The 288358-nt window shown below is 39.3% G+C and overlaps 2 protein-coding genes across 2 annotated transcripts; both read right to left on the bottom strand.

The window, feature by feature from the left end:
- Window positions 1–128372: 128372 nt before the first annotated feature.
- On the bottom strand, window positions 128373–128981 carry LOC138869306 (uncharacterized). The gene has a single exon (XM_070146915.1). The coding sequence runs from the start codon at window positions 128979–128981 to the stop codon at window positions 128373–128375; it is 609 nt and encodes a 202-aa protein (XP_070003016.1).
- Window positions 128982–129207: 226 nt separating this feature from the next.
- Window positions 129208–129846, bottom strand: LOC138869305 (uncharacterized). The gene has a single exon (XM_070146914.1). The coding sequence runs from the start codon at window positions 129844–129846 to the stop codon at window positions 129208–129210; it is 639 nt and encodes a 212-aa protein (XP_070003015.1).
- Window positions 129847–288358: the final 158512 nt, after the last annotated feature.

The following is a 288358-nucleotide window of genomic DNA, read 5'->3' as shown; positions in this document are numbered from 1 at the left end:
TCATAAAATCTTCATTGCATAAAACATAAAATTTGTGCTCTAGATATTTCTTTGATCCTAGTGAAACAGAACTATATAAGTTATTTTTCAAGAAAATAATATAAAATATGAGATGAGTCATGACATTGTACTAAAATATTAAACAATAAAGATAATAAAGTCGCATAATATAAATATTATTAACAAGTCATAATGTAAATGAACATAATCTAAAATTACTAAGTTGTTAAAATAAGTACGACTAATAAATAGTATTATTTATGTCACACCTCCTTTTTACCTTACACCCCCGGAGAAGGGCATATGTAAAGAGAGTTTTTCTAATCAAAGGACAATCGAAACGGGATTCTTTACTTATTTCAGAGTCGCCACTTGGGAGATTTATGGTGTCCCAAGTCACCGGTTTTAATCCCGAATCGAGGAAAATATGACTTTGTTTAACATTCTGCGAACCAGAAATTCGAGTAAGGAATTCTATTAATCCGGGAGAAGGTATTAGGCACTCCCGAATTCCGTGGTTCTAGCACGGTCGCTTAACAATTTATACTTGGCCTAATTATCTGACTTATTATATATTTTTTGAACTTTTTGCATAGTTTTAACTTTTATTACCACTTTTAGCTAGACTGTTTGTAATTATAGAATTGTCTTGAAACGAATCACGCGTACGTATATTCGTTTTTGTTATGTAAAGAGTCATGTCACGCGTACGTGTACACAATGAGGTTAATAACATTTAAAAAAAAATGAATTTGGCCGAAGTTGCGCATGCTTAAAACAAAACTACGAACATTTGTCATTCTTGTATGATTAAATGGTGAGTTGTGCACCTTGGACTATATGAGATAAATTAATTTAATAACCTCCAAAACCCCCTTTTTATTAAGAAGATTTGCTCGAAGTTGCGCGAACGCATACTCCGAATTGTCTTTAGAAATGTAATCATGTCATGCGAACATGTCCACAACTACACTTATAATATTTTAAACGGTCCTAAGATTTTCTACGAATGTTTGTTATCTGTATGTCTATATTAAATATGAAAGCCGTGGGAATTTACTGAATGGTGTGCCTTGATTTCCAGAGAATCAAGATTTATTAAGTGTTGTCCATAGGTTATAGGATTTAAATGTGTGAACTACACGCCTCGAAACTATTCTCCTAGAAACATTAATGAAATAATAAAAATATTAATTTGAAACTAAAATTACAACCTTACCGCGCACACAGTATCCGTAATTCACTTAGGTGCCTTAGAGCTTGATAACCATTCACAAGTTGTTTATTCCCTTCTTATGCTTGGGACCAAGTGTATGTGTTTTAAAGCTTGCCAAATGATTTACGTGTAAAGTTAGGAGAAAATTAGCTGATAAGCAAACCTTTTGTTTCATAAAAACCACTACTCTACTTGGAGCAAACTCCACTTTGTATATTTTTTACTTAAAATACCGAAATCAGTATTCATAAGTCTCATCCTCTTGTACACAACCATTTTTAGTCCAAAGTCCTAATTATTCAGTTAATTCGCTTATGACGATTGAGTTTTAGACGGACAAAACCAAACCAATTATTATTTAGACTTATGCAAACTATTTATAAATACTAAATCTATACCTTATAATGATGTTGACATTATTTATATTATTTTTTTTATAAGAAATGGGCTAATTGCATTCCTAAAGTAAAATAGGCCATTTATCATTAATAAAGAAAACTGATTTATAAAATGATTTAATAGACAAATTTATACTACATATGCCGCAGATACACATCTGAATCTTTCGGAATGTTCCAATACCTTAAGCGTAACGGATAATATCAATTTACCTCTCACTTATGGTTATCCCCATAGCTGTTATCATACCATATTACATACAAACAAGAATACTTACATCAACTAGAATTAAACAAAAACCTGATGCTTGACGAAATATACTAGTGTGGTTTCTTGATATTTTCATACTACCCTGCACTTAGCTAACAAGGTTTAAACACAAAATTTAATTAATGGTCAACTTTCTACCAAGTTCCCCATCTCGACAATTTGAAGATAAATATTACCACTAAGCTTCAGAAATAAATAAAATTACTGCAGAGCTTATACTAACTTCAAAAGAGGCCAGTTGGCTAATAGCTCCCATGTCAAGTATAAGATATATTAGCTAACTAAAAAAAAACTGAAACTTAACTAATAGATTTAAATGGATAGATGACATATTTGAAATTCCAGATTTCATTTCTCTACAATATCGAAGCTTTGCATGACATGAGTCTAAAAATATATACCTGGAAATGAGGGTAAAAGAGGTAATATTCAGCAGTAGCAGCAACAAAACCCAACAGCAGAAACACACCAAGGAAAACCAATTTTTGAATCAATTTCAAGCCAGTGGAAAAATCAAATGATGATCAATTCATCAGAATGCAGCCAACACTTGAACCAAACACTTGAAAATCAACAAATTCGAATCATTTTAACATCTGATCATTCAAGAGTTATTTCAGAATTGAAAGACCTTAAGAATTTCAGAAATTTTAAAGAAACAGTAATATTTGTATCCTTTTCAATATATTTCTGAATTTTGAGTCTTCTTTTTAAACTCTTAAACTCTATCTCTGTATCTTTTCTCACTCCCTTCCTCTCAGAATGTTCCCTTAGAATGTAATAGCCTTCTTCAATCTTTTTCTTCTCCTAATAAATTTTCTTCAGCTCTTTTTTTTTTCTTTTCAGAATCTGTTTTTTTTCCAGAAGCTCTTCTCCTAAAAATCAGTCCCCAACCCCCTTTTATACAAATTGGCTTCCCTTTTCTCCTTACTGCCTGACCCCTCCTCTTTCTATTTTAAAAACAGATTTTTCCACTAAAATCTGATATCTTTCAACTTTTCATCCCACTAAGGCCAACTTTTCTATTTATCAACAACCCCAATTCTCTTTGTTCCCCATTAGTGCATTAATTAATACCCCATTGACAAAGCACTAACAATAAAGTATCATCCTAACTGTTTTATTCCCAAATCACCCCTGAAAATCCCTTAATATTACTGCCCTAAACCAATCTGCCCAAACTTAACAATTATCTAAACTAATCTGCTTAACAGTTGCAACCAATTCCTAAGATTTTAATGCAGAAAATACATTAAATACAAAGATTTCCATGATTCAGAACAATATTTACAATCAAACAGAATTTTGACTAATCGGACAACTAACAATCAAAAACTATAATCAAACAGAATGTTGAATGATTCAATCTATACAAACGAACTAATCAATGAAGCTTAATTAGTCGATTACGTATTACAACTGACACTGAGCAAATCAGCAACAAAGAAATAGGCAATTCAAATAATTTCAGTGTTATTACCAGAATCATGGATTAAATGGAAACTAACTAATCGACGCAACTTATTAATCGATCACACACATAATAATTACAGCAATCATAAACAAATGACAGATTTGGACCAAATAAAAAGGTCTATTGAGATGAGAGGACGAACTGAACAGCAGGGGAAATCAATAAAACTAAACTAAACAGATACATAGATAGAAAATCATAAATATAGAATAAAGGAAAAAGAAAAATACCTCAGAACCTCAGAATTATGCGGACCCAGGCTCGAACTCAGACCTAAGAACTTTGAGGTCGAACAGACTTTAATCGAAGTGTTCTCAACTGAGAACACCTCGATTAAGGTCTATTAGACCCCAACCCTTTAATTAATTTGGACAGATTCCATGATTCGGAATTTTAGGGTTCCGTTTTTTTCAGATTTAGGGCTCGAGTGTTTCTAGCTAGATTCGAAAGGAACCAATGGTGTTTTAGGGGTGAGGGAAGCCTGGGGGTCACCTGGTATGAATTTAGGACGGATATGGGTAAGTTTATGTTTGGCTCGAATCTTCAAATGAAGATTCGAGAAGCTCTGAGTTGATTCGAGCCAAACGGTTTGAGGATTTGTGTTGGGGGTGGCTGGAAGGTCACTGGGTGTTAGTTTGGTGATCATCGGAGATGGTTGGGTTTTCAGGCCAACCTTCGATTTAAGATTCGAAGAGTTGGGGCCTGATTCGAGGGGAGTTATGGTGATGGTTGGAAAGAAGAGGTCAAGGTGATTCAGGGGTGTTAAGGTGGTGACCGGCGGCGTCGTTGCCGCCGGGTTTCAGGTGAGAGGGAACTAGGGCGACTAGGGTTTGGGCGGTGTCGTCTCAGAGACGATGATGAACACGAGGGCGATGGGGGGTGCTTGGTTAGGGGGCTGGGGTATGAATTCAGTTTATATAGGGGAGGGGTGGTCTGATCTTGACCGTTGGATCAGGTAAGATCTACGGCCTGGATCAACTCATTTAACTAAACGGTGTCGTTTGGTTTAGGTTGGGGAATGGGTCGGTCTCAGACGGGAGTGGGTCGGGTCATGGGGGAAGGCCTGGGAACCATCACATCAAAAACAATGAACGGTCCCGAATAAATACAATCATACAACGTCGTTTGGTTTAATGAAAGAACTGAACTGGACCGTTGGATCTATTTGATCAACGGTCCAGATGAAAAATGCCAATGCGGCGTCGTTTGATTGTCTTGAAATTACCTGGACGGGCACCATCAAAATGATGTAGCTCTTGCCCTATACTACGTCGTTTGATGGTTTTTTTGGTTAACAGATCTGGGCCGGGTAGGAAGTGCAACCCTTGGGCCTGACTTTCTTTTAAAAAGGCCCAGTCCGAATCTTTCTTCATTTGAACTCTTTTCCTTTTTCTTCTTTAATTTTCTAATTTAAACACAATTCCTAATTAATTGTAAAATCTAAATACAACTACAAATATTAATTAACACTTACAACAATTAACACACAAAACAAAAAAAAATGAAATCACACAATGGCACATTTAAATGACAAAATTACAACAATTACATATTTTTGTGATTTTCTTTCTTTTAAAACCCAATTATGGTTTAATTAATTCCTATTTGTAAGAAACAAGAATACTAAGTGCACATGCCACATATTTTTTATTATTTCAATTAATTATAACAGGATAACCATTTACTGACAAAAACACAAATAATTACTCAAAAATGTCACGCAAATCCTAAAAATTGTACACCAAGAAAATGGAGGTTTTATTTTTTGATTTCTTTTGGAGTAGTTTTGTGAAGCAAAAATCACGTGCTCACAACTGCCCTTCTTTGTCCAAAAACACAAAGAGTTTTCGTGCAAAGATAAAGTGAGCAGATACGAGCGATTTTTGCCCGTTGGAATACTCCGTGTGAAGCATTTTTTGAAAAAGTTTAACCGAACCTTGGCTTCAAAGGTTTCCTACATATCCCTGGCTAGAAGGGAATCAGGTTAATGTAGTTCGGGAAGTTTTGGTAGCTGAGACTACCATGGGACTGCAATGTTACTGCTGTTGCATGCTGCTTTTACTGCTTGCTGACCTCCTTATTACACCCTGCTTAAAGAAAACAAGAAACTAGACTAGACCATGGTATATGAATTACAAAATCTTATCTAGATCATGCTCTTGTGTCTCTTGTTGCTTTGATGTTTTGGTGACTCCTTTGGCATCTTTTTACTTCCGATTTGTCTTGTATTCTCCTTTGCTGCCGATCTCGAACTGCTTATTTCCTTTTCGTATTATTTTTCATCGAGTCTTGGACTTCCTTCCTCTGTTGGGGATTCTTGTTGTTTCCCGCTGGGGATTCCGGTTGGATTCCTCTGCTTTACTGACTCTAAATGTATTCCTCTATTATATGGGCGGGCACCCAACTTCAATCAGCAATGTCAAAAATAAATCGTCATTCTGTTCTTCAGGGGGCTCCTGATCTCGACAACAACTTTAAAATAAATCGCCACTCTGTTCTTCAGGGGGGCTCCTGACCTCGACAACATCTTTTTTGAAAATAAATCGCCTTTCCTTTCTTTAGGCGGTCTCCTGACCTCATCAACACTTTGAAAATAAATTGCCATTCCTTTCTTCAGGCGGGCTACTGACCTCAACCACACATTTTTCTTAAAAAATAAATCGCCATTCCTTTCTTCAGGCGGGCTCCTGACCTCTCAAAATTTGAATTGTATTCCCTTGTTCTCCAGGTGGACGCCTGATTGCTGATATTTCCCCTATTCTTCCTTGTTCTCCAGGTGGACGCCTGATTGCTGATACTTCAACTGTTCTTCCTTGTTCTCCAGGTGGACGCCTGATTGCTGATATTTCCCCTATTCTTCCTTGTTCTCCAGGTGGACGCCTAATTGCTGATACTTCAACTATTCTTCCTTGTTCTCTAGGTGGACGCCTGATTGCTGATATTTCCCCTATTCTTCTTTGTTCTCCAGGTGGACGCCTGATTGCTGATACTTCAACTGTTCTTCCTTGTTCTCTAGGTGGACGCCTGATTGCTTATATTTCCTCTATTCTTCCTTGTTCTCCAGGTGGACGCCTGATTGCTGATATTTCCCGTTTCTTCCTTGTTCTCCAGGTGGACGCCTGATTGCTGATACTTCAACTGTTCTTCCTTGTTCTCCAGGTGGACGCCTGATTGCTGATATTTCCACTATTCTTCCTTGTTCTCCAGGTGGACGCCTGATTGTTGATACTTCAACTGTTCTTCCTTGTTCTCCAGGTGGACGCCTGATTGCTGATATTTCCCCTATTCTTCCTTGTTCTCCAGGTGGACGCCTGATTGCTGATACTTCAACTGTTCTTCCTTGTTCTCCAGGTGGACGCTTGATTGCTGATATTTCCCCTATTCTTCATTGTTCTCCAGGTGGACACCTGATTGCTGATACTTCAACTGTTCTTCCTTGTTCTCCAAGTGGACGCCTGATTGCTGATATTTCCCCTATTCTTCCTTGTTCTCCAGGTGGACGCCTGATTGCTGATACTTCAACTGTTCTTCCTTGTTCTCCAGGTGGACGCCTGATTGCTGATACTTCAATTGTTCTTCCTTGTTCTCCAGGTGGACGCCTGCATGGTACTTGCTTCCCTCACTGGGTGCTTCCTGAAACAAATGTCGTCTTTGCCCCCTGTTTTCAATCGAATAAAATCTTGTCAGTTTAAGCGTGGTGGTTAGTTGTGGCATTTTTGCTGGGGAGGGTTTTCTCTTTGCCTTGCTTTGCTTCATCAGACTGCCTTTAACCGATCGAAAGGACTGTTTTGACCTCATGATTGATCCTTAACCGCAGGATCTCCAACTGTTGTTTTCACTTCTGACCCTTCTAATCGTAACCATATGTCTCTCATGACATTACTGAACCATTTCACCGATTTAACTTTTGCTCACACCCATGTCTTATTTTTCATCATATTACCTCCCGCACATCCTGGCCGTATTTTGCATTGTGCAATTTTGAATCTTGGTAGTATACCTTGACATTCCTTCTTATTTGTTGGAACAAAACTTACCTCAAAAGAGCTTTAGATGAGTAAAATTATCAGCAATGAAACACGACAACTTTGAAAATTAAGAATAAGGAAGGAAGTCCAAATTTGGATGACTGTTGGAGATAGGAACAAGGAACTTATCTGATTGGAGTCACTGACACCAATGATCATGGTATGCATTATGGATTAATCAGCCCAGTCTATTTAACCAAACTCTTTTCCAATTGTTTTAACTTTGTTTTCCAAGATTTCCACAACCCAATTTTACTTTCCACCAAATTATGGACCTTGTTCGACTTGCAGTGCCCTGAAGGGTTTTCACCGACAAACCTCTCTCATTTGTTTGTTCTTTAATTCCTTGTCACCTTATGGTGCCCGCGAAAGTTTTCACCGATAAGACTCTCTCATTTTCATTGCTTTTTCCTGTTTGGACCAGAGTGTTATTCTAATATGAATCACCTCTATTTGCTCGACTCGGCATTTCTCTAAGATTGATCGAAAGGTCTTTTGGATGTGGTTGGAAAGAAAGGGTATCAAAGGCTCAAAACAATTTGATATGGGTTTAAAATTACAACTCTTGGAATCATATTTCTTATTACCAGTACAATTCCTGCCCCAGTTTCTTGCTTGGGGGTCTTTTGATATTTTATTTTACTATGTTACACTATGCACATTATGCACATTATGCACCCTATGACCGAGCCGTGAGGCGCCTACGTATCTACTTTGAGGAATCAGGTCAAACATAGTTCCCACTTGAATTTCCTTGTTGTTATATATTTTTTCTTTTTTTTCTTTTCCTTTTCTTTTTGTTATTGATTCCAAAAGAGGGGTATGAAAGAAACAAATGTGGCTCAAAAGGGGGAACAAAGGGTACAATGTTTAGATAGCAGAATAAATTGTCTTTGTCATTCCAATCTTCGAAACAATGCAAAATACAAACAATCAATAATTATACCAAATAAAAATCATGCATAATATCTCTTTACTGCATCAGAATTGATAGCCATGTCTATGCATTTTCCTTCAATATCTGTTAAGCATAAGGCACCATTGGACAATACTCTGGTCACAATGAACGACCCTTGCCAATTCAGGACAAACTTGCCTTTTGCTTCAACCTGATGTGGAAGAATACGTTTCAGCACTTGCTGACCCACTTCAAACTTTCGGGGACACACCCTTTTGTTGTATGCTCTTGCTATTCTTCTTTGATATAACTGGCCATGACATACTGCTGCCAATCATTTTTCATCAATCAAGTTCAACTGCTCCAAATGGGTTTTTACCCATTCATCATCATCAATCTTAGTTTCAGCGACAATCCGAAGGGAAGGGATTTCAACTTCTGCAGGAATTACCGCTTCAGTGCCATATACTAACAAATAAGGAGTTGCTCCTACCGAAGTGCAAATAGTAGTGCGATATCCCAACAACGCAAATGGTAATTTTTTGTGCCATTGTTTTGAACCTTCTACCATTTTCCGAAGTATCTTCTTTATGTTTTTGTTGGCTGCCTCGACTGCTCCATTCGCCTTGGGCCGATATGGGGTAGAATTGCGATGTGTAATCTTAAACTGTTGACATACCTCTTCCATTAAGTTACTGTTAAGATTAACACCGTTATCTGTGATGATCACCTTTGGGATTCCGAATCGACAGATGATATTTGAGTGAACAAAATCGACCACGGCTTTCTTGGTCACCGATTTGAATGTTTTGGCCTCAACCCACTTGGTGAAATAATCAATGGCTACCAGAATGAACCTGTTCCCGTTGGATGTTGCCGGCTCAATTGGTCCAATAATATCCATGCCCCAAGCGACGAAGGGACATGGTGCCGCCATTGTGTGCAATTCCGATGGTGGGGAATGAATCAAATCTCCGTGTATCTGGCACTGATGACATTTGCGCACAAAACTGATACAATCTCGCTCCATGGTAAGCCAATAGTAGCCTTCTCGGAGAATTTTCTTTGCCAACACATATCCGCTCATATGGGGTCCGCAGACTCCCGAATGTACTTCAGACATGATAGCCGTAGCTTATCTAGCATCTATGCATCTTAATAATCCAAGGTCTGGTGTTCTTTTATACAAAACTCCTCCACTTAAGAAGAATCCATTTGCCAACCGTCTAATGGTTCTCTTTTGATCCCCTGTGGCTTGTACTGGATATATCCCCATTCTGATATACTCCTTGATGTCGTGGAACCATGGTTCACCATCAAGTTCTTCTTCAATCATGTTGCAGTAAGCGTGATAATCGCGGACTTGAATATGCATTGGGTCCACATAAGCTTTGTTCGGATGGTGCAACATTGATGCCAGGGTAGCCAATGCATTGGCGACCTCATTATGGACCCTTGGAATATGCCTGAACTCCACTAATCGAAACCGTTGACAAAGATCATGTAAACATTGTCGGTATGGTATGAGCTTCAAGTCTCGCGTTTCCCATTCTCCTTGAATTTGATGTACCAGAAGATCTGAGTCTCCCAAGACCAAGATTTCCTGGATATCCATGTCTGCAGCTAGCCTTAACCCCAAAATACAAGCTTCATACTCAGCCATATTGTTGGTGCAATAAAACCGAAACTGAGTCGTAGAAGGATAGTGATACCCGATTTCAGAAATAATCACAGCTCCTATCCCGACTCCTTTCATATTGGCAGCCCCATCAAAGAAAAGTTTCCAGCCTAGTTTTTCACTTTGCTCCAGTTCACCGATATGCATCACTTCTTCATCGGGAAAATAAGTTCTCAATGGCTCGTAATCTTCGTCGACCGGGTTTTCGGCTAAATGATCGACCAATGCTTGGACTATCATTGCAGTCCGAGTCACATAGATGATGTCAAATTCTGTGACCAAAATCTACCACTTTGCAAGTCTCCTTGTCGGCATAGGCTTTTGAAAAATATATTTCAACGGATCCAGACGCGAAATGAGGTAAGTAGTGTAGGATGACAAATAATGTTTCAATTTCTGAGCTACCCAAGTTAGGGCGCAACATGTCCTTTCCAGATGAGTGTACTTAACCTCATAAGCCGTGAACTTCTTGCTAAGATAATAGATGGCCTGATCCTTTTTACCGGTGATGTCATGTTGCCCCAGTACACAACCAAATGAATTTTCCAAGACTGTTAAGTAAAGAATCAAAGGTCTTCCTGGTTCTGGCGGGACCAACACGGGTGGGTTTGACAAGTATCCTTTTATATTTTCAAACGCTTCTTGACACTCATTAGTCCATTCGACCGCAACATCCTTCTTCAACAATTTAAAAATAGGCTCACAAGTTGTCGTGAGCTGAGCAATAAACCTGCTGATGTAGTTCAACCTCCCTAACAGACTCATTACTTCAGTCTTGTTCCTCGGAGGTGGCAATTCTTGAATGGCCTTGATCTTTGATGGGTCCAACTCGATGCCCCGCCGGCTGACTATAAATCCCAACAACTTCCGGATGTAACACCAAATGCGCACTTAGTAGGGTTAAGCTTGAGATTGTACCTGCGAAGTCTCCGGAAGAATTTCCTCAAATCCCTAACATGGTCGGCCTGATGCTTTGACTTTATGATCACATCATCCACGTATACCTCAATCTCCTTATGTATCATATCATGAAACACCGCAGTCATTGCTCTCATGTAAGTTGCTCCGGCATTCTTCAAACCAAATGGCATTACCCGGTAGCAATAAGTTCCCCATGGTGTGATGAATGTCGTCTTTTCTGCATCTTCTTCATCCATTAGAATCTGATGATACCCTGCATAGCAATCCACAAAAGATCCTATCTCATGCTTGGCACAATTATCGATCAAAATATGGATATTGGGTAATGGGAAGTTATCCTTTGGACTTGCTTTGTTGAGATTGCGATAATCGACGCATACTCTGATCTTGCCGTCTTTATTTGGCACCGGAACGACATTAGCCAGCCAAATAGGGTATTGAGTGACCCGAATGACCTTGGCATCCAACTGATTGGTGATTTCTTCTTTAATTTTCACACTCATATCAGTTTTGAATTTTCTCAGTTTTTGCTTGACGGGAGGAACCATTGGATCAATGGGCAATTTGTGGACCACTAAATCAGTGCTCAGACCTGGCGTGTCATCATATGACCATACAAAAACATCTTTGAATTCTATGAGTGCTTTAATTAACTCTTCCCGGATCTTTGGCTCGAGGTGGACACTTATTTTAGTCTCTCGGATATTATTCGTGTCTCCTAAATTGACGGCTTCTGTATCACTCAGGTTGGGTTTGGGTTTTTCTTCAAAGTGAATTAACTCTTTACTAATCTCTTCGAAGGCCTCATCCTCATCATATTCTAATTCGTAATCACAATCTACTTCTTGAATTATTATTCCGGAATCAGATTGATTTTTAAGACTGGGCTGAGGATTCCTTATGCATGCCATATCACTAGAGCCAGCGTAAAAAGGACTATACAGAAAAGAGAAGAAAAACAAAAGAAAACTATCAGGAATGATAATGACAGGGAAACTGTATTTCATTGAATGATGAAAGATAACAAGGTTTGCACACTTTAAACAAACTACAAGATAAAAATATGGATTACAACCCTGGAATAACCCAAACAAACTGAAGGAAAATCAAAATAAACTACCAAGACTCCTTTCGAATGGGGAGAGGAGTGGCTTTCCAATTATTAAGCTTTGTCTCTGGCCCAACGAATTGAACTTCTGCATTGCTAGGACCTTCACCACTTTCCACCATGTTCACATCGTCAAACAACTTTTCAAATCTTTCAATTAACTCCTCGTCAGGATTAATCATAGATTTAGGAATTGTTGTTATTGGGCGATTTCTGGTACCGGACTTGACAAAAGATCTTGAAAGATGTGGGACTGGCCTTGGGAGGGCCCATGCCTTCTGTTTTAGCTTTCTGGACTTTCTCACGTCTGCGACAGTGGGTATGAATCCCAAACCAAATGTTCCCAAGTTCTCGGGAAGAGATACTGGTTGTATGATGCCTTGCAAAGATGAGCCCAAACCTTTACCGAGTACAAAACCATTCTTCAACATCTCATAGGCTACCATGACTGATGCGGCGGTTATCTTTGGATTTGGAATGTATTTCCCCTCCGGAACTTTCTCTACCAACATTGTGTCAGAAACCTGGTAGACCCACGGTCCCTGGTCATTTTTCATTTCAATGACTGGTACAATGGCATTGCTGTGAGCACAAAAGCTGTCTTCCCCATGCACAACTATTTCTTGTCTATCCCATTCAAACTTGACTACCTAGTGGAGTGTTGATGGGACTGCTTTAGCAGCATGAATCCATGGTCGACCCAACAGTAAATTATAGGAAACAGCTATATCCAACACCTGAAACTCCATTGTGAATTCAACTAGCCCTATTGTCAGCTCCAACACTATGTCCCCAACTGAATCTCTTCCTCCACCGTCAAATCCCCGTATGCAAATACTATTCTTATGGATCCTCTCCTCTTCTATTTTCAACTTGCTTAGAGTGGAGAGAGGGCAGATGTTTGCGCTTGACCCGTTGTCAACCAATACCCGGGTCACCATGGAGTTTTCACATTTTAAAGTGAGGTAAAGAGCTCTGTTGTGCTCAGTACCTTCTACAGGCAATTCATCATCAGAAATGTGACACTGTTTGCATCAAAGATTTTGTTGACTATTTTTTCCAAGTGATTCACGGAGATCTTATCGGGAACGTGTGCCTCATTCAAGATCTTCATTAGAGCTTGACGGTGCTCGTCCGAATGGATCAGTAATGAGAATAGTGAAATTTGAGCGGGCGTCTTTCTTAATTGTTCCACGATAGAATAGTCATGCAACTTCATCTTCCTCAAGAATTCTTTTGCTTCTTCTTCAGTCACGACTTTCTTCATTGGTGTTGGATTATTTTTAGCTCTTCTTAATTCCTCGGGAGTAAAACACCTTCCCGAGCGAGTCAAACCCTGTACTTCACAGATTTCTTCCTTGACTTCTTTTCCTTTGTACATTACCGCTACCCGTTCGTAGTTCCATGGAATAGCCTTGCTGTTGATTACTGGTAACTGAGTTACTGGCTTGATAACAACCCGATCTATGCGGGCTCCCTCTACGACTATGATGGGTTTGTTGGACACTCCTGGTACAATCACCTTTACCCCTTCCCGTTTCGTTGCAACTTTGCTCGAAGATCCCTTCTCAATTGCCACAGATGGCTCAACACTGTTTTTGCTCTGCTTGAGCACCGACTTCTCATCTGCTAATTGTTCATCTATTTGGCTTCATTAGACCGAATCATCATGACGGTCTGTGATGGATTCTTGGTTTCCCCCTCTGCATGCACTATTTCTATCATATTTGCCTCTTGATGGGCTGACATCGGATTTCTGTTGATATTGGGTGCTTCAGGAGCTTGAACTTCAATTTTATTGGTACCAATCAGCTCATATATTGCATTTTTTAAGTTCTAGCACTTTTCTGTATCATGACCTGGGGTACCAGAACAATACTCACAGCTAACAGTGTAGTCCAAATTCTTTGGAGGAGGATTTGGCAGCTTGGATTGTATCAGCCTTAGCATATCTAGCTGTTTTAGCCTGTGGAACAGACTAGTGTAGGATTCTCCCAACGAAGTAAAGGTTTTCTTTTTCTGCAACCTTTCACCCTTGAGTGCTTGACTAGGCCTGAAACCTGGTCCGGGAGCATTTTGATAGGTTTGTGAATATGGATAAGTATCTGGTAAGACAGGAGCACGGCAATGAGCGTGGGCAGGTGGTTGGTTGTATTCTTGTGCATGGTGGACGAAAAAATGAGGCTCCAATGGGTGATAGTAGTGTTGGGGTAAATTTTGGTGATAAGTTGGTTGGTGTGATTGAGGTTGATTATAGTAGTGAGGTGAACCTCTGGATCCGGATTAAGTTCCTGAATCAACCATTGCCGTTTCCTCTCTTTTCTTCTTTCCAATCCCTCATACGCCGCCTTGAATAGCCTGAGTAGTCGCTTTGATAGCCGAATAGCTCATGATTTTATTCGACTTGAGGCCATCTTCTACCATGCCCCCCATCTTTACTACTTTGTTGAATGATTTTCCCACAGCTGAGACCAAATGGCCATAGTAAGTAGGTTCCAAGGCCTGTAGGAAGTAATCTACCATCTCACTTTCCTTCATTGGGGGATCCACCCTTGCTGCTTGTTCCCTCCACCGGAACCCATATTCTCTAAAGCTTTCATTGTGATTTTTCTCAAATTTAGTCAAGGATAGTCGATTTGGAACAATCTCAAGATTGTATTGGAAGTGACAAGCAAATGCCTGTGCCAGATTATCCTATGTGTACCATCTCCCATGGTCTTGGCGGGTATACCATTCCAATGCTGATCCGCTCAAACTCTGACTGAAGTAAGCCATTAATAATTCGTCTTTTCCTCCAGCTCCCCTCATCTTGCTGCAAAAACCCCTCAAGTGGGCTACTGGATCACCGTGCCCGTTGTATAGATCGAACTTGGGCATCTTGAAACCGGCCGGTAATTGCACATTTGGGAACAGACATAGGTCCTTGTAGGCCACACTGACCTACCCTCCTAACCCCTGCATGTCTCGGAACGATTGTTCTAAGCTTTTAACTTTCCTGAACATCTCTTCCTGTTCGGTATTTTTGACTGGCTTATCAATTTCTGTCGGGAGGTAAAAGCGGCGAGTATATGAATGGATTTCTGAAGCTTTGAAAGTGGGCTCCGGGGGTAGTATTGGTTGTCCTGGGCCTGGAATATAGGCTCACTAGGAGACTTGTGGAGTGTAGCTGGGGGAGGTGCTACGAAGACAGGAGTTACTGGTGGAGGAGGGTATGGAATTGGTTTAGGGGGTGGAGATTGTGGTGTATGAGAAGTGGTGCCTCGGTAGTGCTTGTAAATGGGAAAACTCGGGGATAAATCAGTGGCAGGATGATCCTGAGTTTGAGCCGGTGGTGGGGTGGAGGCAGGGTTAGCAGGGTAAGATGGGGGTGATTGTCCTGTAGACCAAGCCCGATACATCTCGACCATCTGTTGCTTAAGTTTAAGCATCTCTTCTTTCATTTTATTGACGTCCAGCTCCTCTATCTCAACACCTGTGTCGACATCCGGGATAGACATAATTTCGGGTATTGGTCCTTTTGATCTGGTTTGATAATGATAATGTGCCAATATACTCTAGATAAACTAACTGCTTGAATTCTGGAAAACAACAAACTTGTTAGTTTTTAGAGTTTAACACATATGCAATTACACGTCGGGATGCAATGTACCTAGGCAATTAACCATTTTCTATCATGTATTTGCTCGGTTGCTTGTGTCATCCCAGCTTTTCTTGATCTTTCTTTTTATTGTCACTCACTACTATTTTTATTTCCCTCCCTTTTCATTTTATTCTTTTCTTTTGTTTGTGGTTGAATCTTATAGAGATTGCCTACGTATCATGTCCCCGCATGAATCAGACCGTGCGTAGTTCTGGCGAAAGCAATTATTAATACTCTTATTTATTCTTTAACCAACGAAGCAGTACAAATATGGAAATGACATTACATTTGGACAACATTTTAAGAAAATGGTTTAAAAGACTTGACACAGACTCAAACTAAAACATGACTTATTATATAAAAAGCTCCAACAATTATGACTACGCTCCACTCCCCACTCTTTTGTTTTTAATCATTGGAACATCTCCTCACGGTGGGGCTTGACCCGGCTGACCTCCTAGTGTACGGTACATTCTTTCTAACTTCATTGCAAGATGACGGGCAAAAGTAGGTGCATGCTCTAGAAACCTTTCATAATCCATCCCTTGGCAGTTCACATAACTTTGAGAGGTGTAAACAGCCAAATCATGGATTTGTGCTCTGAAATATTGGAGACTTTGGTCTTGGTTTTGCAATTGTTGTTGGCGAGTGGTGGCTATATCTCTTATGCGGTCTTCGCGATCTATAGCCGACTCCAATTGAGCTCGAAGTCTGGCCTGATCGAGTCTTGCCTATGCTCTTTCTCTATCAATATCTGCGTGCTGATGTTCTCTATTGTACCTTCTCATTTCTTCCAATTGTGCATGGAGTTGAGCTTCTGAATGTATCCAACACTCTTTCTTGAATTGAGCCATGTCTTCTTAGAATCTTATTACTTGGCGTTCCTTATTAGATTTGGCCTCCTCATTTAATTGTATGATTTTTCCCTTAGCTTTTCCTAACGCCTTTTCAGTCTTTGTCAAGATGGAATCATAATCTTGCATTTTTTCCATCAGATTGGCAATGATTTTATGATCTTTCCAACTTCTCACTGGCGCTTCAGAGGCTTTCTTCATCTGTTGAACTTGAGCGCGGAGATTTTTATTCTCGCTAATCAAACTCTTCTTTTCACCTTCTGCTTCTTGTGCTTGTAAGTCTTTCTCCAAATTGAGGTTCCTCAGACTTTCTTCTAAGGCATGAATAGTTGCTTTGTACCCCTTTTCCTTTTCACCCCAAGCCAACCATTCTTGGATTTTATCATCAAAGGTTTGAACATGCGGTCTTTTTATTGGGCCTTCTAAGATCAGGTTCCGGTGCATCATCCACGCGGGATCTTTTCTCAAACCACCTAGCATATACTGGATTTATCTCGCCTTTCACAGGATCTGGAACTCGAGTATCATCTTTCAAGTATCGACAACCATTCCAAATTTGCTAGATTAAAGCCTCGGGGAGAGTGGCTTCGGGGTATAGCTCGATCACTTGCATACTCAAATCTTCATCATCAGCCACCACTTGGTATCTCCCTAGTTGTTTCAGAACTCTCTGTGGCGCATACGACTGGACGCTTCTTAAACCCAACAGCAGCAAATAACTCTTCAAGGTTGACATATGTATCACTTCTCTTACCAGGAGCCATCCCAAGGTCCACTCAATTTGACTTGCCATTAAAGATCTTAAATAGGATATCCAGGCTTCCACCCCTTCTGGAGATTTATAATCTTTTATTCTTTCTTCATAACTCTCGATGAAATTGTCCTTGCTTGGACCATACTGCATGAACTTGGGGTGATGTCGGAGATGTTCAGTCAATCACATTTGCAACAAAATATTGCACCCTTCGAAGACTTTTGCCCCTGATTTACATAAAGTCAACGCCCGATAAATGTCTGAGAGAATGATCGGGGCAAGGGTGTGACGTTCCTTGGTGGTGAGGACTTGTACGACTCTGGCTATGCGAACATCAATCGTTCGCTCTTTGTTTGGGAAGACCATGATTCCCAGAAAAGCCACCATGAAAGCGAAGCGATGGTGAATCTGCCAGGTGTCCTTGTTTTGTTTGTTAGTAAGGCCCTTTTCATGAATTTCAAATCCATCCGGCTTTCCGAATCTTGTATATAGGAAGTTGAAAGAACAACACCCTTTGACAACGTTGCTTTTTCTGATTTGATTACTGATGTTTAGAAGACCAAAGAATCGATGTACTGAAGGAGCCTTTGGGAATATAAGATTCTGGTTTCTCAAATCTCCGTCAAAACCGGAATATCCATCTATCTCTTCTAATGTGGGAGTAAGCTCGAAATCAGAGAAGCGAAAGACATTGTGAACAGGGTCCCAAAAAGTCACTAGTGCCGTAATCAAATCGTCGCGTGATTTAACTTTCATAATATCTGTGAGAGCTCCCAAATACTTAATGACCCATTTCTGACTATCTCTTCCTAACTCATGCCACCACATCTGAAGCCGAAATAGAAACTCATCTATATCTGTGAATGCTAGGTTTTGGATGGTGCTCATTTTGTATTTGCGATCGATTTTAACAAAAATCAAGACTCATTTTGAAAACAAACATTCAGAATATTTTTTTTTACAGTTCCTAAAAACCATTTTTTTTAAAAAAATAAAAAAACGACATTTCCTTATTTTGGAAATTTTCTAAAGCAGCCCATTTTATTTCTCGGTTCTCACAATGATTTTCTATCCTTTCTCATAAGCTGGTCAACATGCAAATCCGAGGCAAATGAATGCACAAGTACCAAGTAAGATGCATCAGGATGGTCTTTTCATTTCGGGTGCACCTGTTCCTAGACAGACCCAACCCCTGTGTTGAGTCTCCAAAGTTAAATGCACATGATGCAAACAAACGTTCCTACTAGGGATCCGGCATGAAGCTGAGTTATTCTAAGTGAAAAACCTGAGGCATACTATTCTAGACCTGGCTTACCCAAGCGGATAGATTGAGCCTAAGTGGGGGCAATGTACCGGGAGCACGAAAGTCTACCCGGCCTAGTTACTTGTCCCAACTTCGTTCTATTTGGTATGACTTCTAACAGAAAGGTGGGCCACGCGCACGTGTGCACCATAAATTCAGAAGACTCAGAAAGGAAAAGGGTTTCATAGCAGTTTTATATACACAATTCAGATAATATTAAAGCGGTAAAAAGCAACATTTAGCACATTAAACATAAACATGTAAAAATCAGATAATAAATAAAGCCAACTATAACAGTTATTCTAAGCTCGAATTCTTGAACCCTTAACCAGAGATTCTGGGCTCAACCGTTTCTCCAGCAGAGTCGCCAGAGCTGTCACACCTCCTTTCTACCTTACACCCCCGGAGAAGGGCATATGTAAAGAGAGTTTTTCCAATCAAAGGACAATCGAAACGGGATTCTTTACTTATTTCAGAGTCGCCACTTGGGAGATTTATGGTGTCCCAAGTCACCGGTTTTAATCCCGAATCGAGGAAAATATGACTTTGTTTAACATTCTGCGAACCAGAAATTCAAGTAAGGAATTCTATTAATCCGGGAGAAGGTGTTAGGCACTCCCGAATTCCGTGGTTCTAGCACGGTCGCTTAACAATTTATACTTGGCCTAATTATCTGACTTATTATATATTTTTTGAACTTTTTGCATAGTTTTAACTTTCATTACCACTTTTAGCTAGACTGTTTGTAATTATAGAATTGTCTGGAAACGAATCACGCGTACGTATATTCGTTTTGTTTATGTAAAGAGTCATGTCACGCGTACGTGTACACAGTGAGGTTAATAACATTTTTAAAAAATAATGAATTTGGCCGAAGTTGCGCATGCTTAAAACAAAACTACGAACATTTGTCATTCTTGTATGATTAAATGGTGAGCTGTGCACCTCGGACTATATGAGATAAATTAATTTAATAACCTCCAAAAACCCCTTTTTATTAAGAAGATTTGCTCGAAGTTGCGCGAACGCATACTCCGAATTATCTTTAGAAATGTAATCATGTCACGCGAACGTGTCCACAACTACACTTATAATATTTTAAACGATCCTAAGATTTTCTACGAATGTTTGTTATTTGTATGTCTATATTAAATATGAAAGCCGTGGGAATTTACTGAATGGTGTGCCTTGATTTCCAGAGAATCAAGATTTATTAAGTGTTGGCCATAGGTTATAGGATTTAAATGTGTGAACGACATGCCTCGAAACTATTCTCCTAGAAACATTAATGAGATAATAAAAATATTAATTTGAAACTAAAATTACAACCTTACCGTGCACACAGTATCCGTAATTCACTTAGGTGCCTTAGAGCTTGATAACCATTCACAAGTTGTTTATTCCCTTCCTATGCTTGGGACCAAGTGTATGTGTTTTAAAGCTTGCCAAATGGTTTACGTGTAAAGTTAGGAGAAAATTAGCTGATAAGCAAACCTTTTGTTTCATAAAAACCACTACTCTACTTAGAGCAAACTCCACTTTGTATTTCTTTTACTTAAAATACAGAAATCAGTATTCATAAGTCCCATCCTCTTGTACACAACCATTTTTAGTCCAAAGTCCTAATTATTCAGTTAATTCGCTTATGACGATTGAGTTTTAGACGGACAAAACCAAACCAATTATTATTTAGACTTATGCAAACTATTTATAAATACTAAATCTATACCTTATAATGATGTTGACATTATTTATATTATTTTTTTATAAGAAATGGGCTAATTGCATTCCTAAAGTAAAATAGGTCATTTATCATTAGTAAAGAAAACTGATTTATAAAATGATTTAATAGACAAATTTATACTACATATGCCGCAGATACACATCTGAATCTTTCGGAATGTTTCAATACCTTAAGCGTAACGGATTATATCAATTTACCTCTCACTTATGGTTATCCCCATAGCTGTTATCATACCATATTACATACAAACAAGAATACTTACATCAACTAGAATTAAACAAAAACCTGATGCTTGACGAAATATACTAGTGTGGTTTCTTGATATTTCCATACTACCCTGCACTTAGCTAACAAGGATTAAACACAAAATTTAATTACTGGTCAACTTTCTACCAAGTTCCCCATCTCGACAATTCGAAGATAAATATTACCACTAAGCTTCAGAAATAAATAAAATTACTACAGAGCTTATACTAACTTCAAAAGAGGCCAGTTGGCTAATAGCTCCCATGTCAAGTATAAGATATATTAGCTAACTAAAAAAACTGAAACTTAACTAATAGATTTAAATGGATAGAGGACATATTTGAAATTCCAGATTTCATTTCTCTGCAATATCGAAGCTTTGCATGACATGAGTCTAAAAATATATACCTGGAAATGAGGGTAAAAGAGGTAATATTCAGCAGTAGCAGCAACAAAACCCAACAGCAGAAACACACCAAGGAAAACCAATTTTTGAATCAATTTCAAGCTAGTGGAAAAATCAAATGATGATCAATGCATCAGAATACAGCCAACACTTGAACCAAACACTTGAAAATCAACAAATTCGAATCATTTTAACATCTGATCATTCAAGAGTTATTTCAGAATTGAAAGACCTTAAGAACTTCAGAAATTTTAAAGAAACAGTAATATTTGTATCCTTTTCAATATATTTCTGAATTTTGAATCTTCTTTTTAAACTCTTAAACTCTATCTCTGTATCTTTTCTCACTCCCTTCCTCTCAGAATGTTCCCTTAGAATGTAATAGCCTTCTTCAATCTTTTTCTTCGCCTAATAAATTTTCTTCAGCTCTTTTTTTTTCAGAATCTGTTTTTTTTCCAGAAGCTCTTCTCCTAAAAATCAGTCCCCAACCCCCTTTTATACAAATTGGCTCCCCCTTTCTCCTTACTGCCTGACCCCCCTCTTTCTATTTTAAAAACAGATTTTCCACTAAAATCTGATTTCTTTCAACTTTTCATCCCACTAAGGCCAACTTTTCTATTTAGCAGCAACCCCAATTCCCTTTGTTCCCCATTAGTGCATTAATTAATACTCCATTGACAAAGCTATAACAATAAAGTATCATCCTAACTATTTTATTCCCAAATCACCCCTGAAAATCCCTTAATATTACAGCCCTAAACCAATCTGCCCAAACTTAACAATTATCTAAACTAATCTGCTTAACAGCTGCAACCAATTCCTAAGATTTTAATGCAGAAAATACATTAAATACAAAGATTTCCATGATTCAGAACAATATTTACAATCAAACAGAATTTTAACTAATCGGACAACTAACAATCAAAAACTATAATCAAACAGAATGTTGAATGATTCAATCTATACAAACGAACTAATCAATGAAGCTTAATTAGTCGATTACGTATTACAACTGACACTGAGCAAATTAGCAACAAAGAAATAGGCAATTCAAATAATTTCAGTGTTATTACCAGAATCATGGATTAAATGGAAACTGACTAATCAACGCAACTTATTAATTGATCACACACATAATAATTACAGCAATCATAAACAAATGACAGATTTGGACCAAATAAAAAGGTCTATTGAGATGAGAGGACGAACTGAACAACAGGGGAAATCAATAAAACTAAACTAAGCAGATACATAGATAGAAAATCATAAATATAGAATAAAGGAAAACGAAAAATACCTCAGAACCTCAGAACTATGCGGGCCCAGGCTCAAACTCAGACCTAAGCACTTTGAGGTCGAACAGACTTTAATAGAAGTGTTCTCAACTGAGAACACCTCGATTAAGGTCTATTAGACCCCAACCCTTCAATTAATTTGGACAGATTCCATGATTCAGAATTTTAGGGTTCCGTTTTTTTCAGATTTAGGGCTCGAGTGTTTCTAGCTAGATTCGAAAGGAACCAATGGTGTTTTAGGGGTGAGGGAAGCCTGGGGGTCACCTGGTATGAATTTGGGATGGATCTGGGTATGTTTATGTTTGGCTCGAATCTTCAAATGAAGATTCGAGAAGCTCTGAGTTGATTCGAGCCAAACGGTTTGAGGATCTGTGTTGGGGGTGCCTGGAAGGTCACTGGGTGTTAGTTTGGTGATCATCGGAGATGGTTGGGTTTTCAGGCCAACCTTCGATTTAAGATTCGAAAAGTTGAGGCCTGATTCGAGGGGAGTTATGGTGATGGTTGGAAAGAAGAGGTCGAGGTGATTTAGGGGTGTTAAGGTGGTGACCGGCGGCGTCGTTGCCGTCGGGTTTCAGGTGAGAGGGAACTAGGGCGGCTAGGGTTTGAGGGGGTGTCGTCTCAGAGACAATGATGAACAGGAAGGCGAGGGGGGGTGCTTGGTTAGGGGGCTGGGGTATGAATTCAGTTTATATAGGGGAGGGGTGATCTTCTCTTGACCGTTGGATCCGGTAAGATCTACGTCCTGGATAAACTCATTAACTGAACGGTGTCGTTTGGTTTAGGTTGGGGAATGGGTCGGTCTCAGATGGGAGTGGGTCGGGTCATGGGGGAAGGCCTGGGAACTATCAGATCAAAAACAATGAACGGACCCAAATAAATACAATCATACGGTATCGTTTGATTTAATGAAAGAACTGAACTGGACCGTTGGATCTATTTGAGCAACGGTCCAGATGAAAAATGCCAATGCGGCGTCGTTTGATTGTCTTGAAATTACCTGGACGGGCACCATCAAAACGACGTAGCTCTTTCCCTATACTACGTCGTTTGATGGTTTTTTGGGTTGACAGATCTGGGCCGGGTAGGAAGTGCAACCCTTGGGCCTGACTTTCTTTTAAAAAGGCCAAGTCCGAATCTTTCTTCATTTTTGAACTCTTTTCCTTTTTCTTCTTTAATTTTCTAATTTAAACACAATTCCTAATTAACTGTAAAATCTAAATACAACTACAAATATTAATTAACACTTACAACAATTAACACACAAAACAAAAAAAAATGAAATCACACAATGGCACATTTAAATGACAAAATTACAACAATTACATATTTTTGTGATTTTCTTTCTTTTAAAACCCAATTATGGTTTAATTAATTCCTATTTGTAAGAAACAAGAATACTAAGTGCACATGCCACATATTTTTTATTATTTCAATTAATTATAACAGGGTAACCATTTACTGACAAAAACACAAATAATTACTCAAAAATGCCACGCAAATCCTAAAAATTGTACACCAAGAAAATGGAGGTTTTATTTTTTTATTTCTTTTGGAGTAGTTTTGTGAAGCAAAAATCACGTGCTCACAATTTACACGATTAAATGCTAAAAAAATAAGTTATGCATTTTATCTAAACCAAGAAAAAATTAAAAAATAGATATTTAACACTATTGTCATTCCTAGTGCAATTCAATCTTTTGTTAGCATTAATATTGGTTCGATTTTGGTTTGGAATTTATTTGAGGTACTAACATTTATGGACTATAAACATATTGGAGCATTCAAAAATTATAAAGTCCAAACTTAAAATAATAGTTAAAAGATAATATTGTTTGCAATAAATTTGTGCAGAAAAAATAAAACTGTAATCACAAGCAACTATAAAAAAAATTATTGATAAATATTGCGGGTTATGATTCTATTTATCCCTTGATTCTTTCCTCTGATTTGTTATCCATAATTCGAGAGCCTTAGTGGCGTATTTCTCGAACATAGGATGATATGCATTTCTTTGATGTATTTGATCATCAAAAAGCATGGAGCAACACTCCATTTGGATCTTGAATGTTGCTAGAATTTTGAGCAAGATATATTGACATGTCTTTAATATCTTAATGGATATTTGAAGAGTTATATGAAATGTTGGAGATCGAATATTTGATCTCTTTGTGCATACACTACTAGAAATCCAGGAAAAATCATCCAAAAAAATCGATCAAAGTAGGTCGGCAATAGCCAATAATCGTCCAAAATGTGACCATTCATGTGTGGACGGTATTTTGAAGGTCGGAAGAGCATACCGACTAATGATGGTCGGAAGTTGGTCGGTATGCTCTACATGACCATCTGACAATTTAATTGACTTACCGACCAAAATTGGTCGGTAAACTGGACAGGGCAGTCAGCAAACCGACCAAACTTGGTTGGTAATGTACAATTTTAATTTTTTTTAATATTTACCAACCAAGGTTGGTCGGTTTTTTGGAGTTAATTATTGTAGAAAATGCCTGTTTTGGTAGCTACATCACCTGCCAAATAAAAACAACATACAAATACCACAATTCACATCTAATAACCACCAATTCACCACATACAACTCCTAATTCACCATAAATCCAACCAAATATCTAACAACAACAACCACCAACCAAATATCCAATTAATACTTTAAAACTAACAAATTAAAGTCCAATTGAGAATCACAATCCAAAATCAAGCAAAAACTAATTACAACAAATTCAAAATTGTTCAATCTAATTCGAAACTAGTTCTATTAGTCTAGTTAAAGTATATCAAAGTATTGGTCAAGGGGTATTTTCTACAACTATAATGACCCGACCGGTCATTTTAAGAATTAGTGCACTGATCCCTTATTAACTGCTTTTCCATATTTATTTCTGCTATTGTGAGTTGCCAAAATGATTCGTTTGGAGTTTCGGATTATTTTGGGACACTTAGTCGCTAAATGAGAGCCTAAGCTTTAGAATTTGGACCATGGTAGGAGCATTGTGAATACGGCCTCGAAATAAAATTTCATTGGTTCTGTTAGTTCCGTTGGGTGATTTCGGGCTTAGGAGTGTGTTCAGATTGTGTTTTGGATCCGTAGTTTATTTAGGCTTGAAATGTCGAAAGTTGAATTTTTGAATTTTTTGGTTCAATAGTGAGATTTTGATCTAGGGGATGGAATAGAATTCCGAGAGTTGAAGTAGCTCCGTAGTGTTGAATGTGACGTGTGTGAAAAATTTCACGTCATTCAGACGAGGTTTGATAGACTTTTTGATCGAAAGCAGAATTTGAAAGTTTTGGGAATCCTTAGGCTTGGATTGGAGAGTGATTTGTGGTTTTGGCATAGTTTGATGTGATTCTAGGGTAGAAATAAGTTCGTATGATATTTTAGGAGGTTGGCGTGCTTGGTTGAGGTCCCGGGGGCCTCGGGTGAGTTTCGGGTGCTTAACGGAAGTTAAATTGGACTTAGGAAAAATCTGAAGTTGGCTGGATCTGTCATAACCGCACCTGCGTGCATGGGAGCATATGTGCGGGCCCGCAGAAGCGATGGAAAAACCACAGATGCGGCTGGGCGTTTGGAGTTTTGAAGTTGCAGGTGCGAGAGCTGAAGCGCACCTGCGAGACCGCAGGTGCGGTGGAGGAGCACAAGTGCGGCTTGGTGCTTTAAGTTAATTCTCGCAGATGTGCACCTGGGACCGCAGGTGCAGGTTCGCAGGTGCGAGGCAATGGCCGCAGGTGCGGAAACCTTGGGCCAGAACCTATATAAGGTTTTGGTCATGATTTTTGCCCATTCTTTCACCATTTTCATCCGGGATTTGAGCTTTTCGGGAGTTTTTTGAGAGAGGATTCAAGGGAGCTTCAAGGATACTTGGAGCTCGTTATTATGGTATTTTTCCTACTGATTTGGCAAGAAATTTATGGAAAATAAGGGTTAAATTTGGGGGGTATAGGGTTTGAAATTGGAGACTTGGAATTGGGGATTTGAGGAGTTATTTGTGGTCCGATTTTCGTGTATTTGGTATGTATGAACTCGTGAGAGTGTGAGGATTCTAGTTTTGTGAATTTTATTCGATTTCGATATGTGGGCCTGGGGGACTTTTTGGGCAATTTTCATATTTTTGCGTGTTAACTTCGAATTAATTAGTAGAATTAGCTACTTGAAGTTATATTTACATTATGCAATTGAATTGAATAGATTTGGGCCATTTGGAGTCGGGTACTCGTGGCAAGAACATAATTTCGAGTTGATTGATCTGGTTCGAGGTAAGTGGCTTGCCTAACCTTGTGTGGGGAACTCCTCTTAGGATTTGGTATTGTTGATATATGAAATGCCTTGTACGCGAGGTCACGAGTGTGTACATGTACTAATTGTTGAAAATCCTATTTTCATTAAGTAACTATAACTATATTTTCTTCCTTGTTCTACATTACTTGCAATTTAAGCCTACTATTAGTTTAGGGAAGCATGTCTAATTGACTTAATTGCTTTACTTGTTCAAACTACTTTATTTGAATTATGTGCAGCATGCTAGGTTAGGAATACCTGTTTTACCTTGGTATGAAATTAGATTGAATTGAATATTCTTCATGTTGCTGCTGTGTGTTTACTTTGGGACGATATCCCGGGAGATCTCCCTGTTTGTTTACTTTGGGACTACGAATCAGTATTCTGGTAGATTCCCCTGCACATTTATGATTGGGACTATGGGACAACACCCGATAGATTCCCCGTACTAGATATTTACTTTGGGACTACAAATTTGGTATTCCCGGAGTTTCCCTTGCACATTTACATTTGGGACTACAGGACGGTATCCTGGGAAATCCCCTGTTGCTATTTATGTGTACTGAGTTAGATTCTTTTAGTGTTTTTATTCGTTATAGACTATTAGCACTTTAATTATATTAACGTAATCTATACTATCTTACTTGTTTTTCATCTAAAATCAGTAGGGCCCTGACTTTTCTCATCACTACTCGACCGAGGTTAGGCTTGGCACTTACTGAGTACCGTTGTGGTGTACTCATGCCCTTCCTGCACATGTTTTTCGTGTGCAGATCTAGGTTCTTCGGCTCAGCCCTACCATCCTTGAGGCGAGGCGATTCTTCAGATACTTCGAGGTATATCTGCCGCGTCCGCAGACCGAGGAGTCCCTCTCCATTCTCTCTTGTAGTTACAGCCCTTCTGTATTTACTTTGATTTAGACATTCTGGAGTTAGAGCACTATGTAGTATTCATAGCTTGTGATTTCATGAGATTCCGGGTTTTGGGAGATCTTTTTAGTTGAGAGTGTGTATTTGTATATGCCGAACGGCATCTTAAACATTTTCATTATATTTATTCGTAGTTTCTATTAGTTTTATCTGTTGGTTTCTTTTTCTGCAAATTGTTAGGCTTACCTAATCATAGAAACTAGGTGCCATCACGATAGTTCACGGAGGGCGAACTGGGTCGTGACAATTTGATATCAGAGCTCTAAGTTCATAGGAGTTATGAATTACAAGCCAATTTATTAAAGTCTCGCAGATCGGTACAGGGACGTCTGTACTTATCTACGAGAGGCTATGTAACTGTTAGGAAAATTTCACTTCATTTGATTTCCTTGTCGTGCTAGATTCTTGTTATCACATTTCTAAACTTTTGTCTTCTATTCTCTCACATATGGTGAGGACACGTGCTACCGGAGATGACCAGGCCCCCGCGCCCCTTCTATAGCCGTTAGAAGTCGGGGCCGAGGACGCGCCCGTTATGCATCCAGAGCACCCATGCGAGCTGCCACAGAGGAGCCACCAACAGCTCCAACCAGAGTCTAGGAATCTAATACGCCTACTGCTACTACTATTCCAGCTCTTCAGTAGACTCGTGCACAATTAGTGAGCATGTACACCACTCTAGCTCAGGTAGGGCTGATTCCCCTTACTGCAGCTACATCCCAGGCCGGGGGAGGAGCACAGACTCCCGCTGCCCGCACACATGAGTAGAGGGTCCAGGTTGATCAGATCCTAAAGGTTATATCAGTACCGCATGCAGTCGCAGATCAGCCCGAGGATAGGGCAGCGGCTTCAGAGGATGAGCAGCGGAGGCTTGAGAGGTTCAAGAAGTATAAGCCTTCTGTATTCAGTAGTTTAGCATCAGATGATGCCTTGGGATTTCTGGAGGAGTGTCACGGCATCCTCCGTACTATGGGTATATCAGGATCGGGTGGGGTTTCTTTCACTGCCTTCCAGCTTTGAGGAGAAGCCTACCAGTGGTGGCATACTTTTGAGTTGGATAGTCCAGCTGAGGCAACATACCTTACTTGGTCTCAGTTTTCAGATATGTTCTTGAGAGAGTTTGTCCCACAGAACCTCAGGGATGCATGTCGCGCAAAGTTTGATCATTTGCACTAGGGCACTATGACTGTTTCGGAGTATGCTGTCTGTTTCACTGACTTGGCTAGGCATGCACCGTCCTTGGTTGCTACAGTTCGTGAGAGAGTTCATCGGTTTATTGAGGGGCTCATTCCCAGCATCAAGTCTAGCATGGATCATGAGTTGGAGATGGATATTTCTTATCAGCAGGTGGTGAGCATTGCTAGGAGAGTGGAGGGTATGCATGCTCGGGATAGAGAGGAGAGGGAGGCCAAGAGGTCTCGAGAGTCGGGCTATTATTCTGGTGCCTGTGCTTCAGCTGCAGTTCGCCATGGTAGGGGTTATATGAGTCGCCCCGTTCATTCAGCTCTTCCATCATCTAGTAGTATTCAAGCTCCTCCTAGAACTTAGGAGCCTTATTATGCACCTTCAGTATCGAGTGCGCCTCATACACAGGGTGCTTTCAGTGGTTAGTCCAGCAGACTTGGACCAAGCCAGTCATAGACACCACGTCCTCCTAGATCTTGTTTTGAGTGTGGTGACCCATGCCATATGGTGAGGGATTGCCCCAGACTTAGGAGGGGCGCACCTCCACAGCCTCCTCAGCCATAGCGTGCCCCGCAGAGTTCCCAGGCTATGGTTCTAGCACCAGTTGCTACCCCACCTGCTCAGCTAGCTAGAGGTGGAGGTCAGGAAGTTAGAGGTCGCCCTAAAGGGGGAGGCCAGATATTATGCCCTTCCTTCCCATACCGAGACTATCTCCTCCGATTCTGTCATCACAGGTATTGTCCTGGTTTGTCATAGAGATGCATCGGTTCTATTCGATATAGGCTCCACTTATTCTTATGTGTCTTCTTATTTTGCCCCGCATTTAGGCGTATCTTGGGATTCTTTGAGTTCCCCTATTTATGTTTCTACTCATGTGGGAGATTCTCTTATTGTGGACTGTGTTTATTGGTCTTGTTTGGTTACTCTTAGTGGTTTTGAGACAAGAGTCGATTTATTATTGCTCAGCATGGTAGATTTTGATGTTATCTTGGGCATGGACTGGTTATCGCCCCATTATGCTATTCTTGATTGTCATGCCAAAACTGTGACACTAGCTATGTCAGGTGTACCGCAAGTAGAGTGGAGGGGTACTTTAGATCACACTTCCAGCAGAGTTATTTCTTTCCTTAAAGCTCAGCAAACGGTTGAGAAGGGGTGTGACGCATATCTGGCCTATGTGAGAGATGTTAGTATTGATACACCTACAGTTGATTCAGTCCCAGTAGTATGAGACTTCCCTGATGTGTTTCCAACTGATCTTCCGGGTATGCCACCCGACATAGATATTGATTTTGGCATTGATCTGTTGCCGAGCACTAAGCCCATTTTTATTCCTCCGTATGGTATGGCCCCTCCTGAGTTGAAGGAGTTGAAGGATTAGTTGTAGGAATTGCTTAATAAGGGTTTCATTTGGCCCAGTGTATCACCTTGGGGTGCTCCTGTCTTGTTTGTTAAGAAAAATGATGGTTCTATGCGTATGTGCATTGATTATCGCTAGTTGAACAAAGTTACAGTGAAGAACCAGTACCATTTGCCTCGTATTGATGATTTGTTTGACCAGCAACATGGTGCACAAGTGTTTTCTAAGATCGACTTACGTTCAGGTTACCATCAGTTGAAGATTCGGGAGCCAGACATCCCGAAGACTGCTTTCAGGATTCGTTATGGTCATTACAAGTTCCTTGTTATGTCTTTTGGGCTGACCAATGCCCCAACAACCTTCATGCATTTGATGCACAGTGTGTTCCGGCCATATCTTAACTCGTTCGCCATTGTCTTTATTGATGATATTCTGGTATACTCACGGAGTCGGGGGATCATGAGCAGCACCTGAGGACAGTGCTTCAGACTTTGAGGGAAAAGAAGTTATATGCAAAGTTCTCGAAATGCGAGTTTTGGTTGGATTCTGTGGCATTCTTGGGCCACGTGGTATCGAATGAGGGTATACAGGTGAATCCGAAGACAGTAGAAGCAGCGCAGTGTTGGCCTATACCATCCTCAGCTACAGAGATCCGTAGTTTTCTTGGCTTGGTAGGTTATTACCGTCGATTTGTTGAGGGGGTTTTCATCGATTGCAGCAACTATGACTAGCTGCTATTGTTCATGCCTTGAAGATCTGGCATCATTATTTTTACGGTATTCCTTGTGAGATCTATACCGATCACTGGAGTTTGCAGCATCGATTCAAGCAGAAGGACCTTAATTTGCGCCAAAGGAGATGGTTAGAGCTACTGAAGAACTATGATATCACTATCTTGTATCACCTGGGCAAGACCAATGTGGTGGCTGATGCTTTGAGTCACCGGGTAGAGAGTTTGGGTAGTTTGGCTTATCTACCAGCAGCGGAGAGGCCCATGGAGATGGATGTTCAGGCCTTAGCCAGCTAGTTTGTGAGATTGGATCTTTCGGAGCCCAGTCGGTTCTAGCTTACATGGTCTCTCGGTTTTCTTTATTTAATCGTATCAGGGAGCGTCAGTATGATGACCCTCATTTGCTCATCCTCAAGGACAAGGTTCTGCACGGTGATGCCAGATGTGACTATTGGTGAGGACGGGGTATTGAGGATACAGGGTCGGGCATGTTTACCCAATGTTGATGGGCTTTGGAAGTTAATTCTAGAGGAGGCCTATAGTTTGCGGTATTCCATTCATCCGGGTGCCACGAAGATGTACCAGGATTTGAGGCAACACTATTGGTGGAGGCAGATGAAGAAGGATATAGGTGGGTTGCTTCAGCAGATAGAGATCCCGGAGTGGAAGTAGGAGCGGATCACCATGGACTTTGTAGTTGGACTCCCACGGACTTTGAAGAAGTTCGATGCCATTTGGGTGATTATGGATCGGCTGACCAAGTCCGCACACTTCATTCTTGTGTGTACTACCTATTCTTTAGAGTGGTTGGCAGAGATTTATATCCGAGAGATTCTTCTCCTACATGGTATTCCAGTTTCCATCATTTCAGACAGAGGTACTCAGTTCACATCATGGTTTTGGAGGGCCGTACAACATGAGTTAGGTACTCGGGTGGAGTTGACAACATTTCACCCCCAGACGGACGGACAGTTCGAGTGCACTATTCAGATTCTTGAGGATATGCTCCATGCGTGTGTGATGGAGTTCGGAGGTTTTTGGGATCAGTTCTTGCCACTGGCAGAGTTTGCCTACAACAACCGCTATTAGTCCAGCATTCAGATGGCACCGTATAAGGCCTTGTATGGTAGGCGGTATAGATCCCCCATGGGTTGGTTTGAGCCGGGTGAGGCTAGATTATTGGGCATAGACTTGGTTCCGGATGCTTTGGAGAAAGTTAAGGTGATTCAGGATAGACTCCGTATAGCTTAGTCCAGACAGAAGAGTTACGCGGATCGGAAGGTTCATGATGTTTCCTATATGGTTGGAGAGCGGGTTCTGCTTCGGGTTTCACCTATGAAGGGTGTTATGAGATTTGGGAAAAAAGGGAAGTTGAATCCGAGATTTATTGGTCCTTTTTGAGATATTGCGACATGTTGGGGAGGTTGCTTATGAGCTTGCCTTACCTCCCAGTTTGGCAGGGGTTCATCCGGTATTTCATGTTTTGATGCTCCGAAAGTATCACAACGATCTGTCACACGTATTGGATTTCAGTTCAGTCCAGTTGGACAAGGATCTATCATATGTTGAGGAGCCAGTGGCAATATTGGACAGGAAGATTCAGAAGCTGAGGTCAAAGAACATTGCATTAGTGAAGGTTCAGTGGCGGGGTCAGCTGGTCGAGGAGGTGACCTGGGAGACCGAACAGTTATGTGCAGCCGTTACCCTCATCTTTTCACTACTTCAGGTATGTCTCTATGCTTGTTCGAGGACGAACGAATGTTTTAAGAGGGGGAGAATGTAACGACCTGGCCAGTCGTTTTAAGAATTAGTGCCCTGATCCCCTATTAACTGCTTTCCCCGTGTTTATTTCTGCTATTGTGAGTTGCCGGGAGGATTCGTTTGGAGTTTCGAAGTGTTTTGGGACACTTAGTCCCTAAATGAGAGCTTAAGCTTTAGAATTTAGACCGTGGTCGGGGCAGTGTGAAGACGGTCTCGGAATGAAATTCCGTTGGTTCCGTCAGCTTCGTTGGATGAATTAGGGCTTAGGGGCATGTTCGGATTGTGTTTTGGACGTTCGTAGCTTATTTAGGCTTGAAATGCCGAAAGTTGAATTTTTAAAGTTTCCGATTCAATAGTAAGTTTTAGATCTAGGGGATGGAATGGAATTCCGAGAGTTGGAGTAGCTCCGTAGTATTGAATATGACGTGTGTGCAAAATTGCAGGTCATTCGGACGAGGTTTGATAGACTCTTTGATCAAAAGCAGAATTTGGAAGTTTTTGGAATCCTTAGGCTTGGATTGGAGAGTGATTTGTGGTTTTACCATAGTTTGATGTGATTCAAGGGTAGGAATAAGTTCGTATGATATTTTAGGATTGGTTGGCGTGCTTGGTTGAGGTCCAGAGGCCTCGGGTGAGTTTCGGGTGCCTAACGGAAGTTGAATTGGACTTAGGAAAGATCTAAAGTTGGTTGGATCTGTCATAACCACACCTGCGTGCATGGGACCGCAGGTACGGGTGGGAGTTTGGAGTTCTGAAGTCGCAGGTGCGAGAGCTGGAGAGCACCTGCGAGACCGTAGGTGCAGTAGGAGGAGCGCGGGTGCGGCTTGGTGCTTTAAGTGAATTCTCGCAAATGCACACCAGGGACCGCAGGTATGGGTCCACAGGTGCGAGGCAATGGCCGCAGGTGCGGAAACCCTGGGCCAGAACCTCTATAAGGTTTCAGTCACGATTTTTGCCCATTCTTTCACCATTTTCATCCTGTATTTGAGCTTTTTGGGAGGCTTTTGAGAGAGGATTCAAGGGAGCTTCAAGGAGGTAAGATTTTTGGAACCCAAACTCGTTATTATGGTATTTTTCCTACTGATTTGGCAAGAAATTTATGGAAAATAATGTTTAAATTTGGGGGTTTAGGGTTTGAAATTGAAGACTTAGAATTGGGGATTTGAGGGGTTGTTTATGGTCCGATTTTCGTGTATTTGGTATGTATGAACTCGTGAGAGTGTGAGAATTCTAGTTTTGAGAATTTTATTAGATTTTGAGACGTGGGCCCGGGGGACTATTTGGCCAATTTTCTTAGTTTCACATGTTAGCTTCGAATTAATTAGTAGAATTAGCTACTTGAAGTTATATTTACATTATGCAATTGAATTGAATAGATTTGGGCTACTAGGAGTCGGGTAATCGTGGCAAGAATGTGATTTCGAGTTGATTGAGCTGGTTTGAGGTAAGTGGCTTACCTAACCTTGTATAGGGTGATGTTCTAAATGTATTTATAAAAGCACTTTGTAAACCTAAGGATTAACTCTAATCCCGTTGTGGCACACAACCTCAAATGTTGCGACAACTTCAAGTTAGCTTATAACTTGAACACTCAAAGTACCTAATACAATTGCTTCTATGAAAGCTGAAAGTTACAACTTTAAACCACCTACTACAATTGAACTAGAATAAGAAAAAACACAATGGAACTGGTTCTTCTATATCGTTCAAGTAGCATCAGGAGTGCACACTCAAATTTCACACAAATTGCTTACAAAATCGCCTTGCTCTTTTGCTTTCAATTTTGTTTAACTTCTGCATTTGTGCAATACATGTAAAAGAAAACAATCACTGTCTTTTAATAGGTTATAAATCAGAGTTTGATTGGGACTCAATTTCTGATCTTCTATCGTAGTTGAGTCCTTGAGGATATCAAACTCTAACACTCTCTTTATCCGAATTGTGCTCTTTTCATATAAGGAGACTTTCTCCCTTTATCCAATATGAAACCTTTTCAATCAAATAAGGAGATATTATTGCTTGATCAGTAGGACTTATCTCCTTCACGTGTATCTCACATGTGTAGGTTGATCATGACAGTGCTTCACAAGATGGACCTGATCCATGACTGAGTTCATTTGTCATTCTTCAAAACTTCACTTGTTCTTGGGCCAACAAATTCCCTCGTTTTGATGATGACAAACTCTGTGTTTTTTACTGATCAAAAACCTATAAGAACTCAGCTTAACCATCAACACTAAACTTAGAAAATTTTCTTTTCATCAAGGACCAGGCTAATTAGGTTATAAATATCACTTATTTCAGAATAATGTGTAAAGCAATATCTCTTCCCCCTTTTGGCATCATCGAAAAGTTGCATACACAGTGTGAATTCCATATTTTAATAAGTACTCATGGCCATTGTGGAAACTGCAAGTGCAATCATCAGTAATTAAACAAACATATTTAAAATATCAAGGTCAGAATAATTATTGAACAAGAGAAAACAGCAGTTGTCATTGAGAGAGATATGTTGCCACTAACAATCCACAAAAAGAAAGAAAAACATCCAAACCATGATCAAAAAACAAAAAAATCCCTAATCTGGGTCACTTGGGGGGTACTAGAACTAGTTCAGGAGACACAAACTAGGAGTCCTAAGGCTTAGAGGAACTGGAGGGTTGAGTTTTGAGAAGATTCAGCATGTTCTAAAGAATTCCATCATTCTTCTCCTTTTCTTTTACAAGCTCAATTCTGAGACCATCCCTCTCAACTTCCATTTCAACCACACGAGCCTTGAGCCTAGCAATTTAAGTATCCTTAGCTGCACATTCCTGAACCAAAGTCCTAACCTTGTTGTTGATAGGTGTCCTCAAGGATGAACCAGGTTCAACTGGGATGGCATTGACTGGATAGTCACAAGCAAGAGGAGTTTTGATGCCAAAGTGTTCTTTGCTCGAGGCCATTTCCCATTTCTTCAGAGGCACATTGAGCCTGTCCAGAACTGTGGTTAGTATGAAGCCATATGGGGTAGCATGAGCCTTGGAACCATTTATGACCCTGTCTAGCAGTTTGACTATGAGGGCAGGCCAGTTGATTTGCTTTCCTCTCTCCAGGCATTCCATAAGAACCAGATCCATGTAGTTGGTAGTGTGCCTTCTTTCCTATCTTGGCAATAAGCATTTGTTGACAAACTCAAACACCACGTTGTGCTGAGGCCTCATCTCACTTTTCTGCACAACTCTGGCTTCATTCACATTCTCTGAATCGCAGAACCTTTTGGTGATTTCAAGGGCAGTGGGGAGGGAGTCCAGGCATGGCCACCTTTGCCTAGTATAGTCATCAAACCCTTCAGAGGGTATGTCCTGAATCTCTCCCAGTTTCACAGCATCAAACTTCACTTGAACTCCCTTCACCTGGTTACTGACAATTCCATCCTTAACAGCAGCATTTGCCATAAATTCAATTAACTCATTTCTAGCTAGCCTACCTTCCATCTGAAGGACCATGTCCTTCCATCCCTGAGCAGCCAAAGAGTCTACCAATCTCATCATCCCTGGTTCCACCAGGTCCTTCAACAATCTACCTTTTAAGATTTTTCTTCTGCTAAAAATGGCAAGATTATCTTGTTCATTCTTAGATCCATCTTCTTCTTTTTCTTCTCTACTCCAATCATTATCATCAGAAACTTTGGTTTGTTTAGCTTTTACTACAGATTTTGTCCTCTTGGCTAGTGTGTGTTCAACAGCTACAGGCATAAAAGAAACCTTCTTGGAGGAAGTCTTGGGTTTCTTAGGCTTGGGTGTAGGAACCTCCACTGTTGTACCCCTCTCTTGATGGACCAGTTCCATCTCTTCTTCCTCAACAGCCTCTAAGGATTCTGCAACCTTTCCCTTTCCCTTATCCTTTTTCTTTTTCTTGCTTTCTTCTAAAGACTTTTGTAGATCAGCTTCACTCTGTTTTACCCTACTTCTTGTGGCTCTACCCCTAGGCACTGAAGAGGCAGTAGGTGTTGGGGATGAGGCTTTTCTTTTCTTGGATGTCTTGGGAACATTTGGGGCTTTTGGTGTAGTAGCTTTGCATTTCTTTGGGTCATAACTTGCCCCAAACATTTTTAGTAGGTCAGCCAAGGTTTCTTCAGTAGATGAAACAAGTCCCAAACTTTTTTAGTAGGTCAGCCAAGGTTTCTTCAGTAGATGAAACAGGTTCATCTCTTTGTTTGCTTAGATGAACCAACCCCTCGGCTGCTTCCCCAGAACCAATTCCCTCTGAATTCATGCCACTCCCATATAACCTATCTTGTGCAACCCCACATATAGCAAGAACTACTCCCTTCCCTTTTCCCCTCTCTTTACTACATGCACCCTCTCTCTCTCTTTTTCTTTTTCAGACTTCTTTTTATCTCCACTCCTACTCATCTCAGGCAACTCAACATCACTAATGGGACCAACCAGAACAAACCTAGTTTCTACGTTTTCAACCACAGAAGAACTTACCTCAGAAGGAGGTTCTTGAGTCTTTTCAAAGGCAGAAGACCCATGTCCATCTGCCTCAGTCGTGGATTGAAAGGCTTCAGACTCAAAGCTAGAATCAGACTTTAGAGCTGGGCTTTCTTTCACTTGGCTAGCTTTCGAACTTTCATTTAAAACCTTCCTCAAAGCCCCAGATGCTATAGTTTTTCGAGCAAGCATTTTCTGCCTTCGAAACCTAGGTTTTGGAGATGCACTTGGTGGAGTAGATGAGGATGAATTTGAGGGAGATGGTGGTGGAGGGCTGCCAGGATGATCTAGTGGGTTAGACATGATTCTTCGTTTCTTGAGAGAATTTGGGAATTTTAGAGAAGAGGACAATTAGAATTGAAGAGGAATTTTTGACGATTTTAGAATTATGAAGAAGACTGGAGATGTGGTGTGTATTTAAAGCAAATTAGACATTAAGTAAGTAACGACAGCTTTTTCAGGGGTCAAATAGAAGTCTAATCAAACTAAAATTCCAAAATTTTAATGATAGATTTGGCTTCCCTAGATATTAGACAAAAATCACGGTTTAGGGTTCTAGATGGACGGAACTGGTTCAATGCTCAACGGATAGAATTTTCTAGGAATTTGACAAGTATAGGACTTCTTCTCATGATTGAATTATTAATCTTTCTAATTGTGCAGAGTATATAAAACATACCTGAGCTTTCATATGAACCCATACTGATGAACCAGGTTATTCATATATAACTCTCTTGAACATGCTTCAAATTGCATAATAGAGAAAATGTTGTAAGAGTTCAGTGAGTCATATATACACATGTCACAAGAGTATACTAATTAAAGTTTGAAGTTGAGTAAGAATTAATCTAGATATTTACACAGGTTCAGAATTCCTAGCCAAAAAAATATTTTTTTTTCATTTTTTTCTCCTTATTTTTTCATTGTGCATTCTGAGCTGGACCTATTAGGTGATCTTAATCATCCCTAATTCCAACCTGTTCCTTTCAAAGTTTTCTATACTTAGTGCTTTAGTAAAGATTCCAGCAATTTGCTTATCAGTAGCACAGAATTCTATGGAGATCAATCCTTTCTCATAGTTATCTCTTAAGATGTGGTGTCTAATATCTATGTGCTTAGTCCTCTTATGATGAACAAGGTTCTTTGTCATACTTATAGCACTAGTGTTATCACAGAATATAGGAATGCAACCAACTTCAATGCCAAAATCTACTAGTTGCTGTTTGATCCATAACAATTGAGCACAACAAGATGCACCAGCAACATATTCAGCCTCAACAGTGGATAATGCCATTGAATTTTGCTTTTTAGTGGCCACAGGATACAAGACATGAACCAAGAAAGTGAGCCATACCTGAGGTGCTCTTCCTATCCATTAGGAAACCTGCATAATCAGCATCAGCATATCCTACTAGATTGAAATTACTACCTTTGGGGTACCAAAGACATAGATTAGTGGTGCCTTTCAGATATCATAGTATCCTCTTGACAGCAGTCAAGTGAGACTCTTTTGGATTTGCCTGAAAACGAGCATAAAGCCCTACACTGAAAACAATGTCAGGTCTGCTGGCAGTAAGATACAAGAGTGAACCAATCATACCCCTATACAACTTTTGATCAACTGATGAACTAGGTTCATCAATGTCTAATTTAGTGGTAGTTGCAATGGGTGTGTCTATTTCTTTTGATTCTTCCATTTTAAACTTTTTGATAAGCTCTTTTGTATACTTCTGCTGATGGATCATGGTTCCATTAGGACTTTGTTTGATCTGCAAGCCTAAAGAAGAAGTTAAGCTCACCCATCATACTCATTTCAAACTCACTCCCCATTAATTTTGCAAAGTCCTTACTTAGCTTATCAGTGGTGGCCCCAAAGATTATGTCATCAACATATATTTGTACCATAAGAAGATCCTTACCTTTTTTCCCTTAAGAATAAGGTACTGTCAATTTTACCACTTTTGTAACCATGTTCCAGTAGGAATTTAGACAGTCGTTCATACCATGCTCTTGGGGCCTGCTTGAGTCCATAGAGAGCCGTGTCTAACTTGTACACATGCTCAGGACATTCTTTGCTCTCAAACCTTGGAGGTTATTTACAAACACTTCTTCTTTCAGGTAGCCATTTAGGAAGGCACTTTTGACATCCATCTGATGAAGAGTGAATTCCTTGTGTGCTGCAAAGGCTATGAGGAGTCTGATTGCCTCTAGTCTTGCAACTGGAGCAAAAGTCTCATCATAATCTATGCCCTCCTCTTGGCTGTAACCTTCGACAACCAGTCTTGCCTTGTTTCTTGTAATTGTTCCATCTTCATCAAGTTTGTTTCTGAAGACCCATTTTGTACCAATAACTGATCTGTCCTTGGGTCTTGGAACTACATGCCAAAGTTGACTTCTCTCGAATCGATTGAGTTCATCTTGTATTGCATTCACCCAATCTACATCCTGCAAAGCCTCAACAACATTTTTAGGTTCAATAAGAGATAAAAAGGCATCAAAAGCACACAGATTCTTTAATTGTGATCTAGTTTTTACTCCAGATGTTGGATCAGTGATAATGTTCTCAATAAGATAAGAACTTTGATACTTGTGAGGTTTCACAACTAACTGGTTTCTGCTAGATGTTTCTCCCATGTTCTATTGCTGAGTAACAGGGTCATGAATAGGTTCTTTTAGGGGATTTATTTCAATTCCTCTTTGATCAGTTCCCCCTGTCAGGTTACCCTGGATGGAAGAACCTGTTTCATCACCTGTTCCTTCTTTTGGTTCCACTTTGACTTGTGCTGAGGCTTCAGTAAATTCCTTTACCAATCCAATGGCTTTATCTTCATGTTCATGTCTCTAAAAAAGAATGTTAGTTTCATCAAATACTACATGTACACTTTCTTCTACACACAAAGTTCTTTTATTGAACACTTTATATGCTTTTCTATGTGAAAAATATCCCAAGAATACTCCCTCATCACTTCTGGGATCAAACTTACCTAGGGAGTCTTTTCCATTATTGTGCACAAAGCACTTGCATCCAAATGCCCTAAGATGGGATATATTTGGTTTTCTCCCTTTAAGTAACTCATAGGGAGTCTTCTCTGCAAGTGGTCTAGTCATGCATCTAATGATAATGTAACATGCAGTGTTTACAACCTCTGCCCAGAAGCTATGGGGTAGTTTACTAGAAAGAAGCATAGTCCTAGCCATGTCTTCAAGAGTTCTTTTCTTTCTTTCAACTACTCCATTTTGTTGAGGGGTCCTAGGGGCAGAGAAGTTATGAACTATACATTTTCATCACAAAATTCAGCAAACTTAGCATTTCAAATTCAGTTCCATAATCAGACCTGATTGATGCAAGTTGATTTCCTAATTGTTTTTGAGTTTTTCTAACAAAGGGAGTGAACATGTCAAATGCTTCATCTTTAGATATTAGAAATAGTACCCAGGTAAATCTAGAATAATCATCAACAAGTACTAATACATATTTCTTTCCTCCTCTACTCATGGTTCTCATTGGACCACAGAGATCCATATGGACCAGTTCCAACGACTTGGTTGTGCTTACCATTTTCTTGCTTTTGAAAGATGATCTTACCTGCTTCCCCTTGCACAGGACTCACAAACTTTGTCTTCTTTGAACTTGATGTTGGGTAACCCTATCACCAAGTCCTTAGAAACCAATTTGTTTAGCTGATTCAGACTGGCATGACCAAGTCTTTTGTGCCACAGAAGGGGATCATTATCCAGCACACTTAGGCAGGTTAGTTCATTTTCTGAGAGACTAGACAAATCAATGTAAATATTGTTAACTCTTTTTCCCTGCATAACAATGTTGTCAGTGGTAAGGTTAATCACAAAGCATTTAGTCGAGGTGAATGCTACAGGTTACCTCTGTCACATAGTTGTGACACACTAATCAGGTTGTATTTCAAGCCATCTATCAAGTAGACATTCTCAATAGAGTGAGAGTCTATCTTACCTACCTTTCCAACCCCAATGATCTCATCTTTCTTTCCATTTCCAAAGGAGACATTGCCTCCCCTTAAGTCCTCAAGTGAAAGGAACTGGTTCTTGCTTCTAGTCATATATTTTGAGCAGCCACTATCCATGTACCATATTTGGTTGCTTCCCTTCACTTGGACCTGCAAAAAGAAATCAAGGGTTAGTCTTAGGACCCCAAACTAGTTTGGGTCCCTTTCTATGGGCAAAGGGATAAATCAGATTCCTTCTAGCCCACCCAGACAACCTATTTTTTTCTTGAACAAAAGTTTTATTCTTTTGATTGGCCTTTTCTTTTGCATTACATTCATTTTTGTAATGGCCAGTCTTACTACAATGTGTGCAAATTTTGTTCTCAGGAAGAGTGAGGTACTTGCTTTTAGGATTCCACTTAGATTCTTGAGTCCCATAACCAAGTCCTCTTTTGTTGCTACTGTGATGTTCTTATAGCCAAGAGAGTGCATCAGAAGCCTTATTCCATTTGCAAGTTCTGTCTAGTTCATGTTTTATCTTCTCTAGATATTTGTTTAATAGTCTTATCTGCTCATCTTTCCTGTACAACTCATCCTTCATTTTTTCTAAGTTTTTTTCTAGGGTGAGATGTATGTGATAAGCTTTCTTCTTTCCTGTTCCTAGTTTTAGTTTTAAGTTCTCAGACCTAAGTTCTAGGACACTAGTGTCAAGTTCAAGAACCTGGTTCTTCAACTCAGTATTTTCACTTTCGCTCTCATTATCCCTAGACTCTAGATTTTTGTACTTGGCTTTTAGGATCATACATTCCCTAGATAGCTCTTCCTTCTCATTGTTAATTATCTTAGACTCATCAATGAAGTCTAGCAGTAGCTCAGACAACGTTGCTTTAGACAGGAATTTAATCTTGTCTTTGAGATGAAGAATACTTACCTCTTGTTCATCATCTGATTCTCCGATGGCCATAATTGCTTGTTCATCTCCAGCTTCATCTTTTGAGTCCTCATCTGATGTTTCTCCCCAAGCAGCAACCATAGCCATTGTTGATCCTTTGTTCCTTTTTGGTTGAACCTGTTCCTTCTTCCTGTTCCTTCGTTCAGCCCTTTTCTTCTTCCACTCAATTTCCCATTAAGGGAAATTCTTAATCATGTTATCAGTCTTACCACACTTATAGAAACCCTCATTAGTCTGTTTCTTAGGAGCCCTTGGTTTGTTAAAGGTTGTACCTCTTGAAGAACCCTTTCCTCTCATCAGGTACTTTTTGAAATCTCTTGTGATCATAGCCATTTCATTATCCTCCAGATCTGAACCTTCAGCAATTCTGAGAGCCAGACTTCTTTCCTTCTTTGGTGTATCCATTTTCATGGTTTGCCTTCGCAGTTCATAGGCAGTAAGGTTTCCAATTAGTTCATCCAGCTTGAGGGTAGCAATGTTCTTTGATTCCTGAATAGCAATGATTTTGCTTTCCCAAGAGACTGGCAGAACCCTTGTCAAAATCTTCTCAACTTTGTCTTCTTCAAGAATAATCCTTCCAAGAGACTTAAGTTCAATTGTCAGTGTGGTGAACCTTGTCTACATCTCTTGGATGGTTTCTCCTTCCTTCATGGTGAAATTCTCATACTGAGAATACAGTAGTGTTCCTCTAGACCTCTTCACCTGAGGTGTTCCTTCATGAGCCACTTGCAAAGTGTACCAGATTTCCTTAGCAGTGGTACAACTTTGAATTCTACTGTACTCATCTAGACCTAGTCCACACACAAGCCATTTCTTAGCCTTGGCATTCTTCTCCCACTTCTTCAAGTCTTCAGCAGTGCAGTCAGCTCTTGTCTTTGGCACATCCACTCCTTCAGCATTCTTCTTAGTAGTTGCAAGAGGACCATCAATGATTATGTCCCAGAGTTCATAGTCTTCTCCTATGATGTGATCCTTCATCCTGTTCTTTCACCACGAATAGTACTGACCATTGAAAAGTGGAGGCCTAGCAGTGGATTGCCCTTCCCAATTCCCAGGTGGTGCACTCATGTTGATCTTTTCCTAAGGTGTTAGCCTCTTCAAGGATAACCCGCTCTGATACCAATTGATGTTCTAAATGTCAATACCACACAAGAGGGGGTGGGGTGATTTGTGTGGTATCCAATTTTTGCTCTAGAAGAACCTGGTTCTTCTAGGTGTTCTAACTACTACTGTTTGCGGAATAAAGAGTACATAAAATAAAGAACACAGAGATTTTTACGAGGAAAACACCTGGCTCAAAAGGTGAAAAAACCATGACCTACTACTCAGTAGGATTTTCCCAAACTTCCACTAAAATCACTGAGCCAAAAACAACATTTACAAAAATACTTTGTAAACCTAAGGATTAACTCTAATCCCGTTGTGGCACACAACCTCAACTATTGCGATAACTTTAAGTTAGCTTATAACTTGAACACTCAAAGTACCTAATACAATTGCTTCTATGAAAGCTGAAAGGTACAACTTTAAACCACTTACTACAATTGAACTAGAATAAGAAAAAACACAATGGAACTGGTTCTTCTATCTCGTTCTAGTAGCTTCAGGAGTGCACACTCAAATTTCACACAAATTGCTTGCAAAATTGCCTTGCTCTTTTGCTTTCAATTTTGTTTAACTTCTGCGTTTGTGCAATACCTGTAAAAGAGAACAATCACTGTCTTTTAATAGGTTAGAAATCAGAGTTTGATTGGGACTCAATTTCTGATCTTCTATCGTAGTTGAGTCCTTGAGGATATCAAACTCTAACACTCTCTTTATTCGGATTGTGTTCTCTTCATATAAGGAGACTTTCTCCCCTTATCCAATATGCAACCTTTTCGATCAGATCAGGAGATATTGCTACTTGATCAGTAGGACTTATCTCCTTCACGTGCATCTCACATGTGTAGGTTGATCATGACAGTGCTTCACAAGATGGACCTGATCCATGACTGAGTTCATTTGTCATTCTTCAAAACTTCATGTTCTTGGGCCAACATGGGGGAACTCCCCTTAGGATTTGGTATTGTTGATATATGAAATGCCTTGTACGTGAGGTGATGATTGTGTACATGTGCTAATTGTTGAAAATCCTGTTTTCATTAAGTAACTATAACTGTGTTTTCTTTCTTGTTGTACATTACTTGCAATTTAAGCCTACTATTAGTTTAGGGAAGCATGTCTAAGTGACTTAATTGCTTTACTTGTTCAAACTACTTTATTTGAATTCTTGCAGCATGCTAGGTTAGGAATACCTGTTTTACCTTGGTATGAAATTAGATTGAATTGAATATTCTTCGTGTTGCTGCTGTGTTTACTTTGGGACGATATCCGGGGAGATCCCCCTGCTTGTTTACTTTGGGACTACGGATCGGTATTCCAGTAGATCCTCCTGCACATTTATGATTGGGACTACGAGACAACACCCGGTAGATTCCCCGTACTGGATATTTACTTTGGGACTACGAATTTGGTATTCTGGGAGTTTCTCTTGCATACGTTTGGGACTACGGGACGGTATCCTGGGAGATCCCTTGTTGCTATTTATGTGTATTGAGTTAGATTCTTTCTGTGTTTTTATTCATTATAGACTGATCACTTTAATTATATTATCGTAATCTATACTATCTTACCTTGTTTTTCATCTAAAATCAGTAGGGCCCTAACTTTCCTCGTCACTACTTGACCGAGGTTAGGTTTGGCACTTACTGAGTACCGTTGTGGTGTACTCATGCCCTTCATGCGCATGTTTTTCATGTGCAGATCCAGGTTCTTCGGTTCAGCCCTACTATCCTTGAGGCGAGGCAATTCTTCAGAGACTTCGAGGTATATCTGCCGCGTTCGCAGACCGAGGAGTCCCTCTCCATTCTCTCTTGTAGTTACAGCCCTTCTGTATTTACTTTGATTTAGACATTCTGGAGTTAAAGCACTATGTAGTATCCATAGTTTGTAATTTCATGAGATTCCGGATTTTGGGAGGTCTTTTTAGTTGAGAGTGTGTATTTGTATATACCGAGCGGCATCTTAAACGTTTTTATTATGTTTATTTGCAATTTCTATTAGTTTTATCTGTTATTTTATTTTTCCGCAAATTGTTAGGCTTACCTAGTCGTAGAGACTAGGTGCTGTCACAATAGTTCACGGAGGACGAACTGGGGTCGTAACAATAACATCATCACCATCTGATGAGTTTTTATCTACAAGATGGTATATAGAACGGTCTTGTGGAGGACAGGAATTTCAACACTAACCCCTAAAAATTCAGTTCATGCTTCATACCCTAAAAGTTCAATTTACAAGAACAAATCCTAAAAACTCAATTCAATTCAAAGTTAATAATTCAATTCCTAACTAAACTATTCAAGTCAATGCAGACTTAAACATTCAATTTACACCATATGTAATCAATTCAATTCAATTTAATTAAAACAAGATCTAAACCCTAGCTTTCAATAAAATGCAAAGTTAAACAATTAATTTAAACACTAATTAACAAATGTTAAATTTATAAAAAAATATAAAAGTTGTAATTCAAACCTAGAATTTTTAGGAGGTGGAGAAGGAGGGGCGGCAGTGGAGTCAGTAGCAGCGGCAGCAGCAACGGCGGAGGGAGCGGCGGCAGTGGTGAGTGGGGTGGGGAATGAAATTTGTGTGAGGGAAATAGAGAAGGAGAGGGAAAAGGGTGTTGTGTGTGTGAGGGAGAAGAGAGTGAGGAGTTAGAAAAATTTGATATGAGAGTGAGAGAAATGAAGGGGAAATCTTGTATTTGGGATCTGAAATTAGAATTACCGACTAACGTTAGTAGGTAATTTTGGTCGGTATACTAAGTGACAGTCGTTGATTGTATTTTGACTATTAACCGACTAACTTTGGTTGGTTATTTTAAAAATAAAAACCAAATTATTTTCTTTTATATTTTTATTTCTTAAAATATTATAAACTATAAGAAAATTATTATAAACTATAAGCATTCCTTTAAATTCTCTCTCTCTCTCTCTCTCACACACACACACATATATGTATATATATATATATATATATATATATATATATATATATATATATATATATTTACTATAAAAATTATAAATTATAAGCATAGTCTTTATAAATAATTATATTAGCTAATTACTTTTAATAAATTATAAGCATCTATCTAAGTTAATTTTCTAAGTTATAATTAAGTATATGAGTAATTTCACACACACACACACTATATTGTAATTGATGATCAATCACATACATTACTACGTACGAAAACTTCATCAATTGATAAACCAATATTATTCTATTTTAAATATGTTTAGTCGTTTGACCTATTAACTCGTTTACTTAATGCTAATAACTTCTTTCATTTCTTTAATTTGTGATCTATATATACATGTCAAAGATGTTTAGTGTTAATTCTTTTATATTTCATTCATTCATCACTAATAATGCATGATATAGATTAATCGATATAGGCCGAGACGTTTTGTTTTTAATATTCATTAATATAGGTCGAAACGTTTTGTTTTTAATATTCATCGATACATCTAAGTAAGTTATAAGTCGATGAATCAATTTACAAACAAATACATTTGATGATGATCAATTATATATACTGATTAGATTATTGTTGCTTATATATATATATATATATATATATATATATATATATATATATATATATATATATATATATATATATATGCGGCTATACCTATATATAAACACACACACACACTCACACACACACACACACACACACTCTCTCTCTCTCTCTCTCTCTTTATTGTACTACTTTAAATATATATAGCTTGTTATAGTATGTGTTAGTGTATTCATTATTTGTATTACAAAATAAAGTATTAACGGATTATATTTATATTAATTTGTAACGACCCGACCGGTCGTTTCGAAAGTTATAGCCCCGTTCCTCTATTTTTTTCTTTAGTTGTGTTTTACAGTTGTATTAAGACTTACCGGGTTAGTTGGTTCGGGTCCGGAGTGATTTCAGAATGAATTGAGACACTTAGTCTCTTATTTGGAAGCTTAAGCTGGAAAAGTTGACCGGATATTGACTTATATGTAAACGACCTCAAATTCAAATTTTAATGGTTCTGTTAGCTCCGTTAGGTGATTTTGAACTTAGGAGCGCGTCCGGATTGTGATTTGGAGGTCCGTAGTAGAATTAAGCTTGAATTGGCGAAAGTTGGAATTTTGGCGAATTTGACCGGTAGTGGAAATTTTGATATCGGGGTCGGATTTGATTTTTGGGAATTGGAGTAGGTTCTGGGTGTCATTTATGACTTTCGTACAAAATTTAAGGTCAATCAGACATGGTTTGATAGGTTTCGACGTCGTTTGTGGAATTTGGAAGTTTAGAAGTTCATTAGGCTTGAATCCAGGTGTAATCCGTATTTTTAATGTTGTTTGAGGGTGATTTGAAGGTTCGACTAAATTCATATTGGGTTATATGACTTGTTGGTATGATTAGCTGAGGTCCCGGGGGCCTCGGGTTGATTTCAGGTGGTTAAACAGACTTGATTTGAATTGGAAGAGCAGCTGAAGTTTTGTTGCTGCTGGTGTAACCGCACCTGCGGAGTGGGCACTACAGGTGCGAGCTCGCAGAAGCGGAGAGTAAGGTCGCAGGTGCGGAGGCAGCTAGGAGGGAGTGATTCCGCAGAAGCGAGACCAGGGCCGCAGATGCACGTTCACAGGTGCGGAACTTGAAGCGCAGGTGCGAGCCCTGGGGGTTCAAGTGACTTCCGTAGAAGCGGCATTTTCACCGCAGACGGGGGATCACAGGAGTAAAGTATTAGTTGTAGGTGCGAAAGGCCTAGGCAGAACATATAAATATGGTACTTCGAGATTTTTCGCCATTTTCACATTTTGGAACTCGAATTTTGGAGGATTTTGAAAAAGGGTTTTGAAGTGATTACTGAGGTAAACTCCTTGTGTCTATTTATCTTCGATAATGGTGTTTTTTCACTGATTTTGCACCTAAATAGTGAGATTTTGAAGTGAAATTTGGAGTTTATGGCTTGAGAATTGGAGAGTAAATTTTGAGGCTTGGATGACCAAATAGTGTCAGATTTGATAAATTTAGTATGGTTGACTCGTGAATGAATTTGCTTTTTGGTTTTGTGACTTTTATCGGATTCCAAGACATGGGCCCGGGGGGACCGTGTTAAGCCAAATTCAGATTTTTGGTTCTAATTTAGTAATTATTTTTGTGCAATTGATCCCTTTAGCCTATATTAATTATATTGTATCGCTTGTGGCTAGAATTGGGACATTTGGAGGCCGGCTCGTGAGGCAAGGGCATTTTGGAGTAGAGTTTTCGCTCGGATTGAGGTAAGTAAAAGTTATAAATCTGGTCCTGAGGATATAAACCTCGAATTTTGTGTTGTATGATTAATTTAGAGGTGACGCACATGCTATGTGACGGGCGTGTGAGCGTGCATCGAAGGGATTCTGACTTAGTCCATCCCGTGAGACCGAAATGTTTAATAACTTACTGTTAACTACGTGTTTCCTCTGTTTTATGGAGATTTGGCTGAAATTCATATTAGAAATCATGTTTAGGCCATTTGATATCACTATTGGGACCCATTGGGGTCATGTACTTGTTGAATTAGCTGTTATTTATTGTCTTGTACTCAGTCATGATTTTACTTGTGTACCATACCACCATCTCTTCTTATTCCTTATTGATACATGTTATTATCTCTGTTTGGGCTGATTTATATGATTTTTGAGAGCCCGAGAGACTAGGGATGTTTATGACTGAGTGAGACCTGGGGCCTGATGGTGAAATATTGATACCATAGCACGTGAGTTGTCCGTACGGATTTTGATATGATATTATAGCATGTGAGTTGTCCGTGCAGATTATAGTGCTTAGGCTGTAGGAGCCCTTTCGGAGTCGGTATATTGGGCTGTAATAAAAAATATATTTTGACTAAGCAAGTCTGACCACTGCAGTCAAATATTTTACCAATATACCGACCAACTTTGGTCGATATGTAATTGAAAAAAAAATATAATTTTTTTTTGTAGTTTCAGTCTGTTTTGGACGGTTTTTTGGTCGCTTTTGTTGACCGACCAATGTTGGTCGGTATGGCTTGGTCGATTTTTTTCGAATTTCTTATAGTGATATTGTGAGAGTTTATGGAATTGCTAAGATGACCTCCAGTTTTTGAGATATTCTTTAAGGGAATATGTAACCCTTTTTGTAGGAGTGACCTAGGGTTAAGGGTAGAGTAGTCTCCAAGCAACCATAATAGACTTCTAGAATTTCAAGAGTCATTTTGTAGTATCTTGAATTTAGGATTTAGGCTAATTCGTTAAAATTTTAATATCTACAAATACCACGAAAAAATTTAAGATATATTTATAAACTATACTGCAATAAATATTTTTATGTATTAAATATATAAAAACTTTCATACATGTAATGTCTGGTTGGTTTGATTTCAGCTTGCTTTTTTTTTTTATTTAAGATCAAATCAAACCAATTAAGGTCGGATTTTTTTTTTCCAACACAAAACCAAATCACACCAAACCATAGTCGGATTTTTTTCCGATATAGCTCGAATTATCATTTTGATGCGATTTGTTGGTTTGCCTTATACACCCCTACCCTGAATATGGTCTCACCCAATTCATGGAAAAACAAATTCTGCTACATAAAGTTTAACAAAATAGCGATAAAAAATCAATACAGTTTGACAAATTGAATCTGGGGAGGGTAATGTATACACAGACCTTACCCCTGTTTTAAAGATAGAAAGATTATTTTCGATAAAATGTAACAAACAAAATAACTGTATTACATTCAAAACATCAACAGTACTTCTTATTATGTTTGGGTTTTACTGTATAAAAAATAGATTGGAATACCTACTTTCTTTTGTCCAAATTGGAATAGAAGTGTGTCTTCTGTCACAAGAACAGTTATCAAAAGCGCGTGCAACCCTTTTTCCCCTATTAGTATTTCGGTGGATGTCGGCCCACTGTTTCAGACGTGGGTTGACTGCTTTTAGGCCCACAAAATGGCCCACGAAGTAGTATTCAAGTTTTTGTGTACTTGTCAGGTGTTTTCTATTTTTGTTTTTCATAGAAAAAATAATACAGTATAATTGTTTTTAAAATAATAGACAAAAAATATATATTTATGTATATCATGTATAAATTATATATACTTTTTCGACTATTGAATATAAAATTTTTGTCGCAGGCTAAAAGTGATTTTACCCATTTTTCATACTTAACAAAACTTCGATATCATTATTTCTATTATTTTGTTTGCACGTAGAGGGTTTGTGATAATCAAAGTAGGGTATGATTGATTGGTCTTACTGATTGTGAAAGAAAGAGATGGACTGGTGAGATACTGGCTGACAACTAACTGCCAGAGTATAAAATGCTTTAAGAAATTACAAATAATTGGAGAAACATATTTTTAAAGGTATTTATTGGACTATGACAATGAGGAGACTGTGATAGTACGTAGGGGAAAAAATAATTAATGAAGTTCATTTTCCAGGAGAAAGAAAAAGAATTACAGATTTTTCAACATTGAGAAAGTGACGTTTGTCGCAATCTAATTTTATCTCCGTTTGATTTGACTTATAAGGTAATTTGGATTGAGTTTTTCAAAGAGTATTATAAAATTGAATATACTTCCTGATGCTATGTCGTGTTTGGTAAGACAAAAAATATTTTCTGAAATTAATTCTTTTATGAAGAACATATTTTTGAAAAGAAATATTTATTAAAGATTGATAGAACTTTAGCAAATCTACTTAGTGTTTTGATAAATTTTTAAATATTAAAAAAATAATATCAATATTATATTAAAAGGAGAGTAGTATGCATTGCGGTTAAGCCAAGTGGCAAGCTAAAATGAAGCCACTTGGCAATTTTAGGATAACATTATTAATTAGAAATTATAAATGGAAACATAGTCAATGGAAGTAGTTTAATGAATCTTATACATAATCTAAATAGATCTTATATATATATATATATATATATATATATATATATATATATATATATATATATATATATATATATATATATATGTATGTATGTATGTATGTATGTATGTATGTATGTATGTATATATTGATCAACTCATAGATTTTCTTCTATATTAGCTAGAAATATGGAGGTAAAAAATTAATTAAAAAAACTATAATAGAAAAACAAATAAAAATATAGGGATACGTAAATTGAGATAACCTATGACTATTTATATTTTGGAGTAAGTTAAAATATAAATAAAACTAAAATTTACTTAAGATATTAAAGATTTATTGAGTTTAAAAATTTAATAAATTCAAGCAGCAAAATAAGATCTTATTAAAGTATACAAATTATTTATAAGGTAAGAAAAAAACTAAAGAATCAGTAAAAATATATTTTAATAACAATAATAATGAAGTCATATTAATATTGATAAATCGGGCAAACAATTAATTTATACGTAAATATTACTACAACATTTAGATATAATGTGTTCAAACAATTAGGAAAATAATTCTGTATGATTAATATTTGAATTGAGTACAGTTAGTTTAAGTTTGAAAGCATAACATAAATTTTTGAAAATGCGGTCCAATTTAGAAAATAGAATGATAAAAAAATATTTGAAATTGAGATGAGAAAGTTATTTAATTTTTATCTATATTATATTAGAATGAGTGTGATAGAAATATATATTAAATTCGAACAAGCTAATAAAAATCTACATGACAATGTAATAATATTAGGAATTGAATAACATAATATCGAAACTAAAGACTAAATAGAGAAAAAAATAAAAATTCAGATTTTTTATCATAGAGAAAGGGGTAAAACTAATTTAAATTTGAGATAAGAAAGTCTTTTATATTGTAATAAGAGAAGTCATAATATGGGTAAGTCCACGTAACTCAAGTCTAATATACAAAATCAAAAACTAAAACTATTGAATAATAAAAATAAATTAGAGATAATGTGAGGATATTTATAAATCATGAGTTTAGAAAATAAAATAAAGTAAATATATAATACTTAAAAATATTATTAAAATTTAAATAATTAAAAATTTTCAAGCAATATTTTTAAATCAAAATAAATATTTATTTTATGATTAAAAAATTATATATTTATCTATATTATATTAAAGAATAGTAGTTTATAATGATATTAAATAAAGTTACAAGTTAATGAAAGGCCACATAAAAGTAAGACTATATATCAGATTAAAAAATAGCAAAATTACGTTAAATTAATAAAAAATTACTATTCGAAATGAAAGGGAAAAACTATTTGAATGTGAGATTAGAGTTCTTTATGATGAGAATGCTCAAACTATGGATAATACCACAAAATTGAAGTCTTATTTATGAAAAATAAAATAAAAAATAAAAATTTAAAAATAAAAAATAAATTTATATATAGGCAATTTTACTAATAAAAATTAAAAATTAAAAATTAAATTTGTATCTTAAAACTAAAAGAGAAAGAAAATTTACATAAGTAAATAACATGAGAGTGAAAATATTGCTACAACATTCAGATATAATGTGTTCAAAATAATTATAAAATATTTTTTTATTATTAAAATAAAATTCTAATATATGTAATTTTACTAATAAAAATTAAAAATTAAATTTGCATCTTAAAGCTAAAAAGAAAGAAAATTTAACTGCAGCTAATACAAAAATAATTATAAGAGAACTCAATACATTTGGAACATAATAATCAAATAAATTAATTCAAAGTTACAATTTAAAATAAAATATGATATTATTTTAGTTATAGGTGAAATAGTACTATAAAAACTAATTAAAATATTGTAGTAGAGAAGAGAGTGTATAAAAGATAGAAGTAGTGTGAGGATACTTATACTTTAAATTAAATAAAAATAAATAAATTAAATAATTAAAATATATTTTAAAATATTACTTATACATTTAAATGATTAAAAAATTTCGAATAAGAGGTTGCAAGCATAAAAATATACCAAATTTCAAGAATAAAACATTTATATTTATTAAGGACTATTAAAGGATAATAAGCGAGACATTAATTTAATTATTAAGCTAATAAAAACTTATATGATAGTATAATAATATTAATTAATAAATAATACAATAACTATAAGAAAAGAACAAAAAAAAGAATTTGCATAAAAATGATGTGATAAATAAGACATATTTGACTTTCAGTCTTTCAGATAAAAACAAAGTGATAGTAAGAATTTTGTTAAAATAATATTATCTAATGTGCTCAAACAAGACAGATCAAAACATGACATGTTTAGTCTTCTTTAATATTGACAGCAAAATAAAATGCAAGTACTACAATTAAGGATTATGCTAATACAAATATATATAAAGAAAAAATAGGTTGTCCATTACGAGATTTGAACAATAATTTCATATCCTTCTTCATAATTAATATCTAATGTTATATAATTTTTATTTTAGAGGTTTATATTTTAAGGTTATTCGCACATGATTCAAACAACCTACATCACAATTTGATATGATTTTTGTGCGCGCATCACGCGGGTACTAATAATAGTTATTATGTAAGTGTTGGTTGGAGCAATATAGTCGTGAAGGAAGTAGCGGCTTCAGCTAAAAATAGGGAAAGTTATTTTCCTTAGAAAATATTATATGATAACTAAACATGAGAAAATGACTTACTTAAAAATAACTATTTTTCATCATATCCAACACAACCGAATTTCAATATTACATGGATCCACATGTAATACACAAAATATAATGTTGCATAATTACATAAAAATCTTTTTTAAGATGCCATTTTTCTGAATTATTTGATAGTAGCCGTCTAAAGGAATATCCTTTGCTCACATCTTTAGAATAGTGAAGTGAGATTTTCCAATTAATCCTCAAAGGTGGTAAATACGTTCATAAATATTTTTAAGAATCTCTCAGCCATATAGGAGAAAATTGGTGCCATGCGACGATCAAGTGTTGTTGGGACATTACACAACTCGAAGGCCATTTTTGTGCATGCAAAAGACATTAATGGGTATGCATATCAAAATTGTTTCCTCTTTATCGTCATGTGTAATTTGTGTCTGATTGAAAACTGAGTAACCATCGAAATAAAAATAATACCCATGTTGGGTCATGACAAAACACAAACTGTGGCAAATTGTGAGTGTTCAACTCATAAGTTGAATTTATTAAATATAACAATGATAAGTAGAAAAAGGAACAAAAATCCATTAAAGTGTTAGCTAAATATGAGGGGAGAGAAATTACAATAATTAGTAGTACTTTTTATGTTTTACTCCATAAAATAAGAAAAAAACAAGTGATATACCTATATTGGCCTACTCCTTCACCTCTATAATGCAATTTGTCATGTATTTCCCTCTTTCTGCCTTTATGAAACGCTTTAATGATATCTGTGTACGTAAATCAACGTATGAGATATGATGATGACGCCCCCCACCAATTAGCCACAAAAAACGAAATCCATTTTCTCATAAAATTCATTTAATGGAGTGTCATACTTTTTGAAAACAGATTAGCTAGTGCAGAGACAACGTAACTTCATACTCGAGTACGCTAATTTTATTAAAGACACGTATATCTGCATGCATGGACTAGAAATTGAATGTTCTTCAATTGATCTATATAGTCTAGATACAATGTAAATTCACATTCTATTACACTAACCTCTTATCCGGACAACATGCATGGGTATTAATAATTGTTTTTTCTTTCTTTGGGTACAAAATCTACTAAATAAATGGTAAAGAGAAGATCTAGAGATTCATATGATGATACAATAGAATAGATTATCATAATGGAGCATTAATCCTTAAAATCCTTTTTCCTTTTTTGAGCTTACAACCTAGGGTTAGCTTAATCCTTATCCTTCATTATCCACACACACACACACACACACACACATATATATATATATATATATCCTATGATTTTTGTCATATATTATCATGGCTACAATCATCACCCCAAGAACATGTTGATCTTCTCTAGGGATAACTCTTATCCTCACAATTCTTTTTTGGGGTTTTATGGTCGGCAAATCCATCCAATTCCGGCATAGTGGAAAAAAAGTTGTTATCTCCATGTGAGTTAAAAAGAGAACAATGATTTCTAGCTTTGGTTCCTTTAATTTGCCACGTTTAGCTCTGGCCAAGCTACATTTGAGTCACTACAAGTTTCCTTTACTTTTAGTGTTTTCTCCTTTTCCTTTAAAACTTTGCTTTCCTTTTTATCTTCTACTTCCATATATTTTTTTTATTGTTTGTATTTCATTACTTATGCTTTTGAATTGTTTTTGTCACGGTTGGAGAAAAAGTTAGGGTTAATTTCACGGATAGTCATTCAACTATTTTTCAATTTCACTAAAGTCACTCAATTATTTTTTGTCACTTAAAAGTAACTAAACTTTATCATTGTCACTTAAAAACTATTTTGGCTCAAAACCCTATCATATATATGACATGGCATAAACTTTAATGAAACTACTTTAGAAAAAGTCCCATCCTAATTCCTTTGTAACGTTTTGTTATTAAGTTCTAAAATTCAACCTATATATACATATTCAATACAAATTCTATAATATGATTGTTGTATTTTAATATATGTATAGCATGTAATCTACTTTATTTTCATGTTACTAATGCTATTTCTTATTAATTGTGTATATGTAATTATTTTTTAGATAACTTAATGGTGTAATAATTATTTTACTTTTGTCAGTAAAAGTAATATTAAATTATGTTATACGCATTGCCAAAGTGTACTAGAATATGAATAGAGTAATTTTCACGAAGAAGTTCGAAAAAGAAAAGCGCCCTTTGCTCCACAGAGGGGCCATTGCCCTCTCGGCCTCTCCCTATTTGTATCCTACCACAATATTTGTTAATGTTCGTTCTCTTTTTATCTCTAGTTAAGAGGTCGACATAAACTTTTACTTTTGAACATAAATTAATTATCAACCTTTAATAAAAATACAAATACTTTTAAGTAAATAACAAGTATATCGGCGATTTGAGATTACTGAACTCTAAGTTTGAGATCTGGTTATTGGACCCTCTTTTTTTTCCCCCTTAAACTAGATTCAGTTGGATAAATATGTTTCTTTTCAACTGTTGAAACTTCTAATAAGGTTTTCAATTCGATATGTTTAGTGAAATTACCTCCACTAACCCCAGTGAAAGATTTCGTTTAGTTCCGAGAAGATTTTACATTGACCCCTCAACTTAGAAGGTACAATATATTTTCATTTTGTCCTATGCAAAGTTATGAACCATAAAAAACCAGAAATTACATGTTAGATGAATCGATTAGCATACATTTAAATTTTGATAACCAAAATATTCAAACATGTATATTAAACTAACTGCAGATAGAGCCTAAACTAACCAATTGTTATAGGGTCACTAATGATATTAATCACATATCTCTGGAACCTCTACTGTAACATATCTAATTAGTACCGAGGGTACCAGTAACTACTTCATATTCTATCAAGCCTGTTCAGTAATACTAGATTTATTTGAGTTAATCTTTCTCATGAAAATTGAGATCAAATATTACAATAAGAAATAATGTTCTCTTGTTACGCCCGTGATGGAGGGCAGTTCGAAAAGAAGAACTATCAAGCTTTTAGGCAAGCAAACTTCCGAAGAAAGGGCAGACAAGACACTTTCGACGAATTCTACGTCGGCATAAAGGAGAAAAGTGAAAAGCTTTATAAAATATAATATACTTGTGTGCACCCGATATATACACCAAATCAAGTAGTTAACCATGAGAATCACAAATTAAAGTATAGATGCATATTACCTAACCATAGTTAAGTGATAAATAACTTATATATGAAATAAATGTCATGCATCCATTTATTTGGTATAAACACCGGGCACGAGTAAATTTTTATCAAATACAAGCTCACATGATATAATCGCTTTGTAATCGTTATGATGGTGTAGTTCAAGAGGCAAATTTATAAGAATTTTTGGGCCAAAACGAATAATACGTGTGATAGACTGTGACTATAATACAGTTAAAAAATATATTTAAAAGGGTCCTTAATTATTACTCTCCCTTTTTCCTGTTTTTTAACAAGGAAGATGCGAGGTGGATAGGAGATAAAAACCATCGATGCCTTTTTCAGTTATCCTGAATAGTAGCTGCCTTTTAGAAATATTAGTAACTTTTAATTAACCAAAAGTTTGGCCATTTCCAACAGAAACAGTTGGTGATGTGAAAGATTATGGGGCCTTCTTACAAGGTTCCGAGTAGGCATGATGAGCTTCCACGCTAGCTGCCCATCGACATCGTCATTAAAAACAAAAAATAGAATAGTTGTTTAGATTTAGTTGGAAAAAACTCATCATTTAATCCTTACTTTAATTCCAACAAGTGAGGTTTTAATGTGCTGTTAAAAAGTTACACCTATTGATTTGATTTTAATGATTTGATCCTTACCATGACAATGACTCTCTCCTCTACCTTCTTTTATGAGTCCGGACCAAAATGGAGTTCTTTTGGACGCAAAGAACCAAAATACGTGAAAAAAAAGGTGATCATTTTATATATAACGCCTTTTTAAAGGGCGCTATACTTTAACGACCGTTTGCCCAGATAAGTATAATGCCCTTTTAAAAGGCGCTATATATATAAAGCCTTAACCTACCGCTATATATATATATTATGTGGGTCCACCAATAATTCTTCTGGGCTTAACTCACATAACAATAATTCAACTGGGTATAACGCCTTAAGCTAAGATGCTATATCTAAATAATTGTACCCTCGGGACTGGTTTTTGCCTTATTTAAGGAGGTTAAGGATTTTGTAAAAATCCATTCATAAACATTTTCAAGTCTTCTGAAATATTTCTTCGTTTAGTTATTTTGCATTTTGTCATAATGTCTGAAGAGCGAAGAATTAAGGTTTCATTATATTGGGGTGAGGAAGGGGGGGAGGTTGTGGTGGCGAATAACTCAGTAAGTTATAGTTTATCTCCATAATGTCATGTTAAGTTGCCACTTACAATGGAGTACGATACATTGATATCGTTGTTATGTAAAAAAATGAGTGTGAGCAAACATTCGGTGAATATTAAAGTAACCGAAAGAAATCTTTATTCTGTGACTCCGCAAGGGGTTGCTTGTTATGCTGAGTTTAACATCAAAGATGATGAAACTCTGAGAGATTTTTTGAGGACTCTGGATGAATACCGGAAACTTCTTGTGATAAAACTGTTGGAAATGTATGTCAAGGCTGAAGACGTTCACAATAATGAGGTTGCGCAAAGTAGAGATATCCCTCAATCATCGGGTGGTTATTTTGGAGCAGTTTTAGCCGAACAGGTTCTGGGTGAACGAGTTTGGCATGATCTAAACTTATCTCCACGGGCGAATGAGGAGCGATGGAATAATTTATCTCCTAGTTTACATGATCCACAATCCGAGTGGTAAACTTCAATTTTCCTTTATGTTAAGATGTATATTTTTATGTATTGAATTTGTATTAACAGTCATATATCCACAGGGGATACCGGCCAGATATGAATTTTAAAAGTTATGAACCAACGCCCACTTGGAATATGCCTAGTTTTGGTGTGCTAGATCATGACGGTCCATCCGAGAGTCATCATCAACAGGATAATGTCCATCATGGGATATCAACATATTATGATTTGTAAGTGAATATATAAAGCTTTATGTAAAGTTTGGATCAATTTGAGTAACTCATTATTTTATTGGTTGTATAGTGAAAACAAGCAACATGAAGGTCCTTACTTAATTGCCCGCAGACGATATATTTATCGAGATCTGGCATATGCGCAGAGTCAGGAAGAGAATAGTTATTATGACAACAATGCCAATGAGTTTGGAGATGACATACCCTTCTGATAATAGGCTATATAGTTGTTATTTACACCATAATTGCCCATGCTTTGTTGTTGTTTTAAAATGTAAGTTGCCAATAAAATGCTTTAATTAATGCTATTTGGTTTCGCAGGGAATATAAGATGTGAGGAAGCAACATGAAGTGTTTAGAGGCAATAACGTGAAGAAAACACCCACTCAAGAAGTACCCAAACACAAAAGAGTAAAAAGAGAAGGAACGCGGAGACAAAAAGGCCCAGCACACGCACCGCGGTTGCCATCGCGGTCCGCACCGCGGTTGGAGGCAGTGTTCTCCGCGGTCAGCACCGCGGTCGACGCCGCGGCCGCGGCAGCATGTCCATAGCCCAGAATTAAGGGGCCAAAGTGTCAAGTTAGGAAAACTTTTGTAAAACTCTTATAAGATGTAGGAAACTCGCCCAAAAGGGGAGAGCTAATTTGGAGATTATTTTGGCAAGAAGAACAAGTGTGAGGGATCACCCAAAACATCATAGTTCTTATTCTCTTCTAGTTTTCTTGCAATTTTTCCATTATGAATATTTTCGTAGTTTATTCTTATGTTGTCATGAGTAGCTAAATACTTTAATCTAAGGTTTTGGTGAAGCCCGTTGGGGATGACTTGGTTGTTATATTAATATAGTTTGAATTGGTTGTTAATCTCTATTTGTTCATCTACGTTTTGATTGTGGTTAGTTGAAAGGGCCCTCAATTATCCTTTCCTATTTATTATGTATCTTCTTGAGAGAGAGTGCATATTTAGGTAGTTATTTGAACAACATCACTCCCGAAGTATAGACGAGAGTCATAACCGAGGGTTTATAGATTGGATTAAAGATAACGATATCTCGGGTGCAATCTAAAATAACGGTAATGTGAATCTAGCTAGCGCAGCTTGAGAGAGTGCGTCTAGTAAATTATCATAATTGCTTGAGAGAGATTTATGATAGCCGGAGAGTTCTTGATTGATAGATACAACTAAGGCATCGCTATAAGAAACGTACAACCAAGGAAATCACCAACGGGAGAAACCATTACCTTAGACCTTATTCCAACTGTTTACACATCAAGCATAGTTAATTTTCAACTGTTAATTATTTTCGGACTTAAGTTGTTAGAAATATCATCAATTGTGAATTACAAAGTTTGGGGAGAATTGATTCTGTGAATTTAGTAAATCAGTCAAAAGTAATTGATAGGTTAATTCTCTGTGGTTTGACTCTAGGCAGAATTACTCATATTTGCTACGTCCGTGTGTGTCTTTGTATAAGGCATAGTTTGGCGTTATCACATTTTGGTGCCATTGATGGGGAATTAACGGTGTTATCAATTACAATTGAGAGAAGTACAAAATTTTTAAGTGTAGTCAGTTTTCTCTATACCCAATTTTTTCATTGATATTCTAACGTTTGAACTCTTGTGGGAAGTAGGTGAACCGTGACAACAAAAGACTTCAACAATCTCAACAATCACACTAACTCGAATTTTACATGGGTGACGTAGATAACGTCAACGGAAACGTCAGGATTGAGCCAGCTGACTTAAATGTCAGAAGGGTGGCACCTCTTGTGCCCGAAGCTGCACTTTATGACTAGGCACAACCCACAACTGATAATCTGGCCACTGCCATAGCTGTGCCCGCAATTCAAGCGGAGACATTCCATATCACCAACAACATGCTACATCTGCTGCAGAATAAAGGACTGTTCTCCAGGTCACACATTGAAGACCCGCAACAACACTTGAAGAATTTTCTGTCAATCTGTATGACCCAAAGGCAACCAAATGCAACTCCGAAAGCTATCAAGCTGCTACTGTTTCCATTCTCGATAACCGGGGAAGCTCAGACTTGGCTAAATTCACTCCCTATCAACTCTATCACCACCTGGGAGGAATTAGTCAAGCAGTTCCTGAACAAGTTCTATCCGCCTAACAAGACTACAAAACAGATTGATGACATATTGCAGTATAGGCAGCAGTCCTCTGAGTCCTTGCAAGAAACTTGGGAAAGGTTTAAAGGGATGTTAGTGAAGTGTCCTCACCATGGCATTCCAGACCAGATGCTCGGCCAGAGATTCTACATGGGGCTAGCTGACAATTTGAAAGCAAATGTGGATGCGTCAGCTGGAGGTGCATTTTTAAGTAAAACGTTCACTGAGTGTAAAATCCTTCTCGATAAGATGTCACAAAATTCGTGGTGGATGACTAGAGGTACAACACTGGCACCCATAGTGCATTCAGTTCCTCTTGACCCAAATAATTCGCATGCAGAGAACATGACCACACTCATGACCCAGATGAGGATATTGACAAAGAAGATTGATGAGATGGGTACAAAACAGGTGCACATTGTTGATACAACAAATGTGGGACTGTGTACACTTTATATTAATCAGTCTTATGTGTGTTCATGGAGCGGAGAAGGTGAAAATCAAGGGGCAAGGGAAGATATAAATTATATCAACAACTATAGAGAGGACGAGGCAGGATCGTCACAACCACGCCGGAGCACTCAGATGGATGCTTTGGAGCGGGAAATGACTGGACTGCAGACCTCCGTCACTGACTTGGGGTCCCGCATGGATGTTGTGGCTGACCGACAGGTGAAGTCGGAAAATAAATTCATGGGTTGGTTGATAGCACTAGGCCGCGCCTGCAACGTTAACCCAGACACAGTTTCAGATCAAGAGTGACCCTTCACGGAAGTTTCTTTACCTCACTACTCTTTATATTGTCAAGCCATGGGGACATGTCTTAATTTTAAGTGTGGGGTGGGGGAAACTTCATTGTATGTTGTACTTGTGAATATTATCTGTTTGTTTTTGTTTTGTGTTAGTTGCTTTAGAAATAGAGTAACAGTTTTTTTAGGAAGTTAAAATAGAAGCGACTTGTCCCGACGATGGATTTCTTTCGGCGGGGTTCTTGAGGGGCTAGTCGAGAGAATTTCTTTTTTTTTTTGAAATATAAAGACTCTTCCTAATGACAGATTCTTTAGACAAATTTTCTTGAGGGAAGCTAGTCTATAGAAAACACCAAAAAGATTTTTTAATTCTTAGGTAGTGTAGTAACTCCCCCTTGGTTTTTCTTTGGGCCACGGTTCTTTTCCAAGGGTTTAGCTTGAACCGGGTATAGGTAGATTTTGTTGTTTTAGGTTAGGATTAATAGGTTACGAGCTTAAAATTGAAGAAGAAAAAACTTTAGCGTTCTTACACCCGAACACGATAGATGCTAGAGTGTAGCGCTTAGCTTCAAGGGTTGAATCTTGTTTAAGTGCCTTAAAAATTGTATGTTTGTACCTAACTTGAACACTCAAAAGAGAATGTTTTGATAAACTAATCTGGAGTGAGTCATGTTCCATGTGGGTGTGAGTATCATTGTATTCCATGTTGTACATTTGATGCCTAGAACTTGCCCTATGTGTTTTCAAAGCGAAATAGTAGCTTCATTCGATTTTAGAAGTGATATAGGCATTTCTTTGTTGAGCCAGACATATAAATTGAACCCACCTGAATGCATTACATCTTAGTTAACCCCGTTGAGCCTATAAACCTGTTCTTTGGCAACCACAATGTGAACCTTAACCATTTGTTTGAATAGCCTGCTGTTTGAACCAATTTTCCTCCCTCTCACTAAGCACTAGATTGGTATTGAGATTATGTGAAAACAAAAGTGTGAGGTGGTGGTTTGGTTTTTGAAGTGGAACCATGGAAATAAAGAAAAGGTGCAGAATGTGAAGCGTAAAAAGAAAAGCGCCACGAAAAAAAAAGTTCATATATATTTTGTAGTGATTAATAAGTGGTAGCTTGTACAAATTGCACCTAATGCATGAGGATGTTTAAATAAATGTGGGGGAGTGTTGGCTTACAAAATGATCATTTTTAAACTCAATGTAATTGTACTAAAAGTGCTTAGGGAGATTAGTCACTATATCCAAATGTATCCTACCCGTCCCTTAGCCTACATTACAACCAAATAAAGTCCTATTGATCTTAGACTAAGTGGGGCTCGATTAGTCGAGTACTACACTAGGGGCAAGCCTATGGTGCATCTTTGTGGCATGTGAATGTTCTTTTTGGAGAGTGAGCGAATTTTGTCTATTTGAGTTCCTAATTATTATCACTATCATTATATATATGGAACTACTTTCTTGTGTGATATGAGAGCATGTGATTCACAAAGGAAAGGTGCATCTTGACTATTGTGTAGAGTGGTTTGAGTAAGTGCAAATGTTACAGGGTAAGAAAAAACTTGATTCATGAGGTAAAAGCTGTTCACTACTAGGTGTAACTCTTGTGAAATGTTCACGGAGTGAGTCGTTGAGAGAAAAACATAGGAAAAGAATTTTTATGGAGTGTGGTGAATTGCTCGAGGACTAGCAATAAATTAAGTGTGGGGTGTTGATAATAGGCTATATAGTTGTTATTTACACCATAATTGCCCATGCTTTGTTGTTGTTTTATAATGTAAGTTGCCAATAAAATGCTTTAATTAATGCTATTTGGTTTCGCAGGGAATATAAGATGTGAGGAAGCAACATGAAGTGTTTAGAGGCAATAACGTGAAGAAAACACCCACTCAAGAAGTACCCATACACAAAAGAGTAAAAAGATAAGGAACGCGGAGACAAAAAGGCCCAACACACGCACCGCGGTTGCCACCGCGGTCCGCGCCGCGGTTGGAGGCAATGTTCTCCGTGGTCAGCGCCGTGGTCGACGCCGCGGCCGCGGCGGCATGTCCACAGCCCAGAATTAAGGGGCCAAAGTGTCAAATCGGGAAAACTTTTTTAAAACCCTTATAAGATGTATGAAACTCGCCCAAGAGGGGAGAGGTGATTTGGAGATTATTTTGGCAAGAAGAACAAGTGTGAGAGATCACCCAAAACATCATAGTTCTTATTCTCTTCTAATTTTCTTGCAATTTTTCCATTATGAATATTTTCGTAGTTTATTCTTATGTTGTCATGAGTAGCTAAATACTTTAATCTAAGGTTTTGGTGAAACCCGTTGGGGATGACTTGGTTGTTATATTAATATAGTTTGGATTGGTTGTTAATCTCTATTTGTTCATCTATGTTTTGATTGTGGTTAGTTGAAAGGGCCCTCAATTATCCGTTCCTATTTATTATGTATCTTCTTGAGAGAGAGTGCATATTTAGGTAGTTATTTGAACAACATCACTCCCGGAGTATAGACAGGTGTCATAACTGAGGGTTTAGAGATTGGATTAGAGATAACGATATCTCGGGTGCAATCTAAAAGAACGGTAATGTGAATCTAGCTAGCGTAGCTTGAGAGAGTGCGTCTAGTAAATTATCATAATTGCTTGAGAGAGATTTATGATAGCCGGAGAGTTCTTGATTGATAGAGAAAACTAAGGCATCGCTATAAGAAACGTACAACCAAGGAAATCACCAACGGGAGAAACCATTACCTTAGACCTTATTCTAACTGTTTACACATCAAGCATAGTTAATTTTTAGCTGTTAATTATTTTCGGACTTTAGTTGTTAGAAATATCATCAATTGTGAATTACAAAGTTTGGGGAGAATTGATTTTGTGAATTTAGTAAATCAGTCAAAAGTAATTGATAGGTTAATTCTCTGTGGTTCAACTCTGGGCGAAATTACTCAGATTATATTTGCTACGTCCGTGTGTGTCTTTGTATACGTCATAGTTTGGCGTTATCACCTTCCCTGATGAGGGTGATGATGAGGAGGAAGAGAATACTGAACCTGATTTGACGATGGAGCATGCTCCACCTCCCGTTAGACTAGGAGTGTACGAGTCCCACGTGTCGTTTTATTCAACAGAGATTCCCTACCTCGATCATTTGCCAAGTATGCCGGATGCGGATGTCCTCACAAGGGATATTGACGAAATTCAGACAGCAATATGGGATGAATCTAGAGCAACGGTGCTATCAAAGAGCATGCTTTTTCCTGATAAAACGCACCTAACCAGGGCGTTACGAATGTACAATATAAAAAAATATCATGAGATTATTTGCAGTAAATGATTTACAGGTTGTAATTGTATGCTTCATACGAGGAAGAAGAAAACAAATATGTGGGTTGTGGGTAAATACATTGGCTCCCACAATTGTGAGATAGACCCACTCAGTGGGAATCACTTTTACTTAGATATTGACTTGATTTCTCTTGTCTTGATTCCACACATTGAAGCGTCTATAAGGTATAAGATCATAGAGTGTATAACATTTGTCCACCAGAAATATGGGTGTACCATTACCAAAAGAAAGGCATTTCTCAGGCGCAAACATGCGTTTTAAATTGTTTATGATAACTGGGATAAGTCATTGGCATCTCTACCCAAGTACATGGCCGCATTGCAATACTTTAACCCCGGGACTGTTGTTGAATGGAAGCTTTAGCGGAGTTAGGGACTACCAGGACATATATTCAGATATGTGTTCTAGGCATTTAATGACACGACCCAAACCGATGGGTCGCGCCGGGCACCCGGTGCCTTACTCAACCTAGTACCAACGTAACGTATCTTTCTTATTATATCATTATGGGTAAGTGGGCCAGAAGGGTCGTATGAGGCAACATGAATAAAATATAAGGGAACACTCGACATAAAATGACCCAACCTGATATAGAAACTTATACACGTGAACGAGCCTATAAGGCCAACATGATGATTTGTAAACTCAAAACATAGGGCGACAAGTCCATACAAGTATCCGTATACATGGCATCTATCTACAAGCCTCTAAGAGTATATACTTATCATAAAGGTCGGGACAGGGCCCCGCCATACCAAACAATACGCGTCTAAATCATATTGACCAAATAAGAAACTCTAGAGCAAATGAACCGCACCAACATCTTTTACTGAGCTGATAATCTACTTGGATGAATCTCGACCTATCTATCGGGACCTACAGGCATGAAACGCAATGTCCCCAAGCAAAAGGGATGTCAGTACAGATAATGTACCGAGTATGTAAGGAATAAAAATTAGTAAATAATAGACATGAGAAAAACATGGAGTAAAAGACTCAACATGTATATCTGAATATCTCTGTGAATCATTTAATATTATAATATCATACATATGCATATAAATGTCATACCATGAATGGGTATATGCATTCATAACATCATCAAGCCTCTGATGGCATCCCATCATATCATCTCGGCCACTGTGGGCAAATCATCAACGTATACCAGCTGATCAGGTGGTGGTGCGTATATAATACCGTAACCTTTTCCCATATCCCATATACATATATACGCGTATATAACACCATCTGGTCATGGGTCAATGTAAATGAATGCAATGCATGTGAAGTACGTTAATAAAATTTTTCGGAGTGTCATAAGACCATTATGCCTTTGATTAATATCAAGAAGTAAACTTTATCAACTTACGTATTTTCTGAGACCCATGAATGGATGATAGAATAATAGGATACATAGGGAATCAAGAACATAAGCATCTCTAGTATTTTTATAAATAGAGTCAATTATGGAAGTTGTGCATTTGCTCGTTTCTTTTGTTTCGTATGGATCATGCCGAAAAGAAAGAAGAGATACCCTTAACATATCTGAGCCAATTCTCTTGACAATCCCTCTAACACACGTCATTTGCAAAAACACGTAACGATGAATCGAAGTAGGAAAAAATCCGTATGATATTGTTGAGAAAGATTGCACCGTACTCCTTAAAATTGCAAAATCTCATGCTATATTGTGTTATAAAGCTTCAAAAGAGCTATGAAGCTCCATCCGTCACTTAACAAGCTTACATCCAAAGACTTGGAGTATCAAAATGATTTCTTTTAGTTTTAAATGCATTCATTAAAAGTCTTGGTTGGTAGGCCCCACTTATAACTTTAATGCTTAGCAAGACTTCTTATCCCCAACGCGTGACACCGACGTAGCATACATATTAGTCATAGATTACTCTAGTTGTCTTGGTCCCACATGGACAATATAATTCTGACACTTACCCACTTAACCTAATAATTAACCTATTATCTCAAATTACTTAAAATACTACTCACTTTTAACACACTTTATACACCTTACTATTATGGTCATGTGGTACCTTGTATGACACTAGTCCATAAATACGGGGTATTATAGCTTGGACCATATTTTACCTCAAAATGTCAAACTTTGGAGAAACTCATTTTCATCGATTCGCTTACCCTCTCACCTTCACGAATTTACTTATCACTTGTTTAAAATAGCGTAATACTTATAATCCTAAAATAATCTCATTCCCAAACATACATCGATTAACTTACAAAACTTTAACATATGATAATGCGTGATATAACATCTCATTTTCGAGCTTTCTTAATTTACTTATGGCGTACTTCTACGTACGAAAATATGGGGTGTAACATCATTTCCCCCTTTGGAACATTTGTCCTCGAGTTTGACTGATGCACTTATCATTTTCATAACCTATGTATTCTGAATATTTTAGTACTCCTCTTTCCATCTAGGCAGCTGTTCTATGAATGAATTCCAAAATCTAGGACATTCCTCCCTTTAGGTCTCTTTCTCACACAAAGAGTTGTGGTCTGAATTCTTTCAATCTCGCAACTATTGCTACCTTTTGTCATGCAGTCCGTGCGACGTTTTCCTTATATGTGCACATATGCGACTCTTCTCTCCTTTTTCATCCAGCTTTTAAGCAATCTCTAGGTTTCACTTTGTGAACATATATAGAATTATGACAAGTTGTCCCTCTAGGTGTCTATATGTATACTTGAAGTTCTTCGCTTGGTACTTTGTTGAACTTACGAATATTGCTATATCTTGTTTTATTGCTTTGATTAAATATCCTTATGACTTTACTACATATAGGTAGGTTAGTATACCATCACTCTTGCTTCGATTTATCATTACTGTGGTCTGTTACCAAACTCCAGGTTACTCTTGTTGCTTATCCTATATGTATAACAGTATAAGTCTAAGACCTTTAATGCTTCCTCATTATTGTTCATCATAAGAATTATGGTCTAATCTCATCTCATACTTTGTAACTTTTATCCATCCACCATTGATTCACCTCAATGTTGATCTGCAATCTACTACTAATAACTTCACCTTTTTATGTAACACTGCCTCTAGGGATCAAGTTGCATGACAGAACATTTGAAGTGATTTCCATAATTGTATTTCATAGTATCCTAATGTGACTCGCCTTATTGGGGGGGGGAGGGGTATCCTAGGATAACATTTATGTCTATCACTTTATTCTGAAAACTACAACAAGACATTCCTTTTCTTTTAGCTCCCCTTGCTCCATCCCCTGGCTCTTAGGGTTGCCTAACAATCTCGCTCTATTAGGGACAGGAGCCATACTAAGGTAATATTTATCCCTTCCAGGATTCCAGTGCCTATCTTTATAATTTTTTTTGATCATTCTAGTTTTTATATCTAGATGTACTATTCTAGAGTGCACCATCTGGGTATCTCACATGAAAATTTTGTTAGCACATTTACAAAATACTTCAAAAATGTCAACTAACAAAAACAATCCATTAACCATTTTGGGTTACTCTAACCCAACCGGATCCTGATATCCCGTCCTGTCTTAAACCATATATGCTAGCTCCCATAAGGCATAAATGAGATCGATGTGGCCTATTGTACATACCTCTGTTACAATTGAAGGTATCTCAAAATGCTTATATTTCTCTGCTTGAATTGTAAATACTGATAATTTTTATTAACTGGGCGCCTCTTACCCTTCTTCACCTTGATTCTTTTACTTGTTGAAACTTGTACCTTCTAATTCTTTCATTTCTTTTTACCATAAGAGTGGATATGCATTCTTTCCTTAGGGATCCTTATCAAGAAGCTTACACATCTTAGTATACACATGATCTGCTGAATACCTCATCTTTATCCATCACAAGCATGATGCAAAAATCGAGTTCCTCTGACTCAACTCTTCAACAGCTATATCTCTTACCAAGCGTCTTAATGGGGCCAACTTGGTTCAACGTCGAGTTTCAGGTGCTCGACATTCCGACCTCATATAATCTTCTGTTAGGCCGACCATGGATCCATGCCTCTGGGGCCGTGGCTTCCACACTACATCAAACCGTGAAGTTCGAATGGAATCGTCAGGAGGTGATTATTCACGGAGATGGGAGTAACCCCATTTACACTAGTCAAACCATCTCGGCTATTGGACATAGAAGAAGGCTAGGAGGGGAAACCTATCATCACTTTGAGAGTGTCAATGCCGTTGAGAAGGACAAATGGTGGAGCAGTAAAATAGAAACCATATTGGCATGGTCTAGGTATGAGCCAGGTAAAGGGCTGGGGAAGAATCTCCAGGGTATCACTAAACCAATACGGCTGAAGGGTCATGGCACTACCTTTGGGCTCAGATATCAGTACACATGGAAAGAATACAATGGTTGGTCGCCTCCATGGCCCGGACCGTATTACTTTCTCGAGTAACCAGTGCCACGTCTAGATCAAGCTTTTCACCAAACTGAGACAATATGGGGAACTGCAGAAGAGGAAGCATTAGCTGGGTTAAAGAATCTGTTCTTGGAGAATGAAGACATGGACTACAGTGCCATAATTGAGGAGGAGCAGGAAGAAGGCCTCACTATTCAAACTGTGAAGAAGGGAGCTGTTCTCAGGAATTGGACCGCCATACCGTCCCGTGCCCACCGAGTCCCTGGGTAGCTTGGCAGATTTTATTTCTATAGCCATTCTAGGCATTTGAGATTTTCAGTAATTTTTATTTAAAGATTTACTTGTTTCAAAATAAATGCTCGATTCATCAAGTTGCACCTGTCTGGATGTTGTTTAATTTTAATCAAATGCATTTTCTCTTTATTATTCATTATTAATTTCTACACTTTTTCTTTTCTTTCTACAGTGTTATTATTACTTTTTTTGATGAACCAATGACTATGACATGTAATGAGGCAACACAACGTGAGAATAGTGATTCAGATGAAGAAGATGAGATACTCGAAGAAGTTGTTAGGGAAGTTGAAAACTTTGAGAATAAGCCTAAGTCCAATTTGGACGAAACCAAAGCAGTAAACTTGGGGGATGCCGAGATCGTCAAGGAGACTCACATCAGCATTCACTTATTACCAATAGAGAAAGAGAAGTACATCCATTTTCTAAAGGAACATGAGGACATTTTCGCATGGTCATATGTTGACATGACCGGTTTGAGCACGTCCATAGTGGATCAAAAGTTGCCTACTAATCTCATGTGTCCGCCAGTGAAGAAGAAACTTAGAAAGTTTAAACCAGACATGAGCCTGAAAATCAAGGAGGAAGTTACTAAGCAGATCAAAGCCCAAGTTCTCAGGGTGGTCGAGTACCCAACCTGGTTAGCTAACATTGTGCCAGTTCCGAAGAAGGATGGGAAAGTCAAAGTATGTGTTGACTATCGAGATTTAAATAGAGCAAGTCCCAAGGACGGCTTTCCACTGCCAAACATACACATCCTGATCGATAACTGTGCCAAGCATGAACTCCAATCTTTTGTAGATTGCTTCGCGGGTTATCACCATATTTGGATGGACGAAGAAAACACGGAGAAAACAACTTTTATTACACCATGGGGGGTATACTGCTACAAGATGATGCCATTTGGTATCAAGAATGTCGGGGCTACCTATATGAGAGCAATGTCAACCATCTTCCATGATATGATACACAAAGAAATAGAGGTGTATGTGGACGACGTCATTATCAAATCCAAGAGGGTCGCAGATCACATAGCGTACTTGAGAAAGTTCTTTGACAGGATAAGAAGGTACAACTTGAAGCTAGACCCTGCAAAATATGCATTCGGGGTTCTCGCAGGAAAGTTGCTGGGATTCATTTGTCAGTTGTTGAGGGATCGAGCTGGATCCATCCAAAGTCAAGGATATACAAGAGTTACCGCCACCTAGGAGCAAAAAGGACGTGATGAGCTTCCTAGGACATCTCAACTATATCAGTCGCTTCATAGCACAATCCACAGTCATATGTGAACTCATCTTCAAGATGCTGAGGAATGATGCCGATACAAGTTGGACCGAGGATTGTCAGAAAGCTTTTGACAGGATCAAGGAGTGCCTGTCCACACCACCAGTTCTGGTCCCACCGGAACCAGGATGGCCTTTGCTACTTTATCTATCTATATTGGATGGAGCCTCGGATGTGTTCTAGAACAACATGATAAGACAGGAAGAAAGGACAAGCCATATATTACTTGAGTAAGAAGTTCACACCTTACGAAGCACGGTACTCTCTTCTGGAATGCATTTACTGTGCTTTGACCTGGATAGATCAAAAATTGAGGCATTACTTCTGTGCCTACACCACATACCTCATATCCAAGATGGACCCTTTGAAGTATATATTTTAGAAACCCATGCCGGCTGGAAAGTTGGCCAAGTGGCAGATACTGTTAAGTGAGTTCAATATCATTTACGTAACTCAAAAGGTGGTCAAAAGACAAGCATTGGCAGATCATCTTGCTGAAAACCCGGTGGGAGGAGAATACGATCCTTTGAAAACGTATTTTCCTGATGAAGAAGTGTTGTTCGTAAGGGAAGACATTACCAAAGCATACGACGGTTGGAGGATGTTCTTTGACGGAGTTGCAAATTTCAAATGATTGGGCATTGGAGCAGTTTTGGTATCAGAAATAGGTCAACATTACCCGGTATCTGCCAAACTCAAATTTCCCTACACCAACAACATGGCAGAATATATAGCCTATATACTAGGGCTCAACATGGCAATCGACATGAACATTCAGGAGCTGCTGGTAATCGGTGATTCAGATTTGCTCATGAACCAGGTACAAGGAGAGTGGGACACCAAGAATTCCAAGATATTGCCATATCTGCACCATGTGCAAGAATTGATAAAGAGGTTCACAAAGATAGAATTTCGATATGTGCCAAAAATTGAGAATGAGTTTGCCGATGCATTGGCCACTTTGTCATTCATGTTACAACATTCGGATAAGAATTTCATTGATCCCACCCCAGTAAGATTCAATAATCAACCGGCTTGCTGTGCTCTCATTGAAGAAGAAATAGATGGGAAACCTTGGTTCCATGACATCAAGGAGTATTTGTCAAAGGGAGAATATCTGGAGCATGCAAACCACACTCAGAAGTGCACACTCCAGAGATTGTCCAATCAATTCTTCCACAGAGGAGGAAATCTGTACAAAAGAACTCCTAATTTGGGATTGCTAAGATGTGTCGGCGCAAAAGAAGCTTCTAAATTGCTTGAGGACGTATATGATGGGACATGTGGTCCACACATGAATGGTTTTGTCTTGGCTAAGAAGATACTTAGGGTTGGTTACTTTTGGATGACCATGGAGACGGATTGCATCCAGTATGTCCGCAAATGCTTCCAATGCCAAGTACATGCCAATATGATAAAAGTGCCGCCAAACGAGCTCAATGCAACAAGATCACCTTGGCCATTCACCGCATGGGGAATGGATGTCATTGGTCCGATTGAGCCCACTGCTTCAAATGGGCACAAGTTTATTCTAGTGAAAATTGATTACTTCACAAAATGGGTAGAGGCTGCATCTTACAAAGCTGTGACCAAGAAAGTCATCACAGACTTTCTCAAACATCGTATTGTTTGCCAATTCAGAGTTCCTGAGTCCACTGTTACGAATAATGCCGCTAGTCTTAACAGTGATCTGATGAAAGCCATGTGTGAAATTTTCAAAATCAAGCACAAGAATTTCATAGCCTACAGACCTTAGATGAATGGTAAAGAACCACAAACAATGGTAGAGAACCATAAACAATGTCATGAGAAGCTACCTTTCACTTTTTTGGGATACCGCGCTATAGTTTGCACACAATAGGGGCAACTCCCTACATGCTGGTTTATGGTACCGAAGCTATCATTCCAGTCGAGGCAGAGATTCCTTCTTTAAGAATCATACAGGAAGCTGAACTCAGCGATGCAGAATGGATAAGGAGTCGCTATGAACAATTGACCCTTATAGATGGAAAGATGATGAACGCAGTGTGTCACGATCAACTTTATCAGAATAGAATGTCCAGAGCTTTCAACAAAAGGGTCAAACCAAGGCAATTTGCACCAGGACAGCTGGTGCTGAAGAAGATCTTCCCATATCAAGATGAAGCCAAAGGGAAATTTTCTCCCAACTGGAAAGGTCCTTACATGGTTCACAGGGTGTTGACAGGAGGAGCACTCATACTTGCAGAGATGAATGGAGAAATCTGGCCAAAACCAATCAATTCAAACGCAGTCAAGAGATACTATTCTTAGACCATTTACATTTCCTCATCTGATGTAATTGAACTACGCTTGACCTGATTCCCGTTTAAGAGGGGATATGTAGGCAGCCTTATGGGTTCGGTCATATCATAATAAAATTTCCATTTCCCCCAAGATAATAAATTGGGGCAGAATTTTAAGGAGTACCCTCAATATTCTGGAGCAAGTCTAGCCAATGCCAACATATGTCAGACGGTCAGAAATCGGTTAAGAAATTGGGCAGAATTTTGAGTAGGATTCTCAAAATTCCGAAGAAGGTTCAACAAGGCTCATGACCCGCAAATAGCCGAAGAATCATCTACCAAACTGGGCAGAATTTTGAGGAGGACCCTCAAAATTCTAACATGAGAAAGCTGCAATGTCTCTTAAATGTGTCACAGTCACTAGTTCATCTAAAAATCACTCGATATATCAGTATGTTTCTAAAATTACTCTATTTTTTATCAACAATTGCATATTTTCGAAAACTCTATTTCTGTGACAGTCAGGTGTTACCTAGGGAAACTCAAAAGGGCCTCCGGAACAGAGCAAAGCTAGGCCAGCGGGCAGAAGCACGAACCAACCTCCCCTCACAAACTTACAATTTTTCTTTAATCGCAGGCACATTTGGCGTAACGATGGCATTCACAAACATGTATAAGCAAAGCAAATTCACTATCAATCTAGACATCAGACACCGAACATTTCTCTAGCTAAGAAGTATACTACTCTTTTTTGCTGCTCGCTCTTTCCATGGATCTAAGCCATGTCCCGCATACTTGCATGAGGCTAATCCTTGCCTCCATACTTGCACGAGGCCAATCCTTGCCTCCCATATTTGCATGAGGTTAATCCTTGACTCCCCATTTGCATGAGGATAATCCCTGCCTCCCTATTTGCATGAGGCCAGTCCCTGCCTCCATACTCACATAAGGCTAATCTCTGCCTCCCTATTTGCATGAGGCTAGTCCCTGCCTCTATACTCGCATGAGGCTAATCCCTGCCTTTCTATTTTCATGAGGCTAGTCCCTGCCCCCCATATTTTCATGAGGCTAATCCTTGCCTCCCCATTTGCATGAGGATAATCCCTGCCTCCATATGTTGCATGAGGCTAATCCCTGCCTCCATATCTACATGAGGCTAATCTTTTCCTCCATGCTTGCATGAGTCTAATCTTTGTCTCCCCATCTTCATGAGGCCAATCCTTGTCTCCCATATTTGCATGAGGCTAATCCCTGCCTCCATAGTTGCATGAGGCTAATCCTTGCCTCTATAGCTGCATGAGGCTAATCCCTGCCTCCACTATTTGCATGAGGCTAAGCCTTGCCTCCTTATATGTATAAGGCTAATCCTTACCTCCATGTTGATTCTTGCCTCCATATCTGCATGAGGCTAATCCTTGCGTCCATATTTACATGAGGCTAATCCTTGCCTCCATATCTGCATGAGGCTAATCCTTGCCTCCATATCTTCATGAGGCTAATCCTTCCCTCCATATCTGTATGAGGCTTATCCCTGCCTCCACATTTGCATGGGACTAAGCATTGTCCCTCTTTGCATAAATATTGCTTTATTTCTAGTACTATCTATTTGCTTTTCAATCGGGCTAAGCTCTGCCCTCCATTTCACATGACTAAGCCTTGTCTTGTTTACATCATATTATCGCATATCATGGGCTGAAATATCGCCAATCTATCCAAAGGCATCATAGTCTAAAAGGCATTATCCTCATAGCCGAAAGACACCATGCCATGGCTTGAGGATCCCTCAAATTTAAATATCATTATTCAAAGGCGTCATGGTTCGGAGGCACCATCTGCATGCCTAAGAACACCATTTCATGGCTTGCGAATCCCCCAGTAAACAATTCATGGCCCAGGACATCATGGTCCGAGGACGTCATCCTTAACCGTCCGAAGAGATCTTTCATGGTCCAAAGGGTATCTGCATCATGTTTAAATTGTCATACAAATGCATGGTCACAACATCTCTTTATCTGCAGGTAACCAGCAAGCAACCGCTATCCTAGCAGGAGCGGCCTCACTCTAGTTCCTTCAACTATCTCAACTTAACCGCTCACCATAACCGCTCTTGCATCTCGTGTCCGTCCTTGCAATGACTTCATCAGTATATTCCGCCAATGAATCCAGAGCTACACATAACCTGATTCCTGTAAAACCAGGGGTATGTAGGCAACTCAAAGACCAGAGTCCGGCCTCTGTCTTTCAAAACATCCCGTCCGGTCAAAATTGGCCATCATTTCTTTACCCGAAAACTCTTTCATTCTTCCCGGGTAAAGAGGGGCAGCTGTTGATACCCAATTTTCCCTCATATATTTTTAATACATATATATACTTTCAAAATACCACATATATAGTTATAAGCATGCATAAGCATTTTTATAACTTTGCTATAATTTTTTTTAAAAAAAGCTCCAAATCAATTTATTTATTTTTTTTTATTTATAAAATATCCAATAATTATCTTCCAAATTACTTTTGTGATGATTTAGTCATCTAAATTATTTATTTATGCCAATATAGTGTTTAAATATTTTTTAGTGCATTTTTTGTAATTATATTTATATTTTTAGGCTAAATTGCACATCTTTGCAATAATAGCACATACTAATGCATTATTATATTGTTGATGCATAAAATGGCCTTTTATATTTTTAAAATGTTAAATAACTTTTTTTAAAAGTGGCTATTTAAAACCTGGCCTATTTTTATTTCAATTTTGGTCCTAATTCAACCCAATACCCAACCAAATTTTAAACCCAAAATATACCCAGCCCAATACCCATCTACCCCAACCCAATACCCAGGCAAATCCTGGCAGTTGATCATTGTGATCAACGGTCCAGATTGACCCTTACCTAAAATAAACCAAACGACCCACCCCCCCAAAACCTTTCATTTCCCACCGTCCGCTGCTCTGAAATACCTCTCCTCTCTCAAATTCTCTCAAACCTAACCCTAATCTACCCATATCGCCGGTTGTCTACCGCCTTTCATGGTATTCCTCACCACTCCCCAAGCCTCTAATGGCCTCCCTCACATTGGTATTGCCATCTCCAGGGTCCCCAAGGGACCATGGTTAGTTGGCTTGCATCTATGGCCCTTTTCTCGCCTGTTTCAGGCTGTTCCAGTGTGATTTCGAGTAAGATCGTCCTACATCGACTATGATCTATGGGTTTCTAAGCTTGTTTCTTCACCTTTGTGTTGTTCTCTTCGAAACCCTAATTTCTTTCTTCTGAACCTCTTAGATCTGTATAGATCTGAGATGATTTAGACATGTTTCATATGAGTTTTACAATAACCTTGTGATTCTTTACAAGAATCGTATGATTTTCGAGTGATTTTTCATCTTTCTCTAAACTAGGGTTTCCTGAAATCTCTTTTTCCAAAAACATTTGATGATTTGGGTGTTTAATCTTCTGTTTCCTGTATGTTTTAACCAATTTTGTTAGGTTTTCTCTAATTTCAACTCGTTTACACTAAAAGCCCTAATTGTTTGACGTTCTTTGTTTGGTTTCTGAGTACTCGTGTACTGACTGTGTTCTTATAATTTTTCTTTAGCCATTTAGATGTCTCGTATTTTTCTTACCCTAATATGCCTCTACTGAATTTCTTAGTTCAACCTTTCATTAATTCTATATGTTTGTGTTCATCCTGACTATCTATGTTAAGACCTATATCTTTCTCCTTGAATCAGTGTCGATTTAACTATTTGTTTCATTAAAATTATGTGTTGGATCCTGACTATTCATTTCTTACCTTCTTTTATCTGCTAAACTCGCTGGCTCTTTACGTGCTCTTCTCTTTGATTGAACTCTTGATTGTTCTGAAGTCCTTATTTCCTGGTTTGACTTGAGCACTTTTCCTTAACAAAACTTTTGGTTCTTACCTCTCTACTCAATTTAATTGAACTGCTTACCTTAATTAATTTTCCCTTGCCTTATTTGTTATTATGCTGATTCTTACTGATTGTTTCCTTAATTGAAACCCCTGTGCATTCACCCCTAATTACCCGCTCTGTACTCAATTTCCTTTCTTAAGTATCTTTCCTACTTTTACCATTGATTATCCCTTGATTAAAGGGAAGACTTACTGATTTACATGTGATTGATTCTCTGAATTTCTCTAATTGCTGCTTAATTGACCCCTTACCTTATTTTGCTAAGCTTTTGATTACTATATAAACTCCCCCCATTCTAACTTCTAAAAACGAACTTTAGTTCACAAAAGAACACTTACACTCTAAAGCTCTCTTTTTCTCCTGAGCTACTTGTGATATTCACTGGTCTAGCCGGTTGAAAGCCAAGGCTAGATATTGAAACTACATCTGCTTTATATTCTGCACTCTTTTCTTCAACTGGTATGTCTCTAGTAAATTTTAAAATCCAAACCCTATGTGTTTTATTCCATCACTAGTTCATCAGCCATGAATTCAACTTGTATTCCTGCTTACTTCTTCGCCTAGCATGTCTAAACTTTGTCCTGTTCAATGTATGATTAGCATATCTACACTTCACCTAGTTATTTGACACTTGACCAATCTGTTTGTGAATATCTGTTCAATCCCTCAATTATGTGATCATGTTGGCTATTTGATGTATGTGATTGACCCTACCTGTATGTTTAATCCTGTTCAAGACATGTCAGGCTTTCTATATTACAATTGTAATCTATGTCTTAACTATTTACTGTCCATGACTAGCCTGCTAAGTCTCTAGGACCTTAAGTATTTTATGCAGTTTGTTGACTATATGTTTCCTCTATACCCTATCCATGTACCCCTAATGTGACTCTTCTGTGCCCCAATCCCTTTATCCCCATGTGAGATCTGTTTGTTAAGTGGTTCTGAATCTGGATGTTTTATGACCAATTGATTGTCTGTTGTCTTCAAAAGAATTTTGGTACTCTTCTCAAACTGTCTTTTACCACCAAACTATTTTCTGTTTCAGAAAACCTTTTCACTCCTAAAGTCATCTCTGTAATATTTTCAAAACTATGTCAAGCACTCTCACTTTACTCTTAGAATACTAGGTTCTGCCTCTCTGATATGTGTACTGCCTTGAGATCCTTGAGATCTCTCTGAACTCTGGCATGTCAGAGCTGGCCTTTCCACACTGCACCTAGATCACTTATTATTTGAGAAAAGGTCTAGGTGTGAGCACTGCTGGGGATCCTTGAGATCCTTAGGGAACTCTAACACACCTAGACATGAATTTGGCTATGGAACTCTGGGCATTTGAGGCTATTGGAGGCTTGAAAGTCATTTGGGCCTACTGCAGGCTCCCTATAGATTAGTTTTCTATTTATGTAAATTTGTCATTTGATTCATTGGTCTGTAATAATTATTGTAAGCAAACAGTGGGGTGATTAGTGAAAAAGGCAGGGTAGTATACATATTGTGGGTAAAATTGGGTAGATACCATGCCTATAAGGTCCATATTGATTCAAATGTATTTTTTATATTTTCTTTACTTCCACACAATTAAAAACCATGTTTATAGGATCTAAAATAGCTTTAATAATAGAGATCATGCCTATAGGGTTAAAATCAGCTCTATAGAAATCATGCCTATAGGGGTTTCACTTTGGTTAAATGAATGCTGTTTGCTTTACCTTACTTAATTAGCAATCATGCCCATAAGACTTAAAACAGTTCAGTTAGAAAAGTCAGTTCAATTTATGTTTGTTTATGCTGAATCGGTTTAATTAATTAATATGTCCACTTCTTGAATAAGTTTTCAAACACTGCCTTAAATTAATACTGCTAGAAAGCATGCCTATAGTATCTCAAGTTGTCATTTAAAAATTATTTTACTGTTTTACTGCATTCCTAATCAATATAGATATCATTCTCTTAGGATGTCACTTTTATGCGCTTAGGCAAGCCTATAGGGCGATTAAAAAGCCTGCAACTATAAAACTGCGCTTTGTTATTTGAGAATGCCCACATTCAACAGGTCTAAAGTCAGTAGGCAAGCTGAATAGGTCTTTGACACTTTGTCCTAATTCAATATTGTATAATCCCTGTTCACCTAGATATCATGTTCTAGGATTTTCTTTTAAATACTTGAAATTGTTGTTCGAAGACATGCACTTACTTGTTATATTTGTGGAGGTGAATGTGAGCCTGTAATTATTCTCTTTAAATGCAGTCCTAATTGTTTTGATTGACGCTTAGTTTTTTCTCCTTTAAATACCTTAGGATGGTCTAGGATTACCTAAAGTAGAGGTCCTAAAATACCTCCAGGGCTACGAGAAAGGGACGAGTAGTGCACACATAAGATATGTTTCAAGGTTACTAGAATGCTCTAAGCTATGACCGGGGGGGGGGGATTGGGTACTAAGGAATATGATGACTATGCTCTAATGTCACGTGTTGCCCCTCGTTGAGGAGTGTTTACCGGGCATTGTGTGGGTGTGATCCTATAGGCTAACCAACCTAGGACCCTTCTTTCCCAACTTCCGTTGTTTAAACAAATTTACTTTCCTTTATATATGTGCAACTTGTTCAAACCTTTTCCCCTGTCCCATTACTTGAATCACCTATGTGCTTAGAATGCCTTTACTTGCAAGTACGTGTTAAAACTGTTTATCTGTTTAAATGACTAATTCACATAATTATAAGTTCGGCTGGGACCCACCGTTGTGGACCAAGAGGGGTGCCTAACACCTTCCCCTCAAGGTTATTTCGAGCCCTTACCCTAAATCTCTGATAATGCAAACTAGTCTAAGAGTTAATCACTCTAGGTGCCCTAACGCACCATAATCCATTAGGTGGAAACTCTTCAAATACCAAAATCCCAAAAAGGAAATGAGTTATTACTCCCATGAATGTCGGAACCCGGACTTTCTCCACGGAGGAAAAAAGGAGGAGCGACAGGCCCCTATTTACTCTATGTGAACGGAGGGTAGGGATCGCGAACGCGAAGGACCACTGACTAACCTTTCGTCAACGCGACCCTCCTGTCGCAAACGTGAAGAACAAAAAGGCCTCTAGTCCACTTCCTTCTTCGCGAGCGCGTGAGGCCCTTCGCGTTCGCGAAGAACAAAACATGCAACAGCAGCTCAACCAAGAATTGATCCGAAACCATCCTGAAATACACCTAAAGCCCCTGGGACCCCATCCAATTATACCAACGCGTCCCAAAACACATTATGAACTTAGTCGAGCCTTCAAATCACCTCAAACAATATCAAAACCATGAATCACACCCCAATTCGAGCTTAATGGACTTTAGAACTTCAAACTTCTACATTCGATGTCAAAACCTATCAAATCACGTCCAATTGACCTCAAATTTTGCACACAAGTCCTATTTGACATTATGGACCTACTCCAGCTTCCAGAATCAGATTCCAACCCCGATATCAAAAAGTTCACTTTCGGTCAAACTTCTCAAAAAATCTTCAAATTTCTAAATTTTGCCAAATCACCTATGGACCTCCGAATCCACTTCCGGATGCGCTTCCAATACCAGAATCACCATACGGAGCAATTCCCAGACTCTGAATCCCAAACGGACATCGATAATATTGAAATGCACTTCAACCCAGATTTATAAAATTCTTCCAAAATGCTAACTTCTATAATAGGCGTCAAAACGCTCTCGGGTCGTCCAAAAACCAATCCAAACATACACCCAAGTCCAAAATTATCATACGAACCTGCTGGGACCTTCAAATCCTGATTCCGAGGTTGTTTACCCTAAAATCCAATCTTAGTCAATTATTCCAACTTAAAGCTTTCGAAATGAGAATTTTGCTTTCCAATTCAACTCTGAACTTCCCGAAATTCAATCCCAACCACGCGTACAAGTCATAGTACCTGAAGTGAAGCTGCTCATGGCCTCAAACCGCCGAACGATGTGCTAGAGCTTAAAATGACCGTTCGGATCGTTATAGAAGGTGTGAAGGTTGAGGTTGAAGATTAGGGTAGCAGGGTAGGTGGTAGATTGTTCATACCAATAAGATTAGTACGCACTCTGGTATTCTGTTAGTAGTAGGTTTCTATGAATACCCATTATTTTCTTTCAATTTAGTCATCTTATTATTGTGTTGTTTCTATGCTACTTTTACATGGCTTTTTGGTGTTGTCCCTATTGTCTATCATTTTAATTAATGCGGTGCTTATGTTTTTATGAGTCGAGGGTCTATTGAAAACAGTCTATCTACCTTCACAAGGTAGGGGTAAGGTCTGCGTACACACTATCCTCCCCAGATCCCACGATGTGGATAATACTGGGTGTGTTGTTGTTGTTGTTGTTGTTAATATAATAACTACAAGTAAAGAACAAAATTTAAAAAAAATGCATAAAAATAATGTGATGAATAAGACTTATTTGACTTTCAAATGAAAATCAAAGTGGTAGTAAGAATTTTATTAAAATAATGTAATCTAATATGCACAAATATGATAGATTACAACCATAGGCGGAGCTAGAATTTGAAGCTTATGGTTCAGGATTCTAGTTCTTTTAAGTTACTGGGTTCTAATTTAATAATTTTTGAATATTCAATAAATTTCTTAAGACAAATATAAGGTTTTGACTAAAGCTATTAGATTCAGCTGAACCTGTAGCCGAAGGGCTGGCTCCACCCCTGATCACAACATGACATGTTTAGCATTCTTTAATATTGACAGCGAAACAAAATGCAAGTGCTAAAATCAAGGGTTAGGTTGTTACACATATAGAAAAAATAGGTTGTCCGCTATGAAATTTGAGCAATAATTTCATATCTCGCTTCTTAATTAATATATAATGATTATATAATTTTTATCCGAAAGGTTTATATTTTAAGGTTATTTACACATGATTCAAAACCTAAATCACAATTTGACATAGTTTGTGTCTGCATATCTCGCAAATACTAACACTAGTTATTATAAAATTAACTACGTGCTTGAATATTTTGTTTTTTGAAGTTACAATGGTTGTTTCACCAAAAAAACAACCCTTATATTGCTTATAATCTTTTGGATAGATTTGTTTTATATTTAAAATTAAAACCAAACTAGCGTATTCGGCAAAATCACCACAAATTTCCAGAAGTAAGTTTTGCTCCCAAACACCTCCAAAATAGGCATATGGACAATATTTGATTGAAGTTGAAAAATTAAATGAGTAGTTGAAGTTGAAGTAGGAAAAGATACTTAGAGAACAATTATCACTTTTTAACTATTATATTTATATGTTTACAATTATCACTATAGTAACAAATTTAACATGGCGTGCATTTAAAATTCTGTACCCTATCACTTGATGTTACATTAAATCTAACGAGAGACTCGTAATAGGTTAGGATTCTTAAATCTAGGCCAAATTAGTTAACGCATAATAATATTGAGTAAATTAATCTCATTTGTTGTTTGATATTCATTTGTTTGTTGGCTTGAGAAAGATCCAGCGATCGAGACCTATAGTTTTATTAATCCTATATTTATTGAGGAAGATATTAAATAAAAATGAACTGATTATGCTAAATGAGTAGAAAATTACTAACCGTACAACTAAAAAACATTTAGAAAAAGAGGTAGAAAAGAAGGATCCCGGAACCAAAATGTGGTTCTTTTGGACTCAAAGAATCATATTGTGTAAAAATAAAAAAATAGTTGGTGACCATTTTATATATAACGTCCTTTTAAAGGGCGCTATACCTAATGACCGTTTGCCCAGTTAAATATAACGCCCTTTTAAAAGGCGCTATAGTTGAACTTCAAAAGACGGGAAGGTATTACGCCTTTTATTAAGACGCTATAGTATAGCGTCTTAATAAAAGGCGATATACCTACATAAAAATCCGTCCCCTTCTCTTCCCCACCAAACCAGAAATCCCTCCCCCCCCCTTAAACAAAAAAAACAGCGGCCCCCATTGTCAATGAAAAAAGCTCGAGTGGAGCCCACCCGTCCCACAAAAGTGTAGATTCTCGGTTCGACATCCTAGCTAAGGCGTTATCTCTTAGTGAGTTGCTTGTTTCGGCTTCAAATCACCAAATCTTCAACTTTTCAAAAACCTTAAATCGAGGTATTCCGACTTAGTTTTTGTTAAAACATTTATAAAAAATGCATATTAGTTGTTTTTAATGTGCTCTATGTTATTTTGTTATTGTTTTGCGATTTAACTAATTTGTTGTTTTTTATCCGGACTTCAGTATTAATGTGCTAAAAAAATTAGTAAAATAGAGAAATTTTCATTAGTAGTTAAAAAAAAAATTAATTAGCTACTTTTTACAATGGTATATATATTTTCGTGATTGTTTTTTGATTAAATTAATTTGTTATTGTTATCCACTTTAGATTATTTATTTGCTAAAAGACTAGTAAAATAGATAAATTGTTAGTTTAGTTCCATATAGTGGTGCCTAATATAGTGCTCGTATTTGTAATATAGTGCCTTTTAGCGTAGTAAAATGTAGTGCCCTTTAGCGTAGTATCCTTGTAGTTATTGAAATTAATCATTTAAGTATCTCTTAAATCCAAAAATACGTCAAAAAAGCTGATGGTTCAAACACAAACTCTCTCCAATTCTAGTCAACAAACATAATAAAATAACATGAGAAAGCAACAATATTTGTCAAACTAAGTATTATTATCTGAATATTTAATAATTAAATCCTGTATAGGTATGAAGATTAATTATTTAATTTTATTATAGTAAAAAATAAGTGAGTAACAAACAAACATATAAAATAATAAAATTAACATATTAAATAATAAACTAACATATACAATAATATAGTAACATATAAAACAATAAACAAACATATAAAATAACAGCCCTGTTGAGTGATAAATCGAGGAAATTTTCTTATCATGAATATAAGAATTACCTTGGTGCTTCTAGGCCTTAAATATCGAGTCTAGAACCAAAATGTATCAACCTAATTAACCATATAATAAAAATATTGAATAAATTTTAATATTAAAGGTATTGCAATATATTTAAACAACGAAAAAGAAAAATACATTAATTAATATTTTTCACTTTACAGCAGTCATCATGGAGGTACCGCCTTTGCACCCCGGACCTGCCTCACTAGAGATACTGTTGCTACAGGCCGAGCATAGGTCTTCCTACATATGGGAGGGGTAGTTATTGGCCCAAATGTTCTGTGCTAGAAGAGTAAACGATATGTGGGACTTTCTTAGGGCCTACCATCTCCATCCCTGTGTATTCAGACGGCCTAAGGATACAGGTTTCTATAGGATTGTTGAGATCAGCAGGGCTGCAGCTGAATTGGCCGTTGATCACGGCTTTGATAGAGCAGTGGTGACCGGAGATGCACACATTTCATTTACCCATTGGCGAGGCCACTATTATGCTTCAGGACGTGGAGGTTCTGTATGGGCTGCCAGTTGATGGACATCCTGTTGCTTTACCGCATGCCATCAGAGAGTATACGAGAGATTAGTACATAGAGATGTTGCAGCGGTTCACCAATTTCAAGCTAGGGGATTAGGGTGCATTGTTTGGGTCTAGTCGTCTGCAGTTGATGCCCGCCCGGCTGCATCTGGAGGCGATGCATACTGGCCTTACGGATGATACACCGGATCTTCATATTAATCAGTACACGAGGTTGTTGCGGCTGCTTATGTTTGGAGGGGCATTGTTCCCGAACACTTAGGAAAACCTAGTCAGCTTGAGATTTCTTCATCATCTTGAGCGGCTAGATGAATTACATAATTACAGTTGGGGTGCTGCTGTTCTTGGTTACTTGTATAGGCATATTTTTCGGGAGAGCATGGGCACCCAACGAGACGTTGCGGGATTTTTGTTGTTCCTCCGGGTGAAAACATAGTCAAATACTCTCTTCATTATAACATACATCCTAAAAATATAACTTATTTTATGTCCAAATTGTATATTAGGTTTGGGCCCGAGATGATTAGTGCTTAGGATACGAGGCTGATTATGTGGCACTAGAGCAGTACCAGTGTGGGCCACCAGTGGCGCCTGAATGTGGTTGACATGGCAGGCGTGCCCAGAGAGGTAAGGGTGTCCCACGAAGTCGTGGGGGTCGGCGAGGAGGTGGTACCTTTCATGGGGGAGTTGAGGCACCTATTGAGGACGTTCGAGTTGATCAGCTGTGTGACCACCTTGAGCCAGACCATGCTCCTAGTGATATGCCCTCATTCATCCTTCAGCTTACTCTAGGGACTTTGCAGGTGACCCCGTTAGCTCCATTGTTGATCGCGGGCACAACCATTACCTCACCTGATTGGGATGAGTATTTTCCTGCCCTTCCAGAGCCATCGACGGTTGCTGATGACCGTCCGGTACGAGATGTGGATAGTGGGCACCGACTGAGCTATGGCTCATCACCAAGCGATGCTGAGGATATTTCACAGAATTTGTAAGTTTGTATTACTGTTATTTATATTTGTGTTTATCTCATTGATTAGTCATAAATATCTAAAGCCTTTTTTAAGCCATCATCCTCGTCTGTCACGGAGGCCACTTTGTGCGACACTGACATGTTTGAGATAGACGATTATATTCAGGATCCCGCTGAGACCAGGGTAAGACATTTTAAATTTTTTTATCTAACACGTACATTACTAATATATATTTCATATACTGAAATATCTTATTATTCTGTAGGTTACTGCTGGACCGACGACTCCTTCTACCGAGCCTGCCAGCCTTACTGACGATCATGTTGCAGTGCATCCTTCGGTAAAGAGGCGACGTAATAAGGATGATCCTGATAGTGTAGCCGGGGGGATGGGATGTGCCTCAGGACAGCGGCTGCTTTAAAGCATAAAGGTGTTGGGACACATTGATGTTTTTTTTTATTTTATGCACATATGACATTTAGTAAATAATAGCAATATTATTTATGGTTTATATTATATGCACATTATGTTTTTATTTCTCGGGTTCTTTATTATTTTAATACTACAATATAAAACAAATATAGCAACTTAACATGATTTAAATTCGGTACAACTAATGAAAATACATGATACGGAAAACATAAAGATAAAATACTATACTCACCACATACATATGTTTGTTTAGTCACTATCGCCCATTATTCTATGCTTCAACCACTTAAATTTCTCTTCCAGCCTTTTTTTTCTTCTTCCACCTCTTTTAGTTTCTCCTTCACTGCCGCAAGTTGTCATTGTAGTTTAAAGATCTGGAGTTCGTATTCACCGGTCATATTCCAATATATTGCAAATAATGTTTGTAGTATTCATGATAAATGGGTTCTATCACGACCCAAACCGATGGGCCACGACAGGTACCCGGTACCTTACTTAACCGAGTACTAATATAACGTATCTTTTCGTATCATGCTATCATAGATAAATGAGACAGAAAGGCTGTCGTAGGATAACTAGAATAAAACATGTAATACAAACTTATACATAAGACATACAGGCCTGTAAGAGTATATAAATACCATAAAGGTCTGGAGAGGGCCCGCTATACTAAATAATACACGTCCAAATCATATTAACCAAATAAGCAACTCCGGAGCAAATGGAGTGCACCAACATCTTCCGCTGAGCTGATAGCCTACTTGGAGGACTCTCACCTGTCTATAGGGACTTGCGGGCATGAAATGCAGCGTACCCAGGCAAAAGGGACGTCAGTACAAATAATGTACCGAGTATGTAAGGTAATAAAATAACTGAAAGCTGAAACTTAGCTGATAATATAATAATTGAAAGTAATTGGGAGTTAAAGATGATCTGGAGATATATTTACTTGCTGATACTGACTCAACTCTCTCAATATAGTAAGTAAAATAAATGTCCGACCCTATAAAGCTCCGAACGTGTAACTGCTCCGCCGTAGTAGGCTCGCTCATATACACTCAGCCATACTAGGCTCTGTATCTCAACCATTCTAGGCTCGCTCATAGGCACTCGACCACAGTAGGCTCGGTATATGACTTACCATCTGATCAGAGATTGCCCGATAGGGTCCTGTCCACTGATTATAGCTCGATGATAGTGAAAATACTGAAATACTGAATATATATAGACCCTCCAGTCTCTTGACTGGAAGAAGACAATACTTCATTGAATATGAAGTTCTAATAAGGGAGAATACTATAGCTTATGAGACTAGGATAATGTATATAAATTCGGAAGTATGAAATTTTCTTTATGCCTCGTTATCAAACACATGTAATTACGAGATCGTGCCAAAATAAAGGAATGACTTAGCCTTAGTATACCTGAACCAATTACTCTTGACAATTCCTTTAACACACGTCTTTTGCAAAATCACGTAACGGCGGATCGAAGTAGGGGAACATCCGTATAATATTCTTGAGAAAGATTGTACGGTACTCCCTTAGAATCACAATTCCCGTTGCTATTACCCTATAAAGTCTCATATGAATTTGTTGTAGCTTCATCCATAACTTACCAAATCTTAGCATCCTACTTTAAAGCTCATGAAGAGTATTACTAATTATGAATTGGAATTTTCTTACTATAAGAAAAGGAGTCCATAATGCCATTCAATATTTTTGCCTTCTTAATAACCTTCTCCAACAAAATGAGATAAGGTGCAAATCTCTTTAAATATTGCCACCACATTCTTAAGGTCATGATAGATGGCAATTTTCTTCCAAGTTTCCATAAACCCACGTGAAGGTTGTCCCCTAGTAATCATCCAAAATCTTCACTTAAATAATTATCCACAAAATCCAATTTACAAATTAATCTCCCACTTAAAAATTCATAATTATCCAATTATCAACATAATTAAGAATTATCTCAAATTACTTAAAATACTACTCATTTAGCATACCTTATATACCTTACTATCATGGTCATGTGGTACCTTGCATGACACTAGTCCATAAATACAGTGTATTATAGCTTGGACCGTATTTTATCCCAAAATATCAAACTTCGACGAAACTCATTTCTTAGATTTGCTTACCCTCTCACCTTCATTAATTTAATTATCACTTTTTTAAATAGAATAATGCTTATAATCTCAAAATAATCTCATTCCCGAAGTTACATCGATTAACATACGGCGAAACTTTAACATATGAAAATGCAGGATGTAACATCTTATTTCCGAGCTTCCATCAATTTAATTATGGCTTACTTTCACGTACGAAAACATGGGGTGTAACATCATGCCCCCCTTTTGGAACATTCGTCCTCAAATGTTGACTGATGCACTTATCATTTTCATAACTTATGTCTTCTGAATACTTTAGTATTCTCCTTGCCATCTAGGCAACTATTTTGTGAATAATTCTAAAGGCCAGGACATTTTCCCCTTTAAGCCTCTTTCTCACACCATGACTTGTGGTCAGAATCCTTCCAATCTCCTAACTGTTGCTACCTTCTATCATGCAGCCTGTACGACTCTGTCCTTGTAAATTTGCCTATGTGACTCTTCTCTCTTTTTTTCCTCCAGTTATTAGCCAACCTCTAGGCCTTACTTTGTAAGCATATATAGAGCTTGACAATATGTCCCTCTGGGCATCTATAGGTATACTGCAGTTCTTCGCTTGGTACTTTATTAAATTCATCAATATTGCTATATCTTATCTCATAGACCCGGTTATCCATCCGTATGACTTTATTGCATCGTTACTGAGGCCCGCTACCAAATTCCAAGTTACTCTTGTTGCTTATCCTATATGTATAAATCTAAGTCCTTTAATACTATTTCATTATTGTTCATCTTAAGAATGATGGCCTAATCTCATCTCATACTTTATAACTTTTATCCATCCATTGTTGATTCACCTTAATATATATCTATAATCTACCACTGATAACTAACCATTTATGTAACACTACCGCTAGGGTTCCTGTCGCATCCAGGAATATTAGAAGTGATTTTCTTGATCCACCTAGGGGCGAGACTATACTTTCATAACCATATTTCATAGCATCCTAATTTGATCCACATTATGTGGGTATTTTAATCATGTACACTTCATGAAATCCCCTCTCTATTTTTTTTCTTCAAATCATTACTCAATCGAAGGCCCAAACGTCAGCCTTCATCTATCACAATTACAACCTTATTCTACTACTAGGGTAGAATTCTATCTCTTCTAAATGCTACTAGTCTTAGACTTTTTTGAGTTCACTCAGTCTATACTGCGCTTTCTATATCTTAGAGAAACCATTAGCTCTATCGTTTTCTTGGGCTTAATCCCGAGGGCTTATTCATTTTCGTTACCCTCTTACTCGCCTTTCCTTATCCTTATTCATGCCTCCTTAAAACCTTGTCACTCTACCATACTTTAGCTTGCGACCTACACATATCTATTTATATTACTCGCAACCTTCTTTTAACTTGCTTGCACCATAGATTTCCTTATGTTATTTTGGAACATTAAGCGAGACATCACATTGTCTCTAACTCTTTTTTATTCTCTTACCTAGACCTCTCAGTACCTAGAAACAACGGGATAGAAGATATGCCACTAACGATGCTGCTATCATTCCTGGATACTAAATCCCAGTGCTTCTAGACTTTTATCTGAAGGATGGACTATTCACAACCTTCTGCACTTGGGTATCTCATACATTGTTCAACTTTACCTTACTTACCTTAAAATCTCGCATCACATCTTTTATCTCTTTCATAACCTCCCTTCCACATGGGTATGATTCACATCCACAACTTGAAGCTCTATTATAATACTTAAACCTCTGGTGCATACATAATTTAGTGGGAGCTTTATACTGAATTCTTATGAGGCCAGTAATCTTCTAACTGGCTTTATCGAAGAGCAGTCATAGAATATGTCTATTGTACTATCTCTCTTGTACCTCTGATATTAAGAGTGATTTTGCAATGTTCTCAATCATGATGTCTATAACTTTTTGGGTCTAATAATCAGACTCTGTATTTACTTAGTTGATATAACTCTTTAGTTTCCTCTTTCCTCTGATCAACCTTTATGTAGGCGTAAGATATCTCCTGATCTATGGCTTCTGGTATTAGCTATCATTTTAGCCTTTCATGGATGATATGGAATATCCATGATAAAATATTTTAACAATTAAATCCTTCGTATGTGACCTGGACTCAATTCTTTCGTTTAACTTATACCAGAGTCTTCAACGGCTATATGATTGTCAACATATATGATGCATGGGTAATACTCCGGAAACATAAGTGTGTTCATAACGTAACTAACTTTTTATCATTGATCAAATAATTCCTTTTGTTCCTTCTCGAGTTTCCTTAAATTCAAGCAATTGTTTTTCCTGGTCTTTCTGCCACTTGTTGCATGAATACTTTGCTTATCTTAGTGCCCATCCATATTGGAATTCCATACAACCCATATGATCTTTACTATCACCTTTTGTATTTTTTTCCTTCTTCCCGTTCATTAGCCACGATAAGTTCCACTTTCTTATAGGGTACATACAATGTTGTTGTGAGACTATTGTTACAAGACCACTTCCTCTTTAGGTCAATGTGCTTAGGTCGAAGCCTTCTACTTTATTTCCTCAGCTAGTCTTTCATTGTAGTACTTAGAGAAGACCCTCTGACTCTTGTACATCTACGAGTTTATTACACCGTATAGCCAATATAAAAATTTATGTTCGTACTCATCTATAATTATCCTTAGTTACTTACCTCTACGCTCATGTGCTCGTATAGTTGCTTCTGAACTGAAGTATTGATTATCTTCCCAGTGAGACTCTCTTTTATTTCAGTAACATTCATACGGTACCTTTAACTACCCCAACTCCTATCTAAATATTTCTCAAAGATCACGATATCATTATCTGCGAGACTAGATTCACTATGTTGGGGTTCACTATGTTTATCTTACACGATCTGTTGATTTGTCTGTATCCTCTTGTCTAGCCATAACTAGGCTCTTCCTTAATCAACTACTAACTACTGGTTGGCCCATTCTCATATCAACATTTCGCGTAATCTTAATCTTCTTTTTTCTTTGTCTTAACTTACGTCTCGCACTGGCTCCTTATCTATCAATAACAACCCAGTTAGGAACCCTTACTCCCTTTCCTTGACGTCGCGCTTGCATAATGTTCTAGAATCATAGCATTTTTGTAGGATTTGAATAAGTGCAATCTCATCCCTTTCTCATTTTTTAATCGCATTCTTCCTTTACCAGCCCATAGTTACTAGAACCACTTAATTCTGACTTAATGCCACATCACTCCATATTTTCCTCCCCTTTTAGGGGAGTACTAATATTTAGTGCTACAACGATTTACCTATAGATATTTTACCTCTTTATCTTTGGCGTCTTTTCACATCATCGATGACCCTTACTCGCCTTGCAGTAACCCTTCTGTACCAAGGACTACAAAATTCCTTAATCTGGAGGGTGCCACTTAGTATAACTGGCACATATAATCTCTTAAGCTTAACTTTGCTTATATTGCTTGCTTTAGGGAAGTATCTTCCTGAATGCCCATTCTCAGAATTTCTCATGAATCTTCTTTTGTTGTCCATTGTATTATCGCCAGAACGAAATCTGAAATTCTTATGATGTCGACCATTATCAAATCACTCAGTCCCTAATTCATGTTCAGTTTATCTTGTTCACCGGTCCATACTGATTTCTATTATTCTGTGGTCTAACTTTTCCTTCTGGTAGTCGTGTTGGAGTCACAAACTTATTTCTCGAAATGAGGATATAACTGTATGGCCTATACACTTTTGTGGTCTCAAGACCTATTACCTCTTCTATTTTCCTTCACTTCACTATAGACTCTGTAATACTGTATCTACCGTTGTCATCCATGTATCACATCTTACTCATAATGCTTCATTATCTCTCTTCTTATTTCTTTGCTAATATTTCTATCTATCACTTTATTCTGAAAACTTAAACAAATATGCTTTCGCTTTTAGCTCCCCTTGCTCCATCCAGTGGCTATTCGGGTTGCCTAACATTCTCTCTCCAATAGGGACGGGAGCCACACTAAGGTAATATTTATCCCTTCCACGCTTCCATTGCTTATCTTTGTAACTATTTTTGAACATTCTAGTATTCACATCTAGCTATACTATTCTAGAGTATACCATTTGGGTGTCTCACAAGGAGATCTATTAGCACCTTCGTAATATCCTTCAGAAATGTCAACTAACACAAGCAATCCATTCACTATTTTGGGTTACTCTAACCCCAGCCCGATCCTGATATCCCGTCCTTCTCTTAAACTACACCTGTTAGCCCCTATAGGGAATAACCGAGATGGGAGTGGCCAATTATACATACCTCTATTACTGTTAAAGGTAACTCAAAATGCTTATATTTCTCTTCCTGAGTGGTAAGTAATGATAATCTTCACTAGCTGAGTACCTCGTACCCTTCTTCATCTTGCTTCTTTTACTTGTTGAATCTTGTATCTACCTTCTGATTCTATCGTTGCTTTTTGCCATATGGGTGGATATATATTCATGCCTTAGGGCTCCTTTTCAGAAGCTCACACGTCTTAGTACATGCACGGTCTGCTGGAGACCTTCATTTACTCGTCATAAGCATGATGCAAAATCGAGTTCCTCTGACTCAATTCTTCCACAACCGCATTCAATCCCTTACCAATAGTCTTTTTAGATGTAGGCATCGTCGTATTATGAATAAGATAAAGTTTAGGAAATTGAGTTCTAACAACTGAGCTCTACCACACGATTTAGAGTAAGAAGAAAGAGTGAAAGTCCTAAATGCCATGTAGCCTCCTGCTTATAAGTATGGTGCACAGCACACCCATAAAAAAGACTCTACTAGACACGACTTGTAAACTCCCTAGAATAGAACTGCTCTGATACCACTTTTTTCACGACCCAACCCGGTGGGCTGCGACGGGCATCCGGTACCTTACTCAACCGAGTACCAACATAACGTATCTTTTTGTATCATGCTATCATAGGTAAATGAGACGGAAAGGCTACCATAGGATAACTAGAATAAAACATGTAATAACAACTTATACATAAGACATACAGGCCTATAAGACCAAAATGATCACTGGTACATTAAAAATAGGCCGACAAGACCATACAATCTTTTAGGTACATGAAATATGTCTACAATCCTCTAAGAGTAGATAAATAGCATAAATGTTGGGACATGGCCCGCTATACTAAACAATACACGTCCAAATCATACTGAACAATAAGCAACTCCGGAGCAAATGAAGCACACCAACATCTTCCACTGATCTGATAGCTAACTTGGAGGACTCTCGGCCTGTGTATCGGGACATGCAGGCATCAAACGTAGTGTCCTCAAGCAAAAGGGACGTCGGTACAAATAATGTACCGAGTATGTAAGGCAATAAAATAACTGAAAACTGAAACTGAACTGATAATATAATAACTAAAAATAATTGGGAGTCAAAGATGATATGAAGATATACTTACCTGCTGATATTGACTAAACTTTCTCAATTTAGTAAGTAAAATAAATGTCCGACCCTATAAGGCTCGGAACGTGTAACTGCTCCGCCGTAGTAATCTCGCTCATAGGCGCTTGGCCATTCTAGGCTTTCTCATAGGAGCTCGGCCACAATAGACTCGGTATATAATTTACCATCTGATCTGAGGTTTCCCAATAGGGGCCTGCCCACTGATTATAGCTCGATTGTGGTGAAAATACGGTAATACTATATATATATAGATCCGTCGCTCTATTGACTGGAAGAAGACAATACTAAATTGAATATGAAGTCTCGATAAGGGAGAATACTATAATTTATTAGACTAGGATAATGTATATAAATTCGGGAGTATGAACTTTTCTTTATGACTCGTTATCAAACACATGTAATTACGAGATCATGCCAAAATAAAGGAAGGGCTTAGCCTTAGCATACCTAAACCGATTTATCTTAACAATTCCTCTAACACATGTCTTTTGCGAAAATACGTAACGGCGGATCGAATTAGGGGAGAATCCTTATGATATTCTTGAGAAAGATTGTACCGTACTCCCTTAGAATCACAATTTCCATTGCTATTACCCTATGAAGTCTCGTATGAATTTACTGTAGCTTAATCCATAACTTAGCAAATCTTAGCATCCTACTTTAAAACTCATGAAGAATATTACTAATTATGAATTGGACTTTGCTTACTATAAGAAAAGGAATCCATAGTGCCATTCAATATTTTTCCCTTCATAATAACCTTCTCCAACAAAATGAGATAAGGTACAAATCTCTTGAAATGTTGCCACCACATTCTTAAGGTTATGATAGATGACAATTTTCTGCCAAGTTTCCATATACCCACGTGAAGGTTGTCCCCTAGTAATTATCCAAAATTTTCACTTAAATAATTATCCACAAAATCCAATTTACAAATTAATCTCCCACTTAAAAAAGTCTATAATTACTCAATTATCCACATAATTAAGAATTATCTCAAATTACTTAGAATACTACTCATTTTTAGCACACCTTATATACCTTACTATCATGGTCATGTGATACCTTATATGGCACTAGTCCATAAATACGGTGTATTATAGCTCCATATGTTATCCCAAAATGTCAAACTTCGATGAAACTCATTTTTTTCGATTTGCTTACCCTTTTACCTTCACGAATTTACTTATCACTTGATTGAAATAGAATAATTCTTATAATCTCAAAATAATCTCATTCCCGAACTTACATCGATTAACTTACGACGAAACTTTAACATACGAAAATGCGGGATGTAAAATCTCATTTTCGAGCTTCCACCAATATACTTATGGCATACTTTCACGTACAAAAATATGGGGTGTAAGAGGTTCATCATGCCATTCTTCAAATATACATTGATTTTCATCCTACAAATGAGGATTATAACATAATACTATATATTAACATGTTAAATAAAAAAATATTAACAAATATTTGTTAATAGTATTTGCAAAAAAATAATTTATAAGTTGTTGACATATCTAGTGTCTGCGTCCCACATTACCATTTGACCAACATGGCTTCAAAATTGCAAGTTTGCCACAATAACAAATACGTACGTCATTGCGTCCAGACATTTCTTAATGCAAGACAAAGGCAAAATTAATGGAAAGTTTTTTCTACTTGATGCAAATAATAACTAAATGTGCTCGGCTTTTATAGGCAAGAAAAAACACATAATATGATATTTCACCGTGCTATGCTTCGCGTGACAATGATTCTTTAGGGTACAATATAGCTTTTCTAGAACATCAGCTTTTTCAGGTCGACAATACAATACACATAACGTGGTATTTCACTGCACTATGCTTCACGTGCTAATGATTCTTTATGGTACAATACAAGCTTTTCTAGAAGACAGCTTTTCCAGAATGACAGTTTTTTCAGGTCGACAAGACAATACACATAATGTGATATTTCACCGTGCTATGCTTTGCGTGATAATTATTCTTTCGGGTATAAGAAAGCTTCTTAAACTAAACCAAGTCATATGTATTTCAAAGAAATTTTGAAAAAACATAAGAAAGCTTCTTAAACTGAACCAAGTCATATGTATTTCAAAGACCTTTTGAACAAACATTACAACATCCATTAAAAATATCCCACTAGCATTTAACAAGTGGTTCAAAAAGAGGCAAAAGTGTGAAGGTAGTTCAAAAGATCCCCATGGATCACGTCTTAACACTATCGATCCCTACCTTGAAAAAAATATGCTAGGTTGCTATATTGACTTGAGTGATGATAAGTGGTATGGTGTTCTGCATACCTTTGAAAATCAACCTATCAATATACACACTGATCTCAAAGTTTCAGGGCACATTATTGAGGGCGAAGCGCATTCTACAAAGCTTGAAGGTATGCGAATTTGGGGAGAAAAACTACAATGGGTTCCCCTTTACTCAAAACGTTGTGATTACGAAGTACTATGTCACTGGCATGAGCTTGTTGTGCCACAAGCACTGTCTGTAGCCTTCCAAACAAACACACACAAAGATGAACCCGAAGTAATTAGGCATTTGATGAAGGAGATTCTAGAGATGAAAAGGCACTAGTTGTTCATCATACAATGGATGATCTTAACTTCTTGGGAGGAACGGGGGATCAGTACTGGGATTTATTAAAAAATGATAAATTGCATGGAGACAATGATTATCATGTTTTCCCAACAGTTGTCGAGTGGAAGGGACTACCTAAGTTTCTACCACAGACGTTGGACGTAGGTGTCCCATATTATTGTAGAAATCAAGCAAGTGGTCTTCTTAATGATGGCGATGAAATACGAGAAATGTATGTCAACTGGAGCCTAGATTATGATGCCCTCGGTCTAGAAGGGTACGTACACGATGTTGACGAAGAAGTTGAAGATAGTGAAAATGAAATAGTGCCATACAACGAAGATAATGGCGAATGACAATTGTTTTTTTTCTTGGGTTGCATGTTAAATTATTGTACTGAAGTATTAATACTAAATATAAATAAGACTTACCACCAATGGAAACATAATTTTATTTCATATATTCTACAAGATGAACATGTACATCCACTTATTACAATAAATTATTGAAATAAAACACTGCGAGTATTCTTGATAATTGGGCTCATTGGATGAACTTCCACCGGGAGCTGAATTACAACCGCTACCCAAACCAACTGAAGGACATTTGCGACGGCCGTGTCCTGTTTGCAAGCATTTGCCACATTTACGTGCTTAAACGGTATCACCAACATCCATTTGGTTTGGTATACACGTTCTTTTTTGCACTTGTCGCTGACACAAATTCTCGTTGTTACACACATTTTAAATGATTCTGGCGGCCAATAATGCTCAGCACTTACTAGCTACAACTATATACTATAGGTGTTTAAGTATGCAGCAACACAATATTCTTTATTAATGTAGCTGGTTGCCGCGAAACCTGTATGTTGAAAGAACTTCATAGCATGTGAGCATGGCATGTGGTAGATGGACCATTTCCCACAAGAGCATAACCTTTTGACTTCATTTATGGTGTGTGTACTATTCCTCCCATTTTAATGGATAGCGGTGCGAACTTCAAAAATATTTTGCTCATTGCAATATTGTAAATATGAATGCCAATGTGCTCGTTTCCTGTATTTCCCAAGTCTTTTCATTGGTATTGGCATAAATTCAACACCCCTTTCCATAATGATGATGCACCTCTAGCCCTTTCAATAAACTTCTCTGCCATCTGCTTGAATGACATCCGCACCATGGCAGTGACAGGTAATCCACGTGCAAACTTCAATACCTGTTGAAAGACTTTGACACATTCGTAGTCAGAATTCCGCATCGTCTGCCACCATCCGCATGCAATGTGCACTTGTCAAGCTCATGTCGCATCAACCAACGATAGGCTTCTTCATCTTCCTGCCTAATCGATTCCATGCGCCTCCTGAATTTACACTCTTGGTGATCTGTTGCAGCTATCCATATTAAATTAGGCAAGTCCTTATTGGGATATGCCTTCTGGAAATTGGCCTTCAGGTGCCTCACACTAAAATGGTGGTATGCATACAGTTTATGCCATTCAGGCAAATTCTGTACAGAACTTAAAATACCGCCGTACCAATCAGATATTAGACAAATACCTGAACGTTGTCTGACAACGTGCCCCTTCAAGTGGTTCAAAAATAGAGTCCACATCTCTTGGCTTTCATTGGCACAAATAGCAAAATCTAGGGGAAATATACTTCCATTATCATCTACTGCAATGGCGATCAACAACTTAATATCATACTTTCCATAGACATGAGTGCTGTCTATGGATATTACCGGCTAGCAATGCACAAAATCATCAATTGCTGGTAGAAGTACGCCATAAGTAAATTGATGAAAACTCGGAAATTAGATGTTACATCTTGCATTTTTGTACGTTAAAGTTTTGTCGTAAATTAATCGACATAAGTTCGGGAATGAGATTATTTTGGGATTATAAGTATTTTACTCTATTTCAAATAAGTGATAGGTAAATTCATGAAGGTGAAAGGGTAAGCGAATCGAAGGAAATGAGTTTCGTCAAAGTTTGACATTTTGAGGTAAAATACGGTCCAAGCTATAATACCCCGTATTTATGGACTAGTTCCATACAAGGTACCACATGACCAAGATAGTAAGGTGTATAAAGCGTGTTAAAAGTGAGTAGTATTTTAAGTATTTGAGATAATTGGTTAATTATTAATATAAGTGGGTAAGTGTAAGAATTGTCTTGTCCACGTGGGACCAAGACAACTAGAGTAATATATGACTAATATGTATATGTTGGTGTCACACTTTGGGGATAAGAAGTCTTGCTAAGCATTAAAGTTATAAGTGGGGCGCACCAACCAAGACTTTAAAAGAATGCGTTTGAAACTCAAAGAAGTCATTTTGATACTCCAAGTCTCTGGATGTAAGCTTGTTAAGTGCCGGATGGAGATACATAGCTAATTTGAAGCTTCATGACACAATATAGCATGGGATTTTGCAAATTTAAGGAGTACGGTGCAATCTTTCTCAAGAATATCATACAAATTTTTTCCTACTTCGATCCATCGTTACGTGTTGTCGCAAGTGATGTGTGTTAGAGGGATTGTCAAGACAATTGGCTCAGGTATGTTAAGGTTATCTCTTCTTTCTTTTGGCATGATCCATACGATACAAACGAAACGAGCAACTGTACAACTTCCATAAATGACTCTATTCATAGAAATACTAGAGATACTTATGTTCTTTATTCTCCATGTGTCCTATTATTCTATCATCCGTTCATGGGTCTCAGAATATATGTAAGTTGATAAAGTTTACTTCATGGTATTAATCAAAGGCATAATGATATTATGATACTCCGAAATATTTTATTGATGTACTTCTCATGCATTACTTTCATTTACATTGAACCATGACGAGATGGCGTTATATATGCATATATATGTATATGGGATATGGGAAAAGGTTACGGCCTTAATATACGCACCACTACCTGATCAACTGGTATACATTGATGATTTGTCCATAATGGCCGAGATGATATGATGGGATGCCCTCAGAGGCTTGATGATATAATGAATGCATATACCCATTCATGGTATGACATTTATACGCATATGCATGATATTACAATATTAGATGATTCATAGAGATATACAGATATACATGTTGAGTCTTTTACTCCATGTTTCTCCCATGTCTATTATTTACTAATATTCATTCCTTACATACTCGGTACATTATTTGTACTGACGTCCCTTTTACCTGGGGACGCTGTGTTTCATGCCCGTAGGTCCGATAGATAAGCCGGGAGTCCTCCAAGTAGGCTATCAGCTCATCAAAAGATGTTGGTGCACTCCATTTGCTCTGGAGTTGATTGTTTGGTCAGTATGATTTAGACGCATATTGTTTGGTATGGCGGGGCCCTGTCTCGACCTTTATAATAAGTATGTACTCTTAGACTTGTAGACAGATGTAATGTATACACATACTTGTATGGCCTTGTAAGCCTATGTTTTGAGTTTACAAATGATCATGTTGGCCTTATAGACCCGTTCACATGTATAAATTTCTATATCAGGTTAGGTCGTTGTATGTTGAATGTTTCCTTATATCTTATTCTTGTTGCCTCATACAACCCTTCTAGCCCACTTACCCATGATGATGTAATAAGAAAGATATGTTACGTTGGTACTCGGTTGGGTAAGGCACTGGGTGCCCGTCGCAGCCCTTTGATTTGGGTCGTGAACAAAGTGGTATCGGAGCAGTTCTGTCCTAGGGAGTCTACAAGCCGTGTCTAGTAGAGTCTTGTTTATAGGGGTGTTGTGCACCACACTTATAAGATGGTTGCAACAGGACATTTAGGACTGTCACCTTTTCTTCTTACTCTAGATCATATGGTAGAGCTCAGTTGTAAGAACTCAATTTCCTTAACTCTACCTTATTCATAATATAACGATGCCTACATCCAGAAAGACAGTTGATAAGTGATATAAGAATTTTGAGATACCTTCAATTGTACTAGAGGTATGTACAATAGGCCACATCGATCTCATTTATGCCTTATGGGAGCTAGCAGTTATGGTTTAAGACAGGACAGGATATCAGGATCCGGCTGGGGTTAGAGTAACCCAAAATGGTGAATAAAGTGTTTGTGTTAGTTGACATTTTTGAAGTATTTTGTAAAAGTGCTAACAAAATCTCCTTGTGAGACACCCAGATGGTGCACTCTAGAATAGTACATCTAGATATAAATACTAGAATGATCAAAAAAATTACAAATATAGGCACTTGCATCCTGGAAGGGATAAATATTACCATAGTATGGCTCCTGTCCCTAATAGAGCGTGATTGTTAGGCAACCCTAAGAGCCAGGGGATGGATCAAGGGGAGCTAAATGAAAAGGAATGCCTTGTTGAATTTTTCAGAATAAAGTGATAGACATAAATGTTAGCAGGAAAAAGAAGAAGATTTCATGGATGGCACAAGATTAGCATACCCCTCCCCCGCCCCTCATAAGGCGAATCACATTGGGATACTATGAAATACGATTATGGAAATCACTTCAAATATTCCGCCAGCAACGTGAGCCCTAGAGGGAGTGTTACATAAAAAGGTCAAGTTATCAGTAGTAGATTGCAGATCAACATCGAGGTGAATCAATAGCGGATGGATAAAAGTTAAAAAGTATGAGATGAGATTAGACCATCATTCTTAAGATGAATAGTAATGAGGAAGCATTAAGGTCTTAGACTTATACTATTATACATATAGGATAAGCAACGAGAGTAACCTGGAGTTTGGTAACAGACCTCAGTAATGATAAATCGAAGCAAGAGTGATGGTATACTAACCTACCTAGATGTAGTAAAGCCATAAGGATATTTAATCAAAGCAAGGAAACAAGATATAGCAATATTCGTAAGTTCAACAAAGTACAAAGCGAAGAACTTCAAGTATACATATAGACACCCAGAGGGATAGCTTTTCATAATTCTATATATGTTCACAAAGTGAAGCCTAGAGATTGGCTAAAAGCTGGACGCAAAAGGAGAGAAGAGTCGCATAGGCGCACATACAAGGAAAAATTCGTACAGGCTACATGACAAAAGGTAGCAATAGTTGCAAGATTGGAAGAATTCTGACCACAAGTCATGGTGTGAGAAAGAGGACTAAAGGGGGGAAATGTCATGGCCTTTGAGATTCATTCACAGAACAATTGCCTTAGATGGCAAGAGGAGTACTAAAATATTCAGAATACATAGGTTATGAAAATTATAAGTGCATCGGCCAACATTCAAGGACAAATGTTCCAAGGAGGAATTATGTTACACCCATATTTGCGTACGTAGAAGTACGCCATAAGTAAATTATGAAAGCTCGAAAATGAGATGTTACATCCCGCATTTTCGTATGTTAAAGGTTTGTCGTAAGTTAATCGATGTATGTTCGGGAATGAGATTATTTTGGGAATTGAGTTTCGTCAAAGTTTGACATTTTGAGGTAAAATATGGTCCAAGCTATAATACCTCATATTTATGGACTAGTGTCATACAAGGTACCGCATGACCATGATAGAAAGGTGTATAAAGTGTGTTAAAAGGGAGTAGTATTTTAAGTAATTTGAGATAATCGATTAATTATTCATTTAAGTGGGTTAGTGTAAGAATTCTCTTGTCCACGTGGGACCAAGAAAACTAGAGTAATCTATGACTAATATGTATGCTATGTTGGTGTCACACTTTGGGGATAAGAAGTCTTGCTAAGCATTAAAGTTATAAGTGGGGCATACCAACCAAGACTTTTAAAGAATGCATTTGAAACTCAAAGAAATCATTTCGATACTCCAAGTCTTTGGATGTAAGCTTGTTAAGTGACGGATGGAACTCTATTGCTCATTTGAAGCTTCATAACACAATATAGTATGATATTTTTCAATTTTAAGGAGTACGGTGCAATCTTTCTCAACAATATCATACGAATTTTTCCCTACTTCGATCTGTCGTTACGTGTTGTCGCAAGTGATGTATGTTAGAGGGATTGTCAAGAGAATCGGCTCAGGTATATTAAGGTTATCTCTTCTTTATTTTGGCATGATCCATACAAAACAAACAAAATGAGCAAATGCACAATTTCCATAAATGTCTCTATTAATAGAAATACTAGAGATGCTATATTCTTGATTCCCCATGTGTCCTATTATTCTATCATCCATTCATGGGACTCATAAATTACGTAAGTTGATAAAGTTTACTTCATGATATTAATCAAAGTCATAATGGTCTTATGACACTCCGAAAGATTTTATTGATGTACTTCTTATGCATTGCATTCATTTACATTGACCCATGACCAGATGGTGCTATATACGCATATATATGTATATGGGATATAGGAAAAGGTTACAACATTTATATATGCACCACCACCTGATTAGCTGATATACATTGATGATTTGCCCACAGTGGTCGAGATGATATGATGGGATGCCCTCAGAGGCTTGATGATATTATGAATGCATATACCCATTCATGGTACGACATTTATACGCATATGCATGACATTATAATATTAAATAATTCACAGAGATAATCAAATATACATGTTGAGTCTTGTACTCCATGTTTCTCCCATGTCTATTATTTACTGATTTTCATTCCTTACATACTCTATACAATATTTGTACTGACGTCCCTTTTGCCTGGGGATGCTGCGTTTCATGCCTGCAGGTCCGATAGACAGGTCGGGAGTCCTCCAAGTAGGCTATCAGCTCAGCGAAAGATGTTGGTGCGCTCCATTTGCTCCGGAGTTGCTTGTCTCGTCAGCATGATTTAGACCCGTATTGTTTGGTATAGCGGGGCCCTGTCCCGATCTTTATGATAAGTATGTACTCTTAGAGACTTGTAGACAGATGTAATTGTAATGACCCGAACTGTCGTTTCCTGTATTTTTGTCCCGTATTCCCCGTTAAATGCTTATTCATGTTTCAATATGTGTACTTGGTGAATTTGAGTCAATTCGGATCGAGTTTGGTATGAAATGGGACAATTAGTCTCTTTAAGGAAGAATTAGTTTGGAAAAGTCAACCGGAAGTTGACTTGTGAATTAGAGGGCTCGGAATTGAATTCTGATGATTCAGTTAGTTTCGGGGGATGATTTAAGGCCTAGGAGCGCAATCGGAATTAATTTTGGAGGTCCGGAGAAGAAATTAGCTCATTTTGGCGAAGTTAGTATTTTGGCGATTTCCGGTTGATAGGTGAAATTTTGATCCGACGGTCGGAATGGAATTCCGAGAATTTATATAGCTTCATTATGTCATTTTGGACTTGTGTGCAAAATTTGAAGTCAATCGGACGTTATTTGATAGGTTTCGACATCGGAAATAGAAGTTGGAAATTCTAAAGTTTATAAAACTTGGATTGGAGGTTGATTCATGATTTTAGCATTGTTTGATGTGATTTGAGGCCTCGAGCAAGTCCGTAATGTATTTTGGTACTGGTTGGTATTATTGGTCGGGGTCCCGGGGGCCTCGGGTGTGTTTCGGATGCCCAACGGGTCAGTTTTGGAAGATTTTTGCCGTTTTGAGCACAAATGTAATGATCTAAAGGTTCATTTTTAGTTCTAGAGATCCAAATTTGATTTCGAGACTCCAGAATTTTAATCATGAATTATAGGAGTGGCCTGGAAATTTTGGTTTAATTTCATCAAGTCGCGATTGGGTTTTTGACGTGAAATGTGAGTTAATTGTTTAACGAGCGAAATGAGTATTGAACTAGAAAAACAAGCTCCGAATTGAGTTTAGATTGAAGGGTTGGGTTCGTATTATTATTTGTGACTCATAGGAACAAGAATTGTCTAATTCCGAGTTCGTATGATGGAGTTAGAGCCATTTTAGTGAAAAATGGTTGTGCTGCAAATTTCTTAAAAGCTGCTGTATTTTCTGCAGCAGTGAACAGTACCCGAGTGGGTGAACAGTGAACAGTGACTCACGCGCATGAACAGTGCCCCCGTGAACAATACCAAAAATTTCTGGACAGATTTAATGTCCAGCAGTCCGAGTTTGGTCATTTTTTTTTGACTTCCAAGCTCGGATTTTGGGCGATTTTTAGCAAGAAATCTTGGAAAATCTTGAGGTAAGTCACTTGTGATTATTTCTACTCAATAATATTGAATTATCATTGAATAATCCGACTAGATTACATGTTTTTGAGGAGTAAATTGAAGATTTAGGCCTAGGTATTTGAATATAAGATTTGAAGATTTGAGGGGTCATTTGAACTCCGATTTTGGTAAATTTTATATGTACGGACTCGTGGCGAGACGAGGAATCCGGTGATGTAACTTTCGTAATTTTTCGAGAAGTGGTCCCGGGGCTCGGGTTTTGCGAATTTCGTGAATTTCGATATTTTTCGAGTCTTTTCGATTGGGTTATATTCCCTTAGCCTATTGTAATGTATTCGTTGTGGTTTTGATAAGATTCGACGCGTGAAGAGGTAAATTCGAGAGGCAAGGGCATAGCGGAGTAGACTTTGGACCGTCTTGAGGTGAGTAATGATTTTAAATGATGCACTGAGGATTTGAAACCCCAGATTGCACAACATACTGCTATGTTGAGATGAGACACGCGTTGTATGACGAGCGCGGGGTCATTTACTATTGGAGATTGTGACTTGGTCCATCCCAGTTGATATTTTTACCGCGTAATGGATAATGATTTATTGTTTTTCACTATGATTGGGCTTATTGCCATATTTGGGTTTCGTGCCAATTATCTGAAATCTTTTGTGAATTTACATCACTATTTTCCTCACGAATTGAAATATTATTTGAACTCAGTCCAATTGAATTATATTATTTTGTGAACTCAGCTACATTTATACTCAACTCGAGATTTAATGATATTTATAATGTTGTTGAGCTGAGCACTATTGTTTTACTGATGCCCAAGAGGCTTATGATTATTTTCTGGACTGATTGAGGCCGAGGGCCATACGTGAGGATATGTTGAGTGATGTGAGGAGGCTTTCAGGCCTCGAGTGTTATATGAGGAGGCTTTCAGGCCTCGTGTGTGATGTGTGAAGGCTTTCAGGCCTATTGATATTGCGCTTGGGCTGTAGGAGCCCCTCCGGAGTCTGTACACACCCCCAGTGAGCGCAGGGTACCCAGGTGAGTTGGGAGTGGGCCCGAGAGGCCGTTGCTTGTGTGTGGTGAGTTGGGAGTGAGCCCGAGGGGCTGATGTTGTGTGCTGGTGAGTTGGGAGTGAGCCCGAGGGGCTGATACTATACTGAGATTTACATATTGAGCCCGAGGGGCAAGCTTTTGATTTATCCTTACTGTGGAAATTATTTGTCTTTACTGTTTTAAAAGAAGAATTATCTGATACTCACTATTTTACTGTATAACTGATTTTACTGCTTGGGATAGCGCTATATTGTGCCGTTATGAGATTTCATGTTTTCAGTCGTTATTTATTTTTATTACTCACTGGGTCGGAGTACTCACATTACTCCCTGCACCATGTGTGCAGATACAGGCAGAGCTGAGTTCGCTCCTGAGCGCTGATTCTTTCCAGACCAGGCGGTGACTAGGAGTAACGAGGTAGCTGTTGACGTCCGCAGCCCCGTTTTCTCCCTTATCTTTGTTATTTATGATAATTCCAGACTTTGTAAAATATTAGTAAACTCTGTAGTAGCTCATGACTTGTGACACCCCGATTTCGGGCTGAGTTGGGAGGGTTTTCCTTGTTCTATCATGTTTATTTCGCATTTAAGATTATATTGCCCATGATTTAGACTTATTCCTGCTAAGTAATTATAAAGAGATGTACTGTTTTGTTGATTGGCTGGCCTTGTCCTCACGAGAGGCGCCATCACGACCGGGTTGGGATTTTGGGTCGTGACAGTAATATATACACATACTTGTATGGCCTTGTCGGCCTATGTTTTGTATTTACAAATGATCATGTTGGCCTTATAGACCCGTTCACGTGTATAAGTTTCTATATCAGGTTGGGTCATTTTATGTCGAGTGTTTCCTTATATCTTATTCTTGTTGCCTCATACAGCCCTTCTGGCCCACTAACCCATGATGATGTAATAAGAAAGATACATTACATTGGTACTCTGTTGAGTAAGGCATCGGGTGCCCATCGTGGCCCATCGGTTTGGGTCGTGATAAAAGTGGTATCAGAGCAGTTCTGTCCTAGGGAGTCTACAAGCTGTGTCTAGTAGAGTCTTGTTTATGGGTGTGTTGTGTACCATACTTATAAGCAGGATGCTACTGGGTATTTAGGACTGTCACTCTTTCTTCTTACTCTAGATCGTGTGGTAGAGCTCAGTTGTAAGAACTCAATTTCCTAAACTCTATCTTATTCATAATACGATGATGCCTACATCCAGAAAGACGGTTGGTAAGAGATATAGTTGTGGAAGCATTGAGTCAGAGGAACTCGATTTTTGCATCATGCTTGTGATGGATAAAGATGAGGTATTCAGCAGATCATGTGTATACTAATATGTGTAAGCTTCTTGATAAGGATCCCTAAGGCAAGATTGCATATCCACTCTTATGGTAAAAAGCAATAAAAGAATTAGAAGGTACAAGTTTCAACAAGTAAAAGAAGCAAGGTGAACAAGGGTATGAGACGCCCAGTTAACGAAAATTCTCAATATTTACAATTCAAGAAGAGAAATATAAGCATTTTGAGATACCTTCAATTGTAACAGAGGTATGTACAATAGGACACATCCATCTCATTTATGCCTTATGGGAGCTAGTAGATATGGTTTAAGATAGGACGGGATATCAGGATCCAACTGGGGTTAGAGTAACCCAAAATGGTGAATGGATTATTTGTGTTAGTTGACATTTTTGAAGTATTTTGTAAATGTGCTAATAAAATCTCCTTGTGAGACACCCAGATTGTGCACTCTAGAATAGTACATCTAGATATGAATACTAGAATGATCAAAAAAAAAATTACAAAGATAGGCACTGGAATCCTGGAAGGGATAAATATTGCCTTAGTATGGCTCATGTCCCTAATAGAGCGAGATTCTTAGGCAACCCTAAGAGCCAGGGGATGGAGCAAGGGGTCTAAAAGAAAAGGAATGTCTTGTTGAATCTTTTAGAATAAAGTAATAGTCATAAATGTTAGCAGGAAAAAGAAGAAGATTTCATGGATGGCACAGGATTTGGATACTCCTTCCCCCCCCGCCCCTCATAGGGAGAATCACATTGGGATACTATGAAATAAAATTAAAGAAATCACTTCAAATGTTCCGCCATGCAACATGATCCTTAGAGGCAGTGTTACATAAAAAAGGTCAAGTTATCAGTAATAGATTGCATATCAACATTGAGGTGAATCAAAAGTGGATAGATAAAAGTTACAATGTATGAGATGAGATTAGACCATCATTCTTAAGATGAATAATAATGAGGAAGCATTAAAGGTCTTAGACTTATACTGTTATACATATAGGATAAGCAACGAGACTAACCTAGAGTTTGGTAACAGACCTCAGTAACGATAAATCGAAGCAATAGTAATGGTATACTAACCTACCTAGATGTAGTAAAGCCATAAGGATATTTAATCAAAGCAACGCAACAAGATATAGCAATATTCGTAAGTTCAACAAAGTACAATGCGAAGAACTTCAAGTATACATATAGATACCTAGAGGGACAACTTGTCATTATTCTATATATGTTCACAAAGTGAAGCCTAGAGATTGGCTAAAAGCTGGAGGAAAAAGGAGAGAAGAGTCATATTGGCGCACATACAAGGAAAAAGTCGTACAAGTTGCATGACAAAAGGTAGCAATAGTTATGAGATTGTAGAATTCTGACCACAAGTCATGGTATGAGAAAGAGGCCTAAAGGGGGGAATGTCCTGGCCTTTGGGATTAATTCATAGAATAGTTGCCTTAGATGGCAAGAGGAGTACTAAAATATTCAGAAGACATAGGTTATGAAAATGATAAGTGCATCAGCCAACAATCGAGGACAAATGTTCCAAAGGGGGGGGGATGATGTTACACCCCATATTTTCGTACGTAGAAGTACACCATAAGTAACTTATGAAAGCTCGAAAATGAGATGTTATATCCCGCATTTTTGTATGTTAAAGTTTTGTCGTAAGTTAATCGACGTAAGTTCGGGAATGAGATTATTTTGGGATTATAAGTATTACGCTATTTCAAACAAGTGATAAGTAAATTCGTAAAGGTAAAAGGGTAAGCGAATCGATGGAATTGAGTTTCATCGAAGTTTGACATTTTGAGGTAAAATATGGTCCAAGCTATAATACCTCGTATTTATGGACTAGTGTCATACAAGGTACCGCATGACCATGATAGTAAGGTATATAAAGTGTGTTAAAAGGGAGTAGTATTTTAAGTAATTTGAGATAATCGGTTAATTATTCATTTAAGTGGGTAAGTGTAAGAATTGTCTTGTCCACGTGGGACCAAGACAACTAGAGTAATCTATGACTAATATGTATGCTACGTTGGTGTCACACTTTGGGGATAAGAAGTATTTCTAAGCATTAAAGTTATAAGTGGGGCATACCTACCAAGACTTTTAAAAAATGCATTTGAAACTTTAAGAAATTATTTTGATACTCCAAGTATTTGGATGTAAGCTTTTTAAGTGACGGATGGAGCTCCATAGCTCATTTGAAGCTTCATAACATAATATAGCATGAGATTTGTAATTTTAAGGAGTACAGTGCAATCTTTCTCAACAATATCATACGAATTTTCCCCTACTTCGATCCGTCGTTACGTGTTGTCGCAAGTAATGTGTGTTAGAGGGATTGTCAAGAGAATCAACTCAGGTATGTTAAGGCTATCTCTTCTTTCTTTTGGCATGATCCATACGATACAAATGAAACGAGCAAATGCACAACTTCCATAAATGACTCTATTCATAGAAATACTAGAGATGCTTTTGTTCTTGATTCCCAATATGTCCTATTATTCTATCATCCGTTCATGGGTCTCAGAAAATACGTAAGTTGATAAAGTTTACTTCATGGTATTAATTACAGGCATAATGGTCTTATGACACTCTGAAAGATTTTATTGATGTACTTTTCATGTATTGCATCCATTTATATTGACCCATGACCATATGGCGTTATATCCGCTTATATATGTATATAGGATATAGGAAAAGGTTACGGTGTTAATATACGCACCACCACCTGATCCGCAGGTATACGTTGATGATTTGTCCATAGTGGCCGAGATGATATGATGTGATGCCCTCAGAGGCTTGATGATATAATGAATGCATATACCCATTCATGGTATGACATTTATATGCATATGCATGATATTAATGTTAAATGATTCATAGAGATATACAGATATACATGTTGAGTCTTTTACTCCATGTTTCTCCCATGTCTATTATTTACTAATATTCATTCCTTACATACTCGATACATTATTTGTACTGATATCCCTTTTGCCTAGAGACACTATATTTGATGCCCACATGTCCGATAGATAGGTCGGGAGTCCTCCAAAAGATGTTGGTGCGCTCCATTTGCTCTGGAGTTGCTTGTTTGGTCAACATGATTTAGACGCATATTGTTTTGTATAGCGGGGCCCTATCCCGACCTTTATGATAAGTATGTATTCTTAGAGACTTGTAGACAGATATAATGTATACATATACTTATATGGCCTTGTCGGCCTATGTTTTGAGTTTACAAATGATCATGTTGGCCTTATAGACCCGTTCACGTGTATAAGTTTCTATATCAGGTTGGGTCATTTTATCTCAAAGTATTTCCTGATATCTTATTCTTGTTGCCTCATATGGCCCTTCTGGCCCACTTACCCATGATGATGTAATAAGAAAGATACGTTACGTTGGTACTCAGTTGAGTAAGGCACCAGATAATCGTCACGGCCCATAGGTTTGGGTCATAACAAAAGTGGTATCAGAGTAGTTCTGTCTTAGGAAGTCTACAAGCCGTGTCTAGTAGATTCTTGTTTATACGTGTATTGTGCACCACACTTATAAGAAGGAGGCTACAGGGCATTTCCTCGATCCTGGCCCTTTGAGACCCATCGAGAGCTTTCACGTTCAGGCTTCCCACCCGTATTTCGTGAAAACCTTTGTCTAACCTTTTCAGAGTGTCTAATGGACAAATATTGAGGCTTGAACCTCCGTTAACCAAAACTATGGCAAATAATTTGTCTTCAAATTACACTGTAATATGTAATGCTCGGTTGTGATTCAACACTTCAGGTGGTAGCTCATCTTCGTGTAAGATGATCTTATGACTTTCCAGTACTTGCCCCACCATATTGGCCATCTCTCCGCCAGTGATGTTATTAGGTACATAAGCTTCACTCAGCACTTTCATTAAAGTATTCTTATGCGCCTCTGAATTTTGCAACATTGACAGGATGGATATCTGAGCTGGGGTTTTGTTTAGATGGTCAACGACGGAATAATCCTTTGCTTGTACTTTCCTCCACAGGTCATCTGGCCTGTTTCAATGACAGGATGCCTAGTAGTGGCATCCTCACTTGGTCCTCCCAAGTGTTCAGGTGTATAGACTCTTCCAGTCTTAATAATTCCTTGTGCATTATCGAATTCCTCCATTTTTGCCTTTCCCTTTCGCCGAGCTTCGACAACGTAATCCTAGGGTATTGCTTTTGAGTCAAAAGGAGGTAGGGTTGATACTGTCACTGTGAAAGGTGTGGCCACTTCTACTTCAAATGGATCGGGGGTGGCCACATGTGGATCTACCTCTACCTCAAATGGAACCTGTGCAACTCCTTGACCTCGATTGGTGACTTAGTCTATACCACAATAGGAGTAAGTACGACTGTAACTTTAAAGTCATCGCCTTCATGAATAAGCCCAATCAACCCCTCAGGGTCCCATTCTTCGTTCCTCTCTATCACATGTATCCCACCACCTCTATGATCAGGGAGGGGGTTGTTGAGGACATTGGGTGTGGCTTCCTTTGCTTGTATGACCTTGTTGTCCATTAGCGTCTGGATTTTATCCTTCAATGTTCGGCACTCGTCAGTGGTGTGCCCCTTCATACCAGAGTGGTACACACAAGTTTTTTTCGGATTGGCCCATTTGGATGGATTCTCTAATGCCACAACAGGAATGTGGGTGACATAACTAGTGGCTTTCAACCTTTTTTATAGTTGGTCGATGGGTTCAGCAATGGTGGTGTATTGTCTGGGTGGCTTGCTGTCGAAATTGGGTCTTGGTCTTGGAAAGTTTTGGTGAGTTGAAGGTGATTGGAAATGGGATGGTTGGGAGTTATATGTGTGATGGACAGTGGATGGTTGGGAATATCTGGGAGATGAAGGCTGATATATAGGCGGTGATGCTTGGTATGTGGGTGGAAGTGTTTGATATGTAAGTGATGGTGTTTGATATGTGGGTGGAGGTGTTTGATAGGTAAGTGGAGATTTTGGGCCTTGGGCCACCATTACTGCCCCAACGTCTCTCTTTTTTGATATGCCGCTTGATTATAGCGCCTTGTTTATGGCCTGTAATGCCTCAAAATTCGTTACCATCAAGCTTTCATAATACTGCAGATCATGTGCTCTGACGAAGAACTTGTTTATCTATTCCTCGTCCAAAGATGGCCTGACCTTGGCTGCTTCTGACCTCCAACGAGTAGCATACTCGCGGAAGGTTTCGGTGGGTTCTTCTTAAGATTCTGGATGTAGAAAACATCAAGTGCATTCTCTGTATTGAACCTGAACCAGTCCATGAAATCTGACGCCATATTCACCCAATTAGACCATTTCTTGGGATCCTGGATGATGTACCAGGACAAAACATCTCCAATAAGACTTTTCATAAAGAGTTTCATCCGGATCTTTTCATCCTTTCTGACCCCGACAAGCTTGTCATGTCGTCAAATGAACCGTGGGATCACATGTACCAACAAAAACATCTTGAACTTGGGCATTTTATACCCCTATGGCAATTCTACGTCTGGCTGTATGCGTAGGTCTTCATAGTTCAACCCTTCTATTCCTTTTCCGCCTTCGACACCCTGAACTCGACTCGTCAACTTCTTGAGTTCTTCAACCATGTTTTTAATTAACAGGTCCTTCTCGTAGGATTCCGGTGTATAGGAGATTGATTGGATAGAGTGAGGTACAGTTTCTACATATATAGGGTTGCTTTGATGGGTGCCAGGGACTTGGGTGTAATGATGGTCATTGGTTGACTTTTGAGGATCGAAAATGGGTTGTGATGTGTTTTGGGGAGTGTAGTAAGTGGTGGTTGGTGGGTACTGAATTGGTTGATGGTGATGTTGTGGCAGAGTTGGTATTGGTAAGGGAGTGAGATTTTTGTGTGGGGTTGTGTATTGATGCGGTGCGGGAGGACTTTGCGGATGTTTGTTTGGTGTGTTTTAGGGAGGTGCTGGGTTCTTTGTGTTTTGTTGGTTGATGTCGAGGACATTCAGGGTGATTGACAAGTTTGCCAAGTTGCGGACCTGCTCAATCTCTCCCTGTAGCTCCAATATCTTTTGTTCTAACCTCAAGATCAAATCATTTGGTTCTGGAGTACTCCGACCATCTGAAGCTTCTGCGTTCTCAGCATTATCCTTTCGAATACCACTCAAATCGTCCATTTTACTTTTCCTTTGCCTTTTGTGTTGCTTGGAGGAGGAGGAGGTGGAGGGCCTCTAGATCTGGTGTGATATGCTGACGATGCCAGTATGAGCGAACCAACTTTAAGGGATGGGAATAAGAAATAAAGAAAAAAATGAAAAGGTAAACAAGTCAGTAAGGATTCTAAAATGTTTGTAGTATTTAAACACATATTGCGGGAATGTAAATTCGTGTCCTAATTTGGGAGCCTCGTTGTGCCCGAGGTAGGCCTATCGACAAATAGATATGGAGAACTTTAGATGCCAGTAAATACTTCATTTCATAATGTAAAAATAGACGAATCCCAAAACGACACTAAGACAATAAAAGAGTAAGTCACTACTGGCACTTGGCCTTATTACATTTAGGAAAGCAAATAAATCTAGCCTACTTAGTCCTAGAAGGAACTTCCCTCGATTCGATCTTCTTGACTCCATCATACAGGTTCCCTAGCTCGCGCAGACCCAACAACAGGTGGGCTCTGGCCAAATGTCCTCCTTCACTTCCTTCAGCATTTTGGCAATCCTCAATCCTCTTTATGACTTTTCCCTCTAGCTCCACTAATCCTCGCTCCAGGTATTCCAACTTTCTATTGGAAGTGACAACCAATTCTTTCCATTCGTCGATCAACCTCATGTTTCTCTTGTATATTTTCCGGTGCTCATTCTCAGAGTCGTGGACCCTCTTGCGTAGCCTGTTGTATTTGACTTGAGCCTCAGCTTCTTCGTCTATGATCCTATTCCCTCAACGAGCTCCTGGCATCACCATCCCCATCAGATTGTCCTCTAACCATGCTGGGTAGAGAGGTTCACACCCCGCATGATACCTGTCTGGATCAATGGTGTTCTTTTCCACAATGATCTTGCAGTACCATATGTGCTGAGCTTGGCACTTGTAAGGGACATCATCATCCAGAAAGTCTGCTCTGAAATGGCTCATTTTGGCGATCCTGGGTACAACCTGTTTCCTTCCTGCTTGCCTCATGAATCGGATAGGGACATAAAGGTGTATCCCTCTCAACCCAATCAACACCAGGTGTGGAGCGTCCCTGGATCTAGTGATGAATTCGTCTGTTAGGAAGCATTCAAACAACCATTGTACCTGTTCCTCGGTCAGATTGTCGAAGAACTCTACCCACTCTTTGGTGCTTTTTGGCTGAGCAAACCTGTCCGGAATTTAAGTCATCCGCTTGGGGTGATGAAAGGTAATATGGTCGTTCCAAGCCCTTTGCAGAAATATTGGCGATAGTGACCCTTCTGAAGATGTTCTAATAACCCTAACTGTAGCAACAAATTACAACCCTCGAAATGTTTGATCCCCCTTTAACAGCGTTCCAGATCCCTATAGATATCGGCTATGATCATGGGGACTATAGTGTATGTATGTCCATTGATCCCTTCCATCAGAGTTTTGGCGACCATGGCCAACCCAGTGTGGATTATTTCCCTTTTCATTGGGAATACTATCAATCCCAAGAAGCATACGATGAACACGAACACTCTGCAGTATATGTGTCCCAGAGAAGTGATAGAGAGCTCGTCATGGAAGGTACGATAGGACTTGGTATGGCCATATCTCTTGTACAGGTATTGGAAGGGTATATAGGACTTCTCCAGGCATCCCAAGTCAGCATTTTTCTTCAACCCCATCATCTTTAGGAACCCCTTACCAGTACGGTTCTCCGGTAGAACAGCCCAGGGCTATCCCAAGTCAATCCCGCAAGTCCCCCAATTTCCTCTAGGAGTGGAGTCATTTCTATGTTGCCGAAACGGAACACAAACCTTTCACTGTCCCAGAACAAAGTGGCAGCCTCGATCAACCTTTTGTTTGGATGAATGTCTAGTAGATATGGCAAATTGCCCAAGTACTTTCTTACATGTTTCTTGTCACTTGAGGAAAGGTCCTCCTACCAATCTAGCAGCAATGGTGGAATGTTGCTAACCATACCGAATCTGGGGACCTCGTGCCTCATTTTTTGCAAAACAAAAGGGTTAGGCATTTCTCCCCCACCAGACTCGACTATTTATACATTTATGATTAGCATATTGACATTTAGTTCTCCAAATTAATGCACAAAACATGGTTGCGTCCGTTGGGATTATGGAAACCTCGGTGGACTTTTGGATAAGGCTCGTCTTAAAGGATCATTATGTCGACAACATATTTATCCGACTAGGTTTGACCATGATGCATGCACAATGTTAATCAGAGTAAGGTTACTATGAGGGTCTATACTGGTACCCTCAGGCGGACAACTTGAGAGGGAAAGGCAAGGAATCGTCGACTGCACTGCTGATCGACTAGTTTTACTTCAAGTAAGCCTTTCCAAATTTAAGGGTAATAAATTGGAAGAGCGCAACCACGCATCAAGAATTTCTATAGGATTTAATACGCGCGAATGGAATATGATGTTGAGCATGATTTATGCAGCAATAAAGAGCATATTGTCAAGTATTTGCACGTAAGAAAATAATAAATGCAGTATTTAAATAATCTAAGAGATAGTTATAGAAAAGAAAACAAGGAGACAAGTCAGTTTCAGGAATAAAGAAATCATAAATGCTTGAAAATAGACAGTTAAATTAAAATAAGGGGAAAGGGCACGTGGGATAAAACATGCTTGGACTAATTCATAAAAGATAAGTTCTTTATGGTAAGAGACTAAAAATATCCCCAGCAAAGTCGCCATGATGTCGCGCCCCCATTTTCCCTCCGCGGAGAAAGTCTGGGTTCCGACGTTTATGGGGGTAATAACTCATTTCCTTTTTGGGATTTGGGCATTTGAAGAGTCGCCACCTAACGGATTATGGTGCGTTAGGGCACCTAACATGATTAACTCTTAGACTAATTTGCAAAACTAGAGATTTAGGGTAAGGGCTCGAATAACCTTGAAGGGAAGGTGTTAGGCAACCCTCTTGGTCCACAATAGTTGGTCCAGACTGAACTTAGAATTATGTGAATTAGTCATTTAAACAGATAAGCAGTTTTAACACGTACTTGCAAGTAAAGGCATTCTAAGCACATAGGTGATTAAAGTAATGGAACAGGGGAAAAGGTTGGAACAAGTTGCACATATATAAAGGAAAGTAAATTTGTTTAAACAACGGAAGTTGGGAAAGAGGGGTCCTAGGTTGGTTAGCCTATAGGATCACACCCACACAATGCCCGGTAAACACTCCTCAATGAGGGGATATACGTGACATTAGCGCGTAGTCATCATATTCCTTAGTACCCAATTCCCCCCTTTGGTCATAGCCTAGAGCGTTCCAGTAACCTTGAAACATATCCTATGCGTGCACTACCCGTCCCTTTCTCGTGGTCCTGGAGGTATATTAGGACCTCTACTTTAGGTAGTTCTACACCATCCTAAGGTATTTAAAGGAGAAAAATCTAAGCGTCAATCAAAGAAATTAGGACTATATTTAAAGAGAACAATTACAGGCTCACATTCACCTCCCCAAATCTAACAAGTAAGTGCATGTCTTCAAACAACAATTTCAAATATTTAAGAGAAAATCCTAGAACATGATATCTAGGTGAGCAGGGATTATACAACATTGAATTAGGACAAAGTGTCAAAGACCTATTCAGCTTGCCTACTGACTTTAGAACTGTTGAATGTGGGCAGTCTCAAATAACAAATATCAGTTTTATAGTTGCAGGGTTTTTAATCACCCTATAGGCTTGCCTAAGCGCATAATAGTGACGTCCTAAGAGCATGATATCTATATTGATTAGGAATGCAGTAAAACAGTAAAACAATTTTTAAACGACAACTTGAGATCCTATAGGCATGCTTTCTAGCAGTATTAGTTTAAGGTAGTGTTTGAAAACTTATTCAAGAAGTGGACAGATTAATTAATAAAACCGATTCAGCATAAACAAACATAAATTGAACTGACTTTTCTAATTGAACTGCTTTAAGTCTTATGAGCCTGATTGCTAATTAAGTAAGGTAAAACAAACAACATTCATTTAACCAAAGTGAAACCCCTATAGGCATGATTTCTATAGAGCTGATTTTAACCCTATAGGCATGATCTCTATTATTAAAGCTATTTTAGATCCTATAGACATGGTTTCTAATTGTGTGGAAGTAAAGCAAATATTACAAATACATTTGAATCAATATAGACCCTATAGGCATGGTATCTACCCAATTTTACCGACAATATGTATACTACTCTGCCTTTTTCATTAATCACCCCACTGTTTGCTTACAATAATTATTACAGACTAATAAATCAAATGAAAAATTTATATAAATAGAAAATTAATCTATAGGGAGCCTGCAGTAGGCCCAAATGACTTCCAAGTCTCCAATAGCCTCAAATGCCGGAAGTTCTATAGCCAAATTCATGTCTAGGTGTGTCAGAGTTCCCTAAGGATTTCAAGGATCCCAGGAAATGCTCACACCTAAACCTTTTCTCAAATAATAACTGATTTAGGTGCAGTGTGGAAAGGTCAGCTCTGACATGCCAGAGTTCCGAGAGATCTCAAGGATCTCAAGGCAGTACACATATCAGAGGGGCAGAACCTAGTATTATAAGAGTAAAGTGAGAGTGCTTGACATAGTTTTGAAAAGGTTCTGAAAATAGTACAGAGATGACTTTAGGAGTGAAAAGGTTTTCTGAAACAGGAAATAGTTTGGTGGTAAAAGACAGTTTGAGAAGAGTACCAAAATTCTTTTGAAGACCGCAGACAATGAATTGGTCATAAATCATCCAGATTTAGAAACACTCAGTAAACAGATCTCACATGGGGATAAATGGATTGAGGTACAGAAAAGTCACATTGGAGGTACATGGATAGGGTATAGAGGAAACATATAATCAATAAACTGCATAAAACACTTAAGGTCATAGAGACTTAACAGGATAGTCATGGATAGTAAATAGTTAAGACATAGATCACAGTTGTAATATAGAAAGCCTGATATGTCTTGAACAGGATTAAACATACATGCAGGGTCAATCACATACATCAAATATCCAACATGATCAAATAATTGAGGTATTGAACAAATATTCACAAACAGATTGGTGAAGTGTCAAATAACTAGGTGAAGTGTAGATATGCTAATCATACATTGAACATGATATAGTTTAGACATGCTAGTCAAAGAGGTAAGTAGGAATACAAGTTGAATTCATGGCTGAAGAACTAGTGATGGAATAAAACACATAGGGTTTGGATTTCAAAATTAACTAGAGACATACCAGTTGAAGAAAAGAGTGCAGAATATAAAGCAGATGTAGTTCCAATATCTAACCTTGGCTTTCAGCCGGCTAGACCAGTGAATATCAGAAGTAGCACAGGAGAAAAAGAGAGCTTTAGAGTGTAAGTGTGCTTTTGTGAACTAATCTTCCTTTTCAGAAGTGAGAATGTGATGGAGTTTATATAGTAATCAAAAGCTTAGCAAATTAAGGTAAGGGATCAATTAAGCAACAATTAGAGAAATTCAGAGAATCAATCACATGTAAAATCAGTAAGTCTTCCCTTTAATCAAGGGATAATCAATGGTAAAAGCAGGACATATACTTAAGGAAGGAAATCGAGTACAGAGTAGGAAATTAAGGGTGAATGCACAAGGGTTTCAATTAAGGAAACAATCAGTAAGAATCAACAAAATAACAAATAAGGTACGGGAAAATTAATTAAGGTAAACAGTTCAATTAAACCGAGTAGAGAGGTAAGAATTAAAAGTTTTGTTAAGAAAAAGTGCTCAAATCAAACCAGGAAATAAGGACTTCAGAACAATCAAGAGTTCAATCAAATAGAAGATCACGTAAAGAGTCAGCAAGTTTAATAGATAAAATAAGGTAAGAAATGAATAGTTAGGATCCAACACATAATTTTAATGAAACAAATAGTTAAATCGACACTGATTCAAGGAGAAAGATATAGGTCTTAACATGGATAGTCAGGATGAACACAAACATATAGAATTAATGAACGGTTGAACTAAGAAATTCAGTAGAGGCATATTAAGGTAAGAAAAATACGAGACATCTAAATGGCTAAAGAAAAATTATAAGAACCAAGGCACGAACATAGTCAGTACACGAGTACTTAGAAACCAAACAAAGAACGTCAAAAAAATATGGCTTTTAGTGTAAACTAGTTGAAATTAGAGAAAACCTAACAAAAATTGGATAAAACATACATGAAACAGAAGATTAAACACCCAAATCATCAAATGTTTTTGGAAAAAGAGATTTTAGAAAACCCTAGTTTAGAGAAAGATGAAAAATCACTCGAAAATCATACGATTCTTGTAAAGAATCACAAGGTTATTGTAAAGATCATATGAAACATGTCTAAATCATATCAGATATGTATATATCTAAGAGGTTCAGAAGAAAGAAATTACAGTTTCGAAGAGAACAACACAAAGGTGAAGAAACATGCTTAGAAACCCAGAGATCATAGCCGATGTAGGACGATCTTACTCGGAATCACATTGGAACAGCCTGAAACAGGCGAGAAAGGGTCCATAGATGCAAGCCAACTAACCCTGGTCCCCTGAGGACCTTGGAGATGGCAATACCAACGTGAGGGAGGCCATTAGAGGCTTGGGGAGTGGTGAGGAACATCATGAAAGACAGTCGACGACCAGCGATGTGGGTAGATTAGGGTTAGGTTTGAGAGCATTTGAGAGAGGAAAGGGATTTTAGGGAGGTGGACGGTGGGAAATGAAAGGGTTTTTTTTTGGGTTTTGGGGTGGGTCGTTTGGTTTATTTTAGGTAAGGGTCAATCTGGACCGTTGATCACAATGATCCACGACCAGGATTTTTCCGGGTATTAGGTTGGGGAAGATGGGTATTTGGGTATATTTGGGTTTAAAATTGGGCTGGGTATTTGGTTGAACTAGGACCAAAATTGAAACAAAATAGACCAGATTTTAAATAGCCACTTTTAATAACTAAATAATTTATAAAAATAATAAATGAGCACCAAAAACATTTTTTGTGCACTAAAATGAATTAAAAAAGTTATTTAATATTTTAAAAATATAAAAGACCATTTTATGCATCAACAATGTAATTATGCATTTGTATGGGCTATTATTGCAAAGATCTAGAATTTAGCCTAAAAATGTAAATATAATTACAAAAAATGCACTAAAAATATTTAAACACTATGTTGGCATAAATAAAGAATTTAGATTACTAAATAATCAAAAAAGTAAGTTGGAGGATAATTATTGGATATTTTATAAATAAAAAAGAAGAAATAAATTCATTTGGAGCTTTTTTTTTATAAAAAAAAGTATAGAAAAATTATAAAAATGCTTATGCATGCTTATAAATGCATATGTGCTATTTTGAAAGTATATATATGTATTAAAAAAATATATGGGGAAAAATTAGGTATCAACAAGGCCTGAGGCGGATTGTGCTTCGCGAACACGAGGGACTTGCCGCGTTCGCGAAGAAGGATTTCTGGAGGCAATGCAAGTTGGCCTTCGTGAACACGAGGGTATTTCCGCGTTCACGAAGGAGGGTCTCCTGGGCAGTGAGTTGTTTTAAATCGGGGGTTTGGCTCATTTTCACTTCACTTCTTACATGGGAGCTGATTTTGGAGAAATTTTGGAGTGTCATTTTCATCATCGAACATGAGGTAAGTGATTTCTACTAGTTGTGAGTTAAATACTTCAATTATATATGGATTTAGACATGAAAATTTGTAGAAATTTGGGATTTTGAAGAAAAACTTAGAATTTGGTAATTTTGGATTTTGAAAATGAATTTGGGCATGAAACTGAGAATAAATCATATATTTGAGTTCGCAGGGTTATGTGTAAAGTTTATCTTCAAAATTTTTTTGAATCCGGTCAGATGGGCCCGAGGGTGATTTTATCGACTTTTCGAGCAGAGTTGGCAATTGTTGTAAATTGAATTATTAGGAGTATTAGAGTATATTTTCATTAGTTTGCACATTGTTTGGCTAGTTTTGGAGTGTTGGGCATCGGTTTGAGGTGTTAGAGTGGCGTTGGAGTTGGTTATGGAACTTCGGAGCGAGGTAAGTCTCCTTTCTAACCTTGTAAGAGGGAATTAACCCCATAGGTGAACTAAATTATTGTGTGCTTCTATTTGTGGGGGCTACATACGTACGAGGTGATGAGAGTCCGTATGCAGCTACTAGCTTTGCCTATGTCTGGGTTGTTTTAGGCTTACATCATGCCTCGTTGTTATCGTCATTGATTTATGTTTATTGTTGCCTTGAGAGGGAGCGAGATTGAGTTTGCTTATTAAATGTTTTGAAAGGAGTTGAAATTGAAGAATTTAAGATTGAAAAGGTTTCATTTGAACTTTGTATTAACGAAAGGAATTGAGGAATATTCTAATAGCTTAAGAAATCTATGTGTAACCGCATCGCATGTATGTTTCGCGAGCGGTGTAATTTTTCTTAAAAAGCTACAAGTTGAATTTTCCTTATTTTGAAAAGAATCAAGAAAGTGATATGATTTTAATGCTAAATTTATATTTGACCTTGTCACAAGTATGATCTGCAAGTGGGATGATTTCTTAAATTTTGATTTGACGTCGCACGTTTGAAATTTTTGCCTTAAAATCCATTTGAGTTGACTTCGGTAAACATTTTGAGCAAATGGACCAGGATTCATGTTTTACGGTCTCGGTGGGTTCGTATAGTGATTTGGGACTTGAGCATATGCCCGGAATCGAATTCGGAAGTCCCCAGCCTGAGTTATCACACTTTGTTGAAATTTGAAGGTTTAAAGGCTTAATGACTTTGAAAGTTTGACAAATGTTTGATATTATTGATATCAAGTCCGTATTTTGGTTTCGGAACCCGCTATAGTTCTATTACTATATTTATGACTTGTTTGTCAAATTTGGTGAGAAACTGAGTTGGTTTGACGTTATTCGGACACCCGGTTGTGAAAATAGGAGTTCATGAGTTTTCTTGAAAATGTCCTTTGGTTTGATTCTCAATTCATAGTTCTAGGTATTATTTTTGCAATTTGATCATGCGAGCAAGTTCATATGATATTTCTATACTTGTGTGCATATTTGGTTTAGAGCTCCGAGGGCTCGGGTGAGTTTCAGATAGGCTACGAAATGGTTTAGACTTAGAACTCAGCTGGTGTTCTGAAATTTCTGGTACTGGTCTCATTGCGAGATCAGTGTTCACATTTGCGTAGAGTACCTGGGTCAGCAATAGTTTGCATTTGCGATTAGGAGGTCGCAATTGTGGGGAGGCCAGAGTTTGCATTTGCGAACATTTCATTGCAAACACGATGAAAGCAAAGGTGTGTAGACTTCGCATTTGCGAGGTGTTCTTCACATTTGTGGGGGTTCACAATTATTCATTGTTATATGGTAGGGAAAAATGTCAATGCACAAAGGGTGATGTCGTGCCGTATGTGACTGTTAATGCACGAAGGGTGATGGCGTGCCATATTATAAGTGCTAATGCACGAAGGGTGATGCCGTTCCATGTTATGAGAGTTAATGCACGAAGGGTGATGCCATGTCGTATCTATTGATTTATACTAAAAATGAGAGTAAAAGAACAAAGGGTGATGTCGTGTAGTATCATTGTCCTATTGTGAGGTTGAGAGTAAAAGCACGAAGGGTGATGCCGTGCAATTTTCTTCACTGTGCTTATTTTTTTTTACTAGTTAAAGGCATATTGACTGTTCTGGTTATCATTTCCGCTATGTTTCTCGTACCTTGTACCCCTTTAGCATGTCCCCCTCCCAATAGCACATGTTTAGCTTTTATTTGTTGTTATCTTATATGTATACTATTATCTGCGCATGTTTATTACGTAGGTGTCTTGTCTTTGCCTCGTCACTAATTCGTCGAGGTTAGGCTCGACACTTACGGAGTACATGGGGTCGGTTGTACTCATACTACACTCTTACTTCTTGTGCAAATTTTGGTACTGGCCCTAGGTGTTCGTGAGGCATAGCAACTTGGATTTTCTCATTGTAGACTCGAGGTAGATCTGTTGACATCCGCAAACCTTGAAGTCCCCTTCTATTCCCCCTATTTCACTATTTTTTTGTTAAAAACAGTTGTATTTAATTAACTTTATTTATTGAAATTGAATGAAAATTGTCTTAAATATTCTCTTACGTTGGCTCGTTTAGCAAGTGAAATGTTAGGCGCCATCACGGTCTCAAAAGTGGGAATTCCGGGTCATGACACCATCCCCCATGAATAATAGACCTAAGGTACTTAAAATTACCTCTCATAGGGATGACTTGCGAGTCCAACCTCACCTCCCATTTCCCTCCCTGAGTCTCACCACTGAACTTACACTCCAAGTATTCTGTTTTGGTCCTATTCGGCTTGAAACCTTTAGACTCCAGGGTCCGCCTCCACACCTCTAACCTCGCGTTCACACTGCCTCCTGTCTCATCAATCGATAAAATATCATCTACAAATAATATGCACCATGGCATCTCCCCTTGGACGTGGTGTGATCACGTCCACAACACACCTCAATTGAGATATGAAACGGTCGTATGCAATAATAAATACCCAACTATGAGTCGTAGTCGAATCCACTTAGAGTTATGATAGGAGTTTGGGATATATATCTGAAATGAGCAATTAGATTATCTAGATTGCACTTCCACAACAAGGTTTTATTTTTTATTTCCATTGCTACTCCAATGAACGCAAGCTAAAGAAAATAGATTACAAATAAATATTTTTGAGGTTTTTCCAATTGGAATAAAGGCCTAGGGTTCTGACCATAACGTAGGTGTTTGCCTAATGGGATAAAGATGTTAATGCTTGTTTTATTGATTGGGGTGTATTATAGCTCAAAACTCTACTTTACCCACTCAATACCTCTCGGTCAGAGAGTGGCTTTGCCCAATCAGGCTTTGTCAAGGCAAAATGGGTATTATCTAAAACAGTTGATAAGAGCTCAAGTCAGATTATTGCTATTTCTAGGTTGAACCCTTTAATTGGGTTAATCAATCTCTCAATTGACCCAATTCCTTGTTAGCTAAGTCATCCTAGACTAGGTCCCTCTTTCTCAAGTAGAGACTAAGTCAAATAGGCATTAATAAATATTTGCAACCATTAATTATAAAATTGAAGCATGAACTAAGCTAAATAATTAACACCTAATGATAAACAAGCACTAAATTAATCACCCATAAGGTTTACACACTAGGGTTGGGTCACAACCCTAGTAGAAGTCTAGCTACTCATAATGGGATTTGATGAAAATAAGGAAGAAGAAATAATTAAACTCATAATAAAATACTAAAATGATGAAATATAATGTAAATACACCAAAATAATATAAAACTTCCTGATGTCGTAAAGAAAAATAGCTACAGCAACTTCAGATGTTCAAACTTGACCTAATTTTGTGAATCTCGTCTATTTATGCAGGGCTAAAAATCTCGAACAAAAATGCCTCTGGGAGGTTCTGTGGCCGCAAAATTCTATGTGGGATCCACAAATTTCTTCAGCTGGCAGGAATTGGAGTTCTGCTGCAACACATTTCTGAACTTGCAGCCGCGAGGCAGTCTTCTGCGACCACACAATTCTTGTGCGGGCGCAATTCATAAAGGCTCATGAACTTGGTATTTTTGCATACTCTCTGATCTTTGACTCTTAGCCCAGTTCTGCAGCTGCACAATTCATTTGTGGTTCGCACGTTACTGAAAGTCCTGCTAGATTTTCCTTGTTGGTTTGTGGCCACAAATGGAATTCTGCAATCCGTAATTTCTTCTGCGGACCGCAATTTTGTATTTCTGTGCCTTTTATTGCCTTATGCTTTCTAACACTCCTTTTTGAGTCAAATTTTGTCTCGGGCAACCAAACTTGCAATATTCTAGCAATTTGCACAATTTTATTAGTTTTGGGAACATAATTCAATACTTTCGGACTGAAACAAATGCTAAAATGTGCTAATAAGCAGTCAAAATCCCACTTTCAACACCCCCAAACTTATGTCTTTGCTTTTCCTCAAGCAAATAAATTAGTTCCCACCTCCAAAAGTTAAGAGTCATTTCAGCGAGTCAAAGGTGAGTCTTCTACAGAACAGTTGGGACCAACAATTACCCACACTACTTATGTATTATCAACAAGGTGACAAGTAAAACGTTCATGCACATATAATTCTAATGTGACATTTGAGCTTAAGAATTGACTTTGCACATTAAGGACTCTTGCTCTATCATGTAGGTCATGGAGGACTTCAAACTCTTCCTCCTCTACTTTCCATTTTCCAAGCTCACTTAAGAAATTTAGCACTCGATCCAAAGATTTATGAAAGCTTCACTCATCTCTCTCAAGAGAATGTCACAAGTATGGCTTCAAGTACCATAGGCTTTCCCCTCATGTAGATCGTCACTAATGTAAGCTCACTCAGTTTGAAATCAAGTAGAACTTCTTTCGAGATGTAATGAAGGCTTTTGGGTTAGGGTAGGATACCGTATGGGTAAGTGATTACACCTTTCCTTAAGCACTCCATCTTTCATTTCTTGGCTCACAGCTTGCCAATTCTTAGAGGCACTTTCTTTTCATTGGGAACTAAAGAGACTTAGCATCACTCTTTCTTGATCATTTCATTCTTTTCTCACTTTTTTTTATTTCTCCATGTTTAGGATTTTTACCTCTTTCTAAATCCCTTGATCCCTTCTAATTATTCTCTTTTTGCATTAGTCTTTTTGTTCTTTTTCTTTTCTTGCCTTCTCTTCTCATAGAGATTATTTTTTTCTCTTTTTGTTCCTTGATACCTTTTTCAACTTCCTCGTCTCTCCCCCAAACTTACGTTTTAAGCCATTTGTTTCACGAGAGTGTGAAGAAAAAACTCGGGTGCCAAGAGAGGGTCACGTCAAAACGGGTAACGACTTGTAATATGGTTATCAAATGAGAAAGGCTAGAGGCTCAAAGAGGTTGACTAGGGATAATGACATTAGTTGATAATAGAAAACTCAAACGGGCCAAGGAGAGCCTACCATTACTTCTTAAACCAAGCAACACTTAGGATTTCGCCTTGAAACACATTCGGGGCAACTTCTAGACCTTTCCCACGGATACTTGGACTAACAACAATTCATCTCACCCCTCATGCAAATAGATTGTTAAAGAGGACAGAGTCGAGGGCCCACAATGACCACATTCAAGTTTAAATATCACTATGGTCCAATTAAACCACTGATGATTGACAAAGTCAATACAAGAGTCACAAAGTCACTAACTAGATCTATTTCTTTCAGAAACCTTGTCTCTAACCATAAGCATGTAGTTACGTGTGTTGGTACCAATTCAAGCATGGTTGACTCTTCGAGCATGACTTAATTAGGTCTTTTTATTCATTACTACTACTATTGGAAAGAACCGTGTCATTAAGAAAACCAAAGGCTTATTATCTACTAAAACATAAAAAAGCTATTCAGTTAACCAATGAAGCTATTAAATCAAACAAAGAACTAATAAAGAAACTAATAAGCAAAAAACTAATAAAGATAGAATGAATATACATAATGAGAGAAAGAGAGAGAATATATAAATAATGAGAAAAGGGAAAATAATATCAAGTTATTACAGGTCAAATGTCTCAAAATGTATCAAATATAATCAATAAATTCCAACCCCCTTTCCCAAATAAAGATAAGTAGTGTCCATAATGCTTAACAAAATAAGAGTAAAAGAGTGAAGAAAACTCCCTATGGCTCATTCGACATATCTGTGTCCCCAACAATGTCTCTACCCCTAGGCTCATCTAATTGAATATCATCATCCTCAACTCCGGGAGTGGCTGGTTGGTGAATATATTGCGCACTGCCTCAGTAGTGTCGGCAGCATGGTCTAGCTCCTCAGATTGGTAAGTTGGTGCCACTGGTACAGATGGTGTTGTAGGATCTAGGCCTGAATGGCGTGGGTTAATCAACATGTCAAAAGGGAGATCTCTAGCACTTTTCTTCGGAGCTTGTCCGCTGACTTCTTGCTAGCCAAAAATTTCCTCATCTTCTTTACTTCTTTTCCCAACTCTTCGATCACTAACCCATATTGTATCAATATAGCCATAATAGTGTTCTGGTTTTCTAGGAGCTTCTTCAATGTCTCTTCCATGGTCGGGGGAAATTGAGGTCTTTGAACAGAAGACTGTGTTGCAATAGTACTGGATAAGTGAGGCAGCTTTGTAGTGGCTGTCTGCATCCAGTTGTTGAGGCTCGCCAATGTCTAGGAGACTTGCAGGTACAAAGTGGGACAATATGCATAGGAACTAGCTTCAAAGCCGAGGTAAAGCTATGGTAGGAACAACAGTAGGGACTAAAGATAATGGTGGAGGAATAGCCACGTACTAGAGGAAGGCTCGGCCGAAGTGGATGGAACATCAACTACCTCCACAACTACCACGACTGGCTTATCAGACTGGCCTGTGGTGGTAAAGGGATGACATTTTATTTTTTGGTAGTTCAGATCCATCAGTGAGTACCAAGAGAAAATCTTCTTCCACCGTACCTTTGTATCATAATCCCTCAGCTTTACCCTCGCATCCGCAAGATATTATGTAACAGTGTTGGGATATGGGCAAGACGAATCATCTTGCCAAGCAATCACTGATATGTGGGTCGACATCATATCACCCACATTGATAAGGTACCCTACCATGATAGAAGCAACTAGAATTGCCCGAGGAATTGGAAGGTAGGTCTCATTCTGGCACGGGTCTAGTTTGCTGCAGACAAAGGTTTGCCACCCCTTCGCGTCGAAACTTAGAGTGCTCTGGTGGATAGGAACCACAATGGCAATCCATGGTGGTGGTGGCCCTGGTGCTGTTAGAATCTCTACTAACCACAACCGGGCCACATATCCCATTTCATACTTATCTAAATAGTCCTTTGGTTCAACATCTTCAAAGCCCAAGTACGTGTTGAGTATATGCTAATCAAATCTCACATCGAGGTTACACACTTTGGTTACTTTTGTCCACTTTTTGACATGTGCCACATTGGCATAGAATTCACGGACAAGGTACTCTTGGCATCCACTACACTCTGAGTGAACCACATCCACCCCTTGCGTTCCCTGAATTGTATCAACACTGCTGGGTTGTACCTCTCCGAATCTTTCAACTAAAACTATATCTCAAGAGTTAGAGACCTCACCAACCACCATGTATGAAAGCTGGTAAAGGCAGCCAAGCTAACAAATCAGTCCTCCCAAAAATCTTTCTTCTTCAATTTTTCAAGACCGACAACTGTAGCATCTCCCCCTTTGCCATCATTGGGGATATCCTGGACTAGTGTATCTTGTACCTCAAGGACCGGTGTAGTCGATGGGTCAGAATCCTGACTAGCAATTTCTAATCCCTTGGAAGTGCTATGATATGAGGACGACTCGTCCATGAGTTGGTATCTCCCTTGCGGCCTTGACTGTATGGTCAATTGCTCCATAATTCTTGCAACACTTAGCCAAATTTCTGTCCACAATTCCTATAAGTCACACTCCATTTTGTAGCACACTTCAAATCAATTTAGGACAAAAATAAAGCCTAACTACAGTAAAAGAAAAAGGAAAATAAACATGGGTTGCCTACGAAAAAGCGCCTGATTTAACATCGCAGCACAATGCAGAATACCGTCAATTGAAATGAATGACTGCCACGACATGGCTATCTCCAACGTTTCCCAAATACTGCTTCACCCGGTGACCATTGACTCGAAATACTTCATTATTTTAGTTCTTCAAGTCCAATGCACCAAAATATGTCACACCCACAATTTCAAAAGGACCACTCCATTTAGACTTTAGCTTCCTGGGAAACATACTCAACCTTGAGTTGACCAACAATACAAGATCGCCCACCTTGAACTCTTTATTCCAAATGTATTTGTCATGAAGATATTTCATCTTTTCTTTGTATAAGGACGAACTTGTGTTTGCACTGTACCGGAAATCATCCAACTTATTCAAATGTGCGACCCTCAAGTTAGTGGCATCATCCCTCTCAAGATTCAATTTCTTTAGAGCCCACATGGCCTTGTGCTCAATAAGTCTTTTGTAAGCCGTCCGATTAGCCCATAAAGAATCATCAAATTTTTTGGACCAATCCATCCGATTAGCATTCACTGTTTTGGACAAAATACTCTTTATCTCCCGGTTGGAGACTTCTACTTGACCTCTTTCTTGTGGATGATAGGGATTCGTGAGTTTATGAGTGACACCATACTTGGTAAGTAAGGTGTCAAAGGCTTTGTTGCAGAAATGTGACCCCCATCGCTTATGATAGCCTGCGGTGTACCAAACCTTGTGAAAATATTCTTCTTCAAGAACGCCACCATGCATCTCGTCATATTGTTGGGTAGAGAAATGGCCTCAACCCATTTGGACACATAATCAACCCCGACCAAGATGTAGGTGTTTCCACAAGAACTCACAAAAGGTCCCATGAAGTCAATACCCCACACATCAAATATATCGATCTCCAAAATGGTAGCGAGAGGAATTTCATTTTCTTTGAGATTCCACCGGCCTGTTGACATTCATCACAACTTTTCACTACTCACTTGCATCATTGTAAAAAGTGCGCTAATAAAAAACCACAACTAAGAACTTTGGTTGCCGCTCTCGCTCCACTATGATGACCACCATATGGCGAAGAATGACAAGCCCCAAGAATTTTAGTTTGTTCTTCTTCCGGTACACATCTTCTTATCACCCTATCCGTACAAATCCGAAAGAGGTATGGTTCATCTGAATAATAATCTTGACAATCTCGTTTGAGCTTCTTCCTTTGGTTTGAGAAGAACTCATCTGGGATGATTCCACACATAAGAAAATTTGCTAGATCCGCGAACCATGACACTTCTTTCATTGAAATAGCCAATATTTGCTCATCGAGGGAAGGAGTCATTGATTTCATGGCCATTATACGGCCTCCCCTCCTCCTCCAAACGAGACAAGTGCTTTGACACTTGATTTTCACTTCCTTTCTATTTTGGATGTCAATATCAAACTCTTGCAACAAAAGCAACCATCTCATCAACCGAGCTTTGGAATTGTTCTTTCTCATAAGATAACAAAGCGCAGCATGATCCGTATGGACAATAACTTTTGCACCCATCAAGTACTGGCGGAACTTCTCAATTGCAAACACAATGGTAAGGAACTCTTTGTCCGTAATGGTACAGTTGACTTGGGAACTATTCATGGTCTTACTAGCATAGTAGACGGATAAAAAATCTTGTTGATGCATTGCCCCAAAACAGCCCCGACAGCTATGCCACTTGCATCGCACATGAGTTCAATAGGGACACTCCAATTCGGAGCGGTGATGATGGGAATAATTGTCAACTTGAACTTTAACAATTCAAAAGCTCTCATATAATCATCATTGAAGTTGAACTTAGCATCCTTCTCAAGAAGCTTGGACAAATTGGCCACCTTAGAGAAATCTTTGAAAGTACCGGTAGAAACCTGCATGGCGTAAGAAACTCTGCAAACTCTTCACCGAAGTTGGAGGTTGAAGTTTAAAAATCATCTCTATCTTTGCCTTGTCAACTTCAATTCCATTATTTGAGATTTTGTGCCCAAGGACAATGCCTTCCTCGACCATGAAATGATACTTTTCCCAATTAAGCACCAAATTTGTTTCTTCACATCTTTCCAACACTTTATCCAAATTTGCAAGACAATCATCAAAAGAATCTCCAACCATAGAGAAGTCATCCATGAAATCTTCAAGGTAGTACCCCACCATGTCCGTGAAGATAACTATCATACACTTTTGAAAAGTCGCATGTGCATTGCACAAACCAAATGGCATCCGCTTGAAGGCGAAAGTACCATATAGACATGTAAATGTTGTTTTCTCTTTATCCTCCTAAGCAATAAGAATTTGTTTGTAGCCCAAATACCCATCAAGAAAGCAATAGAATTCACGTCCGGCCAATCTATCGAGCATTTGATCAAAGAAAGGAAGTGGAAAGTGATCATTCCTTGTGACTTTGTTGCGTTTGCGATAGTCCATAGACACTCTCCAACCGGTCACCGTTCTTGTAGAAATCAAATCATTCTTGTCATTGGGGACCACTTTCACTGCCACCTTCTTTGGGACACATTGAACCAGAGAAGTCCACGAACTATCGAAGATGGGATAGACCACCCCGTCATCTAACCACTTGATAATCTCCTTTTTGACAACTTCTTGCATAGCCCCATTGAGTCTCCTTCGATGTTAAATAGATGGTTTGGCACCTTCCTCCAAGTTGATCTTATGCATGCAAAATGCGGGGCTTATCCCCCAAATATCCGCCAAGGTATATCCAATAGCCTTCTTCCTCTTTTGTAGCACCACCAAAGTGGAATCCACTTGCACGTTAGTCGAACAAGAGGAAAGAATTACTGGTAAAGTAAATCAAAGACCAAGAAATTCATACTGAAGATGTGGAGGAAATGGCTTCAACTCCAAGGTAGGAGGCTCTTCAGTAGAAGGCTGTATAGGAGGAGTTGTCCTATTTTCAAGATCCAAGGACAATTTCTGAGGTGCATAGTTGTACAATCCCATTCCTTGCAAAGAGTTCACACATTCCATGAAACCTTATACCTTGTCATCAACACAAGATGGCCTCCAACATATCACCCACATTGATCATAGAATTTGTTTCATCAACAATGACATCGGTCACAAAGTCCACAAAAGAGCACACCTCATTGCTGTTTGGTTGCCGCATGGATGTACACACATGGAAAACCACTTTTTCATCACCAACCTATAATGTAAGTTCTCAATCTTCAACATCACAAAGAGCCTTCCCCGTAGCAAGTAAAGGTCTCCCTAGAATAATCGGCACCTCATAATCAACTTCACAACCGAGAAAGACAAAATCCACCAAGAGAATGAACTTATCAACACGAACAACATCTTCAATCACTCCCAAAGGTCTCTTCATAGTACGGACGGTCATTTGCAATCTCATAAAGGTGGGCCTTGGTTGCCCAATTCCCAACGTCTTAAAAACTGAATAGGGCATCAAATTGATACTTTCCCAAAAATCACAAAGAGCTTTAGTAAACTTGGCACTTCCATTTGCACAAGGAATCATGAAAGCACCTGGATCCTCCAACTTAGGAGCCATTTAATGCACAATTTAACTCACTTGATGAGTCACTTTGATGATTTCAAATTTCATTGACTTCTTCTTTGTCACGAGATCCTTCCTAAACTGTGCACGGCCGGGCATTTGTTCCAAAGCTTCAACTAATGGCACATTGATTGAGAGACTCTTCATAATTTGAATGAACTTCTTGAATTGATTCTCACCACTTTGCTTGGCAAGTCTTTGAGGGTATGGAGGTGGAGGCTTAGGCAATGGTGCCTTAGCCCTTTGCTCTACTGGTTCCGGTATGTCAATAGTGTGAAACTTAAATGGGTTCACCTCCTCTTGAGTCTCTTCCACACTATCATCAATATCAATCTGAACCTCATCATTAGGTTGCACCACATTGTTCGAAATTCCCTCTTCTTGCACCACTTGCGCATAATCCACAAGTTGCCTTTGACTTGAGGTAGGTGCATTCCCACTTCTTCCACTTCTTATAGTAACAGCCATGGCATGCCCTGTGTTGTTTCCACCCTTTGAGTTTACCACCATGTCACTTGGTAATTCCCCCTTAGGATGAGAATTTAAAGCTTTAGAGATTTGCCCCATTTGAACTTCTAAGTTGTTGATTGATGTGTTGTGTGAGGCAAGTTGGGCATCCGAATCCGCATTCTTTTCTATCATTTTCTTGAACATATTCTCAATACGCCCCATTTCATTATTTGAAGAACTTGGACCATAGGAAGGATAAGGAGGTGGATTGCTCGGTTGTTGATACATCAAAGGCCTTTTAAAACTCGACCCCCGATTGCCTTGATTATTGTTCCATCAACTTGTTGTTACCCCCCCCCTAATTTCCTTGATTATTTCCACTCCAATTTCCTTGATTGTTGTTGTTATGCCAATTCCCTTGATTTTTGCCACAACTCCAATTTCCTTGGATATTAGAATTCCAATTGCCTTGATTGTTTTGAGGTCACCATTATTGTTGGTTTGCGCCTTGCAGTTGTTTCTTTTCTCTTGAAAATTGTTCACATATTTCACCTCTTCTTCTTGTTCATTGTAAGAATCATCTTGATCAAAACCACTATACTTTTGAACATAATTCTCCACTAAATTTTGCACTTGTGGACTCTTGATCCTTCTCTTGTTTACCATCATGTTCACCCCTTTCATGGCATTAACTTCATTAGGATTTTGCACTTGATTAAGTTGAGCCTTTTCTAGTTGTTTCACGGTAGTAGTCAATTCGGAAATGTCTTGCCCATGGTCATGCAACTCTTTGTGAAGATGGATCATGTTCGGATCACCTTGTGGAACATTAGCCCGAGATTGCCACGCCGATGATGTTTCCGCCATTTCATCCAAAATATCACAAGCTTCTACATATGGCATGATCATAATTTTTCAACAGCAAGTTGATTCACTACACATTGGTTGATTGTGTTAATCCCACGATAGAAGGTTTGTTGAATCATGTTTTCCGTCTTATCGTTGCTGGGATATTCCTTAACTATTGTTCTATACCGCTCCCATATCTTGTTTGGTGGTTCATTGGGGTTTTGATTGAATGCCAAAATCTCATCTCGAAGTGCAACCATATGCTCGAGAGAGAAGAACATAGCAATAAATTTCTCTGCCAATTCATCCCAAGTACGAATGAAATGGTTCGAAAGTTATTGCAACCAATTAAAGCTTTCCCCCGTAGATAGAAGGGAAAAATCCTTAGCCACAATGCATCCTCGGAGATATTTATTTGGTTTGTGTAACGACTCGGCCGATCGTTTCATGAGTTACAACCCCTGTTTCCCCTATTTCTGCTTCCTTGTATGTTGTTCAGTTGTATTTCATCATATAGTTTTGGTTGTGTTGTGTTCGGAGTGGTCTTAGGGTGGAATGAGACACTTAGTCTCTTATTTGGAAGCTTAAGTTGGAAAAGTCAACTGGATGTTGACTTATGTCTAGAAGATCTTGAATGTGAATGTTGATGGTTCGGATAGTTTCGTTAGGTGATTTTGACTTTGGAGCATATGCGGAATGTAATTTGGAGGTTCGTGGTAGATTTAGGTTTGAATTGGCAAAATAAGAAATTTGGCGTTTCCAGTCGTCAGTGGAATCTTGATATCAGGGTCGGAATGGAATTCCTGAAATTGGTGTAGGTCCGTTGTGTCATTCGTGACGTGTGTGCAAAATTTTAGGTCACTCGGATGAGGTTTGATAGGTTTTGGCACTGTTTGCGGAATTGGGAAGTTTGGAAATCCTTAGGCTTGAATCCGAGGGTGATTTTGTGTTTCGATATTGTTTTGAGTGTTCCGAAGGTTGGAATATGTTTGGATGGTGTTATGTGACTTGTTGGCATGTCTAGTTGAGGTTCCGAGGGCCTCGGGATAAATTTGGATGGTTGACAGAAAGTTTGGCTTTAAGTTGATGCTGCTGATTTTGCTGCTTCTGTCATTTCCGCACCCGCAGATTGGGGTCCGCAGGTGCGAGGTTGCAGGATCGATGTGGAGATCGTAGATGCGGAGTTTTGGCCTTCAGGAGAAGAACCGCATATGCGGTTATTTTGAGCATCTACAGCGCCGCATGTGCGGTGCCTAGGGCTCAAATGTGATCCTAGGCACTTAAGTGGAAACCACAGGTGCGGTTGGTTCGACTGCAGAAGGGGTTGCACAGGTGCGAGATTTGGACCGCAGATGCTGAAGTTCTCGGCAGAAAGTATATACGCTCCCCTTCACAAATTTCAGTCATTATTCCACCATTTATAGACAATTTTGGAGCTCCAAGCAGTGATTTCAAGAGGGAATCGAGGGGTTTCAGTGAGGTAAGCTACTTGGGTTTTATTAATTGTGTTTGTGATAATTTTTCCACTACCTAATCATGAAATTAGTGGGCAATTTGGGGTGAAGTTGAAGGAATAGGATTTGAGATTTGGAGAGCTTTGATTGCGGATTTGAGGGGTCATTTGAGGTCCGATTTTGATGGTTTTTGTATATATAGACTCGAAAGAGAAAGGAGTTTCTAATTTTGCAATTTGTGTTGGATTGGGAGACGTGGCCCCGGGGGCCGGGTTTGAGTCGATTCGGGTTTTTGATCTAATTTGATTATTTTCATATGGAATTCATTCCTTTAGCGTATATTGATGGTAATATAGAAATTTTGGTTAGATTTGGAGCATTTGGAGGCTGAGTCGAGAGGCAAGGGCATCACGGGTTAGAGCTTTGTCCAGTTTAAGGTAAGTAATGACTGTAAATCTTGTCCTAAGGGTATGAAACCATGAATTTCACATTGTTTCACTATTATGAGGTGACGCACACGCTAGATGACGAGCGTGGGGGCGTGCACCGTTGGGGGATTGTGACTTGGTCCGTCCTGTAGCGACTATTAAGTTGCATATTTGACTGAAAACTATTTGATACTATTGTGCTTTGGAAAGTATTAATATATTTTGGGTTGAACGCCATATTTGGGCCTCGTGCCAAGTTGTTTGGACCCTTAAGGGCTTTTTACTACCGTTTCCTCACTGTTTTGGTTTAATATCTGTACTCAGTCATGCTACAATTTTACCGATTTCATAACTCAGTCTTTTTTACTTTGTTTTGATGCACAAAATGATATTTTAGGCTAAGCACCCTATTTCTCGAGTGGCTTGAGAGGTTTCTGACTGAGTGACGCTGAGGGCCTATGTTGTGAGGATATCATGGGATCGGGCTGCACAGCGCAACATGTTGTACTGATTTGTGATATATGAGAGGCTGGGGGACTGATTTATTATGCCACAAGATGACTTGTTATAGTGCATTGGCCGTAGGAGCCCCTCCTGAATCTGTACACCCTTAGTTAGCGCGGGTACCCAGAATGAGTGATATGATGTTGCCCGAGGGGCTGTTCTTGATCAATGTTCTTGCCCAAGGGGCTCTTTATGATTTTCATAATTTTTACTCTAAACTTCATTGATTCTTTGTTGAAACTGTTAAAAAGGCATTTTTCAAAGGATTTTTACTGAAATTGGATTTTAACGAGATAATTTGATTTATATACTGTTTTGGAAACATATTATACGTACTGTGGTGTTATGATATAGATTATGTGTTTTCTTACTTTCCAGTCTTTATTTACTTTTATTACTTACTGTGTTGGCGTACTCACATTACTCCATACACCTTGTGTGCAGATCCAGGAGTTGCAGGTTGTGATAGCGAGTGTTGATCCATCATCCGTCGCGGATACCCTCAGTTGGGAAGTTAGCTGCATGGCGATCTCAGCCTTTCTCTTCTCCCTCTAATCTTCCTTAGACTATTTTAGTATTTTCTAGACTGTGACAGTCTTCGTTGCATTCAAAAAGTCCTTAGTAGATGCTCGTGACTTGTGACACTCCGATGTCGGGCTTATATTTTTTTTCTGCACTTGATATTTAGAGTCTTGTTATGGGATTTTATTTAATTAATAGCTTAAAACGTCCTTATTCTGAAATATTGTTTTGATTTGGGATTATGTTGGCTGGCCTAGTTTTATGATAGGCGCCATCACGACCGCTTTTATTTTGCGGTCGTGACAAGTTGGTATCAAAGCCTAGGTTACATAGTTCTCACAGTTCTCATCAGGGTAATTCCTCACTTAGTGCCCTCCCAGTTCAGAGTTCGTCCTGTGCTCCATCAGTTCAGGGCTCTTCTATGCCAGGTTCTTCTGCTAGTTATCCCGGTGTAGGGGTTCTCTTCAGTCCCCGTCTCCAGTACTAGGAGGATGTTATGAGTGTGGAAAGTTGGGGCATATATGGAGGCAGTATGCTCATCGTCATGGGGGTCCGCCTCAGCAGATGAGTTAGCCATCGACTTCAGCACCAGTTACTTCATCACCCACCCAGTCAGCTAAATGTGGAGGACAGTTAGCTATGGGTCACCTCAGAGGGGGAGGGTCGATTAGGTGGTGGTCAGGACCATTTCTATGCACTCACAGCCAGACCAGATGCCATTGCTTCAGATGTTGTGATTACATGTATTGTCTTAGTTTGATATAGAGATGCCTCAATGTTATTTGATCTTGGTTCCACTCTTTCCTATGTGTCATCATATTTTGTCCGTTATTTGGATACGCCCCGTGAGTCTCTTGTTTCATTTGTTCGTGTATCTACTCCGATGGGCAATACTATTATTGTGGACCGTGTACATTGGCCGTATGTGGTGACTATTGAGTGTTTGGAGAACCGAGTGGACCTTCTATTGCTTTGTATGGTTGATTTTGACGTGATATTGGGCATTGATTGGTTATCTCCGTGTCGCGCTATTTTGGACTATCATGCTAAGACAATGACGTTGGCTATGTCGGGTGTGCCACAGATTGAGTGGCAAAGTTCGACTGATTTTGTTCCTAGTAGGGTGATTTCAATATTGAAGGCCCAACGGATGGTTGGGAAGGGTTGTCTTTCTTTTTTGGCCTTTGTGAGGGATGTCAGTGCAAAGACTCCTACCATTCATTCAATCCCAATAGTGAGGGACTTTCTAGATATGTTTCCTACAGACCTGCCAGGCATGACATCGGACAGGAATATTGACTTTGGTATTGATTTGGTGCTGGACACTCAGCCTATTTCTATTCCACCATATCGTTTGGCACTGGAAGAGTTGAAGGAGTTGAAGGAGAAACTTCAGGAACTCCTAGATAAGGGGTTTATTCGGCCTAGTGTGTCTCCTTGGGGTGCGCCTATTTTATTTTTGAAGAAGAAGGATGGCACGATGAGGATGTTCATTGATTACAGGCAGTCGAACAAAGTCACAATCAAGAACAAGTATCCTTTGCCTCATATTGATGATTTATTTGACCAGCTTCAGGGAGTGAGAGTGTTCTCCAAGATTGATCTCAGGTCAAGGTATCACTAGTTGAAGATCAGGGACTCAGATATTTTTAAGACAGCTTTCACGACCCAATATGGTCATTATGAGTTCCTTGTGATGTCTTTTGGGCTGATCAATGCCCTAACAACTTTCATTTATTTGATGAACAACGTGTTTCGACCTTATCTTGACTCGTTTGTTATTGTGTTCATTGATGATATTCTGGTGTAGTCGCGTAGTCAGGAGGAGCACGTTGAGAATTTGAGAGTTGTATTGCAGCGGTTGAGGGAGGAGAAACTCTATGCAAAATTCTCCAAGTGTGAGTTTTGGCTTAGTTCAATGGCTTTCTTGGGGCACGTGGTGTCTATTGAGGGTATTCAGGTTGATCCGAAGAAGATAGAGGTAGTTCAGAGTTGGCCTACGTCGTCCTCGCCACAGAGATTCATATCTTTCTTTGTTTGGTGGTTTATTACAATCGGTTCGTTCAGGGATTTTCATCTATTGCGTCAGCGTTGACCAAATTAACTCAAAAGGGTGCTCCTTTCAGGCTGTCAGATGAGTGCGAGGCGAGCTTCCAAAAGCTCAAGCTACCTTGACCACAACTCCAGTGTTAGTTTTGCCATCAACTTCAGGTTCATATATGGTATATTGTGATTCTTCTAGAGTTGGTATTGGGTGTGCGTTGATGCAGGAGGGTAGAGTGATTGCTTATGCTTCTCTTTGAAGCCCCATGAGAAGAACTACTCTGTTGATGATTTGTAGTTAGTTGCCGTTGTCCACGCGTTTAAGATTTGTAGACATTATCTCTATGGTGTGTTTTGTAAGGTGTTACTGATCACCATAGCCTCCAGCACATGTTCAAGTAGAAGGATCTCAATTTAAGGCAGCGGAGATGGTTAGAGCTGCTAAAGGATTAGTATATTACTATTTGGCGTAATACATACGGAGACACCTAAAGTTGGTACGATCTTTCACTTAGACACTTAAACTAGACCTCTTTCCAATTAGACACGTTTCCTAGGCAATTCTCATACCAATAAGACACATTTTTTGCTGGCTTACTAATTAACCAAACGCGTGTTCTGCAATCTCCGTCTACGTGGCAAAAGTAACCATTATAAATCGTGCCACATCATTTTATTTGTCCACTTCACTGTCCACCTCTGCTATATAGTGTTATTTCCACTAAAATACAAATAACTAGCCCTAAACAAACGATCTAAACATATTACCAACCCACCTCTCCCCTCCGTCATCTTCCCCAACGACCCCCACCTCCCTTCCTTTCCATCTTCATCTGCAAAACAGAGTACTCCTATAACCATGGCCTGGCTTAATTCTAGGCCACATTGCCGGAAAAAGCACAAAAGTTGGCTCCCCTTTCTAGTGTAGTACTACCATTACCATTTTTCTAGTCTTCCCTAGTTTCCGAGGTAAGTAGCAAGAAGGAAAAATGGGAATCTGGGATTTCATTAGTTCCGGCAAAGAAAAGGTGAAAGGATACACACCGTATCCGGTGAAGAAGGTGTATAATACTACCTATTATTACAGTGCTGCTGCCATTAGAAAGATCGACGACGTCATTAGAGTTAACGACATACAGAAGCTAGATCAGTACATACCCGATGATGAAGGTCGGGCTAAGATCATTAGTTTCAACACAAAATTCATCAAAAATGCTTCCATTTTTGCCGTCAAAGAAGCAACCAACATCTTCGAAACTTGAACTGATTGTTCGACGAAGAAGACGAACTTAGGTCTTTTGATTTTGCGGTTGTTTGTTCGAATTGATTACTGGGGCTTGGTATTGATGTTGTTTAAAGTTTTCATTTCAAGTTTTAAACCATTTGGTGAAGATTTGAGTGAGATTGGTTCATTTTGGGTTTGCTGAAGCATAATGATATTCTTGGCTTTCACTGGAAAAGTTCAAGCTATTTCCATTCATTTTGCTTCTTCTTCTTCTTCTTCTTCTTCATTTTAGTCTCAGTTCTCTGCTTCTTCTTCATTTCAGTTCTGGCAGCTGGGTTAGGCTTCTTTTTCTTCACTTTATCCTTTTTGTTCCAATCACAAATACTCACCTTTTTGTTTTCGGCTGAATTTGAATCTGGTATGGGATTCGAAAGAAGAAGAGGAAAATGAGTTGGAGAAGATGACGGAAAGTGGAGGAAGCAATAGTGGAAATGGTGGTGGACATAAAGAAGAAGAAGGAAATAAAAAAACAAAAAAAAATCTACTTTTGGGTTTTTCATGCGCCCATATTGGGTGAAACTCACTTTATGTGCCAACTCAGCAAGAAGTATTTAATTGGAACAAAGTTCATGTAACGTACGTACTCAATAGGAACTCTCTTAAGTTCAGGTGTCTAAATGAAAGATCGTGCCAACTTTAAGTGTCTCCGTATGTATTACACCTTACTATTTTGTACCATCCAGGGAAGGCCAATGTAGTGGCCAATGCCTTGAGTATGAAGGCGGTGAGTATGGGCAGTTTGGCATATATTCCTATTGGGGGAGAGACCTCTTGCAGTTGATGTTCTGGCCTTAGCCAATTAGTTTGTGAGGTTGGATATTTCAGAACCTAGTTGGATCTTAGCTTGCGCGATTTCTTAGTCATCCTTTTTCGATCACATCAGAGAGCGCTAGTATGATGATCCTCATTTGCTTGTCCTCAAGGACAGAGTTAAACATGACAATGCCAGAGATGTGACTATTAGTGACCAAGGGGTATTGAGGATGCAGGGCCGGATATGTGTGCCCAATGTAGATGGGCTTTAGGAGTTGATTCTGGAGGAGGCACATATCTTGCGGTATTCTATCCATCCGGGTGCCGCGAAGATGTATCAGGATTTGAGACAACACTAATGGTGGAGAATAATGAAGAAAGATATAATGGGACTTATACCTCGGTGTCTCAATTGTCAGCAGGTGAAATACGAGCATCATAGACTGGGTGGCTTGCTTCAGTAGATGGATATTCCAGAGTGGAAGTGGGAGCACATCACCATGGATTTCGTAGTTGGACTCCCACTGACTTTGAGGAAGTTTGAATCTATTTGGATGATTGTGGTCAGCTGACCAAGTCCATGCACTTCATTCATGTGTGTACTACCTATTCTTTAGAGCGGTTAGCTGAGATTTATATCTAAGAGATTGTTCGCCTACATGGTGTCCTAGTTTCTATCATTTCAGATAGAGTTACTCGGTTTACATCGCAGTTTTGGAGAGCCATGCAGCGAGAGTTGGGTACTCAGGTTGAGTTGAGCATAGCTTTTCACCCTCAGACGGACGGACAGTCCGAGTGCACTATTCAGATATTGGAGGACATATTGTGCGCTTGTGTCATTGATTTTGGGGGCTCATGGGACCAGTTTCTACGGCTCGCGGAGTTTGCATATAACAACAATTATCAGTCGAGTATTTAGATGACTCTATATGAGGCTTTATATGGGAGATGGTATAGATCTCCAATAGGTTGGTGTGAGCTGGGCGAGGCCGGGCTTTTGGATACAGACTTGGTGTAGGATTCTTGGGACAAAGTGAAAGTGATTCAGGAGTGGCTTTGTACAGCACAATCAAGATAAAAGAGTTATGCTGACAGGAAGGTTCGTGATGTGTCTTACATGGTTGGAGAGAACGTTCTACTGAAGCTTTCACCCATGAAGGGTGTTATGAGATTTGGGAAGAAGGGTAAAATGAGTCCTCAGTTCATTGGGCCTTTTGAGGTGCTTCGGTGGATTGGGGAGGTGGCTTATGAGTTGGCTTTTCCACCTAGATTTTTGAGTGTGCATCCGATATTTCATATTTCTATGCTCCGGAAGTATATTGGCAATCCGTCTCATGTTTTGGATTTCAGCACGGTTCAGTTAGACATTGATTTGACTTATGATGTGGAGCCAGTGGCTATTTTGGAGCGGCATAACTGAAAGTTGAGATATAAGGATATAGCATCAGTGAAAGTGCAGTGGAGAGGTCGGCCCGTAGAGGAGGCTACTTGAGAGATCGAGTGAGAGATGCGGAGCAGATACCTACACCTATTTGAGGCTTCAACTATGTTTCTTGACTCGTCCGAGGACGAATATTTGTTTAAGAGGGGGAAGATGTAATGACCCGACCGGTCGTTTCATGAGTTACAACCTCGTTTCCCCCATTTATGCTTCATTGTGTGTTGTTCAGCTGTATTTCATCTTATCATGTTGGTTGTGTTTTGTTCGGAGTGGTCTTAGGGTGGAATGAGACACTTAGTCTCTAATTTGGAAGCTTAATTTGGAAAAGTCAACCGGATATTGACTTATTGACTTATGCATAGAAGATCTCGGATGTGAATTCTGATGGTATGGATAACTTGATTAGGTGATTTTGGACATAGGAGCATGTTCGGAATGTAATTTGGAGGTTTGTGCTAGATTTAGGCTTGAATTGGCGAAATTGGAAATTTGGCATTTTCGGTCCGCAATGGAAATCTTGATATCGGGGTCGGAATGGGAGTTCAGAAATTGGAGTAGGTCTGTTGTGTCATTCGTGACGTGTGTGCAAAATTTCAGGTAATTCGGATAAGGTTTGATAGGTTTGGGCATCCTTTGTGGAATTCGAAAGTTTGGAAATCCTTACGCTTGAATTCGAGGGTGATTTGGTGTTTCGATATTGTTTTGACTATTCCATAGGTCGAAATAAGTTTGGATGATGTTATGTGACTTTTTGGCATGTTTTGGTTTAGGTCCCGAGGGCCTCATGATAAATTTGGGTGGTTGACGGAAAGTTTGGCGAGTTGATGTTGTTGATTTTGCTGCTTTTGTCATTTTCGCACCTGCAGATTGCGGACCGCAGGTGCGAGGCCGCTGGAGCGATACGGAGATTGCAGATGTAGAGTTTTGGCCTTTAGGAGAAGAACCGCATATATGGTTATTTGGACGTATATGCGGGGCCGCAGGTGCGGTGCCTGGGGAGGAGATGTGGTCCTGGGCATTTAAGTGGAAACCGCAGGTGCAGTTGGTTGGACCGTAGAAGCGGTTTCACAGGTGCGAGATTTGGACCGTAGATGTGGAAGTTCTGGGTAGAAAGTATATAAGCTCCCCTTCGCGAATTTCAGTCATTCTTCCACCAATGTTGGAAGATTTTGGAGCTCCAAGCATTGATTTCAAGAGGGAATCGAAGGGCTTCAGTAAGGTAAGCTACTTTGGATTTATTAATTGTGTTTGTGATGATTTTTCCACTACCCAATCATGAAATTAGTGGGGGAATTTGGGGTGAAGTTGAAGGATTAGGGCTTGAGTTTTGGAGATCTTTGATTGCGGATTTGAGGGCCCATTTGAGGTCCGATTTTGATGGTTTTTGTATGTATAGACTCGGGAGTGAAAGACGTTTCTAGTTTTGTAATTTTTGTTAGATTCTAGGATGTGGGCCCGGGGTTAGGTTTGAGTCGATTTGGGGTTTTTGATCTTATTTTATTATTTTGGTATGGAATTCATTCCTTTAGCATATATTGATGATAATATACTGATTTTGGTTAGATTCGGAGCATTTGGAGGTCGAGTCGAGAGGCAAGGGCATCGCGGGTTAAAGCTTTGTCCCGTTTGAGGTAAGTAATGACTGTAAATCTTGTCCTGAGGGTATGAAACCCCGGATTTAACATCGTTTGACTATTATGAGGGGACACACTCGCTAGATGATGAGAGTGGGGGCGTGCGGCATTGGGGAATTGTTACTTGGTCCGTCCCGTAGCGACTATTAAGTTGTGTATTTAACTGAAAACTATTTGATACTATTGTGCTTTGGAATGTATTACTATGTTTTGGGATGAACGCCATATTTGAGCCTTGTGTCAAGATGTTTGGTCCCTTAGGGGCTTTTCACCACCATTTCCTCATGGTTTTGTTTTAATATTTCTACTCAGTCATGCCACATTTTAACCGATTTCATAACTCAGTCTTATTTACTTTGTTTTGATGCATAAAATGGTACCGCACTTAAATGCCAACCAACTGCACCTGCGGTTTCTACTTAAATGCCCAGGACCACATCTCCTCCCCAGGCCCCGCACCTGCGGCCCCGCATATACGTCCAAATAACCATATATGCGGTTCTTCTCCTAAAGGCCAAAACTCTACATCTGCAATGAGAGGTTTTTGATTGAGTGGGGTCGATGGCCTGTGTTGTGAGGATATCATGGGATCGGGCTGCGTGCTACAGCAAGTTTTACTGATTTGTGATATATGAGAGGCCGAGGGCCTGATTTATTATGCCACGAGATGGCTTGTTATAACGCTTGGGCTATAGGAGCCCCTCTGGAGTCTGTACACCCCTAGTGAGCGCGGGTACCCAGAGTGAGTGATATGATGTTGCTCGAGGGGCTGTTCTTGATCCATGTTGTGCTCGAGGGGCTGATTGCGAGTGATTGTGAGGTAGCCCTAGGGGCTGGTTCTGATTGATGTTATGCCCGAGGGGCGATTTATGATACGTGTCTTGCCCGAGGGGCTATTTATGATTTTCATCATTTTTACTCTAAACTCATTAATTCTTTGTTGAAACTGTTAGAAAGGCATTTTTCAACGGATTTTTACTAAAATTTGATTTTAACAAGATGATTTGATTTTAACAAGATGATTTGGTTTATATACTGTATTGGAAACATATTGTACTTACTGTGGTGTTATGATGTGGATTATGTGTTTTCTTACTGCTCAGTCTTTATTTACTTTTAGTACTTACTGAGTTGGTATACTCACATTATTTCCTGCGCCTTGTGTGCAGATCCAGGAGTTGCGGGTCGTGATAGCGAGCGTTGATCCATCATCCATTGCTGATACCCGGAGTAGGCAAGGTAGTTGCATGGTGATCGCAACCTTACTCTTCTCCCTCTTATCTTCCTTAGACTGTTTTAGTATTTTCCAGACTGTGATAGTCATCATTGTATTCAGAAAGTCCTTAGTAGATGCTCGTGACTTGTGACACCCCAATGTCGGGCTTATGTTTTCTTTCCGCACTTGATATTTAGACTCTTTTTATGGGATTTTATTTAATTAATAGCTTAAAACGCCCTTATTTTAAAATATTGGTTTGATTTGGGATTGTGTCGGCTGGCCTAGTTTCTTGATAAGCACCATCACGACCGAGTTGATTTTGGGGGTGTAGCCGCTCTTAGTGGAGGTGGGGGTGGAGCAGGGACATTTTCATGAGGCGCTCGGCCTCTTCTATTGGCTTGAGGTTCAGGAGGAACCTTATCAACTTGCTTATCGTTGACGTCCACATCCCCCAAAGGCATATTTCCTAGTTTATTATTTGCCGCCATAATTGTACCTAAAATTGTTTCACACAAGTTAGTAACAAAGGAAGGAAAAGAAGATAGTCCAAAAATAAACCCAAATATATAGCTAACACCGTTTTTAACTCCCCGACAATGAAGCCAAAAATGGATCATGTCTACAATATACCTTAATTGAGATATGAAACGATCGTATGCTAAAAATACCCAACTAGGAGTCGGGATCGAATCCACTAGGACTTATGATGAGAGTTAGGGGTATATATCTGAAATGAGCAATTGGATTATCTAGATTGCACTTCCACAACAAGGTTTTGTTTTCTATTTCTACTGTTACTCTAATGAACGCAAGCTAAAGAAACTAGATTATAGATAAATGTCTTTGAGGTTTTTCCAATTGGATTAAAGGCCTAGGGCTGTGACCATAACCTAGGGGTTTGCCTAATGCGATAAAGACGTTAATTCTTGTTTTGTTGATTAGGGTGTATTATAGCTCACAACTCTACTTTACCCACTCAATGCCTCTCGGTCAGAGAATGGTTTTGCCCAATCTGGATTTCTCTAGACCAAATGGGCATCAACCAAAATAGTTGATAACAGCTCAAGTCGGGTTATTACTATCTCTAGGTTGAACCTTTTAATTGGGTTAATCAATTTCTCAATTGACCTAATTCCTTGTTAGCTAAATTATCCTAGACTAGGTCCCTCTTTCTCAAGTAAAGACTAAGTCAAATAGGCATTAATCATTATTTGCAACCATTAATTATAAAATTGAAGCATGAACTAAGCTAAATAATCAACACCTAATCATAAACAAGCACTAAATTAATCACCCATAAGGTTTACGTACTAGGGTTGGGTCACAACCCTAATAAAAGTCTAGCTACTCATAATGGGATTTGAGGAAAATAAGGAAGAAAAACTAATTAAACTCATAATAAAAGATTAAAATGATGAAATCTAATATAAATACACCAAAATAATATAAAACTTCCTGAAGTAGTAAAGAAAAATAGCTACAACAACTTCAGATGTTCAAACTTGAACTAATTTTGTGAACCTCGTATATTTATACAGGGCTAAAAATCTCGAACAAAAATGACTCCGGGAGGTTCTGTGGCCGCACAATTCCGTGTGTGGTCCACAAATTTCTTCAGCTGGCAGGAAGTGGAGTTCTGCTGCCGCATATTGGTGAAATTTCTGCTAGATTTTCCCTCTTGGTTTGAGACTGCAGATGGAATTCTGTGGTCCATAATTTTTCTTCGACTGCATAATTCCTTCTGCGGACCACACTTTTGTTGTTCTGTGCCATTTATTGCTTCTTGCTCTGGAACACTCCTTTTGAGTCAGATATCATCTCGGGCGACCAAACTTCCAATATTCCTATAATTTGCACAATTTCATTAGTTTCGTGAATATAATTCAGTACTTTCGGATTGAAACAAAAGCTAAAAGTTGCTAATGAACAGTCAAAATATCACGACCCAAATTTCATTAAAGGTCGTGATGGTGTCGGACACCGCTGTCAGGCAAGCCAACACTAAATAATCAATCTAGTTCTCGTTTTAGTAATTTTTTGGAAATCATGATTTTTCTTCAATTTAATTGGTAAAAGATGGACTTTAAAGAATAAATAATAATGTTTTTAAAATTTCAATTCTGAATAACCCATAATCATCCCAAAACCTGGTGTCACAAGTGCATGGGCGTTTACTAAGGATTAAAATAAAATACAATAACTGTCTGGAATACAATTTGGACAGAAAGGGAAATATGAATACTCTAAAGAAGACTCTACTGGCTGTGGGTTATCTCGAGTGATGCAGCTCACCTAAGTCTCTGTATCAACCATGCCGCTGCACCCACTAGGCCACTAAACATAGATGTGCTTGTGCAACAAAAATGCACAGCAAGTATAGTATGAGTACAAAAACAAAACGTACCCAGTAAGTATCCAGTCTAACCTCGAAGAAGTAGTAACGAGAGATCGACTTCGACACTTACTAGTGGTCCAATAATATCAAAATATGAAGTTCTAATTTAACATGATATGTAGAGATAACAACAAAACTCAGAACAAGAAGAGAGCTGAAAAATTCTTTCATTTTTTATTAAGGAAACCCAAACCACTTCCTTCATTTATAACAAATGATCTCTCAACGATGAATTTATACCAATTATAAAAAGAGTTTCCAGTTATATTATCACACATAATTTCCACTGGGGATGTTCGGCCCGATACAACATAAATGTAAACTGTGCACTGTCGAGGGTCGAACGGCGCGAACCATAGATGCATCTATTACCTCGCTCATGAATCATACAAGCGACGCGGTCAAATATAAATTTAAAAAATTACCCAGCTCGCGAATCATACCTGCGACGCAGTCTAATATAAATTTAACATTTAAAATCATATCTCTTTCTTAATTCTTTTCAAAATGAGGGAAATTCATCTTGTAGCTTTTTAAGGAAATTACCCCACTCACAAAATATACATGCGACGCGGATACACATAGATTTCTTAAGCTATTATAATATTCCTTAATTCTTTCAAAATTACGAAGTTCAAATGAAACCTTTTAAATATTAAATTCTTCAATTTCAACTCCTTCCAAGATATTTAATAAGCAAACTCAATCTCGCTCCCTCTCAAAGCAAATAATGAGCATAAATCAATAACAATATCAACAAGGCATGATGTAAAACTAAAAGTACCTGGACATTAGCTAGTAGCTACGTACGGACTCTCGTCACCTCGTGCACACGTAGCCTCCACAAATAGAAGCACATAATAATTTAGTTCACCTATAGGGTTAATTCCCTGTTACAAGGTTAGAAAGGAGACTTACCTCGCTCCGAAATTCCAAAACTGGCTCCCAAGCCCTTCCGACGACTCAAACCGATGCTCAACCCTCCAAAACTAGCCAATAATTATGAAAAAACCATTAGTATATGCTCGAATACTCATTATAATCTAATTTATAACAATTTTTAACCCCGGTTGAAAAGTTGATAAAAATCACCCTCGGTCTCACGTGCCCGAATTCCTAAATTGTTCGAAGATAAACTTTACCCATAATCCCACAAATTCAAATGTATAATTTGTTTCCAATTCCATGCCCAAATTTGTGGTCAACATCCGAAAATACCAATTTCTAGGTTTTTCTTTAAAATTCCAAATTTCCACTAATTCCCCATAATTTTTATGGTAACATCTTGATATATTCCAAGTACTTAACTTACAATAGGTGGGATTAACTTACCTCCAAGTTGCTAAGTTGAATACCCTCTCAAGAAGCTCCAAAAATCGCCAAGAATGGAGAAAATGAGCAAGAACGGCCAAACCCCACTATTTAATGCGTTCTACCCAGCGACTTCTGCACCTGCAGACTCCTCGCTGCTTCTGCGCGTCCTCTTCAGCGGTGCTCCTTCTCACCTGCGACCATTGCCACTTCTGCGGCCCTCATTTTTGCTTCTGCACTTGCGCGGATGCGGTCAAGGCTCCGCACCTACGATCCTTCACCTGGGCTGCCATGCTCCGCTTCTACGACTTCTAGGCCGCTTCTGCGGCTCCACACTTGCGGCCAAAATCTTGCAGGTTCGGTTACAATAGATGCTAGCAGCCTAATTTCTTCTTCAAACTCCAAATTCGATCCACTAATCACCCGGAATCTACCCGAGGCCCCCGGGACCTTATCCAATTATACCAACACGTCCCAAAACACATTGTGAACTTAGTCGAGCCTTCAAATCCCATCAAACAACATCGAAATCATGAATCACAACCCAATTCAAGTTTAATGAACTTTAGAACTTCAAGCTTTAACATTCAATGTCGAAACCTATCAAACCACGTCCGACAGACCTAAAATCTTGCACACAAGCCATATTCGACATTACAGACCTACTCCAACTTCTAGAATGGGAATTTGACCCTGATATCAAAAAGTCCACTTCCGATCAAACTTCTCAAAAACCTTCAAATTTGTAACTTTCGCCAAATGACTCCAACATGACCTACGGACCTCCGAATCCACTTTCGGACGCGGTTGTTGATACACAATTTTTCCCTATATATTTTTAATACATAAATATACTTTTAAAATAGCACCTATGCATATATAAGCATGCATAAATATTTTTATGATTTTTTTGTAATTTTAAAAGGCTTCAAATTGATTTATTTCCTCCCTTTTCACTCATAAAATCTCCAATAATTATCCTTCAAATTATTTTTGTGGTGATTTAGCCATCTAAATTCTATATTTATGCCAAAATATTGTAAATATATTTTGGTGCAGGTTTATAATTGCATTTGCATTTTCTAAAGTCAATTTGCATATATTTGAAATACTAGCCCTATTAAAGCATAATTACGTTTTTAATACATAAAATGGTCTTTTATATTTTTAAAATGTTAAACAACTATTTTAAATTATTTTAGTATATAAAATTATTTTTTCAGAAATTATTTATTATTTATTATAAATTATATATTGTTAAAATGGCTATTTAAATCTAATTCATTTCAGAAATTATTTATTATTTTAGCCTAATTGCATTTCAATTTTAGCCCAATTCCAACCCCTCCCCAATCCCAATTCAGCCCAAACCGAACCCCAAATTACCCAGCCCAATTTCTGATTAAAATACCCGACCGAATACCGTCCAAATCCTGGTCGTTGATCGTTATTATCAATGGCCCAGATTCTCCCTTTCCTAATTAAACCGACCAATACCCCCCAAACCTAATTCATTTTACATCCCACCCCGCCACCCTAAAATCCTCTCTACTCTCAAAATACTCTCAACCTAAACCCTAACCTCCAAACGCCGACCCCCCATCTATGGCCATTTCTGGCGATCTCTCATCATCTCTCAGGCCTCCAATGGTTTCTCTCATGTCATTCTTGCCATCCCTAAGGCCCTCAAAGGACCAGGGACATGCCAACTTGCATCTAGAGTTCATCTCTTGCCTGTTCTTGGCCATTCCGGTGTGATTTCAAGTGAAATCGTTCTGTGTTAGCCACGATCTAAGGGTTTTTCAGTATGTTTCTTCACCTCTACATGGTTTTTTGTGAAACCCTAACTTCGTCTCTAAACCTCCTAGGATGATTTGAGTTTATTTCTTGTGTGTTTTACAATATCCTTGAGATTCACTACCAGAATCGTTTGATTTCAAGTGATTTCTTCACCTTTTCTAAAATTAGGGTTTTCGAAATTTTTTTTAAAACTTTGTTTGATGATTTTTTGTTTTTAAACTTCTTATTCTCACACATTTTTGGCTAATTTTATAAATTTGCTGCAACCCTATCCCGTTTGTACTGAAAACCCTAATGTTGGGGGTTTTTCGTTCGGTTTCTGATATGGGTACTTCTGATTGTGTTCTTGCCTTAATTTCTTGTGACTTCTCATGATTTACTTGTCCTATTATGCTTCTATGGAATCTTCTTTGTTAAAACTCTCAATGATATTATGTACTTCTGTTTGTACTAGCCATTCATGCAAAACTTGTATGCTTCTTTTTGAATCAGTGTCGTTTACCCATGGATTTTGTCGAGGCTGTGTGAAATCCTGACTATTCATGCCTTGCCTCATTTATATGCTAAGCATGCTGCTTCTTTCATGATTTTCTGAACCCTTGATTACTCTGAATCCCTTATTTTCTTATTTAATTTGACTACTTTCCTTTAAACGTTTGATTCTTGCTTCTTTACTCAATTTGATTGATTTGCTTGTCTTAATTAATTTTGTCTTACCTTGTCTTCATTATTACTTGATTCTTACTGGTTATTTCCCTAATTAGAACTTTATGTACCTAGCCCTTAATTACCTATTCTATATCTAAGGCTTTACTTTATTGTTATGACCCAAAAGGTCATCACTTGATTTATGAGTAAATTCTGAGTTCTGAGGTCTTAGAAGCCTCCTTTTTTCTCACCTCAATTTGCGTGTGCGGTCCGGGCGTATATCTGGAACGATTTTATGTGGAAGTATGATGAAAATGTTAATTTGGCCTTTAAAATTGAATTTAAGTTGACTTCGTTCAACATTTTGGGTAAACAGACCCAAACCTGTAATTTGATGGTCCCAGAGGGTCCGTAGGAAAATATGGGACTTGGGTGTATGCCCGAAATCGAATTTTGAGGTCCCAAGCCTGAGAAATGAATTTTTGAAAGAAATTATTTTACTGAAAATATAAGAGTTTTTGGAAATTTGATTATATTTTAAATTTATGGTATCGGGCCCATATTTTGGTTCTGGATCTCGGTACAAATTCAATATGATGTTTGAGTTGTGCCTGTAAAATTTCGTAAGAAACGGAGGTCGTTTGATGTCATTCGGACTCGTATTTGTGAAGTTTGAAACTTTGAAAGTTTTGAGATTTTTCTTGGATTTCTATGCTAAATTCGGTGTTTAAGATGTTATTTTGGTGATTTGATCGGACGAGTAAGTCCGTAGGATGTTTTTGAGGTAGTGTGCATGTTTGGTTTGGAGCCCCGAGGGCTCGGGTGAGTGTTGGATAGGTGTCAGAGTGGTTAGACTTAGAAAAATCTGGTGTTTCTCTGCTGTATCTGGTGCTTGAGTCTTTACTCTATGCGAACGCATGGTAACTCATGCGAAGGCAATGCACAAACGGGGAAGGGGGATTGGTAACACTGTGCAAATGCACAAACCTGGGTGCGAACGTGAAACTTTGGGAATTTACTCTACGCGAACGCACCGGGTGAGTTGCGAACGCATAGAGTAGGAATGGGTCTGGGGGCTGGGTAGTTTTAACTCTTTGCGAACGCATCCCTTGTGATGTGAACGCGAAGGGCAGTGGAGGGGACCTATGCGAACGCAGAGGCTTTGTTGCGAACACATAGCCAATTCTTGCCCAATCTTTTAAAAACAGACCAGTTACAGGATTCTTCAAAATTTTCATAACTCTTTCACTTAAACTCGAAATTGGGCGATTTTTGAAGTGGGATCTCACCACAAGACCATTTTTATGTATTCTTAAACTCGTTTTCATCAAATTCCATTAACAAGCATTGGATTTCTCAGCCTAAATCACGTTTTTAAGGGTATAAAATTGGGGATTTGGGTAGAGTTAGGGCTTTTTAAATAATTAGAATTTAGATCTCGTTTTGGGGTCGGATTCCGAAACTAATTACATATTCGGGCTCATGGGTGAATGGGTGATCGGGTTTTGGTCCAAACCTCGAGTTTTGACCAAGTGGGTCCGGGGTCGATTTTTGACTTTTTGGGGAAAATGATAGAAAACCTAGAATTAAGCATTGGATATTAATTATTTAGCATTTATTGATGTTGTTAAATCAATTTGGACTAGATACGAGTTATTTGGTGGTGAATTCTTAAGGAAAAGCGGTGTTTGAGGCTTGAGTTGGCTTTGGAAGTTTGAGGTAAGTGTTTGGCCTAACCTTAGCTTGATGGATTAGGAGTTGTGTCTTATTTGCTATGTGCTAATTGTGGAGTACGATGTATAGGCATGGTGACGAGTATCTATACGTTGGTGTCAAGCATGCCCGTGAGTCTTGGATTGTAATTTTTGTGACTCTGATATGATTTATTGTACTTCATATGAGGATTATCACTATTGTTCCCTTGCCGGGATGTTGTTGTCATATTATTGTTCCTTTGCCGGGATGTTAATAATATGCTATTGCTCCCTTGCCGAGATTCTTTTATGATTGGTGTTGATAAATGAAATAGGAACGGGTTGCACGCCTACAACGGTAATATATGAAATGGGAGCGGGTTGCACGCCTGCATCAGTAATATATGAAATAGGAGTGAGTTGCCCGCCTGTAACGGTAATATGTGAAATGGGAGCGGGTTGCATGCCTGCAATGGTAATGTATGAAATGGGAGCGGGTTGCACGCCTGCAACGGAACTATATGAAATGGGAGCGTGTTGCACGCCTTCAACGACACTATATGAAATGGGATCAGGTTGCACGCTTGCAACGGTATTACATGTGTACTAGTTTCTCATTTCCTTATCTTCTGCTAGTATTTTCTTTATGGAGTTCCTAACATTTCTCTATTGTTCTTCTGTTGTTACCTTTACTCCCCACAGCATGTTCCCCCTCCCAATTTTAGTTGTAATTATCTGCTTCTATTTCCGATGTATATGATTAACTGCACAAGTTTATTTGGTAGTCTGGTCCTAGCCTCGTCACAACTTCTCCGAGGTTAGACTAGGCACTTACTAGCACATGGGGTCGGTTGTGCTGATACTACACCTGCACTGTGTGTAGATACTGATACTGGAGCGTTTGGACCGCAGTGTGGGTGCTGTCTTTAGTCCACTCGGGCGACCCGAGGTAGTCCTGCAGACGTCCGCGGGCCTTGACATCTCCTCCTATCTTTTCTTCTTTTGTTTTTACTTATTCAGAAACAGACTTTTGTATTTCATTCAGAACTTATTTGTAGTATTCTTAGACAGTCTGTGGCTTGTGACACCAAATTCTGAGTAGTATTGTACTTCAAATTATTTAGCAGTGTTTGGTTGAATTATTAAGTTTTTGTCTTCCACATTTTCGATTATTTAAATTTATTCCGCTATTTAATCACTTATTATTTTAAATTGTTTAACATGTTTAATAAAAAGGGTAATGATTTTGTAATATTTAGCTTGCCTAGCTTCCATAAGTAGGCGCCATCACGACTCCCGAGGGTGAAAAATCAGGATCGCAACAAGTTGGTATCAGAGCTCTAAGTTACATAGGTCTCACAATTCACGGAAAAGCTTAGTAGAGTCTGAGGGATTGGTACGGAGACGTTTGTATTTATCCCCCAGAGGCTATAGATTTAGGAAAAACTTCACATTTATTCTTTCTTGTCATGCGGTTTGGTTTCTCAATGCTAATTGAATTTCTACTCTGTTCTTTCGCAGATGGCGAGAACACGCGCTTCCTCATACATCGATCAGTAGCCCGAGCCCCTAGTAACAACTCCTACGAGGGGCAGAGGGCGAGGGCGAGGCTGTGCTAAAGGCCGAGGCAGGGGCAGAGCTCAGCCTAGAGCAGTAGCACCAGCGGCAGAGCCTCAGGTTGAGTATGATGATGAGGTTTCGACACAGGAAGTTCCGATGGGCCCAGCTCAGGTCCCAGAGGGGTTCATTGCTACCCCAGTACTCTAGGATGCTCTGGTCTGTCTAGTGGGCCTTATGGAGGGTGTCACTCGGGAAGGCTTGCTTCCTGTAGCACCAGCCGTCTCTCAGGCTAGAGGAGGAGCCTAGACTCTTGCTACTCGCACTCCGGAGCAGATGGCTCCCCAGCTTCAAACTCCAGCAGCTTAGCCAATTGGAGTAGTTCAGTCGGGTGTGGTAGCTCAGATCGGTGATGGAGCAGCTATGTCTGCCAATGACTTGTGAAGATTGGACAGGTTCACGAAGTTCTTCACTACCACTTTCAGTGGTGCATCTTCTGAGGATCCCCAGGATTATTTGGACAACTGTCATCAGGTTCTCAGGAATATGGGGATAGTGGAGACCAATGGGGTCGAGTTTGCTACTTTTCGCTTATCTGGATCCTCCAAGACTTAGTGGAGAGATTATTGTTTGGCAAGGCCAGTTGGGTCACTAGCTTTGACTTGGGAGCAGTTTTCTCAGCTATTTCTGGAGAAGTTTTTCCCTATCACTCAGAGAGAGATCTATCAGAGGCAGTTTGAGCGTTCCTAGCAGGGTTCTATGACTGTTACTCAGTACGAGACCAGATTTATTGATTTGGCCCATCATGCTCTTCTTATACTTCCCACCGAGAGAGAGAAAGAGAGTGAGGAGGTTCATTGAGGGACTCATTCAGCCTATTCGACTTCAAATGGCTAAGGAGACGGGGAGTGATATTTCTTTTTAGAAGGAAGCCAATGTGGCCAGGAGAGTTGAGATGGTTCTATCGCAGGGAGGTGGTCAGGGGTCTAATAAGAGGCCTCATCATTCATGCAGATTCAGTGGTGCCTCCTCTGAAGGCAGAGATTCGTATGGTAGAGGCCATCCTCCTAGGCCTTTTCAGTCAGCACTTTAGGTTTCTCACGGTGCTTCAGGTGGCCGTGGTTCTCATATGCAGTATTCTGATCAGCAATCCTACAGTGCACCGCCACTTCAAAGTTTTCAAGGTCGTCAGCCCCAGCAGCCGATGGCTTGCTTTACTTGTGGCGACATGAGGCATATTGCTAGATTTTGTCCTCGAGCACCGAGTAGTTCGTAGCCCCAGGGTTCCCGTGCCATGGTCTAGGAATTGAGTGTTCCACCACCTGCCCAGCTAGCTAGATGTGGGGGTAGAGGTGCTAGAGGTGGAGGTAGAGGTATTAGAGGTAGAACTCAGGCCACTAGAGGTGGAGGCCACCCAGCAGAGGCCATCCCAAAGATGTAGTTTAGAGTGGTGTGGCCCAGCCACGATTTTATGCTCTTCCAGCCAGACCTGAGGCTGAGGCTTTCGATGCAGTTATCACAGGTACTATTTTGGTTTGTAGTAGAGATGCTTCAGTTCTATTTGATCCAGGATCTATGTACTCCTATGTGTCATCTTATTTTGCACCATATCTGGTCATGCCTAGTGATTCCTTGAGTGCTCCTGTATATGTGTCTACATCGGTGGGTGATTCTATTGTGATAGTTCATGTCCATCGTTCTTGTATAGTTGTAATTGGGAGTCATTAGACTCGAGTAAACTTGTTACTTCTGGACATGGTTGATTTTGATGTCATATTGCGGATGGACTGGTTATCACCTTACCACGCGATCTTAGATTGTCATGCCAAGACTATGACCTTAACTTTGTCGGGTTTGCCTCGTTTAGAGTGAAGAGGAACTCCTGGTCATTCTACCCGTAGTGTTATTTCATATATGAAGGCTCTCCATATGGTCGAGAAGGGGTGTTTGGCTTATTTAGCATATATTTGTAATTCTAGTGCCGAGGTTCCTTCTATTGATTCTGTGCCTGTTGCTCCTATGTTTCCTGAGTTATTTCCTTCAGACCTACTTGGTATGCCACCAGACATGGATATTGACTTCTGCATTGATTTGGCTCAGGGCACTCAGCCCATTTCTATCCCGCCGTATCGTATGGCCTCGCCTGAGTTGAAAGAGTTGAAGGAGCAGTTGCAAGACTTGCTTGAGAAAGGCTTTGTTAGACCTAGTGTCTTGCCTTGGGGTGCGCCGATGTTGTTTGTTAAGAAGAAGGACGGATCGATGCGAATGTGTATAGATTACCTGCAATTGAACAAGTTTACAATAAAGAATAAGTATCCATTGCCGAGGATTGATGATTTTTTTGATCCGATTCAGGGTGCTAAGGTATTTTCGAAGATTGACTTGAGATCTGACTACCATCAGTTGAAGATTAGGGCATCCAATGTCCCTAAGACAACTTTTCGCACTCGGTACAGGCATTATGAGTTCTTGGTAATGTCATTTAGGTTGAACAAAGCCCCAACAACTTTTATGGATTTGATGAACCGAGTGTTCATGCCTTACTTTTATGGGAGGAGCACGAGCAACACCTGAGAGTTGTTCTCCAGACCTTGAGAGATAGTCAGTTATATGCTAAGTTTTCGAAGTGTGAGTTCTGGTTGAGTTTGGTTGCATTTTTGGGTCATGTTGTATCAGCAGAGGGTATTTAGGTAGATCCGAATAAGATAGAGGCAGTCAAGAACTGGCCTAGACTCGCATCAGCTACAAAGTTCCATAGTTTCTTCGGTTTGGTAGGCTATTATCGTCCATTTGTGGAGGGGTTTTCATCTATTGCAGCTCCGATGACCAGGTTGACCCATAAGGGGGCCCAATTCAGGTGGTCGGACGAGTGTGAGGCGAGCTTTCAGAATCTCAGGATAGCTTTGACTACGGCGCTGGTGTTGGTTTTACCCACAGGTTCAGGGCCATATGTAGTTTATTATGATGCATCTCGGATTGGACTTGGTGCGGTGTTGATGCAGGATGGCAATGTCATTGCTTATGCTTCACATCAGTTGAAGATTCCCTATCCAGTCCATGATTTGGAGTTAGCAACCATTGTTCACGCGTTGAAGATTTGGAGGCACTATTGATATGGCGTGTCATGTGAGGTGTTCACGGATCACAAGAGTATGCAGTATTTGTTCAAGCAAAAGGAGCTAAATTTGAGGCAGAAAAGGTGGTTGGAGCTATTAAAGGACTATTATATCACCATCTTATATCATTCGGAAAAAGGCCAATGTCTTCAGTAGGAAGTCAGCCAGTATGGGTAGTCTTGCTTATATTACGGTCGGTGAGAGACCGCTTGCTTTGGATGTTCAGGCTTTGGCCAATTAGTTCGTGAGGTTGGATGTTTCTGAGCCCAGCCGTGTGTTAGCTTGCATAGTCGCTCGCTCTTCTTTATTGGAGCGTATCTGAGAACGACAGTATGATGATCCTCATTTGTGTGTCCTTAGAGACACGGTGCAGCACAGAGGTGCCAAGTAGGTTACATTAGGAGATGATGGGGTTTTGAGGTTGCAGGGTCAAGTTTGTGTGCCTAATGTGGATGGACTCCGAGAGTTGATTTTAGAGAAGGCCCATAGTTCCCGATACTCTATTCATCGGGCACCGCTAAGATGTATCAGGATTTGTGGCATCACTATTGGTGGAGGAGGATAAAGAAGGATATTGTTGCGTATGTGGCGCGGTGTTTGAATTGTTAGCAAGTAATGTACGAGCATCAGAGACTTGGCTGTTTGTTTCAAAGGATTGAGCTTCCCGAGTGGAAGTGGGAGCGTATCACTATGGACTTTGTTGCTGGACTCCCACAGACTCAGAGGAAGTTCGATGCAGTGTGGGTTATTGTTGATAGGCTGACAAAGTCAGCACATTTCATTACTGTGGCAGTCTCCTATTCTTCCGAGAGGTTAGCTGGGATCTATATTCAGGAGATTGTTCGTCTTCATGGTGTGCCCGTGTCTATCATTTCGGACCGAGGTACGCATTTTACCTCACATTTCTGGAGAGTAGTTCAGTGAGAGTTGGGCACACGGGTTGAGTTGAGCACAACATTTCATCCTCAGACGGATGGGCAGTCCGAGCGCACTATTAAGATTTTGTAGGATATGCTCCGAGCTTATGTCATTGACTTTGGAGGCTCGTGGGATCAGTTTTTGCCTTTAGCGGAGTTTTCCTGCAACAACAACTACCAATCGAGCATCCAGGTGGCTCCTTATGAGGTTTTATAGGTAGGCAATGTCGATCGCCGGTTAGATGGTTCAAGCCGGGAGAGGCTCGGTTGTTGGGTACGGATCTAGTAAAGGATGCCTTGGACAAGGTCAACATCATTTAGGATAGGCTTCGTACAGCCCAATCGAGGCAAAAGAGTTATGTCAACCGTAAGGTTCGTGATTTGGCATTCATGGTCGGTGAGAGGGTATTGCTTCGGGTGTCGCCTACGAAGGGCGTGATGAGATTTGGAAAGAAGGGAAAGATTAGCCCTAGGTTCATTGGCTCGCTTGAGATTCTTGATTAAGTGGGAGAGGTGGTTTACAGACTTGCGTTGCCGCCGAGCTTATTAGCAGTGCATCCAGTGTTTCATGTTTCCATGCTTCATAAGTATCACGGCGATCCATCCCACGTGTTAGACTTCAGCATTGTCTAGTTGGACAAGGACTTGTCATATGAGGAGAAGCCGGTAGCTATTCTTGACCGGCAGGTTCGTCAGTTGAGATCGAAGAGTTTCCCTTCTGTTCATGTTCAGTGGAGAGGTCAGCCTGCTGAGGCATCGACCTGGGAGTCCGAGTCCGATATGCGTAGCCGTTATCCCCATCTTTTCCCCGATTCAAGTACTTCTTTCTTATGTCCGTTCGAGGACAAACAATTGTTTTACAGGTGGAGGATGTGATGACCCAAAAGGTCCCCAAAGGTCATCACTTAATTTATAAGTAAATTATGTGTTTCGAGGCATTAGAAGCCTCCTTTTTACTCACCTCAATTTGTGTGTGCGGTCCGGACGTATATCCAGAATGCTTTTATGTGGAAATATGATGAAAATGTTAATTTAGCCTTTAAAATTGAATTTAAGTTGACTTCGGTCAACATTTTGGTTAAACGGACCCGGACCTGTGATTTTACGGTCCTGGAGGATCCGTAGAAAAATATGGGACTTAGGCATATGCCCGGAATCGAATTCCGAGGTCCCAAGCCCGAGAAATGAATTTTTGAAAGAAATTATTTTACTGAAAATATAAGAGTTTTTGGAAATTTGATTATATTTGAAATTTATGGTATCAGGCCCATATTTTGGTTCCAGAGCCCGGTAGAGGTTCAATATGATGTTTGAGTTGCGCCTGTAAAATTTGGTAAGAAACGGAGGTCGTTTGATGTGTTTCGGACACGTATTTGTGAAGTTTCAAACTTTGAAAGTTTTGATATTTTTCTTGGATTTCTATGCTAAATTCATTGTTTAAGATATTATTTTGGCGATTTGATCACACGAGTAAGTCCGTAGGATGCGTTTGAGGTAGTTTACATGTTTGGTTTGGAGCCCCGAGGGCTCGGATGAGTGTTGGATAGGTGTCAGAGTGGTTAGACTTAGAAAAATCTGGTGTTTCTCTGCTTTATCTGGTGCCTGAGTCTTTACTCTATGCGATCGCAATGCACAAATGGGGAAGGGGGCTGGGTAAGACTGTGCGAACGTGGAGCTTTGGGAATTTACTCTACGCGAACGCACCGGGTTAGTTGCAAACGCATAGAGTAGGAATAGGTCTGGGGGCTGATTAGTTTTAACTCTATGCGAACACATCCCTTGTGTTGCGAACGCAAAGGGCAGGGGAGGGGAAACTTATGCGAACGCAGAGGTTTTGTCGCGAACGCATAGCCTATTCTTGCCTAGTCTTTTAAAAATAGACCAGTTACGGGATTCTTCAAAATTTTCATTACTCTTTCACTTAAACTCGAACTTGGGTGATTTTTGAAGAGGGATTTCACCACAAAACCATAGGTATGTATTCTTAAACTCGTTTTCTTCAAATTCCATTAACACCCATTATATTTCTAGGCCTAAATCATGCTCTTAAGGGTAGAAAATTGGGGATTTGGGTAGAGTTAGGGCTTTTTGAATAATTGGAATTTAGACCTCGTTTTGGGGTTGGATTCCAAAACTAATTACATATTCGGGCTCGTGGGTGAATGGGTGATAAGGTTTTGGTCCGAACCTCGAGTTTTGACTATGGGCCTGGGTTGTTTTTTGACTTTTCCTGGAAAATGATTGAAGACCTATAAGTAAGCATTTGGTATGAATTCTTTAGCAGTGTTTTTTGACTTTTCCAGGAAAATGATTCCAAAGCAGTGTTTGAGGCTTGAGTTGGCTTTGGAAGTTTAAGGTAAGTGTTTGGTCTAACCTTAGCTTGAGGGATTAGGAGTTGTGTCTTATTTGCTATATGCTAATTGTGGAGTTCGGCGTATAGGCATGGTGGTGAGTATCTATACGTCGGTGTCAAGCATGCCTGTGAGTTTTGTATTGTAATTGTTGTGACTCCGATGTGATTTATTGTACTTCATATAAGGATTATCACTATTGTATTTTATTTGGACCGCAGTGAGGGTGCTGTCTTCGGACCTTATTTGTAGTATTCTTAGACAGTCCGCGGCTTGTGACACCAAATTCTGGGTAGTACTATACTTCAAATTATTTAGCAGTGTTTGGTTGAATCATTAAGTTTTCGTCTTCCCCATTTTCTATTATTTAATTTTATTTCGCTGTTTAATCACTTATTATTTTAAATTGTTTAACATGTTTAATTAAAAGGGTAATGATTTTGTAATATTCGGCTGGCCTAGCTTCCACGAGTAGGCACCATCACGACTCCCGAGGGTGGAAAATCCGGGTCGTGACATTTATTCTTTTCCTTAAATACCTGGCATGTTTACTATTGATTGAACTGTCCCTTGATTAATGGAAGATCTTGCTGATTTATGGGTAACTTCCCTGATTTACTACTCAATTGATCTCTTGCCTTGTTTTGTTAAGTTTTCGACTCCTATATAAACTTTCTCTTCCTTTAAGTTAACAACCAGAACAAGGCACTCTAGTTCATCTACACTATTATACTCTCAAAAATCTTCTATTCTCTTTTGTTCCTTACAATTACTACTAGTTCAACCGGCTGTAAGCCAAGGCTGACTACTGGCATTATCCTTACTCTCTATTCTGCATACTCTCCTGAATTGGTATGTTCTAATTAAATTCACATTCCAGGCTATGTGTTTACTTTGTTACTACAGTTTATCAATCTTGATTTCCAGTTTTATGAGCTATTCTACTTAGATGCAATCAGTATGCCTAGATTACTGTATCACAAAGCATGTTTCCAGATTATGATTTCATACTGTTTAGCATGACCCAACCCTGCTTGTTCTAATACCATGGATGTTTTTCATGAAATGTTTGTCTGGTATAGTTTGTTCTAATGTAATTCTGCTTGTGTCTTAAACCTATGTGTTCCCAACTTAACTTTGTAATTACCATATCTGTACTTGACATCAATAAGGTGTGTGCTAGGTGTTTCCCTACCTCAATCCCTTGTGTGAGATGTGTTCTGAAGTTGTATGTTCTCTAACCTAATTTCTAACTATTTTAAATGTCTTTTTAAACTATTCCTACTCTTAAAACTCTGTTCTGACTTTCCTATGGCATATGTACTGCCTTGAGATCCATGAGATTTTGATGAACTCTGGCATGTCAGAGTTGGCCCGTCCACACTGCACTTAAATCAGTTATTGTTAAGAAAGGGTCTAGGTGTGTGCATTTCCCGGGATCCTTGAGGTCCTTAGGGAACTTTGACATATGCAGACATGATATTGCCTATGGTACTTTGGCACTTGAGGCCATTGGAGGCTTGGGAAGTCATTCTATTTGGACCTACTTCAAGCTCCCTATAGTTACCTTCTTCTTTTCCTTCTTTATTTGTTTATGTAATTTGTTTAGCTGGTCTGTAATAATTATTTATAAACAACATTGGGGGTGATTAGTGAAAAAGGGTGGGTAGTTACATATCTGTGGGGGTAATTCAGGTAGATACCATGTTTATAGGATTATATTAATATACTTGCTATGTTTGCTTTACCACACTAGAAACCATGCCTATAGGGTTTAAAAGGTCCCCATATTAGAAATCATGCCTATAGGGTTTAAATGGATTCAATAATAGAGACCATGTCTATAAGTTTAAAATCAACTTCATAATTAGATACCATGCCTATAGAGTGTAAAGTGATTGAGTTCAATTCCTGCTACTAGATGTGTTTACATTTGTCTCACTAAAATCATGCCTATAAGTTCCAACATCAGCTCTTAACAATTAGATACCATGCCTATAGGAATTAAAATCAGAAATTCTTCCTATAGAATTAAAATCAATTTAGTTACACAAGTTAGTCTAATTCATGTTAGTTCACTTTGAAATTGGCTTAAGCAACTATCCACTTCTTTAATTGAGTTTTTTAAAACACTGCCTTAACTCACTACTGCTAGAAAGCATGCCTATCGGATCTCAAATGTCCGTCTAAATTTTTCACTGATTTACTGCACCCATGTAGATACCTTGCTCTTAGGACATCACTGTTCTGCGTTTAGGCAAGCCTATAGGGCGATTTTAAATTCTACAACTCTGAAACTATTTTTTGCTACTTAAGTTGTCCAGATTTAACAGGTGTAAACCTCTAGGAAAGTTAAATAGGATTTTGACACTTTGTCCTAATTCAAGGCTGTATAACCCCTGCTCACCTAGATATCATGTTCTATGATTTTCTCTTGAGTATTGAAATTTTGTTTGAAAATGTGCACTTACTTGCTATGTTGAGGAGGTAACTGTGAGCTTATAACTTTTTTTATATGCAGTCCAACTGTTCTTGATTGACGCCTAGATTTTATCCTTTAAAACCTTAGGAAAGTCTAGAACTGTCCAAAGAATAGAGGTCCTAAAATACTTCCAAGGCCATGAGGAAGGGACGGGTAGTGCATGCGTAGGACATTGTCAAGGTTACTAGAACGCTTTAGGCTATGACCAAGGGGAGGGAATTAGGTAAAAATGATATGATGACTACGCACTAATGTCACATGTAGCCCCTCATTGAAGAGTGTTTACTGGGCATTGTGTGGGGTGATCCTATAGGCTAACCAACCTAGGACCCCTTTTCCAATTCCCAATATTTAAACTTTACTCTTTTGTATGAAACTCGCTCAAATTCCTTGTCTTATTGTTATTTGAGTCAAACAATGTCCAACATGTTTTTATTTACAAACTATGTGTTTCAACTTCTTGTTTATTAAAGGACTAATTCTTAAGTATATGTTTGGCCGAGAACCACCGTTGTGGACCAAGAGAGGTTCCTAACACCTTCCCCTATAGGTTATTTCGAGCCCTTACCCTAAATCTCTGGTAATGCAAACCAATCCAAGAGTTAATCGCTCTGGGTTCCCTAACGCACCATAATCCGTTAGGTGGCGACTTTTCAAATACCCAAATCCCAAAAGGAAATGAGGTTTTTACCCCCATGAACGTCGGAACCCGGACTTTCTCCGCGAAGAAAAAAAGGGGGTGCGACAGCATGGCGACTCTGCTGGGGATATCTTAGGCTCTTACCATAACAAACTCTTTTTATGAATTAGTCCAAGCATTCTCTATCCTAAATCATTTCCCCTTATTTGAAATTATCTACCTATTTTAAGCATTTATGTTTCTTTTATTCATGAAACTGACTTGTCTTATTGTTTTCTTTTTCTGTAACTGTCTTTCAATTATTTAAATACTGTATTTTTTTTTACGTGCAAATACTTGACTACGTGCTTTTTATTTTTGCATATATCATGCTCCACATCATATTCCACTCGTGCGTATCAAATCCTATAGCAACGTATAATGAGTGGTTGCGCTTTTCATATTTATTACGCTTGAATTCGGAAAGGCTTATTTGCGGTGAAACCAGTCGATCATCGGTGTAGTCGACTGTTCTGTGCCTTTCCCCCTCAAGTTGTCCTCTTGAGGGTACCAGTCTAGACCCCCATAGTAACCTTTCTCTAATCAAAATTGTGCATGCATCATGGTCAAACCTAGTCGGATTAATTATGTTGTCCACATAATGATCCTTTAAGATGAGCCTTATCCGAAATCCACCAGGGTTTTCATAATCCCAATGGACACAACAACATTCTATGCATTAATTTGGAGAACTAAATGCCAATATGTTAATCATGAATGTATAAATAGTCGAGTCTGGTGGGGGAGATAGGCCTAACCCTTTTGTTTTGCAGAAAATGAGGCACAAGGTCCCCATTGCTGCTAGATGGGTGGGAGGACCTTTCCTCAAGTGATAAGAAACATGTAAGGAAGTACTTTGGTAACTTTCCTTCCCTGCTATAAATTGAGCCAAATAACAAGTTGATCGAGGCTGCCACTTTGTTCTGGGATAGTGAGAGGTCTGTATTCCGTCTCGGCGACATAGAAATGACACCACTTCTAGAAGAAATTGGAGGTCTTGCGGAGTTGACTTGGGATTGTCCCGGGTTATTGCTACCGAAGAACCATACCGGTAAAGGGTTCTCAAAGATGATGGGGTTGAAGAAGAATGCTGACCTGGTATGGTTGAAAGAATCTTACATACCCTTTGAATATCTGTATGAGAGGTATGGCCATAAAAATTCCTACCATACCTACCATGATGAGATATTTATCACTTCTCTGGGCCACATCCACCGCAGAGTGTTCGTGTTCATCGTATGCTTCTTGGGCCTAATAGTATTCCTAATGAAAAGGGAAAGAATCCACTTTAGGTTGGTCATGGTCGCCAAGACTTTGATGGAAGGGATCCATGATCATAGCCGACACCTACAGGGCTCTGGAGCGCTGCCAAAGAGGGCTCAAACATTTCGAGGGTTGTAACTTGTTGCTGCAATTGTGGTTGTTAGAACATTTTCAAAAAGGTCTCCACCGCCAAGAATTTTCGTGAAGGGCTTGGAACGACCACATTGCCTTCCATTACCCCAAGGAGATGACTTACATTTCAGATATATTTGCTCAGCCAGAAAGTGCCAAAGAATGGGTAGAGTTCTTCGACAATCTGATCAATGAAAAGGTGTAATGGATGTTCGAATGGTTCCCAATAGATGAATTCATCATCATATCCAGAGACGCTCTACACTTGGTGCTGACTGGGTTAAGAGGGATATACCCTTATATTCCTATCCGAGTTATGAGGCAAGAAGGCAGGAAATAGGTTGTACCAAGGGTTGTCAAGATGAGTCATTTCAGGGCAGACTTTCAAGACGACGACGTCCCTTACAAGTGCCAAGATCAGCACATGTGGCATTGCAAAATAATTGTGGAAAAGAACACCGTTGAGCCAGACAAGTATCATGCAGGGTGTGAGCCTCTCTACCCAGCATGGTTGGAGGACAATCAGAAGGGGATGCTGATGCCAGGAATTGGTCGAGGGAATAGGAACATAGATAAAGAAGCTGAGGCTCAAGTCAAATACAATAGGATGCGCAAGAGGGTCCACGACTCTGAGAATAAGCACCGGAAAATACATGAGAGGAATGTATGGTTGATTGAAGAATGGAAAGAGATGGCAATCACTTCCAACAGGAAACTGGAATATCTTGAGCGAGGAATAGTGGAGCTGGAAGGCAAGGTCATAAAGAGGATCGAGGATTGCCAAAATGCTGAAGGAGCTGAAGGAGGACATCTGGACAGAGCCTACTTTCTGCTGGGTCTACGTGAGCTAGGGGATCTATATGATGGAGTCAGGAAGATCGAATCTAGGGATGGTCCTTCTGGGACCAAATAGGTTAGATTTATTTGCTTTCTAACATGTAATAAGGCCAAGCGCCAGTAGTGACTTATTTTTATTATCATAGTGTTGTTTTAGGATTCTTCTATTTTTATATTATAAAATGAAGCATTTATTGGCCTTTAAAGTTCTCCAAATTTATTTATCGCTAGGCCTACCTTGGGCACAACGAGGTTCCCAAAGTAGGACATGATTTATGTTTCCGCAATATGTGTTGAAATACTGTAAACATTTCAGAATCCTCACTAACTTGTTACCTTTTCAGTTTTGCTTATTTTTTATTATTCCCATCCCCCTAGGTTGGTTCACTCATACTGGCCTCATCAGCATACCACACTAGATCTAGAGGCCCTCCACCTCCTCCTCCTCCAAGCAATATAAAAGGTAGAGGAAAAGAAAAAATGGATGACTTAAGTGGTAACCGAAAGGAGAATTTTGAGAACGCAAAAACCTCAGATAGTTGTAGCACTCCGGCCCCAAATGATCTAGTCATAAGATTGGAATAAAAGATCTTGGAATTGCACGGAGAACATGAATAGGTTTGCAACTTGGAAAACTTGTCACTCACCTTGAATGTCCCTGACATCAACCAATAGAACACAAAGAACCCAATACGTCCCCAAAACACACAAAACCAACATCCACAAAATCCTCCCGCACCAAATCATCATGCAACTCCACCCAAAAATCTCAATCTATTGCCAATACCGACTCCGCCACAACATCACCATCAGCCAACTCAGTACCCACCAATCACCACTTACCACACTCCCCAAAATACACCACAAACTATTCCCGATCCCCAAAAATCCACCAACGACCATTACTTCGCCCAAGTTCCTGGCACCCATCAAAGCAACCTTATATAGGTAGAAACTGTACCTCACTCCATCCAACCCATATCCTATACACCGAAATCCTTTGAAAAGGACCTGCTTATTAAAAACATGGCTGAAGAACTCAAGAAGTTGACAAGCCGAGTTCAAGGTGTCGAAGGCTGCAAATGAATACAAGGTTTGAATTATGAAGACCTATGCATACAGTCGGATGTAGAACTGCCAGAGGGATACAAACCTCCCAAGTTTGAGATGTTTGACAGCACAGGTGATCCTAGGGTTCATCTGAGGACTTATTGCGACAAACTTGTTGGGGTCAGAAAAGACAAAAAGATCCGAATGAAACTTTTTATAAGGAGTCTTACTGGGGATGCTTTGTCCTGGTACATTAGTCAAGATCCCAAGAAATGGTCCAATTGGGTAAGTATGACATCAGATTTTATGGACCGGTTCAGGTTCAAAACAGAGAATGCACTAGATGTTTTCTGCATCCAGAATCTTAAGAAGAATCCTATCGAAACCTTCTGCGAGTATGCTACTATTTGGAGGTCGGAAGCGGCCAAGGTCAGGCCATCTTTGGATGAGGAATAGATGAACAAGTTCTTCATCAGAGCATAAGATCCACAATATTATGAAAGGTTGATGGTTATCAAAAATCATAAATTCTCTAATATCATCAAACTCAGAGAAAGAATAGAAGAAGGAATTAAGAGCGGGATGGTAACGAATTTTGAGGCATTACAGGCCACAAATAAGGCATTCAATTTGACGGTGTATCAAAGAAGAAAGATGTTGGGGCAGTAATGGTGGCCCAAGGCCCAAAATCTCCACTTACATATCAAACACCTCTACCCACATATCAAATACCTCCATATCAAACAGCTCCACCCAGGTACCAAGCACCGCCACCCACATATCAACCCTCATCTCCTAGATATTCCCAGCTAGCCACTGTCCACCACACCTATAACTCCCAACAATCCCATTTCTAATCACCTCTAACTCGATAAAACTATCCAAGACCAAGATCCAATTTCGATCGCAAGCCACCTAGACAATACACTGCTATTGCTAAGCCTATTGATCAGTTGTATGAAAGGTTGAAAGCCGTGAGTTACGTCACTTATGTTCCCTCTGTGGCATTAGAAAACCCATCCCAATGGGTCAATCCGAACAAAACTTATACGTATCACTCCGGTATAAAGGGGAACACCACTACTGAGTATCGAACATTGAAAGATAAGATCCAGACACTGATTGACAACAAGGTCATACAGGCAAAGGAAGCTGCACCTAATGTCCGCGACAATTCCCTCCCTGATCATAAATGTGGTAGAGTACATGTGATACAGACGAACGAAGAATAGGACCCTGAGGGGTCGATTGGGCTTATTCGAGAAGCCGATGACTTTGAAGTTGCAGTCACATTTACTCCTATTGTGGTTTAAGGTAGAAGTGGTCCTAACTTTCACTGTGACAGTATCAACCACACCTCCATTCAACTCAAAAGCAATACCCTAGGATTACGTTGCCTAGGCTCGACAAAAAGGGAAAGCCAAAGTAGATGAATCTAACGCTGCACAAGGGATGACTAGGACTGGAAGAGTCAATACACCTGAACAGTTAGGAGGATCAAGAAAGGATGCCACTACCAGGAAGCCCATTATTGAGATAGGGCCAGATGACCTATGGAGGAAAGTACAGGAAAAGGAGTATTCTGTCGTTGACCATTTGAACAAAACCCCAGCTCAGATATCTATCCTGCCACTACTGCAAAATTCAGAGGCACATAGGAACACTTTAATGAAAGTGCTGAGCGAGGCTTATGTACCTAATAACATTACTGGCGGAGAAATGGCCAACATGGTGGGGAAAGTACTGGAAAGTCATAAATTTATCTTCCACGAAGATGAGCTGCCACCTGAGGGGCTGAATCACAATCGGGCATTGCACATTATAGTGCAATTTGAAGACAAATTCATTGGTAGGGTCTTGATTGACGGAGGTTCAAGACTAAATATTTATCCATTGGACACTCTAAAAAGGTTGGACAAAGGTTTCCATGAAATACGGGTAGGAAGCATGAACGTGAAATCTTTCGATGGGTCCCAAAGGGCCACGATCGAGGAAATCAACGTTTGCTTGCAAATGGGGCCAACTTGGTTCGATGTCAAATTTCAGGTGCTCGACATACCGGCCTCATATAATCTTCTATTTGGCCGACCATGGATCCATGACACTAGAGCCGTGCCTTCCACACTACATCAGGCCGTGAAATTCGAATGGAATCGTCAGGAGGTGATCATTCACGGAGATGGAAGTAACCCCATCTACACCAGTCAAACCATCCCTGCCATTGGACATAGAAGAAGGATAGGAGGGAAAACCTATCATCACATTGAACGGGTCAATGCCATCGAGAAGGATAAATGGTGGTGCAATAAAATAGAAAGTATATTGGCTTGGTCTGGATATGAACCCCGCTAAGGGTTGGGAAAGAACCTTCAAGGTATCACTAAAACGATACAACTAAAAAATTATGGTACCACCTTTGGGCTCGGATATCAGTACACATGGCAAGAATACAATTATTGGTCGCCTCCATGGAGCAGACTATATTACCCTCTCGAGAAACTATTGTCATGCTTAGAACAAGCTTTTCACAAAGATGATAGGATATGGGGGACTGTAGAAGAGGAAGCACTCGCTTGGTTGAAGAATTTGTTGTTAAAAGATGAAGACATGGATTGCACTGCCATAATTAAGGAGGAGAAAGAAGAAGACCTCACCATTCAGACCGTAAATAAGGGTGTCGTTCTTAGGAATTGGATCACTACACCATCCAGAAACCGCCGAGTCCCTGGGTAGCTTGGCAGATTTTATTTCTATAGTCATTCTAGGCATCTAAGATTTTCCGTAATTTTGTTTTAAGATTTATTTGCTTTAAAATAAATACTCGATTCATCGATCCATACTTTATCTGTATGATTTTCGATTTTAATCAAATGCATTTGCTCTTATTATTCACTACTATCTTTACACTTTTCCTTTCTACAGTATTATTATTACTTTTCTTGATGAACTAGTGACTGTGACATGCAATGAGGTAGCGCAACATGAGGATAGTGATTTAGATGAAGATGATGAGATACCGAAGAAAATTGTCAGGGAGGTTGAAGATTTTGAGAATAAGCGTAAGTCCAATCTGCACAAAACCGAAGCAGTAAATTTGGGAGATGCCGAGACCGTCAAGGAGACTCACATCAGCATTCACTTGTCACCAACATAGAAGGAAGGGTAAATTCATTTCCTAAAAGAGTATGAGGACATTTTTGCATGGTCATATAATGACATGACCAGTTTGAGCACGTCCAGAGTGGCTCACAAGTTGCCTACCAATCCCATGTGTCCGCAAGTGAAACAGAAACTCAGAAAATTCAAACCAGACATGAGCTTGAAAATCAAGGAGGAAGTCACCAAGCAGATCAAAACCAAATTTCTCGGGGTGGTTGAGTACCCAACCTGGTTAGCCAACATTGTGCCAGTTCCGAAGAAGGATGGGAAAGTCCGAGTATGTTTTGACTATCGGTATTTAAACAGAGCAAGTCCCAAGGACGACTTCCCACTACCAAACATATACATTTTGATTGACAACTGCACCAAGCATGAACTCCAATCCTTTGTGGATTGCTTCGCGGGTTATCACAAGATCTGGGTGGATGAAGAAGATATAGCGAAGACAGCTTTTATTACACCTTGGGGTGTATATTGTTACAAGATGATGTCATTCGGTCTGAAGAATGCTGGGGCTACTTGCATAAGAGTCATGGCAACCATCTTTCATAATATGATACACAAGGAAATAGAGGTGTATGTGGACAATGTCATTATCAAATCCAAGAGGGCCGCAGATCACATAGTCGACCTAAGAAAGTTCTTTGACAGGCTAAGGAGGTACAATTTGAAACTGAATCCCACAAAGTGTGTATTCGGGTTTACCGTAGGAAAATTATTGGGATTCATCGTCAATCGTCGAGGGATCGAGATGGATCAGTCGAAAGTCAAGGCTATTCAGGATTTACCACCACCTAAGAGCAAAAAAGATGTGATGAGCTTCCTAGGATGTCTCAACTATATCAGTCGCTTCATAGCACAGTCCATAGTCATATGTGAACCCATCTTCAAGATGCTAAGGAAAGCTGCTGAAACAAGCTGGACAGAGGATTGTCAGAAAGCTTTTGACAAGATCAAGGAGTACCTGTCCACACCACCAGTTCTAGTCCCGCTAGAACCAGGACGACCTTTGCTACTCTATCTATCTGTATTGGATAGAGCCTTCAGATGTGTTATTGGACAACATGATGAGACAGGAAGAAAGGACCAAGCCATATATTACCTGAGTAAGAAGTTCACATCTTATGAAGCACAGTACTCTCTGCTTGAATGCACTTGCTGTGCTTTAACCTGGACAGCTCAGAAATTGAGGCATTATTTCTGTGCCTACACTACATACCTCATATCTAGGATGGACCCCTTGAAGTACATATTCCAGAAACCCATGCCGGCTGGAAAGTTGGTCAAATGGCAGATACTATTAGGTGAGTTCGATATCGTCTACGTAACTCAAAAGGCGGTCAAAGGGCAAGCATTGGCAGATCACCTTGCTGAAAATATGGTGGGAGGAGCATACGAACCTTTGAAGACGTATTTTCCTGATTAAGTAGTATCATTTGTAGGAGAAGACATTACCAAAGCATACGACGGTTGGAGGATGTTCTTTTATGGAGCTGCAAATTTCAGAAGAGTCGACATTGGAGCAATTTTGGTATCAGAAATGGGTCAACATTATCCAGTATCTACTAAACTCAGGTTTCCCTCCACCAACAACATGGCAGAGTATGAAGCCTGCATACTAGGGCTCAACATGGCAATCGACCTGAACATTCAGGAGTTGCTGGTGATCAGTGATTTAGATTTGCTTGTGCACCAGGTAGAAGGAGAGTGGGCCACCAAGAATTCCAAGATACTTCCATATCTGCACCATGTGCAGGAATTAAGAAAGAGGTTCACGAAGATAGAATTCCGACATGTGCCCAGAATTTAGAATGAGTTTGCCGATGTATTGACCACCTTGTCATCTATGATACAACATCCAGATAAGAATTATATTGATCCCATCCCGGTGAGGATCCATAATCAGCCGGCATATTGTGATCATGTTGAAAAAGAAACAGATGGAAAGCCTTGGTTCCATGACATCAAGGAGTATTTGTCAAAGGGAGAATATCTGGAGCACACAAACCACACTTAGAAACGCACACTCCAGAGATTGTCCAATCACTTCTTCCATAGAAGAGGAAATTTGTACAGGAGAAATCCTGATTAGGGTTTGCTAAGATGTGTCGACGCAAAGGAAGCTTCTAAGCTTCTTGAGGATGTACATGCCGGGACTCGTGGCCCGTACATGAATGGTTTCATCTTGGCTAAGAAGATACTTAGTGCCGGTTACTTTTGGATGACCATGGAAACGGATTGCATCCAGTATGTCCATTAATGCTTTCAATGCCAGGTGCATGCCAATATGATAAAAGTGCAGCCAAACGAGCTCAATGCAACAATCTCTCCTTGGCCATTCGCCACCTAGGAAATGGATGTTATTGGTCCGATTGACCCCACTGCTTCAAACGAACACAAGTTTATTCTGGTAGTTATTGATTACTTGATAAAATAGGTAGACATTGCATCTTACAAAGCTATAACAAAGAGAGTCATCACAAATTTTTTCAAGGATCTAATTGTTTGTCGATTCGGAGTTCCCGAGTCCATTGTTACTGTTAATGCCCCCAACCTCAACAGTGATCTGATGAAAGCCATGTATGAAACTTTCAAAATCAAGCATAAGAATTCCACAGCCTACAGACCTTAGATGAATGGAGTCGTAGAAGCCGCCAATAAAAACATCAAGAAGATATTAAGGAAGATGGTAGAGAATCACAAACAGTGGCATGAAAAGCTACCTTTTTCTTTTTTGGGATACTGCACTATGGTTTGCACATCAACTGGGGAAACTCCGTACATGCTAGTTTACGGTACCGAAGCTGTCATCCCAGCCGAAGTAGAGATTCCTTCTTTGAGAGTCATACATGTAGCTGCACTCAGCGATACAGAATGGATAAGGAGTTGCAAAGAACAATTGGCCCTCATCGATGGAAAGAGGATGAATGCAGTGTGCCACGGCCAACTTTATCAAAATAGAATGTCCAGAGCTTTCAACAAAAGGGTCAAACCAAGGCAATTTGCACCAGGTCAGTTGGTGCTGAAGAAGATCTTCCCACATCAACATGAAGCAAAAGGGAAATTCTCTCCCAACTGGCAAGGTTCGTACGTGGTTCACAGGGTACTAATGGGAGGAGCACTCATACTTGCAGAAATGGACGGAAAAATCTGGCCAAAACCAATCAATTCGGATGGAGTCAAGAGATACTATCATTAGATTATTTATATTCCCTCATTTGATATAACTGAACTACGCATGATCTGATTCCCGTTTAAGAGAGGATACGTAGGCAGCCTTATGGGTTCGGTCATATCACAATAAAATGTTCATTTCCCCCCAAGATTAGAAACTGGGGCAGAATATTGAGGAGGGTCCTCAAAATACTGGAGCAAGTCCAGCCAACGCCAAAATGTGTCAGACGGTCAGTAATCAGTTAAGAAACTGGGGCAGAATTTTGAGAGAGATTCTCAAAATTCCGAAGAAGGTTCAGCAAGGCCTATTATCTGCAAACAGCCGAAGGATCATCTACTAAACTGGGGAAGAATTTTTAGGAGCACCCTCAAAATTCGAGAGCTACAATGCCTTTAAGATGTGTTAAAGTCACTAGTTCATCTAAATATATCAATATAATTCTGAAATAACTCTACTTTTTATCAACAATTGCATATTCTTCATAAAACTCTATTTCCATAACAGTCAGGTATTACCTAAGGGAACTCGAAAGGGGCTTTCAGTATGGAGTAAAGCAAAGCCAGCCGACAGAAGCATGAACCAACCTTCCCCCACAAACTTAAAATTTTTCTTTGAACACAGGCATATATGACATGGCAATAACATCAACAACTAGATACATGTAACAAATTCGCTATCAATCAGGACATCAGACACCGAATGTATCTCCAGCTAAGACATACACTACTCTTATTTGCTACTTGCTCTCTGCACGAGGCTAATCCTTGCCTTCATACTTGCATGAGGCTAATCCATGCCTCCCTATCTTGTATGAGGCTAATCCTTGCCTCCACACATGCATGAGGCTAATCCTTGCCTCCATATTTGCATGAGGCTAATCCTTGCCTCCCTATTTGCATGAGGCTAATCTCTGCCTCCATACTTGCATGAGGCTAATCCCTGCCTCCCTATCTTGCATGAGGCTAATCCTGCCTCCCTATTTGCATGAGGCTAATCCCTGCCTCCATATTTGTATATGAGGCTAATCCTTGCCTCCCCTACTTGTATGAGGCGAATCCCTGCCTCCATATCTGCATAAGGCTAGTCCTTACGTCCATATCTACATGAGGCTAATCCTTGCCTCCCTAATTAATGAGGCTAAACCTTGCCTCCACATCTGCATGAGGCTAATCCTTGCCTCCCTACTTGTACGAGGCTAATCCCTGCCTCCCTACTAGCATGAGGCAAATCCTTGCCTCCCTACTTGCATGAGGCAAATCCTTGCCTCCCTACTTGCATGAGGCTAATCCTTGCCTCCATATTTGTATGAGGCTATTCCCTGCCGCCATAAGGTTAATCCCTGCCTCCATATCTGCATGAGGCTAATCCTTGCCTCCATATTTGCATGAGGTTGATCCTTGCCTCCAAATCTGCATGAGGATAATCTTTGCCTCCCTATTTGTATGAGGCTAATCCCTGTCTCCATATCTGCATGAGGCTAATCCCTGCCTCCACAACTGCATGCGGCTAATACTTGCCTCCATATCTGCATGAGGCTAATCCTTGCCTCCCTCTCTGCGTGAGGCTAATCCCTGCCTCCATCTGCATGAGGCTAATCTTTGCCTCCCCATCTTCATGGGACTAAGCATTGTCCCTCTTTAGACCAGTGGCAACACCATATCATCCTCAGACCAATGGACAGGTCGAAGTGTCTAATAGAGAGATAAAGAGTGTACTGACCAAGACTGTGAACGCCACAAGAATTGATTGGGCGAAGCTAGATGATGCACTCTGGGCCTACAGAACTGCTTTTAAAACACCAATTGGTTTTTCGCCATATAAGTTCGTGTTCGGGAAGGCCTGCCACTTGCTAGTAGAATTAGAACATAGAGCTTGGTGGGCAATGAAACAGCTTAACCTGGACATTGAGGCTACGGGCACAACTAGAGTCACAGAATTGCATGAGCTCGATGAGTTCCGATATCTTGATTTTGAGAGCATAAGGTTGTACATGGAAAGAATGAAGAGGTTGCACGACAAGAACATTGTTGAGCGAAATTTCAACCCCGGAGACATGGTATTGCCCTATAACTCAAGATTAAGGCTATTTCCGGTTAAACTCAAGTCACGATGGTCTAGACCATTTCTAGTGGTCAAAGTATTCCCTTAAGGGGATGTAGAGATTGCCTTAGAGAAAGACTCTCATACATTTAGAGTCAATAGGCAGAGATTGAAACTATATGTGGGCATGAATGAACCAAAGGAAGTGTCAGATATCCACCTGAATGAACCTCAGAGGTCGAGCGAGCCTTAAATGCATTTATCTACATCGTGCCGCGACATTAAATCAAGCGCTGCATGGGAGGAAACCCATTGATTTGTTGTAATCGTCGTGCCACAACATTAACTAAGGCGCTGGTCGGGAGGAAACCCAATGATAGCTAGTAGTTGTTAATTTTGAGTTTGGGAAGTACTAACTAATGCAGGTGAGCTTGGGCAGGAGATAGGTCCATCGGATGCGGAAAGGACAAGTGAAAAACTGAAAAAATTTCGTGCCCAGGAGCGCGTCCACGCTACAGGCCGCGCATATGGGCAAACATTCTACCTCAGCTCTCAAACACTAGTGCGACCGCACTTGTGGCCGCACTTGTGACCTCTCTAGAAGCGCGACCGCGCTAGTGGCCGCACAAATGGCCAAGTACACTTCTTGGACTAGCGCGCCGCGCTCATATCGCGCTACGACCATGCTAATTCCGCCCATCTAACGCGTTTTTCTTTAACATAATAATAGTTTTTTTTTATTTTATGTTAAATTTTTTTCCTTTATTCTATTCCCCCCCCCCTCTAATTTCTACCCTCTTCAACCCCAGATTTCCCCCATGCTCAAAACAAAACAAAAGACCCCCCCCCCAACCCTAACCCTCTTCTTCCTCAACTTCCCTGTTCTTCAAATTCCCAACCCAACTTCCCCAAGTTTCAAGCCACGCTCTCCCCTACTCCTCTTCACTTCTCCCCACATTCTCTCACTACAGGTATGAGTTCTTTTTGCCATTTTTCGTCTTTTATTAAAGAATTTCATTTTTTATTTTTGTATTATGTAGTACTCTCTCTGTTCCAGTTTATGTGAACCTATTTCCTTTTTGGTTCGTTCCAAAAAGAATGAACCCTTTCTAAATTTGGTAACAATTTAGCTTAAACTTACAACTCTACCCTTAATGAGAAGCTTTTATAACCACACAAATACTCTGGGCCCCATTTGGACTTGTTTAGGACCACAAATTCCAAAAGTCTTTATTTTTTTCTTAAACTCCATGCCCAGTCAAACGGGTTCACATAAATTCGAATGGAAGGAGTAGCTTTTTCTTTTCTTTTCTTAGTAGAAATTTGTAGCATATGTTGTAGTGATTCTGGGTGGTAAATGGAGTTGTAGCTTAACTTACCATGTGATTTTGGGGACCTTGTGGTGGTATTGGGTTAAAACATGCTTGAAATGGGGTGTGAGTATATAATGCTCACAAGATGTTTGTTTAAATGCCTCAATGAATATAATTGAGTAATTGTGAACAATTGTGCGCGTGAGATCTGAGTAACCGCATCGAGTCACAATTTGTTTTGGGCTGTACTAATGTTATTCCTTTTTCTAGGTACAATGGCTCCATCTAGGAAACGCTGCACCGCAGGTGCCTCTTCTAGCAGTCAAGCTAGATCGTCCAGGGCGCGCGGGTCAGCTTCTGCTCTTTCCTTTGATAGTAGCAGGTTCGTCTCTGCCATGACTCAGGACCGCTTTGCGGATAAGGCCATTAAGAAACCGATACTGTAAAGGGGCATAGATATAGGGTCGGTCCAGCGGGGCTGCCCTCACTTGTATACTGAGCTGGTAAGGCGGAGGTTACAAATCTTCATTGACGAGCCAACCGAGGGGAACGTGATGGTTATCTATGAGTTCTATGCTAATGTAAAAGAACATGTGAATGGCATAGTAAATGTGCGTAGAAAGGTGGTGGATGCCTCGGTTGATGCTCTACAGAGGATGTACCAGCTTCCCCATCCCGTGGATCCATATGACGACTATTATGAGGGTTATGGCAGATCACACACGCAGTGGAAGAGGTTCTTTGAAACAATCTGTGTATCCGGAAAAGAAATTGTCTGGATGAAGTATGGTCAGAAGGTTCACTCCTCGGCGCTAACCTTTGAAGGGAACCGCTGGTTGTATGTTATCAACAACCGCCTGATCCGTCTTCCAACACTAAGCAGGTGAATGGTCCTCGAGCGGCTCTGATTTGGTGCTTTATTATTGGTCACAACTTTGACGTGGCCAAAGTGATTCATGAGAAGATGTTCCCTGTTGTTCGGTGAAAAGGTATGGGTTCTTCTTCCCTTCCTTGGTTACTCAAATTTGCGGGGGAGCTCGGGTGCTGGAAAATCTGGATGTTGATGGGAGAGTGCCAAAAGAACACAAGTTCTGAATAGATAAAGTCACTACGGGTAAGGAGCCGGTGGCAGCAAGTGGTGATTATAGTGATGAATCTGATGACTCTGAGGAAGAGGAGGCTAAGTAAAAGGATGTGAGGACCGAGCCACAGGCCCATGAGAAAATTACAGCAGCTGTAGTGTCATCTAGGACTGCACCGCCATCTCGGGTTACCCGGTTCATAGCTTTGGAGCAGGAGGTGGCTGGACTGCATACCTCGGTCACCGACTTGGGTACACGTGTTGATGTGGTGGCTTCCCATTAGGTGAAATCGGAGAAGAAAATATTGGGCTGGCTGAGAGCTCTAGGTCGTGCTTGCAGCTTGAACCCAGACACGGTCTCCGATAAAGAGTGATCTTTTAGGGAAGTTCCTTTACCTCACTGTTCTTTATTTTGTATACCATGAGGACATGTATTTCTTTTAAGTGTGGGGTGGGTGATACTTCAATGTATGTGTGTATATGTAACAACTTGACTGTTTGATGTTTTACTTGTTTTTCTTGATTGTTTTTGGTAGTTTTGAGTAATAATTAAATTAGGAAAGTTTAAAGTAGGTAAGTTGACTTATCCCGACGACGAAGCTCTTTCGACCTGGTTATTGAGGGTCTAAGTCGACTGGAAAAAAAAAGAAATATGTTGGACTCTTGCTGATGACGAATCTTCTAGACAGTTTTCTTGAGGGAAGTAGGTCTAGAGAAAATACCAAAATTTGTTTTTTTTTGTTTTAGGTAGTGTAGTAACTCTTCCTTGGTTTTTCTTTGTGCCACAATTTTTTTCCAAGGGTTTTGCTTGAACCGGGTGTAGTTAGTTTTTTCTTATTTTGTTTTTAGTTTTTACTTAGTATTGATGGGCTACGAGCGAAAATAGAAAGAGAAACTCTTAGTGTTGATACACCTGAACACAGTAGACACTAAAGTGTAACGCTTAGTTTCAGTGGTTGATTCTGGCTAGAGTGCCTTAAATTGTATGTTTGTAACTGACTTGAATACTCAAATGAGAGTGTCTTGATAAGCCAATCTGGAGTTAGTTATATGCCATGTGTGTGTGAGTTGTACTGTATTCTATGCTCTACATTTGGTGCCTACAACTTGCCTCGTGTGTTTGCAAAGCGAAATAGTAGCTTTATTCAGTCTTAGAAGTGATATAGGCATTTCTTTGTTAAGCCAGATATATAAAGTAGACCCACCTAAATGTAATACATCGTAGTAAACCCCGTTGAGCCTATAAGCCTGTTTCTTTGGCAACCACATTACGAACCTTACCCAGTTGTTTGAATGGCCATCTGTTTGAACCCTTTTACCTCCCATGAGCACTTGAATGGTCATGAAATATGCAAAAGCTAAAGTGTGGGGTGGTTTGGTTTTGAGTGGAACCGATGAAATAGAGAAAAGGTGCAGTTTTTGAAAAAGTAAAAGAATAAGCACCACTTAAAAAAAAGAAAAAAAAAGAATGAGTAAATGTAGTAGTTGATAAGTGTTGACTTGATACAATTGCACCTAATGGAGTGGATGTCATAAATAAAAATGCGGTGGAATGTCTGGTTGAAATAAGTATGGTTTAAAGGTTAATGTGATTGTATTAAAAGTGCTTAGGGAGGTTAGTCACTATATCCAAATATATCCTACTCGTCCCTTAGCCTACATTACAACCAAATGAAGTCCTAATTGATAATAGAATGAGTGGGGTCGATTAGTAGAGCAGTACACTACGGGCAAGCCTATGGTGCATCTTTGTGGCATGTGAATGTTCTTTGTGAGAGTGAGTGAATTTTGTCTATCTAAGTTCCTAATTGTTCTTAATATTATTATTTGTGGAACTACTCTCTTGTGTGATGGGAGTGCATGTGATTCACGAAGGAAAGGTAAGTCTTGACTTTTGTATAGAGTAATTTGAGTAAGTACGAATAATGCACAGCAAGTGAGAGTCGACTTTTGGGGCAAAGATTGTTCACTACGAGACATAACATTGGTGATTTGTTCTTGGTATGATACGTTAGGGGAAAAGCTTAGTGAAGGAACCTTTATAGAGTGTGGTGGATTGCTCAAGGACTAGCAATGATTTAAGTGTGGGGTGTTGATATTAGGCTAGATTATGTAAGTTGACGACTGTTTATGCCCCAGATGGACTATGTTTCACTGTTTTAGGATAGTTAAATGATGATAAATTGGCTCTAATTGTGAATTTCATGTTTTGCAGGAGCGAGTTGCGCGTACGAGGACTTAGAACTGTATTTGGAGCTAAATTGAAGAAATGGAAGCTCCTCGTAGCTGAGTACGTTGAAAGAAGAGAGAAAGAAGGGCTGAAATGATGACCCAGACTAGCGTGCCCATTAGCGCGACCGTGCTAGCCCAGGAATTTGAGGCAGAATACTATGCCATATGCACGGTCTGTAGCGCGCCCCATAGCGCGACCGCACTAGTCCAGTTCGGAAAAATATAATTCATGGGTAAACTTGGAAGTTCGGGGGTAATTTCACTTAACATATAAGAGGTCCAGCTCGTCCAATGGGGCATTATCAAGGTTTTTATAGCTTATTTGAAGGCAAGGAGAGGCAAGAGTCAAGGAGGATAATTCAAGATCGAGTTTTTCCTTTCTTCCTTTTTTATTTTACCATTTATGATGAATTTTTCTATTGTTATGATGAACATATTTATGAGTAGCTAAATATTTAGTCTAGGGTTTTGATAGAACTTGTTGAAGGATGAACTTCATGTTATGTTAATATAGTTTACCCGGTTTAATCTCTATTTATTCAACTACGTTCTTGTTGTAGTTAATTAATACGATCCTCAATTAGATGTGCCTATTTAGTATGTATCACTCAAGAGAGAGTGCATATTTAGGTAATTGTTGAATAAAACCACTCCCAGAGTATATGAGGGATCAATAACCGAGGGTTTAAAGGCCGAATTAGGGATAACGAAACCTCGGGTGCGATCTAAAGTGAGTTGTATTAAAAGCCAGCTAGCGTAACTCAGGAGAGTGCGTCTAGTAAATTGTCGTGATTACTTGGGAGAGATTTATGGTAATAAGAGTGTTCATGATCGATAGAGACGATTAGGCAAATCTATGAGAAACATAACGGGAAGGGATTCCATCAATAGGGGAAATCATAACCTTAGATCCCTCTCTTACTTGCATACAACCCAGTCATAGTTAGCTTTTAGTTTAATTGCTTTCATTCAGTTTTATTTAGTAAAAACATCCCCAATTGTTATTCAAAATATCTGAGAAGTTGATTACAAAGAATTTAGTAAGTCTAACAAAAGTAATTGATAGGTTAATTCTCTGAAGATTCGACTCTGGGCTAAATACTCGAATTATATTTGCAGAGACCGCTTTGTCCTTTTTATAAGGCATAGTTGGGCATGATCATTTATCAATCTTGATTTCCAGTTTTATGATCTATTCTACTTAGATGCAATCAGTATGCCTAGATTACTGTATCACAAAGCATATTTCAAGCTTATGATTTCATACTATTTAGCATGACCAAACCCTACTTGTTCTAATACCTTGAATGTTTTTCATGAAATGTTTGTCTGATACAGTTTGTTCTAATGTAATTTCGCTTGTGTCTTAAACCTATGTGTTCCCAACTTAACTTTGTAACTACTATCTCTGTACTTGATTGACATTACTAAGGTGTATGCTAGGTGTTCCTCTACCTCAATCCCTTGTGTGAGATTTGTTTTGAAGTTGTATGTACTCTAACATGATTTCTGACTGTTTTAAATGTCTTCTTAAACTATTCCTACTCTTAAAACTCTGTTCTGACTTTCCTCAAAGTTCTTTCTGCTACTAAAACCTTCTTTCTCTGTCTACCAAACTCTTTCTGTGTCAAGCACTCTCCACTACTCCTAGAATATTTAGGTCCTTCCCCTCTGGCATGTGTACTGCCTTGAGATCCATGAAATTTCTCTGAACTCTGGCATGTCAGAGTTGGCCCTTCCACACTGCACTTAAATCAGTTATTGTTGAGAAAGGGTCTAGGTGTGAGCATTTCCCGATATCCTTGAGGTCATTAGAGAACTTTGACACACCTAGACATGATATTGTCTATGGTACTTTGGCACTTGAGGTTGTTGGAGGCTTGGGAAGTCATTTGGGCCTACTTTAGGCTTCCTATAGTTAACTTCTTCTTTTCCTTATTTATTTGTTAATGTAATTTGTTCAACTAGTCTGTAATAATTATTTGTAAACAATATTGGGGGTGATTAGTGAAAAGAGGTGAGTAGTTACATATCTGTGGGGGGTAATTCGGGTAGATACCATGTTTATAGGATTATATTAATATACTTGCTATGTTTGTTTTACCACACTAGAAACCATGCCTATAGGGTTTAAAAGGTCCCCATATTTGAAATCATGTCTATAGGGTTTAAATGGATTCAATAATAGAGACCATGTCTATAGGTTTAAAATCAACTTCATAATTAGATACCATGCATATAGAGTGTAAAGTGATTGAGTTCAATTCCTGCTACTACATCTGTTTACATTTGTCTCACTAAAATCATACCTATAAGTTCCAATATCAGCTCTTAACAATTCGATACCATGCCTATAGTAATTAAAATCAGAAATTATGCCTATAAAAGGAAAATCAATTTAGTTACACAAGTCAGTCTAATTCATGTTAGTTCACTTTGAAATTGGCTTTAGCAACTATCCACTTCTTTAATTGAGTTTTTTAAAACACTGCCCTAACTCACTACTGCTAGAAAACATGCCTATAGGATCTCAAATATCCGTTTAAAACTGTTCACTAATTTACTGCACCCATGTAGATACATTGCTCTTAGGACATCACTGTTCTGCGTTTAGGCAAGCCTATAGGGCGATTTTAAATTCTGCAACTCTGAAACTGTGTTTTGCTACTTAATTTTTCCAGATTTAACAGGTTTAAACCACTAGGCAAGTTAAATAGGATTTTGACACTTTGTCTTAATTCAAGGCTGTATAACCCCTGCTTACATAGATATCATGTTCTAGGATTTTCTATTAAGCATTGAAATGTTGTTAGAAGACGTGCACTTACTTGCTATGTTTTAAAATGTAGCTGTGAGTCTATAACTTTTATTTATATGTTGTCCTAACTGTTCTTGATTGACGCCTAGATTTTATGCTTTAAAACCTTAGAAAAGTCTAGAATTGTCAAAAGAATAGAGATCCTAAAATACCTCCAAGGCCACGAGGAAGGGACGGGTAGTGCACGCGTAGGACATTGTCAAGGTTAATAGAACTCTTTAGGCTATGACCAAGGAGAAGGAATTGGGTAGAAAAGATATGATGACTATGCGCTAATGTCACGTGTAGCTCCTCATTGAGGAGTGTTTACTGGGCATTGTGTGCGGTGATCCTGTAGGCTAAACAACCTAGGACACCTTTTCCAATTCCCAATGTTTAAACTTTACTCTTTTGTATGCAACTCGCTCAAATTCCTTGTCTTGTTGTAATTTGAGTCAAACAATTCCAACATGCTTTTATTTACAAACTATGTGTTTCAACTTCTTATTTGTTGAAGGACTAATTTATAAGTATAAGTTCGGCCGGGAACCATCGTTGTGGACCAAGAGGGGTTTCTAACACCTTCCCCTTTAGGTTATTTCGAGCCCTTATCCTAAATCTCTAGTAATGCAAACGAACCCAAGAGTTAATCGCTCTGGGTGCCCTAACGCACCATAATCTGTTAGGTGGCGACTCTTCAAATACTCAAATCCCAAAAGGAAATGAGTTTTTTACCCCCATGAACGTCGGAACCCGAACTTTTTCCACGGAGGAAAAAAACGGGACGCGACAGCGCCCCCAATACCAGAATCACCATACGGAGCTATGCCTAGGCTCGAAATCCTAAACAGACATTGATAACACTGAAATGCATTGCAACCCAAATTTATGAAATTTTTCCAAAATACTAACTTCCAAAATAGGCGCCGAAACGCTCCCGAGTCTTCCAAAATCCGATCCGAACATACGCCCAAGTCCGAAATCATCATACGAACCTGCTGAAATCTTCAAATCCCAATTCCGAGGCCGTTTACTTAAAAATCCAATCTTAGTCAATTCTTCCAACTTAAAGCTTTTGAAATGAGAATTATTTTTCCTAATCAAATCCGAACTTCCCGAATTTTAATTTCGACCATGCGTACAACTCATAATACCTAAGTGAAGCTACTCATGGCCTCAAACCGCCGAACACTGCGCTAGAGCTCAAAACGACCGGTCGGATCATTACACAAAATCCCTGCTTATCATGGGCGTCAGAATGTCTATCGTCATGGAAAAAAAAGGGCTAGTGCCGACCCCTGGCGCAACTCCATCATGACCGGAAAATGCTCTAGTCCCCTCCCACCATCCTCACTTGGGTTTTTGCTCCATCAATACATTTCTTTAATCTTCATAATGTAGGCAACAGGTACAACTCTAGCCTCTAAACACCTTCACAAAACGTCCCTCCTGACTTTATCATACGCCTTTTCTAAGTCAATGAACACCATATGCAAGTCTCTCTTCCTCTCGCTATACTACTCCATCAAACTCCTAACAAGGTGAATGGCCTCTATAGTCGAGTGCCCCGGCATAAACTCGAATTGATTCTCAGAAATAGCATGATCTTTTATTAGCTTAAAATTAATTTAATGTCTTGCTTATTATCTTCTTAATTGGTTTAATAAATATAAATTTTTTATTCTTGAAATTTAATATTTTTATGCTTGTATCCTCTTACTCGGAATTCTTTAATCATTTAATTCTGTTAGTAATATTTTTAAATATAATTTATTATTTATTTTTAAATTAATTTAAAGTATAAGTATCTGCACACTATCTTTATTTTTATTTAATATATTCTCTCCCCTACTACACATTTTAATTAGTTTTTATATTAATGTCTTACCTATAACCGAAATAATAGCGCATTTTATTTTAAATTATAACTTTGAATATTGATACATAAGTTCTTTTGTTATTATGTTCCAAATATATTGAGTTTTCTTGTAATTATTTTTATATTATATGCCGTTAAATTTTTCTTAGTTGTAAGATACAAATTTAATTTTTAATTTTCAAGTAAAATTACCTACATTAGAAATTGCTTTTTTACTTTGAAAATTTTATTGTTTATCAATTTTTATTTTTTTCAAATAAAACTTGAATTTTGTGGTATTATCCATAGTTTGAGAATTCTCATCATATTCTTAAGAACTTTTTAATCTCAAATTCAAATAGACTTTCGCTATCATTTCTAAGAGCAAATTTTTAATTATTTTCTTTCTTTTTGCTATTATTTATCTAATATATAGTCTTATTAAGTTTTATGTGGCTTTTCATTAATTCGTAACTTTATTTAATATCATTATCCACAACTATTTTTTAAAATAATATAGATAAATATATAATTTCTTTAATCTCAAAATAAATATATATTTTGTTTTAAAATATTGCTCCAAAATTTTAAATTATTTAAATTTATTAATAATATTTTAAATTACTGTATATTTACTCTATTTTATTTTCTAAACATATGATTTATAAATATCCTCACATTATCTCTAATTAATTTTTATTATTTAATATTTTAGTTTTTTATTTTATATATTAGACTTGAGTTATGTGGACTTATCTATGTTATGACCTTTTTATCATAATATATAAAATTTTCTTATATCATATTTAATTAAGTTTTACCCTTTTTATCTATGATAAAAAAATTGATTTTTTATTTTTTCTCTATTTATTTCTTATTTTTGCTATTATATTATTCAATACCTAATATTATTATATTGTCATGTGGCTTTTTATTAGCTTGTTTGAATTTAATATCTACTTTTACCACACTCATTCTAATATAATATAGATACAAATTAAAAATTATTTCAATCGCAACTTTGACTTTATTGTTCATATTCCAAAATATGATTTTCTGATCATATTTCAAAAGAAAAAATTTCATCTCAAATTTAAATAATTTTTATCATTTTATTTTCTAAATTAGACCGTATTTAAAAAAATTATGTTATGCTTTTAGTTCAAACATAAACTAATTACACTCAATTCAAATATTAATCATAGAAAAATATTTTCTTAATTGCTTGAACACATTACATCTAAATGTTGTAGTAATATTTCACTGTTATTTTATTTCTTTAAAGCTTTCAAAATCTATTTTGTATAAAATTGTGAGTCAATCTTAATTTATTTTTACCATAAATTAAATTTAATAAAATCTAATTTGTCTTTTATTTTTTAAATCTATTTAAGTTATATTTTAAAAGATCCAAATGGCAGTTTCTCAATATGCCACTTGGTTTAACCTCATGCTTCACTACCCCTACTTTTAATATAATATAGAAGACATAGTGTCACAACCCAAACCGATGGGCCGCGATGGGCACTCGGTACCTTACTCAATTGATTACCAACATAACATATCTTTTCATCTCATACTATCATTAATAACTGAGCCGGAGAGGCTGCCGTGAAATAGGTAGAATACAACAGGTAATGTCAACTTATACATAAGACATATGGGCCTCTATGACCAAAATAACCACATGAACACTGAACATAGGCCGACAAGGCCATACGATCTTGTCACGACCCAAGTTCTCCCTCCGTGAACTGTCTTGACGGCACCTAGTCTCTACGACTAGGTAAGCCTAAATTACGGAAGATAACCAAAACTTGCGGAAGTAAACAATTTAAAAACAGAAATAAGGCAATAATAGTGTTAAAATGTGCCACTCGGCATACACCATATATGAATCTCAAAAACAACATCCAAATCCAAGACCCGGAAACCTCAAAAATTCAACTTTCGGCATTTCAAGCCTAAATTAGTTACGGACCTCCAAAAGACACTCTGAACATGCTCCCAACCTCGAAATCACTCAACGAAGCTAACGGGACCATCATATTTCCATTCCGAGGCCGTCTTCACACCGTTCCGACCACGGTCAAATTTCCAACACTTAAGCTCTCATTTAGGGACTAAGTGTCCCAAACTCTCCGAAACTCCAAAACCGAATGTCCTGGCAACCCAAAATAGCAGAAATAAATACGGGGGAAGCAGTTAATAAGGGATTGGGGTGTTAATTCTTAAGACGACCGGCCGGGTCGTCATATCCTCCTACACTTAAACATTCGTTCGTCCTGGAACAAGCATAGAGACATACCTGAAGTAGTGAAAAGATGAGGGTAACGACTGCTCATATCCTGTTCGGTCTCCTAGGTCGCCTGCTCGACTGGCTGACCCCTCCACTGAAACTTTACTGATGCAATGTTCTTTGAACTCAACTTTCTGACCTGCCTGTCCAATATAGCCACTGGCTCCTCAACATAGGATAGATCCTTGTCCAACTAGACTAAACTGAAATCCAACACATGCGACGGATCACGGTGATACCTCCGGCATCGAAACATGAAATACCGGATGAATTCCTGCCAAGCTGGGAGGTAAGGCAAGCTCATAAACAACCTCCCCAACACGCCTCAATATCTCAAAAGGGCCAATAAACCTCGGACTCAACTTTCCTTTCTTTCCAAACCTCTCGAAGTAGAACCCGCTCTCCAACCACACAGGAAACATCACGAACCTTCCGGTCCGCATGGATCTTCTGTCTGGACTGGGCTGTACGGAGTCTATCCTGAATTACCTTAACCTTCTCCAAAGCATCCTGAACCAAATCTGTGCCCAATAGTCTGGCCTAACCCGGCTCAAACCAACCCACCGGAGATCTACACCGCCTACCATATTAAGCCTCATATGGTGCCATCTGAATGCTGGACTGATAGTTGTTGTTGTAAGCAAACTTCGCCAATGGCAAGAACTGATACCAAGACCCTCCAACCTCAATCACATACACACGGAGCATATCCTCAAGTATCTGAATAGTGTGCTCGGACTATCCGTCCGTCTGAGGGTGAAATGTTGTACTCAACTATACCCGAGTTCCCAACTCATGCTGAACGACCCTCCAAAACCGTGATGTAAACTGAGTAACTCTATCTGAAATAATGGAAACTGGAATACCATGCAGACAAACAATCTCCCGGATATAAATCTCCGCCAACCACTCCGAAGAATAAGTAGAACACATATGAATGAAATGAGCGGACTTGGTCAGCTGATCCATAACCACCCAAATAGCATCAAACTTCTTCAAAGTCCATTGGAGTCCAACTACAAAGTCCATGGTGATCCGCTCCCAATTCCACTCCGGAATCTCTATCTACTGAAGCAACCCACCCGGTCTCTGGTGCTCATACGTCACCTGCTGACAGTTGAGGCACCTAGCTACAAATCCAACTATATCCTTCTTCATCCGCCTCCACCAATAGTGCTGTCTAAAATCCTGATAGATCTTTGCAGCACCCGAATTGATGGAATGCCGTGAACTATGGGCCTCCTCTAGAATCAACTCTCGAAGCTCATCAACATTAGGTACACAAATCCGGCCCTGCATCCTCAATACCCCATCATCACTAATAGTTACATCTCTGGCATCACCGTGCTGAATCTTGTCTTGAGGACAAGCAAATGTGGGTCATCATACTGCCGTTCCCTGATATGATCAAATAAGAAAGATCGAGAAACTACACAAGGCAATACCCGACTAGGCTCCGAAATATCCAACCCAACGAAACGATTGGCCAAGGCCTGAATATCAACTGCAAGAGGTCTCTCCCCAACTGGGATATATGCCAAACTCCCCATACTCACTGACTTTTGGCTTAAAGCATCGGCCACCACATTGGCCTTTCCCGAATGATACAATATAGTGATATCATAATCCTTAAGCAACTCCAACCACCTCCTCTGGCGCAAATTTAAGTCCTTCTGCTTGAACAAATGTTGCAAGCTCCGATGGTCTGTATAAATCTCACAGGAAGCCCATATAAATAATGGCGCCAAATCTTCAGGGCGTGAACAATGGAAGCTAACTCAAGGTCATGAACAGGGTAATTCTTCTCGTGTATCTTCAACTGTCTGGACGCGTAGGCAATCACCCTACCGTCCTGGATCAACACCGCTCCGAGGCCAACCCTCGAGGCATCACAATAGACTATATAAGACCCCGAACCAGTAGGGAATATCAAAATTGGGGTTGTAGTCAAAGCTGTCTTGAGCTTCTGAAAGCTCGCCTCACACTCCCCTGTCCACTGAAATGGAGCACTCTTCTAGGTCAACCTAGTCATTGGGGCTGCAATCGATGAAAACCCTCTATATTCTTTGGATCCACCCAAATACCCTCACTCGATACCACGTGGCCTAAGAATGCCACTGAATCGAACCAAAACTCACATTTCGAGAACTTAGGATATAACTTCTTCTCTCTCAGAGTCTGAAGCACAATCCTCAGGTGCTGCTTATGATCTTCCCGACTTCGGGAATACACCAGAATATCATCAATAAAAACAATGACGAACGAGTCAAGATATGGCCGGAACACACTGTGCATCAAATGCATAAAGGTTGTTGGGGCATTGGTCAGCCCAAATAACATGACAAGGAACTCGTAATGACCATATCGAGTCCTAAAAGCAGTCTTCGGGATATCTACCTCTGAATCTTCAACTGATGGAACCTGAGCGCAAATCAATCTTAGAAAACACTCGTGCACCCTGAAGCTGGTCAAACAGATCATCAATAAGCGGCAAAGGATAACAGTTCTTTACTGTAACTTTGTTCAACTGGCGATAATTGATACACATACGCATTGAACCATCCTTTTTTTCCTTCACAAACAAGACAGGAGAACCCCAAGGTGATACACTAGGACGAATAAAACCCTTATCAAGCAATTCTTTTAACTGACCCTTCAGCTCCTTCAACTCGGGAGGAGCCATACGATACGGAGGGATAGAAATGGGCTGAGTGCCCGACAACAGATAAATGCCGAAATCAATATCTCTATCAGGCGGTATGCCTGGAAGATCAGCTGGAAACACATCGGGAACATCCCATACTACTGGGACTAAATCAACTAAAGGGGGTATCAGTACTGACATCTCTCACATACGCTAAATACGCGTCACCCCCCTTCTCAACCATACGCTGATCCTTAAGGAAAAAAAAATAATGCTACTGGGAGTCTGATGTAAGGTACCCCTCCACTCAACACGCGGTACACCTGGCATAGCTAGCGTCACGGTTTCGGCGTGACAATCAAAAATAGCAAAATAAAGCGACAACCAGTCCATGCCCAAGATATTATCAAAATCAACCATGCTTAGTAACAATAAATTGGCTCTGGTCTCAAAACCATGAAGAGTAACCAAACACGACCGATAAATGCGGTCCACAACAAGAGAATCTCCTACAGGAGTAGAAACATAAATAGGGGAACTCATAGAATTTCAAGGTACACCCAAATGCAGAGCAAAATAAGAAGACACATAAGAGTAAGTGGAGCCTATATCGAATGGAACCGATGTATCTATATGGTAAACCATGACAATACCTGTGATGACAGAATCGGAGGCAACAACCTCAGTACGAGCAGGAAGGGCATAGTATCTGGCCTGGTCTTCCCCTCTAGCTGGCTGAGCAGGTGGGGCAGCATCTGGGCTGTAACCATAGCCTGAGAACTCTGCGAGGCATGCAGTGGCTGGGAAGTCCGTGGAGGTGCACTCCTCCCAAGTCTAGGGAAATACCTCACCACATGGCGGCTAACGTGGCAGTGGGAACTATGCGGTATGGGTACTCTAAGACCCCTGAACACCTGAAACACTATGTGAAATTTGAGATGCAAACTGAGCTGGCTAGCCCATAAAACCTCTACCATGCCATACTCTTCCTCCAAAATAAGGATCAGTGGGTCTTCCCAGTCTACGAGGTCTACTCACTCCCCTATACTCTCCCTCCTGACCTCGTCTATCCTGTCTCTCCCGGACCCACCTGTCCCCTACTCAGCGAGAGGTCCTCACCACCCGTTGAACTGGGACCATAGGCTGTGTCGCCGTGACACCTGGAACATGACCAATGGAAACTCACTGTTCTGGAGTGGGGGTGGCAGGAGTGTGGGCCCTCCCCCGGCCTGTAAAGCAGTTGGTACAACCTGAATCAATCCAGCCTGAATTAATGTACCAAACATGCTCAGGAACTATACTAATGTCTCTTGAAGTGTTGGAGTAGTAGTAGCAGTAGTCGTGTCCGATGCCTGGGCTCTGGCTGGAACTGCTGGTGGCTCATCGGTGGTAGCTCGCGCGGGTATTCTAGCTGCACCGCGTGCGCGTCCTCGGCCTCTACCTTGGCCCTGATCTCTGACGCTCTCGCAGGGGGCGCGGGTGTCTGTTCATCTCTGGTAGCACGTGTCCTCACCATCTGTGAGAGAATGGAAGACAAAGATTTAGGATTTCGTGATGTCAAAAATCTCGCACGATAGAGAAATCAAATGAAGTGGAATTTTCCTAACGGTTACATAGCCTCTCGTAGATAAGTACAGACGTCTCCGTACCGATCAGCAAGACTCTAATAAACCGGCTTGTGATTCATGACTCCTATGAACCTACAGCTCTAATACCAACTTGTCACGACCTCAGTTCGCCCTCCGTCGTGACGGCACCTAGTCTCTACGACTAGGTAAGCCTAAATTGCGGAAGATAACAAGAACTTGAGGAAGTAAAATAATTTAAAAATAAAAATAAGGCAATAATAGTGTTAAAATGTGCCGCTTGACATACACCATATATAAATCTCAAAAACAACATCAAAATCCAAGACCCGGAAACCTCAAAAATTCAACTTTCGACATTTCAAGCCTAAATTAGCTACGGACCTCCAAAACACACTCCAGACACGCTCCCAACCCCGAAATTACTCAACAAGGCTAACGGGACCATCAGATTTCCATTCTGAGGCCGTCTTCACACAGTTCCGACTACGATCAACTTTCCAACACTTAAACTCTAATTTAGGGACTAAGTGTCCCAAAACTCTCCGAAACTCCAAAATCGAACGTCCCGACAACCCAAAATAGCAGAAATAAACATGGGGGAAGCAATTAATAGGGGATTGGGCCATTAATTCTTAAGATGACCGGCCAGGTCGTCACAGATCTTTTACATGCATGACATCTGTCTACAAGCCTCTAAGAATACATAATTTTCATAAAGGTCGGGACAGAGTCCCGCCATACCAAACAAAACACATCTAACTCATACTAACCAAACAAGCAACTCCAAAGAAAATGGAGCGCACCGACATCTTTCGCTGATCTGATAGCCAAATTGGAGGGCTCTCGACCTGTCTATCGGGACCTGCAGGCATAAAACACAACATCCGCAGACAAAAAGGGACGTCAATACGAATACTGTACTGAGTATGTAAGGCACATAAATAAGTACATAACAGACATGGAGGAAATATCGAGTAAATGACTTCACCTGTAAGTCTGAATAACTTTGTAAATCATGAAATAATTATAGTATCATGCATATGCTTATGAATGTCATGTCGTACATAGGTACATGTTTCATAACATCATCAACCTCTGAGGGCATCCCATCATATTATCTTGGCCACTGTGGGCAAAATCACCAACACATACCTGCTGATCAGGTGGTGGTGTGTATATAACGCCATAACCTTTCCCATACTCCATATACATATATATACATACATATATACGCGGATATAACGTCATCCGGTCATGGGTCAATGTACATAAATGCAATGCATGAAAAGTAAGTTAATAAAATCTTTCGGAATGTTATAAGACCATTTTGAAGGATGCATATTTTGCTCGTTTCATTTGTATCGTATGGATCATGCCAAAAGAAAGAAGGGAAAACCTTAACATACCCAAGTAAATTTTCTTGACGATCCTCTAATACACGAAACAAATCGTATAAAAAGCGTGAAGCAATCACATTGCTATGCAAAGAAAATTTTTGGCCGAAAATTTTTCCTTAAGAACTTAGCAACAATGTTGCTTTTTTGGAAAATGAATGAACATGATCTGTTCCTTGGGTTAGAAAGTCATTTGTATTGAGTTGCTATTTGGAAATGCAGTAACGTGATATGTCCCTTGAATTAGAAAGTTCTTTGTATTGTAATGTTCTTGGATGAAACTTTCTAAAAGATTAGAGAGTTAATTAAGTTAGGATAAAGCCCACATTTCAAAGATTTGGTGTCACACATAAATCCTTTAAGTGTGCCACCTCCCAATCTTCTCTAAGAGTCATTAAAGATTAATGGGGTGCTGCCACGTTCGTTTTTCCCATCCTAATCCAATTAATTCTTTAATTAATTGGGTAATACCCTATTACCCAGTAATTGATCAATTACCTGCATAATTAAAAATTATCTCAACTTACTTGAAATATTATTCTCTTTTAACATACCTTGTACACCTTACTAGCATGGTCATGTAATACTTTGTATGGCACTAGTCCATAAATATCGGGTATTTTAGCTCGGGCCGTATTATATCCCAAAATGCCAAACTTTGACAAAAATTCATTTTCTTTGACTTGTTTCCCATTTCACCCTGACGAATTTACTCATCACTTGTGAAATAGCATAATCCTTATAATCTCCAAATAATCTTACATGGACTGATGTCAATTACCTTACGACAAATTGAACGTACAATACTACATGGTGCAACATCGGCGTAACTTAATACTGCAAAGCGTAACATCACTGTAATGTAATATTGCAGGGTGCAACATTATCGTAACTTAATATTGCGAAGTGTAACATCATCGTAATGTAATACTTCAGGGTGCAACATTGTCGTAAATTAATACTGCGAAGCGTAACATCATCGTAATGTAATACTTCAAGGCATAACATCATCATAATATAGTACTGCATGACGTAACATCATCGTAATATTGCGGGGTGTAACACGTAGAAATTGAGAGAAAAAAATTAAAAATGATATACTTTTATCTTCAATTTTTTTCTCAATTAAAATATTTTTATATTTCATTGCAGATTCATAATTTTCTATATTGATTCAATTTTTATCCTTTACTAATTCGAATTTAAATTTTTTTATCCAAATTCAAATTATTTAATTTTAATTCTGTTTTTTAATCTTTCAATTTAATATATTTATCACATTCATTCTATTATGATATTTATATAACTATTTCATCTAGTGTGTAATCTAATAATTTAATAAAAGTATGCTCATATTTTATAATTCGTCAAAATCTCAAGGTTTTTTTCGACTTGAAGTTTTATTTTCCAATTCAAAAGCTTGGATTTGTTATAAATATATATTATATTTATAGATATTCGTTTAGTACTCCGTTGTAAATAAGCTTTTTGAAGAAGTTTATCCATATGGGACTCCCCCGTAAATATGTTTATTTATTTAGTACTCTATTGGAAATAAGCCTCGTGAAGAAGATGATCCTTTCGATACCCCGTTATGAATAAATATTACCCCCAGTAGAAGATTATCCTTACCTAGTACAATAAGCTTATCCTTTCTGTACTCCGTTATAGATAAACATTATCAAAGAAGAAAATTATCCATACCTGGTACAATGAGCTTATCCTTTCGGTACTCCGTTATGGATAAACATTGCCCTCGGTAAAATATTATCTATATCTGGTACAATAGCATCTTACACAGCAGCTTGCAGTAGCAGCTTACACAACAATTTGTAGTAGCAGCTTGTAGTAGCAGCTTCCTTTCTGCTATAAATAGAGGAGATTTCAATTCATTATGTACATAAGTTTGAAGTTAAATAGTACCTCAATCCCAGTATCATCCCAAAATCTGGTGTCACAAGTGCAAGAGCATCAACTAGGAACAATAAAATACAGCATCTGTCCGGAATATAAATTTGGTCAGGAAAGAAAATATAAATACTCTGAAGGAGACTCTGCTACCTGCGGATTGTAATATGAGATGCAACTCACCTAAGTCCCAGTATCAACCATGTCATTGCGCCCCTTAGGCCACTAGACATACATGTGCATGTACAACAAAGTATACAGCAAGTGTAGTATGAGTACAAAAATAACGTGTATCCAGTCTAACCTCGAAGAAGTAATGAAGAGAGGTCGACTCCGATACTTACTATGGCCAACAACAATATACCGATAATATATTTAATCAAGGATTTTTATAAAATGGATGTAACTCAATAACATGAAGCAAGTAAATAATTCTTTTGTTAATAGGAGATATCCAAATTTATTTTCATAATTTATCATTTGTATCTCAGGACATTGAAGCAGAATCAATAATTATAGATTTCAGATCAACCAATTAAATCATGCGCAATCATGTCGAGGTCGTACAACACGATACAACATAATAATTAAATTGTGCACTGCCGAGGGTCAAACGGCATGAACCATAGATGCATCTATTTAATCTGCCAAGGCGTTCGGCCCGCTGCATAAAAGATAAACACATTCAAACAACAAAATCAAGAATTTATTAAGAGGAAATTATTCCAGGAAATACAAATTCTCATTTAACACTCGAGAAAACAAATTTTATTCTTTATAAATTCCTTTACCGAGTTCAATGTGATTTAATCAATCAAATAACAAGAAGGTTGCAAACGTCGCAAGTATAGCATGATTTGTGTCCTAGACTATCCGGACACAAGCATAATAGTAGCTACGCACGGATTCTCGTCACCTCGTGCGTACGTAGCCCCCCACAAGTAGAAACACATATTGAATTATTTCACCTATGGGGTTAATTCTATCTTACAAGGTTAGAAAGGAGACTTACCTCGCTCTGATGTTCCATAGCCGGCTCCCAAGCTATTCAAGCAACTCAAATCGATACCCAACGCTCCAAACTAGTCACTAAATGTGCTAACCCATAAACATATACTCTAATACTCACAACAATTTAATTTAAACAAATTCCCAACTCCGCTCGAAAAGTCGATAAATCAACCCTCGGGCCCACGTGCCCGGATTCCGTAAAGTTTCGAAGATAAACTTTACCTATAACAACACGAAGTCAAATATATTACTTATTCCAAATTTCACACCCAATTTTGTGATCAAAATCCAAAAATACCAAATTTTTATGTTTTTCTTCAAAATCCCAAATTTTCATTAATTTCTCATGATTATCCATGTAAAAATCTAGATATAATCCAAGTATTTAACTTGCAATAGGTGGAAATCACTTACTCGGCCATAGATGAACATGGAGCTCCATGACCGGCTCATGGAGGAAATGAAGTGAAAATGAGCCAAACCCTCATTTTAAAGAGACACACTGCCCAGCCCGTCATTCGCACCTGTGGACCAACAACCGCTTCTGCAGCTCCGCAGGTTATGTCAAAATTCCGCTCCTGCGGTCCTCACATCCCAGCTAAAACTCGCACCTGCGGCAGATTTTTCACTTCTGCAGGCATCGCAGGTGCGACCTGCTCTCGTGCATCTGCGCATTTTTACGCACCTGCGGCAGTTTCCTCGCTCCTGCGCACTCGCAAGTGCGCTTTTCCAGTCTGCTTCTTCAAGTCCCCCAGATCCAAACATTCTCACTTCTCCGACCAATACACCGCACCTGCGGCCAAATTCACACAGGTGCGAGTACAGCAGAAGGCTTATGCTTCAGAAATTCTTAAGTCCAAAAATCAACCCTTTAACCATCCAAAATCCACCCGAGGCCCTCGGTACCTTAACCAATTACACCATCATGTCCCAAAACATGATACGAATATGATTAAGGCGTCAAATCACATCAAACAATATCAAAATCAATAATTGCACCCCAATTCAAGCTTAATGAACTTTAGAACTTCAAACTTCTACATTGGATGCCGAAACCCATCAAATCACGTCCGATTGACCTCAAATTTTGCACAGAAGTCAAATTCGATATTATGGACCTAGTCCAATTTTTGGAATCAAAATCCGACCCCGATATAAAAAGTCCATTTTCGGTTAAACTTCTTAAAAACCTTCAATTTCTAACTTTCGCCAAATGACCAAAAAATGACCTACGGACCCCCAAACCCACTTCTGGATGCTCTCCCAATACCAAAATCACCATACGGAGCTATTTCCAGACTCAGAATTACAAACGAACATCGATAACATTGAAATGCACTTCAACCCAAATTTATGAAATTCTTCCAAAATGCTAACTTCCAGAATACGAACATATGTCCAAGTTTGAAATCATCATACGAACCCGCTGAAATCTTCAAATCTTGATTCCAAGGTTGTTTGCTCAAAAATCCAACCTTAGTCAATTTTTGTAACGACCCAACTGGTCGTTTTGAGCATTTGCACTTCGCTCGATAGTTTACAAGCATGAGTAGTTTCGTATGATGTATTATGACATATGTGAATCATCGGTTTTGGTATTCAGGTTATTTGAAATTGATTTGGAAGAATAATTCTCAGCTAGCAACTTTAAATTTGAAAGGTTTGACCAAGTTTGACTTTTTTAGTATTTGACCTCAGATTGGATTTTTGATGGTTCCGTTAGCTCTGTGGGTTATTTTGGATTTAGGAGAGCATCCGGATTGTGATTTGGAGGTCAGTAGTAGAATTTGGCTTGAAATGGCAAAGGTGAGAATTTTGGAAAGTTTGATGGGGAGCAGATTTTTTGATATTTGGGCCAGATTCTGATTTCGGAAGGTGGAGAAGGTCTGTAATTTCAAATGTGATTTGTGTGCAAAATTTGAGGTCAATCGGACGCGATTTGATAGGATTCGGCATCGGTTGTGGAAGTTTAAAGTTTCAAAGTTCATTGATTTTTAATTGAGGTGTGATTTAGGTTTTTCGCCTTGTTTGTTGTGATTTGAAGTCTTGACTAAGTCTGTGTTATGTTTTGATACTTGTTGGTATGTTCGTACAGGGGTCCCGAGAGGCTCGAGTGAGTTTCGGGGTGGTTTCGGATGTGACGACCCGACTAGTCGTCTCATGAGTTACCGCTCCGTTTTCCCTATTTCTGCTTCTTATTGCTTTTTCTATCAGTTCTATATGTGATCGGGTTAGTTGGCTCAGGATCGGAAAGGATTTGGTAAGGTTTGAGACATTTAGTCTCTTTTGGGGAAGCTTAAGTTAGAAAAGTCAACTGGATGTTGACTTATATGTTAGGGGGCTCATATGTGAGCTCTGATGGTTCAAATATCTTTGGGAGGTGATTTGGGACTTATAGCGTGACCGAAATGTGTTTTGGAGGTCCGGAGTAGATTTAGGCTTGAATTGGTGAAATAGGATTTTTGGCGTTTTCCGGTTGATAGATGAGATTTTGATCTAGGGGTTGAAATGGAATTCCGAGAGTTGAAATAGTTCCAATGTGTCGTTTGGGATGTGTGTGCAAAATTTCAAGTCATTTGGACGTGGTTTGGTTGGGTTTTGATCAAAAGCGTAATTTAGAAGATTTTGGAACTCTTAGGCTTGAATCCGATGCAAATTTGGTGTTTTGATGTTGTTTTGAGCGTTCTGGAGATTGGAACAAGTTTGAATGATCTTATGGGATATGTTGTCATGTTTGGTTGAGGTCCCGGGGGCCTCGGGTGAGTTTCGGGTGGTCAATCGGACCATTTCATGTTGTTGAGAATTGCAGAAAAACTGTTGAAGTGTTCTAGAGAATTTGACCATCGCGTTCGTGAGTATGTCCTCGCGTTCGCAAAGGGATAGTTGAGGAGGCTGGGATCTTAGCCTTCGCGTTCGCGAGGAAGGGTCCGCATTCGCGAAGGTGATGGGAGGTGATTCATCGCGTTCGCGAGGTGGAGTCGCATTCGCATAGAGGAAATTGGTCAGCTGGGTTTGAGGTCGAGTTGTTCATCGCGTTCTCGAAAGAGGGACTGCGTTCGCGAAGTGTTAGTCTGAGGAACTATCGCGTTCGCGATGGGCTTTTCGCGTTCGCGTAAGAAGATTTTTGGTCAAAGTCATTTTGTGCTTCGGGAATGCGAGGCGTTGACCGCGTTCGCGAAGACGGAATTGAGGCCTCGGAAAAATGTTTAAATAGTCGTCTTGTCCGCTATTTTGGGGTTTATTTCCACCATTTTGAGCGATTTTAGAGCTTTTTGAAGAGGATTGAAGAGAGATTCAAGGGGAAACACTTGGAAGTAAGATTCATGGACTTAATACTCGATTCTAATATGAAATTTACCTAATTAATCATGGAAATTAAGCCTAAAAATTGAAGGAGTAGGACTTGAAATTGGAGACCTAGAATTTGGGATTTGAGGGGTTGTTTGTGGTTAGATTTTGATGCTTTTGGTATGAATGAACTGGGGGAGGGATAAGGAATCCATTGATGTGAATTTTATCAAATTTCGGGACGTGGGCCCGGGGGTCGGGTTTTGGTAATTTCGGGATTTATGCTATAAATTGATTATTTTCGCTTGGGCTTCGTTATGTTAGCATATTTTGACATCGTCATTCTGATTTGGGATAGATTCGACGCGAGTGGAGGCCGATTCGAGGGGCAATGGCATCGCGGGCTAGAGTTTGGACAGGATTGAGGTGAGTAATGATTGTAAATGATGTCCTGATGGTATGAAACCCCGGATTGCACATCGTAGTGCTATATTGAGGTGACACACATGCTAGATGATGAGTGTGGGGTCGGGCACCATTGGGGATTGTGACTTAGTCCATCCCGAATGACTGTTTTATCGCGTATTTGATTGAAAACTATTTGCTATCATCATGTTATGTGCTGAATGTCGTATTTGTGCCTCGTGCCAACTATTTGGATCCTTAGGGGATTCTTAGTGATATTTTCTCACTATTTTGACTTTATACTTGAACTCAGTCATGGTATATTCTACTGTTTTCATAACTCAGCCATGTTTACTCTACTTTAACACTTAAAATGATATTTTAAATGATATTTTGGGTTGAGCATCATGTTTTACTGTTGACCGAGTGGCTTATGAGATTCTGACTGAGTAACGCCTAGAGCCTATGTTGTAAGGATACACTAATTATGATTATGAGGTAGAGGGCCTGAGTTGTACGCCATGAGATGGCTTGATATTGCGCTTGCACCATAAGGGGCCCCTCCAGGAGTCTGCACACCCCTAGTGAGCGCGGGTACCCATTATGATGTGAGATATAGCCCCGAGGGGCTGGTTTTGTTTCTGAGATATTGCCCGAGGGGCGGATTGTTGAAATTGTGCCCGAGGGGCGATCCTTTATGTGTTTATCTTTCCTGTTTGCCTGTCATTTACTTGATTAATTATTAGAAAGGCATTTTATGATGTTTAAACTGAACTCAGTGACTTTACACATCTTTATTGTCTCACTATTTTATTGGCTTTTACTGCTTCCTTATAGCCTGTTATGTGCCTTACATGATTTCGTACTTCTCAGTCTTTATTTATGGTTATTACTTACTGAGTTGGAGTACTCACTTTACTCACTGCACCCCGTGTGCAGATTCTAGCATTGCTGATTCTGCTAGCGAGGGTTGAGAGCTCCCGGCAGATTTCGTTGTTCACGAGTTAGCTGTTTGGCATCTGCAGTACCGTGTTTCTCCCCATTTATCTCATTTCTTTCTCTTTCAGTTATTCTGTAATAGCTTATAGACATTTCAGACTTGTAGTATATTGATAGATGCTCATGACTAGTGACACCCCAGTATCGGGCTGCGTTGGGTTTTATTTCCGCAAACCGTAATGTTCACTGCTTATCATTTTGGGATTTATTATTATGATGTTTAAGACTTAATGCTTATTATTTTAAATTGCTTAAAATTGAAATGGGAAGGTGTCGGATGGCCTTGTCTTCACGAGAGGCGTCATCACGACCGAGTCCATTTTTAGGGTCGTGACAAGTTGGTATCAGAGCCTAGGTTACATAGGTCTCACGTTTCCTGAGCAGGTTTAGTAGAGTCTCATGGACCGGTATAGAGACGTCTGTATTTATCCTCGAGAGGTAGCACAACCTTTAGGAAAACTTCATATTCTTGAAATTCTTGTCGTGCGAATTTGTTGATCCGAGTACTAAACTTCTGTTATGTTATGCTCGCATAGATGGTGAGGACACGTGCTACCGGTCAGGATGGGCGACCACCAGTACCACCAGCCGTGGCCACTAGAGGGCGAGGATGCGGTCGTGGTCGCGGTAGGGGTAGAGGTGTGGCCCGCACAGTAGCTAGGGCAGCACCTGCAGATCCACCAGCCACTCCAATTCAGGATCACGTCCTAGTTGTGGACGCTCCAGCAACACCAGCTAAGGCAAAAGTTGTCCCCAATGTGATTTCGGGTCTTTAGGAGGCCTTGGCTCAGATTCTATCAGTTTGCACTAGCCTACCTCAGGAGGTTTCAGTCACTACAGCCGCAAATACTTCTCAGGTCGGGGGAGTTAATCAGACTCCCGCCACTTGCACACCTGAGTAGCACAGCTCAGCCGGGGGCACATCAAGCCCAGTTGGTTGTAGCTGCTCAGGACTATGTAGTTCCTGCCATGCTGGAGGACGAGCAACGTAGGTTGGAGAGGTTTGGTAGACTTCATCCTCCGACCTTCTGTGGTGCATAGGGAGAGGATGCCCAGGGTTTCTTGTATAAGTGTCAGAGGATGCTTCGTATAGCGGGTATTCTGGAGACCAGCGGGGTCGCTTTCATTACTTATCAGTTTTCGGGAGCTGCCTTCACTTGGTGGGAGACTTTTGAGAGGCATAGGCCTGTTGGTGCAGCACCCCTTACCTGGCAGCAGTTCTCTATTCTCTTTCTGGAGAAGTATGTGCTATAGTCTCGCAGAGAGGAGCTGCATAGGCAGTTTGAGTGGTTGCGTCAGGGAGAGATGACTGTGACGCAATATGAGATGAGGTTCTCCGAGATAGCTCGTCATGCGATTTGGTTGGTTCCGATAGATAGAGAGAGGATTAGGAGGTTTGTTGATGGCCTCATTAATCATCTTTGTATTCTCATGACTAGGGAGAGGGTGACTGGAGCTACTTTCGAGGAGGTTGTGGACATTGCTCGTGAGATTGAGTCTGTTCGTCGCTAGGAGCGAGAGAAGAGGGAGGCCAAGAGGCCTCGAGGCTCTGGTAGTTATAGTGGTGCTCCTTCAAGAGGTCAGTTTCAGCATGGCAGAGGCCGTCCATTCAGGCATGCTCAACCAGCTCGCCCAGGTTATCGTGGGGCGTCATCGGGTCATGGTTCTCACAGTTCTCTTCCAGCTTAGAGTTCGCCCCGTGCGCCATCAGTTCAGGGCTCTTCTATGCCAGGTGCATATGCTAGTCACTCTGGTGAGAGGGGTTCCCTTCAGCCCCCTTCTCTAGCACTTGGGAGTTGTTATGCGTGTGGAGAGATGGGTCATATATGGAGGTAGTGCCCTCGTCATCTTGCGAGTTCATCTCAGCAGAGGAGTCAGCCATCGGCTTCAGCGCCAGTTACTTCACCACCACCCGCCCAACCAGCTAGGTGTAGAGGTTAGTCAGCTAGGGTTTGCCCTAGAGGGGGAGGTCGATCAGGTGGTGGTCAGGTTCGTTCCTATGCACTATCAGCTAGACCTAATGGTATTGCTTCTGATGTTGTTGTTATTATAGGTATTGTTTCAGTCTACCACAAAGATGCCTCTTTATTATTTGATCCTGGTTCCACCTTTTCTTATGTGTCGTCATAATTTTCTCGTTATTTGGGTACGCCCCGTGAGTATCTTCATTTACCTGTTCATGCATGTACCCCGGTAGGCGATACTATTATTGTAGACTGCGTGTACCGATCGTGTGTGGTGACTATTGGGGGTTTGGAGACATGAGTGGATCTTTTATTATTGTGTATGGTGGATTTCCATGCCATTTTTGGCATGGATTGGCTATCTACGTGTCATGCTATTCTGGACTGTCGTGCCAAGATAGTCATATTAGCTATACCGGGTGTGCCATGGATTGAGAGGCGAGGTTTGACTGATTATGTTCCCAGTAGAGTGGTCTCATTCTTGAAAGCCTAGCACATGGTTGGGAACGGTTGTCTTTCGTATCTAGCCTTTGTGAGGGATGTCGGTGCAAAGACTCCCAGTATTGATTCTGTTCCAATTGTGAGGGATTTTCCCAATGTGTTTCCTACAGACCTGCCGGGCATGCCACCGGACAGGGATATTGATTTTGGTATTGACTTGGTGCCGGGAACTCAGCCCTTTTCTATTCCGCCGTATCGTATGGCACTAGCGGATTTAAAGGAGCAGCTTCAAGAACTCCTTGATAAGGGGTTCTTTTGACCTAGTGTGTCACCTTGGGGTGCACCGGTTCTATTTGTGAAGAAGAAGGATGGCACTATAAGGATGTTCATTTATTATAGGCAATTGAACAAAATAACAGTTAAGAACAAGTATCCTCAACCTCGCATTGATGGTTTCTTCGACCAGCATCAAGGAGTGAGAGTGTTCTCCAAGATTGATCTCCGTTCAAGTTATCACCAGTTGAAGATCAGGGACTCGGATATTCTTAAGACAGCTTTCAGAACCCGATATGGTCATTATGAGTTCTAGGTAATGTCTTTTGGGCTGAAAAATTCCCCAGCAGCGTTCATGCATTTGATGAACAGCGTGTTCCGGCCTTATCTCGACTCGTTTGTCGTAGTCTTCATTGATGATATTCTGGTGTATTCGCGTAGTCATGAGGAGCACGAGGAGCATTTGAGAGTTGTGTTGCAGAGATTGAAGGAGGAGAAGCTTTATACAAAGTTCTCCAAGTGTGAGTTTTGGCTTAGTTCAGTGGCTTTCTTGGGGCACCTAGTGTCCAGCGAGGGTATTTAGGTTGATCCAAAGAAGATAGAGGCGATTCAGAGTTGGCCTAGACCATCCTTAGCCACAGAGATTCGCAGCATTCTTAGTTTGGCAGGTTATTATCGCCGGTTTGTTCGGGGTTTCTCATTTATCGCATTGCCCTTGACCATGTTGACTTAGAAGGGTGTTTCATTTGTATGGTCGGATGAGTATGAGGATAGCTTTTAGAAGCTCAAAACAGCCTTGACCACAGCTCCAGTGTTAGTTTTTCCATCAGCTTCAGGTTCATATACCGTGTATTGTGATGCTTCTAGAGTTGGTATCGGGTGTGTACTGATGCAGGAGGGTAGAGTTATTTCCTATGTTTCTTGTCAGTTGAAGCCCCATGAGAAGAACTACCCCATTCGTGATTTAGAGTTGGCTGCCATAGTTCACGCGTTGAAGATTCGGAGGCATTACTTGTATGGTGTGTCTTGTGAGGTGTTTACTGATCATAGTAGCCTCCAACACTTGTTCAAGCAGAAGGATCTTAATTTGAGGCAACGAAGGTGGTTGGAGTTTCTTAAGGATTATGATATCATTATTTTGTACCATCCGGGGAAGGCCAATGTAGTGGTCGATGCTTTGAGCCAAAAGGCAGTGAGTAGTGGGAGTTTGGCATATATTCCAGTTGGGGAGAGACCTCTTGCAGTTGATGTTCAGGCCTTGGACAATCGGTTCGTGAGGTTAGATATTTCGAAGCCCAGTCGGGTATTGGCTTTTGTGGTTTCTTGGTCTTCCTTGTATGATCGCATCAGAGAGAGCCAGTATGATGATCCACATTTGCTTGTCCTTAAAGATAGAGTTCAGCACGATGATGCCAGAGATGTGACTATTGGTGATGATGGGGTGTTGAGGATGTAAGGCCGGATTTGTGTTCCCAATGTAGATGGGCTTCGGGAGTTGATTCTGGAGAACGCCCATAGCTCGTGGTATTCCATTCATCCGGGTGCCACAAAGATGTATCAGGATTTGAGGTAGCATTATTGGTGGAGGAGAATGAAGAAAGACATTGTGGGATTTGTAGCTCGATGTCTCAATTGTCAGCAGGTGAAATATGAGTACCAGAGACCGGGTGGCTTGCTTCAGCGGATGGATATTCCAGAGTGGAAGTAAGAGCGGATCACTATGGACTTTGTAGTTGAACTTCCATGGACTTTGAAGAAGTTCGATGCTATTTGGGTGATTGTGGATTGACTGACAAAGTCCGTGCACTTCGTTCCTGAGTGTACTAGTTATTCTTCAGAGTGGCTGGCAGAGATCTATATCTGAGAGATTGTTCGATTGCATGGTGTCCCAGTTTCCATCATTTCAGATAGGGGCACTCAGTTTACTTTGCAGTTTTAGAGGTCTGTGTAGTGAGAGTTGGGTACTCCGGTTGAGTTGAGCACATCTTTCACCCTTAGACGGACGTGCATTCTGAGCGCACTATTCAGATATTGTAGGACATGTTGCGTGCTTGGGTCATTAAGTTTGGAGGGTCAAGGGACCAGTTTATACCTCTTGTAGAGTTTGCTTATAACAACCACTACCAGTCGAGTATTCAGATGGCTCCATATGAGGCTTTGTATGTGAGGCGGTGTAGATCTCTAGTTGGTTGGTTTGAGCTGAGTGAGGCTAGGCTATTGGGACAGACTTGGTGTAGGATGATTTAGAAAAGGTGAAGGTGATTCAGGAGAGACTTGGTACAACGCATTCGAGACAAAAGAGTTATGTTGATAGGAAGGTTCGAGATGTGTCCTACATGGTTGGTGAGAAGGTTCTGTTGAAGGTTTCACCCATGAATGGTGTTATGAGGTTTGGGAAGAAGGGTAAATTGAGTCCTCGGTTCATTGGGCCTTTTGGGGTGCTTCAGAGGATTGGGGAGGTGGCTTATGAGCTTGCTTTACCACCCAGCTTGTCGAGTGTGCATCCGATATTTCATCTTTCTATGCTCCGGAAGTATATTGGGGATCCGTCTCATGTTGTGGATTTCAGCACGGTTCAGTTGGATGGCAATTTGACTTATGATGTGGAGCTAGCAGCTATTTTGGAGCGTCAGGTTGGAAAGTTTAGGTCAAAGGATATAGCTTCAGTGAAAGTGCAGTGGAGAGGGGGAGGATGTGACGACCCGAACAGTCGTCTCATGGGTTACCGCTCTGTTTTCCCCATTTCTGCTTCTTATTGCTTTGTCTATCGGTTCTATATGTGATTGGGTTGGTTGGCTCGAGTTCGGAAAGGATTTGGTTAGTTTGAGACACTTAGTCTCTTTTAAGGAAGCTTAAGTTGGAAAAATCAACTGGATGTTGACTTATATGTTAGAGGGCTCGGATGTGAGTTCCGATAGTTTGGATAGTTTGGGAGGTGATTTGGGACTTAGGAGCATGATCGGAATGTGTTTTGGAGGTCCGGAGTAGATATAGGCTTTAATTGGCGAAATTGGATTTTTGGCATTTTTCGGTTGATAGGTGAGATTTTGATATAGGGGTCGGAAAGGAATTCCAAGAGTTCCAGTAGTTCCGCTGTGTCATTTGGGATCTGTGTGCAAAATTTCAAGTCATTCGGACGTGGTTTGGTTGGGGTTTTGATCAAAAGCGTAATTTAGAAAAGTTTTGAATTCTTAGGCTTGAATCTGATTCAAAATTTTGAGCGTTCCAAAGATTGGAACAAGTTTGAATGATGTTATGGGATATGTTGGTATGTTTGGTTGAGGTTCTAGGGGCCTCGGGTGTGTTTCGAGTGGTCAATCGGACCATTTCATGTTGTTGAGATTTGCAGAAAAACTGCTGAAGTGTTGCAAATAATTTGACCTTCTCGTTCGTGAGTATGTCCTCGAGTTCGCAAAGGGTTAGTTGAGGAGGCTGAGATATTACCCTTCGCGTTCGCGAGGAAGGCTCCCCATTCGCGAAGGGGATGGGAGGTGATTCATCACTTTCGCGAGGTGGAGTCGCGTTCGCATAGAGGAAATTGGTTAGCTGGGTTTGAGGTCGAGTTGTTCATCGCGTTCGCGAGAGAGGTAGTACGTTCACGAAGAGTTAGTCTGAGGAACCATCGTGTTCGCGATGGTCATGCCGCGTTCGCGTAAGAGGATTTTTGGTCAAAGTCACTTTGTGCTTCACGAACGCGACGTTGACCGCGTTCGCGAAGACGGAATTTAGGCCTGGGTAGAATGTTTAAATAGTCATTTTGTCCGCGATTTTGGGGTTTATTTCCATCATTTTTGAGCGATTTTAGAGCTTTTTGAAGAAGATTGAAGAGGTATTCAAGGCGAAACACTTGGAGGTAAGATTCATGGACTTAATACTCGATTCTAATATGAATTCTACCTAATTAATCATGGAAATTAAGCCTAAAAATTGAAGAACTAGGGCTTGAAATTGGAGACCTAGAATTTGAGATTTGAGGGGTCGTTAGTGGTTGATTGATGCTTTTGATATGAATTAACTCGGGGAGTGATAACGAATCCATTGATGTGAATTTTATCGAATTCCGAGATGTGGGCCCGGGGGTCAGGTTTTGGTAATTTTGGGATTTATGCTATAAATTGATTATTTTCACTTGGGCTTCGTTCTCTTAGCATATTTTGACGTCGTCATTCTGATTTTGGATAGATTCGACACGAGTGGAGGCCGATTCGAGGGGCAAAGGCATCGCGGGTTAGAGTTTGGACCGGATTGAGGTGAGTAATGATTGTAAATGATGTCCTGAGGGTATGAAACCCCGGATTGCACATCGTAGTGCTATATTGAGGTGATACACATGCTAGATTAGGAGTATGGGGTCGGGCACCGTTGGGTATTGTGACTTAGTCCATCTCGAATGACTATTTTATCGCGTATTTGATTGAAAACTATTTGCTATCATCATGTTATGGGCTGAATGTCATATTTGGGTCTCGTGCCAACTATTTGGATCCTTAGGGGATTTTTACTGATATGTTCTCACTATTTTGACTTTATACTTGAACTCAGTCATGGTATATTCTACTGTTTTCATAACTCAGCCATGTTTACTCTACTTTAACACTTAAAATGATATTTTAAATGATATTTTGGGCTGAACATCATGATTTACTGTTGACCGAGTGGCTTATGATATTCTGACTGAGTAAGGCCCAGGGCCTATGTTGTAAGGATACACTAATTATGATTATGAGGTAGAAGGCCTGAGTTGTACGCCACGAGATGGCTTGATATTGCGCTTGGGCCATAAGGGGCCCCTCCAAGAGTCTGCACACACCTAGTGAGCGCGGGTACCCATTGTGATGTGAGTTATAGCCCCGAGGGGCTGGTTTTGTTTCTGAGATATTGCCCGAGGGGCGGATTGTTGAAATTGTGCCAGAGGGGCGATCCTTTATGTGTTTATCTTTCCTTTTTGCCTGTCATTTACTTGATTAATTATTAGAAAGTCATTTTATGATGTTTAAACTGAACTTACTGACTTTGCACATCTTTACTGCCTCACTGTTTTTATTGGCTTTTACTGCTTCCATATAGCATGTTATGTGACTTACGTGATTTTGTACTTCTCAGTCTTTATTTATGTTATTACTCACTGAGTTGGAGTACTCACTTTACTCCCTTCACCCCGTGTGCAGATTCTGGCATTGCTGATTCTGCTAGCGAGAGTTGAGAGCTCCCGGCAGATTTCGATGTTCACGAGTTAGCTGCTTGGCGTCCGCAGTCCCGTGTTTCTCCCCCTTTATCTCATTTCTTTCTCTTTCAGTTATTTTGTAATAGCTTATAGGCATTTCAGACTTGTAGTATATATTATAGATGCTCATGACTAGTGACACCCCGATATCGGGTTGTGTTGGGTTTTATTTTTGCAAATTGTAATGTTCACTGCTTATCATTTTGGGATTTATTATTATGATGTTGAAGACTTAATGATTATTATTTTAAATTGCTTAAATTTGAAATGGGAAGTTGTCGGTTGGCCTTGTCTTCACGAGAGGCGCCATCACGACCGGGTCCTGGTTTAGGGTCGTGACATCGGACCATTTCTAGTTGTTGGTTTTTGGCTACAGGGGTGTACAGTGCATTAGTGAAGATCTGGCCGTATTAGCATAGAGAGAATTTGGAAAAGAGGAGTCTTGGTTGTAGGGCGGTGTAGGTTCTGAGCCTTAGGGCGGTGTAGGTTTATGCTAGGGTCTTGTGTGGTGAGTCTTGGTTGATGATTATTGTATTATGGTCAGGTGAAGTATCAATTTGAAGGCAATTCGGAAGAAACTCGGAGAATTAGAACAACTTGGTAATTGGTTGGATCAGCATGATAACGAATGTGATTGGCCCTTTTGGTTCGTATGATGTAGTGAGTTTCTACAGGTGTTTTGTGGCGATACTCTCGGGTTTTTATGGCTTGCATAGCTTGGTTGAGTTAGAGGGATTTAGTCCTGACAGTTTGGTTAAGTGCAAATAGGTTTCAGAGAGTTCTTGATGGTTTCTACCATGGTTTGAGATGTTCATTTCCTACTGGTGTGTGGGACCTGTTGTGTATTGTGATTTTCTCCTGGATGGGATCAAAATGAAAAGTTCGTGGCTAGTTGAGTGAGTAGTTTCTTGTGACACAAAGTGGATTACGAAGTCCTCGTATTTTTTATATAATGGCATGGTATATGCGGTGTGTTGTGTGGTATTGAAATTGGTAGGTGCAAGGCCACGATTCAAGTTTGAAGGGAAGGACATAATTTCTTAGATAGCATGGACGGTTTCAGATGACTAGGTAAATAACATTATTATTTGGTATGGCTTGATGAGAGTATACATTTCAGAAGAGGCAATGTGCTTTGATTTATGGATACATCATTGGTATTGCGGCACTCTCCTGGTTGATCGACTGTTGTTATTCAAATTTTACTATGTGGCACGGAAGAAATATAGAATCGTTCCTTGTAGAATGATCATGTATGAGAGATGTGTTGGATATTTGGTTGGTGGAGTTGGGATCAGATATGTGATTCGTGTGTTCTATGGATTTGGAGACTAGGAGTTCTCAAGGGCAGATTGTCTCGTGGTTGTGGACTGTGGAAATGTGGCCAAGGTTATCAAGAGGATAGTATGTGTTATGATTCAGCCATTATGACCTTTCTAAGGGTTATTTATCTATTTGCGGGTGACTAGAGCTGATTTGGAGGTCCATTAGTAGGCCCAATTTGGATGTGTATTCTACACCGAGCCGGATTGGTTGGTTCCATACTGCTATTGCTGAGGGAAGTGCCATTCGGTTGTTGTTGAGATTATTTGTGTTCTGAAATGATATGTTACTTGCTCTTCTACGCTCTAAGGAGTTGTGATTCGTTGGTTATATGCACATAGGGTGCAGTTCTATTTGGGCTTTATAGCGGAATTTGAGCGAGATGGGAATTTGGGTGTTACATGATTGATTGCGCGTTGGCTAAGTTATTTTCGTATTGTGGTATGGTGTTATTTGCTCTCTGTGGTTATGATAATGCACATTGGGCACTTGATGTCGAATTTCGCATGATTATTGATTTTGAGCAGGGTGGCTCGATGTCACGCCCCAAAAATCGAAGGGCGCGACTGGCGCTCAACCGAGTGAACTCGACTGAGCAAGCCTGTTAGGTTTCATTCTATCCAAACTAATTCATGAATAAATAGGAGATGGACTCCATCAATCATACTTTGAAAGTATTTCATTAACAACTTCCATTTTATTTCTATTAGTAGCTTAATTCATAATTATCAAAATATTACAAGTTTTATAAATCTTTGCCATACATCAAGATTTCTAACTCATTTCCCCATTATCAAACACCAGCCACAACCTATCAACAGAGCCTCTTAATACAACTGAAGAGTAATGTAATATGGAAATGCCAGTAACAAGGCCCCAGCTATACCTCAAAAGTGGAAGTCTACAACAAAAGGTATACAACATAACCCCTTGAAGGAAGAAGGGGCTCACCAAGACTTTGAGAGGAGGACACCCCGCTACGCGCGATCGGCACTGTCCGCTACGGAGCCACCTTCATTCATTTAAAAATGTAGCTCCCCCGGCAAAAGGGACATTAGTACCATGGAATAATACTAGTATGTATAACTAAACACCATCTAGTTAGAAAGAACTTTCATACAAGAATAAGGAAATGACAAGTATAACTCAAACACTTTAAATGGTCACAACATTATCAAATAAAAGAATCATACAATTTTCACATCATTTTCCCATAGCTTTTAGTTTTGGAGTATTTCATACCGTTTATCATTGTCCACAATACCACCGGTATCTTGAGTGGAGTCCGATCTCGACCCGATCGGTTAGGTTGCCTCATTTGAGACATACACTTCAATCACAAATACAATACCACCATATGTGCGGCATGGCGTCCGATCTCGGCCCGATCGGCTAGGCCGCCCTACCAAGTCATTTCCCTTTTCCATCAATCGTCTCATTTCAATCTTTTTTTCACATATATCATTTCTTAGGCACTTGGGACAACAACTACACGTCATATATTTGGCACTAGGACACATCTCACATCATTCCCAATTTCGGTGTTAGATTTGTAATTTAGGATAATATGTGCACACAAGAGCAAATAAAATTGTAAACATAGATGAGACTTCACATAGATGGCACAACATATGCAGCTTCAATCTTAATTTAAGGTCTAGGCATTTCAATACATGATTCATATTCATTGCACCTTTTCAAGTTATCAAGAATAGCACTTCGACCACATTGAGACACATCTTTCATGCCTATAAGGTTGCAACTCCAATTTATGTGAAACAACAATCAATATAACAATCCAACCTTAATCTTACAGCATTTACACAAACACCAACGGAGCTTAATTTCTAAAAGACGAGGTTTTAGCCATACATACCTCGAAGAGCTTTTCCTTAAGTTACTCCAACGTTCCGGAAATTCTGGCAATCCCAATCTATTTCGAGACATAACAAAATTGAACATAAATTAGGAAGATATTCATGGTTTTTGCTGATTTGAGTATTTTATCTAACAATAGTTGTGCATCTTGATTCCAAGGCTCTTTTACAAGATTTTCTTCATTACCCAATCTAATCTTTACTTATTCGTGTTCAACAATCTTCTCACAAACCTAATTTGTACATACATGTATACATAATACATTTACACCCAAGAATCATACCTCAATAACCCATCTTATACCCCAAACTCGAAATTAAAGTCTAATGTATAGAACCTTACCTCCTAGATGAAGAACATATGATTGGGTTCTTTGATTCTTGATGACTTGAGCAAGAGATGGGTGATTATGAAGCTAGGCTCCTTATCTCTCTTTCTCTCTCTATATTCTCTCAACTCTCTCTAAAATCAGTAGAAAATGACCCCAAATGATGCCCCAAAGACTATATATAAAAATAGGAAAAATAAGCCTAAAAATCGGGTTTGCGATCGCAGAATGTACCGCAAAACAAGAATGTGGGCCGCGGAATGCATCACAAAATAGGTGCCAAAAACTAGCCAACACTGGCCCAATATGCGACAGATCTGCAATCGTAGAGTCAAAAATGCATCATATTTGTGATCGCGGATTCGACACAGGATCACATTTTTTCAGGCTTTGGTAATTTGATCATAACTTTGTGTAGGAATGTCGAAATGATGAACGGTTTGAATCGTTGGAAACTAGACTTGAAGACCTTTCATATGATAGGCTGTTCACCATGTAAAACCTTATATATATATATATATATATATATATATATATATATATATATGTTCGTCCAAAGTAGGGACTTGTGCGAACTCATTTGGAATCGTAGCGCATTATGAAATTTTCCAATTTGACTTAGACTTAGGCCCTTCCTTGGACCCCAAATTACTTACCATAAGACTTGTACACTTATTTACCAAATCTAATTGATTTCCATCATGTTAATAGCATGTAAAATATTATAATTAGCCTACCTGGTACCACGAAATCCTAATATACTTAGCGAAACTTTCCGGGTCATTACATTATCCCCCCTTAGGATCATTCGTCCACGAATGAGGAGTAGAATCCGCCCTAAACGCTTAACACAGTATATCTCTTTTCTATCCTATCTTAGGTTCCTAAATTTTTACTAACTCCAAATTTTTCAGAAATTTCGGCAGCATCTCCTTTGTAACTAGGCCTATCTACCTGCTAGAGAACCACCAAAACATCCTAACAACTCATCCACAGCCAGACAAAGCACCACAATGTATATATCAACAATACTAATCTCACAATTATAAGGACTACATTATCATAATGATACATGAACATGGACTGCACATTTTTTAATCACAACACCTATAAGGTACCTTTCAAATCAAAACCAATTGTTATACAATCAAGCGAAAATATTTTCTTTCCACGATACTTTCGGCCTTCAAGGTGGCCTCCTCGACTTACAAGCTTTGCCATAACACATTTTCGGCAACAATCCCAACCTCCAAACTTATCTAACAAGGACGACAACTAGATACCTCACATAAGCTAACTATCCATTAACTTCACCTTCAATAATTTCCACCGGAATGATACACAAAGAATCTCCAACTACCTTCTTAGACATAAACATGTGAATACACAAAATATATGGCGAACAGCTATGGGGAAACTTCATACTCCTAGTGCGGCCTAATATGGAATACGCTTATGCAACCTTCATTATCAACTCACATTACATCTTCAGGGGAAAATGTTGAGAATAACCTGTTCACCCTCTAAAACTATAAATCTCTAGGCGAACACTCACACTAAACCCTTGATGACTTTCAACAGTTACTCTAAGATGTGCTATCATAAACTGACCATAAAATTACCTATCGAATATATGTGATCAAACGGGGATGCTCCCTCTTTGACATGTTTGAACCTTCAATACCTAATAGATTTAATACAATGAGGAGCAACAGATTCAAAATCGGGCTAGAATTATTCAGGAATCCATTAATATGCTGAGTAGAGTATTTCACGAGGTTATATGGTAAGAGACACAAAGATTACTACTAACAATATTGACATGGTTAATTATTGTGACGACATCAATTATTAGACAAATGAGGATAGGGGTAACTTGTACATTGGCAATAGGAATCATTAAGGAGGAATATTCAAGTACGTGACCCAGTCATCTCCTGAAGTGTAGGGAAAATCCGTTTATCAAGAATGGAAATACTCTGGCACCTTGAATGCGATATGAGTTTCAAAATACATGAAGTTGAATTACACTCCTAACGTTAACTGACACAAGGAATCTATGCCACAAGCCCATGAGGATGAAAAGAAGTTGAACACTTATGAGATTATCATATTTCAAACATCTTAACCCTTCCTGTTAATTGAGCCTATATGAGAGAACTAAAGATACGACAACTTGTCTTCAAAATCAATATGCTCATGATATGTGCAAAAATCTGAAGGCATCTAATCTCAACCTTTTACGAGTGAAACCACATAGCTAGGACATCCTACCATAGGAGTGAAACCATGTATTGGTTAGAGGGGTTTTAATGGTTGACGTAATGCTCCAGGAGGAAAGACAATTAATACTCCTATCCTTTTTAAGGAGGTGAAATGCTAGGGGTATCAAAATTTCCCGCACATGACAATGGCGTTGTCAATAATCCTAGAAGCCGAGTGAGCAGAAGGCCACGTAACCCATCTAATCCGACCCATATAAGACTTTTGAAAGGGGATACACTTTTGTTTGAAATCATGGCAATATAATTTTGAACTTAGGGGAAATCATTACTTTTGGAACCCATGAGACAAGCCCACGTAGCCCTAGAAAATCGTTAACAATGGCGAGAAAGTACTTAAAACCATTACGAGTTGGTATAAAACAAGGCCTCAAAGTGCCTACATGGATAAGTTTGAAAGAATGAGATGTCTTAATGCATTTATCGGGGAAAGGTAACCTAGGTTATCTAGTCGTAGGGACAAATAGAGCATATAAATGAAAAGAAAGTGAAAGAGCCTATGGAAGTAACCTTTACATCGTAACCACTAGGAAGGGTGGTAATATAAAGGTATTACGAGAAACTAAAATTTCAAAAGAAGATCTCTGTATGTAGTCACGTGATGTATAACTCCAGAATTCAAAAATCCAATTATGTATAGCAACTCTACTTTACATGAAGCACCACAACACACTTCTATACAACCAGCTATTACCAGCCACATTGGGAGATGCTATAAGACTAGACTGAGAGAAAGGCTTTGACATATGAATGTGTTACTAGGGGTATTGCTCCTTGGTCAACCCAAAACCAAAAGGCGGGAGTTAGACTGATAAGCAGATCGTTGGACTAGCATATGTGTAGATAATCAGTTATCGAAAGGAGATCATTCAATCTCAACAATTGCGGCATGCTATCAACCCTTGATGAACTTGAAGTGAGGTGGGAACTCCCTGAGATAGTATAAAATAATATGAAAGGTTTGCAGGTGTTCATAATGAGTTCTCCATGGATTTTGACTTGAGAAATACCCAGATGCTAATGAAAGATAGAAAAATATTTGAAACAGGCGTTGTGCTACGATAACCTCCAAAGGTGAGCTTGGTCTTGACGGAGAGCCTAGTAAGGGTCCTTATGAGAAGGGAAGTGTTACAATGACACATAAAAGGATATGTTCTCTCATGGTTATCGAACAAGTGTTGGGAAATTGGCACAATGAATTCACTAACTAAGGAACACAATTAACACATGTTGTGGAGTGTAAAGAGAAAATAAACATTTGCTATGAGCTGGACATGCTTCTGCTATATTAACTCCCAACTGCAATACGCGACCATGTCACGGACAACCAAAATACTAGGAACAAAGTGAGCTACTTATTGCAGGATATCCCAAGTGGACACGAAAGTTATACTAATATGGCGACACAAGTTCTTCCTATGATGGGGATACGAGGATCTCAATTATTTCCTGAGAGACTTTATGCACACAGTGACCATTCCGAGTGACATGCACTCATATGATAAGTGCTAAGGTATGCTCTTATGTTACTAGACAGTGAGAAGGTTTCATAATAATACCCACAAGAGAGTAGAGTGATTGTTCAAACCATAGAATCCATATATACTAGTGAGAAAAAGAGTGACTCGAGAAGGATTGCAACACTGGGATGCTTTACATGGAACTCGAAACCGCATAGGTAAACTTTACGATGGTGCATGCATAGGCAAAAATGGGCAGATGTTGTCCATTTAAATAAAATATTCTATAAGAAATTCATCAGGTATAGTCCTTTGTTAAGAATTTAGGAAAAGCAAGTGGTAAGTATTAATCCTAGAGTCATAACTCCATTCAAGGACACAATTATAGAACTTAATTCCACAAGAATGTAAATAAGAGAATATGTAATAGAGTGGATTCCTGAATAATGCATCTCGTTCAAAGAGTCGATACATGCAATGTTTTGTTATTCAACACCTTGTTAAGACCATGTTTATGAGAATTTTTCAATATGGATGTACATATACAACGAGTAGAAATTTTAATTTGACTCACTTAATGACATTAGGTTGATAGGGTAATAGCTTAATCGATACCCCTCGACTCCACATCCCTAACGTACGTAGGTAACATACTTATATACTACATGATCTGGTGGTGCAGAGACATTAATAGGAACAAGGGTACTTGGCGCGCCCCCTTTTTCTTGCGAAATCGGGTTTATGACATTTGGGAGGACAACTCGTTCCCTTTCAGGAATTGGGTTTGAAGTGAAGAGTCGCCACCTAATGATTTGAGTGCATTAGTACACTAGATAAGGTTTGATTTGGACAACCAGAGATTGGGCAAGGGCTTGAAATTATCTTAAGGGAGAGGTGTTAGGCACCCCTCAATATCCACTAGTGCAGTTACCGGCCAAGCTATTACTATGAATTTAGTGCAAATAACACATAGGCAAATAAAGGCTTCAAATAAGAGGGGATTTTCACGTAATGGTTACAAAAAAACAGAAGTAAGAAGAAGGAACTAAAAGAGTTTATTTTCTTAAAAGAAATGGTTTAAAAAAAAGATTTAAAGGAAACAAAGAAAACAAAGGAAAAGGGGTCCTATGTTAATTAATAATATGGATCACCCCACACAACATCTGGTAATCACTCCTCAGTGAGGGGCTACACGTGATGTTATTGCATGGTCATCAAATCCATATCTACCCTTTCCCACCCTGTTAAGGTATTAAAGCGCGGAATGGTCTCGTTCAATTATTGCATGCTATTACCCGCCCAATTCTATCATTCCCGGAAGAATTTAGGACTACTAATCCTAATGGAGGAGGTATTGTGCTTATTTGTGGTTTCAAAAGGTAAAATACTAAGGTGACAAACAAAACACATATAGCAAGTTTGGGGAAAGCATATAAACAAATAAAAGGGCTCAAACAGAGCTCCTTTAAACCAAAGAAAGCACATAAAATAGCATGACTTGCATGTACTGTTTAAGGTCTGATTAAAACTTAAAGAGTTGGGGGAGACTGATTTATTACATAGTTTAGATAAGAAGCTCGAATCAGGCATGCCTGCTGGTTGTAGCATATAAAATTTGATTAAGTTTATAAACTTTCACCCTATGGCTTTCCCAAGTGTTAGACGAAGACTCTATAGGCATGATATCTACTGATTCCAGAAACAATGAAGTAAATATGAATACATACTGGTTTAAGAAAACAAATCGTTTGTTATTAAAGAAAGGTGAGTTTTAGCAAAAGATCATAAGTTCTGCAGATGTTAGACATTGTTGTTACTAGTTTTAGACTTATAAGGGAGTGAAACATTTTAGATTTGGTTTATAATTCCTATAGGCATGCTTTCTATGCGTTGCTGATTTTCAAGACCTATAAACATATTTGCTTAGTGAAGGACGCATATGCAAGATTCAAAAAAAAGACCTATAGGCATATTTTCTATATGCATGCATGATTCAGATTTCGAATGATTGTAAGCAATGGTATGGAAATGCAGAAGTTCCTGTAGCCATGGTATCTACATATGGAAGTGCAGAGTTCCTATGAGCAGGATATTTATATGATATGCAGAAATCAGAAATTCCCTATGAACAGGATATCTATGTGATATGCAGAAATCAGAAATTCCCTATGAACGGGATATCTATGTGATAGGCAGAAGTCAGAAATTCCCCATGAACAGGATATCTACCCTTTTTTACATGCATGATTACCCCCCTCCCTTCGCTAACCATCCCCAAAAGTTTATTACAAATTTATTACAGTCAGAATAAAATAAAGAAAATACATCAGAAATTGAAAATTACAACCAAGGAGAGCCTTATTCAGACTTCCTGTCTGAGGTATGGAGTAAACAAACTCCAAAGATCATGTTTCAAAGCCTTTCTCCCATTTAGGTGTGGCAGAGTTCCCTAAGAGTTTCATAAGAACTCCGAGCAGTGCTTACACCCAAATGCATCACCATATTAAGCCATAGTGCAGTGTGGAAGGGCTAGCCCTCAGGTGTCCAAGTTCAGAGGGAACTCAAGGTCCCAAGGCAAGGCTCACAAGAAGAGGGCAGAACTTAGGAACTAAGAGAGAGTGCAAGTGCAGAATTATGAAAGGGGGAAAAGGGAAGGGAAACAGTACACATAGGGATATAGAGAATGGGGATTTGCAAGAGGTAAAAAGCAGGTTAGTGGGCATAACCGAATATTGGGAGATGTTGGCACACCCATAAGCCTAATGGAACACATTGTTTAGTGGTTGGGATCCCCTAAGGGATCAAGTTCAAACCATCGACAATAACTTGCATATTGCCATGTTTTAAACTATATCTTAAAGCACATAAAGAGGAATAGGGAATAGGGATTCATAGAAGAAACAAGCAAAAGGAAATCAACATGCTAGTTTAAGTTTTTAACTCTGCAGAAGTAGTAAAGTAGACATAGATGCATAAAGCCATAAGTAAACACATTGTGGTGATGCTAAAGTTAAATTAGGACATACTAGTTTCAAAGAAACAAATAGGGAAAAGCAGTAGTCTTGTGAAAGTCAGAATGCAGACAAGAAGGAAGAATTCTATTATTTGAGAGTGAGAATTCAGAAGAGATTGTGAATTGTGAAGTGTCCATTTGTGAAGAAAGGTTGTGCCTTTTATAGTGTGAAAGTCATGAGGAAACAAGGTAAGAAAATATTTGAAGAACAGATTGTCAATCAATTACACAAGACCTCCCTTAATTAAGGGATTCAGATTCAAACGGGTATAAACCAATTAATGAAAGAAATTAATCAAAAACTTTGTGCAAAGTAGGCAATTAGGGGTGAATACATAAAAGTTATTTAAGGACATGGTTTTAAATACACGGTTTGTGCAAATAAGGTAAGAAGATCGGTTAACAACCAGTAAATCAAAAGGGTCTGAGAAACACTGATAGGAAAAGTGAACATGCTTAAGAAGTTTATCAGAAGAAACTTAAACAGGGCTTAGTAGAAGGAAAGTAAGGAAGCTTAAGAACTTAGCAGGAAAGTATAGTTGGAGAAATATGATCGAACATAGTAGAAGAAAAATACAAGAACATAATAGAAAAGCATATGAGAACATAGTGCAGAGAACATGGTAGAAGAACATACAAGCATGGAGTATATAAAACACAGTAAAAAGAACATACAAGAACGGAGTATAAAAACTCAGTAGAAGAACATATAAGAATGGAACACTGTAGGAGAACATACGAGAACGTGGTAGATAAAAAATATAGGAGCATAGTAGAGGCTAATACACAAATGAAAAGGGAAAGAAAGTCAGAGAAACACTTAAACATTTTTTCAGAAAAACCTAGATCGGAAAAAAAGATTTTTTTAAAAAAGTAATTTTTGAAAGAAAAGTTCGGGAAATCTTTTTAAAACTCAAGGAGAGCACAGATACACAACGGATCTAAAGAAATAGGAGAAAAACCTGTAACGGTTAGGGCTTCAGAAGAACCCTGGAAATGTGAAAGGCTTTCAAAAGGCCACCGATCTGAGTCTGACAGGTCAGAAACAAGCTCATATAACCTTGGTACGCTGGAGGAAGGCCGGAGATGACCCTGGAACCTCGAATCGACAGAGGTCTATGTTCAACCCTTCATGGTTAGGCCTCGAATCTTTAGGTATCAGGCGCGTGGGAGCAAGAGGAGGTGGGTATAAGACTTCCACAGCCTGAGAAGCCACGGATCCCGGTGGGTTTCAAGGTAGAAGTGATGGGAGGCGGCTAAGGTTAGAGAAGGTTAGAGAGTGTTTTGAGAGAGGGGAAGGTTTCAAAGGCAGCTAGTTAGGTGAAATGATTTAGGGTTAAGGGGTGTTGGTGGATTAAAAAAGGAAATGAGGGATTGTGGCCGTTGATCATTTTGATCAACGGTCTTGATTTAATGGGGCTGGGCGGGTTGAACTTAATTGGATCAAGGTCGGGTAGTTTAGGAATTGGGCCGGTCCATTTCAAATTGAATTAATTGGAGGGTCGATTTGGGCTAAAATTTAAATAGGTAGGGCTAGTATTAAATAGCCACTTTTCCCTCTTTATTTTTTATAAAAAATAGCAAAATGATTTCTGGAAACAAATTGAAGGTACTAAATTAATTAATAATACACAAATATTAAATTAAAAATACTGGGATCAATTTTGTAATTATAAACGCAATTAAATCTTAAAATAGGCTAAAATTGCAATTATATGCAATTTAATTTTAAAATACTCAATAAATTTGTAAAAAATGTGTAAAAATTACCTTAGATATATGTTGGTATAAGTATTAGAATACAATAAAGGAGTTACCAAAAATGATAATTTGGGAAATAATTATTGGGTTTTTTTCTGATAAAATAAGGCGATAAATTGATTTAAAAATCTTTTAAAATTTGGAAAACTAATGAAACACTTGGACATGCTTATATATGCATACATATGCTATTTTGAAAGTATTTCGCATATGACAAATATATAGAAAAAAATTGGGTATCAACAACTGCCCCTCTTTACCCGGGAAGGATGAAAGAGTTGTCGGGTAAAGATATGATGGCCAATTTTGACCGAACGAAATGGTTTGAAAAGGTTGACCGTGCCCTGATTCTTGAGCTACCTACATATCCCTGGTCTTACAAGAATTAGGCCATATGTAGTTCAGGATCCGTCGGCGGAGTATGCTGATGGAGGTTTTCCAAGAACGGATGCAATGTTGAGGTTGGGCTGGATGGTTAAGGCCTAATGGGGCTGCAGGAACTGGAGCGGGATCGCTCCTACTGAGACAGCCGTTGCTCACCGGTTTACCTGTAAATAAATAATGTATTGTGCGGAAATTTAAACATGATGCAAGTTCCCATCGAACCATGAATGTTGTGTTCTGACGGTTAGGATGACGTCCTTAGACCATGACGTCCTGGGCCATGAAGCGTATAGTAAAGGGTTCACAGGTCATGAAATGATGCTCTTAGGCGATGAGAATGATGCCTCCAAACAATGATGCCTTTGAATAATGATATGCAAAAGATAAAAGGGGTCCTCAGGCCCTGGCATGGCGTTCTCGGGCTATGAAAATGGTGCCTCCGAACAATGACGCCTTTGGACAAATTGGCAATTTTTCAGCCCATGATACAGTAGGTGGTGATCTTTCAGCCAGTGCAAATGTAAATAAGGTGGCGATCTTTCAGCCAATGCAAATGTAAACAAAATGGCGATCTTTTAGCCATGCAAGATGTAAATAAAGTGGCGATCTTTCAGCTGATGCAAGGTATAAATGTAGTGGCGATCTTTCAGCCGATGCAATATGTAAATAAAGTGGTGATCTTTCAGCCGATGCAAGATGTCAATGAAGTGGCGATCTTTCAGCCATGCAAGATGGAGGTAGAGCTTAACCTCGGAAGGCAGAATGGTAGCCTTATGCAATGCACAGAATGTAGATGGATACATAGCTTAACCTTGGAAGGCAGAATGGTAGCCTTATGCAATGCAGAGAATGCAGATGGAGGTAGAGCTTAACCTCGGAAGGCAGAATGGTAGCCTTATGCAATGCAGAGAATGCATATGGAGGTAGAGCTTAACCTCGGAAGGCATAATGACAGCCTTATGCAATGCAGAGAATGCAGATGTAGGTAGAGCTTAACCTCAAAAGGCAGAATGGTAGCCATATGCAATGCAGAGAAAGCAGATAGACGTAGAGCTTAACCTCGGAAGGAACAATGGTAGCCTTATGCAATGCAGAGAATGCAGATGGAGACAGAGCTTAGTCTTAGAAGGCAGAATGGTAGCCTTATACAAGAAGTAAAAAGGGCAAATGACAATAGAGTTTTCTTAGCTGATAGCAGATTATGGTATCAAGATTGCTGGGATATTGTGCCTGATGGGGATACTGTTGTGCGGATAGCAGTTGCGAGCAAGTGTAACAGTTCGGAGAGTTGTATTCCTGAACTTTGTGAGGGAGTGCATAGTATATATGATGGTTTTTAACTCAAGGGCCTGCATCTAAAGAAAAATCGTGAGTTTGTAAAGGGGGAATGTTTAGTTCGTATCCCCGTTGGCTTTGCTTAACCTGCTCGGCTTTGATCTGGCGATACCGTATATATCATTGGGGTAGTGTTGCTAAACAAGGCAATTTTAGTAATAAACATGCATGATTTAGTAAAAGCATAACATAAGTACATAATTAAGAATAGTTTTCTTTAGATGAACCGACGACTACGACGTGGTTCAAGACATTGCAACTTCTCTTGCTCCAAAATTTTGAGGGACCTCCTTAAAATTCTGCCCCAGTTTACTGGGATGTTGCTTCTCACGGCTGTTAATGATAAATGGCTAGAATCGACTTCGGAATTTTGAGGGTCCTCCTCAAAATTCTGCCCCAGTTTCCAATAACGGGGGAAATGGAAATTTTATTGAATTGTGACCGAACCCATAGGGCTTCTACGTATCCCCTCTTAAACGAGAATCAGTTCAAGCATAGTTCAAATTACATCATAAAGGAAATCATAAATGGTTACACATAGTACCGCTTGACTGCGTTTGAATTAATCAGCTTTGGCCAAACTTCTCCGTCCATTTCTGCAAGTATGAGGGCTCCTCCTGTCAGAACCCGGTGAACCATGTATGGACCCTACAAGTTGGGAGAGAACTTCCCTTTGCTTCATTCTGATGCGGAAAGATTTTCTTTAGCACCAGCTGCCCCGATGTGAACTATCTGGGATTGACTCTTTTGTTGAAGGCTCTGGACATTCTATTCTGATAAAGTTGACCATGTCAAACTGCATTCATTCTTTTTCCATCTATAAGGGCCAACTGCTCGTAACGACTCTTCACCCATTTTGCATCGTCGAGCTCAGCTTATTGTATGATTCTTAAGGAAGGAATTTCTACTTCGGCGGGAATGACTGCTTCTGTACCATAAACCAGCATATAGGGGGTTGCCTCGGTTGATGTGCGGACTGTGGTGCGGTATCCCAATAAAGCAAACGATAGCTTCTCGTGTCACTGCTTATGCTTCTATCATTTTCCTTAGTATCTTCCTGATATTCTTGTTGGCGGCCTCTACAGCTCCGTTCATCTGAGGTTTGTAGGCTGTAGAATTCTCATGTTTGATCTTGAAGGTTTCACACATGGATTTCATCAAATCACTGTTGAGGTTAGAGTCATTATCAGTAATGATTGACTCTGGAATTCTGAACCGACACATGATATGGTCGCGGACGAAATCCGCCATTACTTTCTTAGTCACTGCCTTGTAAGATGCTGCTTCAACCCATTTGGTAAAATAATCAATCGCTACTAGGATAAACCTGTGCCCATTTGATGTGGGGGGTTTCGATTGGTCCGATAACATCCATTCCCTAGGCGGTGAACGGCCATGGCGTGCTTGTTGCATTAAGCTCATTTGGAGGCACCTTTATCATGTCTGCATGTATCTGGCAGTGGTGGCACTTTCGGACATACTGGATGCAGTGTGTTTCCATAGTTATCCAAACGTAACCAGCTCGAAGTATTTTCTTTGCTAAAACAAAGCCATTCATATATGAACCGCAGGTCCCTGCATGAATTTCCTCTAATAGCCTGGATACTTCCTTTACGTCGACACACCTTAGTAATCCCAAATTAGGAGTCCTCCTATACAGGATTCCTCCATTGTGAAAGAAATAATTAGATAACCTCCGAAGCGTATGCTTCTGAGTAGCGTTTGTAAGTTCTGGTATTCTCCCTTTGCCAAGTATTCCTTGATATCATGAAACCAAGGCTTTCCGTCTTCTTCTTCTTCGACATGAGCACAATAAGCGGGCTGATCATGGATCTTTACCGGAATGGGACAAATGAAATTCTTGTCTGGATGTTGTATCATGGATGATAGGGTAGCCAGTGCATCGGCAAATTCATTCTGGACCCTAGGAACATTCTAGAATTTTGTCTTTGTGAACCTCTTTCCCAACTCCTATACATGATGCAGATAAGGGAGTATCTTGGCATTCTTGGTCACCCATTCTTCTCGGACCTGATGTATAAGCAAGTTTGAATCTCCGATCACTAGTAACTCCTAAATGTTCATGTCAATGGGAATTTTGAGCCCTAGGATGCAGGCTTCATACTCGACCATGTTGTTTGTGCAGGGAAACCTGAGCTTGGCGGACATCGGATAATGCTAACCAGTTTCTGATACTAGGACTGCTCCTATGCCAACTCCTTTGAAATTTGTTGCTCCATCAAAAAACATTCTCCAACCATCATAGGATTTTGCAATGTCCTCTCCTATGAACAATACCTCTTCGTCAGGAAAATATGTTTTCAGGGGTTCGTACTCTCCATCCACAGGATTTTCGGCAAGGTGATCTGCTAATGGTTGTCCTTTGATCGCTTTTTGAGTTACGTAAACAATGTCAAACTCACTTAACAGGATTTTCCACTTGGCTAGCTTGCCAGTGGGCATGGTATTCTGGAAGATGTACTTTAAAGGATCCATCCATGATATGAGATATGTAGTATAGGCACAGAAGTAATGCCTCAACTTCTGAGCTACCCAAGTCAAAGAACAACATGTGCGCTCTAACAGAGAATACTGGGCCTCACACGGGGTGAACTTCTTACTGAGGTAATAGATGGCCTGCTCCTTCCTCCCCGTTTGATCATGTTGCCCCAGAACACAACCGAACGCTCCATCCAATACTGGGAGGTAGAGTAATAGAGGTCTTCCTAGCTCGGGCGGGACCAAAACTGGTGGTGTTGACAGGTTCTTGATTCTGTCGAAGGCCTTTGGGCAGTCATCAGTCCATTTGGTAGTGGCATCCTTCTTCAATATCTTAAAGATTGTCTCACAGATAACTATAGATTGTGCTATGAATCGGCTGATATAGTTAAGTCTCCCCAAGAAACTCATTATGTCCTTCTTATTTTTTGGCGGTGGCAACTCTTGAATAGCTTTGACCTTTGATGGATCCAGTTCTATTCCTCGGCGACTTACAATGAACCCAAGTAGTTTTCCGGCAAGAACCCCAAATGCGCACTTTGCGGGATTTAGTCTTAGGTTGTACCTTCTTAATCTATTGAAGAACTTCCTCAAATCTTCCATGTGGTTAGTGGCTTTCTTGGACTTTATGATGACATCATCTATATACACCTCAATCTCCTTTTGTATCATATCATGGAAGATAGTAGTCATGGCCCTCATGTAGGTGGCCCCTGCATTCTTTAACCCGAATGGCATCATCTTGTAGAAGTACATCCCCCACGACGTAATGAAAGCCGTTTTCTCAGCATGTTCTTCGTCCATCCAGATCTGATGATATCCAGCGAATAAATCTACAAATGATTGCAACTCATGTTTGGCGCAATTGTCGATCAAGATGTATTGTTCGGCAAGGGGAAGTCATCCTTTGGACTGGCCCAACTGAGATCCTGGTAGTTGACACAGACTCTGACCTTCCCATCCTTCTTCGGCACCGGCACAATATTGGCTAACCATGTCGGATATTCTACTACCCTAAGGACCTTAGCTTTGACCTGCTTAGTGACTTCTTCTTGATTTTCAAACTCATGTCGAGTTTAAACTTTTCGAGCTTCTGTTTTACCGGTGGACATGTCAGATCAGTTGGCAATTTGTGGGCCACGATAGATGTGCTCAAACCAGTCATGTCATCATATGACCTGGCAAATATGTCCTCATATTCCTTCAGAAATTCTGTGTATTCTTCCTTTTCTGACGGTGACAAATGAACGCTGATTCGAGTTTCTTTGATATTTTTGGCATCTCCTAGGTTAACAATCTTGTTTTCATCTAGGTTGGACTTAGGTCTGTTCTCAAAATTTTCAACCTCTTTAACAATCTCTTCCGGTATATCATCTTCCGCTGAATCTATATCTGTTTATTGTGTTGTCTCATTGCATGTCACAGCCATTGGTTCATCAAGATAAGTAATAGTAATACTGTATAAGTAAAGTAATGAGAGAAAATAATAAGAGTAAGATTTGTAAGGAAACCGAAATGCTTTGATAAATTTCATAACTGTTTTGAACATTGGAAGATCTTATTGCGAAAATTCAAAAATGCGAAAGGAAAATCAACTAGTAAAAATAAAATATAGTGCATGATGCTTTGTTCAACCTTGCTACCCCGAGGCTTTCCAAGCTCTGGTGGTTCTGCTGGTCCAATTGTTGAGGCATTCTCCTTAGCATACGACATGTATGGAAGGGCCTTCCTCCCCCTCCTCCTCGAAAATGACACAACAATCCATGTCATCTTCTTCTAGGAACAAATTCCTCACTGCTGCCAGTGCTTCCTCTTCTTCCGACCCATACATAACATCGGTCGGCTGGAAAGTCTGCTCCAAATGTGGTATTGGCTGCTCCAGCGGGTAGTATGGGCCACGCCATGGTGGCAACCAGTTGTTGAATTCCTCCCAAGTATACTCGTATCCCAGGCCGAAAGTGGTGCCATGTTTCTTCAGTTTGGCGATTCCTTGGAGATTCTTACCAAGTCCTTTGCCAGGCTCATATCCGCTCCAGTTCAATATGCTTTCAACTTTTTTGTCCCACCATTTGTCTTTGTCAATGGTGTTGACTCGCTCGATGTGGTGACAGCTTTCCCCGCCTATCTTTCTCCTTCCTCCAATCACTGGGATGGTTTGGCGACTGTATATGGGATTGCTACCGTCGTCGTGAATGATCACCTCTTGGTGGTTCTACTCAAATTTCACCGCCTGATGTAGTGTTGACGCTATGGCCCCAGCAGTATGAATCCATGGCCTTCCCAACAATAAGTTGTAAGATGTCGGCACGTCTATAACCTAAAAATCAACGTCGAACTAAGTAGGCCCCATTTGCAAACACAGGCTGATTTCCTCAATGGTGGATCTTTGGGAACCGTCGAAAGCTTTGACGTTGATGGCCCTGTCCTTGATCTCATGCAAACCCTTTCCCAATGTTCTAAGTGTTACCAACGGACAAATATTGAGGTTGGACCCTCCATCAATCAGGACCCTAGTGATAAAATAATCTTCGCATTGCACGGTGATGTGCAACGCTTTGTTGTGACTCAACCCTTCTGGTGGCAGCTCATCTTCATTAAAAGTGATCTTCTGACTTTCTAATATCTGCCCTACCATGTTTGCCATTTCTCCTCCTGTGATGTTGCTTGGTACATATGCCTCACTCAGCATCTTCAAAAAGGCATTCTTATGTACGTCGGAACTTTGTAGCAAAGCTAGGATAGAAATTGTGCCGGTGTTTTGTTCAGCTGATAAATGACTGAGTATTCCTTGGCTTGTATCTTTCTCTAGAGATCATCAGGTCCGATTTCAGTGATGGTCGACCGACCAAAGGCCTGCTTACTCGACTCAGCTAAATGCTCCAGAGTATAAACCCTGCTGGTTCTTGTCATACCCTGTGCCACAACTGTTTCCCTGAATTTAGCTTTCCCTTTCCTTCTCGCCTTGGCTGTGTAATCCCAAGGTATGGCATTTGTATGGAATGGTGTTACGGCCGACACTATTACTGGGATGGGCACCTTTACTCCGAACGGATATTGATACCCAATTTTTCCCTATGTATTTTTATATACAAAATACTTTCAAAATAGCATGTACATACATATATAAGCATGCCCAAGAGTTTTGGTATATTTTTCTAATTTTTAAGATTTAAAAATCAATTTATTGTCTATTTTTAGCAGTACAAAATACAATAATTATTCCCAAGATTGTCATTTTGGTGAATAACTTATTTTATTCTCATATTTACACCAAAATATAATTAAGGTAATTTTTGTATATTTTTTACAAATCTATTTTGTATAAAGTTATCTACAGTATTTTTAAATTAATATTTATATAGTATTTGTTGGCTCAGTGTTTTTAATTTACTTTTAAAATTATTATTACTATTTTTATAAAATAAAAAGGGAAAATAGGCTATTTAACACTTAACACATTTCTATTTCAATTAAAGCCGTTTCACCTTTCAATTTTGGCCCTCAATTTGACCCAATTCCTCCCCCAAATTAAACCAGCCCAATCCCCAAATTACCTGACCCCTGACCCGATTAAAAAAAAACCCACCCGACTCCCCTTTGATCCAGGTCGTTGATCATTTTGATCAACGTCCGTAATTCCCCCTTTCTTTTTTAATTCCCAAACCCCCTTGACCTAATTCATTTCACCTAAGACGCCGCCTTTGAACCCCTTCGTCTCTCGAATCCTCTCGAGCCTCTCCAAAACCCTAATCGCCTCCCACATTATCTCACCATGTTTCCACCGAAATCCAGGGCTTCTCCGGCCATGGATGTTTTGTACTCATCCTTTCTCACCATCAGACCTATACTATTCAAGGTTTTGAAGCCCGACTTTAATGGCTCTCTTTAGATCCTTCTCAAATCTGTAGATCTGTGGCTTCTCCGGCCATTACCCCGGCATGTTCAAGCAATATGAGTCTTTTCGACTCAGGATCTGACTTTCCTCAAGACCTTTCTCATTTCTAGGGTTTTCTCTGCCACTCTAAGCCGTTTGAGGTTTGTACTCGCCTATTTTTTCTTATATCTGTGATATGTTTGGGCTTTACTTGACATTTTAAAAGGTCTTTCCCCAAATTTCTTTTTCAAAATCGCTCAATTTCAATTTTAGGGTTTTTGAGAAAGTTTCTTCAAATATCTTTCTGATTCTTTCTGTTCTTTCTTCATGTGTGTTTACCTATGTTATGCTCGTGTGCTTTCTTTTCTACTATGCTTGAGTTTTCTCTCTTATTTCCTTCTATTATGCAAGATTCTTCTACTTTTGTTGTTATTCCTGTACTCACATGTTAGTCCGTGTTGTTAATCCTTATTCTTTGCTATACGTGTTTATGGTTGAGTTGATTTTGTTCACTTTATTTAGCCCTGTTTGTGTTCTTGCTAAGCATATTTCACCTGCTTTTGTTTAAGCTCGTATCATCTCTTTCTTATGAACTTGTTTAAACTTCGAGTTTTCTCAAACATGTTCTCATGACCTTGAATCAGTTATTTCTATCATGTATGTTTGTTTCTCATAAAGTCTTTGGAAGAGACTTTTGAGCCTCTTTCAATGACCTTCTCTCTCACCTCTATGTCTGACTCAATTCGAAACCCTAGGATTTGGGGGTTTCTTTGGCAAGTGATATTAGGGTTCCACTTTGGGACCCTAGGCTTTCAGACTCACTATGAGTCTGTAACTAAACTCGATTCCCTTTTGTTTGTGACTCTAAGACTTTCAATGTTAGATTTTTTTCTAAGTAACCTGACGATTCCTTTCGTTTGATTGGTACGCTTTATATATGTGAAATTTCTCTTTCAAAAGGTTTTTACCAACTGATTGATTGATTATAAAATCCTATTAATAAGGCCGACGAATTGTCACTGATTTTTCTTCGATTGAACCTCCTTTACCTTTCTTGACTTGGTTCATTCGAAGTGAACCTGTAATTTTGGTTTCATGGCTGTTTGATTGATTCCCTTGCCATATTTGGCACAAACCGTGTACCATTGATGGTTTTCCTTAAATAACTTCTATGTATTTACCCTTTTGTGCTACTTTGAAAGGTTTTAATTAAAATTTATTTTCTTAACTGGATTTTACCCGTTGGAATCATAATCCCTTAACCAAAGGGAGATTGATTTCAATGATATTTCCTTGCCTTTCTTACTTGTTTCTCTGCACTATAAAAGGGACTACCCTTCTGCACTTTTAAGACCACTTTGAGTTCAATACACGACACCTTCACACTACCAATCTTTAAACTTTTAATTCAATACTTACAATACTGCTTTGAATTCAATACTTCTTTCAATACTCTACTTTGCTTGAGATCTTTTGGAACTGCTTTGCTTACAACTTAGCTCTTTCAAGACTACTGTTTTTACTTGTTTTCCCTAAAACTGGTATGTTCTGGTTTAATTTTCTTCCTCACCCCTATGTGTTTACTTCATTGCTTCAGCATTCCTGTCTACTTTACTATTGTTGTTTAGTGATTAAACGTCCTTTCTTTGCATATGTATCTATTGTGAATCCCTACCCTATATTCCCTTCTATGTGTTTGAGTTAAGGTTCTTGGCCTGGCAGTATCCAAGTTACTGCGCAGGACATAACATGCTCCACAATGGATCCTAACTCCTACGATTTGGCTAACAGGCTGGTCAGGGATGTGCCAGCATTCCCAATTGCTGGGCATGACCACCAGCCTGCCATGGCTTTCCCTGATCCGCCCCACCTTATGCACTTACACTTACTCTTAGACTCTTAAGTTTTGCCCCCCTCTTATGAGCCTTGCTTTGGGACCTTGAGTTCCTTCTGAACTTGGACATCTGAGGGCTGGCCCTTGCGCACTGCACTATGATCTTAATTTTGCAATGTGTTTGGGGTGTAAGAACTGCCCGGAGCCTCTTTGCGACTCTTAGGAACTTTAACACATCCCAAGTATGAGAAAGACTTTTGGAAATCCGCTCCTGGAAGTTGGTTTATCTCATATTGTTGGATTTTGAGTCTGAATTAGGCTGTTTGGTTGTAGCTGGAACTTCTGATGTAGTTTTTTTACCTTTTATTTTTGAGTCATTCGGGTCTGTAATAATTTGTAATAACTATTGGGGATGGCTAGTGGAGAAGGATGTGATGAATGTATGCAAAGGGGTAGATAACTTGCCTATAGGATTTTCTGATTCCTGCATTCACATAAACAGCATGACTGTAGGTTACTTATAAATTTCTGCATCTTAGAAGTTATGCCTATAAATTCTGCATTTCTGCATATAGAAATCCTGTATCTAGGTTTCTGCATTTCTGCATATAGAAATCCTGTATCTAGGTTTCTACATTTCTATAGAAATCCTGTATCTAGGTTTCTGCATTACTGCATATAGAAATCCTGTCTCTAAGTTTCTGCATTTCTGCATATAGAAATCATGATCATAGGTTTTCTGTACTTCTCCATATACATGTCATTAGGCAAACAATTATAGGTTTAATAATAATCAACTTCATTCTAGATATCATGCCTATAGGACTCTTGCATTTTTGCAATCGTTTAAAAACCAATAACACTTAGAAATCATGCCTATAGGAGCAATCAATTAAATCAATTTTGCTATTCCATCTCTGAGTTTAAAATCAGTAGTAATATCGTTTACAATCTACAGAACTCTTGTTTATAAAACCAATAATCCTTTCTTTAAAATCAGTGTTGTTAGATGTCATGCCTATAGGTCTCACCTAGGCAAACAATTAGGTGATCAATTAACTGTGTCAGTTTTGATAAAATACAATCAGACAAGGCTAATTCGGACTCCTCATCTGAGAAATATGTGATAAATCAGCCTGTCCTAATGCTTTAATTCAGACCATAACCAGTGTTTGAAGTCATGCTATATATTTTCTCCTCTGGGTGAGGAGGCTTGTTTGAGCATTAACTGCTATTTGTTTTTCCCCTAATTGCTTATGTGTTTTGTTTGTCGCCTAGAATTTTTATCCTTTTAAAACTCTGAAAAGCCCCAACTCCCTCCCTTTTAGGATTAGTAGTCTCAAATGCATCCGGGACTGATAGGATTGGGACGGGTAATAGCATGCAATAAGAAATGATACTATTTCGCGCTTTAATACCTTAACGGGGTGGGAAGGGTAGATATGGATATGATGACCAGTGCGCTAATACCACGTGTAGCCCCTCTTTTGAGGAGTGATTACCGGGTATTGCATTGATGTGATCCATATTATTTGTAAACCTAGGACCCCCTTTCCTTTATTTGTTTATTTTATTCTCAAACTATTTCTTTAAAATTTCTGCTTTCTTTACTTTCGTCAAACTCTCAACTTGCTTGCAATATTATGTGAAAACCCCCTCTACTTGAGACTTCTATTTGCTTACTTGTTATTCAAAGTCACAATTGTAACATGGCCTGGAACCACACTAGTGGATCTTGGGGGGTGCCTAACACCTTCCCTCGAGATAATTTCTAGCCCTTACCCGAACTCTGGTTTTCCAACTCGAACTCTTCTTTAGTGTCCTAATGAACTTTAATCATTAGGTGGCGACACTTCAATCCAAAAAACCCAATTCCCAAGAGGGAACGAGTTGTCCTCCCAAATGTCATGAACCCGATTTCACCATAGAAAAAGGGAGCGCGACAACGGAGCATGTATTTTGGAGGGTAAAACCGCAACTTTAAATGGTGCGGGTGCGTTTTCTGGAGACACAAACTCGACCTCAATTGGTGTTGGCATCTTTGTGGGGGGTGGTGCTTCAAACTCAAGTGGTACAGACATGTTTTCCTCGGCATCCCCAGAAGGCTGAGTCTGGACTACAATCGGATTGAGGGTGACTATTGGCTTCTTTGGTTCGTCACCTTCTATGATTAAACCGATCGATCCTTTGGGATCCCAATCATCCTCTATTTCAATCATGTGAACACCTCCACCCTTATGGTCCGGTAGAGGGTTGTTGCGGACGTTCGGAGTAGGCTCCTTTGCTACAATGATCTTGTTATCGATCAGAGTCTGGATCTTATCTTTCAGAGAGTGGAATTCATTAATGGTATGTCCCTTCATGCCAGAATGGTATGCACAAGATTTATTTGGATTGACCCACTGAGAAGGGTTTTTAATGTTATAGCAGGGATAGGGGTGACATAACCAGCAGCTTTGAGCCTTTCATACAGCTGGTCGATCGGTTCAGTAATGGCAGTATACTGTTTGGGTGGTCTGCGATCGAAATTTGGTCGAGGTCTAGGAAAGCTTTGATGTGTGGGAGGTAATTGATAGTGGGATGGCTGACCATTATAGGCTTGGTATACATGTGCGTATTGGGAATATCTGGGCGAAGTAGGTTGATATGTGGAAGGTGGGGATGATTGGTAAGTAGGTGGTGGAGTTTGGTAAGAGGGTGAGGGTGCTTGGTAATTCGGGGTAGGCTGATATGTGAGTGGAGGTATCGGATAGGCTTGGTATTTGATAGGGGATTTGGCTCTTTGTGCAACCATTACGGCACCTACGTCCCTTTTCTTGGACGTACCACTAGACTGTAAAGCCTTATTGGTAGCTTGAAAGGCTTCAAAGTTCGTAACCATACCACTTTTGATGCCCTCTTCAATCCTTTCACCCAGCTTGATAATGTCGGAAAATTTCTGGCTCTCAATCAACATCAGATCTTTATAGTACTGCGGGTCTTGAGCCCGGACGAAAAACTTGTTCATTTGTTCTTCTTCTAAAGCAGGTCTAACCTTAGCAACTTCTGATCTCCAGCGAGTGGCATACTCGCAGAATGTTTTCGCGGGCTTCTTTTTTAAGTTCTGAATGTAGAATACATCTGGTGCATTTTCTGTGTTGAACCTGAACCTGTCCATAAAGTCGGATGCCATACTCACCCAGTTCGACCATTTCTTCGGGTCTTGGCTAATGTACCAAGACAGAGCATCTCCCTTTAGACTCCTCATGAAAAGCTTCATGTGAATCCTTTCGTCTTTCCCTGCCCGGACCAGCTTGTCGCAGTATATTCTCAAGTGGACTCTCGGATCCCCTGTACCATCAATCATTTCAAACTTAGGAGGTTTGTACCCCTCGGGCAGTTCGACATCCGGTTGTATGCAAAGATCTTCGTAGTTCAACCCTTCAATCCCCTTACTTCCTTAGACACCCTGAATTCGGCTAGTCAATTTCTTGAGTTCCGCAGTCAGGTTCCTAATGAGTAAGTCTTCATCATCAGACTCGAGTGTGCTTGAGATAGGTTGGGTGGAGTGTGGCATGGTTTCCACATAGATGGGGGTGTTATGGCGAAAATGGTCATTCGTGGAGTTCAGAGGTTCTGGGATGAGCAGTGGAATATTTCTGGATGTATGGCATGTATTGCAGTGGTGGTGAGGAGCGGGATGGGTTTGTGGTTTTGGGATGTTTTGTGGAGGCGTGGGGTTCTGAGCGTTTGGAAAATTGATATCTTACGTGGTGAGGGAAAATGACATGTTTGCCAAATTCTGAACCTAATCAAGTTCCTCCTGAAATTTTAACAGTTTCTGCTCGAGTTGGGATGCACTTTCTTTGGAGACCTGAGCACCATGAGTGACCTCTATCCGTTCAGTTGAGTTTTCCTTTCTGGTGTTGTTCAAATCTTCCATATTTCCTTTATTCCTGCTTCTGATAGGACTAGGAGGAGGAGTGGGTGGAGGGCCCTTTGATCTTGTGGAATATGATGATGATGCTAGAGTGCACGAACTAACCTTTGGGGAGGGGAGTAAATAAAAAAAAGTAAAAATAAAAAGGTAACAAGTAAGTGGGGATTATAAGAAAGTGTTGCGATATTTAAACACATAGTGCAAGAATGTAAATCGCATCCTAATTTGGGAGCCTCGTTGTGTCGGAGGTAGGCCTAGCGACAAATTGATTTGGAGAACTTAGAATGCTAAATGCCTCATTTTATTGATAAAAAGTAGACGAATCCCAAAACGACACTAAGTAACAAGGAATAAAATTTCACTAGTGGCCATTGGCCTTATTACATTTCATAAAGTAAAAGAAAACTCCTATCTATTTGGTCCCAGAAGGACCTTCCTCAGACTCGACATCTTTGGCTCCATCGAACAGCTTCACCAGCTCGCGAAGTCCCAACTGCAGGTAGGCTCTGGCCAGGTGTCCACCCTCGTTTCCTTCAGCATTCTGGCAGTCCTCGATCCTCTTGAGAAACTTCCTTTCCAGCTCCACTAAACCTCGTTCCAGGTATCCTAATCGCTTGTTGGCACTGAAAGCCATGTCTTTCCACTCTTCAATAACTTTTTGGTGGGCTTCTTGAATCTCACAGTGCTCGCTTTCACATTCCCGAATCCTCTTGCACAGTTGGCTGTATTTGACCTGTGCTTCAGCCCTTTCATCGATAATTCTGTGACCTCGATCTAACCTGGGTTGGCCAGACCATTGTGATTATCCTCCAGCCAGCCTGAATAGTATGGGGTGAAGCCAGCATGGTATCTGTCTGGTTCGATAGTATCTCTTCCCATGATGATCTTGAAATGCCACATATGCTGAGTTTGGCATTTATAAGGACTGTCATCAGCTTGGAAGTCAGCCCGAAAGTGACCTATTTTGTCGACCCTTGGTTTAACCTACCTCCTACCAGCCTGTCTCATAACTCGGAGAGGGGCATAAGGGTAGGTTCCTCTCAAGCCGATCAGTATCAGAAATGGTACGTCCCTGGATCAGGCGATGAACTCTTCAGTAGGGAACCACTCGAACATCCATTGTATTTGATCCTTAGTTAGATTTTCAAACAGCTCCACCCACCCCTTGGCATCTTCTGGCTGAGCAAACATGTTGGGTGTGTAGTTCATTCGCCTTAGTTGATAGAAGGCTATATAATCATCCTAGTCTCTACGCTGAATCTCTTGCCGATATTCACCCCTTTGAAGATGCTCCATGAGCCAGAGTTGGAGTAGCAAGTTGTAGCCCTCGAAGTGTTGGGCTCCTTGTTGACACTTTTCCAAGGCTCAGTATATCTCTGCGATGATCATGGGCACTATGCTAAATGGTTATCCACCAATTCCCTCCATCAAAGTTTTGGTAACCATGGCTAGCCTGGTGTGGATCCTTGCTTTCTTCATTGGAAACACTATGATCCCCAAGAAGCAGAACATGAAGACAAAGACCCTTCGGTGAATATGCCCCAACGATGTAAGGGCGAACTCATCTGGATAAGTATGGTAGGATTTGTTGTGACCGTATCTCTCGTACAATGATAAAAGGGAATGTAGGACTCCTTCAAACATGTCAAGTTTGGATTCTTCTTTAGGCCCATCATTTTGAGAAAACCTCTACCCTTGCGATTTTCCGGCATTAACAAACCTGGGGTCTCCCAAGGTATACGAGCCAATCCTCTAGCAAGGGTGTCATCTTAATCTCTCCGAAGCGAAACACAGACCTATCACAATCCCAAAATAGAGTAGTAGCTTCTATGATTTTGTTGTTGGGTTGGACCTCCAGGAGGGAAGGTAGATTTCCTAGGTATTTCCGGACAAGAGTCTGATCACTGGAATGAAGATCCTCCCACCAGCTTAGCAACCTTGGGTGGATGTTTGTGACCATGCCGAATTTGGGGACTTCATGCCTCATGTTTCTACAAGACAAAAGCATTAGGCCCTTACCCCACCAGACTCGATTATTAAATACCAATAATTGGCATAGAAGCATTTAGTTCTCCAAATAAATGCACAAAACATGATAGTGTTCGTTTGGGTTTTTATGAAACCCAGTGGACTTTGGATAAGGCTATCTTAAAGAGTCATTATGAGGACAACATAACTGACTCGGCTAGGTTTGACCATGATGCATACACAATTGAACAGAATAAGGTTTCTATGTGGGTTTTAGACTAGTATCTTAAGCGAACAACTCAAGAGGGAAAGGCACGAAACCGTCGACTACACCATTGATCGACTGGTTTTACTGCAAATACGCCTTTGCCGAATTTAAAGGGTGATAATATCAGAAGAGCGCAACCACTCATTATAAGCATTGCTATGGTGTTTGTTTGGCACGAGTGGAATATGATGTTGAAAACATGCTTATGCGATAACTAAAACAAGTTGTCACGTATTTGCACGTTCATAAAGTAATAATTACAATGATTTAAAACAGTAATAAAGGAGTGCAGTAAAGGAAAACAGTGAAAGAAACAAAGGAAAGAAACAAGAGACAAGTTAGTTTTTGCAGTAGAAGAGGGAATTAAATACTTAAAGGTATTAAACAAATAAAGCACATAAGAAATGTAAAGTCACACCAATAGCTTGAAATGGTAAAAGCCTAAAAGTCATCTCCAGTAGAGTCGCCACGCTGTCGCGCCCCCTTTTTCTCGCAAAATCGGGTTTATGATTTGGGAGGACAACTCGGTCCCTTTCGGGAATTGGGTTTGAAGTGAAGAGTCGCCACCTAATGATTTGAGTGCATTAGGACACTAGGGAAGGTTTGATTTGGACAACCAGAGATTGGGTAAGGGCTTGAAATTATCTCAAGGGGAAGGTGTTAGGCACCCCTCAAGATTCACTAGTGTGGTTCCCGGCCAAGCTATTATTATGACTTTAGTACAAATAACACATAGGCAAATAAAGACTTCAAATAAGAGGGGATTTTCACGTAATGGTTACAAATAACAGAAGTAAGAAGAAGGAACTAAAAGAGTTTATTTTCTTAAAAGAAATGGTTTAAAAAAAAGATTTAAGGGAAACAAAGGAAAGGGGGGTCCTATGTTTATTAATAATATGGATCACCCCACACAACATCCGGTAATCACTCCTCAGTGAGGGGCTACACGTGATGTTATTGCGTGGTCATCATATCCATATCTACCCTTTCCCACCCTGTTAAGGTATTAAAGCATGGAATGGTCTCGTTCACTTATTGCATGCTATTACCTGCCCCAATCCTATCAGTCCCGGATGCATTTAGGACTACTAATCCTAAAGGAGGAGGTATTGGGCTTATTTGTGGTTTCAAAAGGTAAAATACCAAACCGACAAACAAAACACATATAGCAAGTTTTGGGAAAGTATATAAATAAATAAAAGGGCTCAAACAGACCTCATTCAAACCAAAGAAAACACATAATGTAGCATGACTTGCATGTACTGCTTAAGGTCTGATTAAAACTTAAAGGGTCGAGGCAGACTGATTTACTACATAGTTCAGATAAGAAGCTCGAATCAGGCCTGCTTACTGGTTGTAGCATATAAAATCTGATTCAGTTTATAAACTTTCACCCTATGAATTGCCTAGGTGTTAGAGGAAGACCCTATAGGCATGATATCTACTGATTCTAGAAACAATGAAGTAAACATGAATACATACTAATTTAAGAAAAAAATTGTTTGTTATTAAATAAAAGGCGAGTTTTAGCAAAAGATCATAAGTTCTACAGACGTTAGACATTGTTGTTACTAGTTTTAGACTTATAAGAGAGTGAAACGTTTCAGATTTGGTTTATAATTCCTATAGGCATGCTTTCTATACGTTGCTGATTTTTAGAACCTATAAACATATTTTCTTAGTGAAGGATGCATATGCAAGATTAAAAAAAAGACCTATAGGTATATTTTCTATATGCAGGCATGATTCAGATTTTGAATGATTATAAGCAATGGTACGAAAATGCAGAAGTTCATGTAGCCATGGTATCTACATATGAAAGTGCAGAGTTCCTATGAGCAGGATATCTATATGATATGCAGGAATCAGAAGTTTCCTATGAACAAAATATCTATGTGATATGCAGAAATCAGAAATTCCCTATGAACAGGATATCTATGTGATATGTAGAAATCAGAAATTCCCTATGAACGGGATATCTAAGTGATATGCAGAAATCAGAAATTCCCTATGAACAGGATATCTACCCTTTTACATGCATGATTGCCCCCCCCCCCCTTTCGCTAACCATCCCCAAAAGTTTATTACAAAGTTATTACAATCCGAATAAAATAAAGAAAATACATCAGAAATTGAAAATTACAACCAAGGAGAGCCTAATTCAGACTTCCTGTCTGAAGTATGAAGTAAACCAACTCCAAAGATCATGTTTCAAAGCCTTTCTCCCATTTGGGTGTGTCAGAGTTCCCTAAGAGTTTCATAATAACTCTGGGCAGTGATTACACCCAAATGCATCACCATATTAAGCCATAGTGCAGTGTGGAAGGGCCAGTCCTCAGGTGTCCAAGTTCAGAGGAACTCAAGGTCCCAAGGCAAGGCTCACAAGAGGCGGGCAAAACTTAGGAACTAAGAGAGAGTGCAAGTGTAGAATTCTGAAAGGGGGAAAAGGGGAAGGGAAACAATACACATAGGGATATAGGGAATGGGGAGTTGCAATAGATAAAAAGCAGGTTAGTGGGCATAACCCAACAATGGGAGATGCTGGCACACCCATAAGCCTACTAGAACACATTGTTTAGAGTTTAGGATCCCCGAAGGGATCATGTTCAAACCATAGACAATAACTTGCATATTGCTATGTATTAAACTGTAACTCAAAGCACATAAAGGTGAATATGGAACAGGGATTCATAGCAGAAACAAGCAAAAGGAAATCAACATGCTAATTTAAGTTTTTAACTCTGCAGAAGTAGTAAAGTAGACATAGATGCAGAAAGCTGTAAGTAAACACATTGTGATGATGCTGAAGTTAAATTAGGACATACCAGTTTCAAAGAAACAAATAGGGAAAAGCAGTAGTCTTGTGAAAGTCAGAATGGAGACAAGAAGGAAGAGTTCTATTATGTGAGAGTGAGAATTCCGAAGAGATTGTGAATTGTGAAGTGTCCGTTTGTGAAGAAAGGTCGTGCCTTTTATAGTGTGAAAGCCATGAGGAAACAAGGTAAGAAAATATTTGGAAAACTGATTGTCAATCAATTACACAAGACCTCCCTTAATTAAGGGATTCAGATTCAAACGGGTATAAACCAATTAAGGAAAGAAATTAATCAAACACTTTGTGCAAAGTAGGCAATTAGGGGTGAATACATAAAAGTTATTTAAGGACATGGTTTTAAAATACACGGTTTGTGCAAATAAGGTAAGAAGATCAGTTAACAACCAGTAAATCAAAAGGGTCTGAGATTTTGTATGAATGAACCAAGTTAGAAAAGATGAAGAAGGGTTTCACTTAGGTCGCGTCACAGAGAAAATCAGTAAACAATGGAAAGAAATCAATCAGGCTATATTCATAAGGAAGCTTGAACTAATTGCAAATTTGAAAACCATTTAGAGGGAAATTTATCATATATAAAGAGCATGTGAGTATGTTAATTATGAAAGAAAACTTTCATGTCACTCTAAAATCAATCGAAAAAAACAGTGTAGAAAAGTTTTAGTAAAAAGGTCAGAATCATATGAAAACAAAGAAGTGCAAACTCAATTCAAAGACTCGAAGAGTTAGGGGTTCTAAAATAAAACCCTAGTTCAATTAATTATATGATCAAACCTGGAAGAACCCCCAAATTTTAGGGTTTCTGCCTTGAATCAAGTACAAAGATGAGAAAACAAGTGGTCGAAGCAGGCTCAGAGGTTTCAGAGAAGAACTGAAACCTCTTGCATGCTTCTATCAACAGCAAAACTCATGAGAAAGCATGAAATCAAGGTAATAGGCAGAACACAGTAGAAGCACTCAAAGAAAAAATAGAGGAGAAACACTGATAGGAATAGTGAACATGCTTAAGAAGTATTTCGGAAGAAACTTAAATAGGGCTTAGTAGAAGGAAAGTAAAGAAGCTTAAGAACTTAGCAGGAAAGTATAGTAGGAGAAACATGCTGGAACATAGTAGAAGAAAAATACATGAACATAATAGAAACGCATATGAGAACACAGTACTGAGAACATGGTAGAAGAACACACAAGCATGGAGTATATAAAACACAGTAAAAAGAACATACAAGAACGGAGTATAAAAACTCAGTAGAAGAACATACAAGAACAGAACACAGTAGGAGAACATACGATAATGTGGTAGATAAAAAACATAGGAGCACAGTAGAGGCAAATATACAAAAGAAAATGGAAAGAAAGTCAGAGAAACACTTAAACATTTTTTTAGGAAAGCATAGATCGGAAAGAAATTTTTTTTAAAAAAAGTAATTTTCGAAAGAAAAGTTAGGAAAATTATTTGAAAACCCAAGGAGAGCACAGCTACACAATGGATCTAAAGAAATCGGAGAAAAACCTCGAAGGGTTAGGGCTTCAGAAGAACCCTATAAATGAGAAAGGCTTTGAAAGGCCACCGATCTGAGTCGAATAGGTCAGAAACGGGCTCAGATAACCTAGGTATGCCGGAGCAAGGCCAAAGATAACCCTGGAACCTCGAATCGACAGAGGTCCGTGTTCAACCCTTCAAGGTTAGGCCTCGGATCTTCAGGTATCAGGGGCATGGGAGCAAGAGGAGGTGGGTATAAGACTTACAAAGCCTGAAGCCATGGATCCTGGTGGGTTTCAAGGTAGAAGTGATGGGAGGCGGCTAGGGTTAGAGAAGGTTCAAGAGTGTTTTGAGAGAGGGGAGGGTTTCAGAGGCGGCTGGTTAGGAGAAATGATTTAGGGTTAAGGGGTGTTGGTGGATTAAAAATGGAAATGAGGGATTGTGGTCGTTGATCATTTTGATCAACGGCCTGGATTTAATGAGGGGCCGGGCGGGTTGAACTTAATTGGATCAAGGGAGGGTAATTTAGAAATTGGACCGGTCTATCTGAAATTGAAATTGGGGTTAATTGGGGGGTCGATTTGGGCTAAAATTTAAATAGGTAGGGCTAGTATTAAATAGCCATTTTTTCCCTCTTTATTTTTTTTATAAAAAAATAGCAACATGATTTCTGGAAACAAATTGAAGGTACTAAATTAATTAATAATACACAAATAATAAATTAAAAATACTGGGAACAATTTTGCAATTATAAACGCAATTTAATCTTAAAATAGGCTAAAATTGCAATTATGCGCAATTTAATTTTAAAATACTCAATAAATTTGTAAAAAATGTGCAAAAATTACCTTAGCTATATTTTGGTATAATTATGAGAATACAATAAAGTAGTTACCAAAAATGATAATTTGGGAAATAATTATTGATTTTTTCTGATAAAATAAGGAGATAAATTGATATAAAAATATTTTAAAAATTGGAAAAATAATGAAACACTTGGACATGCTTATATATGTATACATATACTATTTTGAAAGTATTTTGCATATGAAAAATATATAGAAAAAAATTGGGTATCAACAGTACTCCCCTTAGCAACAAGTTCTACCAATCCCTCCATGGCTCGATACATTCTCCTAACAAACGCTTGGGCAATCTCCCCCATATTCAATGGTGGGGTCATTCCCTCCTTTCTGCTTCAAAAATCATGAATTACTCATCTTGAGATTATGACATAGAATGGAAATTAGCTCCCTATCTTGAGCTCTACTGCACGATCTAGAGTATCAAAGAAGGGTGAAATTCCTAAATGTCCGAATAGCCTCCAACTTACAGATGTGATCGACTACATACCGATAAGAAGGACTCTACTAGACACGGCTCCAAGAAATCCTAGGACACTTTAAAACCTTAGGCTCTGATACTAAGTTTGTCACGCCCCAAAAACCGAAGGGCGCGACCGGCGCTCAACCGAGTGAACCCGACTGAGCAAGCCTGTTAGGTTTCATTCTACCCAAACTAATTCATGAATAAATAGGAGATGGACTCCATTAATCATACTTTGCAAGTATTTTATTAACAACTTCCATTTTATTTCCATTAGCAGCTTAATTCATAATTAACAAAATATTACAAGTTTTATAAATTTTTGCCAAACATCAAGATTTCTAACTCAATTCCCCATTATCAAACACCACCCACAACCTATGTACGGAGCCTCTAAATACAACTGAAGAATAATGTAATATGGAAAAGCCGGCAACAAGGCCCCGACTATACCTCAAAAGTGGAAGTCTACAACAAAAGGTATACAACATAGCCCCTTGAAGGAAGAAGGGGCTCACCAAGACTTTGAGAGGAGAACACTCCGCTACGCACGATCGGCACTATCCGCTACGTAGCCACCGACATTTATTTAAAAATGTAGCGCCCCCGGCAAAAGGGACATTAGTACAATGGAATAGTACTAGTATGTATAATTAACACCATCTAGTTATAAAGAACTTTCATACCAAAATAAGGAATCACAAGTATAACTCAAACACTTTAAATGGTCACAACATTATCAAATAAAAGAATCATACAATTTTCACATCATTTTCCATAGCTTTTAGTTTTGGGGCATTTCATACTATTCATCATTATCCACATTACCACCGATATCTTGAGCGGAGTCCAATCTCGACCTGATTGGCTAGGTTGCCTCATTTAAGACATACACATCAATCACAAATACAATACCACCATGTGTGCGGCATGGCGTCGGATCTCGGCCCGATCAACTAGGCCGCCCTACCAAGGCGTTTCCCATTTCAAGCAATCATCTCATTTCAATCTTTGTTTCACATATATCATTTCATAGGCACTTGGGGCCACAACTATCACGTCATATATTTGGCACTAGGCCATGTCTCACATCATTCCCAATTTCAATGTTAGATTTGTAATTTAAGATAATATGTGCACACAAGAGCAAATAAAATTGTAAGCATAGATGAGACTTCACATAGATGACACAATATATGCAGCTTCAATCTAATTTAAGGTCTAAGCATTTCAATACATGATTCATATTCATTGCACCTTTTAAAGTTATCAAGAATAGCACTTCGACCACATTGAGACACATCTTTCACGCCTATAATGTTGCAACTCCAATTCATGTGAAACAATAATCAATTTAACAATCCAACCTTAATCTTACCGCATTTACACAAATGCCAACGTAGCTCAATTTCTAAAAGACGGGGTTTTAGCCATACATACCTCGAAGAGCTTTTCCTTAAGTTACTACAATGTTCCGTAAATCCTAGAAATCCAATCTACTTCGAGACATAACAAAATTGAACACAAATTAGGAAGATATTCATGGTTTAGGCTCATTTGAGCATTTTATCTAACAATAGTTATGCATCTTGATTCCAAGGCTCTTTTGCGAGATTTCCTTCATTACCCAACCTAATCTTTACTTATTCGTGTTCAACAATCTTCTCACAAACCTAATTTGTATATGCATGTATACATAATACTTTTACACCCAAGAATCATATCTCAATAACCTATCTTATACCCCAAACTCGAAATTAAAGTCTAATGTATAGAACCTTACCTCCTAGATGAAGAACATGTGGTTGGGTTCTTTGATTCTTGAAGACTTGAGCAAGAGATGGGTGATTATGAAGCTAGATTCCTACTCTCTCTTTCTCTCTCTATATTCTCTCAACTCTCTCTAAAATCAGTAGAAAATGACCTCAAATGAAGCCCCAAAGACTATAGATTAAAATGGGGCCGGGTTATAAAAATAAGAAAAATAAGCCTCTGAAATCGGGTCTGCGATCGCAGAATGTACCGCAAAACAAGAATGTGGGCCGCAGAATGCATTGCAAAATAGGTTCCCAAAACTGGGCAACACTGGCCCAATCTGCGACAGATCTCCGATCATAGAGTCAAAAATGCGACATATTTGCAATCGCAGATTCGACATTGGATCGTATTTTTCCAGCCTTTGCTAATTTGATCATAACTTTGTGTAGGAATGTTCAAATAACAAACGGTTTAAAGCATTGGAAACTAGACTTGAAGATCTTTCATATGATAGGCTGTTCACCACGTAAAACCTTATATATATATATATATATATATATATATATATATATATATATGTGTGTGTGTGTGTGTGTGTGTGTGTATATATATATACATAGAGAGAGAGAGTGATGTTCGTCCAAAGTAGGGACTTGTGCGAACTCATTTGGAATCTTAGCCTATTATGAAATTTTCCAATTTGACTTAGACTTAGGCCCTTCCTTGGACCCCAAATTACTTACTATAAGACTTTTACACTTATTTACCAAATATAATTGATGTCCATCATCTTAATAGCACGTAAAATATTATAATTAGCCTACTTGGTACCATGAAATCCTAAATTACTTAGGGAAATTTTCCGGGTCATTACACCCGAGGCGTATAATATGGACCAGTGTTTGGATGGGGTCACACATTGTAGCAGAGTTATATTGAGGTATGATCCTTTGTGTTAGATTCATATGTTCTGGTTCTGTGGTGTGTGATGGGTTCTTAGCATTGCGTTATGGTGATACCCGTTGAACTTGCGGGATGGTTCTCTTGTTTGAGTCATTTTCCATGTTTGAGCAGATTTGGAATTTTTCTTATTGGTGCACGAATTGCACGGGTTGCGGCTTTAGATAGTATTGATGTGTCATGTCACTAGAGTGGTCGTGTTGGATAAGATGAGGTCATTGGACCTAGAATGGATATTATCGGAATTAATTACAGCATGGCTGGAAGGATAATATCAAAAGTCTACTTAGAAATTTGCTATAGTCCTTGTTAAAGGAGTGGGAGCTCCATGACTTGTTGATCTGATGAATGGTTATGAGTTTCTGCATGTTTCTTTCATCATTGGCAGTATATGAAGGTGTTAGAACGAGACTTTGTTTGATAAGAGGTTTATTATCGGCATTGACTTGTTTTGAGCAGCAATCGTGATTGGAAATTTTCGCTATGATTATTTGTGTTATGTGGTATATCATGTGATTACATCTTGGGTTGTGATTGCAGCTTGATACATCTTGTTTAGTCTTATACAGTATGTAGATATGAGATTCTGACCTTATGGGAAATTCCAGATGTTGGAAATTTGGTTCTAAGGTTTGTGGGCTAGGTTGAGTTATGAAATTTCAATTATGTTGTGTTATCAGACCTATATGGGATAGGGTGATGTGGGATCACCCCCGGGTATGAGCATGGTAAGGTTTCACTGCGGTTTGATAGCTTTGAGAACAACTATATGCACATTCGAGGACGAACGTATGTTTAAGTGGGGGAGGATGTAACGACCCAACCGTACGTTTTGAGAATTTGCACTTCGCTCAGTAGCTAACGGGCATGAATAGTTCCATATGATGTATTATGACTTATGTGAATCGTCTGGTTTGGTTTTCAGGTTAGTCGGAATTGATTTGGAAGAATAATTCTCAGCTAGCAGCTTTAAATTTGAAAGGTTTGACCAAGTTTCACATTTTTAGTATTTGACCTTGGATTGGATTTTTGATGGTTCCGTTAGCTCCGTATGGTGATTATGAAATTAGGAGCACGTCTGGATTGTGATTTGGAGGTCCGTAGTAGAATTTGGCTTGAAATGGCGAAGGTCGGAATTTTGGGAAGTTTGACCGGAAGTGGACTTTTTGATATCGGGGTCGGATTCCAATTTCGGAAGTTGGAGCAGGTCCGTAATGTCAAACGTGACTTGTGTGCAAAACTTGAGGTCAATTTGACGTGATTTCAGCCGTATGGACGCGAGAGTATATACGCGATAACATAGAGTAAAAAAGGGGCTGGAAAATTTTGTGCTTCACTACCGCATTAGTTTGTCTGCGATATCATAGGGTAAATGCCTGGGCAGATTATAATGTACTCTATTTCGAGGGTTTCAGTCATTTTTTGCATTTTTGGAGCTAGGAAGTTCGGATTGAGGCGATTCTTAAAGCAATTTTCACCATATGAATTGGGTCAAGTGTTCTCTACTCGGTTTTGGTTGTATTTTATGAATCTATCTTTGATTTTAGCTCTTTTTTGAGGAATTTAAAGAGAAAATTGTGGGTTTTGGCCTAAAGTTTCATAATATGAATTTTTGAGTTTTGAACATCGAATTGGAGTCAGAATTGAGTGAAACTAGTATGGTTGAACTCGTAATTGAATGGGTTGTCAGATTTTGTGAGTTTTGTCGAGTTCCGAGGTGCAGGCCCAGGTGTGATTTTTTGCCGGATTTGGGATTTGATTTAGGATTCGATCTTTATCATTTGCACTTGTTTCCTTGGGCTTTGTTTGAAGTATTTGAGTTGCTTTTGGCTAGTTTTGAGCCGTTTGGAGGTCGCTACATGCGAGGTAGCATTCTTGGAGCATTGCTTGGCTTGGTCGGAATGGAATTTGCTTGTTCGAGGTAAGTAACTCTTCTAAACTTAGTGCCGAGGGTATGAAACCCCGAATTACGTGTTATGTGATTGGTTTTGAGGTGACACACATGCTAGGTGACGGGCGTGCACCCTGTGAATTGTGACTCCGTTGTTTCTATGTCATAGTATAGTGGCCCTATCTTGTTGTTATTTGTGTTTTCACCATGTGATAATGTAATTGAGCTATCAATCATGCTTGATATCATGTTAGTCTTTATGCCGATACTGTTGGAACCCATAGTGGTCATTTCTTTCTGTTATCTCACTGATCTTTACTGATATGTTCGTACTCAGTCAAATTCATGCATTCATATCTTATCTTAGTCTCAGTTGCTATTTATTGATGCATCATATCACTGTTGTTGGGCTACTTTCATGACATTATGAGCCTGTGAGTGAGACTGGAGAGATTGAGGACTGAGTGAGGCTGAGAGCCTGATTATGAGTGAGAGTCATGGGATCAGGCTGTATGCCGCAGCATGTTATATTGATTACATTCTATTGGATCGGGCTGCACGCCATAGTGATATAGCGCTTGGGCTGAAGGAGCCCCTCTGGAATCTGCACACCCCACTAAGCACAGTCGACTATATATATATATATATATATATATATATATATATATATATATATATGAATATGCATCGGGTTGCACGCCGCAATGAGCCTTATTGCTATATATATATCACAACGATTATTGTATAGTGCAAGTGATTAAGTATGTTGAGTATTGAGTACGGTAAGAGATAATGCGATACAGTGAGGTTGATTTCTCTGAGCGTGTGAGTTCATGAGTATTGAATTTGCAATGCCTCTCAGTGATGACGACATTCATGATTTTACTTGTATCTTGACATGTAGGCATAGAGATGTACTTTCCCCATGCTATTTGAAAAATGAAACATCTTATGTATTTTTGAAAGGATTTTTTGGAGAAAACACAATTTTAAAACTTACTCATATTTTTGGAGGATTTCGGTAAAGGAGTTGGGTTTTCACTGACACACTTGAAAAGCGGAACTGTTTTTCTTTTTGAAATTATGAATAAGCTGAGCATTCTTGAATTTTGGGTTTTTTCTTTTATTACTTGCTTTACGTTGTTATAAATTGTTTTTTGGCTATTGGTGTTGGAACCGACCTTTGTTCTAGCTCATCACTACTTTCAACCTAAGGTTAGGTTTGTTACTTACTAGTACATGGGGTCGGTTGTACTAATACTTCACTTCTGCACATTGTGTGCAGATGTTGGCTACTGAGGTTTCTGTGTTCGTGAGTGCTGGATTTGAAGACGTACCTGCGTTCCTTTTGTAGTTTCCTCTTGTTCATGGTAGCCTTAGATTTATAAAAGCTCTATTTATGTACTTTTCAAACAGAAGATGTATTTTCCTCATATCAACTTTGTAAACTCTATCCTTAGAAGCTCATGATTTGTACTACCAGTCCTTAGGAAAATGTATAAGATTCAGATAATTTTTTTTGATAAATTTCCTTATCAAATATTATTGGAGTTGGATAGTAAAGTTGCCTTACCTAGCGGGTTGGGTTAGGTGCCATCATGACTAGTGGATTTTGGGTCGTGACAATTATTCCAACTTAAAGCTTCCGAACTTAGAATTTCCTTTCCAAATTAATTCTGATCTTCCGAAATTCAATTACGGCCACGCGTACAAGTCATAATACTTGATGTGAAGCTACTCATAGTCTCAAACTGTCGAACGACGTGCTAGATCTTAAAATGACCAGTCGGTTCGTTGCATTCTCTCCCACTTAAGCATACGCTCATCCTCAAATATGCTATGAACTGCTCTGGAGTTGTTTGAATCACTGTTTAATACCTCGTGCATATACCCGTGACACCATAACTCAATTGGCCACACTAGCTCAAGCAAGCCTGAAGATTTCCCCTTTCTATTAGTCAAATAAGCCTTAGAGCCCAATTCGAACATCCGGAGTTCTCTAGGCCTGCTTCCATCATAGGAACACCATATCAATCTCTATGTGATGCACCAATACATGATTGCGTACGTTTACTGAATCCACACTATGCACTGCATAATTCACATGACCATAATAACATCCTCTAATAACAATAGCCAAAATCCAATGAATCTGATACCCATAATACACCTCATGAAGCATGTAAGTCCTGTTCCAACTCTTGCAATGCTATCACGATGGAAGAGATGTGTAGAAATTCATAACCAACTGTCGAGTCAACAATTCATTGAGTCTCTCCTCTTCATAAGAACCGTTACTTCATCATGGACTGAATATCAATATTTACTCTTTAATGTGCCTTATAGAAATTTGATCGCACTGATCCCAGGTCCAATAATTTTGTCTCACCCAGTACAAGTCATTCTGACAATAAGCCACCACAAACACTATCTAAGATCTCATATGACGTCAACAATGCACCAATAAGTCGTAGCTTGAATATGATACATAAGGAAGAACAAGCTCTAGGAAGAACAAGAATAAGCCACCATAAGGAACTATCTAGCCTACATAACGACTAAAGCGGCCATCAAATACTATGAGCCTTTCTCAAAGGCAAGAAACAGGACACACAAAACACATATAAGAAATCGTACTCAATATTTCACTATTGCGGCATGCAACCCAATCCACACACAATACTGTTGCGACGTGCAACCCGATCCAACAATACACCTGTGGCGGTGTGCCACCCAATCAAACCATATACCCATGGTGGCGTTCCACCAGATCCACACACGATACTAAATAGGGAAATACCCATCAAGCCAAAATGATTATACTATGAAATACCCAATATCACCCACAAAACTCAAAGTTCATAATACAAACCCTAGGGAGACGGATAGCGCCATGCACTACGAAACTCAAGCACAACTAAGGTGCAATAAATGATGCGTACCTCGAGAGACATCTTGCTCTCACAACCCCACAAATTGCACGGGATCTCAATACAAACGTGAATGATCAAACCACCTCATAACCCACCTAGCATAATATAGATGAGAAAGAATAGCTATCGACAAAAATAACATCCAAAGCCTGAAGACTCCTCCGTAAACAATGCTTTGCTGGAATGAACACATTCGCCCTGATGTAGAGCCCCTATTCACATTTTAGATCCATCCATGGACCTCAGGTTGATTCTGATTGTACCGCGTTGGGCCAATAACCTTTCAAGGATCCATAGTAACCCTTCTTCCCATGACACACGAGAACAACCGTCAAATTTGGAACAAACTTCCACAGTCCACAACAAGATGAACCGAGCGCTCTTCGGGCATAAATTCTCACATTAGCAATAGTACCACAATTTCCATACTTGGTTTCAATCTTTGATCAATCAAGTGACTACATGTCACACTTATACAATCTTCTTGTGGGATACGCTCTCACGACCTTCCGTACTAGGTAACAAGTCTGCCAACCATACCACCGATCACACTAATGCTGTAAGCATTTCAAGAATCCACAATTAGTACGCAAAGCTTCTTACTCATTACACCGATCCCAGGTGACGCTGAAGATAATACCAACTTGTGATACTAATACTTGTCCGAGCTTGTCACGACCCAAAATCCACTAAAGGTTGTGATGGCACCGGACATCACCGTCAGGCAAGAAAACATCAAATAGTTGATTTAGTTCTCATTTTTATTATTTTTAAAATCATAATTTCCTGAAGTTAAATAATAAACTGAACTTTAAAGAGTAGCTAATAATATTTTTAGCAAATTCCAATACTGAATAATCCCATAATTGTCCCAAAACCTGGTGTCACAAGTGCATGAGCATTTCCTACGAAGCAAAATAAAATACTATAATTGTCCGAATACAAATTTGGACAGAAAAGAAAATACAAGTACTATGAAGAAGACTCTGCTGGCTGTGGATCGTCTCATAAGATGCAGCTCACCTAAGTCCCCGTATCAACCACGCCGCTGCGCCCACAAGGCTATTAGATGTACATGTGCCTGTACAACAAAATGTACAGTAAGTGTAGTATGAGTACGAAAACAACACGTACCTAGTCTAATCTCGAAGAAGTAGTGACGAGAGGTCGACTCCAACACTTACTATGGATAGCAATAACATACCGATAATATGATAAGTTATAAATTTTTATAAGGCGACCGTAAAGTCAATAACATGAAGCAAGTAAATAATTCTTTTGTTAATAGGAGATTTCCAAGTTTATTTTTAACATTTATCAATTTATCTCGGGCTAAGGAGGCTATATCATTGTTTATAAGTTTCAACGCAAGCAATACAAGCATGCACAAATCATATTGAGGTCGTATGGCCCGATCCAATGTAATATTTAAGTTGTGCACTGCTGGAGGATCGAACGCCGCGAACCATAGATGCATCTATTTAATCTGCCAAGGCATTTGGCCCGTTCAACAACAGAAAACACAATTAAATAGTCAATTAAGAATTTATTAAGGAGCCATTATCCAAGGAAAATATCATATCTTCTTCAACCGATCAAGAAAACGAAGTTTAATCCTTTTAGAAATTTTTGTACCAAGTTCGATGTGATTTAATGTAACGACCCGGCCAGTCGTTTCATGAGTTATAGCCCCATTTTGGCTTCCTTCTATGTTCTTCAGCTGTATTTTATCGTATCATGTTGTTTGGACCGGGTCTGGAGTGGTTTCAGAATGGAATGAGACACTTAGTCTCCTATTTAGAAGTTAAGTTGAAAAAGTCAACCGGTTGTTGACTTATATGTAAACGATCTTGGATACGAATTTGGATGGTTCCGTTAGCTCAGCTAGGTGATTTTGGCCTTAGAAGCGCATTCGGAATGCGCTTTGTAGGTCTGTGGTAGAATTAAGCTTGAATTGGCAAAAGTTGGAAATTTGGCGATTTCGGTCGGCAGTGGAAAATTTGATATCGGGGTTATAATGGAATTGCGGAAGTTGGAATAGGTTCTTGGTGTCATATTTGACTTGTGTGCAATATTTTAGGTTATTCGGACGTGATTTGGTTGGTTTCGGCGTCATTTGTAAAATTTGAAAGTCTAGAAGTTCTTAGGCTTGAAATCTGAGGGTAATTTAGTGTTTTGGTGTTATTTTAAGTGATTAGAAGGTTCGACTGAGTTTGAATGATGTTATGGGATATGTTGGTAGGTTTGGTTTATGTATCGAAGGCCTCAGGTGAGTTTCGAATAGTTATCGGATCATTAGTTGGCTTTGGAAGTTGGCATATCTCTGGTCTCTTGTGTATGAAGTGCGGATTGCACAAATTTGGTGCGGACCACAGAGGTATTATGCGTACGCGGTGGAAATCACGCAGATCGTGGAAGAGGGAATGCGGCCGCATGGGATTTTATGCGAACCACGGAAAGTATGGCTCAGGGTCCGCGGCCGCGGCAGAATTATGCGAACCGCGCTGAGGAGTGTGGGGCCGCGATGGAATTACGTGGACCATACAGTGGTGGTTTAGAGAGCACTATATAAGCGAGGTTTGGGGTTTTATTTCACATGTTGGACTTTGGGAGCTCGGTTTGAGGCGACTTTTCGGGAGTTTTTCAAGGAAATCATCTCGGTAAGTAATTCTAACTCGGTTTTGGCTAATATTCATGAATATATAATTGAATTCTTCATTCGATTTGTGATTTGGGATGGAATTTGGGGAAAATTGGTGGAGTTTCATAAAATGGATTTTTGGGAATTGAAAGCCTATTCGATGTCGGATTTGAGTGAGACTAGTAAGGCTAGTCTTATAATCAAATGGGTTATCGGATTTTGCAACTTTTGTCGGTTTTCGAGACGTGGTCCTGGGGCCTACTTTTGAGTTGACTTTTTGACTTTTGACATAAACCTTAGCATTTTCTTATAAGATTAATTACTTTAGCTCGTGTTGCTTGTATTGAATTGTTTATGGCTAGATCCGAGGTATTTGGAGGCCGGTTCGAGAGGCAAGGGCATTGCAGAATAGAGATTTGATCAGTTTGAGATAAGTAACGATTGTTAATCTAGTCCTGAGGGTATGAAGCCCAGATTTTGTCTCCTTTTACTATTTTGAGATGACACGCATGCTAGGTGACTGGCGTGTGGGCGTGCACTGTTGAGGATTGTGACTTGGTTCGTCCCGTAGCAACCACAAGTTGCGTATTTTGTTGAAACTATATGATACTTATGTGTTTCAGAAAGAATTTCTGTAAATTGGGTTGAAGGCCATATTTGGGCGTTGTGCCAGAGCTGTTTGGACCTTTAGGGACCTTTTTTATTATCCTCTCACTGGTTTTGGTTAAAAATCTATACTCATTCATGTTATACTTATTGATTTCATAACTCAGTCTTTATTACTCTATTTTGATGCTTATAAAATTGTTGTTTTGGGCTGAGTACCTTGTTTTTACTGTTAGCCCGAGTGGCTTGAGAGGTTTATGACTGAGTGAGTCCGAGGGCCTGATTTGTGAGGATATTTATGGGATCAGGCTGCACACAGTAGCATGTTGTTATTGATTCATGATTGAGTGAGGCCGAGGGCCTAATTGATTTATGCCACGAGGTGGCTTATTATAGCGCTTGGGCTGAAGGAGGCCCTCTAGAATCTGCACACCCCCAGTAAGCGTGGGTACCCTGATTGTGAGTGATGGTGAGGTATGCTTGAGGGGCTGTATACGAGTGACTGTGAGATTTTCCCAAGGGGCTGTATATGAGTGATGTTTTTCCCAAGGAGCTGGTTATGTTTTCTTCATTTTTGCTCACTGTTGCACTAAGCCTCTGTTTGAGAACTGTTGAAAAATATCTTCAAACGATTTTTTTGAAACTGAGTTTAAACAAAATGAATTGATTCAAACTCTGCTTTTAGGATCCTATTGTATTCTTTCTGAGATTTTATGATATGAACTTTATATGTTTTATTGCTCGTCACTGCTTCTCACCATTTATTTAATTTGGTTATTTACTGAGTTGGCGTACTGACGTTACTCCCTGCACCTTGTGTGCATATCTAGGCGTATCAGGATTCGGTAGTGGCTGGTGACTATTCCAGCTGTAGATCTTACTCAGAGTTAGCAAGGTAGTTGCTGGTGATCACAACCATGCTTTTCTCACTCATATGTTACTGTAGTTGTTTATAGTTACATTTCCAGTCTGTGTTAGTCTCAGTACATTTTTGGACAGATTGTAGTAGATGTTCATGACTAGTGACACCCCGATGTCGGGCTTTTCTTTCCACACTTTCATTATTTAGATCTTCTTTATTAAGTTTTAATATTAAATAGCGTGAATTTATATTTGAAATTGAAATATCGTATTGTTTTTGGTAAAGAGTAGGCATGCCTAGTACCACGATAGGCGCCATCACGACATGGTAGTTTGTGTCGTGACATTTAAGCAATTTAAATTGACAATAAGGTTACAATTATCATAAGTATAGCATGTTTTTGGGTCCTAGACTACACAGACTTAAGCATAATAGTCTCTACGTACGGACTCTCGTCACCTCGTACGTACGTAGCCCCCATAAATAGAAGCACATATTGAATTATTTCACTTATAGGGTTAATTCCCTCTTACAAGGTTAGAAAGGAGACTTACTTCGCTCTAAAGCTCCAAAACCGGCTCCCAAGCCCTTCCGATGACTCAAACCGATGCCCAACTCTCTAAAAACAAGTCCATAAATGAGCAAATCCATAAATATATACTCTAATACTCATTATAATCAAATTTTGTAACAATTTCTAACCCCGATCGAAAAGTCGATAAAACTCATCGTGCCCAGATTCATAATATTTTCAAAAAAAAACTTTACCCATAACCTCACAAACTGAAATATATTATTTATTCTCAATTCTACGTCCAAAATCATGTTCAAAATCCAAAAATACCAAATTCTAGATTTTTCTAAAAAATCCCAAATTTTCTACAATTTTTCATGTCTAAATCCATTTATAAACCTTGTATTTAACTCAAAACTAGTAGAAATCACTTACCTATTGATAATGATGGAACCCCTCTAAAAACGCTCTCCAAAATCGCCAAAGTCCAAGTGGAAAGTGAGGGAAATGAGCCATGTCTCGGGTATAAAAGCCCTTGCACTAACGCAGACGTCGCATTTGCGACCTTTGGATCACAAATGCGATGGTCGCATTTGCGACAAAAATCTTCGTAAATGCGAAGAGGACCGCATCGTAAAAAAAATAACTCCTTCGCAAATGCGATCTTCCCTCAGCAGCCCCAAGTTCGCATCCCCAAGTTGGAAAATGCGAACCTACCTTCTCAAATGTGATGGTTGCATTTGCGACCAATGCATTGCAATTGCGATCATACCAAAACCAGAAATCCAATCTCTTCACAAAAATACTCCGAAGCTACTCCGAAACTCACTTGAGCCACCCGGGGCTCCAAACCAAACATCCACACAAGTCTAAAAATGTATTACGGACTTGCTCAAAACCTTGAATCACATCAAACAGCGTCGAATTCATGAATTGCACCCCAATTCAAGCTTAATGAACTTTAGAACTTTAAACTTCTACATTCAATGCCAAAACCTATCGAATCACGTCCGATTGACTTCAAATTTTGGACACAAGTCATATTTGACATTACAGACCTACTCCAACTTTTGGAATTGGATTCCGACCCTGATATCAAAAAGTCCACTCCCAGTCAAACTTCTCAAAAACCTTCCAATTTCTAACTTTAGCCAAATGACTCCAAAATGACCTACGAACCTCCGAATCCACTTCCGGACATGCTCCCAATGCAGAAATTACCATATGGAGCTATTCCCAGGCTCGAGATCCTAAACGAACATCGATAACATTGAAATACACAACAACCCAAATTTATGAAATTCTTCCAAAAATGCTAACTGCCACAATAGACACCGAAATGCTCCGGGGTCAGCCTAAACTCGATCTGGACGTACGCCCAAGTCCAAAATCATCATACGAACTTGTTGGAACCTTCAAATCTTGATTCCAAGGTTGTTTACTCAAAATAAATCCTTAGTCAGATTCTTCCAACTTAACGTTTCCAAAATGAGAATTCTCATTCCAAATCAACTCCGAACTTCCCGAATTTCAATTCCAACCATGCGTACAAGTCATAGTACCTGAAGTGAAGTTTCTTATGGCCTCAAACTATCGAACTACGCGCTAGAGCTCAAAATGACCAATCGGTTCGTTACATTCTCTCCCACTTAAACAAGCGTTCGTCCTCAAACGTGCTAAGAACTTCTCCGAAGTTGTCTAAAATCACTATTTAATACCTGGTGCATCAACCCATGCTACCACAACTCTGTTGGGAACATTTGATGGAGCAAATCTGCAGATTTCACCTTTTACTTAGCCGAATAAGCCTTAGAGCCAAATTCCAACATCCGAAATCTTCCACCAGGAACGTTTCCAACATACGAACACCGTATCAATCACCACACAATGCACCAAAACATGATTGCATACCCTTGTTGAATTCACACTATGCACTGCATAATCCACATGACCATAAGGACATCCTCTGATAACGATGCTCGAAATTTCATGAACCCGTTGCTCACAACACACCTCATGACTCATATAAGTCCTTTCCAACTCTTGAAATATTGCCACGACGAAAGAGGTGCGTAGAAAATTCATAACCAACTGCCGAGTCAATAATTCATTGAGTTCCTCCTCTTGACAAGAACCATTGCCTCCTTATGAACCAAATATCTATATTTGCTCTTAAATATACTTCATATAAATCCGACCGCACGCAGTCCAAGTCCAATAACCTCGTCTCACCCAATACAAGCTGCTCAGGCAACAAGTCACCTCAGACATTGCCACAAGTCTCATATGATGCCACGATATGCTAACAAGCTACAAATTTGAACGTGCTACCAAAGGAAAAATGAACCCTGGAAGGAACTACTCAAGCCACGTAACTAATTAACCGCAAAGCATTATGAACCATCCTCAGAAAATGGGATACAAAACATACAAGAATCGATATAGGAAAAACCATACTCAACATCACATTGTTGCGTAGTGCAACCTGGTCCAAACAACATACCTGTGGCGTCGTGCCACCCGATCCACATATAAAATCTATATAAGGAAATACTTACCGAGCTAGAATGCTCGTTACTACAAAATACTCGAATATTGGCTACAAGCGCTCTAAGTGCATAGTACCATCCCTGGGGAGACAAATAGCGCCATATGTTACAAAGCTCAAGCGCAACTAAGGTGTGATATATGATCTGAATCTCGAGAGCCATCCGGCTCCCACAACACCATCGCTACGCAAAATCTCAACACATATGAAATTTATTAAGCCGTTTCACAACTCACATGGAACAATATAGTATTACATGAATTAGCCGACAATGAAATAACATCCAATGTCCGAATACTCCTCCATAAGGAGCACTATGCTTAAATGAATACATTCGGCCTGATATAGAGCCCACATTCATATTTAGATCCATCCACGGACCTCAAGCCGATTTTGATCGTACCGCACTGGGCTAATAACCTTTCAAGGATTCACAATAACCCTCTTTACTATAATACACAAGAACAACAGTCATAACAGGAACAAACTTCCACAGTCCACAACCAAATGGACCGAGCACCCTCCAGGCATAAATTCTCACATTAGCGATATTACCACAATATTCATACTTAGTTTCAATCTTCAATCAATAAAGTGACTACATGTCACACTTATACAATCTTCCCGTGGGGTACGCCCCCCACGACCTTCCGCACCAGGTAACAATCTGCACATCCATACCACCGGCCGCACTAATGCCGTAAAACAAATCAAGAATCTGCAACCAGTAGGCAAAGCCTCTTACACAAGACACCGATCTCAAGTGATGCTAAAAATAATACCAGCTTGCTCTAACCATTTGAATCCTTTTTCCCTGCTCATTTGAGCTCATGATATTCTTGCCAGTACCAAACGGCAACCTTGATCCTCAACTTCTAATTCCCATAATACTCACTGTACCTAATCATGCCAACAAGCAATAGTATAAGAATTTTCATCATAATTCCTGAACTATCAATAGGGTAAACACTTCATCATATAGAAACCTTTTACATAACTCATCTTAAGAGAACCATTGCAACATGTGAATGAATCCTCATATCCGTAGAAAATACAAACCATAAGTAGTGGTCTAAACCATCATAACTCTTCCAGGATCCATTAACACATAACAGGCTATAATACTTGCAAACCTTAGAATAAGATCAATTATGGCCACCGTAGAGCCTCGCACACACGACCACAAACCACACGTGTAACTTAACAAGCTTAAGGGACTGATCATTGCCACCATCGTGCCAATTCAACCATTGTTAACTGGTCTGACTTCCTCCAATTTACTTTGCACCTACCTCAGGAATAATAATAGCTCCATTCAAACATAGCGAGCCATATCCACACTCATCCCGAGTAACCCCATTTCACGAGACCACATTGTTTCATGACCCACAAACCATTTCATACCCTCCTTGTGTGCACATTCGCATCTTCAATTAGTACACCCATCCTGATAATTTCTATATGAACCCGAAGTTATATGCTCCCATTCCTCTCATGTTACACCGTAGACCAAAGATAACACAGAACACTCAAAGCCCCTTCTTGTGCAAAAGCTCGATACTCAACCATACTATAGACTCGAAATCCTTAGGCACCTTACTTAAACTTTTGAATCCACTAGGACCATTGTCGATAGTCACCCACTCTGACCTGGTCCCGAATATAATCAAACTTCTTAGGCTCTTTTTAGCACATGAATACCCTCTCAAAGAAGCACTCTGCTGAATCATTTTTCTTGTAAATCACCGCTACAAGAAGCATAAATTTTTAACCTTCCCAAGCCTGAACATAAATTGATAAGGCCAATTATAGAACACACACCTCGAGTCCTTTGCTCCAATCACCATTGGTGTTCTCCTTCCTTAGTCGCAATAACCCACCAAAATGCCGATAACCAGAAACCTGAAAAGTAAATAATCATACAATCCAATCGTAGGCGGTGGGGCTCTCACACTTAGCTTGAAGCTACCATTGGATAAACCTAGAACCCACCAAGATTATTTCTTCATCGTTGACATGATCTTGCACAATCAAACTACCAAATTCCTCGAAATCCTTATGTTAGCATTTTATGAACACATTGAATCACTAACCACACCCACATATTTGACCTCTTATCAGATAGCTAGTAGATTTTTTTGTAAAAGCGCCGTCACCACCACACGACCGCTAACCTGCTCACAGGATATAACCTACCTGTGGGAATTACATGTCGGCATCTTCCAACATTGTTGCACTGGGTACAATTGCTACAAAATCAGTAAACCATCCTAAACCCGTGCTCATTTACCAGCTGTACAAGTCCGTTCACTCCCCATGGACATCAACAAAAAGTGCGACAATACATTCCAATCCAAAGTCATGTTGCACTCCTCTTCAAATCAAGCAAACCATTTTCCGTCGTATCCAATCTTTCTCTGTATAATAGCCAATATTCCAAATTAAGCCCGTAGACCTAGTCACTATCCACCATGAATCCAATTCACTTTAAACTTTCCTTAGGGCGTGTAGTCATCCTACCACAGAACCCCTATGTTAATCTGCCACTCTCCCACTTTGGTCGAACTCAATCCTTTAAGAACTACTCGACTCCTATTTCTCACACTTGCCCTTCTAGAAGTTTAACCACCGCAAGACACCTCCCACGTCTTTCCTCATACTTAGCTACCCAGTTGTTGCCTTAAGTCAAAAATCCACCTCTGTAGCACTCGGACCAATACATCGCTACCTAATTTAATATTTCCGAAGGCCATCTTTCTCGAGCCGTCATACCTAGGAACGCAGATTTGATCTTGAACCACTGCACACTACGACCTCTAGCAGCCGCTTCCCCGGCACCATTCACAATACTCTGCCCCAAAGGCGAATTGAAGAGAACTATAACACCGGCGAACTTAACACATTCGATCAAGGGCGACGACACCACATTACTGATGAAAGTTCTACCACGCCCGAGAATACCAAGTTCTCGTTATCTCATCAACCCAAGTTTGAACATTTATAGATCGATTGCCTTTCCTCTACCGGAAATAAAATACTGAATCTCTGAATCATGCACTAAGTAAACCTCCTTTCAGGTCATTCCCTGCCCCAACACATAGGCAAGCATCCTAACATCACATCAATATTGTGCGATAACAACTCATGAGCATCATAGCAACCTGGGCATAGCCTTAAAGCTCTCAAAAGTACAGCTACTGAGCTGAAATGTCAGAATATCCTTCCGCAAGGTGATAACAATGGCCCAATAAATTACGCATGGAGAAACATCCTGCACCACATCCGTAGTACCATTACAACTCCTCAATTCCCGATTTATAACCATCGCTTCACTTCGCATAATATTGAATAGGAAGAAATAAAGGCATAAGTCTCAAAGGAATCAAATCGCACGATGAGGAATCAAGAGGGGAAGTGCTCCTAACAGTGTTGTAGCCTCTCGAATATAAGTACATACGTTTCTGTGCCGATCGGCAAGACTCTACCTTACTCGCTCATGTATCGTGATATCTACGTGAACCTAGTGCTCTAATACCATGTTGTCACGACCCAAAATCCACTAAAGATCGTGATGGCGCCGGACACCACCGTCAGGCAAGCCAACACCAATTAGTTGATTTTGTTTTCATTTTAGTATTTTTGAAATCATAATTTCCTCAAGTTAAATAATAAAAGATGAACTTCACAGAGTACATAACAGTATTTTTAGCAAATTCCAATACTGAATAATCCCGAAATCATCCCAAAACCTGGTGTCACATCATGAGCATTTACTAGGAAGTAAAATAAAATACTATAACTGTCTGGAATACAAATTTAGACAGAAAAGAAAATACAAGTACTTTGAAGGAGACTTTGATGGCTGCGGATCATCTCATAAGATGTAGCTCACCTAAGTCCTCGTATTAACCACGCCGGTGCAACAACAAGACTATTAGATGTACATATGCTTGTACAACAAAATATACAGCAAGTGTTGTATGAGTACGAAAATAACGTGTACCCAGTAAGTATCCAGTCTAATCTCGAAGAAGTAGTGACGATAGGTCGACTCCGACACTTAGTATGGCCAGCAATAACATACTGATAATATGATAAATTACAAATTTTTATAAGGCGACTGTAAACTCAATAACATGAAGCATGTAAATAATTCTTTTGTTAATAGGAGATTTCCAAGTTCATGTTCATCATTTATCAATTTATCTCAGGCCAGGGAGGCAATATCATTATTTATAAGTTGCAAGGCGACCAATACAAGCATGCACAAATCGTGCCGAGGTCGTACGACCCGATTCAACATAATATTTAAACTGTGCACTACCGGAGGTTCGAACAACACGAACCATAAATGTATCAATTTAATCTGTCGAGGCGTTTGGCCCGTTCCACAAAAGAAAACACAATGAAACAGTCAATAAAGAATTCATTGACAGTCAATAAGGAGCCATTATATAAGGAAAATGTCAAATCTTCTTCTACCGGTCACGAAAACGAAGTTTAATCCTTTTAGAAATTTATGTACCAAGTTCGATATGATTTAAGCAATATAAATTGACAATAAGGTTACAATTATCACAAGTATAGCATGATTTTGGGTACTAGACTACCCGGACTTAAGCATAATAGTCGCTACAGACGGACTCTTGTCACATCGTGCATACGTAGCCCCCAAAAATAGAAGCACATATTGAATTATTTCACCTATGGGGTTAATTCACTCTTACAAGGTTAGAAAGGAGACTTACCTCGCTCCGAAACTCCAAAATCGGCTCCCAAGCCTTTCCGACGACTCACACCGATGCCCAACACTCCAAATTAGTCCACACATGAGCAAATCCATAAATATATACTCTTATACTCATTATAATCGAATTTATAACAATTTCTAACCCTGACAGAAAAGTCGATAATACTCACCCTCAGGCCCATGTGCCCGAATTCCGAATTTTTTTAAAATATACTTTACCCATAACCTCACGAACTCAAATATATGATTTATTCTCAATTCCATGTCCAAAATCGTGGTCAAAATCCAAAAATACCAAAATCTAGGGTTTTCTCAAAATCCCAAATTTTCTACAATTTTTATGTCTAAATCCATATATAAACCTTGTATTTAACTCAAAACTAGTAGAAATCACTTACCTCTTGATGATAATGGAACCCCTCTTAAAATTCTCTCATAAATCGCCTAAGTCCAAGTGGGATGTGAGGAAAATGATCTAAGTCTCGGGTTAAAAAGCCCTTGCACCAGACGCATACATCGCATTTGCGACAAATGCATCGCAAATGCGAAGCCCACCTGCCCCTGCCATGGTCACATTTGCGACCAAAATCCCTGCTAATGCGAAGAGGACAGCATCGCAAAAGCGATAACTCCTTCGCAAATGCGATCTTCCCTTCGCATCCCTAGGTTCGCAAATGCGAACCTACCTTCGCAAATGCGATGTATGCATTTGCGACCAATGCATCGCAATTGCGATCACACCAGAACCAGTAATCCAATCTCTTCACAAAATTACTCTGAAACTCACCCGAGCCCCCGTGGCTCCAAACCAAACATCCACAAAAGTCTAAAAACACAATACGGACTTGCTCGAGGCCTCAAATCACATCAAACAACATCAAAATGATGAATTGCACCCCAATTCAAGCTTTATGAACTTTAAAACTTCAAACTTTAACATTTGATATCAAACTCATCAAATCACGTCTGATTGACCTCAAATTTTGCACACAAGTCACATTCAACATTACGAACCTACTCCAATTTGCAAAATCAGATTCTGACCCCGATATCAAAAAGTCCACCTCCGGTCAAACTTCTCAAAAACCTTCAAATTTCTAACTTTAGCCAAATGACTCCAAAATGACCTATGAACCCCCGAATCCACTTCCGAACGTGCTCGTAATACCAGAATCACTATACAAAGCTATTTCCAGGCTCGGAATCCCACACGGATATCGATAACATTAAAATGTACTTCAACCCTAATTTATGGATGTTTTTCGGAAATTGCTAACTTCCACAGTTGATGTCGAAGCGCTCCCCGGTCATCCTAAACCCAATCCGGACTTACGCCCAACTCCAAAATCATCATACAAACTTGTTGGAACCTTCAAATCTCGATTCTAAGGTCGTTTACTCAAAATAAATCCTTAGTCAGATTCTTCAAACTTAATGCTTCTGAAATGAGAATTCTCTTTCCAAATGAACTCCAAACTTCCCGAATTTCAATTATGATAATGCGTACAAGTTATAGTACCTAAAGTGAAGCTACTCATGGCCTCAAATTGCCGAACGATGTGCTAGAGCTTAAAACGACCGGTCGGGTCGCTATAGAGCTTGTGATATTCTTTCCAATACCAAACGACAACCTTGATCCTCAACTTCCAATTCCCATGTCGTTTACTGTGCATAACATGCCATTACGCGATAGTACGTGAATTTCCTCATAACTCCAGAATCATTAATAGGGTAGACACTTCATCATATAGAAACCTTTTACTTAGCTCATTTCAAGAGAACCATCGCAACACATGAATAAATTCTTATAACCGCAGAAAATACCAAACTCAAGTAGTGGTCTAAACCACCATAACTCTCCCGAGGTCCATCTACACATACAGACCATACTAATCGATTGCCTCTAAATAAAATCAATTACGGAGGCCATCAAGCCTCGCACGTACCGCCACAAATCACATGCATGGTTTAACCCGCTGAAGGAACTAATCATTGCCGCCATCATGCCAATTCAACCATTGCTAACCGATTTGACTTCTTCAAATTTACCTTAGACTTGCCTTAGAAATAATGATAGCTTCATTCAAAACATAACGAACTTAATCCGCACTCATCATGAGTGACCCCATTTCATGAGACCACATTGTCTCCAAAACCCACGAACCATCTCATACCCTCTTTGTGCGCATATTCATGTCTTCAACTGGTACGCCAATTCTGACAATTTTTCTATGAATCCAAAGTCATTTGCTCCAGTTCCTCTCATGTTAAGCCACAGACAAAAGATAACATAGAACACTCCAAGCCTCTTTTCATAATCTGCTGCAAAAGCTCGATACTCAACCATACTACGGACTCGAAATCCTTAAGCACCACACTTTAACGTTTGACTCCACTAGGAATGTTGTTGAGACTCACCCACTCTGACTTGGTCTCGAATATAATCAAACTCCAAGTCTCTGCTAGTATATGAACACCCTCTCAAAGAAGCACCCGGCTGAATCACTTTCCTTGTAAATCACCTCTACACGAAGCATAAACCCTGAATCTTCCCAAAGCCTGAACATGAGTCAATAAGGCCAATTATAGCTTACATTCTTCAAATCCTTTTCTCAAATTACCACTGACATTCTCTTTCCTAAGTCGTAATAATCCACCAATATGCCGATAACGAGAAATCTTACAAGTAGACAACCATGCAATCCCATCATAGGTGGGAGGGCTCTCCCACTTAGCTTAAAGCTACCATTGCATAACTCTGGAACCCATCAAGATTCCTTATCCCTCAATTTACATGATCTTGCACAATCAACCCGACAAATACCTCGAAACCCTTCTATTAACCTCTCATGAACATTCTGGATCAATTGCCATATTTACTTATTCAGCCTCTTATCGGATAGCCAGTAGAATTCTTCATAGAAGCTTCGTCAACCACGCGACCGCTAACTTGCTCACAGGAGATAACCCACCTGTGGAAATTATATGCCGACATCTTCCAACGTCGCTGCACTGGGTATAATTACTACAAAATCAATAACTCATCCTGAGCCCTTGCTCATTCACCAGCTCTGTTCGCTCAACATGGACATCAACTGAAGGTGCAAAAATACATTCCAATCCAAAGTCATGTCGTATCCTTCTTCATACCAAGCGAACTCCTTTTTGTTACATCCAACATCCCACCGTATAATAGCCAATATTCCAAATTAAGTCCGTAGACCTAGTCACTGTCTACCATGAATCCCAAATCACTCTAAATTTTCCCAAGGCGTGTAGTCATCCTACCACAGAACCCATATGCTTCTCTACCACACTCCCACTTTGGTCAAACTCACTATTTTAAGTAACTATTTGGCTCCTGTTTCACACACATGGCCTTCTAGAAGTTTAACCACTGCAAGACACCTCCCACATGTCCTTCCTCATCATTCGCTGCCCAATTGTTGCCTTAGGTGAAAATCTATCTCTATAGCACTTGAAATAATAGATCTCTACCAACTTTAAACCCCTTCGAAGATCATCTTTCTCGGTCCATCAACACTAGGAACACCGATTCAATCATGAGCCACCGCACATCGAGGTCTCTGATACCCGCTACTCCAGCACTATTTCACACTTCCCTCCCCGAGGGAGATTTGACGAATACCATAACACCGACAAACTTAACACATTCGATCAAGGGCGATGACACCACATTACTAATGAAAATTCTGCCACGCTCGAAAGTACCAAGTCTCGTCAATTCATCAACTGATGCCTGAACATTTATAGTTCGATTGCCTTTCCACCGCTGGAAATAAAATACTCAATCTCTTAATCATACATTGAGAAAACCTCTTTTCAAGTTATTTACTACTTCGACGCATAAGCAAGCACCCTACGATTACACCACTGTTGTGCGATAGCAACGCATGAATCATCATAACAATCAATGCCAAATCTCAATGCCTTAGGTAGTATTGATACTAAGCTGAAACGATAGAACGGCCTTCCTCCATGCGACGATAATAGCCCAATCAAATATGCAAGGAGAAACATCATGCACCACATTTGTAGTACCATTATAATTCCTCAATTCCCAATTTATAACAAGCGCTTCACGTTGTGTAAGATCGAATAAGAAGGAAATAAAGGCGTAAGCCTCAGAGGAATCAAATCGCATGATGAGGAATCAAGAAGAGAAGTGTTCCTAATAGCATGTAGCCTCTCAAAGAAAAGTACAGACGTCTCCGTACCGATCCACAAGACTCTACTAGACTCGCTCATGAGTCGTGAGGCCTAAGTGAACCTAGTGCTCTAATACCATGTTGTAACTATGTTACACCCTATGTTTTCGTACATGGAAGTACGCCATAAGTAAATTGATATAAGCTCGAAAATGAGATGTTACATTCCGCATTTCGTACGTTAAGGTTTCGTCATAAGTTAATCTACGTAAGTTCGCGAATGAGATTTATTTTGGGATTATAAGTATAATGCTATTTCAAACAAGTGATAAGTTAATTCGCAAAGATAAGAGGGTAAGCGAAAATAAGAAAATGAGTTCCATCGAAGTTTTGCAATTTGGAAATAAAATACGGTTCAAGCTATAATACCCCGTATTAAACCAAAGGATTAGAATGCATTGACTAGTGATCCAGATGTTGTAAGTTCTTTAGTTTCAGTAACATCCTTGTTCTATTTAATTATTAATTTGTCTATTCTTGAATTATCTTATTTTGAATCTTAGACGTACTCAACTTCAGCCTGATCTTAAAATTCATCCAATTCCCTTCATGTCCTTCGGTTGAGGAGATTAGAGTCATGCATATCCTAAATTATATCCTCTATTTTGATTTCATCTTCCACTTATTTTAACTATCATTTATGTATTGTAGCTCATACCTGTGAGAATTGCTCGGACTTGTCTTTTCTATCAACAGAGTAGCATCCTTACATTTGGCACATTATTGAATCTCATACAGTATATAGTATTCGTTCAGGTATGTTAAGGTTATCCCTTCTTTCCTTTTGGCATGATCTATACTACACAAATGAAACGAGAAAATACACAACTTCCATAAATGACTCTATTCATAGAAGTATTAGAGGTGCCTATGTTCTTGAATTCCCACGTGTCCTATTATTTTATCATTTGTTCATGGGTCTTAGAAAAATACGTAAGTTGAAAAAGTTTACTTCATGATATTACTCAAAGGCATAATGGTCTTATGACATTCTGAAAGATTTTATTGACGTACTTCTCATGTATTGCATTCATTTATACATATATATTAGCCCGTGACCAGATGGAATTATATATGTGTATATATGTATATTATATGTATATGGGATATGAGAAAAGGTTACGACTTTATATACGCACCACCACCTAACCAGCTGGTATACGTTGATGATTTTGCTCACAGTGGCGGAGATAATATGATGGATTGCCCTCAGAGGCTTGATGATGTTATGAACACTTGTACTATGCACGACATGACATTCATACGCATATGCATGACACTATAAGTAATTCATGATTTACAAAGTTATTCAGACTTACATATCGAGTCTTTTACTCCATGTTTTTCTCATGTCTATTATTTACCGATTTTCATTCCTTATATACTCGGTACATTATTTGTACGGACATCCCTTTTCATTGTGGATGTTGCGTTTCATGCCCGCAGGTCCCGATAGGCAGGTTAGGCGCTCTCCAAGTAAGCTATCAGCTTAGTGAAAGGTGTTGGTGTGCTCCATTTGCTCCGGAGTTGCCTATTTGGTCAATATGATTAGTACATGTATTGATTGCTTTGGTGGGGCCCTGTCCCGTTCTTTATGATATTATCTATTCTTGGAGGCTTATAGACAGATGTCATGTATACAGATATTTGTATGGCCTTATCGGCCTATGTTTTGAGTATATAAAAGATAATGCCGGCCTTATAGGACCGTACGTCATATGTATGAGTTTGGATTACATGTTGGGTCGTCCAATGTTGAGTATTTTCCGCTTGTTTTATTTACATATCTCATGACAGCCTTTGTGGCTCATTTACCTATGATAGTATGATACGAAAGATACGTTACGTAGGTACTCAGTTGAGTAATGTACTGGGTGCCCATCGCGACCCATCGATTTGGGTCGTGACAAAAGTGGTATCAGAGCAGTTCGGTCCTAGTGAGTTTACAAGCAGTGTCCAGTAAAGTCTTATTTATTGGTGTGTCCTGCACCACACTTATAAGCAGGAGGCTATAGGACTTTTAGGACTGTCACTCTTTCTTCTTACTCTAGATCGTGTGGTAGTGCTCAGTTGTAAGAACTCAATTTCCTAAACTCTAGCTTTGTCATGACCCGAATTTCCCACCTTCGGGAGTCGTGATGGTGCCTACTCGTGAAAACTAGGCAAGTCAACCGATACATACTAACACATTGATTATTAACCCAAATAGATATACTCAGTAATAAAACTAAGCAGATATAAAGTGCAGAATTGCCATAATAATTCAAATACTCCAATACACATCTACCCCAAGAATCTGGTGTCACAATTTCACGAACATCTATGAATTTCTACAAATACTGGTCTAGAAAGAAAAGTACAACTGTTCTAGAAATGAATAGAGACAGCAGAAAGCTAAAATAAGGAAAGGGACTTCAGGCTCTGCGGACGCCAGCAGATCTACCTTGGTCTCCCTAGACTAAAGGCATCTACCTCAACTACTCACCGAGTCCGGCACTGAAATCTGCACAAAAGAGTGTAGAGTGTAGTATCAGTACAACCGACCCCATGTACTTGTAAGTGTCGAGCCTAACCTCGGGGAAGTAGTGACGAGGCTAGGACACGAAACCATATAAACCTGTGTAGTTAAATCATATACGAACAGAACAAAAATGACAAGAAATAGCAGATAAAGATAGGAGGGGACATGTTGCGGGGAATATCAATTTCTAACAATAAATCCATACAGAAGCATAACGTACATCATATTTGTATCAACAAGAACAATGAAACAGTAACATATGCACGATATCACCCTTCGTGCTTTTACTCTCGCACTCACCATATGAAATAACAAAAATGGCATGGCATCACCCTTCTTGCATTACCTCTCATAATCATGGCACGGGATCACTCTTCGTGCATTAACTCTCAAAATATCGGCATGGCATCACCCTTCGTGCATTAACTCTCAAATTATGGCACGGCATCACCCTTCGTGCATTAACACTCACAATATCGGCACGGCATCAATCTTCGTGCATTAACACTCACTTACAATATCATGCACGACATCATCCTTCGTGCTTTACACTCTTCCTCACCCAAACAATAGAAACAATACATCCCAGCAAAGGAATCAACAATATAAACAATAGCATCCCGACAAGAGAATCAGTTATAACCAATCTCGTTTCAATAATTATTTCACAAAATGAATCTCAACTATGAGCCAATACTCAACAATGGCAAATTACCAAGAAACTTTCATGAGTCTTGTTCAACATAGATAATCATTAATTTAAGCATGGACGGTACATATTAGAGTCACAACAATCATGGTATAAGACTCATGGGCATGCTTGACTCCAACGTATAGATACTCGTCACCACACCTATATGTCATACTCAACACTAACACGTAGCAAATAAGACCACAACTCCTATTCCCTCAAGCTAAGGTTAGACCAAACACTTATCTCAATTCTACGGACAAAATCAAGCCTCAATTACCGTTTTACCTCTCGGTTCCACTTCCAATCCACTTGAATCTAGGCATAATTTACTTAATAACATCAATAAATGCTAAATAAACCAATTCTAATGCATGGAAATAGATTTTCTAATGTTTTTCCCAAAAAGTCGAAAATCGACCCCGAGCCTACATGGTCAAAACTTGAAGTTCGAACCAAAACCCGATTACCCATTCACTCATGAACTCAAATATGCAATTGGTTTTGAAATCCGGCCTCAAATTGTGGTCCAAATCCCCAAAATTTGAAAATCCTAATTTCTACCCAAAAACACCCAATTCCCCATAAAAACCCTAGATGTTGAAGTGAAATTATGTAAAAAGATGAATTAGATTGAAGAAGATGAGTTAGCAATAACTTACTTATGATTTGGAGAAGTTTGAGCCTTTGAAAAATCGCTTAAAGATGTTTAGGCTTTGAGAAAAGTGGAAAGTGATCAAAAATCCCGTCTGAAATCAAACTTAAAAGGTGCAGTTATCGCAATTGTGATAAGGGGTTTGCAATTGCGAACCCTTTGAAAATCTGCTACCTTTGCATTTGCGATGAAGATGTTGCATTTGTGACAGGGGGACCCTTCACAATTCCCGGCCAAAGTTCGCATTTGCGATGAGGGCCTACCCAGGCCTGGTTCGCAATTGCGACAGATTTGTCACATTTCCCAGGCCTGTTCACTTTGCAATTACGAAGCCTGATCTCACAATTGCAAGATCAGAGGCTTGTGCAGAAATACTAGATGCACAGCTGAGTTTCCTAAGTCAAAATCACTCTGTGGCCTATCCAAAACTCGCCCGATCCCTCGGGGCTCCAAACCAAACATGCACGCAAGTCTAAAAACATCATACGAACTTGCTCGTGTGATCAAATCATCAAAATAACATCAACAACTACGAATGTAACCTCAAATTCATGAAATTCATAAGATAGTTTAGATTTTCCATTTTCTCAACCTAAGGTCCGATTTATATCGAATCAACTCCATTTCTTACCAAATTTTACATGTTCGACTTAATTATTATTTTAAACCTGTACAGGGCACGGTACCAAAATACGGGCCCAATACCATCAAGACCACACACCTTTTCATTTCCAAAAGACCTTATATTTTTCAGGAAACAATTTTCTTTAAAAATTATTTTCTCGAGCTAGGGACCTCGAAATTCGACTTCGGGCAAACACCCAAGTCCCATATTTTACTATGGACCCTACGGGACCATTAAATCACGGGTCCGAGTCCATTTACAAAGAATGTTGACCAAAGTCAACTTTAATAAATTTTAAAGGTCAAAATCAATCTTTTTCGTAAATTTCACATAAAAGCTTTCGGGAAATGCGCCCGGACTGCGCACGTAAGTTGAGGTGAGACAAAAGGAGGTTTTAAGGCCTTGGAACACAGATTTGACTTCTAAAATAAGAGATGACCTTTTAGGTCATCGCATTCTCCACCTCTAAAAAAACTGTTCATCCTCGAACGAACATAGAAAAGTACCTGAGTTTGTGAAAAGATGGGGATATCGGCTCCGCATATCGGACTCAGACACCAAGGCTGCTGCCTTATCAGGCTGACCTCTCCACTACACATGAACTAGAGGGAAGCTCTTCGATCTCAACTGATGAACCTGCCGGTCTAGAGTAGCTACTAGTTCCTCCTCATATATTAAGTCCTTGTCCAACTGGACAGTGCTGAAGTCTAACATGTGGGATGGATCGCCGTGATACTTCCGAAACATGGACACATGAAACACTGGATGCACAACTGATAAACTCGGTGGCAATGCAAGTATGTATACCACCTCTCCCACTCGATCAAGAATCTCAAAAGGATCGATGAATCTAGGTCTTAGCTTGCCCTTCTTCCCAAATCTCATCACACACTTCATGGGCGACACCCGAACCAATACTCGCTCCCCCACCATGAATGCCACATCGCAAACCTTACGGTCGGCATAACCTTTTTGCCTGGACTGAGCTGTACGAAGCCCATCATGAATGATCTTAACCTTGTCCAAGGCAACCTATACCAAATCCGTACCCAACAACTGAGCCTCCTCTAGCTCAAACCACCCAACTAGCGATCGACACCGTCTACCATATAAGGCCTCATAGGGAGCCATCTGGATGCTTGACTGATAGCTGTTGTTGTAGGCAAACTCTGCTAATGGCAAGAACTGATCCAACGAACCTCCAAAGTCAATAACACATGCTTAGAGAATATCCTCAAAAATCTGAATAGTACGCTTGGATTGTTCATCCGTCTAAGGATGAAATGTTGTGCTCAACTCGTCACAAGTACCCAACTCATGCTGAACTGCCCTGCAGAAATGTGAGGTAAACTGCATACCTCGGTAAGAAATAATAGACACGGGCACACCATGAAGATGACCAATGTCCCGAATATAAATCTCATCTAACCTCTCTGAAGAGTAGGAGACTGCCACATGAGTGAAATGCGTTGACTTAGTCAGCCTATCAATAACAACCCATACTGCATCGAACTTCCTCTGAGTCCATGGGAGCCTAACAACGAAGTCCATAGTGATATGCTTCCACTTCCACTTGGGAATCTCAATCTTCTGAAGCAAACCACTAGGTCTTTGATGCTCGTACTTTACCTGCTGACAATTCAAACACCGAGCTACACACGTAACAATATCCTTCTTCATCCTCCTCCACCAATAATGTTGCCGCAAGTCTTGATATATCTTAGCAGTGCCTGGACGAATAGAATACCGGGAGCTATGGGCCTCCTCTAGAATCAACTCTTGAAGTCCATCCATATTAGGCACACAAACTCGACCCTGCATCCTCAAAACTCCATCATCTCCAATAGTAACCTGCTTGGCACCACCGTGCTGCACTATGTCCCTAAGGACTAGCAAGTGACGATCATCATACTGCCGATCTCTGATACGCTCAAATAATGAAGACCGAGCGACTATGCAAGCTAAAATATGGTTGGGCTTAGAACCATCCAACCTCACGAACTAATTATCTAAAGTCTGAACATCCAAAGCAAGCGGTCTCTCACCAACCGGAATATATGCAAGGTTGCCCATACTGGCTGATTTTCTACTCAAAGAATCAGCCACTACATTGGCCCTCCCCGGATGATACAAGATGGTGATATCATAATCTTTCAATAGCTCCAACCACCTTCTTTGCCTCAAATTGAGCTCCTTTTGCGTGAACAAATTGTAACGCCCCAAAATCGAGGAGCGTGACCGGCACTCAACCGAGTAAACCCGACTGATCAAGCCTGATAGATTTCATACTACCCATTAATCACATTCTAATAATATTTCATTGACAACTCCCATTTCGATTAATTTAACAATACTATTCATAATTTCCAAAATATTACAAGTTTATGGATTCATTAAGAACATGTTGCCAAAAGCCCACATTCTAATTTAGTTCCCAATATTAAACACCACCCACAACCTATCTACGGAGCCTCTAAGTACAACTGAAGAGTAATATGGAAATACCGGCAACAAGGCTCTAGCTATACCTCAAAATACAAAGTACATGATAGACGAATAATACAGGACCCCAAAATGAAGTGGGGCTCACCAAGTCAACTGAAGAGTGGATGCGCCACTATCTACGATCGGCACTATCTACTATGGAACCACCTACATCCATTTCAAAAATGTAGCGCCCCCGGCAAAAGGGACGTTAGTACTATTGAATAGTACTAGTATGTATAACTAAACACCATCTCATTAGAAAGAATAACAACCCAAGAATAAAGTAATCATAAATATCAACAAAAGCCTTAAACAACAACACATCATCAAATAAAGGAATCATATAGCTTTCAAATAATTTCCATAGCTTTAGTTTGGAACATTTAGTATTGTTACATCATTATCCATAATACCACCGCTTTCATTGTGTGGAGTCCGATCACGACCCGATCGGCTAGGCTGTCTCATTTTAGACATGTATCTCATTCACAATTTCATTCTCACCTTCCGGTTTAAATATCATCATAGTACCACCATATGTGCGGCATGGCATCCGATCACGGTCCGACCGAATAGGCCTCTTACCAAGACATTTTCCACTTCGATCAATCATCTCATTTCATGTTTATTTCACATATATCAGTTCATCGGCACTTGGGGCCACAATTATTACATCATGCTTGGCACTAGGACACATTTCATAACTTAAGTCCTCTTTCCCAACATTTTACATCATTTCCACCTTCAACATTAAACCTTTGAATTCAAAATAATAGGCACATACGAAAGCAATTATAAGCCGTAAACATAAAGATGATTTCACACATTTTGGCATAACAATATCAATTTAAACTATAGTTGAAGTCTAGGCATTTTAACCCATATTCCACATTCTTCACACATTCTCAATTGATGAAATAGCACAATGAAAACATTGGAACACACCTTGCACATATATTCTTGCAACACAAATTCATTTGATGTATCAACCACCACGTCGATCAATTTTCAGGACTTACAACATTTGCATGGACACCAAGGGGGTTCAATCTCTAAGAAGAGGGTGTTATAGCCATACATACCTCAAATTCGCCCCTTAATGATACTACAATGACCCAATACACTTAAGCAACTTCAATCTACAATACAACATTCAATGGGACCAATATTAGTAACAAATTCCATAACTTAAACCATTTAGGCATATTATCAAAAACCTTGTAAGTATGGATCTTTACATCACATAACCATAGTATTGGTTCATCCAACTATCACCATTAACCAACAATTTATTCCACCATCATTCCTAACCAATTTATAACTTCCAACAACATATGTATGACCATCCATTCACACCTAACCAACAAATCCTATCAAATAATCACCTTTCAACCTCTACAATAACTATGTATTTATATTGGGAACTTATGGCTTCCAATCACCACACCAAGAGTTCCAATACTTAATTCATACACATATTCCCATAATATGTTCATATATGTAAGTCTAAGGGGGTAAGGTTTACCTTTTGGAAGAAATCTTGCAAACCTTCCTTTGGGTTCTTGAATGAATTTCTTGAAGATCTATGTGTTTTATGAGTAGATTTCATCAATACTAGTGTAGGAATGATGGAATTTCACACCAAGTTAATGGAGATTTCTTACCGTGAAGATGGGGGGAGTTGAAGGTCTTGAGAGGGTGAAGGAAGACCAAAAAGTTTGGCCAAGATGAATGGGTAAAAATGAACCCCGAAATGAGTATATAGTGTTTCGGGTGCCACAGTTGGTGCTAGGCACTGCCTTTGGCGCTGATTCAAGTATCTCAAACATTCCTGGCGCCAGGGCTAGCGCTGGCGCTACCCAGGGCGTTGGTGATGGAAGGGATACGAAAACGGGCATAACTTTCTGTATACAGCTCCAAATGACGAGCGGTTTGATGCGTTGGAAACTAGACTCCAATATATTTAATTTGATAGGTTGTGAACCACACAACTACTTATATACATGTATATATGCTTGTCCAAAGTGAGGTCTTGTGCATCCTGATTTGGAATTTTTAGTCTATCATGTAATTTCCAACTTGGCTTAGACTTAGACCTCTCCTCATAACCCAAATCACTTATAATATGACTTATACACTTATTACCATATCCAATTGATATCCATTATATCATTAATCCTCGTTTTCACACGAAATAAAATAATTAGCCTACCTTGGCACCACGAAATCTTAAATTACTTAGCAAAATTTTCCGGGGCTTTACATTCTCCCCCGCTTAGGATCATTCGTCCTCGAATGATAAGTGGAGTCAATCCGCAAAGACTTAGCATAACTTATCTCTTTTCTCGCACATCTTTAACTCCCAAATTTTGAATAGCTCCCAAATTTTTCAGAAATTTCGGCAGTGGTTCTCTTGTAACTGGGCTTATCCACCTATCAGAGAATCCAAGAAATACACCTAAACAACATATATGTGATCAAATGACATAACATAACATAAAACAACACCAACCGTAGCCCCATAATGAACATATAATTAGAAAGGAATTCCTTTACATTAGCTGAACAAGCGATACAAAATTTATGTGAAACAACTTAATAGAACTATTTCATTGCTATTCAAACAAACGGGGGTACTTCTTTTTCATTTCTTCCTCAGCTTCCCAAGTGGCTTCCTCAATTTTCTAATTTCGCCATAAAACTTCCACAGAGGCAATTTCTTTATTTCTCAACTTTTGGACTTGCCTATCAAGGATGGCAACTAGAATTCTTCGTACGATAATTCTTCATTAACCTCAATAGTCTCAACTGGCACAATAGTGGACTGGTTTCCCACTACCTTCTTTAACATAGACACATGGAATACTGGGTGTACCAATGACATCTAGGATGGTAACTCGAGCTTGTATGCCACCTTACCGATCCTTTGAATGATTCTATATGGCCCCACATACCTCAGACTCAATTTCCCTTTTTTCCAAACCGCATAACACCTTTCAAGGGGGAAACTTTTAGGAATACCCAATCATCTTCTTCGAACTCTAAATCTCTGCTACGAACATCTGAATATTCAGACTTTTGGCGACTCTGAGTATTTTTCAACCGCTCCTTAATGACCTTAACCTTCTCCATAGTCTGATGCACAAGGTCTGGCCCTATCAATTCAGCTTCTCCAACCTCGAACCACCTAATGGGAAATCTACATCTCCTACCATATAATGCTTCAAATGGTGCCATCTGAATACTAGCATGAAAGTTGTTGTTATAAGCAAACTCTATGAGGGGTAAATGATCATCCCACCTACCTTTGAAATCAAGAACACAAACACACAACATGTCCTCAGGCATCTGAATAGTCCGCTCTACTTTCCCGTCGGTTTGTGGATGAAAAGGTGTACTAAGATTTACATGTGTTCCCAAACCATGCTGATATTTCTTCCAAAAGTTGGTCGTGAATAGAGCCACTCGATCAGAAATGATAGAAACTAGGGTTCCATACAATCTGATTATTTCTTTGATATACAACTGAGCATATTGTTCTACTGTGTCGGTAGATTTGACTGGCAAGAAGTACACTGATTTTGTGAGTCGATCCATGATTACCCAAATTGAGTCGAACTTGTGCAGAGTGCGCGGTAACCCTACCATAAAATCCATACTCATTTCCCATTTCCATATTGGAATTTCTATGATTTGAGCCAATCTATCAGGCCTTTGATGTTCGGCCTCACTTGCTGACAGTTCGAATATTTTGCCACAAAGTCCACCACATCCCTTTTCTTGTTATTCCACCAATAAACTTCCTTGAGATCATGATTACATTTTTGTAGAACCTACGGAATACCTAGAAGTGTGAGCTTCTGCCATGATCCATTCCCAAAGACAATCAATATCTGGAACACATAGGCGGCCGCGGTACTATAGGGTACCATCATCCATGCCAGAGGAAAACGCTATGGTCTTGTGTTCATGAATACTCTCCATTAGTTGCGCTAACAATGGATCGTTGTATTGCTTTTCTTTGACCTCCACTACAAGTGACCATTCAACCTTATTCTGTACAATTACTCCCTCTTCACTAAAGTCCTAAAGACGAACTCCTAAACTAGCAAACTGGTGAACCTCCCTGGCCAACGGCCTTTGATATGCCTTCAAGTGATCCAAACTTCTCATAGATTTCTGGCTAAGAGCATCCGCCACAACATTGTCCTTTCTCGGGTGATAGAGAATATCGATATCATAGTCCTTGAGTAACTCGAGCCATCTTCTTTGTCTCAGATTCAACTCTTTTTGTTTGAAAATATATTGAAGGCTCTTGTTGTCCGTAAATACATCCACATGGACGCTATACAAATAATGTCGCCAAATCTTTAGTGCAAACACCATTGCCGAAAGCTATAAGTCATGTGCTGCATAATTCTTTCCATGATTATTGAGTTGCCTAGAGGCATAAACTATCACATTAACACGTTGCATCATTAGTGGAACATCTTTATCATATTTCTCTTACATAAGACCTCCCACGAATCGAGTTCTACAATAATTTCCCTGATATGGTTACAATCTCCTGTGAATACTTGCAACTAACTCTTCCAAATTCTCAACAAAAGACATTACTGAATGGGTTTTTTTCATAGGACCTTCTCTCTTAAATGAATAACACCTGCTAACTTGCGCACATACCCTAATAACATCAACCTGCACGATATTGCATCAAATGTAAGGTAACATTGTGCTCCAACTTTTCTTAGCCAACCTCTTCTCCCCTTGTGTGCCTTATAGAATTTAAGAAACCGCACTAATTCCCCTGTGAATATTCTCACGATCCCTCTTTACGGTTAAACACCGCCCAAAACACATATCAACACCCTTTATATGTATACAATTCACGAAGAGTCACTGGCCCGAGTAGGGAATTCTCTAAAACTTGAGATCCTCTTCAATTCCTCAACGATGACTTTTGGTTTTACTCTGGTCCATAACAAGTGTTCATCCTCTTTCAATCAATTTTGAACCTTTCATTTGCCCTTTGGGTAGATTATGTTGTCTTTCCCTTTTTTATCGCCCTTTGGCCTGGACAATATGCTGGTACCATCTTTTCTTTCTAACTAGAACATTCATTCCCTATTCTATATTGCTCATAATGCATAATTGATAGCCTTATTGTGCGACACACTTGTCTACCTCCCGTGAACTTGTAATATCATTGTGCCTAGTTCAATGAGTTTATCATACCACAACTTCACCACCAGTAGTCTCACTTTCCATTGTATGTAGACATGAACTATCTCTAGATCCTTTAGTTAATATTCGTTATCACCCAAGTCGGTTGCATTACGATTAGTCCTTTATAACTTTTATTAACACTTATGCTCCAAGCGAGTCCACCATTCTGATACAAGATATTTTATGATAACCATGACCATCTCAATTATAAGTTCTCTGCTCTTATTTAGCCACATGGGCTTGGGATTCCAATTCCTCATGTCAATATCCTTTAGGAGTGTAATATCACTTCGTACACTTCTGGATTTTTATAAAGTTCGTAGTACAGGGGTCTTCTCATTGTGGGGTCAATTGCCTCTCCTTTCATAACTTCTTGTCTCCTAGGAGAGACTTGCACTCTCATCATTAATCTCCTGGTAATGTCTCCCATATATCACGTGCATATATAACCAATTTTATTCCACACCTTAGGATCATTTACATACTTCTCACACTACCCACATGTGCTATTCAAGCTTACATATCACTTATCAATTCAATGTTTCTTTGGAGGTGGTAATCATTTTTAACACTTTTCTCGAATAAATTATGCTCATGGTACAATGTACTTATCCTATATGCCCATACCATTCGTTCAACAAGATACATGTGTCATCTCCTTAATATTCATAGCTTTGCCCATTGGTCATGCCATATGACAACATTACTTGAAATAGACGAAAGAGCGTTTTAACTTACCTTGAATCTCAATGCACAGGTTAGAAGACAATCTGATAGTCAAGCTTTATCACACGATCTGGAGTGTTGAAGAAGGTTAACATTCCTAAATGTCCATGTAGCCTCCAACTTTTAGATGTGGTCGACAACACACCGATAAGAAGGACTCTACTAGACACGGCTCCGAGACATCCTAGGACACTTTAAAACCATAGTCTCTGATACCAAGCTTGTCATGCCCCAAAATCGAGGAGCGCGACCGGCACTCAACCATAGGCTCTGATACCGTGGGGTCAATTGACTCTCCTTTCATAACGTCTTGTCTCCTAAGAGAGACTTGCACTCTCATCATTAATGTCCCGGTAATGTCTCCCATATAACACGTGCTTATATAACCAATTTTATTCCACACCTTAGGATCATTTACATACTTCTCACACTACCTACATGTGCTATTCAAGCTTACATATCACTTATCAATTCAATGTTTCTTTTGAGGTGGTAATCATTTTTAACATTTTTCTCGAATAAATTATGCTCATGGTACAATGTACTTATCCTATATGCCCATACCATTCGTTCAACAAAATACATGTGTCATCTCCTTAATATTCATGGCTTTGCCCATTGGTCATGCCATATGACAACATTACTTGAAATAGACAAAAGGGCGTTTAAACTTACCTTTGATCTCAACGCACGAGTTAGAAGACAATATTATAGTCAAGCTTTATCGCACGATCTGGAGTGTTGAAGAAGGTTAACATTCCTAAATGTCCATGTAGCCTCCAACTTTTAGATGTGGTCGACAACACACCGATAAGAAGGACTCTACTAGACACGGCTCTGAGACATCCTAGGACACTTTAAAACCTTATGCTCTGATACCAAGCTTGTCATGCCCCAAAATCGAGGAGCGCGACCGGCACTCAACCATAGGCTCTGATACCGTGGGGTCAATTGACTCTCCTTTCATAACTTCTTGTCTCCTAGGAGAGACTTGCACTCTCATCATTAATCTCCTGGTAATGTCTCCCATATGACACGTGCTTATATAACCAATTTTATTCCACACCTTAGGATCATTTACATACTTCTCACACTACCTACATGTGCTATTCAAGCTTACATATCACTTATCAATTCAATGTTTCTTTGGAGGTGGTAATCATTTTTAACATTTTTCTCGAATAAATTATGCTCATGGTACAATGTACTTATCCCATATGCCCATACCATTCGTTCAACAAGATACATGTGTCATCTCCTTAATATTCATGGCTTTGCCCATTAGTCATGCCATATGACAACATTACTTGAAATAGAAAAAAGGGCGTTTAAACTTACCTTTGATCTCAACGCACGAGTTAGAAGAAAATCTTATAGTCAAGCTTTATCGCACGATCTGGAGTGTTGAAAAGGTTAACATTCCTAAATGTCCATGTAGCCTCCAACTTTTAGATGTGGTTGACAACACACTGATAAGAAGGACCCTACTAGACACGGCTCCGAGACATCCTAAGACACTTTAAAACCTTAGGCTCTGATACCAAGCTTGTCACGCCCCAAAATCGAGGAGCATGACCGGCACTCAACCGAGTAAACTCGACTGAGCAAGTCTGATAGATTTAATACTACCCATTAATCACATTCTAATAATATTTCATTGACAACTCCCATTTCAATTAATTTAACAATACTATTCATAATTTCCAAAATATTACAAGTTTATGGATTCATTAAGAACATGTTGCCAAAAGCGCACATTTTAATTTAGTTCCCAATATTAAACATCACCCACAACCAGTCTACGGAGCCTCTAAGTACCACTAAAGAGTAATATGGAAATGCCAGCAACAAGGCTCCGACTATACCTCAAAATAGAAAATACATGATAGACGAATAATACGGGACCCTGAAATAAAGTGGGGCTCACCAAGTCAACTGAAGAGTGGATTCACCACTATCTGTGGTCGGCACTATCTGCTACGGAACCACCTACATCCATTTCAAAAATGTCGTGCCCCCGGCAAAAGGGCCATTAGTACTGTAGAATAGTACTAGTATGTATAACTAAACACCATCTCATTAGAAAGAACGATAACCCAAGAATAAAGTAATCATAAATATCAACAAAAGCCTTAAACAACAACACATCATCAATTAAAGGAATCACATAACTTTCAAATAATTTCCATAGCTTTAGGTTGGAACATTTAGTATTGTTACATCATTATCCATAATACCACCGCTTTCATTGCGCGGAGTCCGATTACGTCCCGATCGGCTAGGTTGTCTCATTTGAGACATGTATCTCATTCACAATTTCATTCTCACCTTCCGGATTCAATATCATCTCAGTACCACCATGTGTGCGGCATGACGTCCGATAGCGGCCTGACCGGTTAGGCCATCTTACCAAGATATTTTTCCATTTCCATCAATCATCTCATTTCATGTTTATTTCACATATATCAGTTCATCGGCACTAGGGGCCACAATTATTACATCATGCTTGGCACTAGGCCACATTTCATAACTCAAGTCCTCTTTCTCAACATTTTACATCATTTCCACCTTCAACATTAAACCTTTCAATTAAAAATAATAGGCACATACGAAAGCAATTATAAGCGGTAAGCATAAAGAGGATTTCACACATTTCGGCATAACAATATCAATTGAAACTCGACTTGAAGTCTAGGCATTTTAACTCATATTCCACATTCTTCACACATTCTGAATTGACAAAATAGCATAATGAAAATACTGAAACACAACTTGCATATATATTGTTGCAACACAAATTCATTTGAGGTATCAACCACCACATAGATAAATTTTTGGGACTTACAACATTTGCATGGACACCAGGGGGGTTCAATTTCTAAGAAGAGGGGGTTTTAGCCATACATACCTCAAATTCGCCCCTTAATGATACTACAATGATCCAATATACTTAAGCAACTTCAATCTACAATACAACATTCAATGGAACAAATATTAGTAACAAATTCCATAACTTAAACCATTTAGGCATATTATCAAACACCTTGTAGGTATAGATCTTTACATCTCATAACCATAGTATTGGTTCATCTAACTATTACCATTAACCAACAATTTATTCCACCATCATTCCTAACCAATTTATAACTTCCAACAACATATTTATGACCATCCATTCACACCCAACCAACAAATCCTATCAAATAATCACCTTTCAACCCCTACAATAACTATGTATTTATATTGGGAACTTATGGCTTCCAATCATCACACCAAGAGTTTCAATACTTAATTCATACTCATATACCCATAATATATCCATTTATGTAAGTCTAAGGGAGTAGGGTTTACCTTTTGGAAGAAATCTTGCAAACCCTCCTTTGGGTTCTTGAAGGAATTTCTTGAAGATCTATGTGTTTTATGAGTAGATTTCATTAATACTAGTGTAGGAATGATGGAATTTCACACCAAGTTAATGGAGATTGCTTACCTTTGAAGATGGGGGGGGGAGTTGAAGGAAATTATGGGGGGTGGGCCTAGGCGGCGCTGGGCGCTGCCTGTGGCGCTAATTCCAGTATCTCAAATTCCCGACACCACGGCTAGCGCCCGGTGCTACCCAGGGCGCTGGTGATGGAAGGGATACAAAAACGGGCATAACTTTCTGTATACCCCTCCAAATAACGAACGGTTTGATGCGTTGCAAACTTGAATCAAAGAGATTTAATTTGATAGGCTGTGAACCACACAACTACTTATATACATGTAGATATGCTCGTCCAAAGTGAGGTCTTGTGCATACTCATTTGGAATTTTTAGTCTATCATGCAATTTCTAACTTGGCTTAGACTTAGGCCTCTCCTCAGACCCCAAATCACTTATAATATGACTTATACACTTATTAACTTATCCAATTGATATCCATTATATCATTAATCCTCGTTTTCACGCAAAATAAAATAATTAGCCTACCTTGGCACCACGAAATCTTAAATTACATAGCAAATTTTTCTGGGGCTTTACACAAATACTGCAAACTCTTGTGATTTGTGAACACCTCACATGACACGCCATACAAATAATGCCTCAAAATCTTTAGCACGTGAACAATGGCTGCTAGCTCTAAATCATGAACCGGAAAATTCTTCTCGTGAATCTTCAATTGTCACGAAACATATGCATTAACCTTGACATTTTACATCAACAACGCACCAAGTCCAATACGATATGCATCACAATATACTGTATATGGCCCTAAACCTGTGGGCAAAACCAACACCAGTGCCGTAGTCAAAGTTGTCTTGAGCTTCTGAAAGCTCGCCTCACACATATCCGACCACCTAAACTGGGCACTCTTCTAGGTCAACCTTGTCATTAGGGCTGCTATAGATGAAAACCCCTCCACAAACTGACGATAATAACCCGCCAAACCCAAGAAACACCGGATCTCTGTAGCTGATGTGGGTCTAGGCCAGCCCTTGACTGCCTCTATCTTCTTCGGATCCACCTGAATACCCTCTGCAAAGACAACGTGACCCAAGAAGGAAACTAAACTCAACCAGAACTCACACTTCGAAAACTTAGCATACAACTAACTGTCTCTCAAAGTCTGAAGAACTTCTCAAAGATGCTGCTCATGCTCCACTCGGTTGCGGGAATAGATCAAAATATCATCAATGAACACAATCACAAAGGAATCTAGATAAGGCTTGAACACTCGGTTCATCAAATCCATGAAAGTTGTTGGGGCATTTGTCAACCCAAATGACATCACTAGTAACTCACAATGCTCGTACCGAGTGCGAAAAGTTGTCTTAGGGACATCGGATGCCCTAATCATCAACTGATGGTAGCTAGATCTCAAATCAATCTTCAAAAAGACTTTGGCACCCTGAAGCTGATCAACCAAATCATCAATCCTTAGTAATGGATACTTATTCTTGATTGTGACCTTGTTCAACTGCCGGTAATCTATACACATCCTCATAGACCCATTGTTCTTTTTAACAAACAACACTGGCAAACCCTAAGGCGAGACACTAGGTCTAATAAAGCCCTTTTCAAGCAAGTCTTGCAGCTACTCCTTCAACTCTTTCAACTCTGGCGGGGCCATACGATATGGCGGAATAGAAATGGCTGAGTGCCTGAAGCCAAATCAGTGCAAAAGTTAATATCCTTGTCGGGTGGCATCCGCCGCAGGTCTGCAGGAAATACCTATGGAAACTGACGAACAATGGGCATAGAATCCATGGAAGGAACCTCAGCACTAGAATCACGAACATACGCCAAACAGGCCAAACATCCCTTATCAACCATACGCCGAGCCTTCATATACGAGATAACCATGCTGGTAGAATGATCAGGAGTCCCTCTCCACTCCAATCGAAGCAACCCCAACAAAATCAACCATATCAAAAAGTAAGAAATCTACACGGGTCTCAAGACCCCCAATAATAACCACATATGAGCGATAGACACGATCTACAACAATAGAATAACCCACTGATGTGGAAACATATACAGGAGCACTAAAAGAATCACGAGGCACAACCAAATACGTAGCAAAGTAAGATGACACATAGGAGTATGTAGACCCTTGATCAAATAAAACTGAAGCATCTCTACTGCATACTAAAACCGTATATGTGATAACGACATCAGATGCCTCGACCTCAGGCCTGGCTAGGAAAGCATAACATCGGGGTTGGGGCCCACAACTCTTAACTACTTCCCCGGCACAGCCTCCAGCTTGCTAGCCTCCACCTCTAACAGCCTGTCCTCCACTTCTAACACCTCAACCTCCACCTAGAGCTGCCTAACCCCTACCTCTAGTTGGCCGAGCAGGCGGTGGAACACATGGTGCCTGAACTATGGCAGTAGAACGCTAATGCTGGGAACTGCTCGATGCTCGAGGGAAAAATCTGGCAATATGCCTCGTATCGCCACAAGTATAACAAGCCCTAAGCTGTTGGGACTGCTGACCCTGACGGCCTGAGTGACCACCCTGAAAACTCTTGAGCAGAGGTGCACTGATAGGAGCTGGTGATGCACTGTAAGGTATCTAATCTGAATACTGCATATGAGACTCACGACCACCTAGAGCATCGTGAAAAGCCTGTAGTGCTGAATGAAATGGCCTGGGAGAATGGTCCCTACCAAAAGAATCCCTACCTCCAAACGAGGCACCACTGAACCTACCAGAATGATAAGACCTCTTGTCAGGCCCCTGACCCCTCACTCCCCTGAGCTAGAACCATCTTAACTCTCCTAGCCACACTGGCCGCATCCCGAAAAGATATCTTGCTCCCTATCTCCTTAGCCATATGCTATCGAATAGGCTGAGTGAGTCCCTCAATGAACCTCCTCACTCTCTCTCTCTCAGTGGGAAGTATAAGAAGAGCATGATGGGTAAAGTCAATAAATCTGGTCTCGTACCAAATGAAGGTCATAGAACCCTGTTGGAGACGCTCAAACTACCTCTGATAGTCCTCCCTCTCAGTGATAGGTAGAAACTTCCCTAGAAATAGCTAAGAGAACTGATCCCAAGTCAAATCCAGTGACCTAGCTGGTATAGCCAAACAATAATCTCTCCACCAAGTTTTGGGGGAACATGACAGACGAAAATCAACAAAGTCAACTCCATTGGTCTCCACTATCCCCATGTTCCGAAGAACCTTGTGACAGCTGTCCAAATAGTCCTGGGGATCCTCAGAAGATGTACCGCCATATGTGGTAGTAAAAATCTTGGTGAACCTGTCTAGTCTCCATAAGGCATCAACAGACATGACTGCTCCATCTTTGGTCGGTGCTACAACACCCAACTGAATTTCCCTGACTGGCTGAGCTGCTGGAGTCTGACACTGGGGAGCCACTCCGGAGTGCGAGTAGCAGGAGTCTGGGCTCCTCCTCTAGCCTAAGAGACAGCTGGTGCTATGGGGAATATGCCTGCCTGAGTGACACTCTTCATAAGGCCCACTAGAAGGACCAGAGCATCTTGGAATACCGGGATGGCGATGAACTCCTCTGGAACCTAAGCTGGCCCTGCTGGAACTGTCTGGGACGGAACCTCCTCCTCGAACTCTACCTGAGGCTCCACCGCTGGTGCTACTGCTCAAGCTCTGGGCTGAGCCCTGCCCCTACCTCGGCCTCTAGTACGACCTAGGCCTCTGCCCCTCGCAAGAGCTGCTACTAGGGGCTCGGGCTGCTAGTCAACTGATAAAGCAGTACGTGTCCTCACCATCTGCGAAAGAACGGAGTGGAAGTTCAATTAGCATTGAGAAATCAAGTCACACGATAGGAAAGAATAGATGTGAAGTTTTCCTAAACTCTGTAGCCTCTAGGGAATAAGTACAGATGTCTCCGTACGGTTCCCTCAGACTCTACCTAGATTGTTCATGAATTGTAAGACTTAGGCAACCTATAGCTCAGATACCAACTTGTCACGACCTGAATTTTCCACCTTCGGGAGTTGTGATAGCGCCTATTCGTGAAAGCTAGGCAAGCCAATCGATATATACTAACCCATTGATTATTAACCCAAACAGATATACTCAGTAACTAAAACTAAGCAGATATAAAGTTCGAAAATGTCATAATAATTCAAAATACTCCAATACACATCTACCTTGAGAATCTGGTGTCCAATTTCACGAACATCTGCGAATTTCTACAAACACTGCTCTAGAAAAAAAAGTACAACTGTTCTTGAAATGAATAGAGAATGCAGAAAGCTAAAACAGGGAAGGGGACTTCAGGCTCTACGGACGCCAGCAGATCTACCTTGGTCTCCCTGGAATAAAGGCAGCTACCTCTGCTACTCATTGGGTCCGGCACTGAAATGTGCACAAACAAGTGCAGAGTGCAGTATCTGTACAACCGACTCCATATACTAGTAAGTGTCGAGCCTAACCTCGGTGAAGTAGTGACGAGGCTAGGACACGACAACCATATAAACCTATGTAGTTAAATCATATACAAACAACACAAAAATGACAAGAAATAGCAGATAAAGATGGGAGAGGGCATGATGCGGGGAATATCAATTTCTAACAATAAATCCATAGAGAAGCATAACGAACGTCATATTGTATCAACAAGAACAATGAAATAGTACCACTCATAACGAATGGTATCACCCTTCGTGTTGTTACTCTCGTCCTCACCATATGAAATAAAAAAACGGCACGACATTACCCTTCATGCATTACCTCTCATAATCATGGCACGACATCACCCTTCGTGCATTAACTCTCAAAATATCGGCACGGCATCACCCTTCGTGCATTAACTCTCAAATTAGGGAATAACATCACCTTTCGTGCATTAACACTCACAATAAAGGCACGGCATAACCCTTCGTGCATTAACACTCACTCACAATATCATGCATGGCATCACCCTTCGTGTTTTACACTCTTCCTCACCTAGACAATTGAAACAATACATCCCGGCAAGGGAATCAACAAAATAAACAATGACATCCGGGGCAAGGGAATCAGCTATAACCAATCTCATTTCAACATTTATTTCATAAAATGAATCTCAACTTGAGCCAATTGTCAATTACCAAGAAACTTTCATAAGTCTTGTTCAACATTGATAATCATCATTTTAAGCATGGACGGTACATATTATAGTCACAACAATCATGGTATAAGACTCATGGGCATGCTTGACACCAACGTATAGATACTCGTCACCACATCTACATGTCGTACTCAACACTAACACATAGCAAATAACACCAAAACTCATATTCCCCAAGCTAAGGTTAGACCAAACACTTATCTCATTTCCACAGACAAAATCAAGCCTCAATTACCGCTTTACCTCTTGGTTCCACTTCCAATCCGCTTGAATCTAGGCATAATTTACTTAATAACATCAATAAATGCTAAATAAACCAATTCTAATGCATGAAAATAGATTTCCCAATGTTTTTTCCAAAAAGTCAAAAATCGACCACAGGCCCGCTTGGTCAAAACTTGAAGCTCGAACCAAAACTCGATTACCCATTCACTCAGGAACTCAAATATGCAATTGGTTTTGAAATCTGACCTAAAATTGAGGTCCAAATCCCCAAAATTAAAAAATCCTAATTTTCTATGAAAAATCCTATATTTTGAAGTGAAATTATGTAAAAAGATTAATTAGATTGAAGAAGATGAGTTAAAAATAACTTACTTAAGATTTGGAAAAGTTTGAGCCTTTGAAAAATCGCTTAAGGATGTTTAGGGTTTGAGAAAACTGGAAAGTGGTGAAAAATCCCGTCTGAAATCTCACTTAACAGGTGCAGTTATTGCAATTGCGATCAGGGGTTCGCAATTGCGAACCCTTTGAAAATCTGCTACCTTCGCATTTGCGATGAAGATGTCGCATTTGTGACAAAGGGACCTTTTGCAATTCCCGGCCAAAGTTCGCATTTGCGATGAGGGTCTGCCCAGGCTTGGTTCGCAATGGAGACATATCTGTCGCATTTCCCAAGCCTGTTCACTTTGCAGTTGCGAAGCCTGATCTTGTAATTGCAAGATCAGAGGCCTGTGCAAAATTACCAGATGCACAACTAAGTTTCCTAAGTCCAAATTACTCCGTAGCCTATCCAAAACTCACCCGAGCCCTCGAGACTCCTAACCAAACATGCATGCAAGTCTAAAAACATCATACGGACTTGCTCGTGCGATCAAATCATCAAAATAACATCAACAACTATGAATTTAACCTGAAATTCATAAGATAGTTCAATTTTCTATTTCTCAACCTAAGGTCTAATTTATATCAAATCAACTCTGATTCTTATCAAATTTTGCAAATTCGAGTTAATTATTATTTTAAACCTGTATCAGGCTCCGTAACAAAATACGGGCCCGATATAATCAAGAATACACACCATTTTATTTTCAAAAGTCCTTACATTTTCCAGCAAATAATTTTCTTTAAAAAGTATTTTCTCGGGCTAGGGACCTCAGAATTCGATTCCGGGCATACGTCCAAGTCCCATATTAAAAATACGGACCCTACGGGACCGTCAGATCATGGGTCCGGGTCCATTTAACAAGAATGTTGACCAAAGTCAACTTTAATAAATATTAAAGGTCAAAATCAATCTTTTTCTTAAACTTCACATAAAAGCTTTCCAGAAATGCACCCAAACTGCGCACGCAAATTGAGGTGAGATAAAATGAGGTTTTTAAGGACTCGTAACATTGATTTGACTTCTAAAACAAAGAGACGACCCATCACAAGCTTACTCATAATACAACGATGCCTACATTCAGAAAGATAGTTGG

Source organism: Nicotiana sylvestris, chromosome 5 (assembly GCF_000393655.2).
Source record: "Nicotiana sylvestris chromosome 5, ASM39365v2, whole genome shotgun sequence".
NCBI classification, from domain to species: Eukaryota; Viridiplantae; Streptophyta; class Magnoliopsida; order Solanales; family Solanaceae; genus Nicotiana; species Nicotiana sylvestris.
This window is presented reverse-complemented; position numbering and strand designations above follow the sequence as displayed.

Bases quoted from the DNA above. Each gene is read 5' to 3' on its own strand.
- LOC138869306 (XM_070146915.1), bottom strand. From the start codon at position 128,981: ATGCATGGTGGCGTTCTTGAAGAAGAATATTTTCACAAGGTTTGGTAC.
- LOC138869305 (XM_070146914.1), bottom strand. From the start codon at position 129,846: ATGAATAGTTCCCAAGTCAACTGTACCATTACGGACAAAGAGTTCCTT.